The 224,081-nt window shown below is 44.8% G+C and overlaps 1 protein-coding gene across 1 annotated transcript; it reads left to right on the top strand.

Moving 5' to 3' along the window:
• Positions 1-12,849: 12,849 nt before the first annotated feature.
• Positions 12,850-207,967, top strand: VPS50 (VPS50 subunit of EARP/GARPII complex). Its single transcript, XM_069729396.1, has 28 exons — positions 12,850-12,994; positions 19,244-19,312; positions 48,824-48,946; positions 51,543-51,614; positions 61,629-61,682; positions 92,971-93,041; positions 100,504-100,621; positions 100,699-100,734; positions 102,246-102,328; positions 112,572-112,614; positions 120,800-120,898; positions 139,246-139,386; positions 148,629-148,758; positions 156,791-156,882; positions 158,348-158,442; positions 159,449-159,547; positions 163,171-163,261; positions 175,340-175,516; positions 177,873-177,991; positions 178,985-179,091; positions 181,154-181,275; positions 187,412-187,492; positions 189,389-189,537; positions 195,780-195,876; positions 199,200-199,358; positions 201,297-201,418; positions 203,699-203,888; positions 206,111-207,967. Exons 1-28 carry the CDS (start codon positions 12,962-12,964, stop codon positions 206,228-206,230), a joined length of 2,892 nt encoding a protein of 963 aa, XP_069585497.1. The 5' UTR covers positions 12,850-12,961; the 3' UTR covers positions 206,231-207,967.
• The last annotated feature ends 16,114 nt before the right edge of the window (positions 207,968-224,081 follow it).

The raw sequence follows: 224,081 nt of genomic DNA, 5'->3' as shown, positions 1-224,081 counted from the left end.
TCCCTGTACAGTTATAGAAGAGAAAGTTGCTATTTTTATGTAAATATTTTGTAATACAGAGAAATAAACCTTCACAGTCCTATATACTGTCTGTACATACTGTACACATACTTTTTATATGTAATACATGTCATTGGCGTCTTATTGCGTTATTCCTGCTCTCGTTTTCAGAGATATGTGTCGTACGCTCACTGTTCACTGACAATAAAGCTTTTCTTTATATAAGTCTATATAATGGTTACTTTGTTGAAAGTGGCAATGTAAGAGTTGTGACAAAGTCGCTGGCAAAGTGCTGGAGGGGAGATACGTATCACTGAGGCTATTAGCTTCAGTGATTTGAAACCCAGAAGTTTACTTCAGCGCACTGTGTGTTGAGAGGGGTTAATCGGCCATTTTAAGGGCTGGGTTTTTGTGGACAATCATAGTCTGGGAGGGAGGTTGTCCACCTTATCTCCACCCCAGGGTGTGGACTGGGGTTTAAATAATGGGCCTCCTGAGGCATTCAGTGTTCAGTGTATCTGGAGAGGGTAACTCCAGAGAAGTGTTCGTGTTTGTCCTAACCTGAACCGTGTGTTTTGCTAAACTCCCCGCTACCACGAGGACTGTGCTTTGTGTTGCCACTTTGTTTTGTTGTTCCTGTTTTTGCCCAAGGGCCGTATTAATTTTTACTTCACAATGGTTTATGCTGCATATATAATAAACCAGTGAAGATCTTAAAGAGACAGTGTTCCAGTGTCTGCCTCCGTGTACAGCTGAGTGCGCCGATCCACCACAGAGTATATAAGAGTCCGTCAGCACAACATGACTGTGCAAACCAAGCACCACACCTTGTTGGAGATGTAGCCTTAATAAAAATTGTATTGGAAATACCATGTTTCCTTGTACAGTGCTCAGCATAAATGAGTACACCCCCTTTGAAAAGTAAGATTTCATTCAATATAACACGGAACAGAAGAACAATTTCCAAAATCTTCACCAGGCTGAGTTTCATAGACCATTTATTATTACCTATAACATGAGTAAGGTTAATAATATAACGTTCATTACAAAATCTTCAGTTTTAATCAAATTAGTTGATGCAAAAATAAGTACACCCCACATCAAAAACTACTCCATTTTATATTTTGTATGACCTCCATGATTTTTAAGGACAGCATGAAGTCTTCTAGGCCTGGAATGAACGAGTCGGTGACATATTACTGCGTCTATCTTTCTCCATTTTACAAGAACAAAAAAATGAAGCAGATGTGCGTGTTTTGGATTATTATCATGTTGGAAAAGAGCACATCTACCAAGGGCCTGGAGTGATGGCGGCATCTTCTCTGTCACTATAGAGCAGAACATCTGTGAATTGCTGATATCAATGAAATGTAACCTGACATAAGGGCACTGTCACTACCAGGATTCCACAGTGAGACATGGTAGTAGCAGTGCCCTTGTGGGGTATTTTTTTTTTCTTTTTTTCACCGTGGAGTGTAGATGACATGTAAAATGTGTTTTGTGTAATCATATGATTACAGCTATAACAAACATACACTATGTGGAAAAGTATTGGGCCGCACGGGACAATCACTGAATTTCAGTTTCTCATTTGTTCCCTCACCCCTGGTTTATAACATATCTTCCCCCGCCCATGGTGTATAACCTTCGGCCCCTCGTCCCTGCGACATAAAATCTTGCCCCTAGAGTATAACATCTGACCCCTCAGCGATGATAACGTGTGCAAAAACTGTAAAGCGCTGCGGAATATGTTGGCGCTATATCAATATATTATTATTAGTATTATCACTGATAGATACCAGCTGGTGTCAGGACTTTCCTTTGTTCTTTTGCCCCTCTCTTTCTTCATGTGTTCAAAACTTTTTCCCATTATTACACATAACTTTAATTTCTAGACATCTAAGATGATTTATTTGCCTGTGTGGATCGGATGGGTTCTTACTGATATCTGGTGAACATTTCATGTCAATAGCACCTTTAGAAATATATTTACTTGGAAAATTGGTGATGAGTTCAATACTAATTCCACCTGCTGAATACATTGAGCCTAAAAGTGAGAAAACTCTTTCTCGTTCACTATTCTTTCTATTTAGGGGGCACGTTGTACACTTTTTCACTTTTTTGGTCAGTTCCTCAAACAATTATTTGGCAGAGGTGTCCCGAAATCACCTTCTCTTGCTAGGGTGCCTCAGGGCCAAAATAAGGTTGGTAAACACTGGTGTAAAAGGAATACCTGTCTTTGTTGCCTATAGCAACCAATCACAGTTCAGCTTTCATTTCGTATTCTGATGTAGGAAAATAAAAGCTGCTCTGCGATTGGTTGCTATGAGCAACAAAGATTTTTTTAGACCGTTATCACAAAATGGCTGCTACAATTGTACATTAATTAGAAATATTGGGGATGTTATAATAGATATAATAAAAATATAATCCAGAACTTTGTGTCTATGTTTAAGTGACTGCTAAAAACATTTTTTTAATGAATATGAAATGAGAAAATAACTGCGTCCTGATTACTTATGAGATAAATGACTTCGGTGACTGATAATACCGTAAACTTGGGGATAATGGAGCGCTGACGTCCCGTCCTTGTCGTCTATTCACTGACTCAATAAATGAGCTCAGGGCCTGAGGACAACACAGTGAATAATGAATGATGGCTGACGCACGCAGCAGCGGTCTCCCTAACGTGTGGGCGGCCATTTTGCTTTCCTGAGAGAGTTAATGACTTCTCAAAGCTTCATGTAATCCTTTTCTTTTTAATGTGACATTACTGACATTTTTAACCTATTAATGCTACAATTTTTCTATTTTTTTTACGTGAACATTTTTTTCCTCCGTAGATTTTTTAATTTTCCATCCACGTAGCGTGTTTTTTGCAGGACAAGTTGTATTTTTGAACTGACACCATGGACTTTACCATATAATGTACCGAGAAACTGGAAAAAAAAAATCCAAGTGCGGTGAAATTGGGAAAAAAAAAAATCTGCACTTATTTTTGGGGTTTCGTTTTTAAGTAATTATATATTCTATAGTTTTATTATTATTATAAATAGTGGTATGAAAATTTTTACTCTTCATAAAAAAGATATTTGGTTCTTGTAGCCATTTTCAGAGGCCAGTCATTTTTACTTTTCTATCGATGATGCTGTCTAAGGGCAGTCCCACACGTCCAGATAATTCCGGTACCGGAAAAATCGGTACCGGAATTATCCGTGTCCGTGTGCCCGTGCGTTTCTGTGGCACATCAGTGTGGTACACGAGCAGCACACGTGTGCCGCCCGTGTGCCCACTGGGTACCACATGCACCGTGCAGGAGACAGCGCTAAAGTTTAGCGCTGTCCCCTGCATCTGGTGCTGAAGCCGCGATTCATATCTTCTCTGCAGCAGCGTTTGCTGTAGAGAAGATATGAATATTCCTTTTTTTTTTTTGTTTCTCGTGTTTAACATAAAGATCCCTGTCCCCACCCCCCTCCCACACCCTGTGCGCCCGCCCGCTGTTATTAAAATACTCACCCGGCTCCCTCGCTGGCTGGCGCTGCTTCCTGTCCTGGCCGCACCTTCTACTGTATGAGCGGTCACGTGGGGCCGCTCATTTACAGTAATGAATATGCGGCTCCATCCCTATGGGAGGTGGAGCCGCATATTCATGACTGTAATCGGCGGCCCCACGTGACTGCTCATACAGTAGAAGGTGCGGCGAGGACAGGAAGCAGCGCCAGCGAGGGAGCCGGGTGAGTATTTTAATAACAGCGGGCGGGCGCACAGGGGGTGGGAGGGGGGTGGGGACATGGATCTTTATGTTAAACACGAGAAACAAAAAAAAAAAAGGAATATTCATATCTTCTCTACAGCAAACGCTGCTGCAGAGAAGATATGAATGGGGCTTCCTCACCAGTGGGGGGGGGGGGGGGAGGACAGCGCTTACTGTAGCGCTGTCTCCTGCACGGCACACGGACTGCACACGGACAACGTCCGTGTGCGGTACGTGTTTTACATGGACCCATTGACTTTAATGGGTCCGTGTAATCCGTGCGCTCCCACGAACACTGACATGTCTCCGTGTTTGGCACACGGAGACACGGTCCGTAAAAAATCAATGACATCTGCACAGATGCATTGATTTCAATGTGTCTACGTGTGTCAGTGGCTCCGGTACGTGAGGAAACTGTTGCAGCGTCCCAGAGATCTGGTCGTTGCAGTATGACACTCTGCCACTAAGGGGAGTGATGGTACTGAAGGAATTCTCCTGACCAGGTATCACCAGAACACATTACACTTCACACTCCGGTCACTAGGGGGAGAAAAAGGCTTTATTTATTGGGCCACTCCTCACACTGGTAAAACTAGAGGCTGGGGAGGAAGTTAGTCAGAAGCTGACTGGGTTGGAACCAGGCAACAACCTGTGGCAGGGGGTGTTGCAGGGAGAAGACACAGGGGGGTCCCTGTCGGCATGGGAACCTGGCAGGTGCCTAGCGAACAGAGAAGAACGTAACAGAGCCACGCCTGCACACCCCGCGGCGGTATCCTAAGAAAGAGACAAGAAAGGAAGGAAATTGTGGAACAGTGTAAATGAGATCAAGCAAGAAGGAGAACCAGTAGGAGTTGTGTCGTGAGACCGAGGCAACATCCTACTGAGGCGTGTAGCCGGTGGCCGGAACACCGCGGGAGTAACTGACTTCAGGCCTTACTTCATACTCCGCAGGACAGTTAATTATAGATTGGCTGTCTACCTTAAATTTCCTAAGAAGACATAGGGGGCAACATTGGGAGAGGGGCATGTCTAGGGTCCCGGAAGACCTCCAAGCCTTCCCGTCATACGGGTGCGTCCTAGCCAAAACATACTGGGGGACGAGAAACTAGTAACATCTGGAACTAAAGAGAGAGAAAGCTGTAGAGAACGACGAACGAGAACAGCAGTTGTGAGGACTATACCGAATGTTCAGCAGGGTAGGACTACAACACACAGGCGCTAGTGGTGGGCAACGATTTCCATCTGCGAGGGAAACTCTGGAAGTGCCCATCAGACCGGCCAGTCTCTGATAGCCCTGTTAAGCGTGCTCTGGATTGAGGATCCTGAAGTCTTCAGTAAAGAGGTAAAGAGACTGCAACCTTGTGTCCTCGTTATTGCCTGCACCTCAGACCATCGCCACCTACACCACTGGGAAGCCCTGGGGACACACTTCACCTGTGGGAAGGTATACCATCCAGCTGCCATTCCATCACCCCAGTGGACCCCACAGCAGCATCGGTCACCCTGACCGAACACCACAGGTGGCGTCACGAACCCCTGACAGACTGTACCACCTTTATTGGACGCCCCTTAGCAGGGTCGCGGACCGGGTCCAGCCACCGCGACAGCCTCAGAACCGAACCAGAGAGGCCCGATACCGAAACGCGTGGCCCTGTGTCTGGGGGCGATCCACTGTCACCTCACGTACCGGGGCAGAGCCACTGACAAGTGAAACCGGCCTAAGGCTATGTGCACACGTTGCGGATTAGCCTTAGGAAATTCTGGTGCAGATTCTGCCTCTCCTGGCAGAAAACGCACCTGCGAATTTGTCACATGTTTTTGTGCGGTTCCGCAGCTTTTTTGTGCGTTTTTGCTGCGGTTTTCTTGCGGATTTGCTGCGTTTTTTACCCCTGCGGTTTTCTATAATGGAATGGGTACAAAAACGCTGCAGATTCACAAAAAAGAAGTGACATGCTACTTCTTTTAAACCGCAGCGTTTCCGCAGCAGATTTTCAGCAAAGTGTGCACAGCATTTTTTTCTCTAATCGATTTACATTGTACTGTAAATCAATTGCGGATCTGCAGAGTTTCTGAACCTCAAAAAACGCTGCGCATCCGCAGAGAATCCACAACGTGTGCACATAGCCTTAGGCTATCTCTACACGTTGCGTTTTTGCTGCATTTTTTTCGCATAGACAAAACCTGCCCTCTTGGCAGTATAAAAGCTGCTTACTAAAAGCAGGTTTTGCTGCGTTTCTGCTGTATCTTTTTACTGCGTTTTTTGTTGTCTCTTGTGCACGTTGATAAAGTTTAATGCCCCCAAAAAACATGATGCAACTTCCGTAAGGTTTTTGCACCAAAAACGAAGGAAAACCTGATACCTGCGTTTTTTTGCTGCGTTTTTGCACTTACCCCAAAATGCTTCAAAAACGCTGAAAGAAATGACATGCTGCAGTTTGCAAAAAAAGCAGTGATTTTCCAAATCAGTCAAAAAGAAAAAAGCAATGTGTGCACGAGATTTCTGAAATCTCATAGCTTCTCTATATATTGCTATGCTTGTAAAACGCACCTTAAAATTTGAATTAAAAAAAGCAGCAAAAACGCAACATGTGAACATAGCCTAAGGGTTTTTTTTTTCTTGCCAAGCTGTTATTTTTATTGGTAGCATTTTGATAATTGATTTTGTTCATCTTGGTTCTTATTTTGCTTTATTGGAAGAGGTGCAGCAAGTGAAAAACTGCAATTATGACATCTGGATTTTTCCTTTGTTATGCCGTTTAATGTATGGAATTAAAAAAAATGTATATTTTCATAGATTGGACTTTTTAGGAATGTAGCAATACCATGTATACCTTATTTTGTATGTTTTTTAAAAATATTTTTAAAACTTTTTTTTAAAATACCGCTCTATTGTGGTATGTAGGGAAAATGCGCGTCTCCTGCGAGGCCCAAGCTGGGCCTCAGCTTCACCGGAGTACCAAAATGGTGGTGATGTGGGTCCTCCTTCAGCATCGGTGCCAGACTTTCTAAAGAAGTTTGGAGGTCGAACTCCGAAGTCCAAACCGTGTATTCTGTCATTGGTGAATGAGCTGGAACATTTCTGCATAGTCATAATGGAGGACGCCCGAAAATGTCAGAGGCCATTTGAAGGGTCAGGTGTACAGTAACATTACAGGCACTCCGAGAGAACATACAGCGAGAAATTCAGGCTATGACCCAAGACCTCCTGCAGAATACATTCAGCAATATGGAACGGCAAGTGCAGGTGTGCTTGGATGCAAACAGTGGACGTTTTCATGAACTGCTGTAAAACATCAATTTCTCATGAACAAAGTGATGCACAGTCCAAATTTCAGTACGTTCCATCGTCTCTTTTAGAAGTTGCAGCAGTTTTTCCTGAGAGTGAATCACCCTGTATTAGTAGGTCATGGTGCCTGAAGGGGTTAAACAGGACTTGTCACCATTTTATTCCTATGAAATAAACACATGTAACCTGCAATCTATGGCTTTCCATCTACTCTGAAACTACAACAGCTAGTGTCAATACCAATTGTTACCTCTATAGATTTTGTATTTTTACATACTGTAGGTTGGCAATTATAGCCGAAAACGTTTTACGCTATCCATGCCATATAAAATGACACCTCACTAGTGTACCTAAACAATACCATCAAACCGTGGTGGTGATACAGTACCACACAAAGATAAAATAGTACCGCTATATAGGATGTACAAAATACTGTCCACAGATAATATTATGCCGTGCCAAATAACAGTCAAGCACAGTGATAAATAATACTGCCAAATAGTGTGTGTGTACAGCAGGACCATATTGTGCCTAAATAATATTATAATATAATAATAATATTACTGCACCTGATACCCCAATACTGAGCCGCTGCTGCCGTATGTGTCCCTATTACTGCACCGGATACCACAATACTGAGCCGCTGCTGCCGTATGTGTCCTTATTACTGCCCCTGATACCCCAATAAGCCGCTGCTGCCGTATGTGTCCCTATTACTGCACCTGATACCCCAATACTGAGCCGCTGCTGCCGTATGTGTCCCTATTACTGCACCTGATACCCCAATACTGAGCCGCTGCTGCCGTATGTGTCCCTATTACTGCACCTGATACCCCAATACTGAGCCACTGCTGCCGTATGTGACCCTATTACTACCCCTGATACCCCAATACTGAGCTGCTGCTGCCGTATGTGTCCCTATTACTACACCTGATACCCCAATACTGAGCCGCTGCTGCCGTATGTGACCCTATTACTACCCCTGATACCCCAATACTGAGCTGCTGCTGCCGTATGTGTCCCTATTACTACACCTGATACCCCAATACTGAGCCGCTGCTGCCGTATGTGTCCCTATTACTGCACCTGATACCCCAATACTGAGCCGCTGCTGCCGTATGTGTCCCTATTACTGCACCTGATACCCCAATACTGAGCCGCTGCTGCCGTATGTGTCCCTATTACTGCACCTGATACCCCAATACTGAGCCACTGCTGCCGTATGTGACCCTATTACTACCCCTGATACCCCAATACTGAGCCGCTGCTGCCGTATGTGTCCCTATTACTGCACCTGATACCTCAATACTGAGCCACTGCTGCCGTATGTGTCCCTATTACTGCACCTGATACCCCAATACTGAGCCGCTGCTGCCGTATGTGTCCCTATTACTACACCTGATACCCCAATACTGAGCCGCTGCTGCCGTATGTGTCCCTATTACTGCACCTGATACCCCAATACTGAGCTGCTGCTGCCGTATGTGTCCCTATTACTGCCCCTGATATCCCAATACTGAGCCGCTGCTGCCGTATGTGTCCCTATTACTTCCCCGATACCCCAATACTGAGCCGCTGCTGCCGTATGTGTCCCTATTACTACACCTGATACCCCAATACTGAGCCGCTGCTGCCGTATGTGTCCCTATTACTGCCCCGATACCCCAATACTGAGCCGCTGCTGCCGTATGTATCCCTATTACTACACCTGATACCCCAATACTGAGCCGCTGCTGCCGTATGTGTCCCTATTACTGCCCCGATACCCCAATACTGAGCCGCTGCTGCCGTATGTGTCCCTATTACTGCCCCTGATATCCCAATACTGAGCCGCTGCTGCCGTATGTGTCCCTATTACTGCCCCGATACCCCAATACTGAGCCGCTGCTGCCGTATGTGTCCCTATTACTACACCTGATACCCCAATACTGAGCCACTGCTGCCGTATGTGTCCCTATTACTGCACCTGATACCCCAATACTGAGCCGCTGCTGCCGTATGTGTCCCTATTACTGCCCCGATACCCCAATACTGAGCCGCTGCTGCCGTATGTGTCCCTATTACTACACCTGATACCCCAATACTGAGCCACTGCTGCCGTATGTGTCCCTATTACTGCACCTGATATCCCAATACTGAGCCGCTGCTGCCGTATGTGTCCCTATTACTGCCCCGATACCCCAATACTGAGCCACTGCTGTCGTATGTGTCCCTATTACTGCACCTGATACCCCAATACTGAGCCGCTGCTGCCGTATGTGTCCCTATTACTGCACCTGATACCCCAATACTGAGCCGCTGCTGCCGTATGTGTCCCTATTACTGCACCTGATACCCCAATACTGAGCCGCTGCTGCCGTATGTGTCCTTATTACTCCACCTGATACCCCAATACTGAGCCGCTGCTGCCGTATGTGTCCTTATTACTGCACCTGATACCCCAATACTGAGCCGCTGCTGCCGTATGTGTCCTTATTACTCCACCTGATACCCCAATACTGAGCCGCTGCTGCCGTATGTGTCCCTATTACTGCACCTGATACCCCAATACTGAGCCGCTGCTGCCGTATGTGTCCCTATTACTGCACCTGATACCCCAATACTGAGCCGCTGCTGCCGTATGTGTCCTTATTACTGCACCTGCTGTGCTAATATGTCTGTAACAATGGTAAGGAGATGCTGGCGTTATCAGTCTTTATAAGACTGTGAACAGTACAGGAACCACAGCACTGATGACACGTAGTCAGTATCAATAAGTAACCGTTTACATCCAGGCATCTTATGGGTGACATCTTCTCTGACTGAGTCTTTCCTTTCTTTTCATCTCTATCTGGTCCAGATGCCATGATGACTTTTCACATCCACAGCTCTTCTCTCCATAATCGCCACACCATACACCTTGAACCACAGCTTATACCACGAGGGGGTATCTGCTCTCCATCTTGGTATACGTGGACCCCCACCCTGGTATAAATGGGACCCCCATCCTGGTATATATAGACCCCCCATCCTAGTATATATGGCCCCATCCTGGTATATATGGCCCCATCCTAGTTGGTATAAATGGTCCCCCATCCTGGTATAAATGCCCCCCCATCCTTTTATAAATTTGAACCTCATCCTGGTATGCATGACCATTCCATCATGGTATACATGGGACCCCCATCCTGGTATGTATGCCCCCATTCTGGCTGGTATAGATAGCCCCTCATCCTGGTATAGATGCCCCCCCATCCTGGTATAAATGGCCCCCCCATCCTGGTATACATGGACCACCCCATCCTTGTATATATGCCCCCCAATCCTCGTATATGTGGCCCCATCCTGACTTATATATATGACTCTCCATCCTTGGATAGATGCCCCCACATCCTGGTATAGATGGACCCCCACCTTGTATAGATTGCCCACCCAACCTGGTATACATGGCCACCCCATCCTTGTATACATGGACCACCCCATCCTTGTATATATGGCCCCCCATCCTTGGATAGATGGCCCCCCAATCCCAGTATAGATAGCCCCTCATCCTGGTATAGATGCCCCCCCATCCTGGTATAAATGGCCCCCATCCTGGTATACCTGGACCACCCCATCCTTGTATATATGCCCCCCAATCCTCCTATATGTGGCCCCATCCTGAGTTATATATGGCCCCCCATCCTGGTATAGATGGACCCACCTTGTATAGATTGCCCCCCCCCCCATCCTGGTATACATGCCCTCGCCAACCTGGTATACATGGCCACCCCATCCTGGTATACATTGACCACCCCATCCTTGTATATATGGCCCCCCATCCTTGGATAGATGGCCCCCCAATCCCACTATAGATGACCCCCATCCTGGTAGATATGGCCCCATCCTGGCAGGTATACATGGGCCTTGGATCCTGGTATATGCGGTCCCATCCTAGCTGGTATATATGGCCTCCAATCTTGGGATAGATGTCCCTATCCTGGTATAGATGCCCCCCTTCTAACAAAGATGCCCCCCATCCTGGTATTTATGGCCGCCATCATGCATAAAAAGTCTACATAGATATATAAAAGCTAAATTAAATATACATAGTAACATAGTAACATAGTTAGTAAGGCCAAAGAAAGACATTTGTCCATCCAGTTCAGCCTATATTCCATCATAATAAATCCCCAGATCTACGTCCTTCTACAGAACCTAATAATTGTATGATACAATATTGTTCTGCTCCAGGAAGACATCCAGGCCTCTCTTGAACCCCTCGACTGAGTTCGCCATCACCACCTCCTCAGGCAAGCAATTCCAGATTCTCACTGCCCTAACAGTAAAGAATCCTCTTCTATGTTGGTGGAAAAACCTTCTCTCCTCCAGACGCAAAGAATGCCCCCTTGTGCCCGTCACCTTCCTTGGTATAAACAGATCCTCAGCGAGATATTTGTATTGTCCCCTTATATACTTATACATGGTTATTAGATCGCCCCTCAGTCGTCTTTTTTCTAGACTAAATAATCCTAATTTCGCTAATCTATCTGGGTATTGTAGTTCTCCCATCCCCTTTATTAATTTTGTTGCCCTCCTTTGTACTCTCTCTAGTTCCATTATACCCTTCCTGAGCACCGGTGCCCAAAACTGGACACAGTACTCAATGTGCGGTCTAACTAGGGATTTGTACAGAGGCAGTATAATGCTCTCATCATGTGTATCCAGACCTCTTTTAATGCACCCCATGATCCTGTTTGCCTTGGCAGCTGCTGCCTGGCACTGGCTGCTCCAGGTAAGTTTATAGAAGTTCAAATCTCCCTTTTCCCAAAACATAAAAAAATTCCAATAATGAAATGAGATAATTGGTATCACAGAGCAGGTGACGGTCCAAACTAATATTATGATATTTATTCGATATGATGGACGTTGAAACGAAAAAAAAAAATGCTAAAATGTAACAATAAGAGATCCGTTGGGACCCCAAATGATAAATGATGATAATGTGGAACGATATGGGCAATAATAATAAAAAAAAAACTACAAACAACAAACCATGATACAATAAAAAGTGATGGAAACTTCATAAAGTACCGTAAAAACTTTGTTCTTGGAAAATGATGACAAAGACTAAATGTTTTTTTTCTCCCCCAAACTTCAGATTTTTTTTTAAGTCACTAAAATAGTAACAAAAACGTCTATAGGACAGGACTGGTGACATGTTCCTTCAGCAGCCGCCATTATATGGATGGATGGATGAGGAAAGCTGCAGGAGAACCGGCCATATCTGTATACTAGTAAGTGCCACACTGTCATGTCACCGTCACATCGCATCAAACACAGCTCCTGTGGCCGACCCGGTGACCTCGCTCTACAGCCAGGACTATACTGTGTAATACAGAAGCTATAGGAGGCAAACGGTGCAGAAAAATTTATCAAACCCAATTGCAAAAATGATTCTTAGCCTCAAGTCCATGCATGCAAGCAAAAAAAAAAAAAAAATCCGCAAAGATGGACAATCCCTTTAAGGATGTTAACTAAGAGCTTTACATGCAATCTATAGTATAATACATGATATAATGCGCAGATTATCACACAATGGCACAGTATACAACGTGCAATCTCCTTTTACTACTAATAACGTGCAATAATCCTCACATTAAGGTAATACAAAGAAGTTTGTCCCTCGTCGCGACCCGTCTAACGTCTTCACAGACAGCTAAATCGCGTGGACTTTTGGGAAGTGTAGTTCTTTCGGTTTCACTGTATTTAGTTTCATTACGATAACAAAAAGCTTCCGCACTACAATTCCCATAATGCAATGTGGCTGCTGTCAAACCGGCCGGACAGCTGTCACATGACCGACGGAGGACGGCTACCGAGAAGGGACAATTTTAAGCGTGATCTTGGGGACGAGACTTGGATTTGAGTCCTGGAGCAGGGGGCAGCGCCCGGCCTCAGACATGCAGAAGATTAAGAGCCTCATGACCCGTCAGGTGAGCGCGGACTCCGGGGGGCATCGTGGAGCTTCTCCCCGGACAGGCCTGTGTGTGGCTGCAGGACACTGTGGAGTGCTGTCACTTCTGCTGCTGCCTCCATCCATGTGAGAACGACTCACAGGAGTCATAGACCGCATTGTAAGAGAAGGTGCAGTATAAAGCACGGGGGATGAGCGGAATACCGGCCGGTACTACAGACACAGTGAGAGCTGGGGGGAGAGGCTGCAGCGTCCCTCTGCTGGGGCCATTGTGTGGCTGCACTGGTACCAGAATGCGGTGTTGGCAGTTACTAAGGGATAGCATTGTGTGCTGGCATTACTGTAGGGTGGCGCTGTATGTCGGGCACTGTTATGGGGTGGCACCGTATATCCGGCACTGTTATGGGGTGGCACCGTATATCCGGCACTGTTATGGGGTGGCACCGTATATCCGGCACTGTTATGGGGAGGCGTTGTGTATCCGGCACTGTTATGGGGAGGCGTTGTGTATCCGGCACTGTTATGGGGAGGCGTTGTGTATCCGGCACTGTTATGGGGAGGCGTTGTGTATCCGGCACTGTTATGGGGAGGCGTTGTGTATCCGGCACTGTTATGGGGTGGCACCGTGTATCCGGCACTGTTATGGGGAGGCGTTGTGTATCCGGCACTGTTATGGGGTGGCACCGTGTATCCGGCACTGTTATGGGGTGGCACCGTGTATTCGGCACTGTTATGGGGAGGCGCCGTATATCCGGCACTGTTATGGGGAGGCGTTGTGTATCCGGCACTGTTATGGGGAGGCGTTGTGTATCCGGCACTGATATGGGGAGGCGTTGTGTATCCGGCACTGATATGGGGTGGCACCGTATATCCGGCACTGTTATGGGGAGGCGTTGTGTATCCGGCACTGTTATGGGGAGGCGTTGTGTATCCGGCACTGTTATGGGGAGGCGTTGTGTATCCGGCACTGTTATGGGGAGGCGTTGTGTATCCGGCACTGATATGGGGTGGCACCGTATATCCGGCACTGTTATGGGGAGGCGTTGTGTATCCGGCACTGTTATGGGGAGGCGTTGTGTATCCGGCACTGTTATGGGGAGGCGTTGTGTATCCGGCACTGTTATGGGGAGGCGTTGTGTATCCGGCACTGTTATGGGGAGGCGCCGTATATCCGGCACTGTTATGGGGAGGCGTTGTGTATCCGGCACTGTTATGGGGTGGCACCGTATATCCGGCACTGTTATGGGGAGGCGTTGTGTATCCGGCACTGTTATGGGGAGGCGCCGTATATCCGGCACTGTTATGGGGAGGCACCGTATATCCGGCACTGTTATGGGGTGGCACCGTATATCCGGCACTGTTATGGGGAGGCGTTGTGTATCCGGCACTGTTATGGGGAGGCGTTGTGTATCCGGCACTGTTATGGGGAGGCGTTGTGTATCCGGCACTGATATGGGGTGGCACCGTATATCCGGCACTGTTATGGGGAGGCGTTGTGTATCCGGCACTGTTATGGGGAGGCGTTGTGTATCCGGCACTGTTATGGGGAGGCGTTGTGTATCCGGCACTGTTATGGGGAGGCGTTGTGTATCCGGCACTGTTATGGGGAGGCGCCGTATATCCGGCACTGTTATGGGGAGGCGTTGTGTATCCGGCACTGTTATGGGGAGGCGTTGTGTATCCGGCACTGTTATGGGGAGGCGCCGTATATCCGGCACTGTTATGGGGTGGCACCGTATATCCGGCACTGTTATGGGGAGGCGTTGTGTATCCGGCACTGTTATGGGGAGGCGTTGTGTATCCGGCACTGTTATGGGGAGGCGTTGTGTATCCGGCACTGTTATGGGGAGGCGCCGTATATCCGGCACTGTTATGGGGTGGCACCGTATATCCGGCACTGTTATGGGGAGGCGTTGTGTATCCGGCACTGTTATGGGGAGGCGTTGTGTATCCGGCACTGTTTTGGGGTGGCACCGTATATCCTCCACTGTTATGGGGAGGCGCCGTGTATCCGGCACTGTTTTGGGGTGGCACCGTATATCCTCCACTGTTATCGGGAGGCGCCGTGTATCCGCCACTGTTTTGGGGTGGCACCGTGTATCCACCACTGTTTTGGGGTGGCACCGTATATCCTCCACTGTTATGGGGAGGCGCCGTGTATCCGGCACTGTTATCGGGAGGCGCCGTGTATCCGCCACTGTTTTGGGGTGGCACCGTATATCCGGCACTGTTTTGGGGTGGCACTGTGTATCCGCCACTGTTATGGGGAGGCACTGTGTATCCGCCACTGTTTTGGGGTGGCACCGTATATCCGGCACTGTTATCGGGAGGCGCCGTGTATCCGCCACTGTTTTGGGGTGGCACTGTGTATCCGCCACTGTTTTGGGGTGGCGCCGTGTATCCGCCACTGTTTTGGGGTGGCGCTGTGTATCCGCCACTGTTTTGGGGTGGCGCCGTGTATCCGCCACTGTTTTGGGGTGGCAACGTGTGTCCGGTTGAGCCTATTATAATTTAGCACAGATATAATTGTGGGGTGGCGTTGTTGCTGGCTGTATAATTGGGGGGCGCTGTGTAGCTGGCACTATTATGGAGGAGTAATATGTGGCAGACACTGTTATCATGGCCCTGCTTTGTGGCTGGTAATGTTATGTGTTTCCACTGTGTAGCTATCAATATTATATGGTGGCCCTGTGTGGCTGGTACTTTTCTGAGTTGGTGTTGTTGGGCTTGTAGTGTTACATGGTGGTGTAGTGCGTCTTGTACTCCAATGGGGGCATTCTCCTTTTGCGCTGTGCAGGACACTGGGGGTTCCCTGCCTTTGTTCTGTGGATGACTTTGGGGGGCACCCTGCCTTTGTTCTGCGCATTACTCTGGGGGCACCCTGCCTTTGTTCTGCGCAGGACTCTGGGGGCACCCTGCCTTTTTTCTGCGCAGGACTCTGGGGGCACCCTGCCATTGTTCTGCGCAGGACTCTGGGGGCACCCTGCCATTGTTCTGCGCAGGACTCTGGGGGCACCCTGCCTTTGTTCTGCGCAGGACTCTGGGGGCACCCTGCCTTTTTTCTGCGCAGGACTCTGGGGGCACCCTGCCATTGTTCTGCGCAGGACTCTGGGGGCACCCTGCCATTGTTCTGCGCAGGACTCTGGGGGCACCCTGCCTTTGTTCTGCGCAGGACTCTGGGGGCACCCTGCCTTTGTTCTGCGCAGGACTCTGGGGGCACCCTGCCATTGTTCTGCGCAGGACTCTGGGGGCACCCTGCCTTTGTTCTGCGCAGGACTCTGGGGGCACCCTGCCTTTTTTCTGCGCAGGACTCTGGGGGCGCCCTGCCTTTTTTCTGCGCAGGACTCTGGGGGCACCCTGCCTTTGTTCTGCGCAGGACTCTGGGGGCACCCTGCCTTTGTTCTGCGCAGGACTCTGGGGGCGCCCTGCCTTTGTTCTGCGCAGGACTCTGGGGGCGCCCTGCCTTTTTTCTGCGCAGGACTCTGGGGGCACCCTGCCATTGTTCTGCGCAGGACTCTGGGGGCACCCTGCCTTTGTTCTGCGCAGGACTCTGGGGGCACCCTGCCATTGTTCTGCGCAGGACTCTGGGGGCACCCTGCCTTTTTTCTGCGCAGGACTCTGGGGGCACCCTGCCATTGTTCTGCGCAGGACTCTGGGGGCACCCTGCCATTGTTCTGCGCAGGACTCTGGGGGCACCCTGCCTTTTTTCTGCGCAGGACTCTGGGGGCACCCTGCCATTGTTCTGCGCAGGACTCTGGGGGCACCCTGCCATTGTTCTGCGCAGGACTCTGGGGGCACCCTGCCTTTTTTCTGCGCAGGCCTGCTGGAACCCTTCATGCCGGACAGGCCCGCTCCCTCTTCTTGGTATACAACCAGATTAAAGAACTCCATTTCTTTGCTGATGTGGGTAAAGTGCGACCCAGGGACTGTGAATTGGTGGTGCTCCCAGTGGTTGTACCCAATTTTTAGCTGCTTTTATAATGTGTGGATCATCATTGAGCTGGATGTTCAGGATCTGATTGTTTTCCTGGAGACGTCCCCTGATCCTTAGTTTCGGCGGTGGAGTATACAGCGCTGGTCTCTGGCTCCGCTCCTGCTCCAGATGGCCGTCCTTCTATGGGAGACATCGGGGCCGGGTCCAGATGATCTCAGATCCTGGATGTTGAGTCCATCATGCAGATGCGACACCTGCAGACGAAAACTTGATGTTTCAGGCCGAGCTTCACCTGATGTTATCAAACCCTCGGCACTGATGGAAAAACACAATAATGGCGTCTGGAAATTAATATTTCCATTGTTGCACAACCGCTCGGCCAGGCTTAATTTGTGTCTGCAGATTGCCGGCTGATTTCACTTGTTTGGGCAATGCCAACCCTGTCCATAAAATGAGCGTCCTCCAACCATTATATCCCAGTTATCCATATTAAGGAAATCTTAATTGTAATGATAGTGGCTTCTATATGCAGAAAGGAAAATGCTGCGAAAAAATTATCAAAAGTCGCCAAAGAGAAGCAACGGGGTCCGGGCGTCTGGTAGTCCTCACCCCTGGAGGCCAGGAGGGCAGAAGACTGAACTGCAGGCACGGGAAGAGGCGGCTCTGAGGTTTCATACGTGTACCTTGGGGTCTGTCTTTGTTTAGAGGGTCTTATATGGGAACTATATAAATTCGGGGGTTCTCAACTGGGGTCTGTTTTTGTCTAGGGGGTTATTCCAGAGCCTGTATTTTTGGGGGATTCTGGTCTGGGGTCTTTCTTTGTTTAAGGGGGCTTCTTCTTACCCCATATCCTCGCTGTGCTGGTGTCATTGGTGCCAGATCCTGCCTCTTTAAAGGGGCGGCTCCAGCTTCATCTGAATGGCCGTTATGTAGTAATCTATTTCCAGAAATGTCTGTTTCTCCACAGCTGGACCTGTGGCCATCATCTGATCATGTCAGGGGTTTTCTCTATTGATATGATGCATTTAAAATATGGAATCTATGATATCGTTCATTACACTACAATACGTGTATATAGGGTTCACAGAACAATATGCATACATTATTAGTTAGATCTCTTACACCTGATGAGGCTGGTGTAATTACTGGGAAAATCCATGTCAGAATTACTGAATAATCTTTTCTGAAGGTTTAATTCCAATCTCCACCAATATAGCCTGATTGACAGCTCCGCAGTGTCTCTCCTCTTTGCTACAGCTGAAGCTTCGACCACCTATACTGACTGACAGCTCCTCAGTGTCCCTCCTCCCTGCTGCTGAGTCTCCATCCATTTAGACCAGTGTTCCCCAAGTCCGGTCCTCAAGAGCCACCAACAGGTCATGTTTTGAGGATTTCCTTAGTATTGCACAGGTCATTGAATGCTTGCTTGTCCAGGTGATGCAATTATCACCTGTGCAATACTAAGGAAATCCTCAAAGCATGACCTATTGGTGGCTCTTGAGGACCGGACTTCTGGAACACTGATTTAGACTGACTGACAGCTCCTCAGTGTCCCTCCTCTCTACTGCTGAATCTCCACCCATCTAGACTGACTGACAGCTCCTCAGTGTACCTCCTCTCTGCTGCAGAATCTCCACCCATCTAGACTGACTGACAGCTCCTCAGTGTACCTCCTCTCTGCTGCAGAATCTCCACCCATCTAGACTGACTGACAGCTCCTCAGTGTCCCTCCTCCCTGCTGCTGAATCTCCACCCATCTAGAGTGACTGACAGCTCCTCAGTGTCCATCCTCTCTGCTGCAGAATCTGCACCCATCTAGAGTGACTGACAGCTCCTCAGTGTCCCTCCTCCCTGCTGCTGAATCTCCACCCATCTAGAGTGACTGACAGCTCCTCAGTGTCCATCCTCTCTGCTGCAGAATCTGCACCCATCTAGAGTGACTGACAGCTCCTCAGTGTCCCTCCTCCCTGCTGCTGAATCTCCACCCATCTAGAGTGACTGACAGCTCCTCAGTGTCCATCCTCTCTGCTGCAGAATCTGCACCCATCTAGAGTGACTGACAGCTCCTCAGTGTCCCTCCTTTCTGCTGCAGAATCTGCACCCATCTAGACTGACAAAAGTAAATTATACTTTTATAAAGGATTATATAGACATCGAAATGGATTTTCAAAGTGAGCATACTGGCCTCATCAGGTCTTAACGATCTATTTACTAATGTATCCTGTTTTTTTAGTGAAATCTGGCGACACTTTAAGGCATCTACTGATGATCTACCTTAATACAGATTTTTGGCAATGTCCATTACATACTAATGATTGTTTCTTACTGTTGTAGGGTCTGAAGAGTCCGCAGGAAAGTGTCCACGATCTCAGTCCTGTCGAACACTTCCAGAATCCAGCAAAGGTGGCGTATTGCTTCCGCACGCGTCTTTCAGTCTCCTGTCTCATTACTATACGTCCTCCCAATGCTTAGCATTAAAGAGGGGCAGCTCCTTCTGACAATAAATACTTGGCTTCCCTGTAAAATTCCAATTCTGGATGATTTTTTACTAGAACTCTACATTATTCTTCCTGGAATTGTAGAGATAACTTGACTTCTACATATGAGAGCTATGGGGCTGTTCACATGTCCAATTTCTCTTTTATGCTCGCACCAAGTGGTCCGTGGAAAATATCAGAGACCTGTTCGATTTTGATCCAAGCGGCTGATCAAAATTGTCAATGCAAGTCTGTTGGTCCCAGAAAAAATGTGACTGCACTTGGATGACATCTGAGCGCGGTCCAATTTTCACAGACTGTCATAAACCAGAAGGTGGAGAAACGTCTCTTTTTTTTTTTTTTATCTCCAGGTACGAGAAAAACGGGCCCAACTCTGCCAAAACGGATAGTTACGCAGGAGCCTTTTTTTTTTTTAAATTATTGTTATTTTAGTGTTCAGTCTTTTCAACAGCAGAATTTCTATCAACTTGTGTTTTTTTTTTTTTTGTTTTTTTTTTCTCGGCCGAATGAAAGCTCTGCCCGCCTTCAGGCTCCTGCCGCATAACGCAGCAATTTCCGTCGCTACCATAAGTCTTGGAGACTAAATTGCGTTCCCCAGCTTTGGTCTTCGCAGGCGGCGATAATTAGTATTTGTCACCCGGATGCCATCATTAGATACGCAGCGCCGCTCGGCAGCTTTGCGCTCTCCAATGTCTGTAGTAAATAAAGGGATTGCGGCGACGTTAATTAATTTGACAAAAGCCTTTCATTCCGTTCTTTATTTATTTTTTTTCTTCACCCTTATTGGGACTGTGATTACTGCGACTCGCGCCGCACACAAGCCCTGCAGGTCTCTGGGATTTTCGCTCCTCGGCGCGATGGGACGTTACGGATAATACTTGTAGAATTTCTGTGAAATGACTTTAAATTTCATCTGATCTCTCCCCCTCCGGTTATTGGTTACATCGTCCTCTCATTTTCTGATTATTTATTTTTTTGTTCATTCTTTGATGATGTTTTTTAATGGTGAACATGTTCAGAGGCGTTGTGTACAATTATAAAAAACATGGACTTATAAAAAAAAAAAAAATAAATAAAAATAAAATGTAGCTCATCTCGATTTCCAGACTCAACTCATAGAAAGCTGTGGTGCTGAAAGTACATGGGATAAAGTTCAGCCAATACTAGCAACTGGGTAACATTATAAGTACATTACTTACCCTGCACTATTCTGCTGGTGCGGTCACTGTGTACATACATTACACTACTGATCCTGAGTTACATCCTGTATTATACCCCAGAGCTGCACTCACTATTCTGCTGGTGCAGTCACTGTGTACATACATTACACTACTGATCCTGAGTTACATCCTGTATTATACCCCAGAGCTGCACTCACTATTCTGCTGGTGCAGTCACTGTGTACGCACATTACATTACTGATCCTGAGTTACATCCTGTATTATTCCCCAGAGCCGCAGTCACTATTCTGCTGGTGCAGTCACTGTGTACATACATTACATTACTGATCCTGAGTTACATCCTGTATTATACCCCAGAGCTGCACTCACTATTCTGCTGGTGCAGTCACTGTGTACATACATTACTGATCCTGAGTTACATCCTGTATTATACCCCAGAGCTGCACTCACTATTCTGCTGGTGCAGTCACTGTGTACATACATTACATTACTGATCCTGAGTTACATCCTGTATTATGCCCCAGAGCTGCACTCACTATTCTGCTGGTGCAGTCACTGTGTACGCACATTACATTACTGATCCTGAGTTACATCCTGTATTATTCCCCAGAGCCGCAGTCACTATTCTGCTGGTGCAGTCACTGTGTACATACATTACATTACTGATCCTGAGTTACATCCTGTATTATACCCCAGAGCTGCACTCACTATTCTGCTGGTGCAGTCACTGTGTACATACATTACTGATCCTGAGTTACATCCTGTATTATACCCCAGAGCTGCACTCACTATTCTGCTGGTGCAGTCACTGTGTACATACATTACATTACTGATCCTGAGTTACATCCTGTATTATACCCCAGAGCTGCACTCACTATTCTGCTGGTGCAGTCACTGTGTACGCACATTACATTACTGATCCTGAGTTACATCCTGTATTATTCCCCAGAGCCGCAGTCACTATTCTGCTGGTGCAGTCACTGTGTACATACATTACATTACTGATCCTGAGTTACATCCTGTATTATACCCCAGAGCTGCACTCACTATTCTGCTGGTGCAGTCACTGTGTACGCACATTACATTACTGATCCTGAGTTACATCCTGTATTATTCCCCAGAGCCGCACTCACTATTCTGCTGGTGCAGTCACTGTGTACATACATTACATTACTGATCCTGAGTTACATCCTGTATTATTCCCCAGAGCCGCACTCACTATTCTGCTGGTGCAGTCACTGTGTACATACATTACATTACTGATCCTGAGTTATATCCTGTATTATACCCCAGAGCTGCACTCACTATTCTGCTGGTGCAGTCACTGTGTACATACATTACATTACTGATCCTGAGTTACCTCCTATATTGTACTCCAGAGTTGCTCTCACTATTCTGCTGGTGCAGTCACTGTGTACATACATTACATTACTGATCCTAAGTTACATCCTGTATTATACTCCAGAGCTGCACTCACTATTCTGCTGCTGCAGTCACTGTGTACACACATTACATTACTGACCCTGAGTTACATCCTGTATTCTACCCCAGATCTGCACTCACTATTCTGCTGGTGCAGTCACTGTGTACATACATTACATTACTGACCCTGAGTTACCTCCTGTATTATACTCCAGAGCTGCACTCACTATTCTGCTGGTGCAGTCACTGTGTACATACATTACTGATCCTGAGTTACATCCTGTATTATTCCCCAGAGCCGCACTCACTATTCTGCTAGTGCAGTCACTGTGTACATACATTACATTACTGATCCTGAGTTAGATCCTGTATTATACTCCAGAGCTGCACTCACTATTCTGCTGGTGCAGTCACTGTGTAAATACATTACTGATCCTGAGTTACATCCTGTATTGTACTCCAGAGCTGCACTCACTATTCTGCTGGTGCAGTCACTGTGTACATACATTACATTACTGATCCTGAGCTACCTCCTGTATTATACCCCAGAGCTGCACTCACTATTCTGCTGGTGCCATCACTGTGTAGATACATTACATTACTGATCCTGAGTTACCTCCTGTATTATACCCCAGACCTGCTCTCACTATTCTGTTGGTGCAGTCACTGTGTGCATACATTACATTACTGATCCTGAGTTACATCCTGTATTATACTCCAGAGCTACACTCACTATTCTGCTGGTGCAGTCACTGTGTACACACATTACATTACTGACCCTGAGTTACATCCTGTATTATACCCCAGAGCTGCACTCACTATTCTGCTGGTGCAGTCACTGTGTACATACATTACATTACTGATCCTGAGTTAGATCCTGTATTATACTCCAGAGCTGCACTCACTATTCTGCTGGTGCAGTCACTGTGTACATACATTACTGATCCTGAGTTACATCCTGTATTATACTCCAGAGCTGCACTCACTATTCTGCTGGTGCAGTCACTGTGTACATACATTACATTACTGATCCTGAGTTACATTCTGTATTATACTCCAGAGCTGCACTCACTATTCTGCTAGTGCAGTCACTGTGTACATACATTACATTACTGATCCTGAGTTAGATCCTGTATTATACTCCAGAGCTGCACTCACTATTCTGCTGGTGCAGTCACTGTGTAAATACATTACTGATCCTGAGTTACATCCTGTATTGTACTCCAGAGCTGCACTCACTATTCTGCTGGTGCAGTCACTGTGTACATACATTACATTACTGATCCTGAGTTACCTCCTGTATTGTACTCCAGAGCTGCACTCACTATTCTGCTGGTGCAGTCACTGTGTACATACATTACATTACTGATCCTGAGTTACCTCCTGTATTATACCCCAGAGCTGCACTCACTATTCTGCTGGTGCAATCACTGTGTAGATACATTACATTACTGATCCTGAGTTACCTCCTGTATTATACCCCAGAGCTGCTCTCACTATTCTGTTGGTGCAGTCACTGTGTGCATACATTACATTACTGATCCTGAGTTACATCCTGTATTATACCCCAGAGCTGCACTCACTATTCTGCTGGTGCAGTCACTGTGTACATACATTACATTACTGATCCTGAGTTACATTCTGTATTATACTCCAGAGCTACACTCACTATTCTGCTGGTGCAGTCACTGTGTACATACATTACATTACTGATCCTGAGTTACATCCTGTATTATACTCCAGAGCTGCACTCACTATTCTGCTGGTGCAGTCACTGTGTACATACATTACATTACTGATCCTGAGTTACATCCTGTATTATACTCCAGAGCTGCACTCACTATTCTGCTGGTGCAGTCACTGTGTACATACATTACATTACTGATCCTGAGTTACATCCTGTATTATACCCCAGAGCTGCACTCACTATTCTGCTGGTGCAGTCACTGTGTACATACATTACATTACTGGTCCTGAGTTACATCCTGTATTATACCCCAGAGCTGCACTCACTATTCTGCTGGTGCAGTCACTGTGTACATACATTACATTACTGATCCTGAGTTACATCCTATATTATACTCCAGAGCTGCACTCACTATTCTGCTGGTGCAGTCACTGTGTACATACATTACATTACTGATCCTGAGTTACATCCTGTATTATACCCCAGAGCTGCACTCACTATTCTGCTGGTACAGTCACTGTGTACATACATTACATTACTGATCCTGAGTTACATCCTGTATTATACCCCAGAGCTGCACTCACTATTCTGCTGGTGCAGTCACTGTGTACGTACATTACATTACTGATCCTGAGTTACATCCTGTATTATACCCCAGAGCTGCACTCACTATTCTGCTGGTACAGTCACTGTGTACATACATTACATTACTGATCCTGAGTTACATCCTGTATTATTCCCCAGAGCTGCACTCACTATTCTGCTGGTGCAGTCACTGTGTACACACATTACATTACTGATCCTGAGTTACATCCTGTATTATACTCCAGAGCTGCACTCACTATTCTGCTGGTGCAGTCACTGTGTACATACATTACATTACTGATCCTGAGTTACATCCTGTATTATACTCCAGAGCTGCACTCACTATTCTGCTGGTGCAGTCACTGTGTACATACATTACATTACTGATCCTGAGTTACATCCTGTATTATACCCCAGAGCTGCACTCACTATTCTGCTGGTACAGTCACTGTGTACATACATTACATTACTGATCCTGAGTTACATCCTGTATTATACCCCAGAGCTGCACTCACTATTCTGCTGGTACAGTCACTGTGTATATACATTACTGATCCTGAGTTACATCCTGTATTATACTTGTTGAGTCCTCTTCCGTCCCTGGCTTCCTGGATTGAGGAATCCAAGTAAATGACACGCAGCACAAAGGTTGTGTGTTCATAAACAGGGGTAGCCCCGGAGCACGCCTGCCTCACTGGGCGCTGCCCCTTCTTTATATAGTAAGAAGTTAGGCATTTACAGACATGCGCACAAGCGCTCATATTTCATAATCACTTACAAAGCAAATCTATACTAGTGAAAAGTTACAATATCTGGTATGTGGGTGAAAGGCTACAATATCAAGGAGAAATGCGCGCGTGATTACTTCTATAAAAGGAAATGTCAATTTTGCTGTGCAGAAGCAGATTTCATCTGGGAGACAAAATGGATCCTTTGGTTCAGTCTGGTCTCCACAATTCCCCCCTTTGACATATTCTTTTATTATTTGTCATAAATTTTTGCATGAAGCTTGTGCATTTTCTTCTTTATGCGGCAGTATACTAAAATATAAAAGAAAATTAGTACGGCAATAATAAACTTTATACTCTTGCATCTATTACACAAAATTTATTTGTGCATACTGAGATACCCTTGAGTACAATCTTGAATAACACATATATGATTACAATAATCATAACTATATGTATTATGCTCTGCATAATCCCGGCAACCCACCCACCGATCCCTCTGAACCAGTTGGCTGGGTTAAGAAAAGAAAAGGTATCTGACCGCCAGCTATCCTTATTTTGGTCATTGTCTTTGTCATACTGATCTCTGAGTCGTTGTACGTCCTTTAATTTGAATGTCATACTCATAGTACTATTCGGGTCTATATAATGACAGCAGGTGGGTCCGATGATTTGACACATACCCCCTTGTGAGGCAGTTAGGTAATCCAATACCAGGGTATGTTGGTTAGTGACTATTATAAGCTGATTCTGTACAGCTATACTAGTGTTTAGTATATCCAATATATCCCAGATCTGATCATCTAGATAATCCGTGGCTCTAACTAATTTATCCCACATCTGTGTTAACATAGGATAAATAAAAATGGTACTAGCAATTTTGTTAGGAATTCCCATTTGTACTATATGTGGCCTCCCCGAGGGACGTGGTGAGTTATCTGCAGCTCTTTTATACAGTGTGTGCTTGGGCACGGCTTGCATATTCACTTGTTTATTTGAAATTATGAAAGTAGCTGGGGTTAGGCGTCCTAATGTACAAGTACCCTTTATACCTACGGGAAGCCATTTATATGCTCCTTCTCCGCATATCCAAAATGTACCCTCAGGCAGATCCCATTGAGCTGAGTGCTGCAATACCAATCTGTGAGCCAAATCCACAAAACTAGATACATTCTGAAGCATACACCAAGAGGGTTTTTGTCCCAAGGGGCTACAGTACCCGGCTGCGGGATTCCCACACACATGCATTCCGTTGACATACTCATCGGATTTATTACAAACCAGGTTCCCCAGCTTACTTGTACAACTGTTTGCATCACCTTGGGGGAACAACTCAGAATGTTCCCATTTTCTATTATGTATGTATCTTTCCAATACTACAGGTTTGAAAGCATCAGAGGGAGGGGCGGTTGTACTGAAACTGAGCTGTAGATTTTCTGTGGGGACCTGTCCTAAATTAGTTAATCCAGTCTTATTCCTAGGGACCCAGGCTCCACCCTTATAGGCCAAATATTGTAGATGTGTACTACTCCCTGAGAGATTACCCTGCCACCAAGGAAATTCTACCCATCCCACAATTGGTATGGCGATTGTAGTATTCCATAGTCTAGTGTTACCAGTTTGGTTGTTGGCCAGGTTGTCTGAACAATTAGGCCAAGCGAATATTTCTTCTGCTGATACGGGAACTGCTAGAAAAGGTATACTTGTGGCTGATACTGGTGAATGGGTACAGATCCAACAATCTGTCAGGGTTTGTGTATTGTTTAACAAGTCGTGCACTAATTTTCTATGATGTTGTACGAATCTATTGTTAAAAGGGGCTAGAGAATTCAGTCTATCCCACGCCTTCGTTGTGGTTAACATTATTAACATCAATATCATGAGTTTTATACTGCTTTTTTGCAATGGCATCATCCATGATGCCTTTCCTTCAAGCTTGACTGATGTAGGTGTTGTCAACAGGACTTGGAAGGGTCCGTCAAATCTTGGTTCAAGAGCCTTTCTGGTGTGTCTTTTTATATAGACTTGATCACCTGGTTCCAACTTGTGACTTCCTTCAGTGTTGTCAGGATCTGGAAGAGAAGCAAAAACTTGTGCATGCACCTTAGTTAATTGTTTCTGAAGATTTTGCACATAAGAAGTCAATGACTCAATATTTAACACAAGTTGCTGTGGAAAATAACATCCTAAATTGGCAGTCCTGCCAAACAAAATTTCATATGGAGACAGTTTAGTCTTACCCCTTGGGGTATTGCGTATTGAGTAAAGGGCCAGTGAAAGGCATTCTGTCCAAGGCTTTCCTGTTTCAGTCATGGCTTTCTGTATTTTTAATTTTAAAGTTCCATTCATGCGTTCTACCTTACCAGAACTTTGAGGATGATACGGAGTGTGTAACTGACTTTCAACACCCAACATTTTTAGTACATTTTCAAATATTTCTCCAGTGAAATGAGTACCCCTATCTGACTCGATCACTTCAGGGAGACCATAACGGGGCACCAGTTCGGTAACTAGCTTTACAGCAGTGTTTTTAGCTGAAGCCTTCCGAACTGGATAGGCCTCTGGCCACCCCGAGAACATGTCCACACATACCAACACATACTCATACCCATTACTCTTTGGCAGCTGGATAAAGTCTATCTGCAACCGTTGAAACGGGTAGAGAGGTCGGACGTGGTGCTTCATAGGGGTCTTTGCTGTCTGTCCGGGATTATGTGTCAGGCATATAGCGCATGCAGCACAATAGTCTCTTGCGTAGTTGCCAAAACCTGGAGCCAACCAGACTTGCTTTGCCAGTAGTGTCATTGCATTTGCAGACACATGCGTAGGGTGATGTAATCCACCAACTACTATCGGGTACCAGGCTCTAGGTAGACATATTAGTCCATCTTTCTTCCAAATTCCCTCTTGTTCTTCTGCCCCTTCCTTTTTCCACCTGTCCCTCTCCTCTTCTCCTGCATCTTCCTGTGCTTGTCTCAGTCTATCTTCAGTATTTTCTGTGGGGTTTACAGTATGAACCTGTTGTAAGGGTTTGACTGCTGCTGCTTTGGCTGCTTTATCAGCCCTATCATTTCCCCTAGATTCCCTAGTGTCGAGTCTCACATGTGCAGCTACCTTGATTACTGCTACTTCTTTTGTTTCTTGTGCAGCCTCTAAGATCTGTTTGATCAGAGAAGCATGTTTTACAGGTTGTCCTGACGCTGTCATGTAACCTCTAGCTCTCCAGATTACTCCAAAATCAAACACAATACCATGTGCATACCTAGAATCAGTGTATATATTAGCTGTCTGGTTCTCAGCTATTTTAAGAGCTTCAATCAATGCTGTTAGTTCTGCTTCTTGTGCAGACTGTTTCGGTGGAAGTGGTTCTGCTTTGAGAGTTTCAGATTCTGACACAACTGCATACCCTGTATGGAAGTTACCTGTGTCATCTGCAAACCTACTACCATCTATAAACAGCTCTAAATCTGGATTTTGAAGTGGTGTTTCGGATACATTGGGTAAGCCTACCGTTTCTTGTAAAATGAGCTCTGTACAATCATGTGTGTCTGTAGGGAAAAAATTTGCGTGTGGATCAGTGTCCTTATTCCCCCCTTCAGACTCGAGAGGTAGCAGTGTAGCTATATTGAGAGTCTGAAGCCTAGCAAATGTGATAGTAGAGGGGAGCAACAAAGAACACTGTAGCCGCAAATGTCTGGCCATGGAAATGTGTTTTGGTTGGACCTGGTTTAATATCCCATAAACATCATGTGTAGTTTGAACTGTGAGTGGATGCTCTAGGACAATTTCTGATGCTTTGTCCAACAATAGTGAGACAGCAACAACTACACGTACGCAGGTTGGCGCTGCTCTAGCTACGGGATCTAACCTTGCTGAAAGATATGCAATTGGTCTTTGTTTCCCTGCATGCTTCTGGGTAAGAACTCCTGTAGCATGGGAATCAACTTCTGCAGCCATAAGCTGAAACGGTTTGGTGTAGTCTGGTAGCCCTAACGCTGGAGCTGAAACAAGGGCATCTTTTAATTGTTGGAACGAAATCTGACCTTCTTTTGTCAACATGTAAGGTTCACTTTTTACACAGTCATACAGTGGTTGCATTAGTTGACTGGCATGTATAATCCATTGTCTACAATGAGACACTATTCCTAAAAATGCTCGTAGCTGTTTATGATTTCTAGGCTCATTCATCTGTCTTATTGCTTCAGTTCTTTGTGGTGTAAGATGCTTTTTACCTTGAGAAATGCAATGACCTAGAAAGACCACTTTGGTCTGACAAACTTGTAGCTTTTGTCTATTCACTTTACACCCTTCTTTTTCTAGAAAACATAATAAACTCACAGTGGACCTTTCTGCAGTTTCTAGATCTGGGCAGCAAAGTAGTAGGTCATCCACATACTGCAAAATTACTACCTGTGGTTCGGGTTCAAACCTCTGGAGGACTGTTTGTAGGGCATTTGAATAAAGAGTAGGGGAGTGTATCATTCCCTGTGGAAGGCGTGTCCACGCCAACTGTTTGCCCTTAAATGTAAATGCAAACAAATGCCAACTGTCTTGGTGTAAAGGAACCGAGAAAAATGCATTTGAAAGATCTATTACAGTAAATACTTGAGAACTGGCTGGTATCTGTGATAGTAACGTATGAGGATTGGGTACAACTGGGGTGATTGGATCTAGAACTTTGTTTATTTCTCTTAAATCATGTACCATACGATATTTGGGCATAGAACTCTTATCAAGAGTTCTCTTCTTGACTGGATACAGAGGAGTGTTAGCAGGTGATTGTATCTCTACCAAAACTCCTTTCTCTTTATATCCCTCTATCTGTTTTGTAATCGCTAGTTCCTGCTGGGCACTCACAGGGTATTGTCTGAGCTGTGGGAGAACAGTTCCTGGTTGCACAGATAGTTTTACAGGAGAGATATGCAATAATCCCACATCAGTGTCACCCTGTGCCCACAGTGTTTCTGGGACCGTTGAGAGGTCTAGATCTGTGGTGTACTCTTTTTCTTCAGTATAATCCTCAAAAGCCTGAATTCTGACATATTGTTCTAATGTTTCTGCATCATCAGGGATAGTCAGCATGACTGTGCCATCTTCCCTAAAATTGATGTTAGCTTCTAATTTCTTCAAGACATCAGTTCCCAACAAACATGTTGGGGCACCTCTGGCATACAAAAATCTGGATGCAAAACATTTAGGTCCTAATGAGACCTCTAGGGGCACAGTATATGGCAGTGTTCGAATTACCCCATCATAACCCTCAGCCAAAGTTGTTTGTTGTGAAATATCTTCCGGGTTTGGAAGAAAATCTTGATTCAAAATTGAGGAAGTTGCACCTGTATCTATCAAAAATGGAATCTCTCTTCCCCCCACATTCACCTGTATCATAGGTCTTCTAGCTGGTAGGGAAGTTTGTAACACATTGAGTCAATCTGAGTCTGGTATGGGACCATCCACTATGGATGTCTGTTGGATGTCTGAGGGCTTATTCTTTGGTACAAATTTTCCTGATTTTATGTCTGCCTGCTTCTTTCTACATTCTTTCTGGAAATGTCCTGGTTTCTTGCAGTAATGACAGGGAAAATTGTGTCTTGCCCTTCCACCTGTTGTGTTTGCTTGCGCTATTCTGACAGGCTTATGATTTTCTCTTAAATCCAACTCTATCCCTACGGCTTTTTGCCTGGCCAAGTGTGGGTCTTCCAAGGTTCTCCAATCAGGAGTTGCAGCCTTAAGTTTTTCCTTTACTTTTGGAGACAATCCATCTATAAAGGTTTTTGTAATTAACCTCATCATTCCTGGAGCGGTTAGATCTATTCCTTCATCTCTAAAATTATTCTCTACCCCTAGATAATATTCATCTACCGATTGTCCAGGTCTCTGAGCCACCACTCCCGTTGTTCCTCTCTGCCTCTGTTTCTGCCTCATGAAAACTATTAAATGGTCTACAAATTGTGTTCCTGATTCTATCGTTTGTAAGGCACCTTGTCCCGCTTGTCCCGCTTGTCCCTCTTGTAGCTCCTGTCCCACCTGTGGCCTGTGTCCCTGTAGATGTGTTAGCAGTTCCTGGAAGAGACCAGGAGTCATTTTCATTCTACATAATTCCTCTCCATCTGCCCAGACTCCTGCATGAGTCTGCATAATTTGCTGTATATACTGTGCGAATCTAACTGGGTACTGGGTAGGATCTGGTGCATTATGTAGAAGAGACATTCCTTCAGCGGGGGACCAAGGGAAGTATTGTCGGGTTTGGTGATATCTAGTTGCCATTGCTCCATCTACACCAGTTTCTCTGAAGGGTTTCGGTACTATCCTAACAGGAGCTAACAATTGATGACCTCTGGGGGCCCCACAGGCAGAACATTCAGTTCTCCAGTCTGGATTCTGCTGGCCACAATATTTGCACACCCATCCTTCCACCCCATTTAACCCAGGATATAAATTTGGTTTGGTTTGTCCTCCTTCAGAAGGTACAAATGGTTGAACATTCGGATCTAGGTAAGGAGGAGGAACTGAATGAGTCGTGGCACAACATTTTCTCGTACCCATACTCCATTTGGAAGTGTCTGGATCATACTTCCAATTCTCCTCTTTAGCTGTTTTTGAGACCTTTATCATACAGTGTATGATTTCTTCCCACCCATTGTCTTTGATAATTCCACCTCGTTCTTTACTCAGTCTTTCCCATTCAGTGCTAAACATAAGCGCTTCTGAAATTCCCAATTTTTCTCTTACCCTTCTGATCTGCCTTCTGACTGTCTTTCCACATCTTTCCTGTATGATATCTTTTGCTTCTACTTGTCCTAAGACGGATTTTGTCTGTTTATTTCCCATTTTTCTTTTCAATAATAGCTACACTTATCCTAGGTGACGTTTGGACAATCACCTCACTAGAGTGATGTCTCGTTGCCTTCTCTCCTAGGGAGCTAAGATATTGAAGGGCTGATCTGCTCCGTTCTTTCTAATGTGCAGAATAAACTTGATTCCTACAATGCACGCAAACAGGATCAGCAACACCAAACAGATCACAAAACTTTCCGTCTCTGCTATCATACTTGTCCCAGGCTCATGGACTCGTGTCCTGGGCTCATTCTATCAAACTCTTATCCAAAAATGAAGGAACAAGTTTCTCAAAGAGAGTCAAGCATGGGCGGAGGTCTCCCCGAAAGGACGCAACCACATGACCCAGTTAGGCTGACTTCACTAATAAGACTTGTCCTAACAATTTCGGCTTATTGTTCTACGTACTTTTATCCTTCTTTCATAACATGCCACAACCTTCACACTTGTTCACACACTGCCAGGGACAGGACTCATAAATCTATACAATATGGTAACCCGAGTGTTATAGGTATCTACTCACTACTAGACTAACCCAGCGTGACACGGCTCGTAGAGATCTTTCGGATAATACAGGGCAGATAAAAGAGAACTAATAATGTCTCTTACCTGGCCAGGTTTTTCAGTTCATTTGCCGTCCATTATCCCAGATCTCCGTTGTCCGTATCCGTAGGTGAATCTCGAGTAGACACTCTCGCCTCGGGTCCCTGTTTCGGGCGCCAAGAAATGTTGAGTCCTCTTCCGTCCCTGGCTTCCTGGATTGAGGAATCCAAGTAAATGACACGCAGCACAAAGGTTGTGTGTTCATAAACAGGGGTAGCCCCGGAGCACGCCTGCCTCACTGGGCGCTGCCCCTTCTTTATATAGTAAGAAGTTAGGCATTTACAGACATGCGCACAAGCGCTCATATTTCATAATCACTTACAAAGCAAATCTATACTAGTGAAAAGTTACAATATCTGGTATGTGGGTGAAAGGCTACAATATCAAGGAGAAATGCGCGCGTGATTACTTCTATAAAAGGAAATGTCAAGTTTGCTGTGCAGAAGCAGATTTCATCTGGGAGACAAAATGGATCCTTTGGTTCAGTCTGGTCTCCACATACTCCAGAGCTGCACTCACTATTCTGCTGGTGCAGTCACTGTGTACATACATTACATTACTGATCCTGAGTTATATCCTGTATTATACTCCAGAGCTGCACTCACTATTCTGCTGGTGCAGTCACTTGCAGCAGATCACAGTGCAGCTTTCATTTTGTCAGAGCAGGTGAATAAATGAAAGCTATACTTTACAAGGATAAAATATTGGCCAGAAATCAAACTTCTTATTTATGCATCGGAGCAGTGTAGTAAGTTATATTATTGCTCCCCTGTGTAAGTGGGACGTTGTTAATACTTTGTGACTTTCTGAACCCTTTAGGCTATATTCACACTTAGCGGTTTTTACCGCGGAACCGCCGCGATTTTGATGCTGCGGGTCTGCAGCAGTTTCCATAGCGTTTACAGTAACATGTAAACCCTATGGAAACCGCAAACCGCTGTGCACATGCTGCGGGAAAAACCGCGCGGGAACGCAGCGGTTTACAACCCGCAGCATGTCACTTCTTTGTGCAGAATCGCTGCGATTCTGCACCCATAGGAATACATTGAACCGCTTACTTCCCGCATGGGGCTGTGCCCACGTTGTGGGAAGTAAGCGGATAATGTGCGGGTGGTACCCGGGGTGGAGGAGAGGAGACTCTCCTCCAGGCCCTGGGAACCATATTTGGGGTTAAAAAATAAAAAATCTGGTTATACTCACCCTCTGATGTCCAGAGCTCCTGGGCGCTGCACGCGGCCGTCCGGTCAGAGTTGCTGTGCGACCAGGACCTGCGGTGACGTCGCGGTCACATGACCGTGACGTCACGAAGGGTCCTTCTCCCACAGCATCTTAGGAACCGGACCGCCGGGTGCAGCGCCCAGGAGATCCGGACATCAGAGGGTGAGTATAACCAATTTTTATTATTTTTAACATTACTATTGATGCTGCATATTGCTGCATATGCAACATCAATAGTATAGGCGGAAACCCGCAGCGGAAAACGCGGAACAAACCGCGATAAATCTGCAGGGAGAACCGCAGTTGTTTTGCCCTGCAGATTTATCAAATCCGCTGCGGGAGAACCCGCAGGGACCCGACGCAAGGTGTGCACATAGCCTTAATCGTGTATTAGCAGATAGTTGTGAGAAGAGGTGATTTCCTGGAAGAAATGCTCCTTGTGAGATCCATAAACGGCAATCAAGTAAAATGAACCATCAGATAAAAGTGAATGGCTCATTACTTGAATCTGTGGTCGGTCATTTACGCCCACGCTCATCTTTCTTTTTGTTCTAACATCCAGACTGTTCCTTAGGCTATGTGCACACGTAGGAAATGTGGTGCAGAATTTTCTGCACTAAATCTGCATCTGCAGATTTGATGCAGTTTCTGTGCAGTTTCTGTGCAGTTTCTGTGCAGTACAATGTAAATCAATGTGAAAAGAAAAAAGCTGTGCACATGGTGCAGAAAAATCTGCTGCAGAAACGCTGCAGAACTGCACAAAAGAAGCGACGTGCACTTCTTTGAAATCTGCAGCGTTTCTGTGCAGATTTTTCTGCACCATGTGCACAGCTTTTTTCTTTTTACATTGATTTACATTGTACTGTAAATCACAGTGCAGTTCTGCAGCAGAAAAATCTGCTGCAGTTCTGCACCAATTCTGCACTAAATCTGCATCGTGTGCACATACCCTTAGGCTGTGTGCACACGATGCAGATTTGGTGCAGAAAAATCTGCTGCAGTTCTGCACTAAATCTGCATCTCCTGGCAGAATCTGCAGGTGCATTTTTGATGCGTTTTTGGTGCGTTTTTTATGCGTTTTTTATGCGTTTTTGATGCGTTTTTTGAGCACAAATCTGCACAAAAAACGCATCAAAAACGCATCAAAAACGCACCAAAAACGCACCAAAAACGCACCTGCAGATTTCTATTATGGAGGGGTGCAGAAACGCTGCAGAACTGCACAAAAGAAGTGACAGGCACTTCTTTGAAATCTGCAGCGTTTCTGCGCAGATTTTTCTGCACCATGTGCACAGCTTTTTTTTTTTCACATTGATTTACATTGTACTGTGATCACAGTGCAGTTCTGCAGCGTTTCTGCTGCAGAAAAATCTGCTGCAGTTCTGCACTAAATCTGCATCGTGTGCACATACCCTTAATGTCCTTTAGTGAAGTTCAGTGTAACTTTGCGGCTCCAGTAACATAAACCGGAGCCTGCAGGCTCTACACATTGCTCTAAATTTTATATTTCCTTCATTCCTTTGTCAATCTGGCCCCTGCGGGGGTGAATTATTCTTAATTATGCCAGACGTACTGTTCCTTTGTTCAGTAGATCAAGGGACATGAGCCATTGTTTTATCTGTCTGTCCGTTGACTGTTAATTTGTGGAACGCCTGCTGATTACGTGTTACATCAGCCTCCTGTGGTATTACTAGTCTGCACATCTTGGAGGACAAATATGCAGTCTAATTGAGCGATATAGAAATGATAGATTGTCTCCCCCACCTTCCCTCAATCCTGTGGGACAATGCTGTGAATTGAGAGCTGTGGGATATGAAAGTGCCCTGCTCCTGTCACCTGTGTGACTCTACAGCAGGTCAGCCCAGGATCCACAGTTCCAGGAATACAAATCTGATCCATTGTCCATTGCTGAGTCCACAAAGATAACCTGTCATTACCGAATGCCTCTGTTCTCCAAAATCCAGAAATTTTTTTTTCCTGCTCTTCTTTGTTCGTGAGATATAGCTCTGTCTTCTCTGTATCTAATTTTGTTACCAAGTGGGTGTGGCTCTCAACTCCTACCTTCTCCCTATAGACTTCCTCTTGGGGACCATGTAATCCGAGAAAAAGAAATGAGGCAAATAAGCCTCTATTTTTAACCCATTTTGTTTGTTTTTTTTACTAGTTCACTGTACCATTAAAATATATATTCAGGTTGTGTCTAGTTTACAGTTTTATCTTAGAGATGGATGGTTTAGGATCCTCAGGGGCGGGGCTGTAGTTGTAGCTTAATCTCTTGGTGGCAGTCTTTGTATATATTTTTTTTTTTATATGTGTTTTGTTTGTTTTATGTACAAGGACAAAAGTATGCCATCACTGTCTTTTTTTTTTCTTCTTTTTTTTAGGGGATATGGTGAGGTGTCTTGCTGTTTTTTGGACAGCCTGTTCCCCTCTCCTCCCTGCATGCATGAATCTTTTCAAACTTATTTCTGTAGTTATAATAAGCAAGCCATTTGGAGATTGTAAGATGTGGTTAAACCCTGGCTTCTAGGTACCTTACAATAACACAAAAATAGAATACAACTTGTCCCACATCTGTGTTGACACGAAAGTAAAAAAAAAAAAAAAAAAAAAAACTATACCATCCACAATACAAAGTAAAAATAAAAAATGACCGTTTTTGTAAGGGGTTAAGGCCATTCTGCGATAAAGTAGCTGATAAACTCCTGTTATTTTAGGCTTTTTCTTCTGGCCATGGTCTTTTTAGGACAGCAGGGGGAGGTCTCGCTTCGTACATCACTATATCGTTAAGCTTTGTGTGAATCCACTGCGGCAGGGAAACGCATTTCATCTTCCGTTTTCTTATGAAAAATCTTTTTTTTTTGTTCTACTCAATCTTGACCCATTGAATTAAATTATATCCGATGACTTTTTCTCTGGGCTGGTTCCCATGATGGAAAATCGTATCCATTATGGAAACCGGACTATTTCTTACGCTTTATTTCATAGCCATTTTTGTGGAAAATATGAGATTTATTTGTTTTTTTTCCTACTATTTATTAATTTTTGTTGTGAAGCATAAGTTACAACTGAAGTCGTAAGTTCGCTAATAATTCACTGTTATTCTAGTTAGGTGTAATTATTCTATAAGTCTCATTCTTAGAATAATTGCCTTCGAAATGTGATACCAGAGAAGGATGTTATCAACATTATGGATGGGAAGAAGAACAAACAAGTCAATCTTGGAACAAATAAAGCCAAACATGTCCCTGCAAGAGAGGACCACCAAGATACGACTTGTCTACTTTGGCCACATCCTACGAAGAGAGCAATCACTGGAGAAGGACATCATGGCCGAAAGAATAGAAGGAACAAGGCGAAGAGGAAGACCAGCAACCCGATGGGTAGATACAATCAAGATAATGTCGGAGAAGACCCTGGTGGACCCATCTAGGCTTCAGAAGATCGATCTTCCTGCAGAGCGTTCATCCATCCAGTCGCCATGGCTCAAGTGTTCAAACTTGGAAAATTACAGAAAATACTTTCTTGACTTTTTAGAAGATTTTAATGGACTATTTGAAATAATCGGAGTCAATCTGACGATATTTTAACGGTGTTGACCAGGGAAACCAACTTTTCATCTATCCACTGGATAGGCGATGACTTATGGATTGGTGGGGGATCCGACCACTGAGACCCGCACCGATCGGTGGAATGGGAAACTTTTATCCCTGAGTATGGAGTGGCAGTGCACATGCTTAACAGGGGCGCCACTCATTTCTTATGGATCTGCTGAGGGCTACGCTCGGCAGTCTATGGCCGCCCAATAAAGTATGAATGGAGTGGCGGTTGAGCATTTGCACAGCCGCTCCATTCTAAAATGGTTAAAAAAAAAATGTCCCCCAGGGGTTAAAAATTTCTCATTCTGCCGATTTGTTGAAGTCTTCCCACTGATCTATCACCTATTCCGCTGATGGGTGATGACTCGCTTTCACCGGAGAACAACTTTGAGTCCGACTTATGAGGCTTATTAGCCTCTGTGTATGGCCTTGCAGGGAAAATTGAAACAAATCAACCAAGACGTCAAGAAAAAAATATTGGACCTCTCACAATATTGGTACGTCCATGGGAGCAATTTCTGAACCCATGAAGGTGCCACTTTCATCTGTTCAAATTATAATCTGCACGTTTATCACTATGGGTCCAGGCAGCCATCGCACCACTCCGGAAAGAGACACGTTCTGTCTCATAAAAGTCAACATACTAAAGAAAATGGGAGCAAGCGGCCGTCATACTATTCAGGAAGGAGATGCGTATTGTCTAGAGATGAACATCCTAAACACCATGGAAGGAGCACACTGCCATTGTAGTGTTCAGGAAGAAGATGCACGCTTTCTGCTAGTAGTAAATGTACTACATGCCATGGGAGCGCGCACCCATAGTATCTTTAAGGATGGAGACACACGTTTTCTCCTTGTGTTGATTTTTTTTCAGAATCATAGAAGCGTGCAGCCATCATATTGTTCTGGAAGGAAACTCGCTCTTTGTGCTAGTGGTTAATATACTGCACACCGTGGGAGTGCACAGCCATCGAAATGTTCTGGAAGGAGACGCACCCTTCTATTGGTGAATGTACTTCACACCTTGCAAGCATGCAGCCATTGTAACGATCAGGAATGAAATGTGCTCTTTCTCCTAGTGGTGAATATACTGCTCACCATAGGAGTGTGCAGCCATTGTACTGTTCAGGAAGGAGACGTGCACATCTTGTGGTGAATATACTGCACACCATGGGAGCGTGCAGCCGTCGTACTATTCAGGAAGGAGACGCGCTCTTCTAGTGGTGAATATACTGCTAACCATGGGAGTGTGCAGCCATCGTACTGTTCAGGAAGGAGACGCGCTCTTCTAGTGGTGAATATACTGCTAACCATGTGAGCGTGCATTCATTGTACTGTTTAGAAAGGAGATTCACTCTTTCTCCTAGTGGTGAATATACTGCACCCCATGGGAGCGAGCAGCCATCGTACTGTTCAGGAAGGAGACACACTCTTCCAGTGGTGAATATACTGCACACCATAGGACCGCACAGCCATTGTACTGTTCAGGAAGGAGACACACTCTTCCAGTGGTGAATATACTGCACACCATAGGAACGAGCAGCCATCATACTGTTCAGAAAGGAGACATGCTCCTCTAGTGGCGAATATACTGCACACTATGGGAGCTTGCAGCCATCGTACTGTTCAGGAAGGAGACATTCTCTTCTAGTGGTGAATATACTGCACACTATGGGAGCGCGCAGCCATCGTACTGTTCAGGAAAGAGACACACTCTTCCAGTAGTGAATATACTGCACACCATAGGAACGAGCAGCCATCATACTGTTCAGAAAGGAGACATGCTCCTCTAGTGGCGAATATACTGAACACCATGGGAGTGTCCAGCCATTGTACTGTTCAGGAAGGAGACATTCTCTTCTAGTGGTGAATATACTGCACACTATGGGTGCGCGCAGCCATCGTACTGTTCAGGAAAGCGACACACTCTTCCAGTGGTGAATATACTGCACACCATAGGAACGAGCAGCCATCGTACTGTTCAGGAAGGAGATATGCTCTTCTAGTGGTAAATATACTGCACACCATGGGAGCGAGCAGCCATCGTACTGTTCAGGAAGGAGACATTCTCTTCCAGTGGTGAATATACTGCACACCATAGGACCGCACAGCCATTGTAGTGTTCAGGAAGGAGACACACTCTTCCAGTGGTGAATATACTGCACACTACGGGAGCGCGCAGCCATCGTACTGTTCAGAAAGGAGACATGCTCTTCTAGTGGTGAATATACTGCACACTATGGGAGCTCGCAGCCATCGTACTGTTCAGGAAAGAGACCAGCTCTACTAGTGGTGAATATACTGAACACCATGGGAGCGCGCAGCCATCGTACTGTTCAGGAAGGAGACACACTCTTCCAGTGGTGAATATACTGCACACCATAGGAACGAGCAGCCATTGTACTGTTCAGGAAGGAGACATGCTCTTCTAGTGGTGAATATACTGCACACTATGGGAGCGCGCAGCCATCGTACTGTTCAGGAAGGAGACACACTCTTCCAATGGTGAATATACTGCACACTATGGGAGCTTGCAGCCATCGTACTGTTCAGGAAAGAGACATGTTCTTCTAGTGGTGAATATACTGCACACCATAGGAACGAGCAGCCATCATACTGTTCAGGAAAGAGACATGCTCTACTAGTGGTGAATATACTGCACATCTTGTGAGCGCGCAGCCATCGTACTGTTCAGGAAGGAGACATGCTCTGTCTCCAAGAGGAGTACGAACTAAACATCATGGCAGCATTTGGCCATCTTATCCTCCTGGAAGGAGATGCTCTCTCTTCAAGAGATGAATGAACTAAACCTGATGGGAGCGCGCAGCCTTTACACTGTTCAGGAAGGAGACACATTCTGTCTCCAGTAGATGACCATACTAACCACCATGGTAGCGAGCAGTCACCGCTATGATTTCCATATGGCCTAGTAGGACAATATAGAAAGGGTTATGCAAATTGCACAACTCTTTTTAATAAGGTCGCAAATACAAAATTAACCTCCAGACGACGTGTCTAGAAAATGTCCCTTCATCAGTTTTCATACTTATCAAGCAATTGACCTCCGATCACATTTTCTCCTGAGATCTGCGGTATACGCCCTCCCAAGGCCCTCACTTATCTAGAGGTTAAGGGCTCAGTGGTGGCCATATTGCACATTAGTCAGGTTGCCCACACTCCTATATAAAACATCTAGTCTAGTTACGTCATTGATCCATCACTCATTTGTGCCATCGCTCACAACCAGGCAGACGTGTCACATAGGAGTCCAGGAAATTTTGGTGGCACCCCATTGGGAGCTGTGATGGTGGGCATGTACTGTATGTTGTCACCTAGTTTGTTTTTAGAAGTTTAGCCTTTGTGCTCTAAGGCCACACTTTACTATGGAAGAGAAGTGTTAATCACCTGCAGCAGCGCCTGGAAGAGCCGGCCAAGGGTGGTGCCGAGCTATTCTCTTCGCCGGCTATGGTTCCCGACAAGCTCTTCCCACTACTGCTAGAGGTAATTGGCTGGTCACTCTATCAAAGAGACCTGTCCGTTAGCAGCAGCAGCAGCGCTGGGAAGAGCCGGCCAAGGGTGGCGCCGAGCTATTCTCTTCGCCAGCTATGGTTCCCGACAAGCTCTTCCCACTACTGCTAGAGGTAATTGGCTGGTCACTCTATCAAAGAGACCTGTCCGTTAGCAGCAGCAGCGCTGGGAAGAGCCGGCCAAGGGTGGCGCCGAGCTATTCTCTTCGCCGGCTATGGTTCCCGACAAGCTCTTCCCACTACTGCTAGAGGTGATTGGCTGGTCTCTCTATCAAAGAGACGTGTCCGTTATCTGCAGCAGTGCTGGGAAGAGCCGGCCAAGGGTGGCGCCGAGCTATTCTCTTCGCCAGCTATGGTTCCCGACAAGCTCTTCCCACTACTGCTAGAGGTAATTGGCTGGTCTCTCTATCAAAGAGACCTGTCCGTTATCAGCAGCAGCGCTGGGAAGAGCCGGCCAAGGGTGGCGCCGAGCTATTCTCTTCGCCGGCTATGGTTCCCGACAAGCTCTTCCCACTACTGCTAGAGGTAATTGGCTGGTCACTCTATCAAAGAGACCTGTCCGTTATCTGCAGCCTCGCTGGGAAGAGCCGGCCAGAGGTAGAACTACATTTTTTTTCTGAATCGCTGGAGCATTTTAGGGAAAAATATACCCGACTGCAATCGTGAAGCCAGTGTGAGAGTTCTGCTGATCACGGTTTTGGAGTATTAAGCAGGTGACAGGATCCCTTTAACCATTTAAAGACATGGTCTACTTTATGCCTATAGAACGTCACAATTTTTAAAAATTTTTTACTGTCCGAATAACTTTCATTTCGAGTTCCTAACTCTTATTTTTCTGTCGACATATCTGCACAAGAACTTCGCCTATTGTGGATAGAGTTGTACTTTTCATCAACAACATTGGACACATTAAACTTTTTTTTTGTTGGAGGATTAAATAAAAAAAGAAACAACAACAATTTTTTTTTTTTTACAGCTCTGACCATATCTTACGAAGCAAACGGCAAAGATTATTAAAAATATCTGTACTTACATTGAAAATCAGAATACATTTATAATCCAGCAAAAGAGAAGTCCAAGCATATTCAATCTCTGACCATGCAGCTTGACAGCTGTCCAGTGTCCACCCACCCAGCTTGATGGACAGCTGCAGCTTGTACTGAGCAGTGTGAGGTCTCGGCAGCAGCGGGGAAGAGGAACATTGAGGAACTATCAGTTAGGCTCGGTGGGTGGAGATTCAGCAGCAGCAGCAGGGAGGCTGGACACAAAGAGGCCGCCAGTTAGGTTAGGTAAAGACTGAGGTTACGTTTCCAAGAATGTATTATACTGTTGTTTTGACTTGGATTTTTCACAGTAAGTACACCAGCCTCAGATTTTTTTTTTCTTTTCCTCAGAATAAAAAATGTTGTAAGACAGAAGATTGGTTTGTGTGTGTATTATTTTATTATTTTTTATCTTTCAGTAAACTCAATTTTGTTGGGGGGAAACACACACTATATATTATATATAAAATTATTTTTTATCCATATGGGATGTATTGACTGTGTGTTTTATTTTGCACAGACATGGAAGAAGCACAACACGATCTATACGCACAGACACGTTTTTCATTTATAGGTGATTTCCGGCTTAGGCTCGGACGCGGTGACCTCCGCTCTTTATGGTTTCTATGGATCAGCTTAGCGAGACGTTTCCTGCTCTTTATGTGCCTGTATTAGTCAGGCGGATGGTGGTTTTTCATGGAGCGGTGGAAAAGCGGTTACTGGGAGTGGATCACTGGTTATTGCTTTGAAAATCCATGTGGAGAAGTTCTACGGGAAACTTGGGCAACTAAACCACCAGCGCTTCTCACTCCCGCGAGGTCGCAGATCGGATGCCATGTTGAATTCTAAGTAAAACCAAATAGGATGCGCCAAGGAGATGGAGCAGGGTCTGTGCATTACTATGATGACTCTGACTAGCCTGTAATGCCAGAACTGCTGATCACGGCTGGTATCACACTGGGGTGGAAAAGGCTAACCAGGTTTAGCCTTTAGGTGCAGCATAAATGCAGCTCAGCCACCAGAATACCTGTGTATATGTCACTATGTCTGGATAACGTTTAGTATTTTTAAGCTCCGCCTCTGCAGAGCCACCAGAGCCGCCTCTGCAGAGCCACAAAAACTGGAAATGACTTCCTGATCATACAGCCAAAAAGTGGCTCATTGGTCAAATGACTATGGATGCACCATCTTCATTTACAGTCTTGTCAGAGTCTCTTGGAGCAGTGGGGGCTTTTTTTTCTTTTCTACTGGTCGCTTAATTCAGGCCATTTTTAACAGAGAGGTCAAAAAACTCCTGTGATGTCATTGGTGGTTGAATTTGTGTCTCGGGGTTCGTATAGACAGTCCAACCCTGCGGCACTCACCAACTGCCGATCGGTGGTCATTTTTAGGCAGGGCTGTGGAGTCGGAGCCCATTTTGGTGGAGTCTGTGTCATGGAAATTGAGGAGTCGGAGGATTGGCTTACCGACTCCACAGCCCTGTTTTTAGTAGCCGGTTTACTCATGTTGAACCAACTTCAAATACAGGTCCTTCTCAAAAAATTAGCATATAGTGTTAAATTTCATTATTTACCATAATGTAATGATTACAATTAAACTTTCATATATTATAGATTCATTATCCACCAACTGAAATTTGTCAGGTCTTTTATTGTTTTAATACTGATGATTTTGGCATACAACTCCTGATAACCCAAAAAACCTGTCTCAATAAATTAGCATATTTCACCCATCCAATCAAATAAAAGTGTTTTTTAATAACAAACAAAAAAACCAACAAATAATAATGTTCAGTTATGCACTCAATACTTGGTCGGGAATCCTTTGGCAGAAATGACTGCTTCAATGCGGCGTGGCATGGAGGCAATCAGCCTGTGACACTGCTGAGATGTTATGGAGGCCCAGGATGCTTCAATAGCGGCCTTAAGCTCATCCAGAGTGTTGGGTCTTGCGTCTCTCAACTTTCTCTTCACAATATCCCACAGATTCTCTATGGGGTTCAGGTCAGGAGAGTTGGCAGGCCAATTGAGCACAGTAATACCATGGTCAGTAAACCATTTACCAGTGGTTTTGGCACTGTGAGCAGGTGCCAGGTCGTGCTGAAAAATGAAATCTTCATCTCCATAAAGCATTTCAGCCGATGGAAGCATGAAGTGCTCCAAAATCTCCTGATAGCTAGCTGCATTGACCCTGCCCTTGATGAAACACAGTGGACCAACACCAGCAGCTGACATGGCACCCCACACCATCACTGACTGTGGGTACTTGACACTGGACTTCAGGCATTTTGGCATTTCCTTCTCCCCAGTCTTCCTCCAGACTCTGGCACCTTGATTTCCGAATGACATGCAAAATTTGCTTTCATCAGAAAAAAGTACTTGGGACCACTTAGCAACAGTCCAGTGCTGCTTCTCTGTAGCCCAGGTCAGGCGCCTCTGCCGCTGTTTATGGTTCAAAAGTGGCTTTACCTGGGGAATGCGGCACCTGTAGCCCATTTCCTGCACACGCCTGTGCACGGTGGCTCTGGATGTTTCCACACCAGACTCAGTCCACTGCTTCCTCAGGTTCCCCAAGGTCTGGAATCGGTCCTTCTCCACAATCTTCCTCAGGGTCCGGTCTCCTCTTCTCGTTGTACAGCGTTTTCTGCCACATTGTTTCCTTCCAACAGACTTACCATTGAGGTGCCTTGATACAGCACTCTGGGAACAGCCTATTTGTTGAGAAATTTCTTTCTGGGTCTTACCCTCTTGCTTGAGGGTATCAATGATGGCCTTCTTGACATCTGTCAGGTCGCTAGTCTTAAGGTACTGTCACACTAGACGATATCGCTAGCGATCCGTGACGTTGCAGCGTCCTCGCTAGCGATATCGTCCAGTGTGACAGGCAGCAGCGATCAGGCCCCTGCTGGGAGATCGCTGGTCGGGGAAGAAAGTCCAGAACTTTATTTCGTCGCTGGACTCCCCGCAGACATCGCTGAATCGGTGTGTGTGACACCGATTCAGCGATGTCTTCACTGGTAACCAGGGTAAACATCGGGTAACTAAGCGCAGGGCCGCGCTTAGTAACCCGATGTTTACCCTGGTTACCATCGTAAAAAAACAAACAGTACATACTTACATTCAGCTGTCTGTCCCTTGCCGTCTGTTTGATGCACTGACTGCTGGCTGCAAAGTGAAAGTGAAAGCACAGCACAGCGGTGAGTCACACAGCGGTGACTCACCGCTGTGGCTGTGCTCTGCTTTCACTTTACGGCCAGCAGTCAGTGCATCAAACAGACGGCAAGGGACAGACAGCTGAATGTAAGTATGTACTGTTTGTTTTTTTACGATGGTAACCAGGGTAAACATCGGGTTACTAAGCGCGGCCCTGCGCTTAGTTACCCGATGTTTACCCTGGTTACCGGGGACCTCGGGATCGTTGGTCGCTGGAGAGCGGTCTGTGTGACAGCTCTCCAGCGACCAAACAGCGACGCTGCAGCGATCCGGATCGTTGTCGGTATCGCTGCAGCGTCGCTATGTGTGACGGTACCTTTACCCATGATGGGGGTTTTGAGTAATGAACCAGGCAGGGAGTTTATAAAAGCCTCAGGTATCTTTTGCATGTGTTTAGAGTTAATTAGTTGATTCAGAAGATTAGGGTAATAGGTCGTTTAGAGAACCTTTTCTTGATATGCTAATTTATTGAGACAGGTTTTTTTGGGTTATCAGGAGTTGTATGCCAAAATCATCAGTATTAAAACAATAAAAGACCTGACAAATTTCAGTTGGTGGATAATGAATCTATAATATATGAAAGTTTAATTGTAATCATTACATTATGGTAAATAATGAAATTTAACACTATATGCTAATTTTTTGAGAAGGACCTGTACTCACGAAACGGTCGGTTATAGATCCTACAGTGCTCTCGGCAGCGCAGGTCTGCCTGGAACAATGGTCTTCTGGGCAACACTAAAGATCATTTCACCCGACGAACGAGCATTTTGCTCCTTCATTGGGTAATCGGCAGCCTGTTTAGACTGCAAAATTATCACGAACGGGTAACGTTTGCAATAATCGTGCAGTGTAAATGGGCCTTTAAAGTAACGGAATGTTGTCACAACTATGACCCACGACTGGTCCCTCCACCCATAATTACGTCTTTCTGGGCGGTGGCTGGCGGATTGGCAGAATAATACTGCAGTAGGTGTGTGGAGGGATTTAACAGCATATACCGTTAGGATGCGAAACACTGCATAAGGGTGCGCAGTCTCATTAGGTATTCTCCGGCGTGGGACCCTGCGCCAGTTCTTTAGGAGATGTCATTCCTTCTTCCCGCTCTATTAGCTGGCTGACAAAGAAATAAGATTGCAATCACACAAGTGCGAGCCCCTTTGAATACCGGCTTCACAGCCTCCGCTGCTCAATTAGTTGCCGTTCAGTTTCTGAAAGTGTTAAGGACGCACATGAATCACTTGCTTCTTCACCTCCTGATTTTCCTACAAGCAACTCTCTGGGATTTTATATCATAATTTAGTCTGTCACCAGGCGACTGTAAATGTGCATCAAGAAGTCGTCTTTTAAGAAGAAAAAAACCCACAATATATAAATTATACACATATATACTAAAAAAATGATCATCATAGGTCTAGCTTCTAAAATTCTCCGTGCGATCGTTACTGGACGGCTATAGACTGTATATAAATAACAAAAAACTGACCATCACTGGTCTGAATAGGTACATAATAATAATAATAATAATAATAATCTTTATTTTTTATATAGCGCTAACATATTACGCAGCGCTTTACAGTTTTGTACATACTGAGAGAAGCCATCTCCATACATAACTAACAAGGTTACACTCTCGAAAAAAATAAAGATATTTAGCACATAATTAGTCCAATTTTTGCATGCCCAGCAGCCAACGACAAGGCGACCTTCTTATACTGGGAACCTACCTAATGTGAATCCTCTCCTCGGCTGATAGCCTACATTTATATAGATAGGTAGGATCTTGCTATAATTAAAACCGCCAGAGGCTGAGTGGTGGAACGCTCCTTCAGAGAGCCTATATATAAATAGCAAAAGACTGACCTTCCCTTCCCAACAGAACACTGGTCTGAACAGCTGCATACTAAGAGTAGCCATCTCCATACATAACTAACAAATAAAGTTGTGCTCTGTAAATTTTTTTTTTTTTTTTAAATATACTAGGAGAGAAATCATATTAGGTAGGTTCCCAGCATAAGAAGGTCGCCGTGTCGTTGGCTGCTGGGCATGCATGAATAAATTATGCTCTAAGAATCTTCATTTTTACCTATTTTCTAGAGCAGTAGTGTCATTCAGGTGTCATATATTTCATGTTAACATGCTTTATTATTTAAAAAATACAGAGTGCAACTTTATTTGTTAGTTATGGACTGTATATAGTTACATGGTTCAGAAAATTATAAGGTCCAACCTATAACCTAAGATGTGGATCCATAGGAAGGCAATACCCCACCGTGAGATAGATGTCAATTACTCCATATTGTGGGAAAAGTTACTCCGCATACAGTAATCTGACTTCTTTTCTGGATCATCGTTTGCTCGCAGAATGTACTAAACATTATATTTTTCTGCACGGTCATCCAGGCCCTCGTACTATAGAGAATCCATAGTCTCCCTGCATGCACAGTGAAAAAAACCCTCATTGCTTGTTCTGTAAATAATCCACAGTCTTACTATAAAAATTCCATCATCTCACTTCATATACTAAACAATCTGTAGTCTCACTGCTCGTACAGTAAAGAATCCACACACTACGGGTGCCAGCTGTGTTATACAGCTGGCTCTAACAGCGGTGACTACAGCTCTGTCTCACAACAGCATTTAAGTAGTTTTAACCCTTTGGCATTCTGATTCTGCTGCCCATCAGCTTTTGCTTCTCCATATGATCACAAAATGCCGATGGGTTGCCATGGTAACTGGCCGTCCGGTTGAAAGTTTCCATCTGCTGCCACCTGTGCAGTCCTGACATAGGCAGGTATTCTTAGGTGACCATAGTTATAAATATATATGCGTGGTCAGAGATTAAATAGCGGTCAGGCAGGGTGGGTGGAAACTGAATAGCGGTCAGGCAGGGTGGGTGGAAACTGAATAGCGGTCAGGCAGGGTGGGTGGAGACTGAATAGCGATCAGGCAGGGTGGGTGGAGACTGAATAGCGGTCAGGCAGGATGGGTGGAGACTGAATAGTGGTCAGGCTGGGTGGGTGGAGACTGAATAGCTGTCAGGCAGGGTGGGTGGAGACTGAATAGCTGTCAGGCAGGGTGGGTGGAGACTGAATAGCGGTCAGGCAGGGTGGGTGGAGACTGAATAGCTGTCAGGCTGGGTGGGTGGAGACTGAATAGCTGTCAGGCTGGGTGGGTGGAGACTGAATAGCTGTCAGCCTGGGTGGGTGGAGACTGAGTAGCGGTCAGGCTGGGTGGGTGGAGACTGAATAGCTGTCAGCTGATAGCGGTTACAGCAGCACCATCTTAGAGGAGGATTTTTTTTTTCTCTAGCAAGATGGCGCTATGTAAACTAGGGGGCGGGTCAGTGAGAGATCAGTGACCTGTCAGAAGCCATACACATGAATACCTAATCAGGGCACCACATGTAGACCCCCACAGGCCGCCCCAGGGCACGAGCATCTCATTAACTCTAAACTGAAAATTAAGATTACAGAACAACCACAAGACGGATTTCATCACCAGGTACCATTGTAATCAGTATAACGGCGCCGACCTGACACTGTGTGTAGGTTACTGAGCACAATCCTGCTGACAGGGGCACTTAAAGGAATTCTTAAATATTAGAATATTAAAAGTAATTGTCCATCTATCACAGTACGTGACTCCTGCAGTACTTCGTCTGCTGCTGGTGATTTATAATGCACCTCTGTAATTCCTCACTATTAAGTGCTTTCCTGTGTTCTCTATGGACTGCAATTATTAGTATTTAATGATATCGTCTTATATTTACAGGAAGAGCAGCGAGAGCCCCGGGAACAGGCGACTGATCCTCTAGCCGAGCAAGAGCTCATCAACAGCATCGAAGAGATTTATTTTTCCAATGATTCTCTTGACATCATGAAGTATGAGCTCGAGGTAAGTGACAGCTGTATAACAATCATGGGTATATAGTGCAAGTTCATTGAGGTTCATCAGAGGCAATATATGTATGTACGTTCAGATTGCTAAATAGCATCCTTAAAGGGCCACTGTCACCCCCTCCAGTCGTTATAAACTAAAAGAGCCATCGTGTGCAGCAGTAATGCTGCATTCTAACAAGTTGGCTCTTTTAGTTTTTTGTTCATGTATTCCCAAAATAAAGCGCTTTGAAACTTATCCATAATACCTCTCTTTGTCCATGGAGGCGGGTCCTCACTCCCCAGCTTTAACCGGTACTCTGCCGTCACTCCAATCTTCAGGGGCTTTCGGCGCTGCCCCCTCCGCGCTTTTTTTGCTTCAAAACCGGCGCCTGCGCTGTGTACAACTGTGTGGGGCAGGCGCAGTAAGCTCTGGCCGTCTGACGTCCCAGCCAGGCTTGCAGACTGCGCCTGTGCGGCCACCCTGCCTATGAATCCCAGCCTCGCAGTGTGTTATGCATTATGCACAGTGCGGGGCTGGGATTCATAGGCAGGGTGGCCGCACATGCGCAGTATGCAAGCCTGGCTGGGACGTCAGACGGCCAGAGCTTACTGCGCCTGCCCCACACAGTTGTACACAGCGCAGGCGCCGGTTTTGAAGTGAAAAAAAGCGCGAAGGGGGCGGTGCCGAAAGCCCCTGAAGATGTGAGTGACGGCAGAGTACCGTTCAATCTGGGGAGTGAGGACCCACCTCCATGGACAAAGAGCGGTATTTTGGATAAGTTTCAAAGCGCTTTATTTTGGGAATACATGAACAAAAAACTAAAAGAGCCACCTTGTTAGAATGCAGCATTACTGCTGCACAAGGTGGCTCTTTTAGTTTATAACGACTGGAGGGGGTGACAGTGGCCCTTTAAGAGCAATCTGTCCCAAAGGGTTTTGCTTACTAATCTGGCAACAGCATGATGCATGGGCAGAGACACTGACTCTAGCGATGTATCACTTACTGGGCAAGAATATAACTACTTGTATAATACTGCTCCTATGTACAAGAATATAACTACTATTATACTGCCCCTATGTACAAGAATATAACTACTATAATACTGCCCCTATGTACAAGAATATAACTACTATAATACTGCTCCTATATACAAAAATATAACTACTATAATGCTGCTCCGATGTACAAGAATATAACTACTATAATGCTGCTCCGATGTACAAGAATATAACTACTATAATACTGCTCCTATGTACAAGAATATAACTACTATAATACTGCCCCTATGTACAAGAATATAACTACTATAATACTGCTCCTATGTACAAGAATATAACTACTATAATACCGCCCCTATGTACAAGAATATATCTACTATAATACTGCCCCTATGTACAAGAATATATCTACTATAATACTGCTCCTATGTACAAGAATATAACTACTATAATACTGCCCCTATGTACAAGAATATAACTACTATAATACTGCCCCTATGTACAAGAATATAACTGCTATAATACCGCCCCTATGTACAAGAATATATCTACTATAATACTGCCCCTATGTACAAGAATATAACTACTATAATACCGCCCCTATGTACAAGAATATATCTACTATAATACTGCCCTTATGTACAAGAATATAACTACTATAATACTGCTCCTATGTACAAGAATATAACTACTATAATACTGCCCCTATGTACAAGAAGATAACTACTATAATACCGCCCCTATGTACAAGAATATAACTACTATAATACTGCCCCTATGTACAAGAATATAACTACTATAATACCGCCCCTATGTACAAGAATATATCTACTATAATACTGCCCTTATGTACAAGAATATAACTACTATAATACCGCCCCTATATACAAGAATATAACTACTATAATACTGCCCCTATGTACAAGAATACAACTACTATAATACTACTCCCTATGTACAAGAATATAACTACTATAATACTGCTCCTATGTACAAGAATATAACTACTATAATACTGCTCCTATGTACAAGAATATAACTACTATAATACTGCCCCTATGTACAAGAATACAACTACTATAATACTACTCCCTATGTACAAGAATATAACTACTATAATACTGCTCCTATGTACAAGAATATAACTACTATAATACTGCTCCTATGTACAAGAATATAACTACTATAATACTGCTCCTATGTACAAGAATATAACTACTATAATACTGCCCCTATGTACAAGAATATAACTACTATAATACTGCTCCTATGTACAAGAATATAACTACTATAATACTGCTCCTATGTACAAGAATATAACTACTATAATACTGCTCCTATGTACAAGAATATAACTACTATAATACTGCCCCTATGTACAAGAATATAACTACTATAATACTGCTCCTATGTACAAGAATATAACTACTATAATACTGCTCCTATATACAAGAATATAACTACTATAATACTGCCCCTATGTACAAGAATATAACTACTATAATGCTAGAATGAGACTTGGATGCAGTGTAGGTGTACTGTGTTTGGTGTGCTATATGTCTGGTTTCTGCGGCTCAGGGTTATGTTGGTGTTTTTGTTTCCCCCTGGTGTAGAAGTTGCCCCCAGTCCTCACGCTGCATGAGATGGAGGAATACAGAGAGAAGCTGAAGAGACAGCAGGCTGCAGTAAGTACGGTGCTTCCATGTTGCTCCGCTCTTGTTAGGGCTGAGCCGTTATTCGGCGGGCTCTAATCCTGCCAGGCTTTACACACCGGGGAGAGAAGATACCACAATATATGCAGCTTTATCAGTGAAGCGCTCAGAGGGGGAGCGGCAGTAGGTAAGCACTTGATAAAGCCCACTTGGCTTGGATATGCAGCAATTTGCATCTCAAATGAAACCGCAATCCCTGAGCCCTCGAGACGCTGCAGAACGGGAAAGCGCTCAGTTACTTTCCAGTAATTCTATATCAAAAAGTGATGGGGGAACAAAGCTTGATCTAGAAAATCGAACCCAGAAAAAAACAAAACACTTTACGTACAGATCGCTTTTTAAAGGAAAACTATTTTTTTATATATATATTTGTCATTCTGGAGCTGAAGATTCTGAAAACGTGGTTTGATTTTTCACATGAACTGTGTAATACCAAGTGTCTCCAGTGGGGGCAGTGCAGGGAGATGGAACTCCTGCTTCCCTGATCAAATTGATTGCTGGAGATCCCAGAATCGAGACAACCTGATATTAACTTCTTGTTAAGGGAGCCTTATAAAGTAAATGTATTTTAACCGATAGAACAATCACAGGTTGAAATTCTCTAGTGAAATCGAAAAAAAAAAAAGTGTTAAAAGTTTTCAAAAATATGTAAAGGGAAAAAAAAAATCCTCTTACAAAATATAAGTCAAAACTGCACATTAGGTAAGTTGAATAATTAAAAAAAAAAAAATTTTTTTAAAAACTGTTGTGTTTTTGGTTTTTTTTTGCCTCGCCTTCCAAAATTAATGCAATAGAAAGCAATAAATGAAAAAAAAATTGTTACCCCCCCCCAAAAAAACAAAAAAAAACCCCCAAAGTGGCGGCATTAAAAAAAAAAATATAACTCGTCCCTCCCAAAACTGTGCTGGCTGAGTGTTTGCAGAAATAAAAAAAAAAAAAAAAAAGTTTAAATTTTTCAATATAAAAAAACTAAAAGTAGAAAAATAAACAAATTGCCTGCGGCAAAGAAGTGGTTAAAATGCCTTGCAGACATAGCTATTATTTTTGCTATTTTTGCATGCTGACATTAGTAGCATAGGAGCCAAGGCCGACCCCTCGCAATGATCACTCCCCATGACCACCGAAAATGCGATGATTCTGATTTTGACCCGCAAGTGAATTTTCTGCATAGCCCCTTTAAGTGGCGCTAATCCGGACTGCTGGGTGCATCTGACGCCTTTTCCGGAGCTCTAGTGCTCTGGTTGCAGAGCCGAGCACTTTATGTGTATGACTGGTGTGAATTAGTTATGGCGGCTCTGGATGTTGGAGTGAAATTCTCTATAATTCGATGTGGCACTTACATGATGTAAAGCTTTGAAGGCTTGAGGGTCTGGATCAGAAACCTGCGGCGGCGGCGTCTCTTTATGGACGTCATGTATAATGCAAAGCTGCCAATAAATGTAATCGTCTCCGGCGTCAGGATTTTCCCCGTAAAATCCAAAAGGAAAAGCTTTTTTTTTTTTTTGCACAAAAAAAGGAAAAAAAAATCCCCTCCCCCCCCCATCTACAGAGCGCGCTCTGCTCTAGTTCTAAATGATATTCTTCATTTCTGAAAAATAAACACGTTGCATCTTTTACGTTTTCGGAATGAGACGAGACGTGCATGTAGAGTTGGAAATTCTCCGCCAGGCGGTAACATTTTACTAAATTGAATTAGGATGTCATTTCAGGCTTGTAATTTCCTATTTGCGCTCCCAGGGATTTGTACAGAGCATCGATCATTATGTCACCACTATCCTGACATTTTGAACCTTTTACTTTGTTTGTTTATTTTTTGCATTTTTATATTGCACTTTATTTTTTATTTTCTTCTGGTACTGTTTTTATAAGGTTTCCATAATATTTGCATAGTTATTCCTTAAAGATATTGTCCAATTTTGCTGACAATGTTTTTTTTTAAATACTTGACCCCTTTGCGGCCCTTGACTTATATTTACGTCAAAGGTTGTGTCCCTGACTTTGATGCGGGCTCACACGCTGAGCCCGTGTCTTGCCCTCAACTTGATGGCTGATTTAATCAGCCATCATCTGCCTCTAACAGCCAGAGAGGATCGGTGCTTCGCCTTCGGCTGTTAACCTGTTAAATCCCGCTGTCAATCTCTTGAAAGCCGAATTTAACATGCGCCGACCAGAAGCATGTCACAAATCTTGCCCATCGGTGCCCCTGTCACATGATTGGGGGCGACAATGGGTTGTCGTGATAGGCAGGGGACTGCAAAATACTCCCATGCCTGTCATTGTGAATCTTCTGTGAACATCGGCTTGTGGCCGGCATTCATAAGAGATTATGATTTTTGCTACACATAGCAGTGCTCAACCCCTGTATGTATAGCACAGGCAGTCTGATGATCTCAGCTGAAGTCTCCTAAGGAAACTTTTAAAGTCAGTAAAAAGTGTGAAAAAAAAAAAAAAGTTTTTAAAAGTAAAAAAACAAAAAAAAAAACTAAAGTACAACCCCCCCACCTTTTGCAGTATATTTGTTATCGCTGATTTAAGAAATGTCCGACCTATGGAAATATAAAAACAATCTGATCAGTAAACGGCGTAACGAGAGAAAAGTATCAAAATGCCAGAATTACGTTTTTTCAGCTGCCACAACATTGGAATACAACCCCTGGCAAAAATTATGGAATCACTGGCCTTGGAGGATGTTCATTCAGTTGTTTAATTTTGTAGAAAAAAAGCAGATCACAGACATGGCACAAAACTGCAGTCATTTCAAATGACAACGTTCTGGCTTTAAGAAAAGAAATCAAGAACAAAAAATGTGGTAGTCAGTAATGGTTACTTTTATTAACCAAGCATAGGGGAAAAATTATGGAATCATGAAAAACAAACAAACAAACAAACCCTTCAACACATCACTAGTATTTGTTGCACCACCTCTGGCTTTTATTACAGCTTGCAGTCTCTGAGGCCTGGACTTAACCCCTTCCCAACCCATGACGCCACATAGGCGTCATGAAAGTCGGTGCCAATCCGACCCATGACGCCTATGTGGCCTCATGGAAAGATCGCGTCCCTGCAGATCGGGTGAAAGGGTTAACTCCCATTTCACCCGATCTGCAGGGACAGGGGGAGTGGTAGTTTAGCCCAGGGGGGGTGGCTTCACCCCCCCGTGGCTACGATCGCTCTGATTGGCTGTTGAAAGTGAAACTGCCAATCAGAGCGATTTGTAATATTTCACCTATTATAACGGGTGAAATATTACAATCCAGCCATGGCCGATGCTGAAATATCATCGGCCATGGCTGGAAACACTAATGTGCCCCCACCCCACCCCACCGATCACCCCCCCAGCCCTCCGATCTGTCCGGTACACTGCTCCGGCTCCCCTCCATCCAGTGCTCCGCTCCCCCCCGTGCTCTTGTCCGCTCCCCCCGTGCTCCAATCACCCCCACGTGCTCCAATCACCCCCCCTGCACTCCGATCCACCCCCCCGTGCATCATCCACCCCTCGTGCTCTGTTCCACCCCCCCGTGCTCTGTTCCACCCCCCCGTGCTCCGTTCAACCCCCCCCGTGCTCCGTTCCACACCCCCCCGCGCTCTGATTCACCCCCCCATGCTCCGATTCTCCCCCCCCCCCCCGTGCTCCCCCCCCACCACATCATACTTACCGATCCTGCCGGGGTCTGTCCGTCTTCTCCCTGGGCGCCGCCATCTTCCAAAATGCAGATTCGTTCCAAAGTGCATTTTGATCACTGAGATAGATTATATCTCAGTGATCAAAATAAAAAAAATTATAAATGACCCCCCTTTGTCACCCCCATAGGTAGGGACAATAAAAAAATAAATAATTTTTTTTTTCCCCACTAATGTTAGAATAGGGGTAGGGTTAGGGCTAGGGTTAGGGCTAGGGTTAGGGTTTCGGTATGTGCACACGTATTCTGGTCCTCTGCGGATTTTTCCGCTGCAGATTTGATAAATCCGCAGTGCTAAACTGCTGCGGATTTATGGTGGATTTACCGCGTTTTTCTGCGCATTTAACTGCGGTTTTACAACTGCGATTTTCTATTGGAGCAGTTGTAAAACCGCCGCGGAATCCGCAGGAAGAAGTGACATGCTGCGGAATGTAAACCGCTGCGTTTCCGTGCAGTTTTTCTGCAGCATGTGCACAGCGATTTTTGTTTCCCATAGGTTTACATTGAACTGTAAACTCATGGGAAACTGCTGCGGATCTGCAGCGTTTTCCGCAGCGTGTGCACATACCTTTAGAATTAGGCTATGTGCACACGGTGCGGATTTGTCTGCGGATTGGCCGCTGCGGATTCGCAGCAGAGTTCCATCAGGTTTACAGTTCCATGTAAACCTATGGAAAACCAAATCCGCTGTGCCCATGGTGCGGAAAATACCGCGCGGAAATGCTGCGTTGTATTTTCCACAGCATGTCAATTCTTTGTGCGGATTCCGCAGCGTTTTACACCTGTTCCTCAATAGGAATCCGCAGGTGAAATCCGCACAAAAAACACTGGAAATCCGTGGAAAATCCGCAGGTAAAACGCAGTGCCTTTTACCCGCGGATTTTTCAAAAATGATGCTGAAAAATCTCACACGAATCCGCAACGTGGGCACATAGCCTTAGGGTTAGGGTTGGAATTAGGGTTGTGGTTAGGGTTAGGGGTGTGTTGGGGTTAGGGTTGTGGTTAGGGGTGTGTTGGGGTTAGGGTTGGAATTAGGGTTGTGGCTACAGTTGGGATTAGGGTTAGGGGTGTGTTGGGGTTAGTGTTGGAGTTAGAATTGAGGGGTCTCCAAACGCAACATGGCGCCACCATTGATTCCAGCCAATCTTGTATTCAAAAAGTCAAATGGTGCTCCCTCAATTCCGAGCCCCGACGTGTGCCCAAACAGTGGTTTACCCCCACATATGGGGTACCAGCATACTCAGGATAAACTGCGCAACAATTACTGGGGTCCAAATTCTCCTGTTACCCTTGTGAAAATAAAAAAATTGCTTGCTAAAACATCATTTTTGAGGAAAGAAAATGATTTTTTATTTTCACGGCTCTGCGTTGTAAACGTCTGTGAAGCACTTGGGAGTTCAAAGTGCTCACCACATATCTAGATAAGTTCCTTGGGCGGTCTAGTTTCTAAAATGGGGTCACTTTTGGGGGGGTTTCTACTGTTTAGGCACACCAGGGGCTCTGCAAACGCAACGTGACGCCCGCAGACCATTCCATCAAAGTCTGCATTTCAAAAGTCACTACTTCCCTTCTGAGCCCCGACGTGTGCCCAAACAGTGGTTTACCCCCACACATGGGGTATCAGCTTACTCAGGAGAAACTGGACAACAACTTTTGGGGTCCAATTTCTCCTGTAACCCTTGGGAAAATAAAAAATTCTGGGCTAAATAATTATTTTTGAGGAAAGAAAACGTATTTATTATTTTCACGGCTCTGCATTATAAACTTCTGTGAAGCACTTGGGGGTTCAAAGTGCTCACCACACATCTAGATAAGTTCCTTTCGGGGTCTAGTTTCCAAAATGGGGTCACTTGTGGGGGGTTTCTACTGTTTAGCCACATCAGGGGCTCTGCAAACGCAACGTGACGCCCGCAGAGCATTCCATCAAAGTCTGCATTTCAAAACGTCACTACTTCACTTCCGAGCCCCGGCATGTGCCCAAACAGTGGTTTACCCCCTAATATGGGGTATCAGCGTACTGAGGAGAAACTGGACAACAACTTTTGGGGTCAAATTTCTCCCGTTACCCTTGGGAAAATAAAAAATTGCAGGCTAAAAGATCATTTTTGAGAAAATAATTTTTTTTTTTTAATTTTCATGGCTCTGCGTTATAAACTTCTGTGAAGCACTTGGGGGTTCAAAGTCCTCAGCACACATCTAGATTAGTTCCTTTGGGGGTCTAGTTTCCAAAATGGGGTCATTTGTGGGGGATCTCCAATGTTTAGGCACACAGGGGCTCTCCAAACGTGACATGGTGTCCGCTAATGATTGGAGCTAATTTTCCATTTAAAAGCCAAATGGCGTGCCTTCCCTTCCGAGCCCTGCCGTGCACCCAAACAGTGGTTTACCCCCACATATGGGGTATCAGTGTACTCAGGACAAACTGGACAACAACATTTGGGGTCCAATTTCTCCTATTACCCTTGGCAAAATAGGAAATTCCAGGCTAAAAAATCATTTTTGAGGAAAGAAAAATTATTTTTTATTTTCATGGCTCTGCGTTATAAACTTCTGTGAAGCACCTGGGGGTTTAAAGTGCTCAATATGCATCTAGATAAGTTCCTTGGGGGGTCTAGTTTCCAAAATGGGGTCACTTGTGGGGGAGCTCCAATGTTTAGGCACACAGGGGCTCTCCAAATGCGACATGGTGTCCGCTAACAATTGGAGCTAATTTTCCATTCAAAAAGTCAAATGGCGCGCCTTCCCTTCTGAGCCCTGCCGTGTGCTCAAACAATGGTTTACCCCCACATATGAGGTATCTGCGTACTCGGGAGAAATTGCCCAACAAATTTTATGATCCATTTTATCCTATTGCCCATGTGAAAATGAAAAAATTGAGGCGAAAATAATTTTTTTGTGAAATAAAAGTACTTTTTCATTTTTACGGATCAATTTGTGAAGCACCTGGGGGTTCAAAGTGCTCACTATGCATCTAGATAAGTTCCTTGGGGCGTCTAGTTTCCAAAATGGGGTCACTTGTGGGGGCGCTCCAATTTTTAGGCACGCGGGGGCTCTCCAAACGTGACATGGTGTCCGCTAAAGAGTGCAGCTAATTTTTCATTCAATAAGTCAAATGGCGCTCCTTCCCTTCCAAGCCCTGCCGTGCGCCTAAACAGTGGTTTACCCCCTACATATGAGGTATCAGCGTACTCAGGACAAATTGGACAACAACTTTCGTGGTTCAGTTTCTCCTTTTACCATTGGGAAAATAAAAAAATTGTTGCTAAAAGATAATTTTTGTGACTAAAAAGTTAAATGTTCATTTTTTCCTTCCATGTTGCTTCTGCTGCTGTGAAGCACCTGAAGGGTTAATAAACTTCTTGAATGTGGTTTTGAGTACCTTGAGGGGTTCATTTTTTAGAATGGTGTCACTTTTGGGTATTTTCAGCCATATAGACCCCTCAAACTGACTTTAAATGTGAGGTGGTCCCTAAAAAAAAATGGTTTTGTAAATTTCGTTGTAAAAATGAGAAATCGCTGGTCAAATTTTAACCCTTATAACTTCCTAGCAAAAAAAAATGTTGTTTCCAAAATTGTGCTGATGTAAAGTAAACATGTGGGAAATGTTATTTATTAACTATTTTGTGTCACATATCTCTCTGGTTTAACAGAATAAAAATTCAAAATGTGAAAATTGCGAAATTTTCAAAATTTTCGCCAAATTTCCGTTTTTATCACAAATAAACGCAGAATTTATTGACCTAAATTTACCACTAACATGAAGCCCAATATGTCACGAAAAAACAATCTCAGAACCGCTAGGATCCGTTGAAGCGTTCCTGAGTTATTACCTCATAAAGGGACACTGGTCAGAATTGCAAAAAACGGCAAGGTCTTTAAGGTCAAAATAGGCTGAGTCATGAAGGGGTTAATGAGGGTCACACAGGACTCTTCATCCATCTGGCTCCAACGTTCTCTGATTGCTGTTGCCAGATCAGCTTTGCATGTTGGATTCTTGTCATGGACCATTTTCTTCAACTTCCACCAAAGATTTTCAATTGGATTGAGATCCGGACTATTTGCAGCCATGACATTGACCTTATGTGTCTTTTTTCAAGGAATGTTTGCACAGTTTTTGCTCTATGGCAGGATGCATCATCATCTTGAAAAATGATTTCATCATCCCCAAACATCATTTCAATTGATGGGATAAGAAAAGTGTCCAAAATATCAACATAAACTTGTGCATTTATTGAAGATGTAATGACCGCCATCTCCCCAGTGCCTTTACCTGACATGCAGCCCCATATCATCAATGACTGTGGAAATTTGCATGTTCTCTTCAGTCAGTCATCTTTATAAATCTCATTGGAACGGCTCCAAACAAAAGTTCCAGCATCATCACCTCGCCCAATGCAGATTCACGTTTCATCACTGAATATGACTTTCATCCAGTCATCCACAGTCCACGATTGCTTTTCCTTAGCCCATTGTAACCTTGTTTTTTTCTGTTTAGGTGTTAATGATGGCTTTCGTTTAGTTTTTTTTGTATGTAAATCCCATTTCCTTTAGGCGGTTTCTTACAGTTCGGTCACAGACGTTGACTCCAGTTTCCACCCATTCGTTCCTCATTTGTTTTGTTGTGCATTTCCTGTTTTGGAGACATATTGCTTTAAGTTTCCGGTCTTGACGCTTTGATGTCTTCCTTTGTCTACCAGTATGTTTGCCTTTAACAACCTTCCCATGTTGTTTGTATTTGGTCCAGATTTTAGACACAGCTGACTGTGAACAACCAACATCTTTTGCAACATTGCGTGATGATTTACCCTCTTTTAAGAGTTTGATAATCCTCTCCTTTGTTTTAACCGACATCTCTCGTGTTGGAGCCATGATTCATGTCAGTCCACTTGGTGCAACAGCTCTCCAAGGTGTGATCACTCCTTTTCAGATGCAGAATAATGAGCAGATCTAATTTGACGCAGGTGTTATTTTTAAGTATGAAAATTTACAGGGTGATTCCATAATTTTTTCCTCAGAATTGAGTGATTCCATAATTTTTCCCCTATGCTTGGTTAAAAAGAGTAACCATTATTGACTACCACATTTGTTGTTCTTGATTTCTTTTAGTGTTTCTTAAAGCCAGAGAGTTGCCATTTGAAATGACTGCAGTTTTGTGCCATGTCTGTGATCTGATTAATTTCTACAAAATTAAACTGAATGAACATCCTCCAAGGCCGGTGATTCCATAATTTTTGCCAGGGGTTGTATAAAGGAATCGGAGGCGATCAAAGCATCGTATCTACACCCAAATGGTATAAATTGAAACGTCCGCCCAAGCCGCAGAAAATAAACCCTCCCCCAGCCCTGATTCTGAAAAATAATGTTATGGGTGTCAGAAAATGGCGACAAAAGCAAAAAAAAAATTTCTTGCAAATTTCAGAATTTATTTTCACCATTTAAATAAAAAAAAAAAAAAAACTATACATGTTTGGCATCTGTGTACTCGTACTGACCTGGAGAATCATATTGCCCGGTCAGTTTTACCGTACAGCGAACATGGTAAATAAAAATAAATAAATAAATAAATAAAAAAAAAAGCAGGCTGTAGAAAGCAACTTTTTTTTTAAATTAAACCAAGTTGCATAAATTATTTTTATCCCTGAATACTTTCATTTAAGAAAGGAAAGTGGGTGTTTTTGCATTTTTTTTTTTATTCCTGTGGCTTTCATGAGTTTCCTTCTTTTTCTTTTCCTTACGAATTTGCTTTACGGTTCAGAGATATGGACCTTCTTGTTTTATGCTGATTACTTTGATCTGTATCAAGGAGGCGGGAATCACGGGATCCTCAGGGGCGTGTCTTTAGTTGCATCTGCAGTGTTATTTTTTGAACCACGCCCCCTTTGTAAAGACCCCCAAAATTAGCAATAGCTAAAAAGTCCTATATTTCTGGAACCATAGGGCGGATTTTAGAAAAACAAAAAGTGCAATACCCAGGGGAGCAACGAGAATAAAATAAGAACAAAAACTGGTTACTTTCTGGCTCCTCTTATAAGTTACTTTGACACACATTAATTTGAACAGGCGCTGTGTAATTTTTAATTTCTCGTTATCGGACCCCCTTTGATCATCAAATTAGAAATAACCCTTCAATGCCATCTTCAGGGCTCCTAAATTGAAAAAAATTCTAGAGATTGTTTTAAAAGTGTCTTCAGTTCCACCCTATCATCATTTGAAAGGCCCCCAATTTTTTCTTGCTTCTTGTCAGTCGGTGTGTTATTATTTTTGTGGTTATGTTTTTCTAATTCGTTTTTTTTGGGTTACATTGTAGGTTTCCAGAAAAGTAGCAGATCTGATTCTAGAAAAGCAGCCGTCCTATGTCAAGGTAAGAACTGACCATCTATTACTTTTACTTGCATACAATCTAAGAATAACGATATTTTTTGTTTTTAGCTTTTGTTTGAGATTTGCAGTCTTTTATTTTGTGTTTTACCAATCTGTTTTATTCTGTTCGCTTTTCCCTGTCACTCCAAACATAATAATTTCCCAATTTTTTTAGAATTTAGAATTTCATTATACCAGGAGTGATCATCGTTACCAATAATTATGGATAGGTGCACTGCACTACTTACTGTAAGTAGTGCAATGGATTATGTTATTAAATATCGTCTAATTTTCTAATGTTGGATTGGGATCCAAGAAGTATCGTTTCTCCTTGCGGAGAGTGACATGATAAGCATGTCGAGGTGAGGAGACTTAAAGCCGCAATGCTCCTCTGGGAAATATGCAAATTGTCTCTTCAGAGAGGAAGAGAACTAGAACTCTAGTGCCACCTATTGGAAGTAGCAATCCTAACAGTCAATGTCGACTCTTTAACGAGCCTTGTCACATGACTTAGGATAATAGCCAAACCAGAATCTCAATTTGCACACACTGTGTTTCGGGGTACTGCCCCTCATCAGTGCACAGTGTCTGCAAATTGAGATTCTGGTTTGGTAGGAGACGTCGCCCATCATTTCAGAGTAAGAATTCAGTCTGGCGCATGCACATAGCTAGGTAAGGCAGACTAAATGTGCATGCACATAGCTAGGTAAGGCAGACTAAATGTGCATGTGCATAGCTAGGTAAGGCAGAGTGAATGTGCATGCGAATAGCTAGCTAAGGCAGACAAAATGTGCATGCGCATAGCTAGGTAAGGCAGACTAAATGTGCATGCGCATATCTAGGTAAGGCAGAGTGAATGTGCATGCGCATAGATAGGTAAGGTAGAGTGAATGTGCATGCACATAGCTAGGTAAGGCAGAGTAAATGTGCATGCGCATAGCTAGGTAAGGCAGAGTAAATGTGCATGCGCATAGCTAGGTAAGGCAGAGTGAATGTGCATGCGCATAGCTAGGTAAGGCAGAGTGAATGTGCATGCGCATAGCTAGGTAAGGCAGAGTGAATGTGCATGCGCATAGCTAGGTAAGGCAGAGTGAATGTGCATGCGCATAGCTAGGTAAGGCAGAGTGAATGTGCATGCGCATAGCTAGGTAAGGCAGAGTGAATGTGCATGCGCATAGCTAGGTAAGGCAGAGTGAATGTGCATGCGCATAGCTAGGTAAGGCAGAGTGAATGTGCATGCGCATAGCTAGGTAAGGCAGAGTGAATGTGCATGCGCATAGCTAGGTAAGGCAGAGTGAATGTGCATGCGCATAGCTAGGTAAGGCAGAGTGAATGCGCGGAACTATGTAAGGCAGACTAAATGTGCATGCGCATAGCTAGGTAGCTAAGTAAGGCAGTATGCAATGCGCATGTGTAAGGCTACCTGTGAATGAAGCCTTGCACATGCGCTGGGCTGAACTCTCCATACGTTTCCTGTACTAAAAAAATGGTGGATTATGTTTCCTTCATCCAACACATCGAGCTCAAAATCATGGACATGCCCTGTTCACTGTAAGCCCGGTGCATGCGTGTTACACAGGGTCATACCCACCTATGCGCATGCGCCGTTCTGATTTCCCAAATGGTAGCATTTAATAAAACAAAACACTAAAACAAACAAACAAAAAAAAAGCAAATGTAAAATGCTTTAAAAAAAAGCAACAACAAAAAAACTACATAACAAATGAAAAAAAAGTGTCTGGCTTTTTATATTTGGAGATGGAAAAAAAAACAAAAAACAAATGACTGTATCTTTAAGTCTCTAGTTGTAAAGGAGATAAGGGAATATTGGGCACATCTTCACCCTCTCATTAGTATTTGTTTTCTTCTTTCTTCAATACTAATTTCATCTGTTCTTCGAAACAAAGAAAACAAAAAAAAACATATAAAAATATAGTTTGTGTCCCGCGACGCGGGTCCCTGGTTACCCGCTGCTGGACTTTCTGTGCACTAAGGATTGGTAAATTAGAAGTGGCTGGCCTCCAGTCGCGTCCGCTCGCTGTTCCTGTGATATCCGGGGTCATGCTTGGTTGGATCTCATCCATTCTTACGTTACAAATTGCCTTTCTATAAACCATTTGTTGACCTTCTACCTTCCCTGCGAATTGTTTTTTTTTTTTTTTAGCAGATTAATGAAAGATTTCGGTGGTTCGATGAGCTGGTTTCTAGTAGTTGCTTTTATTTCATTTTCTTTAATGTTTGCTGTTCTTGACTTTACACACTGTTTGTCGCTTTGTTTCCTTTTTTTATAATGTTTGTATCAACATTTCTGTAGTTTAAATGGTTATTTAATACCAAAAATTGTCCCATTTTTTTGGTGTGTAGACAGAAGGGGGTAATTTGTTATAATACACTTCAGCTGTTGCAGAATCCTTGCAGGTTTTGTGAGGTTCTGCAGCAGCTGAGGTCCATATTATGATTTTATACAGTACCTGGATCTTTGAACCATATAATCGGCTCCAAGAAGATTGTCAAGGGTTGACAAAGATGGCAGACCTTCTGAAGCTGATGTGTTGCAGTCTTAGGCCGGCATCACACTCAGCGTATAAAAATACGGTCCGTAATTTACGGCCGTAATACACAGAAAAGTCCCCAAAATAGTGGTCCGTATCTCATCCGTAGGCAGGGTGTGTCAGCGTATTTTGCGCATGGCATCCTCCGTATGTAATCCGTATGGCATCTGTACTGCGAGATTTTCTCGCAGGCTTGCAAAACCGACATACGGATATACAAGGGATCCATGTGCTCAAAAAATCATAAAAACATATATACTGTCTATATACACATATGTATATATACATCATGTCGGGTTTAGGAAGGAGAAATGAAAAGCCGGCAATTGAATTACCGGCTTTTAAGCTATCTCGCGCTGGATGAAATATTAATATATATATTTCATCCAGCGCGAGATAGCTTAAAAGCCGGTAATTCAATTGCCGGCTTTTCATTTCTCCTACCTAAACCCTACATGATATGAGACATGGTTACATACAGTAAACCATCTCATATCCTCTTTTTTTTGCATATTCCACACTACTAATGTTAGTAGTGTGTATGTGCAAAATTTGGCCGTTCTAGCTATTAAATTAAAGGGTTAAATGGCGGAAAAAATTGGCGTGGGCTCCCGCGCAATTTTCTCCACCAGAGTGGTAAAGCCAGTGACTGAGGGCAGATATTAATAGCCTGGAGAGGGTCCACGGTTATTGGCCCCCCCTGGCTAAAAACATCTGCCCCCAGCCACCCCAGAAAAGCCACATCTGGAAGATGCGCCTATTCTGGCACTTGGCCACTCTCTTCCCACTCCCGTGTAGCGGTGGGATATAGGGTAATGAAGGGTTAATGTCACCTTGCTATTGTAAGGTGACATTAAGCCAGATTAATAATGGAGAGGCGTCAATTATGACACCTATCCATTATTAATCCAATAGTATGAAATGGTTAAAAAAACACACACATAATATTGCAAAGTATTTTAATGAAATAAACACACAGGTTGTTGTAATATTTTATTCCACTCTCAATCCACCTGAAGACCCTCGACCTGTGACAAATTAAAAATAATAAACCAACAATATCTCATACCTTCTGTCGATATGTCCCACGATGTAAATCCATCTGAAGGGGTTAAGTTATTTTACAGGCAGGAGCTCTGCTATAATGCAGCTGTGCTCGTGGCTGTAAAGCCCCAGCGAATGAATGGAATGTAGGTCAATGACCTGTAGTTACCTTCATTCTCGGTGATGCACCCTCTGCTGGATGTCCTCATATGACCTCGAGGCTGGGAAAATATTCAGAAAAGTTCCCACCCTCATTAACCCTTCATTACCCCATATCCCACCGCTACACGGGAATGGGAAGAGAGTGGCCAAGTGCCAGAATAGGTGCATCTGCCTACGCAGCATCAATAGTAAAAAGATGTAATGTTAAAAATAATAAAAAATAAAAAATCGTGATATTCTTACCTTCTGGCGACCCCTGCAGCCTTCTCGCATCCCCCGCAGCCTTCCTGATGCTCGCGATGCTCCCGGCAGCTCCGGTTCCCAGTGATGCCTGGCGAGACAATAACCTGTGATGACGTAGCGGTCACTGGGAACGGGAGCTGCTTGGAGCATTGGGAGCATCTGGAAGGCTGCGGGGGACGCCGGAAGGTAAGAATATCACGATTTTTATTTTTTTTTCATTATTTTTAACATGGGTTGTGTTGTATGCGTTTTTGCAGTGAAAAAATGGGGCGAAGACGCATACTCAACGTGTGCATATAGCTTAAAGGGGTTGTCCACTACTTTCATGTAACCCCCCAATGTATCCCCCCAGGGCCCCTATTGCATTGTGTAAATACCTTGCGTTGTCGTTTTTGCCTGTGAGCGGCGCTATGGCTGCAGCTGGGTACGGGTCACATGACCCCCAGACTGCAGCCGCCGCTCATTTCCGCCGACGTCACGTCAATTTCCAGGCTCTGAAAATTGACGTGACGTCAGCAGCAGGCGTGACCAGCCCCCACAGTCTGCAGTCACTCAGCAAAAGTGACTGGGCTGGGGGCGGGGCTGCCTGCAGGGCTGTGCTGGGGGCGGGGCTGCCTGCAGGGCTGTGCTGGGGGCGGGCGGGGCTATGTGTGCTCACTGCTCACGCTGGGATCTGAGGACAGGGCTGTGCTGGCTCTGCTGGGGGGAGTGCGTGGATGCCTGACGCTGGGGTCTGGGTGCCGGCATGTGCCGCTCGGCGCCGGCGGTCTCCTGTGCCGCTCGGCGCCGGGGGTCTCCTGTGCCGCTCGGCGCCGGGGGTCTCCTGTGCCGCTCGGCGCCGGGGGTCTCCTGTGCCGCTCGGCGCCGGGGGTCTCCTGTGCCGCTCGGCGCCGGGGGTCTCCTGTGGGGGGTTGTTGGTGTGTGTGTGTGTGTATGTATATATATGTGTATGTATGTGTGTGCAGGCATCGTCCGATGGGACTACAAGTCCCATCGGGCTCTGCCTGCTACACTGACAGTGACTGGCACATTAGCCAATGATGGGACAGTTGTAGTCCCATCATCCGGCTAATGTGTTGAATGAAAAAAAAAAAACACTCAGTACATACATACAACACACACCATGTAACATGCGACGACATGCACCATGCGATGACATGCACCATGCTACATGCACCATGCTACATGCACCATGCGACGACATGCTGCATGCACCATGTGACGGCATGCGACATGCACCATGCAGCGACATGCACCATGCAGCGACATGCACCATGCAGCGACATGCACCATGCGACGGCATGCAACATGCACCATGCAGGGGCATGCGACATGCACCATGCGACGACATGCACCATGCGACGACATGCACCATGCGACGACATGCACCATGCAGCGACATGCACCATGCAGCGACATGCACCATGCGACGGCATGCGACATGTACCATGCGACGACATGCGCCATGCACCATGCGACGGCATGCGACATGCACCATGCAGCGGCATGCGACGACATGCACCATGCAGCGGCATGCGACGACATGCACCATGCGACGACATGCACCATGCAGCGACATGCACCATGCAGCGACATGCACCATGCAGCTACATGCACCATGCGACGGCATGCGACATGTACCATGCGACGACATGCGTCATGCACCATGCGACGGCATGCGACATGCACCATGCGGTGACATGCACCATGCGGCGACATGCTACATGCACCATGCGCTGGCATGCACCATGCGACGACATGCAGCGGCATGTGACATGCACCATGCAGAGGCGTGCAACATGCACCATGCAGCGGCATGCGACATGCACCATGCGACGACATGCACCATGCAACAACATGCGCCATGCGACGGCATGTGACATGTACCATGCGACGACATGCTACATGCACCATGCGATGACATGCACCATGCGACGACATGCACCATGCGACATGCTACATGCACCATGCGCCGGCATGCGACATGCACCATGCAACGACATGCACCATGCGACGACATGCGACATACAGTACATACATACTACAGACATACAGTACATATAACATAGAGTACATACTCACCATCACTTGTCACTTTGTTCCCCGAAGCCATTGTCACCTGTAAAAAATATTAAAATAATAAACAAACAATATACTCCCTGTCGGCAGAAATCCAATTAAAACGAGTGTCCCACGACGATCTCCCGTGGAGAGCAGGAGCATCAGTTGATGCGACCACTCTCCAGGGGCTCCAGGAACACAATGATGGAAGGTATCCTTCCATCATGTATTCCTCACAAGGTATTCCTACGCCCCTGTGAGAAAATAGTCCCTAGTCTCACTATTGGCATTGCTGGGTGAGACATTTTCCCACGCAGCAATTGCCATAAAGTGAGACCAGTGAACTAGAGTAACCTCAGTGATGCACTGCAGGAGCCATTGTCTCCTGTCAGTGTGTCACTGAGGGTCCTATAGAGCAGTGACATCACCCGATGTCACTGTTCTATAGGGGAGATCGTCGTGGGACACTCGTTATTAATTGGACTGCGTCGGACAGGTAGTATACGGTTTATTATTTTACTTTTTTTTGCAGGCGCAGAAGTATGGTAAGTATGGTTAAATGAAGAATATTAAAATATTTTTTTCCAAATGTGTGTGTTTTATTAACCCTTTCTTACTATTGGATTAGTAATGGATAGGCGTCTTATTGACGCCTCTCCGTTATTAACCCGGCTTCATGTCACCTTACAATAGCAAGGTGACATTAACCCCTTATTACCCCATATCCCACCGCTACTCGGGAGTGGGAAGAGAGGGGCTAAGTGCCGGAATTGGCGCATCTTACAGATGCGCCATTTCTGGGATGGCTGCGGACTGGTATTTGTAGCCGGGGGGGGGGGCCAATATCCATGGCCCCTCTCTAGGCTATGAATATAAGCCCGCAGCTGTCTGCGTAGCCTTTCTGGCTATAAAATAAAGGGGGGCCCCACATCGTTTTTTTGGGGGGGTCCTCCTATTTTAATAGCCAGTAAAGGCTACGCAGACAGCTGCGGGCTGATATTCATAGCAGGCTACAAATATTGGCCCCCGGCCGTCGGCTTTCCCCCTCTGGCGCAGAGAATTGCACGGGAGCCCACGCCGTTTTTTTCTTTATTTTTAAAAAATTCAACGCTCATTAAGGCCTCTTTCACTCTTGCGTCGGTACAGGTCCGTCGCTATGCGTCGGGCCGACGTACCGACGCACGTTGTGAAATTTGTGTACGAAGTGGGCAGCGGATGCAGTTTTTCAACGCATCTGCTGCCCATTCTGAAGTGCGGGGAGGAGGGGGCGGAGTTTCTGCCGCAACGGCCAAAAAAACGTTCACTTGAACGTTTTTTCGTGCCGACGGTATTCCAAAACACGACTGATCCGTAGCACGACGGACGCGACTTGTGGCCATCTGTCGCTAATACAAGTCTATGGGTGAAACGCATCCTGCGAGCACATTTGCAGGATCCATTTTTTTCCACCGGGATGTTTTTTTTCCGCCGGATCCGTTTTTTTCCGCCGGATGTTTTTTTTTTTCCACCAGATCTGTTTTTTCCACCGGATCCGTTTATTTTCGCCGAATCCTTTTTTTTACGCCAGATCCGTTTTTTCTCATAGAGTTGTATTAGCGCCGGATTACACCTGATGGCCACACGTTTCATCCGTTTTTGGCAGGATACGTCAAAAAAGCTGTTTCCGCCGGACGGAAAACACATACAGAGAAACGGTTTTTCGGTACGTCGAAAAAATGCTCAGCGACGGATCTAGCAAAAAACGGATGAAACGTGTGGCCATCAGGCGCTAATACAACTCTGAGAAAAAACGGATCCGGCAAAAAAAAAAAAAGGATCCTGCAAATGTGCTCGCATATAGTATATAAGACAGCCTCCCCCATAGAATATAATATACCCCACATAGTATATAAGACAGCCTCCCCCATAGAATAGAATATACCCCCGCAGTAGTATATAACACAGCCACATCTATAATATAACACTGGGAGCGTCACTCTGTCCGAAGCCTTTATAGACTGCGCAAGCGCCGGCGCAGTCTGGACCCCACAGAGTGACGCTCCCAGGAGATCGAGGTATGCGTAAACACTGAACGCACACCACGATCTCCAACGGAGAGGCAGGGACGCGCCAGGAGGGTAAGTATAAGCTATATTCACCTGTCCCCCGTTCCAGCGCTGTGTGCGGCTCTGTCTCCCGGGTCCTCTGCCTGTGATTTTCACAGTTCAGAGGGCGCGATGACGCGCTTAATGCGCGCTGCCCTCTGACTGAACAGTCACAGCCAGAGGACCGGAAGAAGTGGCGTGCAGCGCTGGAACAGGGGACAGGTGAATATAGCAAGTGTCGGGGGCCTGAGCTAGCGGCAATACCGGCACCTGACCCCCACAGCGCGCCGGTGTCCCCGCCTGCTCAGGCCCCCCAGCACTCGGTGCCCAGCGACGATAGGTGAGTATGTTATTTTTTTTTTTTTTTATATATATATATCGCAGCAGCATACGGGGCATATAATACTATGAAGCATCTTATGGGGGCCATCAACATTTATGGAGCAGTGTATGGGGCATATACTATGGAGCATGTTATGGGGGCCATGAACCATAATGGAGCAGTGTACCGGCCATATGCATGGGAGCAGCAAATTACAGAACGGTGGCGCAGGATGGGAGCAGCACATGTCAGAATGGGGCTGCAGGATGGCAGCAGCACATGACAGAACAGGGGTGCAGGATTTGAGCAGCACATGACAGGATGGGGGCGCAGGATGGAGCAGCACATGACAGGATGGAGACCATATACCAATATAAATGCTCGCCACCTGGGCGTAGAACGGGTTCAATAGCTAGTAGTATATAACACGGCCTCCCCCATAGAATATAATATACCTCCCATAGTATATATCAAAGCCCACATATAATATAGCACAACTTGCATAGTATATAGCACAGCCCATGTAGTAGTATACAGCACAGCGCGGGTCGTAGTATATACAGCACAGCCCGAATAGTAGTTTACAGCACAGCCCGTGTAGTAGTATACAGCACAGCCCGTGTAGTAGTATACAGCACAGTCCGGGTCGTAGTATATACAGCACAGCCCGCGTAGTAGTAAATACAGCACAGCCCGCGTAGTAGTATATACAGCACAGCCCGCATAGTAGTAGTATACACAACACACAGCCCACACAGTGGTATATACACAGCACAGCCCACACAGTGGTATATACACAACACACAGCCCACACAGTGGTATATACACAGCACAGCCCACACAGTGGTATATACACAGCACAGCCCACACAGTGGTATATACACAGCACAGCCCACACAGTGGTATATACACAGCCCACACAGTGGTATATACACAGCACAGCCCACACAGTGGTATATACACAGCACAGCCCACACAGTGGTATATACACAGCCCACACAGTGGTACATACACAGCCCAGCCCACACAGTGGTATATACACAGCACAGCCCACACAGTGGTATATATACAGCACAGCCCACACAGTGGTATATACACAGCACAGCCCACACAGTGGTATATACACAGCACAGCCCACACAGTGGTATATACACAGCACAGCCCACACAGTGGTATATACACAGCACAGCCCACACAGTGGTATATACACAGCACAGCCCACACAGTGGCATATACACAGCCCACACAGTGGTATATACACAGCACAGCCCACACAGTGGCATATACACAGCCCACACAGTGGTACATACACAGCCCAGCCCACACAGTGGTACATACACAGCACAGCCCACACAGTGGTATATACACAGCACAGCCCATACAGTGGTATATACACAGCACAACCCACGCAGTGGTATATACACAGCACAACCCACGCAGTGGTATATACACAGCACAACCCACACAGTGGTATATACACAGCACAGCCCACACAGTGGTATATACACAGCCCACACAGTGGTATATACACAGCACAGCCCACACAGTGGTATATACACAGCACAGCCCACGCAGTGGTATATACACAGCACAACCCACGCAGTGGTATATACACAGCACAACCCACGCAGTGGTATATACACAGCACAGCCCACACAGTGGTATATACACAGCACAGCCCACACAGTGGTATATACACAGCACAACCCACACAGTGGTATATACACAGGACAGCCCACACAGTGGTATATACACAGCACAGCCCACACAGTGGTATATACACAGCACAGCCCACGCAGTGGTATATACACAGCACAACCCACGCAGTGGTATATACACAGCACAACCCACGCAGTGGTATATACACAGCACAGCCCACACAGTGGTATATACACAGCACAGCCCACACAGTGGTATATACACAGCACAACCCACACAGTGGTATATACACAGCACAGCCCACACAGTGGTACATACACAGGACAGCCCACACAGTGGTATATACACAGCCCACACAGTGGTACATACACAGGACAGCCCACACAGTGGTATATACAGCACAACCCACATCTCATCCCCCCGATAATGGCTCCACACTCTCCTCACCTTTCCTCTTGCCCGCGGTGCTCCTGTCTCGGCGGCGGCAGTCTGCCCGGGACACAGCAGGTGTGCGATGATATGACGTCATCGCGCACCCGCAGTGTCAGAGGCAGAGCGGGGAATAATGGGAGAGGGAGCGTCAGCGGACGCTCTCTCCTCCATCATTGCATTGAACTATACCGGCGTCATAGACGCCGGTATAGTTGAATGCGGCGGCGGCGGCACTGGCGGGAGTAGGGGGGAAAGAGTGCAGCGGCCCACTACTGGCACCGGCCCCTCTGGCATTTGCCAGAAGTGCCCGATGGCCAGTCCGGCCCTGGTCACCGCCCACACACTTCCCTCCTCCTGAACTGCAGCGTTTCTTGGACCCACATCCGCAGCAAAACTGCAGATATGTTTTACATCTCAATGAAAGTTTGAGGCCGGAGTCACACTACAGCGAGATACGGCCGAGTCTCGCAGGTTAAAACCAAGCTCTGGCACCGGCACTCCGGAGCGGAGCGTGCGGCTCCATGTATTGCTGTGCGGCTGCACGCTCCGCTCCGGAGTGCCGGTGCCAGAGCTTGGTTTTAACCTGTGAGACTCGGCCGTATCTCGCTGTAGTGTGATCCCGGCGTAAGGGTGCAGAAACGCTGCAGTCCGGCACAAAAGAAGTGACATGCTGCGGAGAAAAAAAAAAGCTGCGTTTCGGTGCGGCCTTTTCCGCAGCATGTGCACAACAAGTCTGCGGCTCCCATAGACTTACATTGGTTGTGCACTACAATGCGGATTTGCTGCAATTCTGTGCGGCAAAAAACGCTGCGGATCTGCAATCAAATCCGCAACGTGTGCACACAGCCTTAGCATTTAGAGAGCCTAGCAAAAAGGCAAGCAAAAAACAAGTGTGGGATTGCACTTTTTTTGCAATTTCATCGCACTTTGAATTTTTTTCACATTTCCTGTTACACGACATGGTGAAACCAATGGAGTCGTTCAAAAGTAGAACTTGTCCCGCAAAAGATAAGCCCTCACATGGCCATATTGACGGAAACATTATGGCTCTGGAAAGAAGGGGAGCGATAAACGAAAAAAGCTCCAGGGGTGAAGGGGTTTAGAAACATGGATATGGACATATCTATGGAAATAGATATATAGATATATCTGTATGTATCCATCTATCCCATATCTATCTAATTCTATCCATCTGTCTGTGTCTATCTATCTATCTATCTATCTATCTATCTATCATCTCTCTATCCCATATCTATCTATCTATTATCTGTCTGTGTCTATCTATCTATCTATCATCTCTCTATCCCATATCTATCTATCTATTATCTGTCTGTGTCTATCTATCTATCTATCTATCTATCTATCTATCTATCTATCTATCATCTGTCTGTCTATTATCTATCTATCCCATATCTATCTATCCCACATCTATCTATCTATCTATCTATCTATCTATCTATCTATCTATCTATCTATCTATCTATCTATCTATCTATCTATCTATCTCTCTCTCTATCTATCTATCTATCTATCTATCTATCTATCTATCTATCTATCTATCTATCTATCTATCTATCTATCTATCTATCTATCTATCTCTCATATCTCTCTCTCTCTATCTAATATCTATCTATCTATCTATCTATCTATCTATCTATCTATCTATCTATCTATCTATCCCATATCTATCTATCTCTCTATCTATTATCTATCTATCTATCTATCTATCTATCTATCTATCTATCTATCTATCTATCTATCTATCTATCTATCGCTCTGTGTAATGGAGTGTGGGTTGGACAAATGTAAAAGAGGAGTTGGACAGAAATGACACCACAAATCTTTCTGAAGAGAGGAGGGAGGGGTTTGGGTGTTTTTGGAGTGGGTGTGCTAGATTCGGGCTTAGTGGCATTGCAAAGCATCATGGAACTTGTAGTATTAGGTCACAATAAGGAAGTAGTCGATTAACCCCATGAGAGCTGAATCCAGCACTGAAGATGTGCTGCTACAGCATGATAACAGCTAATATTGCTAAAATAAACACAGTAGATGTTTTCAGTGGCACATAATAGCAAGATTTATGAAAAAAAACAAAAAACTTTATAGTAGTGGATAACTTCTTTAATTCTGGCAACAACTGCCTCGACGGCTCCGTCAAAAAACGGCTGCAATGCATCCGTTTTTTGCAATCTGCACAGAATCCATCTTTTCAACATTTTGATGGATTGTGTCTGATTGTAAAAAACGGAAGTGTGAAAGAAGCCTTACATATAAAGATGCCTATGTCTTCACATTCCTCATTCTAGATTTTTTTTATGTAGCACTTTGAATAGCTGAAAATCTTTGAATCGCTGCATGGGCAGGAAGATGGCAGACACAGAACTTTCTCTGAGTGGTGACGGAGAAGGCCGACTCCCAGGCTTTCTATTTGAGTGGGCAGGGAGAAGTCGGACCCCCAGGCTTTCTCTTTGAGTGGGAAGGGAGAAGGCGGACTTCCAGGCTTTCTCTTTGAGTGGGTAGGGAGAAGGCGGACTCCCTGGCTTTCTCTTTGAGTGGGCAGGGAGAAGGCGGACACCCAGGCTTTCTCTTTGAGTGGGAAGGGAGAAGGCGGACTTCCAGGCTTTCTATTTGAGTGGGTAGGGAGAAGGCGGACTCCCTGGCTTTCTCTTTGAGTGGGCAGGGAGAAGGCGGACTCCCTGGCTTTCTCTTTGAGTGGGTAGGGAGAAGGCGGACTCCCTGGCTTTCTCTTTGAGTGGGCAGGGAGAAGGCGGACACCCAGGCTTTCTCTTTGAGAGGGCAGGGAGAAGGCGGACTCCCAGGCTTTCTCTTTGAGTGGGCAGGGAGAAGGCGGACTCCCAGGCTTTCTCTTTGAGTGGGTAGGGAGAAGGTGTCCTCCCAAGCTTTCTCTTTGAGTGGGCAGGGAGAAGTCTGACTCCCTGGCTTTCCCTTTGAGTGGGTAGGGAGAAGGCGGGCTCCCAGGCTTTCCCTTTGAGTGGGTAGGGAGAAGGCGTCCTCCCAAGCTTTCTCTTTGAGTGGGCAGGGAGAAGTCGGACTCCCTGGCTTTCCCTTTGAGTGAGTAGGGAGAAGGCGGACTCCCAGGCTTTCTCTTTGAGTGGGTAGGGAGAAGGCGGGCTCCCAGGCTTTCTCTTTGAGTGGGCAGGGAGAAGGCGGACTCCCAGGCTTTTTGTATTGGTGGAAAAGGTGGACTAGCTGGCTATATCTGTTAGTTGGTGGGGAGAAGGCAGCCTCACAGATATTTATTACTTGTCCTCAATACTATTAATCTATTTACATATGAAAATACTGTATCAGATCTTCGAGAACTAAGAACTTCTCGTATCTCCTTCTATTCTATGCAGGCCTTAGCTAGGAGTTCTGACAGATCCCCTTTAACATGGGAACTGTATTTTCAACAAACTGCATAAATCATTAGTGCAGGTGGATAAAAGAAACTTTGTTGTATGCAGTATCAGAAAAATTTGCTTCATTTCCCAATCATCGGCCACTTCTTCTTCTCCCTGTCTCTTAATCTCATCAACCACTTACAAAAAAACAGCTCAAATCCATGTTACTCAGACAAGACAAACTGCAGACTGGTGCCAAAGCCCATTACTCTCTAGATAGAGGTAAGGGGGAGGAGGATTGAGGAACTGGCAGAGGGAGATATAGGAAGATCACGCTTTTCCCTCACTGCAGAGCTTGATTCTGTTCAAGGCAGCTCAGCTTTGCTGTACAATATCTTCCATGCCTCTGTTGCTTGTGTCTGTGTTGTACAAAAAAAAACAAAACCTCAAAATTATTAAAGAACAGAAATCCATCGCTGTGTGCTATGTTCTATATGGGATACACTATAATGGCTAGTGTCTACTCACCAACTCCAAATGAACTGCAAATTAAAATCGAGAACTTCTGAAGATTGCAGTGCAGTGTTCTATCAAATCTAATGTCTAGCAGCCTTGACTATCCCCTACTAATCAGAGACCAATAAAAAAAAAATGTAATACGATTCGTTAAATGCTGTACTCAATATTGACCACAACATTTAAGCTGTTTATGAGATAATTTTTATTTTTATAGCGCCAACATATTCCGCAGCACTTTACATTTTAGAGGGGACTTGTACATACAATGGACATTCCAGCATAACAATAAACACATAGATCAAAACAGATACCAAGAGGAGTGAGGGCCCTGCTCGCAAGCTTACAATCCACCCTAACCACTCCATATACCAGACCTCTGCCCTTCCGCAATAACTTCCCTCTCCGACATCACTGAAGAAGAACTTACTCGCCTCCTTTCCAAATCACACCTCACCACCTGTGCACTTGACCCCATCCCCTCCCACCTGCTCCCCAACCTCACTAACATGCTCTAACCCAGCCCTAACCCATCTCTTCAACCTATCGCTATCTTCTGGTACTTTCCCCTCTGCTTTCGAACATGCCACGCACCATCACACCCATCCTCAAAAAAGCTAACCTTGACCCAACTGCTATGCCCAGCTATCGCCCCATATCACTGCTCCCGTTTGCTTCCAAGCTCCTTGAGCAGCATGTCCATGCTCAACTTTCTTCCCACCTCTCATCTAACTCTTTCCTTGACAACCTCCAATCTGGCTTCTGCCCCCACCACTCCACGAAAACTGCTGTGACCAAAAGTAGTAATGACTTACCCACAGCCAAAGCTAACAGCTCTACATCCTCCTGCTTCTCGACCTGTCTTCTGCTTTCGATACAGTCGACCACTGTTATGCTACAGATTATTTCTTCCCTCGGCATCAAAGACCTTGCCCTATCCTGGATTACCTCATACCTTTCCAACCGCGCATTTAGCGTTTTCCACTCCCACACTACCTCCTCACCCCACCCTCTCTCCGTTGGAGTCCCCCGAGGCTCTGTAATAGGACCCCTACTTTTTTCCATCTATACCCTTGGCCTAAGACAACTCATAAAGTCCCATGGCTTCCAGTACCACCTATATGCGGAGGACACTCAGACCTACCTCTCTGACTCAGATGTCGCCTCTCTTCTGTCCAGAATCCCAGAGTGTCTGTCAGACATATCCTCCTTCTTCACCTCTCGCTTCCTAAAACTCAATGTAGACAAAACCGAACTCATCATCATTCCGCTATCTCACCTATCCCCCCCTACCTGATCTATCTATTATGGTAAACGGCATCACGCTCTTTCCCGCACCTGAAATCCGCTGCCTCGGGGTAACTCTCGAATCTGCCCTGCCCTGTCCTTAAAACCGCACGTCCAAACTCTTGCCACCTCCTGTCACCTCCAACTCACAAATATTGCCAAAATCCGTCCCTTCCTCAGCTCTCAATCTACTAAAACTCTTGTGAATGCCCTCATCATCTCCCGCATCGATTACTGCAACACCCTCCTCTGTGGCCTCCCCGCTAACTCCCTTGCACCACTCCAGTCTGTCCTCAACTCTGCTGCTCGGCTAATCTACCTCTCTTCTCGCTACTCCCCTGCTTCTCCCCTCTGCAAATCCCTCCACTGGTTCCCAATTCCCCAACGAATCCAGTTCAAACTACTAACAGTGATCTACACAGCCATCCACAACCTGTCCCCTCCCTATATCTCTGAACTAATCTCCCAATATCTTCCCTCACGTAATCTCCGATCCTCCCAAGACCTCCTACTCTCCTCCACACTTATTCGTTCCTCACACAAGCGCCTCCAAGATTTCTCCCGAATATCCCCCATCCTCTGGAATTCCACGCCTCAACACGTCCGATTATCCACCACCCTTGGATCCTTCAGACGGAACCGGAAAATCCATCTCTTCAGGAAAGCCTACAGCCTGCAATAACTATTCTGCCGCCTCACCAACCACCCGAGCTGCCGCCTCACCAACCACCCGAGCTGCCGCCTCACCAACCACCCGAGCTGCCGCCTCACCAACCACCCGAGCTGCCGCCTCACCAACCACCCGAGCTACAGCCTCACCAACCACCCGAGCTGCCGCCCCACCAACCACCCGAGCTGCTGCCACGTCACCAACCACCCGAGCTGCCACGTTGCCAACGCCAGAGCTGCCACCTCACTAACAACCTGAGCTGCCGCCTCACCACCACCAGAGCTGCCGCCTCACCACCACCAGGCCTGTCTCTTCCCCATTATCCCCAAGAATGTAAGTCCTCAAGGACAGGGTCCTCGCTCCCCTCTGTACCAGTCTGTCATTGTAAATTTGTTTACTGTTAACGATATCTGTAACCCTGTATGTAACCCCTTCTCATGTACAGCACCATGGAATAAATGGTGCTATATAAATAAATAATAATAATAATCTATGTGGAAAAGGGGAGACACGAGAGGTGGATGGTAAAAATTGCTCTCGTTGTTTGAACCAGCCATAGTGTAAAGATCGGGTGTTTTTGTTAAGCTGCATGAACCGGTTATCAGCCTAAGTATGTAACAGTACAGACACAGAGGGCTATTAACTGCATAAAGTGTATGAGAACATGATGCGAGGAACCTGGTTATGATATACAGTTTGAATGGGCCACACAGGGATAGTTAGGTTAATGTGTTGAGACTGTAGGCCTGTCTGAACAAATGCGTTTTTACGGCATTTTGGGGATTAATCGTATTAACCTGGGTAGTGTATTCCAAAGAATTGGTGCAGCACGCGAAAGGTCTTAGAGACGGGAATGGGAGGTTCTGATTATTGAGGATGCTAACCTCAGGTCATTAGCAGAATGGAGGGCGTGGGGAGGGTGATAGACTGAGACCAGGGAGGAGATGTAAGGTGGTGCTGAGCCATGGAGAGCTTTGTGGATGAGGGTAGTAGTTTTGTACTGGATTCTGGAGTGGATGGGTAACCAGTGTAATGACTGGCACAAGGTAGAGGCATCGGTGTAACGGTTCGTGAGGAATATGATCATCGCTGCAGCATTCAAGACAGATTGGAGCGGGGAGAGTTTGGTAAGAGGGAGTAAGATTAGTAGAGAATTACAATAGTCCAGATGAGAATGAATAAGAGAAACGGTAAGAGTTTTTGCAGCGACGAAAGAAAGAAAAGGTCGAATATACATAATAGAGTTTGCTAACAAACAGTGTTACTTTAAAATCCCCCGTAGATGTAGTTTACCATATAAAATGCACGTGTTTAACACCAACACAATCATAATGACCCGTTATGGTGATGGTGCAAACCTTACCCCTTCAAGTCATACGATGGACACGTTTGGGATTTAGCTCTTGCCGTAAAGCTTCTTGATCCTGAATATCAGGGCGATTAATGGGGTTGTTTGGGGGCAATTGTTTTTCACCCTTTACCATTGCTTGCATAAACATGGTATGCACGACGGGGCCCCGTCCTTATAAAAGAGCACATAAATATTAGTTTGGCAGCTGCTGTGCTTTGTGTATTTGGCAATAACCCATGCACTCACTTAATCATTTTTCCGAGGGGGAAACAAATTGGAGCAATCTGTGGCCAATCTCCAGTGCTCAAAGCAATTTGTAAAAGCCAATTTGTTTTTGCTCAACAGCTTTTTTTCTTTTCTTTGGATCATGTGTTTCTGTGTGATAAGTCAGTGGCGCTGGAGCGGCTCTCAGATATTCGGCCATTTAGATTTTCTCTGCAGTTCTAACAATAATTGCTGGGTAACCGAACACTTGTATAGTCACATGTATCACGTTTTTTAAAACTATAAAAAAAAGTGGACAATTAACAAAATTGCCAAAAAAAGGTTCCCCACCCGTGTTATGTTTTCCGCTTTACACCAGGGTGTCCTCCACAATGATGCTCTTCCCTACATCTCCGCTGTCTTCTCGATTTACCAACCCACTCATACTCTCCGCTCAGTCGTTAATCTGCGACTCTCGTCTCCCCATATTTTATCTTCTGCCTGCAGGACTTCTCTTGTGCTGCACCTATTCTGTGGATTGCACGATCTTGGACCTCAGCTTTTATCCTTCTCAGTATTGGGCATTGATTTGAAAACAAAATTCCCTGTGTTGCATGCTGTTGCCTATTTACACGTACCCGTCCTTGCCTTTAAAAAATGTATAATCTGTACTCTTGCTACCCTCCTTATTGACAACCACGTAAACCTGCTTTTGGTACAATTATCATTCTAAATATGTGGACACTGGATCCTATTTTGAGTTTCATATTTTTTATTTATTTACATTTTAATAATGTGTCGAGAAATGAAGGGTTGAATTTTTAAATACATTTTTTATTTATTTTTTTGAAAAATGGAGAGGAATATATATATATATATATATATATATATATATATATATATATATATATATATATATATATATATATATATATATATATATATATATATATTTGTAATTTTTTTTCATAGTAGTAGTGTTTTTTTATTTTATTTATTAGTCCTACAGGGGACTTGAACACCTGCAATCACTGGACGTCATAGGTATATGAACTTATCAGATACAGAAGCCTTCACTACACCGTTGACTTCCATGACATTCTTCGGCACCCCATTTCAAACCTCTTAATTGCCGCTGTCAAAATTAACAAAAACATCTAAGGGTTTAAACTGTTACTTGAGCTAGCTCGGATTGCAGTATTTAGACTCTGGTGCCGGCTGTATAAGCAGCCAGCACCAATACTGTATGGAGCAGGACCAGCGCCTGAGCCCGCTCAGTAGATGCAGTGTGCACAGGGTTTTCCTGGGTGCTGGCGCCGATCCTGGAAATGGCACTTGTGCTTATGGAAGACCCATACCCACCTCTTGCAGTTCACATTGGCATCTTTGCTGGTAGAAATGAACTTTTCCTAAAGGGGGCAACAAATTAATAGTAAGTAGGATCCATTGTTTTTCTTTCTGAGTGTAAAATAGTAAAATATTTAAGCAATACCTGTTGTTTCAGGTGACTTTTCAGAATAAGCTGTCACGTGTGTTCATGTTGAACACCACTATTTCTGTCCATTATTTGTCTTTTATCCTGCACTTTTCACCAGTTTTGCAGTTTGCAGGCTTTATCTCTATTTTAACGTTGTCTCTGAGCTAGTGGGTGTAGACTAGCTGCTATGATGTCTCCCATACACGGCACACACAGACATGAAGGATTCCTGATCTCCAGTGTCTATGTAGCGCATAATCAGAAACGGCAGCATGGAGAATGTTTTACAGCAGCACTGAGCAGTGTACCTGTGAATCCAGCACTGGGGTGAGATGAAACACTTACTCAAAAAGCAGTAGCACGGTCTTTCTAACGGCCTTCTCTCCTCCTCTTTTTATAAACTTTAATAGGCAGGATGGATTTTAGCAGTGGTTTTAGAGTAAATGTTCAGATCAGGAGGCAATGGGGAGATGAAGGGGCTCATAAGTGGAGAAAGAATCAGATTTATCCGGAGATACATTACATACTTTCTTATATTCACATATACTATTAATTTCTGCAAAGTTTGTTGAAGCGACCAGTAAAATGGTCCAATTATGAGCTGTGTGAAAGGAGTACAAAGACCATTTATAGAGAAAAAGTAACCAGATGGGTACTTCTCCTAAAATGATTAGTTTTGTCCGCTGACTATAAATCCTTATGTTTAAAAAAAAATAAAAAAAAATTATATATATGTTTTCGAACATTGTGTACAAGGAAGGCACTTATTTTATCTTGCGTAAAGAATACTTGAATGTGTAAAAAAACAAACAAACAAAGCCCGGGCCGCACCCTCACAGATCTCCGGAATCTCGAGATTCACTTCTGAGGACAGCTGTATATGTATGTGGCTGCAAAGAGGAGAGCAGAAAAAGGGAAAGTATTATCAAAGTTTTAGAATTATTTTAGAATGAACTTCTCTCGTCTGTCACTGTTGAACTGTTGAATTTCACCTTTTAATAACGGGCTTAACAAAAAAATCTTCTTGTATAGTCTGGTGCTATGAGCAAAGGGGGCTGGAGAATTTTTCTTTTTCCTGTAAAAGCCAAACGGATATATATATATATATATATATATATATATATATATATATAGTTTTTTTTTAAAACCGTTTTTTTTTCTGCTCTTCTCCCTTATGAGAAAAATGGAATTCCCAACACAGATGTGATCTCAACCTAAGCTTTAGGACATGAAAGCAGCCAACACAATCCCTTTAAATCATCGACCCCCATGCTGGTCATGTACAGTGCCTTGCGAAAGTATTCGGCCCCCTGGAACTTTTCAACCTTTTCCCACATATCATGCTTCAAACATAAAAATACCAAATGTAATTTTTTGGTGAAGAATCAGCAACAAGTGGAACACAATTGTGAAGTTTAACGAAATTTATTGGTTATATTAAATTTTTATGGAAATTCAAAAACTGAACAGTGGGGCGTGCAATATTATTTGGCTCCTTTTCTTTCAGTGCAGCAAACTCCCTCCAGAAGTTCATTGTGGATCTCTGAATGATCCAATGTTGTCCTAAATGCCTAATGATGATAAATATAATCCACCTGTGTGTAATCAAGTCTCCATATAAATGCACCTGCTCTGTGATAGTCTCAGGGTTCTGTGTGAAGCACAGAGAGCATCATGAAGACCAAGGAACACAACAGGCAGGTCCATGATACTGTTGTGGAGAAGTTTAAAGCCGGATTTGGATACAAAATGATTTCCAAAACTTTAAACATCCCAAGGAGCACTGTGCAAGCGATCATATTGAAATGGAAGGAGTATTATACCACTGCAAATCTACCAAGACCCGGCCGTCCCTCTAAACTTTCATCTCAAACAAGGAGAAGACTGATCAGAGAAGCAGCCAAGCGGCCCATGATCACTCTGGATGAACTGCAGAGATCTACAGCTGAGGTGGGACAGTCTGTCCATAGGACAACAATCAGTCGTACACTGCACAAATCTGGCCTTTATGGAAGAGTGGCAAGAAGAAAGCCATTTCTCAAAGATATCCATAAAAAGGGTCATTTAAAGGTTGCAACAAGACACCTGGGAGACACCAAACATGTGGAAGAAGGTGCTCTGCTCAGATGAAACCAAAATCAAACTATGTTTGGCATAAAGGCAACACAGCTGATCACCCTGAACACACCATCCCCACTGTCAAACATGGAGGTGGCAGCATCATGGTTTGGACCTGCTTTTCTTCAGCAGGGACAGGGAAGATGGTTAAAATTGATGGGAAGATGGATGGAGCCAAATACAGGATCATTCTTGAAGAAAACCTGTTGGAATCTGCAGAAGACCTGAGACTGGGACGGAGATTTGTCTTCTAACAAGACAATGATCCCAAACATAAAGCAAAATCTACAATGGAACGGTTCACAAATAAATGTATCCAGGTGTTAGAATGGCCAAGTCAGAGTCCAGCCCTCAATCCAATCGAGAATTTGTGGAAAGAGCTGAAAACTGCTGTTCAGAAACGATCTCCATCAAACCTCACTGAGCTCGAGCTGTTTGCCAAGGAAGAATGGGCAAGAATTTCAGTCTCTCGATGTACAAAACTGATAGAGCCATACCCCAAGCAACTGCAGCTGTAATCGCAGCAAAAGGTGGCGCAACAAAGTATTAAGTTAAAGGGGACAAATAATATTGCACGCCCCACTTTTCAGTTTTTGATTTTCCACAAAAATTTTAAATAACCAATAAATTTCATTCAACTTCACAATTGTGTTTCACTTGTTGATTCTTCACCAAAAATTTACATTTGGTGTCTTTATGTTTGAAGCATGATATGTGGGAAAAGGTTGAAAAGTTCCAGGGGGCCGAATACTTTTGCAAGGCACTGTATGAGGCTGAATACATGCTGACTGTTTTCCGTGTGGCTTCTGGAGATTTTATTTTTTTAATTGTTATTTTTGTTTGCCGTACCTCATGTCCGTATGTGTCAGCAGATATGAATTCTGCTCTCATGCACCAACTCTCCGCGCCCTCTCTCTCCGTGCCCTCTCTCTCCGCGCCCTCTCTCTCCGCGCCCTCTCTCTCCACGCCCTCTCCCTCCGCGCCCTCTCTCTCCACGCCCTCTCCCTCCGCACCCTCTCCCTTCGTGCCCTCTCCTGCAGCATCCTCCCTCCATGCCCTCTCTCTCCGCGCCCTCTCTCTCCGCGCCCTCTCTCTCCGCGCCCTCTCCCTCCGCGCCCTCTCCCTTCGTGCCCTCTCCTGCAGCATCCTCCCTCCATGCCCTCTCCCTCCACGCCCTCTCCCTCCGCGTTCTCTCCCTCCGCGTCCTCTCCCTCCGCGTCCTCTCCCTCCGCGCCCTCTCCCTCCGCGCCCTCTCCCTCCGCGCCCTCTCCCTCCGCGCCCTCTCCTTCCGCGCCCTCTCCCTCCGCGCCCTCTCCCTCCGCGTCCGCTCCCTCGCCTTCCATGCCCTCTCCCGCCCCTTCCTCACCCATCATCTGCGCAGACAATACTCTGTTCTGATTCGTGGATCCTGAAGTATAACCCGAGCACGCCGTTTGCATTAGCCGAGTGCACAGATTGGCTTTGACAGCTATTGATCAGTGCCCAGCGCTCCGTTCCTGGACCAGCAATTATCTCAGTGATGAGGTGAGGAGGGTGTGCGGAGATCACACAGCATTACAAGCCATCCTGACCATAATGACAATTATTCTCCCGTCTCTGTACTCCCTCTCCGGAGTGTCAGACGGTGCTTCTAGCCGCAGCGCTCCCATCCCCCTGTCCATGGCAAATCCTATGGCATAATATGTATATATTACTTACACACATATATACACTCTTCAACATTGAAATTGTAACACGAAGAAGGAAAAGTCGTGGAATTCTGTAAATTCCAGGATGGAGACGTTCCTGATCTGCAAATGAGGACGAAATGGAAACAACATTCTCGAAACCTGTATTCAGTGTGGAGTCTGAGCCAATCGCAGAAATCCCGACACCTACAGTGTCGGCTGCTGTCACTGACGGGTGGATTAAGAGTAACCTGGGCCCCGGGCAGTTTAGAAGGTGTGTTCCCAGGTACCCAAAGTATCACGTGATAGGTCATGTGAGTAACGCACAGGCGCTCTTCGACACATTCATACATGGAAACGAGAGAGATGGCGCTGCGCAATTTTTTCCCTTACATCACTATACATAACATAGCGCTATACATAGTACACAAGGGGTGGGAGATTGCAGACCGTGACTAGTGTGGAGGCCGAACCAATAGGCTGAAATTTATTCTGCTCAATATTAATATAAAAAAAATTTATAATTGTATAACCTTACATTGATCAGAAGTAAATATTCCGACTTCCCCCTATTTACAGTATGATCCACCACATGGCCCCCCACATACAGGTCCTTCTCAAAAAATTAGCATATAGTGTTAAATTTCATTATTTACCATAATGTAATGATTACAATTAAACTTTCATATATTATAGATTCATTATCCACCAACTGAAATTTGTCAGGTCTTTTATTGTTTTAATACTGATGATTTTGGCATACAACTCCTGATAACCCAAAAAACCTGTCTCAATAAATTAGCATATTTCACCCATCCAATCAAATAAAAGTGTTTTTTAATAACAAACAAAAAAACCATCAAATAATAATGTTCAGTTATGCACTCAATACTTGGTCGGGAATCCTTTGGCAGAAATGACTGCTTCAATGCGGCGTGGCATGGAGGCAATCAGCCTGTGACACTGCTGAGATGTTATGGAGGCCCAGGATGCTTCAATAGCAGCCTTAAGCTCATCCAGAGTGTTGGGTCTTGCGTCTCTCAACTTTCTCTTCATAATATCCCACAGATTCTCTATGGGGTTCAGGTCAGGAGAGTTGGCAGGCCAATTGAGCACAGTAATACCATGGTCAGTAAACCATTTACCAGTGGTTTTGGCACTGTGAGCAGGTGCCAGGTCGTGCTGAAAAATGAAATCTTCATCTCCATAAAGCATTTCAGCCGATGGAAGCATGAAGTGCTCCAAAATCTCCTGATAGCTAGCTGCATTGACCCTGCCCTTGATGAAACACAGTGGACCAACACCAGCAGCTGACATGGCACCCCACACCATCACTGACTGTGGGTACTTGACACTGGACTTCAGGCATTTTGGCATTTCCTTCTCCCCAGTCTTCCTCCAGACTCTGGCACCTTGATTTCCGAATGACATGCAAAATTTGCTTTCATCAGAAAAAAGTACTTGGGACCACTTAGCAACAGTCCAGTGCTGCTTCTCTGTAGCCCAGGTCAGGCGCCTCTGCCGCTGTTTATGGTTCAAAAGTGGCTTTACCTGGGGAATGCGGCACCTGTAGCCCATTTCCTGCACACGCCTGTGCACGGTGGCTCTGGATGTTTCCACACCAGACTCAGTCCACTGCTTCCTCAGGTTCCCCAAGGTCTGGAATCGGTCCTTCTCCACAATCTTCCTCAGGGTCCGGTCTCCTCTTCTCGTTGTACAGCGTTTTCTGCCACATTGTTTCCTTCCAACAGACTTACCATTGAGGTGCCTTGATACAGCACTCTGGGAACAGCCTATTTGTTGAGAAATTTCTTTCTGGGTCTTACCCTCTTGCTTGAGGGTGTCAATGATGGCCTTCTTGACATCTGTCAGGTCGCTAGTCTTACCCATGATGGGGGTTTTGAGTAATGAACCAGGCAGGGAGTTTATAAAAGCCTCAGGTATCTTTTGCATGTGTTTAGAGTTAATTAGTTGATTCAGAAGATTAGGGTAATAGGTCGTTTAGAGAACCTTTTCTTGATATGCTAATTTATTGAGACAGGTTTTTTGGGTTATCAGGAGTTGTATGCCAAAATCATCAGTATTAAAACATTAAAAGACCTGACAAATTTCAGTTGGTGGATAATGAATCTATAATATATGAAAGTTTAATTGTAATCATTACATTATGGTAAATAATGAAATTTAACACTATATGCTAATTTTTTGAGAAGGACCTGTACAATATGAGCCCACACATAGCCCCCTCAATCAACAACCAAAGCAATCAACCTATGGAGCTCTCTCTGTTTAGTTAGTTTAAAGACCCAAGATATAAATGCACACAAATTTGCAGTAATATAAAAAAGAGCAGAAATGAGGGGGAGGTATGGTCCAGTTTTGCCCGTCACAATTACCTTCCTGACAGCGGAGGTTGGCACCCTACATTGTAACGGTATGGCGCCTCTTCTCTTTGTTGACTGCCCCTATGTAGTCCGACCACTACTCTGACTGACCAGGCATCCTCTATAGGTGATCAGATAATATGTAATGAACATATATAAATATATACAATATAGATATTAGTGTACTGAGGAGTATATATACAGTTGAAACCAAAAGTTTACATACACTATATAAAAATACACATCTGCATGTTTTTCTCAATATCTGTATAATTGTTTGTACAGATGAATGATTCACCTTCAGGTATCATGAAATTGTACCCAAGGATGAGCCAGACTTGTGCAAGTACACGATTCTCTTCCTGATTTCTTGGCTGATTTCTTGAGACTTTCCCATGATGCTACACAGAGAAGCAGTGTGTGTCAGGTGTGCATTAAAATACATCCACAGGTGTGTCTCTAATTAACTCTGATGTTGCCAAAAAATATCAAACTTCCGAACACAAGGCATAGTAGTCTTAGTGTATGGAAGCTTGTGACTTTGCAGTAAGTAATAAAAATGCCTTACAACATTCTCTCTCTCTCATTATTCTGGCATTTGGCAAATATTAATAACTAGCTGAAGAGCCCGGCGTTGCCTGGGCATAGTAAATATCTGTGGTTAGTTATAGCACCTCACTTCTCTTATTTTCCCATTATGCCTCTCATTTTCCCAATCACATCTTTCATTTTCCCCCTCACATCTCTCATTTTCTCCCTCACACCTCTCATTCCCGGCTAACACTTGTCATTTCGACCTCACATCTGTCATTTTCCAATCACTCCACTATTTTCCCTCACTCTTCTCATTTTGCACTCACACCTTTTCATTTTCACCTCACACCTCTCATTTTCACCTCAGTATATACATATTTGTCATCTCCTGTATATCGTATATACCTGTATGTCCTCTCCCCTGTATATAGTATATACCTGCTGTGTGTCATCTCCCCTGTATATAGTATATATCTGTGTGTCATCTCCTCCTGTATATAGTATATACCTGTATGTCATCTTCTATATATAGCATATATCTGTATGTCATCTCCTGTATATACTATATACCTGTAGGTCATCTGCTCCTGTATATAGTATATACCTGTGTGTCATCTCCTCCTGTATATAGTATGTACCTGTATGTCATCTCCTCTATACAGTATATAACTGTGTGTCATCTCTCCTGTATATAGTATATATCTGTGTGTCATCTCCCCTGTATATACAGTAGTATATACCTGTGTGTCATCTCCTCCTGTATTAGACCTCGTTCACACGTTATTTGCTGAGTATTTTTACCTCAGTATTTGTAAGATAAATTGGCAGCCTGATAAAACCCCAGCCAACAGGAAGCCCTCCCCCCTGGCAGTATATATTAGCTCACACATACACATAATAGACAGGTCATGTGACTGACAGCTGCCGTATTTCCTATATGGTACATTTGTTGCTCTTGTAGTTTGTCTGCTTATTAATCAGATTTTTATTTTTGAAGGCTAATACCAGACCTGTGTGTGTTTTAGGGCGAGTTTCGTCTGTCAAGTTGTGTGTGTTGAGTTGCGTGTGGCGACATGCATGTAGCGACTTTTGTGAGATGAGTTTTGTGTGGCGACATGCGTGTAGCAACTTTTTGTGTGTCGAGTTGCATGTGACAGGTTAGTGTAGCAAGTTGTGTGCAGCAAGTTTTGCGCATGGCGAGTTTTATGTGTGGTGCCTTTTGAGTATGTGCAAGTTTTGTGTGAGGCAGCTTTTGCATGTGTTGCACCTTTTGTGCATGTGGCAATTTTTCCGCATGTGCAAGTTTTGCGTGTGGCGAGTTTTCCATGAGGTGAGTTTTGCACTTGTGGCGAGTTTTGCGTGAGCCTAGTTTTTGCATGTGGCGAGTTTTGCGGGTGGCGAGTTCTGAGCAGCGACTTTTGTGTTTCGACTTTTATGTGGCGAGGTTGGTGTATGTGTGGTGAAATGTGTGCTGAGGGTAATATGTGTTCAAGCACGTGGTAGTGTGTGGCGCATTTTGTGTGCTTGTTCATATCCCCGTGTGTGGTGAGTATCTCATGTCGGGGCCCCACATCGCTCTCATTCTTTAAGTCCCCCTTGTTCACATCTGGCAGCTGTCAATTTGCCTCCAACACTTTTCCTTTCACTTTTCCCCATTATGTAGATAGGGGCAAAATTGTTTGGTGAATTGGAAAGCGCGGGGTTAATATTTCACCTCACAACATAGCCTATGACGCTCTCAGGGTCCAGACGTGTGACTGTGCAAAATTTTGTGGCTGTAGCTGCTACGGTGCAGATGCCAATCCCGGACATACATACATACACACACGCACACACACACACACACACACACACACACACACACACACACACACACACACACACACACACACACACACACACACACACACACACACTCAGCTTTATATAGTAGATTATAGTAATCCTAATTGACCTAAAACTGGAAAGGTTTATTCTGATTTCATGTCAGATATTGAGAAAAACCCGCATATCGTATATATGATGTCCATGTCAATCAAAGAAAACCCTTCAGATCATAAATGACCGGTCATGGGGGCAGTGCAATTAAAATCACAAACCATCCATATACCTCATAGTCACCACTGTGTACTTGGCTTAATGGCTTCTTCTTCAGACACGGTTCCCCGCTTTGACAAGAAAGGGAGCCCCCTTATATGATGTATGAGCCCCTGTATTGCCTTCTATGTACAGTGTGAGGCTGCACATAGCCCCCATTTACGGTGAGCCCAATATAGCCTCCTGTATACGATATGAGCCCGCACATTGCTCCTGACTTACTGTGAGCCCCATATAGCTTCCTGCTTATGGTATGAGCCCGCACATTGCTCCCTATGTACAGTATGATCTCCATATAGCCTCCTGTATATAGTATGAGCTTGCACATTGCTCCCTATTTACTGTGATCTCCATATAGCCTCCTGTATACAGTATGAGCCCACACATTGCGCCCTATGTACAGCATGAGCCCCATATAGCCTCCTGTATACAGTATGAGCCCGCACATTGCTCCCTATGTACAGTATGAGCTCCATATAGCCTCCTATATACAGTATGAGCCCACACATTGCTCCCTGTTTACTGTGCGCCCCATATAGCCTCCTGAATACAGTGTGAGTCCACACATTGCTCCCTATGTACAGTATGAGCTCCATATAGCCTCCTGTATATAGTATGAGCTTGCACATTGCTCCCTATTTACTGTGAGCTCCATATAGCGTCCTGTATACAGTATGAGCCCGCACATTGCTCCCTATGTACAGTATGAGCTCCATATAGCCTCCTGTATATAGTATGAGCTTGCACATTGCTCCCTATTTACTGTGAGCTCCATATAACCTCCTGTATACAGTATGAGCTTGCACATAGCTCCCTATATAAAGTATGAGCCCCCATATTGCCTCCTATATACATTGAGTCTGCACATTGCTCCCTATGTACTGTATGAGCCCCATATAGCCTCCTGTATTCATTATGAGCCCGCACATTGCTCCCTATGTACTGTACGATCTCCATATAGCCTCCTATATACAGTATGAGCCCACACATTGCTCCCTATTTACTGTATGACCCCTATATAGCCTTCTGTATACAGTATGAGCCAACACATTGCTCCCTATGTACTGTATGAGCCCCATATAACCTCCTGTATACAGTATGAGCTTGCACATAGCTCCCTATATAAAGTATGAACCCCCATATTGCCTCCTATATACATCACGAGTTTGCACATAGCTTCCTATATATATATTATGAGCTTTCACATAGCTTCCTATATACAGTGCGAGCCCTTACATCCCATACGCATGTTAATAAAAACCGAAACACATACATGCAGACATACTCACCTCGCTCCCGTTCCCCCGGTGCTCTGCTCTGGTTCCCAAGGCTCCACTTCTACTGGCCAGCGCGTACATGCAGGCGCACGATGACATCATCGCGTCGGCGGCAGCTGATGATGTCATCGTGCTGACACATCACAACAGAGGTGACAGGCGCTCCCCTGGCTCTGTGCTGCCATTCTATATCGTCGGCAGTGCAGCACCAAGGGAGCTCTCTCAGTGCGCGTCGTTTGCTGCCTCTGCCTGTGTGAACAGGCTTTTAAATGACCGCAGATCAGTCAATGTAATTAATTACATTTATTAAAAAATAAACTGTGTACAGTAGAGAAATAGAAATGAAATCAGTGTTTGGTGACCGTCCTTTGCCTTTATCGGTCCTTCTCGGTCACCTGTCACTCGCACATAGTTTTTGAAGGAAGTCTACAAAGGTTGTTCCAAACATCTTGGAGAACTGACCGCAGATCTTCTGTGGATGGAACTCGTTCAAATCCTTCTGTCTCTTCATGAGATGCCAGACAGACTGGATGATGTGTGATCAGGGCTCTGCGGGGGCCGGATCATCACTTCCATTACTGCCCATTTTTAATGACATTGGCTGGATGTTTGGGGTCGTTCTGCCGCAGAATATATTGGGAGCCAATCAGACGCCTCCCTGATGGTATTACATGGTGCATAAGTATTTATCTGTATTTCTCAGCATTGAGAATACCATTGATTCTGACCTATATGCTGAAATGAAGCCACGAACTTACAATACTCTCCACCATTCTGCAATGTTCCTACAGACCTTCATCATTGTGCTGCTCTCCTTCCCTTCTGGAGCAAATTTATTTCTGTTAAATTAAAATATTTTGGCCATAATTCTTCTATGAAGATCACGTTTGGCCAGACTTCTCTGAACAGTAGATGGGTGTAGCTGTGTTCCACTGATTACTGCCAGTTCTGACTTGATGGCACTGCTGGACATCTTCCTATTTCGAAGTGAAGTAAGCATGATGTGTCTTTCATCTGCTGCACTAAGTTCACCTGGCTGATCACTGCATCTACGGTCCTCAACGTTGGCCATATCTTGGTGTCCTCATTGCTGAGAAACGCAGGCAGATTGTTACCTGTCATGTAACACCAACAGGGAGGTGTGTGATCGGTTTAAACAAAGACCCCAAACATACAGCTAATGTCATTAAGAAATATCTTCAGTGTAAAGAATGCCAAGGGTTGGGTTGCCAGCGCCTAGAGCAAACTAAGTATTACATCCTCTAACCTAGTGATCATGAGAACAAAAGATTGGGCGTGTTAAAACCAACATGCCCAATCCTACTTTGTGCCCTTGACTCCCTTTGGGGGAGAGTCATTTCACCCCCTTACACATTAATTTGTCAGTTGTTCATGCCAAAATATGAGCTCTGGAGGTGCGTAAGGGAGGAGCACTGGATAACCCCTTATGGGTCCTAAATTAGGAACTCTCCTCTATAAAGTTGGACAGTCCCTTTGCGACTCTCTGGTTTTTCTTGACAGTCCTTTATTTTTCGTCATTGAGGAAACCTTCTGTGTGGGGCTATTGGGATAATGGATGTGTGAGCGCAGACCTTGGCAGTTGTCTTTACGGTCGCCCCCTTCTCCCATCAGATAAATGCCGCTTTTTCCGAGAAGAATCTTAGCGGGAGGACGAGAAGACAGTAAATAGCTTTGTTAGCAGCATAACTTTCCTCATTTATGTGGCGGCACATTTCATAAAAGTGATATGTGATCCGGACTAATAATGGACAATGTGTGATCGTCGGCCCCCTTTGTTTTGCAGGAGTTGGAGCGTGTTACGTCTCTACAGGCGAGTCTTCAGCTGGCTGCTGTTATCTGCACTAATGGACGGAGGTAACGACACGAGGACGCCGACCGATACTTTTCTATTGGATTGTCATTTGGAAATAGAAAGGAGAAAGGATGCCGAGCGTATTTTTCTTTTTTTTCTTTCTAATGTCGTTCTTGAAGGTTAATGGTACCAAAAATGTGCTGTTCAAGACCCCAGCTTGTTGTCATCGGACAGGGCGATTCATTGCGCTCTGAGCCTGAGAACTTAGAAGACCGTCGTGGCCGCTGGGCTAAGGTCCTGCCAAGTGATTCATCTTTAGTTGCCCCACTAATGGAGAGGCCCAGTCACCATTTAGTCCATGTCTTGAGGTCCAAAACAATACAAGTTAAGGAGCCCTAGTCCAGACAATCCTCTGAGAGCTAAACACCATTGTTAGGCTAGGTTCACATCGCGTTAGTTCCATCCGTTTAACAGATGCGCTAACGCTGATGCCCAAGATCGCTTTTTTTGCTGCAATCGTGCTAACGTGTGGTACCGTTGCGTTGGCATGCGTTAGCAATAGAGGTCTATGCACAGCGAACACGTCCGTTCGCTGTGCGTTAGAGCTAACGTACCCAAAAACGCGGTAAACTGCGTTCGAGGGTGCGTCACAAAGTAACACATCATCGCTAACGCATGCCAATTTTGACATGCGTTAGGATGCGTTACGATAATGTAAGTCTATGGGCGCGTTAACATATCCGTTACATTGCGTTAGTGCCGCTAAGTAACGGATCCGTTAAACTGATTGCCCAAACGCAATGTGAACCTTGCCTTAATGTCATGATTGCTTACTTATACTGAGCATGGAATTTGTTACAGCATAGCCTGTGCCTCCTATCTGTTTTCATAGTCTAGCATAGCCTGTGCCTCTCCTCTGTCCTCATATTTAGCATAGCCTATTCCTCTTCTCTTTCTTTATATTCTAGCGTAGCCTGTGCCTCCTCTATTCCATTATATTCTAGCATAGCCTGTGCCTCTCCCCTGTCCTCATATTTAGCATAGCCTATTCCTCTTCTCTTTCTTTATATTCTAGCATAGCCTGTGCCTCCTCTATTCCATTATATTCTAGCATAGCCTGTGCCTCCTCTCTGTCTTTATATTCTAGCATAGCCTGTGCCTCTCCTCTGTCCTCATATTTAGCATAGCCTATTCCTCTTCTCTTTGTTTATATTCTAGCGTAGCCTGTGCCTCCTCTATTCCATTATATTCTAGCATAGCCTGTGCCTCCTCTCTGTCTTTATATTCTAGCATAGCCTGTGCCTCTCCTCTGTCCTCATATTTAGCATAGCCTATTCCTCTTCTCTTTCTTTATATTCTGTTGTAGCCTGTGCCTCCTCTATTCCTTTATATTCTTGCGTAGCATGTGCCTCCTCTCTCTTTATATTCTAGCATAGCCTGTGCCTCCCATCTGTCTTTATATTCTAGCATAGCCTGTGCCTCCCATCTGTCTTTATATTCTAGCATAGCCTGTGCCTCCTCTGTCTTTATATTCTAGCATAGCCTGTGCCTCCTCTGTCTTTATATTCTAGCATAGCCTGTGCCTCCTCTCTGTCTTTATGTTCTAGCATAGCCTGTGCCTCCCATCTGTCTTTATATTCTAGCATAGCCTGTGCCTCCTATGTCTTTATAGTCTAGCATAGCCTGTGCCTCCTCTCTGTCTTTATACCCTAGCATAGCCTGTGCCTCCCATCAGTCTTCATATTCTAGTGTAGCCTGCGCCTCCTCTGTCTTTATATTCTTGCATAGCCTGTGCCTCCTCTCTGTCTTTATAGTCTAGCATAGCCTGTGCCTCTCCTCTGTCCTCATATTTAGCATAGCCTATTCCTCTTCTCTTTGTTTATATTCTAGCGTAGCCTGTGCCTCCTCTATTCCATTATATTCTAGCATAGCCTGTGCCTCCTCTCTGTCTTTATATTCTAGCATAGCCTGTGCCTCTCCTCTGTCCTCATATTTAGCATAGCCTATTCCTCTTCTCTTTCTTTATATTCTGTTGTAGCCTGTGCCTCCTCTATTCCTTTATATTCTTGCGTAGCATGTGCCTCCTCTCTCTTTATATTCTAGCATAGCCTGTGCCTCCCATCTGTCTTTATATTCTAGCATAGCCTGTGCCTCCCATCTGTCTTTATATTCTAGCATAGCCTGTGCCTCCTCTGTCTTTATATTCTAGCATAGCCTGTGCCTCCTCTGTCTTTATATTCTAGCATAGCCTGTGCCTCCTCTCTGTCTTTATGTTCTAGCATAGCCTGTGCCTCCCATCTGTCTTTATATTCTAGCATAGCCTGTGCCTCCTATGTCTTTATAGTCTAGCATAGCCTGTGCCTCCTCTCTGTCTTTATACCCTAGCATAGCCTGTGCCTCCCATCAGTCTTCATATTCTAGTGTAGCCTGCGCCTCCTCTGTCTTTATATTCTTGCATAGCCTGTGCCTCCTCTCTGTCTTTATATTCTAGCATAGCCTGTGCCTCCCATCTGTCTTTATATTCTAGCATAGCCTGTGCCTCCTCTCTGTCTTTATATTCTACCATAGCCTGTGCCTCCCATCTGTCTTTATATTCTAGCATAGCCTGTGCCTCCTCTGTCTTTATATTCTAGCATAGCCTGTGCCTCCTCTCTGTCTTTATATTCTAGCATAGCCAGTGCCTCCCATCTGTCTTTATATTCTAGCATAGCCTGTGCCTCCTCTCTGTCTTTATATTCTAGCATAGCCTGTGCCTCCCCTCCTTTCTTTTGAGCATCGCTTGTGCGTATTCTGTGTCTGCATGTAAGCGTAGCCCGTGCCTCCTCTGTCTTTTTCAGCATAGCCCATGCCTCATCTGTGTCTTTTCCAGCACAGCCTGTGCCTCTCCTGTTTTTGACTTGCAGCATGGTCTATGTCATTTTTAATGCTGCGGCATAGCCTATGCCTCCTTGCTGTTTCTCTCTTATCAGAATAGCCTCTGTCTTTGTTTTTATTTTCTTTTTAAACTGGTCCAGTCTGCCCATCCTTCACAGTTTGCACGTCTGCATTGTTCAGTAACATCCAGCTGACTATCTAGTGCTGCGAGTTCCACTTTTCCCATCACGCCTGTTTTATTATTTCCGCTCCTTTTACTAGATGTCTAGCGGTCCTGTGAGTGCTGCCCGGAGGTGTCATCCACAGCCACTCGTGGTGATAACTGTTACTGTAATTACAGCCGTGCTCTCCTCGGTGCTGTAGAAATATAGATTTCTTCTCATATTTGCTCACTTCCATTGTATTTCCAACAACAAATTCAATATTTTCTCACAAGAAACTGAGCTAAATATGCCAGCCGGCTCCTTAAAGGGAATCTATCACGATGACTGGCACTAATTTTCCCCAATTATGATGCCAGAGGTGATGCCCATGCTACAATGCTGGCACCAGGGTAGTGAAATTTATGATATATTCTTTTTTTTTTTTATCTCATTCTCAAAAACTCTGCTTTCCGTCAGTGATTGAAAACATTCTTGTTTACATTTAGAATCAGCTAAACTTACAGTGGGGGGAAAAAGTATTTAGACAGCCACCAATTGTGCAAGTTCTCCCACTTAAAAAGATGAGAGAGGCCTGTAATTGACATCATAGGTAGACCAGAAAATCACCTTGTCTGAGTTGGCAAGATTTATTTTTCAAATTATGGTGGCAAATAAGTATTTGGTCACCTAAAAACATGCAAGATTTCTGGCTCTCACAGACCTGTAACATCTTCTTTAAGAGGCTCCTCTGTCCTCCACTCATTACCTGTAGTAATGGCTCCTGTTTGAACTTATCAGTATAAAAGACACCTGTCCACAACATCAAACAGTCACACTCCAAACTCCACTATGGTGAAGACCAAAGAGCATTCGAAGGACATCAGAAACAAAATTGTAGCCCTGCACCAGGCTGGGAAGACTGAATCTGCAATAGGCAAGCAGCTTGGTGTGAAGAAATCAACAGTGGGAGCAATAATAAGAAAATGGGAGACGTACAAGACCACTGATAATCTCACTCGATCTGGTGCTCCACACAAGATCTCACCCTGTGGGGTCAAAATGATCACCAGAACGGTAAGCAAAAATCCCAGAACCACACGGGGGGACCTAGTGAATGACCTGCATAGAGCTGGGACCACAGTAACAAAGGCTACCATCAGGAACACACTAAGCCGCCAGGGACTCAGATCCTGCAGTGCTAGACGTGTCCCCCTTCTTAAGCCAGTACATGTCCGGGCCCGTCTGAAGTTTGCTAGAGAGCATTTAGATTATCCAGAAGAGTATTGGGAGAATGTCATATGGTAAGTAGAATTGTTTGGTAGAAACAAAACTCGTCGTGTTTGGAGGAGACAGAATGCTGAGTTGCATCCATCAAACACCATACCTACTGTGAAGCATGGTGGTGGCAACATCATGCTTTGGAGCTATTTCTCTGCAAAGGGACCAGGATGACTGATCCGTGTACATGAAAGAATGAAGGGGCTATGTATCGTGAGATTTTGAGTGCAAACCTCCTTCCATCAGCAAGGGCATTGAAGATGAAACGTGGATGGGTCTTTCAGCATGATAATGATCCCAAGCAGACCACCAGGGCATCGAAGGAGTGGCTTTGTAAGAAGCATATGAAGGTCCTGGAGTGGCCTAGCCAGTCTCCAGATCTCAACCCCATAGAAAACCTTTGGAGGAAGTTGAAAGTCCGTGTTTCCCGGCGACAGGCCCAAAACATCACTGCTCTAGAGGAGATCTGCATGGAGGAATGGTCCAACATACCAACAAAAGTGTGTGGCAACCTTGTGAAGACTTACAGAAAAAGTGTGACCTCTGTCATTGCCAACAAAGGATTTATGAGAAAATATTGAGATGAACTTTTGTAGATGACCAAATAATTATTTTCCACCATAATTTGCAATATGAATCTTGCCAAATCAGACAAGGTGATTTTATGGATTTGTTTTCTCATTTTGACTCTCATAGTTGTGGTCTACCTATGATGTCAATTACAGGCCTCTCTCATCTTTTTGAAGTGGGAGAACTTACACAATTGGTGACTGACTAAATACTTTTTTTCCGCACTGTATATACGGTAATTTGAACTTTTGGACTAAATTTGTGCAACTGAAAGACTGTGGCAGACTACTTTCCTCCTTCAGCATGCCCTATCCTACTTTTCTTCCTTCAGCATCCCTACCCTTCTTTTCCTCCTTGAGCATGCCCTATCCTTCTTTTCCTCATTCAGCATGCCCTACCCTACTTTTCCTCCTTCAGCATACCCTATCCTACTTTTCTTCCTTCATCATGCCCGATCCTACTTTTCCTCCTTCAGCATGCCCTACCCTACTTTTCCTCCTTTAGCATGCCCTATCCTACTTTTCTTCCTTCAGCATCCCTACCCTACTTTTCTTCCTTCAACATGCCTGATCCTACTTTTCTTCCTTCAGCATGCCTGATCCTACTTTTCTTCCTTCAGCATGTCTGATCCTACTTTTCCTCCTTCAGCATGCCTGATCCTACTTTTCTTCCTTCAGCATGCCTGATCCTACTTTTCCTCCTTCAGCATGCCCTACCCTACTTTTCCTCCTTCCGCATGCCCTACCCTACTTTTCCTCCTTCCGCATGCCTGATCCTACTTTTCTTCCTTCAGCATGCCCTACCCTACTTTTCTTCCTTCAGCATGCCCTACCCTACTTTTCTTCCTTCAGCATGCCCTACCCTACTTTTCCTCCTTAAACATGCCTGATCTTACTTTTCTTCCTTCAGCATGCCTGATCCTACTTTTCTTCCTTCAGCATGTCTGATCCTACTTTTCCTCCTTCAGCATGCCTGATCCTACTTTTCTTCCTTCAGCATGCCTGATCCTACTTTTCTTCCTTCAGCATGCCCTACCCTACTTTTCCTCCTTCCGCATGCCCTACCCTACTTTTCCTCCTTCCGCATGCCTGATCCTACTTTTCTTCCTTCAGCATGCCCTACCCTACTTTTCTTCCTTCAGCATGCCCTACCCTACTTTTCTTCCTTCAGCATGCCCTACCGTACTTTTCCTCCTTAAACATGCCTGATCCTACTTTTCTTCCTTCAGCATGCCTGATCCTACTTTTCTTCCTTCAACATGCCTGATCCTACTTTTCTTCCTTCAACATGCCTGATCCTACTTTCTTCCTTCCGCATGCCTGATCCTACTTTTCTTCCTTCAGCATGCCCTACCCTACTTTTCTTCCTTCAGCATGCCCTACCCTACTTTTCTTCCTTCAGCATGCCCTACCCTACTTTTCCTCCTTAAACATGCCTGATCCTACTTTTCTTCCTTCAGCATGCCTGATCCTACTTTTCTTCCTTCAACATGCCTGATCCTACTTTTCTTCCTTCAACATGCCTGATCCTACTTTTCTTCCTTCAACATGCCTGATCCTACTTTTCTTCCTTCAACATGCCTGATCCTACTTTTCTTCCTTCAGCATGCCTGATCCTACTTTTCTTCCTTCAGCATGCCTGATCCTACTTTTCTTCCTTCAGCATGCCCTACCCTACTTTTCCTCCTTCCGCATGCCTGATCCTACTTTTCTTCCTTCAGCATGCCCTACCCTACTTTTCTTCCTTCAGCATTCCCTACCCTACTTTTCTTCCTTGAGCATGCCTGATCCTACTTTTCCTCCTTCAGCATGCCTGATCCTACTTTTCCTCCTTCAGCATGCCTGATCCTACTTTTCTTCCTTGAGCATGCCTGATCCTACTTTTCCTCCTTCAGCATGCCTGATTCTGTCTTTGAGGAGATGGAATTCAAGCCACAGAGGGTCAGACAAAGGCATTTGCCTTTTTTAAATTAAAAGAAAACACATCCTGCAAGGCTTTAAAAACATTAAAGGAAAAATGTAAAAAAAAAAATAAAAAATAATTCTAACCACATCCTGCAGAAAAGCCCGCCTTCTACAGCAAAGTATACTGAGAACTGAGAAGTAAGCCAGCTAGTCATGGTATTTTTCATTTTTTGTAATATATTTTAGATTTAACAAGTTTGTATATTTTATCAATTTTTCAGTAAAATTAAAAACAAAACACATTTATAACATTCTGCCACTCAATGGAAATATATAAAAAGTTAAAGTTCTTGGAAAACTGGAGAAAAAAAACTTCGGTACCGAAAGCCCATAATAAGGTCAGTTCTTAAAGGGATACTTTTTTTAAAGGTGTCATCTATTCACTGGAAACTTAATATTCAGAGGATTGATCTGTGGGAATCCGACCGCCGGGATTCCATCTGATCCCGAGAATGAGATGACCTCTCGGACTGTTGAGCGTGCATGCGCGGGAGTGTTGGCTGCGCATGCGTGAGCGGCACCGCTCTGTTTGTCCTCTGTGGAGCTGTAGGGGACAGTGCATCAGTCCCAGTCTGCGGCAGAGTGAATGCAGCGGAGTCGAGGACAGTCTGTTAATGGTTGAAGCTTTGTAGTCGCAGAACTGACGGCCTCTAAACTATTTTCTCATCAACGTAACTTCTTTTTTTCCTCCGCAGATCCCTAAATACTGCAAAAGAAGGCTTTACGCAGGCCAGCCTGGGGCTACTGGCCAACCAGAGGAAACGGCAGCTATTGATCGGTCTGCTGAAGTCTCTGAGGACTATAAAAACACTGGTAAAGACCACTGTGCCGGATTGTATTATTTCTGCATCTATCGACCGCTAATTAATTATTTCTTTCCACTTTTCCAGCAAAGAACGGACGTCCGTCTGAGTGAAATGCTGGAGGTAGGTGGATCTCCATTTATCCAGATCTCATTTGCAACTCAATGGACGAGATTAATTAGTTCTGTCTGACGGTGACGCATAGATGTCATACAAATCGGCCTCGTCAGTGCTTACTGCTCCTGTAGAGGACACAAAGGTGCGCTCCCCGCGCACGCAATTGTTTACTGACATGGCAGATGGATCGCTGTTACTTTTTCTGCTTAACTTACATTCTTGAGTCCCTGATATTAGGATGCACATGTCATGAAGTGGGGGCGATGGGGGGGCGATGTGTCACCTGAATTACATCTTTATTTTCCAATTGTAGATACTTTTTTAATTCAATTTTCAGTACATGATTATTTAGGCAACCGTCATGTATCTGTTACTGCATTCATAAATGTGCTTTACAGCTTGGCCTGCCCTGCGGGAGGGCGCCGTGGGCCCGTTCTGCCAGGGGGCACTGTGGGCCCGCTCTGCCGGATGGCAGCATGAGCCCGCTCTGCCGGGTGGCACCATGGACCCGCTCTACGTGAGGGCGTCGTGGGCCTGCACTGCAGGAGGGCATCGTGGGTCCGCTCTGCCTGGTGGCACCATGGGCCCGCTCTGCCTGGTGGCACCATGGGCCCGCTCTGCCTGGTGGCACCATGGGCCCGCTCTGCCTGGTGGCACCATGGGCCTGATCTGCCTGGTGGCGCCATGGGCCCGCTCTGCCGGATGGCGCCATGGGCCCGCTCTGCCGGATGGCACCATGAGCCCGCTCTGCCTGGTGGCGCCGTGGGCCCACTCTGCATGAGGGTGTCGTGGACCCACTCTGCGTGAGGGCACCATGGGCCCGCTCTGCTGGGTGGCGCCGTGGGCCCGCTCTGACTGAGTGCGTTGTGGGCCAGCCCTACAGGAGGGTGTCATGAACCCACTCTGCGTGAGGGCACCATGGGCCCGCTCTGCCGGGAGGTGCCGTGGGCCCGCTCTGCCGGGTGGAGCCGTGGGCCCGCTCTGCCGGGTGGCTCCGTGGGCCCACTCTGTATGAGGGTGTCATGGACCCACTCTGTGTGAGGGCACCATGGGCCCGCTCTGCCGGGTGGTGCCATGGGCCCGCTCTGCCGGGTAACGCCGTGGGCCCGCTCACCATAGAGACAACCTGCCTCAGTCTCCGTCTGGTGCACTGAGGACGCCACGTGGCTCTGCTGCTTCATGATTGGCCAGAGGTATGGAGCGTATTTTGTCTTAGATTTAGCGGTTTTATTTATGTTACCCTGGACATCCTTTTTGAGTTCCCCTTTTTTTCTGGTTGCAAGAACTAAATAAAGGGGCCAGCTGCTCCCGTGCCCCGCCACTGCTGTGGTCTGAGGTGCTTGGGTATCATAGGCTTGAATGACGCATGCTGCTGCACCGCTCATCTTCTCATAGTCGTGGGTTTGGCTGCTCCGGGGTAATGAGGGATGCAAGTTTCCCCTTTTTGGTGACGACATGTTTTGGCTGGAATACCCCTTTAATTCACCTATCATCTAATGCTGGTCCTGTGTTTATAGGAGGAAGACTACCCCGGAGCCATCCAGCTGTGCCTGGAGTGTCAGAAGGCAGCGAGTACATTCAAGCACTACAGCTGTATAAGGTACAAATCATGGGGGCTGCGATCAGCGACAGTACGGCCATATGGTACGACGCCATCACAACGTGTAATACTGCAGCAAAGGCCATTGAAACAATTCTTATCATATCCATCCATCCATCCATCCTTCCTTCTATCCATCCTCATCCAGTATATGTACATATAATCATTTGTGATGTCGGTGTGGGGACGGTTATTGTTTGGTTCTTGCCATTCTGTACCAGCTCCAGAAGACGTACATCCTGCAGATTATATGGTGCCAAAAGGTTGAAGGAGTCGTCATCTTAGCACAAGTACTCGCCTGTCCAAGATGGGTGATAACTTAGAGCGATGAAGGTGCCACCATCAGAAATGTCTGCCAGGAAGGGGCTGTTAATGTCATACGCTATGCAAGAGTGTTGTGAGCATGTTGTATAGGAGTATGTGGTGGACATGCATATTATAGGATGTTATTGCTGCAGTTCAGTGTGGGAGATTGTTGGTGGCGTGCTGTGTGGGAGACTGTTGGCGTCGTGCTGTGTGGGAGACTGTGGGTGGCGTGCTGTGTGGGAGACTGTTGGCGGCATGCTGTGTGGGAGACTGTTGGCGTCGTGCTGTGTGTGAGACTGTTGGCGTCGTGCTGTGTGGGAGATTGTTGGTGGCATGCTGTGTGGGAGACTGTGGGTGGCGTGCTGTGTGGGAGACTGTTGGTGGCGTGCTGTGTGGGAGATTGCTGTCGGCGTGCTGTGTGGGAGATTGCTGTCGGCGTGCTGTGTGGAAGACTGTTGGTGGCGTGCTGTGTGGGAGACTGTTGGTGGCGTGCTGTGTGGGAGATTGCTGTCGGCGTGCTGTGTGGGAGACTGTTGGTGGCGTGCTGTGTGGGAGATTGCTGTCGGCGTGCTGTGTGGGAGACTGTTGGCGGCATGCAGTGTGGGAGACTGTTGGTGGCGTGCTGTGTGGGAGATTGCTGTCGGCGTGCTGTGTGGGAGACTGTTGGCGGCATGCAGTGTGGGAGACTGTTGGTGGCGTGCTGTGTGGGAGATTGCTGTCGGCGTGCTGTGTGGGAGACTGTTGGCGGCATGCTGTGTGGGAGATTGCTGTCGGCGTGCTGTGTGGGAGACTGTTGGCGGCATGCTGTGTGGGAGACTGTTGGCGGTGTGCTGTGTGGGAGACTGTTGGTGGCGTGCTGTGTGGGAGATTGCTGTCGGCATGCTGTGTGGGAGATTGTTGGTGGCATGCTGTGTGGGAGACTGTTGGCGGCGTGCTGTGTGGGAGATTGTTGGCGGTGTGCTGTGTGGGAGATTGTTGGCGGTGTGCTGTGTGGGAGATTGTTGGCGGTGTGCTGTGTGGGAGATTGCAGTCGGCATGCTGTGTGGGAGATTGTTGGCGTCGTGCTGTGTGGGAGACTGTTGGTGGCGTGCTGTGAGGGAGACTGCTGTCGGCGTGCTGTGTGGGAGATTGCTGTCGGCATGCTCTGTGGGAAAGAGTGTTGCGGGAGCGCTCTGTGGGGGAGAGTGTTGCAGGTGTATTCTCTGGTGGATCATTGCGGGCACGCTATCCAGCTCTGTGGGGATCGTTGTGGGTGTGTTCTGGGGGAGGGGGAGATTTGCCGGAACATTCTGTGGGGATCGTTGTGGGCGTGTTCTGTGGAAGATCATTGTGGGTTGTTCGGTGGGGAGAAGATCGTTGTGGGCGTGTTTTGTGGAGGAAAGTGTTGCCAGCGAGTTCTGTGGGAAATCGTTGTGGGCATGTTCTGTAGGGGGGATTGATGGGGGCGTGTTCTGTGGGGGGGATCGATGGGGGCATGTTCTGTTGGGATAGTTGTGGGCGTGTTAAGTGGGACGTCGTTGTGGCCGTGTTCTGTGGGACGTCGTTGTGGCCATGTTCTGTGGGACAACATTGTGGACATGTTCTTTGGGGGATCGTTGTGGGCGTGTTCTGTGGAGGATCATTGTGGGCGTGTTCTGTGGGACGTCGTTGTGGCCATGTTCTGTGGGACAACATTGTAGACGCGTTCTGTGGGAGATCGTTGTGGGTGTGTTCTGTGGAGGATCGTTGTGGGCGCGTTCTGTGGAGGATCGTTGTGGGCGCGTTCTGTGGAGGATCGTTGTGGGCGCGTTCTATGGAGGATCGTTGTGGACGTGTTCTATGGAGGATCGTTGTGGACGTGTTCTATGGAGGATCGTTGTGGGCGCGTTCTGTGGAGGATCGTTGTGGATGTGTTCTGTGGAGGATCGTTGTGGGCGTGTTCTGTGGAGGATCGTTGTGGGCGTGTTCTGTGGAGGATCGTTGTGGGCGTGTTCTGTGGAGGATCGTTGTGGGCGCGTTCTGTGGAGGATCGTTGTGGGCGTGTTCTGTGGAGGATCGTTGTGGGCGCGTTCTGTGGAGGATCGTTGTGGGCGTGTTCTGTGGAGGATCGTTGTGGGCGCGTTCTGTGGAGGATCGTTGTGGGCGCGTTCTGTGGAGGATCGTTGTGGGCGTGTTCTGTGGAGGATCGTTGTGGGCGTGTTCTGTGGAGGATCGTTGTGGGCGCGTTCTGTGGAGGATCGTTGTGGGCGTGTTCTGTGGAGGATCGTTGTGGGCGTGTTCTGTGGAGGATCGTTGTGGGCGCGTTCTGTGGAGGATCGTTGTGGGCGTGTTCTGTGGAGGATCGTTGTGGGCGTGTTCTGTGGAGGATCGTTGTGGACGTGTTCTATGGAGGATCGTTGTAGACGCGTTCTGTGGGAGATCGTTGTGGGTGTGTTCTGTGGAGGATCGTTGTGGACGTGTTCTGTGGAGGATCGTTGTGGATGTGTTCTGTGGAGGATCGTTGTGGGCGCGTTCTGTGGAGGATCGTTGTGGGCGCGTTCTGTGGAGGATCGTTGTGGGGGCGTTCTGTGGGAGATCGTTGTGGGCGCGTTCTATGGAGGATCGTTGTGGACATGTTCTGTGGAGGATCGTTGTGGGCGCGTTCTGTGGAGGATCGTTGTGGGCGCGTTCTGTGGGGGAGAGTGTTGTGGGTATGGTTATAACTAGAGCAGAGGTCCGTGTGCAGGAAGCCGTGCAGAGCTGTGAGTTCTGCTGCCAATACAGTTGTTTGCTTTTATAGTGATTTATGACCAGTTGCATATTAATGTACAGTGATACATAGAGGCTGCAGAAGCTGATGAGTTTAAAATTTATAATGAAACCTTGTTGCAAAAATGATTTGATGCCAACAATTCAGCATTTAGATAAAGAAATGCCCCTGAAGTTGTGTGTGATCCTCGGTTCTAGCAGTGATTTCTGCTACCTTGTAGTAATGAGTCCTCCATGGAGTCATCCTGCTATAGGGGCCGGCGTTCCTTTCTGTCAGTGGTGGTGCATAGTATAATTAATTTGTCCAGTTCACTTCGCCCAATTTTGCTCCATCTATTTTTCAAAAAATTTTCAGACTTTTTTGCAACGTGTCAAGCAGTTTTACTCCAAAATTCTGGTGTAAACTGCATTAATGATTCGGGTGGTAAAGGCCGTATACCCGGCAAGGCATTGTGCTTAGTTCATTTGATAAGTTTTGGCTGCCACACTCCCTTTAAAGGTAATAAAGGTAACTTTGTGTGAATTTCTCATGGCCTGAGCCCTAGCGGCAGCGCAGATCGATAATGCGTTCCCCCTCCCTGCACCTTCATGCTACTGTCTATGCCGCGGCTCCCATGTATAGTCATGTTCTATGTAATTGTATTGACTTTTCTGGCAATCCGCGCTGTCAGGTTTTAATCTGAGGCAGTGATACATGCGGCTGTAAATGAAAACTAATCGGGAAACCTGTTCCTTAAGAGCCTCCGGAGGCTTCACTTATAGCATCTTGGAATTCCCAATCATTTTTATGGTTTCAGTAGTAAATTTAGAAGATTATATTTTATGTGCTGTGAATGCAGATGGGCAGGAGGATTTCTAGAGCAGCAGGGCACAACCATTCTTAGTCCATGGGCCACATTATACCACTTCTAAGGGCAGCATGTCGGACATATCCACAGCAATATCTGATAGATGGAGGTCCTGCTTCTGGAGAAAGTCACAACTCCAGAAAAGAATAGTAAAGATGGCCATGTTGTACTGATCCAGAGTTACATCCATAGCTGCTCCAGAGCTGCACTCACTATTCTACTGGTGCAGTCACGGTGTACATACATTTACATTACTGATCCTGAGTTACATCCTGTATTATACTCCAGAGCTGCACTCACTATTCTGCTGGTGCAGTCACGGTGTACATACATTTACATTACTGATCCTGAGTTACATCCTGTATTATACCCCAGAGCTGCACTCACTATTCTGCTGGTGCAGTCACGGTGTACATACATTTACATTACTGATCCTGAGTTACATCCTGTATTATACTCCAGTGCTGCACTCACTATTCTGCTGGTGCAGTCACTGTGTACATACATTACATTACTGATCCTGAGTTACATCCTGTATTATACCCCAGAGCTGCACTCACTATTCTACTGGTGCAGTCACTGTGTACATACATTACTGATCCTGAGTTACATCCTGTATTATACTCCAGAGCTGCACTCACTATTCTGCTGGTGCAGTCACTGTGTACATACATTACATTACTGATCCTGAGTTACATCCTGTATTATACTCCAGAGCTGCACTCACTATTCTGCTGGTGCAGCCACTGTGTACATACATTACATTACTGATCCTGAGTTACATCCTGTATTATACCCCAAAGCTGCACTCACTATTCTGCTGGTACAGTCACTGTGTACATACATTACTGATCCTGAGTTACATCCTGTATTATACCCCAGAGCTGCACTCACTATTCTGCTGGTGCAGTCACTGTGTACATACATTACATTACTGATCCTGAGTTACATCCTGTATTATACTCCAGAGCTGCACTCACTATTCTGCTGGTGCAGTCACTGTGTACATACATTACATTACTGATCCTGAGTTACATCCTGTATTATACTCCAGAGCTGCACTCACTATTCTGCTGGTGCAGTCACTGTGTACATACATTACATTACTGATCCTGAGTTACATCCTGTATTATACTCCAGAGCTGCACTCACTATTCTGCTGGTGCAGTCACTGTGTACATACATTACATGACTGATCCTGAGTTACATCCTGTATTATACTCCAGAGCTGCACTCACTATTCTGCTGGTGCAGTCACTGTGTACATACATTACATTACTGATCCTGAGTTACATCCTGAATTATACCCCAGAGCTGCACTCACTATTCTGCTGGTGCAGTCACTGTGTACATACATTACATTACTGATCCTGAGTTACATCCTGTATTATACTCCAGAGCTGCACTCACTATTCTGCTGGTGCAGTCACTGTGTACATACATTACATTACTGATCCTGAGTTACATCCTGTATTATACTCCAGAGCTGCACTCACTATTCTGCTGGTGCAGTCACTGTGTACATACATTACATTACTGATCCTGAGTTACATCCTGTATTATACTCCAGAGCTGCACTCACTATTCTGCTGGTGCAGTCACTGTGTACATACATTACATGACTGATCCTGAGTTACATCCTGTATTATACCCCAGAGCTGCACTCGCTATTCTGCTGGTGCAGTCACTGTGTACATACATTACATTACTGATCCTGAGTTACATCCTGTATTATACTCCAGAGCTGCACTCGCTATTCTGCTGGTGCAGTCACTGTGTACATACATTACATTACTGATCCTGAGTTACATCCTGTATTATACTCCAGAGCTGCACTCACTATTCTGCTGGTGCAGTCACTGTGTACATACATTACATTACTGATCCTGAGTTACATCCTGTATTATACTCCAGAGCTGCACTCACTATTCTGCTGGTGCAGTCACTGTGTACATACATTACATTACTGATCCTGAGTTACATCCTGAATTATACTCCAGAGCTGCACTCACTATTCTGCTGGTGCAGTCACTGTGTACATACATTACATTACTGATCCTGAGTTACATCCTGTATTATACTCCAGAGCTGCACTCACTATTCTGCTGGTCAGATAGCAGTGTGTTGCTGAGCTAAACTTCTGTTGAAAAAGAAATTAGCGGAATTTCATAAGCTTCTCCATGTATAGAACAGAAAAGTATATAAATTAAATCAAAATCAGAAAAAAACAATAAATTAAATTATTTTCCAAAGTTACGCAACTTTTTATGTAGATTGGTACTTTAATCTCCTGTGCACAGCGGAGCTGTGCTCTGTATTAGAGGCGGTGTCGGTGCTGTGCTCCAGGTTTATCTCTGAGTCCCCAAATCACTTGACTTTTATGCTAATCACCCGTCGTCTTCTTACAATATAATTACACCTCGTTTTTTTCCGGTCGTTTTTGCTTCTTGGCAAATTGCACTTCTGGACTGCTGCCACTTATTAACGCGTCTCCTTGCTCTCTTATACAGTTCGGCACTTATTTATGCAGATTCTTACGCCTTCCAGAGTGGAGCCTCGAGGCAGCAGCTTCTCTCTCCTTCATTGCTCGTCTCGACTGTAATGTCTTCTCTTTGCCAGATTTGCATTTTCTGAGAAGTAAAGATATTTAGTAGTTGAGTATAGTCGATCTCTTCAGAGATCTGGAACCGGCATGATGTAAATATGTTGGCTTATGCTGGACAGGACACTTTAGTCCTTTCCAGCATAAACCGACACATATATATTATTTTATCTTAAATAGTTTTTTTTTTTTAGGACTAACCCTTTATTACCTATCAATAGGATAGGGAGGATAAGTTAGTGATCCATGGGACACCCTTCACAGTAACAAAGAGGAACCACTACTAGCTGCCACCACCAATCGTTTATACAGGCCGATAGGGCACCTATTACAGGTAGAGTATGACTTCAGGGGTGCGGTTTATAGATCAAGAGGAACAGAGCTGTTACATTTTATATATTTTTAATCTAGAAAGATAGGCATTGTTTATAGAAGATTTACAGAGATGATACAAAATGGGAAGAAAACAATAAGTTAAACACGATTGCATAAGATAATAAGGAATAGCAAAACAAAATTATGAAAACTGGCTCAGATTTTAGTAGACGGAACCACTCCAGTTAGGAAAATGGACCGCTATAACTGCGAACTATGACTTTCCGAATGAACCAAGACCGACGCCCAAATTCTGCTTTTTATCAGATCAAAGTTATGCCGACATACCTCCCCGTGGTGAGCTCACGTGGGGGCTCGTTGTGGCATATTTTATGACATACCTAAAGGTACTGTCACACTAGACGATATCGCTAGCGATCCGTGACGTTGCAGCGTCCTCGCTAGCGATATCGTCCAGTGTGACAGGCAGCAGCGATCAGGCCCCTGCTGGGAGATCGCTGGTCGGGGAAGAAAGTCCAGAACTTTATTTCGTCGCTGGACTCCCCGTAGACATCGCTGAATCGGCGTGTGTGACACCGATTCAGCGATGTCTTCGCTGGTAACCAGGGTAAACATCGGGTAACTAAGCGCAGGGCCGCGCTTAGTAACCCGATGTTTACCCTGGTTACCATCCTAAAAGTAAAAAAACAAACACTACATACTTACCTACAGCCGTCTGTCCTCCAGCGCTGTGCTCTGCACTCCTCCTGTACTGGCTGTGAGCGTCGGTCAGCCGGAAAGCAGAGCGGTGACGTCACCGCTCTGCTTTCCGGCCGCTGCGCTCACAGCCAGACCAGAGAAGCAGAGCGCCGAGGACAGCAGAAGGTAAGTATGTAGCGTTTGTTTTTTTTACTTTTTAGGATGGTAACCAGGGTAAACATCGGGTTACTAAGCACGGCCCTGCGCTTAGTTACCCGATGTTTACCCTGGTTACCGGGGACCTCGGGATAGTTGGTCGCTGGAGAGCTGTCTGTGTGACAGTTCTCCAGCGACCAAACAGCGACGCTGCAGCGATCCGGATCGTTGTCGGTATCGCTGCAGCGTCGCAATGTGTGACGGTACCTTAACTTTCAGGATATCTTCGCCCCTGGAGGTAGACATTGTCGTCATGTTTATCACGATTTTATCTGTCAATAGAGATGAGACATGGCATGGATAACATCATCCATCAAACCAATATTGAGTTGGAGGGGTTCTGTCGGTCTTACAGACCAATATTGAGTTGGAGGGTGTGATGCAGTGACCCATGTTGCAGCTAGGGGGCGCTGTATGTGTTCCCCAGGACACGCATGGAGGCGTAATGGGGATGGTGAGACGGTGTCCAGCATTGTTGTGAGTGCTCGGTATGTGTGTCGCAGAGAAAGAAACTCTGCGCTGTTAGCCTGAAGCGATGATGTGTTCTGGGACCTGTAGTCCCACAAGTAATTGTGTAATTCTAAAGGGAGGCTGGCAAGGCTAGTTATGAGAGATGGGTGGGTCAAACTAGCCACACACACACTCCCACCTAGGGGAGTGGTTAAAGGTATATAATGTGACCAGGGTGTGGGTCACATGGTTCCAGTGTTTGGATCTGAATGGTCCAAGTGCAAGGTCCTGGAAGCCTGTGTTGGAAATCCTGGCAGTAGGATTCCTGAACAGCACATGGTGGGGCTTTGGATCTGGTAGCCTGGGGTGTTGGAGTAACGTCCTGAATAGCACCCGGACAGGTCACATGCCTGGGGTGTTGGACTAACGTCCTGAATAGCACCCGGACAGGTAACATGCCTGGGGTGTTGGACTAACGTCCTGAATAGCACCTGGACAGGCCACATGCCTCTGTGTTGGAGGGTCCCTGGTGGGATGGATGTCCTGAAGAGCACAGTGTGATCGTGGTCCTGGATGGTCTGTGTTGGAAGCTCCTGTGAGTGGAGTCTTCTTGGGGCACCTGAGAGACTGTGGACCTGGACGATCTGTATTGGGGAAGCTATTGTCCTTCCGTGGGTCTGGACTGACTAAGTTGTGCCGGTCGGGCAAGTTGGTGATTCCAGTGAGGCAGCATTCCCAGATGACAGGACTGACGAGGAGTCAGCGTGAGGAGCAGGAGCTCCTGGAAGGTAACCCTGGACAAGGGGATTGTAATGTACTGTAGTTACGGCAGAGAAGTGTATCTGCTATATGAACTGTGTGGTAACCCACAGCAACTGGTCAGGAGAGGACCAGCGTGTTTAGTTGCCGCAGATTATTGATGCAAGCTAATGATGAAGTAATGGACTATGTGTAAGCCGGTGATGCGTAACCTGGCTTACGGTGCGGTTTATGACGCTTAAATAAACCGTATGGACTGTTTTGTGTTTAAAAACCGTGCCAGTGTGCTTGAATCCCGTGCCAAGCGAGTATTCCTTTACCTGTTAGTCAGTGCAATCTTACAAGGGGTTTTGTCGGTCTTACGGTGATATGCATTATGTACGTACCTTTGCTACGACGCTGAAACCATATCTTCTATAACTATTGGATTGATGAAAACCCCAATATTCATCACTAGCCACTGACTCCGAAGCGTCTCAGAAAGATTCTTTGATGATAGGAAGCTCTCTGGTTTAGAAGCGTATTTTCCCCCGCCTCCGCGTACGCGAATCTCAGACCTGGTGGCAAATTTTCACACTGTAATTACCTGCTGGAGGCCCCTACTTCAATGGGGATGTAAGTGTCAGCTCTTGCTCTCTATTTCTTCCCCTGTTTTAATTAGTTTCTCTCTTCCCTAGTTATAATTACTTCTGTATATTCAGCGTGATGGGGATATGTCCCTTTTCTGGATATGTCATTTGGATTTTTAATTTTTCTCTATGATATACTGTATATTTATTTTACACCGCTTATGTACACAGCGGTTCTATATATTCTGCTGATAATAGAGGAGTGTGACTCTCCGTACAGTAAATATAATGTTTCTATTATATCTCGCCTATTATTAGCGTCATTGTCAGATTTTCTCCCATTGATGCCTTTTGTGTTCACACTACTACTTAACTGCGTTGCACATGCACAATGTGACGGAGACATTAGTTCTGACCCGCAGGTAGTGTAATAATGTATCTAATAAACCTGACATGCTCCCCCGTTATGTACTCATCCTATTTGCTGTGTCCCGTGGTATAATTGCTGTAATTGGCTTTTTGGAGATGTAGCAGAGCTGAATTAGACATTTAACTGCATAATGGCTTACTGAACTACCGATGACTGGTCGTTGAATCGAAATCCGAGCCGGCTGGGGTTTCTTCTGTAGCTAATGGGATTGGATTAGGATTGTTGTGTTTTTCTAGTTTTTTTTCCCCCCCACCATTCTATAGTTCTAGATAATTGTGTCCAACTGTAATCAACAAATTGTTTTTTTTTCTTTATTTTGCAGCGAACTCAACTCAAAGCTGCAGGACACATTAGAACAAATTGAGGTAAGTCAACTATGGCCGCCGCCAAAGAGTATAAAAGAAAGTGTCCAGGCCGATCTATCGGGAGACGTCAGCACTGTGCCTGGCATCTAGCTGAAAAGGACAGCATGCAGTGCTCCTCCCAGATGTTTTTTTCAGTTGGATTCTAGGCAAATTATAGTTAACGGGGGTTGTCCCAAAAATCAACATATATCCATAGAATAAATACTAGTTTTCTGATTTTTGGCAGGCCCACCACTAGAACCTCCACCAATCATGAGGGTCCCTTTTACCCAGTTTGATGGGAAGTTGGCTGTTCATGCACCAAGCCAAAATGTGTGGGAGTGAGGCACATACCTCCCTATGTCCGACACCTGCCTAAGGGGCACTGTAGTTCCGAGCTTAGTACAAGACCATTGGCCCCCATGCCGCTGCATGATTTCACAAGAGCCAAAACTTAGAAAAGTAATTTTTATTTTCATATGGGAAAATGTTTTTCTGTGCCTCTATGTCACTGGTAGCGCCATGGAAATAAGCGCCTGCAAAATGCCTTTTGTTACTCCAAAGTCCCTGCATAAATAATAATGTCTAAAGATGAATTTGTGACTTCCTGCAGTCACCACTAGAGGGAGCCGAGGAGCTTGCTGCATCCTGAGTCCTGTATGGAAGCTCCCTCTAGTGGCTACTGCTGGAAATAAAATAAAAAAAGTTTTCTGTTGAAATCTTAGTTTACGCAGTGGATTTTGAGCTCTTTTTATAGAGATATATTCAGATGCTCCTCAGTACAGGATTTTTAATCTTCATAAAAAGAAGAAAAAATGTGTTCCAAAACTATTGGACCTGTCTACCGATGTGGAGATGGTGACATTGGCCTGTAGATATGTTTCAAGCTTTAATCTTCCTGACGATCTGTTCATTGGACGGTATTTTCCCCCAGTGATGTGCGCTGCAATTAACCCCAGCCCCGCGGTACACGTCACAGCTGTCAGCATTTCTCCTCTCGCCTGACGGCGCTCTGTGATCGTCGGCTAATGGCCGCCGTCCCTTTTATCTGTAGATTATAGATGATTATTGTACACATAATACAAACAGCCTTTGATCGTGGTGATTTCCCGGGAGGACGGACAATGAAGGGATTCACTTCAGAGGGAAAATGAATAATTTATGAGAAGATTTCTGCACATTTACAGGACGCTTCTCTAATATCCGGCGTATATTCAGTATTAGCTTCACTCGTAATAACCGCGCCAGTGCAGGAGGAGTGCTGGGCATGTATCCCCCCCTGCCCTGAATGTTATACTCTACATGTATCCCCCTGCTCTGTATCTACTGTAAATGTATCCCCCCTGCTCTGTATATACTGGATATGTATCCTCCTCTACTCTATATGTCATGTACGTGTCCCCCTCTACTCTACATATACTGTACATATATCCACCCACTCTGTATATACTGGATATGTATCCTCCTCTACTCCTATATGTAATGTACGTGTCCCCCTCTACTCTACATATACTGTACGTGTATCACCCCGCTCTGTATATACTGTAAATGTATCCCCTGCTCTGTATATACTGTGCAATATATCCCCCCGCTCTGTATATACTGGAAATGTATCCCCCTGCTCTGTATATACTGTGCATATATCCCCCCACTCTGTATATACTGGAAATGTATCCCCTGCTCTGTATATACTGTGCATATATCCCCCCGCTCTGTATATACTGGAAATGTATCCCCCTGCTCTGTGTATATATTGGACATGTATCCCCCTCCACTCTACATGTACGGTATGTGTATCCCCCCTCTACTCTATATATACTGTACATGTCCCCCTATACTCTGTATATACTCTACATGTATCTTCTCTGCTCTGTATATACTCTACATGTATCCCCCTGCTATATATATATATATATATATATATATATATATATATATATATATATATATATATATAGGAAATGTATCCCCTTCCACTTTATATATGCTGTACATGTATCCCCTCTACTCTCTATATACTGTACATGTATCCCCTATATACTGTACGTGTATCCCCCTCTACTCTGTATATATAGTATGTCTCCCCCTCTACTCTGTATCTAAAGTATGTGTATCCCCCTCCACAATATATACAATATATGTATCCAGCTCTACTCTGTATATACTGTATGTGTATCCTTCCTGCTCTGTATATACTCTACGTCTATCCCCCTGCTCTGTATATACTGTATGTGTATCCCCCTGCTCTGTATATACTGTGTATCCCCCTGCTCTGTATATACTGTATGTGTATCCCCCTGCTCTGTAGATACTGTATGTGTATCCCCCTGCTCTGTAGATACTATGTGTATCCCCCTGCTCTGTATATACTGTATGTTTATCCCCCTGCTCTGTAGATACTGTATGTGTATCCCCCTGCTCTGTATATACTGTATGTGTATCCCGCTGCTCTGTAGATACTGTATGTGTATCCCCCTGCTCTGTAGATACTGTATGTGTATCCTCCCTGCTCTGTATATACTGTACGTGTCCTCCCTGCTCTTTATATACTGTACGTGTATCCCCCTGCTCTGTATATACTGTATGTGTAACCCCTTGCTCTGTATATACTGTATGTGTATCCTCCCTGCTCTGTATATACTGTGCATATATCCCCCCGCTCTGTATATACTGTATGTGTATCCCCCTGCTTTGTATATACTGTTTGTGTATCCCCCTGCTGTGTATATACTGTATGTGTATCCCCCTGCTCTGTATATACTGTATGTGTATCCCCCTGCTCTGTATATACTGTATGTGTATCCTCCCTGCTCTGTATATACTGTATGTGTATCCCCCTGCTCTGTATATACTGTGTGTATCCTCCCTGCTCTGTATATACTGTATGTGTATCCCCCTGTTCTGTATATACTGTATGTGTATCCCCCTGCTCTGTATATACTGTATGTGTATCCTCCCTGCTCTGTATATACTGTATGTGTATCCCCCTGCTCTGTATATACTCTACGTCTATCCCCCTGCTCTGTATATACTCTGTCTATCCCCCTGCTCTGTATATACTGTATGTGTATCCTCCCTGCTCTGTATATACTGTATGTGTATCCCCCTGCTCTGTATATACTGTGTGTATCCCCCTGCTCTGTATATACTGTATGTGTATCCTCCCTGCTCTTTATATACTGTATGTTTATCTCCCTGCTCTGTATATACTGTATGTGTATCCCCCCTGCTCTGTATATACTGTATGTGTATCCTCCCTGCTCTGTATATACTGTATGTGTATCCTCCCTGCTCTGTATATACTGTATGTGTATCCCCCTGCTCTGTATATACTGTATGTGTATCCCCCTGCTCTGTATATACTGTACGTGTATCCTCCCTGCTCTGTATATACTGTACGTGTATCCTCCCTGCTCTGTATATACTGTGTATCCCCCTGCTCTGTATATACTGTATGTGTATCTCCCTGCTCTGTATATACTGTATGTGTATCTCCCTGCTCTGTATATACTGTATGTGTATCTCCCTGCTCTGTATATACTGTATGTGTATCCCCCTGATCTGTATATACTGTACGTGTATCCTCCCTGCTCTGTATATACTGTATGTGTATCCTCCCTGCTCTGTATATACTGTGTATCCCCCTGCTCTGTATATACTGTGTGTATCCCCCTGCTCTGTATATACTGTATGTGTATCCTCTCTGCTCTGTATATACTGTACGTCTATCCCCCTGCTCTGTATATACTGTATGTGTATCCCCCTGCTCTGTATATACAGTATGTGTATCCTCCCTTATTTGTATATACTGTACGTGTATCCCGTAGGAGTCAATAGGTCTCGGGTCTGTAGAACTTTTTTTTTTTTTTAAAGTTTTTGAAATTAACGTCTTCGTAATCGTGCTAAGAAAATAGATTATGTAAGCGGGATGTTACTTCCAACCATTCATGGACACATGCACCCGCCAGACCCTGTATGATACCAATTCAGGTGTCGTTTGCCCGCGTGTATAATTGGAATTCCTTCCCGTCACGGGCGTCGCGTTCTCAGGTTGAAGACTCGGGGAGCATAGCCCTCAGCATCATGGAATAAGCGTATCTGTATCCACACCGTCTTCTCACGCCGACTCTCTCTACATCTCGGGGAGGAAAGCTCGTCCTTATCTAATCCCAGTCTATTATCCAAGGATTACTTTAAATATCGGCTCCTCTCCGCTGATGGCAGTGGCCACAGTTCACTTTAACACTGTACTGTATAATGTCGGTAATCATATTTTCAGCAAGAAGAAATTGAAAAATCCACATCCCGAAGCGATTACTGGGGGGAGGGGGGAGTGGGGACCACTCGGATGTGTCGCTCTCAGAGCCTGCTGCTCAGGTTGGAGATTACAAGTATTTGCTCTTCCTTGACGCTCATTTTATGTTCTCTTAAAGAAAATTTAAAGGGTCTTTCTATCAGTTTTTAAAGTGGTATTCTTCTCCAGAAGCGGAACTAGTGACATTCCATCCAGTCACATGACCACTTAGGCCACTGATTGGCTGCAGCATCAGGTGACTGATGGACCCGGATATCATTTCACCTGCGGGGTCCTTTTGTCACCTGACTATTCAACCAATGAGAGGTGTCAGAAGTCAGGTGACTGTGAAGTCCCTGGCGGTTCTGGAGCAGCGGAGGTTTAGAGAGGTAATTTTTTTTTGTTTTTTTTGTTTTACACTTATGAGGCAAAACCCCTTTAAGCGAATCGGGCAAATCGTATATCTAGATGAAGTTAAAGGCATCCTAGTCACATTATCTGTATAATTTCTACCACCAGATTTTTTTTGTTTTACACTTATGAGGCAAAACCCCTTTAAGCGAATCGGGCAAATCATATATTTAGATGAAGTTAAAGGCATCCTAGTCACATTATCTGTATAATTTCTACCACCAGATCATGTGTCCATTTTTTTTTTACTCTTATTTTATTCCCACTGCTCTCCTGATTATTGAATTTTTTTTTCTTTTTTTAAATCTTCTACACTGTTGCAGAAATATGGGCCTTTTTATTTAGTGCTACATTTTTATAGTCTTTAAAAGGGGGCGTGGCTTTCAGGGTAATAATGCAGAGTAGTGTAAGACCCGCCCTAGAGGATCCTGTGAGCCATGTCCCTTTGGTAAAGAAATTATATTTTTAACCTGGTGACGTGACGGGTTTTGTCGCCTCACAACCAGAACTCCTGCTCATATTACACCTTTATGGCTTATGAATATCATAGAGGTGGCTCCGGGTTTAGGCAATATTTAAATGAATGATGTTATTTCAATAACTTTTGTATAAATAGTGCACTTGTGAGGCAGTTCTCTCTCTTTCTGAACTCAACATTCACTCTGGGGGGGGGGGAAAAACGCTCAAAGCCTCAAGACTTGACAGACTGTTGGAACAGTGAGGTGTCAGGTTACACCTCTTATTATACCTTATGGAGAAGGAAAGGAGAAGGAAGAGTGAGGGAGGAGCAGAGTGAGTAAACAAGCAGAAGAAGACACAGAAAGATCATGCTGAGCTTTCAAATACCGTATATACTTATGTATAAATCGACTTGAGTATAAGCCAAGGCACCTAATTTTGCCTCGAAAAACTGGGAAAACTTATTGACTGAAGTATAAGCCGGATATGCATTGTCCCTAATCCCTATTCTGGTATGCATGGTTCCTCATCCCCCATCCTTGTGTACATGGCTCCTTAATCCCATCCTTGTCTGCGTGGCTCCTTATTCCCATCCTTGTCTGCGTGGCTCCTTATTCCCATCCTTGTCTGCGTGCCTCCTTATTCCCATCCTTGTCTGCGTGGTTCGTTATCCCCATCCTTGTCTGCATGGCTCCTTATCCCCCGTCCTTGTCTGCGTGGCTCCTTATTCCCATCCTTGTCTGCGTGTCTCCTTATTCCCATCCTTGTCTGCATGGCTCCTTATCCCCCGTCCTTGTCTGTGTGGCTCCTTATCCCCATCCTTGTCTGCGTGACTCCTTATTCCCATCATTGTCTGCGTGGCTCCTTATTCCTATTCTTGTCTGCGTGGCTCCTTATTCCCATCCTTGTCTGCGTGGCACTGGCTCCTTATTCCCATCCTTGTCTGCGTGGTTTGTTATTCCCATCCTTGTCTGCATGGCTCCTTATTCCCATCCTTGTCTACGTGGCTCCTTATTCCCATCCTTGTCTGCGTGGCTTCTTATCCCCATCCTTGTCTGCGTGGCTTTTTATTTTCATCCTTGTCTGCGTGGCTCCTTATTCCCATCCTTGTCTGCGTGGTTTGTTATTCCCATCCTTGTCTGCATGGCTCCTTATTCCCATCCTTGTCTGCATGGCTTCTTATCCCCCGTCCTTGTCTGCATGGCTCCATATCCCCATCCTTGTCTGCGTGGCTCCTTATTCCCATCTTTGTCTGCGTGCCTTCTTATCCCTATCCTTGCCTGCATGCCTCCTTATCCCCACCCTTATCTGCGTGGCTCCTTATTCCCGTCCTTGTCTGCGTGGCTCCATATCCCTGTCCTTGTCTGCGTGGCTTTTTATTTTCATCCTTGTCTGCGTGGCTCCTTATTCCCATCCTTGTCTGTGTGGCTCCTTATTCCCATCCTTGTCTGTGTGGCTCCTTATTCCCATCCTTGTCTGCGTGGCTCCTAATTCACATCCTTTTCTGCGTGGCTCCTTATTCACATCCTTGTCTGCGTGGCTCCTTATTCCCATCTTTATCTGCGTGGCTTCTTATCCCCATCCTTGTCTGCATGCCTCCTTATCCCCACCCTTATCTGCGTGGCTCCTTATTCCCGTCCTTGTCTGTGTGGCTCCTTATTCCCATCCTTGTCTGTGTGGCTCCTTATTCCCATCCTTGTCTGCGTGGCTCCTTATTCACATCCTTTTCTGCGTGGCTCCTTATTCACATCCTTGTCTGCGTGGCTCCTTATTCCCATCTTTATCTGCGTGGCTTCTTATCCCCATCCTTGTCTGCATGCCTCCTTATCCCCACCCTTATCTGCGTGGCTCCTTATTCCCGTCCTTGTCTGCGTGGCTCCATATCCCTGTCCTTGTCTGCGTGGCTTTTTATTTTCATCCTTGTCTCCTTGGCTCCTTATCCCCATCCTTGTCTACATGGCTCCATATCCCCATCCTTGTCTGCGTGGCTCCTTATCCCCATACTTGTCTGCATGGCTCCTTATTCCCACCCTTGTCTGCGTGGCTTTTTATTTTCATCCTTGTCTGCGTGGCTCCTTATTCACATCCTTGTCTGCATGGCTTCTTATCCCCATCCTTGTCTGCGTGGCTCCTTATCCCCATCCTTGTCTGCGTGGCTCCTTATCCCCATCCTTGTCTGCGTGGCTCCTTATTCCCACCCTTGTCTGCGTGGCTTCTTATCCCCATCCTTGTCTGCGTGTTTCCTTATTCCCACCCTTGTCTGCGTGGCTCCTTATCCCCATCCTTGTATGTATGGCCCCCCTGAGAAAAGTATTAAAAAAAACCCCATCCTACTTGCATTCCCTGCGCGCCCTTGCAGCATCTCGTTTCAGTGCCAGCAGCTCCTGTGGCCGGGCTATCACGTGTCGCCGCTCATTAAGATAATGAATATTCACCTCTCCACTCCCATAGGCGTGGAGTGGAATGAATATTTATTCCCTTAATGAGCGGTGACACGTGATAGCCCGGCTGCTGGAAGCCAGAACGAGATGCTGTGAGGGCGCGCAGGGAAGGCAAGTAGGATGTTTTCGGGGTTTTTATACTGGAAGCCGGCAGCTGCGGATGTAACTGTGCGCGCTATAAGAGAAATTAATATTCAGTGCCAGTGGATTCACATCTACACTGCTCAGCATCGCTGGATATTTTCCTATCTGACCGAAGGAATGAAGAGCAGAAATTTCTTATGTTTTTGTGTGCTGAGTATGGGAGAGATCATAGCTAGTGTCCACCCTGTAGCTCAGAGACAACTGAAAATCATAGAAAGCCAGCACATGAGAAAACTGGTGAAAATGAAGGATACAAGTCATGTAATAACATAATATAGCGTTATTCCTCATGTAGACATATAGGAAAGTTTATTCTTAAATGTTATTTAATAGTTCATCCTTTCAACACACTTTATTTTTTGGTTGAAGCAGTTATTGTGCCGTTGTCTATACGTGGGAACGGGTTTTGCATCTGTTATTATGTAACTGGAATACATAATTTTTTTCACCCCTACAGGAACAGTTAGACGTGGCCCTCTGTAAAATCTGCAAGAACTTTGATGTTTCTCACTATACAAAGGTGCAGCAGGCGTATCGGCTTCTGGGAAAAACACAGGTAAGGCGAAGACTCAGTAAGGCTGATAATTATTGAGCATGCCCCTGGGCTCTGTGATTAAACCGGGGAGTTCCAAATAAATCCTCTGTGAGAATATCCGGGGGCGTTGGGGGGTAACTCTCCATCCTAGTCAATGTGAAATAATAAATGTGTGACGCCGGCCCGTGTCTTCTGTGCGGGGGTTACATTAACAGTAACATGAAAGGGCACGTGCCCACTGATCCAATCCAAAGTGGTCTGAGAATGGTGTGTGGAGACGGCGCCTCACATTATCGTATCACAGGGCGGCTTCAGCCTGCTGACATAATAACAGAAGGGAGATCAGTCGTTATAGGTCACCTCAAATGGGTAGAAATGGGAAAATCTAATATCTGTTCGTCATCCTCTATAACTAATATATATCTATCCTTTCTTTCTATTTTTTTCTTTCTTTCTTCCTTTTTTTTGTTATTTCTTGCTTTCTATTCTTTTCTTTTTGTTTCTTTTTTCCATTTCTTTCTTTGTCTTTCTTTTTCTTTTTTTTCCATCCTACTTTACTTTCATTGCCTTCCTTCCATTTATTTCATTTCCTGTCATTTCCTTCCCTGTCTTTCCTTTCATAACCTTCCTTTGTTTTCCTTCCTTTACCTTTTCTTTCCCTTCCTTTACCTTTCCTTTTCCTTCCTTTACCTTTCCTTTTCCTTCCTTCCCCTTTCCCTCCTTTATCTTTCCTTTCCTCCTTTACCTTTTATTTTCCTTCTTTCCCCTTTCCTTCCTTCCTTTCCTTTTCCTTCTTTCCCCTTTCCTTCCTTTCCTTTTCCTTCTTTCCCCTTTCCTTCCTTCCTTCCTTTCCTTTTCCTTTCTTCCCCTTTACTTCCTTCACATTTCCTTCCTTTACCTCTTCTTTTCCTTCCTTCCCCTTTCATTCCTTTTCCTTTCCTTTTCCTTCCTTCCCCTTTCATTCCTTTTCCTTTCCTTTTCCTTCCTTACCCTTTCATTCCTTTACCTTTCCATTTCCATCCTTCCCCTTTCCTTCCTTCCTTTACCTTTTATTTTTCCTTTTCCTTCCATTACCTTTCCTTTAAGTTTCCTTCCTTCATTCCTTCCTTTCCTAATTCAAATATGGAAACTGCAATATTGTAAATAAAAAGGGGGAAGAGGGAGATGCAGCTGCAGGTTCTCACTTCATCTGTGACACTGCATCCTGTGGTAGAACAGGCAAGAGCTGGGAAACTTGTTATCGACTGATAGGAATATGGATATTTGGGCTACAGGAATCTCCACCAAAGCGAGAACAAACTTCATGAACGGAAGAGACTGTATGAAAGAGACATTTTATCTTGAAATACATAATTTTCAGTACTTGACAATCAGCGGCTGCCGCTCAGTACATTATGTTAGTGAACCACTTAGGTAGAGCGTGGTTTAAAGCTTCTTTTAAGAAAAGCATTTTTTTAATAAAGGATAAAGAAAAAAAATAATTACTTATCTTTAAAAAATCTACTCCAGATTGTGGGGAAAAATCAGAAGCTTAATAGCAGCCATTAATGCTTTACTAATGGAACGTCAAGTGGTTGGATTGATTTTTATTTTAGGAAACTGCAATAAGTCAGAATACAGATCGCTGCTCAGTCGGCTCCTCACTAGTGTCCATCCACATCCTCCGGGCTCGGGAGACATGACTGCGAGGAATCAAGGTTAACAGGAGAGAATATTGTGCGGTTCCTCTATATCCTCTATATACCACACGGGACACATCATCTATATACCACACCACACGGGACACATCCTCTATATACTACACCACACAGGACACATCCTCTATATACTACACCACACGGGACACATCATCTATATACTACACCACACGGGACACATCATCTATATACTACACCACACGGGACACATCCTCTATATACTACACCACACATCCTCTATATACTACACCACACGGGACACATCCTCTATATACTACACCACACGGGACACATCCTGTATATACTACACCACACGGGACACATCCTCTATATACCACACCACACGGGACACATCCTCTATATACTACATCACACGGGACACATCCTCTATATACTACACCACACGGGACACATCCTCTATATACTACATCACACGGGACACATCCTCTATATACTACACCACACGGGACACATCCTGTATATACTACACCACACGGGACACATCCTCTATATACCACACCACACGGGACACATCCTCTATATACTACACCACACGGGACACTGTTGTGAGTTCTGTTTTTGGGCTCCCTCTGGTGGTTACTGATGGTACTGGGTGACTTGTCTTTCCTGGGTCTCTGGGTTCCACCTGTTCCATCAGGATATGGGAGTTTCCTATTTAACCTGGCTTTGCTGGCATTTCCTCACCGGTTAACAATGTATCCAGTGTGTCTTGTTACCTCTGCTCCCTGCTCCTAGAACCTTCTGGTCAAGCTAAGTTTGGATTTTCCTGTTTTGGTGTTTTGCTTTATTTGGTTTTTAGTCCAGCCTGCAGATATGTGATTCTTGCTGCTGGTTGCTCTAGTGGGCTGAAATTGCTCCTCATGTACCATGAGTTGGCACATGAGTTCAAGTAATTTCAGGATGGTTTTTTGAAGGGTTTTTCGCTGACCGCGCAGTTCACTTTTGTATTCTCTGCTATCTAGCTTTAGCGGGCCTCATTTTGCTGAAACTGTTTTCATACTGCGTATGTGCTTTCCTCTCATTTCACCGTCATTATATGTGGGGGGCTGCTATTTCTGTGGGGGATTTCTCTGGAGGCAAGAGAGGTCTGTGTTTCTTCTAATAGGGGAAGTTAGATCTTCGGCTGGAGCGAGACGTCTAGGATCATCGTAGGCACGTTCCCCGGCTACTTTTATTTGTGTGTTAGGTTCAGGGTCGCGGTCAGCTCAGGTTCCATCGCCCTAGAGCTTGTTTGTATCTGTGCTTGTCCTTTAGTGATCCCCTGCCATTGGGATCATGACAGTATAACCGGCCCACAAAGTGTTAATTGTATTGGCTGAAGTAGGAGGATAAGTAGTCTGAGGAATTTTTTTTTTTTTCTTTCTCTTTCCCTCAGAGTTTGCTGCCTAGCCTTATTGCAGCCTGGCTACTTCCTCCTCCTCTTAATCTTTGAATGGCTCTGATCCCAGCTGTTTATCATGGACGTCCAGAGTTTGGCTTCCAGCCTGAATAATCTTGCCACTAAGGTTCAAAATATACAGGATTTTGTTGTACATGCTCCTATGTCTGAACCTAGAATTCCTGTCCCAGAGTTTTTTTCTGGAGATAGATCTCGTTTTCTGAATTTTAGGAACAATTGCAAGTTGTTTCTTTCTTTGAAATCTCGCTCCTCTGGAGACCCTGCTCAGCAAGTCAAGATAATTATATCTTTCCTGCGGGGTGACCCTCAGGATTGGGCATTTGCATTGGCACCAGGGGACCCTGCGTTGCTTAATGGGGATACGTTTTTTCTGGCATTGGGTTTGCTCTATGAGGAACCTAACCAAGAGATTCAGGCTGAAAAAGCTTTGTTGGCCCTCTCTCAGGGGCAAGATGAAGCAGAAATTTATTGTCAAAAATTTCGAAAGTGGTCGGTACTTACTCAGTGGAATGAGTGCGCTCTGGCTGCAAAGTTCAGAGATGGCCTTTCTGAGGCCATTAAAGATGTTATGGTGGGGTTCCCTGCGCCTGCTGGTCTGAATGAGTCTATGACTATGGCTGTTCAGATTGATCGGCGTTTACGGGAGCGCAAACCTGTGCATCATTTGGCGGTGTCGTCTGAACCGTCACCTGAGATAATGCAATGTGATAGAATTCAGTCCAGAAGTGAACGGCAAAAGTATAGGCGGAAAAAAGGGTTGTGCTTTTATTGTGGTGATTCAGCTCATGTTATATCAGCATGCTCTAAACGCACAAAAAAGGTTGATAAGTCTGTTGCCATTAGTACTTTACAGTCTAAGTTCATTCTGTCTGTGACTCTGATTTGTTTATTATCATCCATTTCCGTCGATGCCTATGTGGATTCAGGCGCTGCCCTGAGTCTTATGGATTGGTCATTTGCCAATCGCTGTGGGTTTAGTCTAGAGCCTCTGGAAGTCCCTATTCCTTTGAAGGGAATTGACTCTACACCTTTGGCTATGAATAAACCTCAGTACTGGACACAAGTGACCATGCGTATGACTCCCGTTCATCAGGAGGTGATTCGCTTCCTGGTACTGTATAATTTGCATGATGTTCTAGTACTTGGTCTGCCATGGTTACAAACTCATAATCCAGTCCTTGACTGGAAATCAATGTCTGTGTTAAGCTGGGGTTGTCAGGGGGTTCATGATGATGCACCTCCGATTTCTATCGCTTCATCTACTCCTTCTGAGATTCCTGTGTTTTTGTCTGACTATCGGGATGTTTTTGAGGAGCCTAAGCTCAGTTCGCTTCCTCCTCACAGGGATTGCGATTGTGCTATAAATTTAATTCCAGGCAGTAAATTTCCTAAAGGTCGTTTGTTCAATCTGTCAGTGCCAGACTGAACGAACTAATCAGACCTTGGAAACTTATTTAAGGTGTTTTGTTTCTGCTGATCAGGATGACTGGGTTACCTTTTTGCCGCTGGCCGAGTTTGCCCTTAATAATCGGGCTAGTTCTGCTACCTTGGTTTCTCCTTTCTTTTGTAATTCGGGGTTTCATCCTCGTTTTTCCTCTGGTCAGGTGGAACCTTCTGATTGTCCTGGAGTGGACATGGTGGTGGATAGGTTGCATCGGATTTGGAGTCATGTGGTGGACAATTTGAAGTTGTCCCAGGAGAAGGCTCAGCAGTTTGCTAATCGCCGTCGCCGCGTGGGTCCTCGACTTCTTGTTGGTGACTTGGTGTGGTTGTCTTCTCGTTTTGTTCCTATGAAGGTCTCTTCTCCTAAGTTCAAGCCTCGGTTCATCGGTCCCTATAGGATCTTGGAAATTCTTAACCCTGTGTCGTTTCGTTTGGATCTCCCGGCATCGTTTGCTATTCATAATGTGTTCCATCGGTCGTTGTTGCGGAAGTATGAGGTACCTGTTGTTCCTTCGCTTGAGCCTCCTGCTCCAGTGCTGGTGGAGGGAGAATTGGAGTATGTTGTGGAGAAGATCTTGGATTCTCGTGTTTCCAGACGGAAACTCCAGTATTTGGTCAAGTGGAAGGGTTATGGTCAGGAGGATAATTCTTGGGTGGTTGCCTCGGATGTTCATGCTGATGATTTGGTTCGCGCTTTTCATAGGGCTCATCCTGGTCGCCCTGGTGGTTCTCGTGAGGGTTCGGTGACCCCTCCTCAAGGGGGGGGTACTGTTGTGAGTTCTGTTTTTGGGCTCCCTCTGGTGGTTACTGATGGTACTGGGTGACTTGTCTTTCCTGGGTCTCTGGGTTCCACCTGTTCCATCAGGATATGGGAGTTTCCTATTTAACCTGGCTTTGCTGGCATTTCCTCGCCGGTTAACAATGTATCCAGTGTGTCTTGTTACCTCTGCTCCCTGCTCCTAGAACCTTCTGGTCAAGCTAAGTTTGGATTTTCCTGTTTTGGTGTTTTGCTTTATTTGGTTTTTAGTCCAGCCTGCAGATATGTGATTCTTGCTGCTGGTTGCTCTAGTGGGCTGAAATTGCTCCTCATGTACCATGAGTTGGCACATGAGTTCAAGTAATTTCAGGATGGTTTTTTGAAGGGTTTTTCGCTGACCGCGCAGTTCACTTTTGTATTCTCTGCTATCTAGCTTTAGCGGGCCTCATTTTGCTGAAACTGTTTTCATACTGCGTATGTGCTTTCCTCTCATTTCACCGTCATTATATGTGGGGGGCTGCTATTTCTGTGGGGGATTTCTCTGGAGGCAAGAGAGGTCTGTGTTTCTTCTAATAGGGGAAGTTAGATCTTCGGCTGGAGCGAGACGTCTAGGATCATCGTAGGCACGTTCCCCGGCTACTTTTATTTGTGTGTTAGGTTCAGGGACGCGGTCAGTTCAGGTTCCATCGCCCTAGAGCTTGTTTGTATCTGTGCTTGTCCTTTAGTGATCCCCTGCCATTGGGATCATGACAGGACACATCCTCTATATACTACACCACACGGGACACATCCTCTATATACTACACCACACGGGACACATCCTCTATATACTACATCACACGGGACACATCCTCTATATACTACACCACACGGGACACATCCTGTATATACTACACCACACGGGACACATCCTCTATATACCACACCACACGGGACACATCCTCTATATACTACACCACACGGGACACATCCTCTATATACTACACCACACGGGACACATCTTCTATATACCACACCACACATCCTCTATATACTACACCACACGGGACACATCCTCTATATACTGCACCACACTGGACACATCCTCTATATACTGCACCACATGGGACACATCCTCTATATACTACACCACACGGGACACATCCTCTATATACTACACCACACGGGACACATCCTCTATATACTACACCACACGGGACACATCCTCTATATACTACACCACACGGGACACATCCTCTATATACTGCACCACACGGGACACATCCTCTATATACTACACCACACGGGACACATCCTCTATACACTACACCACACGGGACACATCCTCTATATACTACACCACACGGGACACATCCTCTATATACTGCACCACACGGGACACCTCCTCTATATACTACACCACACGGGACACATCCTCTATATACTACACCACACGGGACACATCCTCTATATACTACACCACACGGGGCACATCCGCTATATACTACACCACACGGGGCACATCCTCTATATACTACACCACACGGGACACCACCTCTATATACTACACCACACGGGACACATCCTCTATATACAGCACCACACGGGACACATCCTCTATATACTACACCACACGGGACACATCCTTTATATACTACACCACACGGGACATATCCTCTATATACTACACCACACGTCCTCTGTATACTACACCACACGGGACACATCCTCTATATACTACACCACACGGGACACATCCTCTATATACTGCACCACACGTCCTCTATATACTACACCACACGGGACACCACCTCTATATACTACACCACACGGGACACATCCTCTATATACCACACCACACGGGACACACCCTGTATATACTATCCCACACGGGACACATCCTCTATATACTACACCACACGGGACACATCCTCTATATACCACACCACACGGGACACACCCTGTATATACTATCCCACACGGGACACATCCTCTATATACTACACCACACGGGACATATCCTCTATATACTACACCACACGTCCTCTATATACTACACCACACGGGACACATCCTCTATATACCACACCACACGGGACACACCCTGTATATACTATCCCACACGGGACACATCCTCTATATAGTGCACCACACGGGACACATCCTCTATATAGTGCACCACACGGGACACATCCTCTATATACTACACCACACGGGACACATCCTCTATATACTACACCACACGGGACATATCCTCTATATACTACACCACACGTCCTCTATATACTACACCACGCGGGACACATCCTCTATATACTACACCACACGGGACACATCCTCTATATACCACACCACACGGGACACACCCTGTATATACTACACCGCACGGGACACATCCTCTATATACTACACCACACGGGACACATCCTCTATATACTACACCACATGGGACACATCGTCTATATACTACACCACACGGGACACCTCCTCTATATACTACACCACACGGGACACACCCTCTATATACTACACCACACGAGACACATCCTCTATATACTACACCACACGGGACACATCCTCTATATACTACACCACACGGGACACATCCTCTATATACTACACCACACGGGACACATCCTCTATATACTACACCACACGGGACACATCCTCTATATACTACACCACACGGGACACATCCTCTATATACTACACCACACGGGACACATCCTCTATATACTACACCACACGGGACACATCCTCTATATACTACACCACACGGGACACATCCTCTATATACTACACCACACGGGACACATCCTCTATATACTACACCACACTGGACACATCCTCTATATACTACACCACACGGGACACATCCTCTATATACTACACCACACGGGACACATCCTCTATATACTACACCACACGGGACACATCCTCTATATACTACACCACACGGGACACATCCTCTATATACTACACCACATGGGACACATCCTCTATATACTACACCACACGGGACACATCCTCTATATACTACACCACACATCCTCTATATACTACACCACACGGGACACATCCTCTATATACTACACCACACATCCTCTATATACTACACCACACATCCTCTATATACTACACCACACATCCTCTATATACTACACCACACGGGACACATCCTCTATATACTACACCACATGGGACACATCCTCTATATACTACACCACACGGGACACATCCTCTATATACTACACCACACGGGACACCTCCTCTATATACTACACCACACATCCTCTATATACTACACCACACATCCTCTATATACTACACCACACGGGACACATCCTCTATATACTACACCACACGGGACACATCCTCTATATACTACACCACACGGGACACATCCTCTATATACTACACCACACATCCTCTATATACCACACCACACTGAACACATCCTCTATATACTACACCACACGGGACACACCCTGTATATACTACACCACACGGGACACATCCTCTATATACTACACCACACGGGACACACCCTGTATATACTACACCACACGGGACACATCCTCTATATACTACACCACACGGGACACACCCTGTATATACTACACCACACGGGACACATCCTCTATATACTGCACCACACGGGACACATCCTCTATATACTACACAACACGGGACACATCCTCTATATACTACACCACACGGGACACATCCTCTATATACTACACCACACGGGACACATCCTCTATATACTACACCACACGTCCTCTATATGCTACACCACACGGACACATCCTCTATATACTACACCACATGGGACACATCCTCTATATACCACACCACACTGGACACATCCTCTATATACTACACCACACGGGACACATCCTCTATATACTACACCACACGGGACACACCCTGTATATACTGCACCACACGGGACACATCCTCTATATACTACACCACACGGGACACATCCTCTATATACTACACCACACAGGACACATCCTCTATATACTACACCACACGGGACACATCCTCTATATACTGCATGACACATCCTCTATATACTGCACCACACGGGACACATCCTCTATATACTGCACCACACATCCTCTATATTCTACACCACACGGGACACATCCTCTATATACTACACCACACGGGACACATCCTCTATATTCTACACCACACGGGACACATCCTCTATATACTACACCACACGGGACACATCCTCTATATACTACACCACACGGGACACATCCTCTATATACTGCACCACACGGGACACATCCTCTATATACTGCACCACACGGGGCACATCCTCTATATACTACACCACACGGGACACATCCTCTATATACTACACCACACGGGACACATCCTCTATATACTGCACCACACATCCTCTATATACTACACCACACATCCTCTATATACTACACCACACGGGACACATTCTCTATATACTACACCACACATCCTCTATATACTACACCACACGGGACACATCCTCTATATACTGCACCACACATCCTCTATATACTACACCACACATCCTCTATATACTACACCACACGGGACACATCCTCTATATACTACACCACACATCCTCTATATACTGCACCACACGGGACACATCCTCTATACACTACACCACACAAGACACATCCTCTATATACTGCACCACACGGGACACATCCTCTATATACTGCACCACACATCCTCTATACACTACACCACACGGGACACATCCTCTATATACTGCACCACATGGGACACATCCTCTATATACTACACCACACATCCTCTATATACTGCACCACACGGGACACATCCTCTATATACTACACCACACGGGACACATCCTCTATATACTACACCACACGGGACACATCCTCTATATACTACACCACACGGGACACATCCTCTATATACTGCACCACACGGGACACATCCTCTATATACTACACCACACGGGACACATCCTCTATATACTACACCGCACGGGACACATCCTCTATATACTACACCACACATCCTCTATATACTACACCACACTGGACGCATCCTCTATATACTACACCACACGGGACACATCCTCTATATACTACACCACACGGGACACATCCTCTATATACTACACCACACGGGACACTTCCTCTATATACTACACCACACATCCTCTATATACTACACCACACCTCCTCTATATACTACACCACACGGGACACATCCTCTATATACTACACCGCACGGGACACATCCTCTATATACTACACCACACGGGACACATCCTCTATATACTACACCACACGGGACACATCCTCTATACACTGCACCACACGGGACACATCCTCTATATACTGCACCACACGGGACACATCCTCTATATACTACACCACACTGGACGCATCCTCTATGTACTACACCACACGGGACACATCCTCTATATACTACACCACACGGGACACATCCTCTATATACTACACCACACGGGACACTTCCTCTATATACTACACCACACGGGACACATCCTCTATATACTACACCACACGGGACACATCCTCTATATACTACACCACATATCCTCTATATACTACACCACACCTCCTCTATATACTACACCACACGGGACACATCCTCTATATACTACACCGCACGGGACACATCCTCTATATACTACACCACATATCCTCTATATACTACACCACACTGGACACATCCTCTATATACTACACCACACGGGACACATCCTCTATATACTACACCACACGGGACACATCCTCTATATACTACACCACACGGGACACATCCTCTATATACTACACCACACGGGACACATCCTCTATACACTACACCACACGGGACACATCCTCTATATACTGCACCACACGGGACACATCCTCTATATACTGCACCACACGGGACACATCCTCTATATACTACACCACACATCCTCTATATACTACATCACACGGGACACATCCTCTATATACCACACCACACGGGACACACCCTGTATATACTATCCCACACGGGACACATCCTCTATATAGTGCACCACACGGGACACATCCTCTATATACTACACCACACGGGACACATCCTCTATATACTACACCACACGGGACACATCCTCTATATACTACATCACACGGGACACATCCTCTATATACCACACCACACGGGACACACCCTGTATATACTATCCCACACGGGACACATCCTCTATATAGTGCACCACACGGGACACATCCTCTATATACTACACCACACGGGACACATCCTCTATATACTACACCACACGGGACATATCCTCTATATACTACACCACACGTCCTCTATATACTACACCACGCGGGACACATCCTCTATATACTACACCACACGGGACACATCCTCTATATACCACACCACACGGGACACACCCTGTATATACTACACCACACGGGACACATCCTCTATATAATACACCACACGGGACACATCCTCTATATACTACACCACATGGGACACATCGTCTATATACTACACCACACGGGACACCTCCTCTATATACTACACCACACGGGACACACCCTCTATATACTACACCACACGAGACACATCCTCTATATACTACACCACACGAGACACATCCTCTATATACTACACCACACGGGACACATCCTCTATATACTACACCACACGGGACACATCCTCTATATACTACACCACACGGGACACATCCTCTATATACTACACCACACGGGACACATCCTCTATATACTACACCACACGGGACACATCCTCTATATACTACACCACACGGGACACATCCTCTATATACTACACCACACGGCACACGTCCTCTATATACTGCACCACACGGGACACCTCCTCTATATACTACACCACACGGGACACATCCTCTATATACTACACCACACATCCTCTATATACTACACCACACATCCTCTATATACTACACCACACATCCTCTATATACTACACCACACGGGACACATCCTCTATATACTACACCACACGGGACACATGCTCTATATACTACACCACACGGGACACATCCTCTATATACTACACCACACGGGACACATCCTCTATATACTGCACCACACGGGACACATCCTCTATATACTACACCACACGGGACACCTCCTCTATATACTACACCACACATCCTCTATATACTACACCACACATCCTCTATATACTACACCACACATCCTCTATATACTACACCACACGGGACACATCCTCTATATACTACACCACACGGGACACATCCTCTATATACTACACCACACGGGACACATCCTCTATATACCACACCACACTGAACACATCCTCTATATACTACACCACACGGGACACACCCTGTATATACTACACCACACGGGACACATCCTCTATATACTACACCACACGGGACACACCCTGTATATACTACACCACACGGGACACATCCTCTATATACTACACCACACGGGACACACCCTGTATATACTACACCACACGGGACACATCCTCTATATACTGCACCACACGGGACACATCCTCTATATACTACACAACACGGGACACATCCTCTATATACTACACCACACAGGACACATCCTCTATATACTACACCACACGGGACACATCCTCTATATACTGCATGACACATCCTCTATATACTGCACCACACGGGACACATCCTCTATATACTGCACCACACATCCTCTATATTCTACACCACACGGGACACATCCTCTATATACTACACCACACGGGACACATCCTCTATATACTACACCACACGGGACACATCCTCTATATACTGCACCACACGGGACACATCCTCTATATACTGCACCACACGGGACACATCCTCTATATACTGCACCACACGGGGCACATCCTCTATATACTACACCACACGGGACACATCCTCTATATACTACACCACACGGGACACATCCTCTATATACTGCACCACACATCCTCTATATACTACACCACACATCCTCTATATACTACACCACACGGGACACATTCTCTATATACTGCACCACACGGGACACATCCTCTATACACTACACCACACAAGACACATCCTCTATATACTGCACCACACGGGACACATCCTCTATATACTGCACCACACATCCTCTATACACTACACCACACGGGACACATCCTCTATATACTGCACCACACGGGACACATCCTCTATATACTACACCACACATCCTCTATATACTGCACCACACGGGACACATCCTCTATATACTACACCACATGGGACACATCCTCTATATACTACACCACACGGGACACATCCTCTATATACTACACCACACGGGACACATCCTCTATATACTGCACCACACGGGACACATCCTCTATATACTACACCACACGGGACACATCCTCTATATACTACACCGCACGGGACACATCCTCTATATACTACACCACACATCCTCTATATACTACACCACACTGGACGCATCCTCTATATACTACACCACACGGGACACATCCTCTATATACTACACCACACGGGACACATCCTCTATATACTACACCACACGGGACACTTCCTCTATATACTACACCACACATCCTCTATATACTACACCACACCTCCTCTATATACTACACCACACGGGACACATCCTCTATATACTACACCGCACGGGACACATCCTCTATATACTACACCACACGGGACACATCCTCTATATACTACACCACACGGGACACATCCTCTATATACTGCACCACACGGGACACATCCTCTATATACTACACCACACGGGACACATCCTCTATATACTACACCACACGGGACACTTCCTCTATATACTACACCACACATCCTCTATATACTACACCACACCTCCTCTATATACTACACCACACGGGACACATCCTCTATATACTACACCGCACGGGACACATCCTCTATATACTACACCACACGGGACACATCCTCTATATACTACACCACACGGGACACATCCTCTATATACTACACCACACGGGACACATCCTCTATACACTACACCACACGGGACACATCCTCTATATACTGCACCACACGGGACACATCCTCTATATACTACACCACACTGGACGCATCCTCTATATACTACACCACACGGGACACATCCTCTATATACTGCACCACACGGGACACATCCTCTATATACTGCACCACACGGGACACATCCTCTATATACTGCACCACACGGGACACATCCTCTATATACTACACCACACGGGACACATCCTCTATATACTACACCACACGGGACACATCCTCTATATACTGCACCACACGGGACACATCCTCTATATACTGCACCACACGGGACACATCCTCTATATACTGCACCACACGGGACACATCCTCTATATACTACACCACACGGGACACATCCTCTATATACTACACCACACGGGACACATCCTCTATATACTGCACCACACGGGACACAACCTCTATATACTACACCACACGGGACACATCCTCTATATACTACACCACACGGGACACATCCTCTATATACTACACCACACGGGACACATCCTCTATATACTGCACCACACGGGACACAACCTTTATATACTACACCACACGGGACACATCCTCTATATACTACACCCCAATACTGAGCCGCTGCTGTCATATATGTCCCTATTACTTCCCCTGATACCCCAATACTGAGCCACTGCTGTCGTATGCGTCCCTATTACTGCCCCTGGTACCCCAATACTGAGCCGCTGCTGCCGTATGTGTCACTATTACTGCCCCTGATACCCCAATACTGAGCCGCTGCTGTCGTATGCGTCCCTATTACTGCCCCTGGTACCCCAATACTGAGCCGCTGCTGCCGTATGTGTCCCTATTACTGCACCTGATACCCCAATACTGAGCCGCTGCTTCCGTATGTGTCCCTATTATTGCACCTGATAGCCCAATACTGAGCTGCTGCTGCCATGTGTCCCTATTACTGCACCTGATACCCCAATACTGAGCCGCTGCTGCCGTATGTGTCCCTATTACTGCACCTGATACCCCAATACTGAGCCGCTGCTGCCGTATGTGTCCCTATTACTGCCCCTGATAACCCAATACTGAGCCGCTGCTGCCGTATGTGTCCTTATTACTGCCCCTGATACCCCAATACTGAGCCGCTGCTGCCGTATGTGTCCTTATTACTGCCCCTGATACCCCAATACTGAGCCGCTGCTGCCGTATGTGTCCCTATTACTGCACCTGATACCCCAATACTGAGCCGCTGCTGCCGTATGTGTCCCTATTACTGCACCTGATACCCCAATACTGAGCCGCTGCTGCCGTATGTGTCCATATTAGTTCCCCTGATACCCCAATACTGAGCCGCTGCTGCCGTATGTGTCCTTATTACTGCACCTGATATCCCAATACTGAGCCGCTGCTGCCGTATATGTCCCTATTACTGCCCCGATACCCCAATACTGAGCCGCTGCTGCCGTATGTGTCCCTATTACTGCACCTGATACCCCAATACTGAGCCGCTGCTGCCGTATGTGTCCATATTAGTTCCCCTGATACCCCAATACTGAGCCGCTGCTGCCGTATGTGTCCCTATTACTGCACCTGATACCCCAATACTGAGCTGCTGCTGCCGTATGTGTCCATATTAGTTCCCCTGATACCCCTATACTGAGCCGCTGCTGCCGTATGTGTCCCTATTACTGCACCTGCTGTGCATTTTTCTGTGCCCTCTAAATTCTAAACAACCCTCTACAATATAGTAATGCCGGGTGCAAGTGCCCTAGAAAACAGTGCCCATATTTTGTTCACTAGAAAGTAATAATGCCCCTTTGACCGTCACAGTAACCTGAGTTCCCCTATAACAATAAGTGCCCACTTTACATTTAATAATGTCCAGAGTCTCCCCCTGTACAGCTCCCCTATGCACAGCATGATGCTCTCTTATACACAGTATAATGCCCCCTCACTTTATAGTACCACACACACACAGTATACTGACCCCTCACTGTATATATGCTGACCCCTTAGTATCCCCCATACTGTTTGATGGCTCCAACACTGTATGATGGCCTTGTCGCTGTAATCTCCACAATGTATGATGGCCCCCTTGATAGCCTCCATATAGGTTAATACACCAGATAGTCCTCAATATAGTATAATGCACCCCCATAGGCCTCCATATTATATAATGCACCCGTGTAGGTAGGCTCTGCACATGCTGATGCAGTTATAGTAGCCTAGTTCCTGGTGTGCCCCCTCAGAGAGTGGGGCTCGGGGCGACTGCTCCCTCTGCTTCCCCGGCCTCAGTGTTTCACTGGTAAGCACAAGACCTCCAGTAACCTTGTTCCTTAATGCATACACTGATTTTACTCCAATTTACATGATTGTAGGGCCATCTGAAAGTGGATTCAAAAGTTAGCAGCCTGCCCCAATTTCCGAGTAGATTTATTCGCTATTTGTTCTCGGCGCTGTAGATCCCTTCTACATGAATTTTACAATGAAGTGATATTGCTTTATGTTATCCTATTTCCGAATTCACAACATAAACTGTATACATTAGCAAACAAATCTTAGACCTGATGATTCTGGTGTATTTACTGTGAAAATCCAGTTGAGAATGACTGTATAATCCTGAAATAAATGAACATGCAATTTTAAAATGAGAGAACCCATGAGTCCAAGCATATTCAGTCTCCGGGCACACAGCCTGACTGAGGGCTGCAGCTTGTACTGAGCAGTGAGAGATTGCAGCGGTATCATTAGAGGAGGAGCACTGAGGAGCTGTCAGGCTAGATAGGTGGAAATGCAGCAGAGAGGAAGCACACTGAGGAGCTTTCAGGCTAAGTGGGTGGACATTCAGCAACATTGGGTGAGGGGCACTAAGGAGCTGTCAATTAGGGCTTGGTGGATGGGGCAGTGAGGAGGAACACTGAGAATCTGTCTTTTAGGCTAGGTGAGTGCAGATTCAGCAGCAGCAGAGGAAGAGGGGCATTGATGAGCTGACAGTCAGGCTAGGTAGGTGAAGAGTCGGCAGCAGGGAGGAGGAACACTGAGAATTTTTCATTTAGGCTAGGTGAGTGGAGTTTCATCAGCAGGTAGGAGGAAAACTGAGGATCTGCCAATCAGGCTAGATGGGTGTCAATTAAGTTAAATGTTCATAAAGGATTATACAGCCATTCTGGCATGGATAGCAATAGCAAATACACCAGCCTCATCAGGCTTAAGACCTCTATATACTAATGAATGCAGTTTGTGTTGTAGGACCCGCTTAATGCATGAGCGAGAAATATTCTCAGCTGCCCCCTGCAACCAAAATACCGATCTGCTGCTTTTTATGCAAACGACTAGTAATGGAAGTGAACCTGCTCTGAGGCGATAAGAAAATCTGCACCGAAAGTAAAGAGAAAAAGCCGATCCGCTACCGGCACATGTGTGAGATTGCGGGAGAAGGATGCAGCTGCCGTAGACAGATGTGCCCGGCCGGATGGCGCATGGTCGCGATATTGGCATAGGTCCACGGAGCGGTTACACGGACCCATGCCGTACCTCTGCAGCTGGAGATGCATATACATTATTTTTATTATTCACATAAATAATCTTTAAATATTGAATTTTTTACTCTGGCCACTCTAGCAGGAACAGTCGCCAGAAGCTTTCTGTTTTCTGCCACTTATTTATCAGCTTTGCTATACAGACTGCTACTGAATAAACAGAGTCATTTCATTGTGATTCAAAGGGTAATTGCCATCGTGAAACGTCATTATTTATCAGAAAGGTTTGTGGGGGTCTAAAAGCTTGGACACCATCAATCCCAAGAATGGATCAAGTATAGAGAATGGCGGCCACCGCTCAATTCCAACAGGGCACTTTCTTAGCCCCTTAGAATCAGTGGGGATCCCAGCGCTTGGACCCCCCATGATCCACAAGGCACTTGTCCTACCACAGAACTTGCATAGATTCATTATCGTTATTGTAGATTACTTACGGTTGCTTTTGTCTCTTCGATGTCTCCTCCTCACCTTTTAGACGGCAATGGACCAGCTGCACATGCACTTCACTCAGGCGATCCACAACACAGTGTTCCAGGTCGTCTTGGGATATGTAGAACTGTGCGCAGGAAACTCGGATACGAAATTTCAGAAACTGCCTTACAAGGACCTCTGTACGGTAAGTAGCCGAGCCGCCATAATATCTGATGTTATCGTTCTGAATCTAGGAAGCGATGATGCTGCGTGGATGAAAGCCACGGGGGAAAGAAGGACTGGTGATAGGAGCCGGTCTCTCCTTCATTGGTGAATTCTGACCAACCTCATGTAGACCCTGGGCTCCCACAGCTAACAATGTTACCATCAATTCACAAAATGCAGCTTTTGTTGCAGATATTTTTCCAACTGATAATTGGTTTCACCCGTCTTGTTTGGGTTGTTTCAGATGAGTGGGACAGTGGCAGAACTTTACTGCAGCATGTGAACATATTTTTAACTAGTTCCATAATATACCATTTTGGCAGCTAAAGACAAACCATTCTAACATCTAGCTAGCACGCTCTATTTCCATCACTCTTCCTCATCTCTCTCCTTCTTAGGGCTTCTTTTTTTTCACCATCATGTTCTCTCATCCTGGGCTCTTTCTTTTACTGTGTCCTCCCATCTCTTCGCTGTCCATTCTTGTGGCATGCCGTTTCTCTCATTTTGTGTTTTCTCTGATTCCAATTTTTCTTTTTCCCACGTGCACTGTTTTGTTTTTTTGTGACCAATTATTCTTCTTTTTCCCTCTCTCGCTGTCCTTCTTTTTCCAGTTCGTGTTGCCCTTCATTTTCCCGCTTTTATCCTCTTGCGTTGCCCTTCTTTTTCCCACACTCATGTTGTCCTTCTTTTTCCCACACAAGTTGCCCTTTTTTCCCCACCCACATTGTCCTTCTTGTTTCCATGCTCCTGTTATCCTCTTTTTTTCCGCTCGCATTATCCTTCTTTTGTCCCCACTCGCTTTGTCCTTCTCTTTTCCCCGCTCGCGTTGTCCTTCTCTTTTCCCCCGCTCGCGTTGTCCTTCTCTTTTCCCCCGCTCGTGTTGTCCTTCTCTTTTCCGTGCTCGTGTTGTCCTTCTCTTTTCCCCGATCACGTTGTCCTTCTATTTTCCCCCGCTCGTGTTGTCCTTCTCTTTTCCGTGCTCGTGTTGTCCTTCTCTTTTCCCCGCTCACGTTGTCCTTCTCTTTTCCGTGCTCGTGTTGTCCTTCTCTTTTCCCCTGCTCACGTTGTCCTTCTCTTTTCCCCTGCTCACGTTGTTCTTCTCTTTTCCATGCTCGCGTTGTCCTTCTCTTTTCCCCGCTCATGTTGTCCTTCTCTTTTCCTTGCTCACGTTGTCCTTCTCTTTTCCATGTTCGTGTTGTCCTTCTCTTTTCCCCGCTCACATTGTCCTTCTCTTTTCCCCGCTCACATTGCCCTTCTCTTTTCCGTGCTCGGGTTGTCATTCTCTTTCCCCCGCTTGCGTTGTCCTTCTCTTTTCCATGCTCGTGTTGTCCTTCTCTTTTCCCCGCTCGTGTTATCCTTCTCTTTTCCATGCTCGGGTTGTCCTTCTCTTTTCCCCACTCGCGTTATCCTTCTCTTTTCCATGCTCGTGTTGTCCTTTTCTTTTCCCCGCTCACATTGTCCTTCTCTTTTCCCCGCTCACGTTGTCCTTCTCATTTCCCCTCTCACGTTGTCCTTCTCTTTTCCCCGCTCACATTGTCCTTCTCATTTCCCCGCTCACATTGTCCTTCTCTTTTCCCCGCTCACATTGTCCTTCTCTTTTCCGTGCTCGGGTTGTCATTCTCTTTTCCCCACTCGCGTTATCCTTCTCTTTTCCATGCTCGTGTTGTCCTTTTCTTTTCCCCGCTCACATTGTCCTTCTCTTTTCCCCGCTCACATTGTCCTTCTCATTTCCCCGCTCACATTGTCCTTCTCTTTTCCCCGCTCACATTGTCCTTCTCATTTCCCCGCTCACATTGTCCTTCTCTTTTCCCCGCTCACATTGTCCTTCTCTTTTCCGTGCTCGGGTTGTCCTTCTCTTTTCCCCACTCGCGTTATCCTTTTCTTTTCCCCGCTCACATTGTCCTTCTCTTTTCCCCACTCGCGTTATCCTTTTCTTTTCCCCGCTCACATTGTCCTTCTCTTTTCCCCGCTCACATTGTCCTTCTCTTTTCCGTGCTCGGGTTGTCCTTCTCTTTTCCCCGCTCACGTTGTCCTTCTCTTTTCCCCGCTCACGTTGTCCTTCTCTTTTCCCCGCTCACGTTGTCCTTCTCTTTTCCCCGCTCACATTGTCCTTCTCTTTTCCCCGCTCACATTGTCCTTCTCTTTTCCCCGCTCACATTGTCCTTCTCTTTTCCCCGCTCACATTGTCCTTCTCTTTTCCCCGCTCACATTGTCCTTCTCTTTTCCCCGCTCACATTGTCCTTCTCTTTTCCCCGCTCACATTGTCCTTCTCTTTTCCCCGCTCACATTGTCCTTCTCTTTTCCCCGCTCACATTGTCCTTCTCTTTTCCCCGCTCACATTGTCCTTCTCTTTTCCCCGCTCACGTTGTCCTTCTCTTTTCCGTGCTCGGGTTGTCATTCTCTTTCCCCCGCTTGCGTTGTCCTTCTCTTTTCCCCGCTCGCGTTGTCCTTCTCTTTTCCGTGCTCGGGTTGTCATTCTCTTTCCCCCGCTCACGTTGTCCTTCTCTTTTCCCCGCTCACATTGTCCTTCTCTTTTCCCCGCTCGCGTTGTCCTTCTCTTTTCCATGCTCGTGTTCTCCTTCTCTTTTCCGTGCTCGTGTTCTCCTTCTCTTTTCCCCTCTCACGTTGTCCTTCTCTTTTCCCCGCTCGCGTTGTCCTTCTCTTTTCCGTGCTTACATCGTCCTTCTCTTTCCCCCGCTTGCGTTGCTTTTGTTACTTGCATTGTTATTTCTTTTTTTGATATTCTTTCTAGCTGCTGTCTTTTACTCTATCTCATTGTCTCCCAGTCTCAATCTCTCACACATTCTCTTTCTGTTACTGTCTTTCACACTTTGTCTCTACTGTCAATCATTCTCCTAATTTGACTTTCCCTGTCTTCTGTCTCGCACATTCTGAGGTCCCACATTCTTCTGCCTGTATATGGTGGGAGTACATTGGAGACTCTTCTCGCCTTGTCACATCCTTGTCACAGGAACGTCTCTGTCTTCTTAATATTCTGGCAAGCTCCTGGAGCCGCGCATTTCACAGAAGCCGCATTCTAACGCTCCTGCATTATTTCTTCTACATTTACATTGGAGTCATTTGTCTTTGGTGGTCGCTCACTTGTTAGACCCGGGGCACCTTGAAGGATTCATTACTAAATGGGCGCACACTGCTAAATACTTTTTAGTCATTTTATTGGTCTGATGGGATGGTGAATGTGTGGTAGTTTATGCCCACCAGCTACACATTAATCATTTAAAACTTTCTTTTGTTTCATGTGTCATAAATTTTAAAACTGCTGAAGAAATCTTGGAGGATTTCAATACTTCTAAATTGCCACTTAATTTATTTATCTCGCGAGTGTCACATTGCCCTCCGCTTAGGATCCAGAGACAAGGTTTCTAGATGATTGCCTCCACTGATGATCTGCCCATTGCCAGATATTTGCTGCAGGTATGTGCTTCACCTCCATGTGGGGGGTTAGCACTATAGGAATAAATGCAGCAGTCCTGAATATTTCCATTAAGCTCCTTCTAATGCTCGCTACCTACTGTACTACCGTTATACCCCCAATGTACCCAATGTACTCGGCAGAATTGCCTTCCCTTTTGCTACGGCTGCCTCCCCCCAATGCTCTCATCAATATTTTTCCCTCCTCTGCCCATGTCAGTGCTGCCTTCCACACAGACAAACTTATCAGTGCTGCACACCTTGTGACAAGCTCCAGCGCACATGTAAGAGATACAAGCTCATTAGAGCTTCCTCCGCTACTGCTTGTTACAGCTGGATCCACCGGTGCGCTCTTCACAGCTGCCTCCCCCCTCCAGTGCGCTCTTCAGTGCTGCTTCCCCCTCCACTTTGCTCTTCACAGCTACCTCCCCCCACCAGTGCGCTCTTTAGTGCTGCCTCCCCCTCCAGTGCACTCTTAACTGCCGCCTCCCCCTCCAGTGCGCTCTTCACAGCTGCCTTACCCTCCGGTGCGCTCTTCACAGCTGCCTCCACCCTCCAGTGCGCTCTTCACAGCTGCCCCCGCCTCCGGTGCGCTCTTCACAGCTGCCTCCCCCCTCCAGTGCGCTCTTCACAGCTGCCTCCCCCTCCAGTGCACTCTTCACAGCTGCCTCCCCCTCCGGTACGCTCTTCAGTGCTGCCTCCCCCTCCAGTGCTCTCTTCACAGCTGCCTTCCCCTCCGGTGCGCTCTTCACAGCTGCCTCCCCTTCCAGTGCGCTCTTAACTGCTGCCTCCCCCTCCAGTGCGCTCTTCACAGCTGCCTCCCACTCCGGTGTTCTCTTTAGTGCTGCCTCCCCCTCCAGTGCTCTCTTCACAGCTGCCTTCCCCTCCGGTGCGCTCTTCACAGCTGCCTCCCCTTCCAGTGCGCTCTTCACAGCTGCCTTCCCCTCCAGTGCGCTCTTCACAGCTGCCTTCCCCTCCGGTTTGCTCTTTACAGCTGCCTTCCCCTCCGGTGCGCTGTTCACAGCTGCCTCCCCTTCCAGTGCGCTCTTCACAGCTGCCTTCCCCTCCAGTGCGCTCTTCACAGCTGCCTTCCCCTTCGGTGCGCTCTTCACAGCTGCCTTCCCCTCCAGTGCGCTCTTAACTGCTGCCTCCCCCTCCAGTGCGCTCTTCACAGCTGTCTTCCCCTCCAGCGCGCTCTTCAGTGCTGCCTCCCCCTCCAATGCGCTCAATGCATTTTGATACCTGATTGTGTCAACCCAACTTTGAACCGCCTTGAATAAAGACCAGAGATCATATACCCTTGTCTTCACTCTGTGGCAGTGTCGGGAATCACTGCTCTCTTTCCTATTTGTTTTCAATACTCCTAATGGCTGCCTCCCCTTCTGATGTGCTTTTCATGCCAGTCTTCCTCACTAATGCGCTTCTCGCTGCAGACTTCCTTTCCAATGTGCTCTCCACTGCCCTTTCACTCCTCTTCACGGCTGCCACCTTCTCCAGGGTTGCCGCACCCTGCGATACTCTCATTGGGACTGACGCACCCTGCAATGGTCTCGTTGTGGCTGCTGCACCCTGCGACTCTATCTTTGGGGCTACTACACCCTGCGACGCTCTCTTTGGGGCTGCCCCCCCTGCTATGCTCTCTTTGGGGCTGCCGTGCCCAGCGACGCTCTATTTGGGGCTGCCGCGCCCTGCAACACTCTTTGGGGTGGCCGCGCCCTGCAACGCTCTTTGGGGCTGCCGCGCACTGCGGCGCTCTCTTTGGGGCTGCCGCGCCCTTCGCTCTTTTTGGGGCTGTCGCGCCCTGCGACGCTCTCTTTGGGGCTGCCGCACCCTGCGACGCTCTTTTTGGGGCTTCCGCACCCTGCGACGCTCTTTTTGGGGCTGCCGCGCACTGCGACGCTCATTTGGGGCTGCAACCCTACTCCGACCCTTTCTGCCAGGCTTCCTCCCCCTCTGTTTAGCACGCGAGCTCGGATGAGCCCCTTTGCAGGGGAAGGCAGTCCTGCCAGGTACATCTGTGGGGATGTGGCCCTGTTTTGTTTGTTTTTTTGTCATTTCTGCTTACTGTCGGTGAAAGGAAATATTATTGTCTGCATTTAAAGGACGGAAAGCGACCCTTGCCTAGTCCTGTTGCCGAAGCTTTGCTTTTGTACAGTGTTTAAGTGTTGTCCTGGACAGACAGGAACAAGATTTTGCAGCCGTTGAATTTGGGTTTGAGAATTGCTAAAACTGATGCATTGTACCAGGTGCACAGAACCAGCGCCACTGTCCCCGTGGCTGGTGCCAGGTATTACAGCTCTGCTCCAATAAAGTGAAGCCGACCCCTTTTTCCTAATTCCGTGTAACCCTTATACAGAGTGTGACAGAGAACACGACTGCTTGTCCAGAATGTCGCTGAGATAGTGGATTTTTTATTTATTCATATATTCCATAGTCTTGGGCAGTTTAATTATTCAGCATTGATGTTTCTAACATCTACAGTCTATATATATTGCTTTTAGTGCTGCTATTTGCGTCAGTCCCATCTATATTAGGAAGAGCCCGGACATATATGTTGCATTATTAATAAAACATTTTTATGGTATAGATCATTTAAATGTTAATTTTTTTTATTATTATTATTACTAGTCCAGAAATAGACATAAAAAAAATAGTTTGTCCCTGAATTCTTCCCGGAGGGTAAGGTAGAAGATGAAGAATAAACACACCGCTCCTTTCTCAATTTAGCTTTTTTTTTTATAAGTTTGATCCGCGGTCCTGAAATTTATAAATCGACATGATATATATTCCAGCAGACTTGGTGTAACAGTAATAACAAATTATCATATGTGGCCAATTGTAGATTTTCAATGGTATTTTGTGACTGGGATAAATGGTTTTAAAGGGAATCGTCAGATCTCTTATTAAAGCACAACACAATATAGAGGGACCCCAGCCGAGTTCGGGAATATATCGTTTTCTATGTTTTCATTTGTTTTCTCTGTGTAAAACAAAACAACTTTGTTTTCAAATGTAACCAAGGAAAGCTGTCAATCACAGTGTGTGGGCGGGGAAAGCGGGACTCACAGGCTTTCTCTGAGAGTCCTGGCAGCATGTAAACAGCTTAGGCTACTTTCACACTAGCGTCGAAATCTCCCCGTCGCAATGCGTTGGGCAGAGATTACGACGCTAGCGTTTAACGCACGGCACAACGGAGGCAGCGGATGCATTTCTCCGGCGCATCCGCTGCCCCATTGTGAGGTTCGGGGAGGTGGGGGCGGAGTTCTGGCCGCGCATGCGCAGTCGGAAAAAGCGGTCCGTCAGGAGCAAAAAACGTTACATGTAGCGTTTTTTGCTCCCGACGGTCTGCCAAAGCACGACGCATCCGTCGCATGATGGATGCGACGTGTGGCAATGCGTCGTCAATACAAGTCTATGGGGAAAAAATGCATCCTGCAAGCACTTTTGCAGGATGCGTTTTTTCTGCAAAACTACGCATTGTGATGGATTGCAGTTAACGCTAGTGTGAAAGTAGCCTTAATACAAATAGAGAGCAAGACCAGCACATCCAAGCTAGTGTGAGCAGGCGCCAACCAAAAAAACATATAAGTTGAAAAATGATAAAGGTTGCAACATTATTTACCAAGAATGATTACTCTAGAATATTGAAAATGCATTACTGTGATAGAAAATAGGAAAGAAATGCTATATAATGTACACATGAAATATTTCTCTGCAAAAATTGCTATGAAAAAAGGAAGGTACTTTGTGCATAAATTGGCCAATGTATGTTAGACCAATTGCCAAGTCAAGGCGTCCTTTGTAATTGGGTCCCTGTCCTGTTTTGTCACCTCTCCTGGGCAAAAAAGCCTACAATTTATGGGAGTACTTTGAAAAACCGCCCCAGAGGATCCTGTGTGCCACGCCCCAGAGGATCCTGTGTGCCACGCCCCAGAGGATCCTGTGTGCCACGCCCCAGAGGATCCTGTGTGCCACGCCCCAGAGGATCCTGTGTGCCACGCCCCAGAGGATCCTGTGTGCCACGCCCCAGAGGATCCTGTGTGCCACGCCCCAGAGGATCCTGTGTGCCACGCCCCAGAGGATCCTGTGTGCCACGCCCCAGAGGATCCTGTGTGCCACGCCCCAGAGGATCCTGTGTGCCACGCCCCAGAGGATCCTGTGTGCCACGCCCCAGAGGATCCTGTGTGCCACGCCCCAGAGGATCCTGTGTGCCACGCCCCAGAGGATCCTGTGTGCCACGCCCCAGAGGATCCTGTGTGCCACGCCCCAGAGGATCCTGTGTGCCACGCCCCAGAGGATCCTGTGTGCCACGCCCCAGAGGATCCTGTGTGCCACGCCCCAGAGGATCCTGTGTGCCACGCCCCAGAGGATCCTGTGTGCCACGCCCCAGAGGATCCTGTGTGCCACGCCCCAGAGGATCCTGTGTGCCACGCCCCAGAGGATCCTGTGTGCCACGCCCCAGAGGATCCTGTGTGCCACGCCCCAGAGGATCCTGTGTGCCACGCCCCAGAGGATCCTGTGTGCCACGCCCCAGAGGATCCTGTGTGCCACGCCCCAGAGGATCCTGTGTGCCACGCCCCAGAGGATCCTGTGTGCCACGCCCCAGAGGATCCTGTGTGCCACGCCCCAGAGGATCCTGTGTGCCACGCCCCAGAGGATCCTGTGTGCCACGCCCCAGAGGATCCTGTGTGCCACGCCCCAGAGGATCCTGTGTGCCACGCCCCAGAGGATCCTGTGTGCCACGCCCCAGAGGATCCTGTGTGCCTTGGTAGAGAGCAGAGAAATAGTCACTAAATAAAAAGGCTCATATTTAAAGGGAACCTGTCACCCCCAAAATCGAAGGTGAGCTAAGCCCACCACCATCAGGGGCTTATCTACAGCATTCTGTAATGCATTCTGTAATGCTGTAGATAAGCCCCCGAAGTAACCTGAAAGATAAGAAAAAAGTTAGATTATACTCACCCAGGGGCGGTCCCGGTTCTGTTCTGGTCCGATGGGCGTCGCGGTCTGGTCCAGGGCCTCCCATCTTCTTACGATGACGTCCTCTTCTTGTCTTCAGGCTCCGGCGCAGGCGTACTTTGTCTTCACCCTGTAGAGGGCAGAGCAAAGTACTGTAGTGCGCAGGCGCTGGGCCTCTCTGACCTTTCCCGGCTCCTGCGCACTGCAGTACTTTGCTCTGCCCTCAACAGGACAGACAAAGTACGCCTACGCCGGAGCCCCAGCGTAAAGACCAGAAGAGGACGTCATCGTAAGAAGATAGGAGGCCCTGGACCAGACCGCGACGCCCATCGGACCAGAACAGACCGGGACCGCCCCTGGGTGAGTATAATCTAACCTCTTTTTCTCATCTTTCAGGATACATCGGGGGCTTATCTACAGCATTACAGAATGCATTACAGAATGCTGTAGATAAGCCCCTGATGACGGTGGGCTTAGCTCACCTTCAATTTTGGGGGTGACGGGTTCCCTTTTAAAAGACAAAACAAATACTGGTATATACAGAGGACCAGCTGGAATAAATCGGAACAAAGCTTGGCCGCTTTTGACCTGGTAACAGGTTCACCTTAGTTTTACAATGCATCTTATCTGTCATTGTAAGGAACGCTGCCCTGAGTCACCCGAGTATAATATCCCACACAAGTTACGCTCCGTGCTGGTAGTTTTTAGCTGCACCATTTCAATAACTCACCCTCAGAGTTATTTGTGCTCAGGTTCGTTTCTGGTCTTCTTCATGTACCAAGGTCAGTAGCCATCAGAATGGTGAATAATGTCTCCTTTGTGTCTTTGCAGCACATAACCTCCGATAGCTACATCCCCTGCCTCACCGACCTCTGCAAGGCTCTCTGGGAAGTGATGTTGAGTTATTTTCGTACAATGGAGTGGCATGAAAAATTTGATCATGAGGAACCACAAGCTGCTGGTAAGGAACGGATCAGGTCTATGCCAAGGGAACTAAGATCTCTCTGCAGTTAGGTCCATATATATTTGGACAGAGACAACATTTTTCTAATTTTGGTTATAGACATTACCACAATGAATTTTAAACAAAACAATTCAGATGCAGTTGAAGTTCAGACTTTCAGCTTTCATTTGAGGGCATCCACATTAAAATTGGATGAAGGGTTTAGGAGTTTCAGCTCCTTAACATGTGCCACTCTATTTTTAAAGGGACCAAAAGTAATTGGACAATTGACTCCAAGGCTATTTCATGGGCAGGTGTGGGCAATCCCTTCGTTATGTCATTCTCAATTAAGCAGATAAAAGGCCTGGAGTTGTTTGGAGGTGCGGTGCTTGCATTTGGAAGGTTTTGCTGTGAAGTAAACATGCGGTAAAGGAGCTCTCCATGCAGGTGAAACAAGCCATCCTTAAGCTGCGAAAACAGAAAAAACCCATCCGAGAAATTGCTACAATATTAGGAGTGGCAAAATCTACAATTTGGTACATCCTGAGAAAGAAAGAAAGCACTGGTGAACTCATCAATGCAAAAAGACCTGGGCACTCACGGAAGACAACAGTGGTGGATGATCGCAGAATAATCTCCATAGTGAAGAGAAACCCCTTCACAACAGCCGACCAAGTGACCAACACTCTCCAGGAGGTCGGCGTATCAATATCCAAATCTACCATAAAGAGAAGACTGCATGATAGTAAATACAGAGGGTTCACTGCACGGTGCAGCCGCTCATAAGCATCAAGAATAAAAAGGCTAAAAAACATCTAAAAAAGCCGCACAGTTCTGGAAGAACATTGTTTGGACAGATGGAACCAAGATCAACCTCTACCAGAATGATGGAAAGAGAAAAGTATGGTGAAGGCGTGGTACAGCTCATGATCCAAAGCATACCACATCATCTGTAAAACACGGCGGAGGCAGTGTGATGGCGCGGGCATGCATGGCTGCCAGTGGCACTGGGTCACTAGTGTTTATTGATGATGGGACACAGGACAGAAGCAGCTGAATGAATTCTGAGGTCTTCAGAGCCGCCATACTGTGTGCTCAGATCCAGCCAAATGCAGCAAAACTGATTGGTCGTCGTTTCATACTACAGATGGACAATGACCCAAAACATAAAGCCAAAGCAACCCAGGAGTTTATTAAAGCAAAGAAGTGGAATATTCCTGAATGGCCAAGTCAGTCACCTGATCTCAACCCAATTGAGCAGCATTTCACTTGTTAAAGACTAAACTTCAGACAGAAAGGCCACAAACAAACAGCAACTGAAAACCACCGCAGTGAAGGCCTGGCCGAGCATCAAAAAGGAGGAAACACAGCGTCTGGTGATGTCCATGAGTTCAAGACTTCAGGCAGTCATTGCCAACAAAGGGTTTTCAACCAAGTACTAAAAATGAACATTTTATTTAAAATTATTGAATCTGTCCAATTACTTTTGGTCCCTTTGAAAACAGGGTGGCACATGTTAAGGAGCTGAAACTCCTAAACCCTTCATCCAATTTTAATGTGGATACCCTCAAATGAAAGCTGAAAGTCTGAACTTCAACTGCATCTGAATTGTTTTATTTAAAATTCATTGTGGTAACGTCTATAACCAAAATTAGAAAAATGTTGTCTCTGTCCAAATATATATGGATGTAACTGTATCTTTCTATCTATCTATCCATCCATCCATCCATCCATCCATCGTGCCTTTCGAAAGTATTCGGCTCCCTGGAACTTATAATTCTGATAAGAATTAATATGATTCTTGTTCTCCTGAAGTGTCCGTGTATTTTTCTAGCAGTTTTATAGGAGAGATGATCGTGTGTTGTGATGGAGAATCTGCTCCCCTATTTCTCCCACAAGGGATGTTCCTCACTGACAAGTCCGTAGATAACTCGTCAGATTCTGAGACGAGCAGCCCGACATAGACACCGCTTATCTGCAGCAGCCAGTCACAGATTATGTCTAAGGCTACTTTCACACTAGCGTTTTTTTAAATCCGTCACAATGCGTCGTTTTGCAGAAAAAACGCATCCTGCAAAAGTGCTTGCAGGATGCGTTTTTTCCCCATAGACTTCTATTGACGATGCATTTGCGACGGATTGGCACACTTCGCATCCGTCTTGCGACGGATGCGTCGTGCTTTGGCGGACCGTCGGGAGAAAAAAAACCTACATGTAACGTTTTTTTTTCCCGAAGGACCGCTTTTTCCGACCGCGCATGCGCGGCCGGAACTCCGCCCCCACCTCCCCGCACCTTACAATGGGGCAGCGGATGCGCCGGAAAAATGCATCCGCTGCACCCATTGTGCAATGCAGCAAACGCTAGCGTCGGAATCTCTCCCCGACGCATTGCGACGGGGAGATTCCGACGCTAGTGTGAAAGAAGCCTTAGTCAGCCTGGGATTGCTCTCTAATGTGTGCATAATTTACATTGTTGTGCTGCCGAACGTCTCCATGGGTTCAATGATGGTCAATGGAGCAGATATGTACTCCTTCAGCGAGGGCTGTGGTCCCTTAAGCTGGTATCCTGTAGAATGTCAAGTCTGTATACCGACTCATATGAACCATAGTCTATGTCTCTTGGCCCATTGAAGAAAAACAAATCAATTCAAGAGTCAACGTTCAGACTCATATGAACAATAGTCTGTCTCCTGGCCTCCTGAAAATATACGTCTGACAAAATTAAGATTAAATGCTGTGTCGTCACAACTAATGTATCGTGTTCCCCAATCTGTGCCTAATTTACATTGCTGTGTTCCTTATCTTATACACCTCAGCTGCTGCAGAACCTCAGGGTACCGTCACACTATACGATTTACCTACGATCACGACCAGCGATATGACCTGGCCGTGATCGTAGGTAAATCGTAGTGTGGTCGCTGGGGAGCTGTCACACAGACAGCTCTCCAGCGACCAACGATCCCGAGGTCCCCGGGTAACCAGGGTAAACATCGGGTTACTAAGCGCGGCCCTGCGCTTAGTAACCCGATGTTTACCCTGGTTACAAGCAAACGCATCGCTGGATCGCATCGCTAGATCGCTAGATCGGTGTCACACACACCGATCTAGCGATGACAGCGGGAGATCCAGCGATGAAAGAAAGTTCTAAACGATCTGCTACGACGTACGATTCTCAGCAGGATCCCTGATCGCTGCTGCGTGTCAGACACAGCGATATCGTAACGATATCGCTGGAACGTCACGAATCGTACCGTCGTAGCGATCGAAATGGTATAGTGTGACGGTACCCTCAGAGTTAACAAACAGAGGTTTGTGAGAGCTGTTCTGCCTAATTAAACTGAAGAAAGAAGCGGTGTACAGCAGAGAGGGAACCTGGAGATCACTGATGTTCTCTGCCTACCTTCTGCAGCAGTGACATCACAACTACAGCGTACATCACCGCTGCAGTCAATCGCTGCATGCTGATGTGGACGGCACGAGCTACTGAGCCATAAACTGTGTGGAGTGGTTGTGAGATGCCCATAAATACCTATTGGTACGAATGGGAGAAAGGGATCATTAAAGGCTAACAGGCAAGAGCATGGGAGCCTCAACCCTCGACTGCGCCTCGTTTTTGGCTTTGGGTCTGGTCCACGTTCAGACAGAAGAAATTTCTGGTATTTTGGAAAGTCTAAATGTGTACTAATGTTTTCCCCTGATTGGTCTTTTGGCCCAGTCGCCAGATTGCAGCACATGCGGGCACCGTTGGCGCCTCGGGAGACCTGCCCTCGGAGCGGATTATCATTAGCAGCTTCCTGTTAAGGGCACTCGAGGACGTGGCGGAGCCGCTCTGAAGGACCAGCCAGTCCTGATACATCCTCATTGACTTGCAGATAGCACCTCGGAGTTTATTCACCGTACGATGGAGACAAGAGGTCACGCGCTCCGCTCCCCTCACATTTCCATCTTGTTTTCAAAGAATGTTAATCAGGAAGAGATTATGGTAGAAGTTGGAAATGATTCATTCGGCCGTAACTTCAGTGTGGACACCCCTGTAAAGGAAAGTTTGGCCAAACTTTCTAAATTATGTCCTTTAAGAGTAGAGACTATGAAGGTCATGTCAAAGGGGTCAGATCAGCGGAGACCCTTCAGCTGTGAAATACCTTCATCTCCAGAAAAGACCGACCTGATTATATATGGGGGAATTCATTACTGGGCTGAAGGTTTAACATCTTTCAAGAAGAGAAGGGGTTAAGTGATTGGTTTGTGTCACTTAATTTATGTGGCAATATGCATTTATACTACAGTGTGGACTGACTAGTAGCATTTACACTAGACTGTGCACTGACTAGTAGCAGTGCTTACACTAGACTGCACTGACTGGTAGCAGCGTTTACACTAGACTGTGCACTGACTGCTAGCAGAGTTTACACTAGACTGTGCACTGACTGGTGGCAGCGTTTACACTAGACTGTGCACTGACAGATGGCAGCATTTACACTAGACTGTGCACTGACAGATGGCAGTGTTTACACTAGACTGTGCACTGACTGGTGGCAGCATTTACACTAGACTGTGCACTGACTGGTAGCAGCGTTTACACTAGACTGTGCCCTGACTGGTAGCAGCGTTTACACTAGACTGTGCCCTGACAGATGGCAGCGTTTACACTAGACTGTGCCCTGACAGGTGCAGCGTTTACACTAGACTGCACCCTGACTGGTAGCAGCGTTTACACTAGACTCTGCCCTGACTGATAGCAGCGTTTACACTAGACTCTGCCCTGACTGGTTGCAGCATTTACACTAGACTGTGCACTGACTGGTTGCAGCATTTACACTAGACTGTGCACTGACTGATAGCAGCGTTTACACTAGACTCTGCCCTGACAGATGGCAGCATTTACACTAGACTGTGCACTGACTGGTTGCAGCATTTACACTAGACTGTGCACTGACTGGTTGCAGCATTTACACTAGACTGTGCACTGACTGATAGCAGCGTTTACACTAGACTCTGCCCTGACTGGTTGCAGCATTTACACTAGACTGTGCACTGACTGGTGGCAGCATTTACACTAGACTGTGCCCTGACTGGTGGCAGCGTTTACACTAGACTGTGCACTGACTGATAGCAGCGTTTACACTAGACTCTGCCCTGACTGGTTGCAGCATTTACACTAGACTGTGCACTGACTGGTTGCAGCATTTACACTAGACTCTGCCCTGACTGATAGCAGCATTTACACTAGACTGTGCACTGACTGATAGCAGCATTTACACTAGACTGTGCACTGACTGATAGCAGCATTTACACTAGACTGTGCACTGACTGGTTGCAGCATTTACACTAGACTGTGCACTGACTGATAGCAGCATTTACACTAGACTCTGCCCTGACTGATAGCAGCATTTACACTAGACTCTGCCCTGACTGATAGCAGCATTTACACTAGACTGTGCACTGACTGATAGCAGCATTTACACTAGACTGTGCCCTGACTGGTGGCAGCATTTACACTAGACTGTGCCCTGACTGGTAGCAGCGTTTACACTAGACTGTGCCCTGACTGGTGGCAGCATTTACACTAGACTGTGCCCTGACTGGTGGCAGCGTTTACACTAGACTCTGCCCTGACTGGTTGCAGCATTTACACTAGACTGTGCACTGACTGTTGGCAGCATTTACACTAGACTGTGCCCTGACTGGTGGCAGCGTTTACACTAGACTCTGCCCTGACTGGTTGCAGCATTTACACTAGACTGTGCACTGACTGATAGCAGCATTTACACTAGACTGTGCCCTGACTGGTGGCAGTGTTTACACTAGACTCTGCCCTGACTGGTGGCAGCGTTTACACTAGACTCTGCCCTGACTGGTGGCAGTGTTTACACTAGACTCTGCCCTGACTGGTGGCAGCGTTTACACTAGACTCTGCCCTGACCGGTGGCAGTGTTTACACTAGACTGGTGGCAGCATTTACACTAGACTGTGCACTGACTGGTGGCAGCGTTTACACTAGACTGTGCCCTGACTGGTGGCAGCGTTTACACTAGACTGTGCACTGACTGATAGCAGCGTTTACACTAGACTCTGCACTGACTGATAGCAGCATTTACACTAGACTGTGCACTGACTGGTGGCAGCGTTTACACTAGACTCTGCCCTGACTGGTGGCAGCATTTACACTAGACTGTGCACTGACTGATAGCAGCATTTACACTAGACTGTGCACTGACTGGTGGCAGCGTTTACACTAGACTCTGCCCTGACTGGTGGCAGCATTTACACTAGACTGTGCACTGACTGATAGCAGCGTTTACACTAGACTCTGCCCTGACTGGTGGCAGCGTTTACACTAGACTCTGCCCTGACTGGTGGCAGCATTTACACTAGACTGTGCACTGACTGATAGCAGCATTTACACTAGACTGTGCCCTGACTGGTGGCAGCGTTTACACTAGACTGTGCACTGACTGATAGCAGCGTTTACACTAGACTCTGCCCTGACTGGTGGCAGCATTTACACTAGACTGTGCACTGACTGATAGCAGCATTTACACTAGACTCTGCCCTGACTGGTGGCAGCATTTACACTAGACTGTGCACTGACTGATAGCAGCATTTACACTAGACTGTGCCCTGACTGGTGGCAGTGTTTACACTAGACTGTGCCCTGACTGGTGGCAGTGTTTACACTAGACTGTGCCCTGACTGGTAGCAGCGTTTACACTAGACTGTGCCCTGACTGGTGGCAGCGTTTACACTAGACTGTGCCCTGACTGGTGGCAGTGTTTACACTAGACTGTGCCCTGACTGGTAGCAGCGTTTACACTAGACTGTGCCCTGACTGGTGGCAGCGTTTACACTAGACTCTGCCCTGACCGGTGGCAGTGTTTACACTAGACTCTGCCCTGACTGGTGGCAGCGTTTACACTAGACTCTGCCCTGACTGGTGGCAGCGTTTACACTAGACTGTGCACTGACTGATAGCAGCATTTACACTAGACTGTGCCCTGACTGGTGGCAGTGTTTACACTAGACTGTGCCCTGACTGGTGGCAGTGTTTACACTAGACTGTGCCCTGACTGGTGGCAGCGTTTACACTAGACTCTGCCCTGACTGGTGGCAGTGTTTACACTAGACTGTGCCCTGACTGGTGGCAGTGTTTACACTAGACTGTGCCCTGACTGGTGGCAGCGTTTACACTAGACTGTGCCCTGACTGGTGGCAGTGTTTACACTAGACTGTGCCCTGACTGGTGGCAGTGTTTACACTAGACTGTGCCCTGACTGGTGGCAGCGTTTACACTAGACTGTGCACTGAGTGATAGCAGCATTTACACTAGACTGTGCCCTGACTGGTGGCAGCGTTTACACTAGACTCTGCCCTGACCGGTGGCAGTGTTTACACTAGACTGTGCCCTGACTGGTGGCAGCGTTTACACTAGACTCTGCCCTGACTGGTGGCAGTGTTTACACTAGACTGTGCCCTGACTGGTGGCAGTGTTTACACTAGACTGTGCCCTGACTGGTGGCAGCGTTTACACTAGACTGTGCCCTGAGTGGTGGCAGTGTTTACACTAGACTGTGCCCTGACTGGTGGCAGTGTTTACACTAGACTGTGCCCTGACTGGTGGCAGCGTTTACACTAGACTGTGCCCTGACTGGTGGCAGTGTTTACACTAGACTGTGCCCTGACTGGTGGCAGTGTTTACACTAGACTGTGCCCTGACTGGTGGCAGCGTTTACACTAGACTGTGCACTGAGTGATAGCAGCATTTACACTAGACTGTGCCCTGACTGGTGGCAGCGTTTACACTAGACTGTGCACTGAGTGATAGCAGCATTTACACTAGACTGTGCCCTGACTGGTGGCAGCGTTTACACTAGACTCTGCCCTGACCGGTGGCAGTGTTTACACTAGACTGGTGGCAGCATTTACACTAGTCTGTTCACAAGAATTTCTGCGTGAAATCTACCTAGGGAGATCGGTGTCCTTTGCGAGAGGATGTACACTTAGTATTTTATTTATTGTGGCCTCAATATTTTTTTTAATATTATTTTTCCCAGATAGTAACAGTGTATCCGCTACAGAAGAGAACAATTTTGATCGAAATTATATAAAAAAGAAACTGGAGCACGGACTGACCCGCATTTGGCAGGTAATTTCCCTTTCCAAATATTTCTCAACTATCGGGAACAGAAAAGAGAAAATCTGAGCAATAAGGATGAAACATAAACTAATCACAGGTTATCCCGTTCCCTGAAATCCCAGTGATCGGCTGTAATGGAAAGTGTTTGATTTCCCTGCAGCGCCTCCACAGGAGAAATGAGGAATTACACGTTCCCTGGAGGAATAATGAGTCTGCTTTGGAGCTGCTTTCTTTTAATTGATGGGATTGGTGATTGAGATTTCTAATCCAGATGCTCATTTAATTTGATTTTTTTTTTTTTGGTTTATCCCACCCTGATTCACTTAGTACTAAAACTTTCTCAAATTTCTGTTTTATACCATGAATTTCAATCGATTTACTATTTTTTAAGATCTTTAATTGCCATGGAATGGAAGTGCTGCTGGTTTTTATCCAGAGACCCGTCTTTGGTCATTCTCAGCCGGAATTTGCCCCTGCATTGCTTTAATTCAGCAAGGTCCATGGTTACAGACTACAAACAAACCTTATGTAGTCTGATTTTTCAGTTTTCTTTCTTTCTTTTTTTTTTTTTTTTGCAATAACACGCAGAAAAAATTGAAAGTATTTGCTTCTTTAGTTATCTAAATATTAAACATTTAAAGGGATTTTCTAGGATTGGTGAAAAGTTTGTCAAAAGCAGAGAATGGGTTCTATTATATAAAAAAAACTAATAATTATACTCACCCCCGCAGCTCTATTGCCAGTGCCCCCCTGCAATGATCATATTATATAAATATCAACTATACTATATAAATATATATAAATATATATATATATATATATATATATATATTATTTTTTTTTATTTTTTTAAGAAATCCTAAGATGTTAATTTCCATTTTTTTTCCAACTGTCCCGTAATAAATTTGGAGTATGCCTTTTAATTGATGATCATTTTGTAAAAAAAACAAACAAAAAAAAAACTAATTTTTTCCATTTTTTTTCAACTGTCCCGGGATAAATTTGGAGTATCCCTTTTTTTAATTGATGATCATTTTGTAAAAAAAAAAAAAAACTAATTTTTTCCATTTTTTTTTTTTTCAACTTTCCCGGAATAAATTTGGAGTATCCCTTTTAATTGATGATCATTAAAACAAAAAAAAACTAATTTTGGTAGCGTTTCCCTTTAATTGTTTAAAATAGAACTTCCCTGAATGTCTGTGTTCTTGAACTCTTTATTAGAATCCTTGAACTGCTGCTCCTGATTTTCTTTTCTCTCCTGTAGCTTTGTCATCATTGTGACAATAGCTGAACAATAGGAAGAGACACATTGTCATCATAAATGTTCTTTCCCTTAAGAAAGGAAACACAAACATACTGTGCGTGCCGTGCGCATGGCCGGAGAATAACGTCCGTCCTGCTACATCACATTTATAAATGTTTTATCTTGTGTTTTTGTTTTGTTTTTTTTTTTTTTGTTTTTTTTAAATTCCAGGATGTTCAGCTTAAAGTCAAGACGTATCTTCTCGGGACTGATATGTCCAACTTTAAATATGATGACTTCATTGTAGTTCTGGATATAGTCAGCAGGTTGGTAGAAAAAGGCAATTAAACAATCGCCGTTATGTCAGCGAACGTTTCGTAAATTATGCAAATAAAAGTTGCAAAAGAATTTTCACCACTTCTGCCTCCTAAACTTATCACACGAAAAACAAAGCTAAAATGTAAAGCCCACTGAGAGATCAGATTACATTTGCCAATTAAAGTCTGTAGAGGTCTGGGGGAGGATTAGGGTTGTAGCAAAGAAAAAGAGAGAGGCACAGACTCATATGGACCCATGCTACTGCTTTAGTAAGTGTTCACACCAGAGCTGGATTCACAGTTACACTGTGCAAGCTGGATTCACAGTTACACTGCGCATTGCTGCTGTATAATGTCCTTAATGTTTCAGAACATGTACTACACAGAGTCTTAGCGGTGAGTTATTTTTTATTATATGAAGTCATGGGGCCCTGTATTGTGTACAGTACCTCCTAAGGTACACATATGGCAGATGGAGAAACTGGACCCTATACCAAAATTTATTATTTATTACTCTTTGCTTATATAGTGCACACCTTTAACCCACCTAGAAATATCCTAGAAAACCAGGTATTAATCCTTTATTTTACACTAGACCACCTGGGAACATATTCTTAATCTATAATATACCCTAAAGCACCATATATTAACTGTTTACTGTGCTGTAGACCACCAGGGAGCAATATATTAGTCCTGTAATATGTTCCAGACCTGCTTTTACTCTAAACTACTAGGGAATAAACTATCCAATTAATTAGCCACCTCCCTTCTATTCCTGGCCCCAGTGTTTGCCACCCTTTTGTGCTTTAGACCACCAAGGAATATAATAAGTACCCCCCACTCTGTTGTAGACCACCATGAAATGGGACACTACTCTAGGCCACCAGGGGTAATGACCATAACCTTTCCTTTAGTTTAGACCATGAGGGAAGTGCTTTATTGCCAGCAGTTTGGAATAATGTTAAACCCATAGGCACAAATGCTGTGTGGCAAATGATCTTGTGTTTCCCTTCAGGCTCATGCAGGTCGGGGAGGAGTTCTGCGGCAGCAAATCTGAGGTCCTGCAAGAATCCATTAGGAAACAGAGTATAAACTATTTTAAGAATTATCACAGGTAAGTCTTACTCACCTCCGTGTAGCATACTTGTGTTATTCCACAAATACAACTGAACTGATAATAACTGTGTAATGGCAAAAAAAAAAACATCCTCATCATTGTATACATCCTTCATGCCTTGAGAAACTGTCTTCTGGGACCACCACCGATCCCGAGAATGAAAGGGTCTCAGTACTGATTTACCATTGAGTCCCTGTCCAGTGTAGTGCTCCTGACCGCCTGACTGCATGGAACTCACTTAAAGTGAACCTATCCGTTTTGGAAAAAAAAAATGCAAGAAGTGACAGTAGATAAAATTATCAAACATTCTTTCAAAAATTGTCATTAGCAAATCAGTTAATTTCTGTGTTACAGTGATGCAGGTTTTACTTTCACAGTGCCAAAGTGAACTCAAAATGTGTATTCTGCAGCTCAAGGAAGAGGACGCTGCTGCTTCTAAAGGGTTAATCAGGAGGAGAACATGACTGCTTCTAAAGGGTCAATCTGCAGGAGGAGAACAAAGCTGTTTCTCAAGGATTTATCTTCAGAATGAGGACATAGCTGTTTATAAAGGATTAATCTGCAGAAGGAGGACATAGCTGCTTCTAAAGGGGGGAGTGTTGTCCTGGCCAATTAAAACTTTGCCAAGAGGACTGTATATTTGAAAATAGCAAACTCCGCCATAGATGCCTTACAGCATGAAAACACTCATTCACACTCGCCTACTGGCACCCACCTGGATCTAGCACAGACTCCCCGTGGTTTGCCCAAAGACAGGAGGCTTTGATGTCACCATCGCACCAAACCACTGCAACCTAAAATTTCCTTCAGTGGTCAAATGACTTTGCATAGCTCGTCATCATAAAACATTTGATGAAGTGCTGCACATGTTACCTTACTGCTATAGCCACGGCGGACCAGTTTCTGTTGAAACTTTGACATGACTGACTGCACTGAGAATGGTTGTTAGTTATTTTTTAATATATCCAGTCCACTGGTCAAAGTTTTGATGTTTCTAAAGGATACATCTGCAGGACCAGAACATAGCTCTCTCTAGAGGGTTAAGCAGCTAGTAGAAGGACATAGCTGCTTGTAAAGGGTCAATCTGAGTCTCTTACTACATTCTGTACTGAGCTAACAGTAGCCAAGCCACCGAGTGAAGACTGTAGGATTTACCCGTACTTCTGCTTCTATCCTCGTCCAAAATATACATCGATCTGTTTTATGTTGCTGTATATATATATATATATATATATATATATATAATTGTCTAATGGGTACTTCCGTCTGTCTGTAACGGAAATCCCACGTCGCTGATTGCGTTGTCTGTGTTATATACTGCGTAGGCTGTGTTATATACTGCGTAGGCTGTGTTATATACTGCGTAGGCTGTGTTATATACTGTGTAGGCTGTGTTATATACTGCGTAGGCTGTGCTGTATACTACATGGCTGTGTTATATACTGCATGGGCTGTGTTATATACTGCGTGGCTTGTGTTATATACTTTGTCTCTGTGCTATATACTACGTGGGCTGTGCTATGTACTACTTGGGCTGTGCTATATACTACGTGGCTGGGCAATATAGTACATGGTTGTGTTATATACTGCGTGGTCTGTGCTATATACTACTATACATATTCTAAAATACCCGATGCGTTCAAATCGGGCCACCATTTAGTGTGTGTGTGTGTGTATATATATATATATATATATATATATATATATATATATATATATATATATACATACATATATATATACATATATATATATATATATATATATACATACATACATATATATATATATATATATATATATATATATATATATATATATATATATATATATATACTACTGTACACTCAGTATGAAGTAAAGAGGTTCTCCTGCTGTGTATCTTCCAGTTGAGAATCAGGAAGTCTCACAAAGCTGTGAAATTCTTGAGACAGTAGAGAACCCATTTCGAACTGACTTTGTTCTCCTTCATCTAAACGTCCAGAATTTTTAAATGACTGAGAAAAATGTTTTAATTTTCCTAATTTTGTATAAAATTTTAACATTGAAATTGCAACACCAAGAAGAAAAAGTCATGGATAGACATGATAATGATATTCAAATGATGAAAAATGGACACAAAATGTTCAAAACAAAGCCGACAACCCCGGGCTGCCTGTCACTGGTGCTACTTTGAGTAGCCCTAAACCTGCTCCCATGGCTGCAGCGTCTCCGGACTTGTCTCCCATCAGGCACATCATTGGTCGGTGATTACATAGGAGCTGCCAGCAGAGGATCTTGATTATTTGCCCAACTGTACTCAGCAGCAGAACCTTCCTTAGGCAACCATTAATAACCTCATTGATAGCAGCCGAGGCTGGTTGGGCTGACATTTCTGCACGTACGGTTTTAAATTGTAACATTATAACTAGAAAGTACAGTGAGGCTACATAATGACGGCGCATCACCCCAATATGGGCAAATCGGTGACCAAATGATGCGAAGTGCAAAAACCAGTCTATAATATCTCTTTCCATGGGGGAAAAAAAAATAATTGGTTTGTCCCCCATGCTTTACACTGCATCTCTACCCAATTACATGAATGGGCTTAATCTACAATACCAGAGAATTTGTAAAATATTTGCTCACTGGTTTGTACAGATTTGGGCAAATCTATCAGCTGGGGTGCGTACATTGCCCCAGGAGTGGACACATCATTGGGGGCCCAAGAGGTAAGGGGGCGACTGCTACCTCCAATATACTGTTCCTGCACAGGAGCCCTTTTCTGTGTTGACCACCTACAGTATATGAAGAGGATCGTTGAGCCTCTGGGTATCCTCCGTGTCTTAAAGGGATTTTCTAGAGTAGTAATAAAGGTTCTACTCTTGTTTGTCTCCACCACAGCACCCCTCTTGGTCTGGTCTGGAATTACAGCACACCCCTATTAAAATAAGAGTCTGCAATACCAGACGCAGCCTGTAGATCCAGTGTGGCGCTGTTTCCGGAAAGAATTTATTTTTATACCAATCCTGGACAATCTCTTTAGACTGTTTCTCATTAAATACATTACAAATCGTTTATTTCCCTCCTGATTAGAGGTAATTGGCCGTTTCTAATGAAGCAGTGGTTTTTGGAAGGCTCGGATTATTGATTTTAGGGGGTTTTTTTTGGCACCACCGCTTTTCACTCTGTGTATGACCCATAGAAACAGTGTTAATGAGTGTCATTATGCGGCTAAGTCCGCAATTATCCTCTTGGGATTTATCGCGGTGATAAGGGGCACGGGCTTCGTATTTCCCCCTTCTTTTCTATTCCAGCAGTCATTTTGGGTTATTGTAGCCTAAAAGTGTCCGCGCAGGAGGAGGGGGCACAGAAAGCGTCCCGGGTGCCCGCCTTGGAAAGGTTAATGAATTTCGCTCGCTGAATGTAAAATCTCTGCCGAGTTTAATTCTCGCCGCGTCCTCCGAATCTCCCATTCTGCTTTCCGAGCCACATCCATAGTAACAATAATTAATTCATGTTCTGAGACTTTCATCTCTATTCCTTATAAACTTCTCTAACGTTTTGTGTATTTTACTATGTCTTTTTTAAATTGATTTTCATTTAATTAATTTTATTTATTTTATTTTTTTTTTATAAAGAACGCGTCTTGAAGAACTCCGAATGTTCCTCGAAAATGAAACCTGGGAACTTTGCCCGGTCAAGTCGAGCTTTAGCATATTGCAGTTACACGTGAGTGCTTAAGTCTGAGTCCCATGTCTTCTATATTAAAAAAAAATATTGACACTTCTAATAAATAAAAGGGTAGGTATACTTTTGTAAACTTGTTTTATTGCTCCAGTACAATGAGCAATGCTATGTATGAAAAAATAAAAGATCACCTAACGTTTTAGGTTTACAGCTCCCATGCAGACCCATGTGTCTCTATAGTGATTGACTAGAATCGCCTGTCTGTTTAGTTATAATTTTGATACACCAACGCATGTGACACAGGCGGAGACTCCGCCACGTGTGTAGAAGGTTACAGTGGCTTGTATAAGTTATATATATAAAAATAAATATATAAATATATATATATATATATATATATATATATATATATATATATATATATATATATATATATATATATATATATATATACAGTGCCTACAAGTAGTATTCAACCCCCTGCAGATTTAGCAGGTTTAATAAGATGCAAATAAGTTAGAGCCTTCAAACTTCAAACAAGAGCAGGATTTATTAACAGATGCATAAATCTTACAAACCAAAAAGTTTTGTTGCTCAGTTAAATTTTTATAAATTTTAAACATAAAAGTGTGGGTCAATTATTATTCAACCCCTAGGTTTAATATTTTGTGGAATAACCTTTGTATGCAATTACAGCTAATAATCGTCTTTTATAAGACCTGATCAGGCCGGCACAGGTCTCTGGAGTTATCTTGGCCCACTCCTCCATGCAGATCTTCTCCAAGTTATCTAGGTTCTTTGGGTGTCTCATGTGGACTTTAATCTTGAGCTCCTTCCACAAGTTTTCAATTGGGTTAAGGTCAGGAGACTGACTAGGCCACTGCAACACCTTGATTTTTTGCCTCTTGAACCAGGCCTTGGTTTTCTTGGCTGTGTGCTTTGGGTCGTTGTCTTGTTGGAAGATGAAATGACGACCCATCTTAAGATCCTTGATGGAGGAGCGGAGGTTCTTGGCCAAAATCTCCAGGTAGGCCGTGCTATCCATCTTCCCATGGATGCGGACCAGATGGCCAGGCCCCTTGGCTGAGAAACAGCCCCACAGCATGATGCTGCCACCACCATGCTTGACTGTAGGGATGGTATTCTTGGGGTCGTATGCAGTGCCATCCAGTCTCCAAACGTCACGTGTGTGGTTGGCACCAAAGATCTCGATCTTGGTCTGATCAGACCAGAGAACCTTGAACCAGTCAGTCTCAGAGTCCTCCAAGTGATCATGAGCAAACTGTAGACGAGCCTTGACATGACGCTTTGAAAGTAAAGGTACCTTACGGGCTCGTCTGGAACGGAGACCATTGCGGTGGAGTACGTTACTTATGGTATTGACTGAAACCAATGTCCCCACTGCCATGAGATCTTCCCGGAGCTCCTTCCTTGTTGTCCTTGGGTTAGCCTTGAGTCTTCGGACAAGCCTGGCCTTGGCACGGGAGGAAACTTTCAAAGGCTGTCAAGGCCGTGGAAGGCTAACAGTAGTTCCATAAGCCTTCCACTTCCGGATGATGCTCCCAACAGTGGAGACAGGTAGGCCCAACTCCTTGGAAAGGGTTTTGTACCCCTTGCCAGCCTTGTGACCCTCCACGATCTTGTCTCTGATGGCCTTGGAATGCTCCTTTGTCTTTCCCATGTTGACCATGTATGAGTGCTGTTCACAAGTTTGGGGAGGGTCTTAAATAGTCAGAAAAGGCTGGAAAAAGAGATAATTAATCCAAACATGTGAAGCTCATTGTTCTTTGTGCCTGAACTACTTCTTAATACTTTAGGGGAACCAAACAGAATTCTGGTGGGTTGAGGGGTTGAATAATAAATGACCCTCTGAAAAGACTTTTCACAATTTAAAAAAAAAATAAACAAAGAAATAACATTCTTTTTTGCTGCAGTGCATTTCACACTTCCAGGCTGATCTACAGTCCAAATGTCACAATGCCAAGTTAATTCCAAATGTGTAAACCTGCTAAATCTGCAGGGGGTTGAATACTACTTGTAGGCACTGTATATATATGTATATATATATATGTATATTTATTTATTTAATTTTTATTTTTTGTCATTTTTTAAATTTAAAAAGAAACAGGTAAACTTTTACATGGCACTCTAATTCGGGAATAGTATATTAAAGGGCTGTTCTCATGATTGTCCTTCAGGAGCACGCCGCTCCCTGCCTCCTGGACTCCTGCTTTCCAGGTGGAGCTGTGCGCTCCTGAATGATTTACGGTTAGGACAAGCAGCATTGTACGAGCTGTGTACATTGCAAGCAGAGGCGGTTTAGGAGTACAGGGGAACGGTAGCTGGCCAGATGATGAAATCTGATCAGCTTCAGAGCAGCACTTACAAGCTCTACAGCAAAGAGCTTGCAAGCGCTTTGTTTCTTGTCCAAGAAACCAGACACTAGTGATGAACGAACGCGCCCAAAATATGTCTTATCTGAGCACGCATGGGTGTTACCCGAGCATCTGGGAGTGCTCGTATATTATGCTCGAGAGTTAGAAAAGAAAAGTCTGACTTTGTTTTACCTGCGGAGCTACAGCGGCCGTTCATTTAACATGTCTTTCCCAGAACAGCTCTGCCCCCAATCTCCTGCACATCGCAGTCCATGATCTTCTGTTGGGCGGGTGGTTAATTGCTAAAGCGTTAAGACAGAGTTAATTATTCTAGAAGACACATTACCTGTCAGGATGACGCAGAACAAGATCCCGACTCCTCGTCTTCTTACTCCCTTCCAGCAGTCTGTTTCTTTGTTTTTATAGAATATTAATCATTAATGACCGAGTTGGGCTTTTGACACAGTGACGGATGCAGTAATGATTTCTACATCATATTTTACATGTCTCTCCGATTTAACAAGTAAAAGAAATTAGAATGAGGAACTCTGGTGATGATGATGGCAATTTCTCTGTCACCCTCACACTTGCTGCAAAGCAAGATCGTCATATTAAAATAAGCATCATTGAGCCAGTCACTGCAAATCATGTAACTCACATAATGACCATAAATTGTTATGTTAATTGTCACATAATTGTTATGGAAATGAAAGGAAAAAAACTGATTGTAAAACTACTATAATACTGCCATGTGTACAAGAATATAACTACTATAATACTGCTCCTATGTATAAGAATATAACTACTATAATACTGCCCCTATGTACAAGAATATAACTACTATAATACTGCCCCTATGTACAAGAATATAACTACTATAATACTGCTCCTATGTACAAGAATATAACTACTATAATACTGCTCCAATATACAAGAATATAACTACTATAATACTGCCCCTATGTACAAGAATATAACTACTATAATACTGCCCCTATGTACAAGAATATAACTACTATAATACTGCTCCTATGTATAAGAATATAACTACTATAATACTGCTCTCTATGTACAAGAATATAACTACTATAATACTGCCCCTATGTGCAAGAATATAACTACTATAATACTGCTCCTATGTACAAGAATATAACTAATATAATACTGCTCCTATGTACAAGAATATAACTACTATAATACTGCTCTCTATGTACAAGAATATAACTATTATAATACTGCTCCTATGTACAAGAATATAACTACTATAATACTGCTCTCTATGTACAAGAATATAACTACTATAATGCTGCTCCTATGTACAAGAATATAACTACTATAATACTGCTCTCTATGTACAAGAATATAACTACTATAATACTGCCTCCTATGTACAAGAATATAACTACTATAATACTGCTCTCTATGTACAAGAATATAACTACTATAATGCTGCTCCTATGTACAAGAATATAACTACTATAATACTGCCCCTATGTACAGGAATATAACTACTATAATATTGCCCCTATGTACAAGAATATAACTACTATAATACTGCCCCTATGTACAGGACTATAACTACTATAACACTGCCCCCTATGTACAAGAATATAACTACTATAATACTGCTCCTATGTACAAGAATATAACTACTATAATACTGCCCCCTATGTACAAGAATATAACTACTATAATACTGTTCCTATGTACAAGAATATAACTACTATAATACTGCCCCCTATGTACAAGAATATAACTACTATAATACTGCTCCTATGTACAAGAATATAACTACAATAATACTGCTCCTATGTACAAGAATATACCTACTATAATACTGCCCCTTTGTACAAGAATATACCTACTATAATACTTCTCCTATGTACAAGAATATAACTACTATAATACTGCTCCTATGTACAAGAATATAACTACTATAATACTGCTCCTATGTACAAGAATATAACTACTATAATGCTGCTCCTATGTACAAGAATATAACTACTATAATACTGCCCCTATGTACAAGAATATAACTACTATAATACTGCTCCTATGTACAAGAATATAACTACTATAATACTGGTCCTATATACAAGAATATAACTAGTATAATACTGCCCCTATGTACAAGAATATATCTACTATAATACTGCCCCTATGTACAAGAATATATCTACTATAATACTGCCCCTATGTACAAGAATATAACTACTATAGTACTGCTCCTATGTACAAGAATATAACTACTATAATACTGCTCCTATGTACAAGAATATAACTACTATAATACTGCCCCTTTGTACAAGAATATAACTAGTATAATACTGCTCCTATGTACAAGAATATATCTACTATAATACTGCCCCTATGTACAAGAATATAACTACTATAATACTGCTCCTATGTACAAGAATATAACTACTATAATACTGCTCCTATGTACAAGAATATAACTACTATAATACTGCTCCTATGTACAAGAATATAACTACTATAATACTGCTCCTATGTACAAGAATATAACTACTATAATACTGCTCCTATGTACAAGAATATATCTACTATAATACTGCCCCTATGTACAAGAATATAACTACTATAATACTGCTCCTATGTACAAGAATATAACTACTATAATACTGCTCCTATGTACAAGAATATACCTACTATAATACTTCTCCTATGTACAAGAGTATAACTACTATAATACTGCTCCTATGTACAAGAATATAACTACTATAATATTGCCCCTATGTACAAGAATATAACTACTATAATACTGCCCCTATGTACAGGACTATAACTACTATAACACTGCCCCCTATGTTCAAGAATATAACTACTATAATACTGCTCCTATGTACAAGAATATAACTACTATAATACTGCCCCCTATGTACAAGAATATAACTACTATAATACTGTTCCTATGTACAAGAATATAACTACTATAATACTGCCCCCTATGTACAAGAATATAACTACTATAATACTGCTCCTATGTACAAGAATATAACTACAATAATACTGCTCCTATGTACAAGAATATACCTACTATAATACTGCCCCTTTGTACAAGAATATACCTACTATAATACTGCTCCTATGTACAAGAATATACCTACTATAATACTTCTCCTATGTACAAGAATATAACTACTATAATACTGCTCCTATGTACAAGAATATAACTACTATAATACTGCTCCTATGTACAAGAATATAACTACTATAATACTGCTCCTATGTACAAGAATATAACTACTATAATACTGCCCCTATGTACAAGAATATAACTACTATAATACTGCTCCTATGTACAAGAATATAACTACTATAATACTGCTCCTATGTACAAGAATATAACTACTATAATACTGCTCCTATGTACAGGAATATAACTACTATAATACTGCTCCTATGTACAAGAATATAACTACTATAATACTGCTCCTATGTACAAGAATATAACTACTATAATACTGCTCCTATGTAAAAGAATATAACTACTATAATACTGCCCCTAGGTACAAGAATATAACTACTATAATACTGCCCCTAGGTACAAGAATATAACTACTATAATACTGCTCCTATGTACAAGAATATAACTACTATAATACTGCTCCTATGTACAAGAATATAACTACTATAATACTGCTCCTAGGTACAAGAATATAACTACTATAATACTGCCCCTAGGTACAGGAATATAACTACCATACTACTGCCTCTGATTACAAGAATAGAAGAGGATACGCAGTAAATTTATTCCACATCTGCTCTGAGCTTCTATAAACTGATTTAAACTTGTAGATCACACTCACTCGGGGATAACCAACCCCCTTGTCAGAAATAACTAGTGTCAAGACATCCTTTGTAGAAAAATATATTAAAAGATTAAAAAAGTATATATAGAGAACGCCTCTAGAAGAAGACACAAAACATGCCGGACAATAAAACATTAAAGCAAAATTAAGTTCATGGTGCATAATTCAGTCCAATAAAGGAATACTGAGATAAAAACAGGCTGACTGTCTATACAATACAGAATATTGTAGTTCCCCTTTAATCAGAGTGTAATTACTCAGAGCAAACTCTCCTACTTATTACTCTTAGTATAATATCATAGCATAAAATACAATGGAAAAATAACTCAGGCAGCTAAAGGTGGCACTAGTGTTAGATCAAACAAAAGGGGTTAATACAATAGTGAAATAACCCGTGTGTCCCCTTAAATGCAAACATATGCATAAAGATCATGAGATACCTAATGTTACAATTGTAGCTAGAGCACAGTGATTTCAGGTGCTGTGTCCCCTCACCTCGACGCGCGTTTCACCTCGCTTATTCCTGGGGCGTGGAAGAAGCAAGGCCAAACGTGCCTCTTAATACAGTTGTGTGAAAAAGTATTTCCCCCTTTCTGATTTCTTATTCTTTTCCATGTTTGTGATGCTTCAATCTTTCAGCTCACCAAACAAATTGAAATATTAGACAAAGATTACACAAGTAAACACAAAATGCAGTTTTTAAATGATTGTGTTTGTTAATAAGAGAAAAAGAAATCCAAACCTACAGGGCCCTGTGTGAAAAGGTGATTGCCCCCTAAACCTAATAGCTGGTTGGGCCGCCCTTAGCAACAACAACTGCAAACAAGAGTTTGCAACAACTGGCAATGAGTCTTTTACAACGCTCTGGAGGAATTTGGGCCGCTCATCTTTGCAGAATTGTTGTAATTCTTCCACATTGGAGGGTTTCCAGCATGAACCGCCTTGTTAAGGTCATGGCACAGCATCTCCGTTGGATTAAGGTTAGGACTTTGACTAGGCCACTCCAAAGTCTTAATTTTGGATTTCTTTAGCCATTCAAAGGTGGACACTCAGGTGTGTTTTGTGTCATTGGCCTCCACAACTCAAATGTGCTTCATCTTGAGGTCACGAACAGAAGACCGGACACAGCAGAATTCATGGTTCCATTTCCCACAGCAAGTCTTCCAGGTCCTGAAGCAGCAAAACAGCCCCAAATCATCACACTATCACCACTATATTTTACTGTTCGAATGATGTTTCTTTTCTGAAATCCTGTGTTACTTCTACGTCAGTCCACATAGTATTCTACCAAAAGTTTTGGGAATTATCAAGATGTTTTCTGGCAAAACTGACACAAGCCTTTATGTTCTTATTGCCCAGAAATTGCTCAGAAGTGTCTTTTCTTTTGGAACTCTGCCTTGCAGGCCATTTTTGCCCAGTCTCTTACAGTGGAGTCATGAACACTGACCTTAGCTGAGGCAAGTGAAGCCTGCAGTTCTTTGGATTTTGTTGTGGGGTCTTTTCTGACCTCTTGGCTAAGTCGTTGCTGGAGTAATTTTCGCAGCCATCCACTCCTGGGAAGATTCACCACTGTTCCATGCTTTCACCATTTATGGATAAAGACTCTCACTGTGGTTCGCAGGAGTCCCAAAGCTTGAGAAAGGGCTTTATACCCTTTTCCAGACTGATAGATCTCTACCACTTTGTTTCTCATTTGTTCCAGAATCTCTTTGGATCACAGCATGATGTCTAGCTTTTGAGGATCTTTTGATCTACTTCACTTTGTCAGGCAGGTCCTATTTAAGTGATTTCTTGATTGAGAACAGGTGTGGTAGTAATCAGGCCTGGGTGTGCTAGGAATTTGAACTTGTCTTTCCAAAGATGTGCATTTTGTGATTACTTGTGCTGTCTAATTCTAATATTTAAATATGTTTGGTGATCTTAAACATTTAAATGTGACAAACATGCAAAAGAATAGGAAATCAGGAAGGAGCAAACACTTTTTCACACAACTGTATGTAGGAGAGTTTGCTGTGAATATCTACAGTTTTGTTTCATGTTTTATTGTCAGGCGTGTTTTGTGTCCTCTTCTAGAGGCATTCCCTATATATATTCTTATTAATGTTTTAATAGATTTTATTAAAGAATTTTACATTTTATATATTTCTTCATTTTTGGGGGCGGTAAGAAGTATACCCCCCAAAAAAGGTTGTTATATTGTCTAATGAAGTGTCATATTCTGATATGTTATGGACAGTCTTGGTATATTAGTGTAAAGATACACTGGGGAAAATAAGTATTTGATACACTGCCATTTTTCCCAATACAAAAACTGGAGAGGTCTGTAATTTTTATCGTCTGTACACTTCAACTGTGAGAGACAGAATCTTAAAAGAAAAAAACAGAAAATATGGTTTTTACATAATTAACCCCTTCATGACCTTTGAGATTTTCCGTTTTTCCGTCTTCGTTTTTCGCTCCACTCCTTCAGAGAGCCATAACGTTTTTTATTTTTCCGTCAATTTGGCCATGTGAGGGCTTATTTTTGCGGGACGAGTTGTACTTTTGAACGACATCATTGGTTTTAGCATGTCGTGTACTAGAAAATGGGAAAAAAATTCCAAGTGCGTTGAAATTACAAAAAAAGTGCAATCCCACACTTGTTTTTTGTTTGGCTTTCTTGCTAGGTTCACTAAAGGCTAAAACTGACCTGCCATTGTGCTTCTCCAGGTCATTACGAGTTCATAGACACCAAACATGTCTAGGTTATTTTTTATCTAAGTGGTGAAAAAAAATTCCAAACTTTGCTAAAAAAAGAAAAAAAAAATGCGCCATTTTCCGATACCCGTAGCATCTGCATTTTTTTGATCTGGGGTCAGGTGAGGGCTTATTTTTTGCTTGCCGAGCTGGCGTTTTTAATGATACCATTTTGGTGCAGATACGTTCTTTTGATCGCCCGCTATTGCATTTTAATGGAATGTTGCGGCGACCAAAAAAACGTAATTTTGGCGTTTCGAGTTTTTTTTTCTCGCTACGCCGTTTAGCGATCAATTTAATCCTTTTTTTTTTATTGATAGATCGGGCGATTCTCAACGCGGCAATACCAAATATGTATATATTTGATTTTATTTTTAATTTTAAATGGGGCGAAAGGGGGCTGATTTAAACTTTTATATATTTTTTATTTATTTCATATTTTTTGAACCATTTCTTTTTTTTACTTTTGCCATGCTTCAATAGCCTCCATGGGAGGCTAGAAGCAGGCACAACGCGATCGGCTCAGCTACATAGCAGCGATCATCAGAAGTATAATCTGTGGTTTCCAATTTTCCAGGGTATTGTAATACAAGAAATCTTTGTAATTGGAAATTAATTATGGAGCAGTTACACAATGATAATAATAGTAATAATAATACCGTTGTACTATTCACAATAATAATACCGTTATATACTATCATATTCAGCATATGTGGGATGAATGAGTCTTCTATTTATTCTCAGATTTTCCAATGTGGAAGAAAGATCCTGAGTGTACAGAAAGCTATTTCCATGCTTTGATTTTGCGTATTACACTGCTTCCCTCCTGAGATTAATACAACTTGATTGCCCAATTGATATACAAACGTTTAGATTAAGATGTGACTATAAAACTGCACATAAACATGAAAGCACTCCATGCTTTTTTTATTTTACTTTTTTAATTTATTTTGTCAGTCGTCCCCCAATATGGAATTCACGAGTGTCACCTTATTTACGGTAGTTGTTCCTTTCTATTTGAAAATTACCGTAATTGTTTACTTTGTCAATTATGTAAATGTGACCCTGAGGGAATAACTTACGGTAGCTTTATCTTCTATGAACGGGGCACCACTGAAGTTCTCAGCATGAGGATGCAGAAATACCTATCACAGATAATGATGATGACTGCACAGCTCCTCCCATACAAATAGAATGGAAAGACACACTTCAGCCTTACCTGATTGTACACTTATATTATCTGATTTAAGGGGTTATAAAAGGGAAAGGATAGTCAGTGTGATCTCACCAGGCAGATATTGTACTGAGCTATAGATGCCCATTTGATGATGTACTGATGCATCATACGATTTATAACAATCATATTTGTCTTTCAAACAGCATTTTAAAGCTCATATTCAAAAGTTATCCACATAAAATATTGTCCCTTTATACACATATTACATACTAATCTTTTAGTCACAGTCTGTAATTTTGATCAAGAGCTTCATTCGCAATTCTGCTTTATGTTATTGGAAACAGTCAAGAAACTTGAAGGAGAAATTAGTTAAACCTGTATTATACTCCAGAGCTGCACTCACTATTCTGCTGGTGTAGTCACTGTGTACATACATTACTGATCCTGAGTTACCTCCTGTATTATACCCCAGAGCTGCACTCACTATTCTGCTGGTGCAGTCACTGTGTACATACATTACATTACTGATCCTGAGTTACATCCTGTATTATACTCCAGAGCTGCACTCACTATTCTGCTGGTGTAGTCACTGTGTACATACATTACTGATCCTGAGTTACCTCCTGTATTATACCCCAGAGCTGCACTCACTATTCTGCTGGTGCAGTCACTGTGTACATACATTATATTACTGATCCTGAGTTACCTCCTGTATTATACCCCAGAGCTGCTCTCACTATTCTGCCGGTGCAGTCACTGTGTACATACATTACATTACTGATCCTGAGTTACCTCCTGTATTATACCCCAGAGCTGCTCTCACTATTCTGCTGGTGCAGTCACTGTGTACATACATTACATTACTGATCCTGAGTTACCTCCTGTATTATACTCCAGAGCTGCACTCACTATTCTGCCGGTGCAGTCACTGTGTACATACATTACATTACTGATCCTGAGTTATATCCTGTATTATACCCCAGAGCTGCACTCACTATTCTGCTGGTGCAGTCACTGTGTACATACATTACATTAATGTATGTACACAGTGACTGCACCAGCAGAATAGTGAGTGCAGCTCTGGGGTATAATACAGGATATAACTCAGGATAAGTACAGGGTCAGTAATGTATGTACACAGTGACTGCACCAGCAGAATAGTGAGTGCAGCTCTGGGGTATAATACAGGATATAACTCAGGATCAGTAATGTAATGTATGTACACAGTGACTGCACCAGCAGAATAGTGAGTGCAGCTCTGGGGTATAATACAGGATATAACTCAGGATCAGTAATGTAATGTATGTACACAGTGACTGCACCAGCAGAATAGTGAGTGCAGCTCTGGGGTATAATACAGGATATAACTCAGGATAAGTACAGGGTCAGTAATGTATGTACACAGTGACTGCACCAGCAGAATAGTGAGTGCAGCTCTGGGGTATAATACAGGATATAACTCAGGATCAGTAATGTATGTACACAGTGACTGCACCAGCAGAATAGTGAGTGCAGCTCTGGGGTATAATACAGGATGTAACTCAGGATCAGTAATGTAATGTATGTACACAGTGACCGCACCTGCAGAATAGTGAGTGCAGCTCTGGGGTATAATACAGGATGTAACTCAGGATCAGTAATGTAATGTATGTACACAGTGACTGCACCAGCAGAATAGTGAGTGCAGCTCTGGGGTATAATACAGGATGTAACTCAGGATCAGTAATGTAATGTATGTACACAGTGACTGCACCAGCAGAATAGTGAGTGCAGCTCTGGGGTATAATACAGGATGTAACTCAGGATCAGTAATGTAATGTATGTACACAGTGACTGCACCAGCAGAATAGTGAGTGCAGCTCTGGGGTATAATACAGGATATAACTCAGGATCAGTAATGTAATGTATGTACACAGTGACTGCACCAGCAGAATAGTGAGTGCAGCTCTGCTTATGTGAAGCAAGCCCTGCATAACTTTTTTTCTTTTTCCACCCTCAGGAGTTTAAGTGTTTGGGACAGTCTCGCTCTCCGTCCATGTCTCCCAGTAAGCAGGCCTCTTCAGCGGACTCCGCAGCGGTCTCATTGTTTGAGCAGTACACCAGCGGAGGGAATCCTTTTGAGATACAACCTGTTCTGAAAGATGATGAAACGGAGGATGTTCTGGCTGCAAATGGGGTGAGATCTCCCTTCTGATACACTGATCATTTTGGGGAAGCTCGGGGGTGTGGGTTGGCAGGGGGTGGCCTATCCCCACTGCTGGGCGTCTCGCCAATCTCAATGATTTTTTAGTGTTGTGGGCATATGGCTGTGAGACTCCGGCCCCAGAGCTGCACATGGCTCTGTGTTCCTTTCCTAAGTTAGTCAATGGTGCTCAGATCTGGGGATCTCCCTTCACTAGCTCAAAATTACCACCATAAAACCGGTTACACAGAATCTCATAAATATCTTTCTATCTTCAGTAATTATCTATCCATGCGAGAATGATAAAGGGAATGTGACACCTTCAAAATGGGATCTAAGCTACTTACTCAGTGCAGTAGGGGACTTAGCCTCCAGCACTCAAACCTGCAGTGTTGTTTCTCTTTTTTTATTTCAAATGAGGGGTCTCCGATGCCCCCTGGTGTGGACAGGTGCTCCGTGCACTATTGTGCCCTTTAAATTGAACTTGGTGCACACCTCTCAGGTTTATTGACAGCGCTGCTGGAATTGATACCCTGGCTCTGCATGTCTGCACAGATCGTTAGTGTCGGAAGATGGATGGATGGATGGATGGATGAATGATGGGATGAATTAATAAATGGGATATGGATGGATGGCGGATGGATGGCAGATGGGGAGATGGATGGTATATGTATGGATGATGGATGGGAGATAGATGTATGGTTGGGAGATGGTTGGATGGAATATGGATGAAGGATGTATGGATGGCTTGGAGATGGATGATGGCTGGGAGATGGATAGATGACGGATGGATGGGAGATGGATGGATGGTAGATGGATGGATGTTGGATGGATTGATGGATGGGAGATGGATGGATGGATGATGGATGGATTGATGGATGGGAGATGGATGGATGGTATATGTATGGATGGATGGGTGATGGATGGATGGATGGATGGGAGATGGATGGATGATGCATGGGTGATGGATGGATGGGCAATGGATGGGGAGATGGGTGATGATGGGAGATGGATGAATGTTGGATGGATTGATGGATGACGGATGGATGGGAGATGGATGTTGGATGGATGTTGAATAGATTGATGGATGATGGCTGTATGGGAGATGGGTGGATAGGAGATGGATGGAAGATAGGTGGATGGATGGGAGATGGATGGATGGGTGATGGATGGATGGATGATGGATGGATGGGGATGGATGATGGAAGATAGGTGGATGGATGATGGATGGATGGGAGATGGATGGATGGATGTTGGATGGATTGATGGATGACGGATGGATGGGAGATGGATGATGGATGGATTGATGGATGGATGGTATATGTATGGATGGATGGGTGATGGATGGATGGATGGATGGATGGATGGATGGATGGGAGATGGATGGATGATGCATGGGTGATGGATGGATGGGCGATGGATGGGGAGATGGGTGATGATGGGAGATGGATGAATGTTGGATGGATTGATGGATGACGGATGGATGGGAGATGGATGTTGGATGGATGTTGAATAGATTGATGGATGATGGCTGTATGGGAGATGGGTGGATAGGAGATGGATGGAAGATAGGTGGATGGATGATGGATGGGTGATGGATGGATGGATGATGGATGGATGGGGATGGATGGATGATGGATGGATGGAAGATAGGTGGATGGATGGGAGATGGATGGATGGATGGATGTTGGATGGATTGATGGATGACGGATGGATGGGAGTTGGATGGATGGATGTTGGATAGATTGATGGATGATGGATGTATGGGAGATGGATGGATAGGAGATTGATGGATGGATGGGAGATGGATAGATGATGGATGGGAGATGGATGTATATGCTATAAAAGTTATGAGACTATAGATACATACAGAGATGGGCGAATGATATATGAGCTATAAAGATGTGCAGAGACAGATGTTACAGTAGTTTTGAGCTGATGGATAAGAGACATAACTGGATAGCTCCGGGAGTGACCTGCACTGGAAAGTATGAGCGCTATATATATAAATACATAGCTGTGACACAGGCTATGTGCTGTGTGGACAGGAGACCATCATACATCGTCTCTCGTGTGCGGAGACTCCGGCACTGCTTGTCCTTTTATTGTGCTCCTTCCTTTCCTCATCACTGGTTGGCTACAGATCGTATAAATCCATTTGTCTTGGGGTCTGCTGCAGAGCTCAGCGTGGGGGGCACATTACAGAAGTGATGCTCGCGGGTGTCAGGACTGTGGACCGGGCGCTTATGTCTTTTTCAGACGCAGTTGTAGACAGTTGTGTTTTCCCTGCGGATAATTGAGCGCCGCCGCAGCCGTGTGCTACAACCAGCCGTGCCTTCTTCCTTCACAGTATGAATCCGACGAGCTGGAGAAAAGCGCTTATCAGGAGTACGACAGTGACAGCGACGTCCCCGAGGAACTGAAGAGGGATTATGTGGATGAGCAGACCGGAGACGTTCCTTCAAAAAGGTGACGGCACCCCATAATGTGTGACCAGCCGCCCATTCATAGGAAATCTTAGGATATCGTTATAGAGGGAAGGTGTCGCCGGATAATGACCTACTGTTTATATCCAGTTTCAGTGTTCCATGTATTATTATTTTTTTTTTTTAAATGTTCACATTACAATTAGCTTATTAAACAACTAAATTAGTAATATTGCAATTTTTCAACTGGCCACTTGGGATAATTTTTAGTCTTATATGGGATTATTTTTAGTCTTATACTTCCTATCCTTTTGGGAAGAGTTTTCAGCAGGCTCCTTACCATCAGAGACGGGATTAGAATGACAGGTCACCTCAATACACAACTGATAACACAGGATCTCTACAGAGTAGATTTCACAGCTCACCTCCTTCCCCTTCATTCGCAATCACTTTTGCACACGCTCATTAGATGCGTCAATACAAACAATAAGGTCCGGGTCAGTTCATTACAGCTAATGTACTTGTGGAACACCAGAAACAACAGGAAATTAGGCTAAAAAATCCCCAGTATGAGAATTACAAGATTTCTATTTTTTATTTATGAAACAAAAGGCTAAATTTAAATAAAATTTTGAGTTATTAATAAAAATCACATTTTTGCCGATGCACATGGGTATTGTTTTGGAATTTGGAACCCTGAGCTCAAGATCCCTGTAGGTCCCAATGATTGGACCACCAGAAATCAGCAAGTTTTTCCATATCTCGTGGTTATAGAGTAACTTGCCTTTTTGGGAATAACCCTTTAAAGGATAAACATTACTGCATTTCTTAGAAAAATAGCGCCACTCTTGTTTCCAGGTTGTTGCTGCTCGGCTCTATTAAAGTAAATGGTGCAGAGCTGCAGTACCGACACTCAACTGGTAGCAGGGGTGGCGCTTTAACGACCTGCAATTTCGGAGATATTCGGTCTCAGGAGAACCTTTGTACAGGTCCTGATGTCTTATAAGGGCTTTTTTTTTATCTTGTCTTAATGAAGTGTTTCTAGGGAGACCCTTAGGAGTCGGAAGAGATCGGACTACAGCCTGAACAAGGTGAACGCGCCAATCCTGACCAACACCACGCTGAACGTAATACGACTCGTGGGTAAGGAGTCGATTTTCTCCTGCGCCGCCCCCTATTGGTTCACGTCCTGTGTCCGTCATCTGACGCACGCCGTCACCTTCAATTTGAATTTGAAATTCGTGTTCCGTCCTGTTCCGGTTATTACTGGCGACAAGTGATGGACTCCGGGCATTCCGGCATCGGAATTAGTTGTTGTTTTTTTATGTTTTTTGTTTTTTTTTATCAACTCCCCACTTTTTATATATCGTTTATGTTGGTATTAGTTATTTTTAGTAATATTTCTAATTCTCGTTCTGCGCTTTATGGAAATTTTTCTCCATATTCGATTTACATTAAACCTTCGCAGGAGATTTGCAAACATTGTTTTCTCTTTCTTCACGGCTTTAAGTACTATTAGGCTGATTAAATTAATCTTGATGGCAGACTACAAGGATGTCACATATAGATACTAATTAGCAATAATCAGCGATTCGTTTTCTGCGGCTATAAATATATCCGGGAGCCTCAGTCAGGAATAATCTAATATAACTCTGACACTTGCTGTGTAAGGATATAAGTACTGTAGAACTTTCTCATAAATCTCTTAAAGTGGACTTGCCACTAGGACAGAAGCAGCCGTTTTTGCTTTTTTACTTTTTTTTTTTTTTTACTTTTTTACTTTTACGTTTTTACTTTTTTTATATATAATTCCCACTGCTCCCCTGAATATTTTTTTTTTTTCTTTCTTACATTCTGTCTTATGATTCCAGAAATACGGGCCTTTTTATTTCTCACCTGCTCCTCTGGGGCGTGTCTTTAGGATATTTAGCATAATTATCTTTTGAGCCACGCCCCTTTAGCAAAAAAACCCCATAAAATTAGCAGTAAATAGACTCGTATCTCTGGAACCAGATGGCAGCTTGAAAAGAAAAAAATGAATATTCAGGGAAGCAGCAGGAATAAAAGAAGAGCAAAATCTGTTCACTTCTGACCTGGTGATAGTCTTTTTTACAAGAGCTTTTTTTTTTTCTTTTATACAATTTTATGAAAATAAAGGTTTGATTTATTTCTCAATATGTTTTTATAGCGCCCAAAACTTTGATTTTTCTAATACTGACCCCCCGCATAGGTCTAGATAATACCACATAATGTTCTGGATGCCTTCAACCACCAGGAGAGGAAATCATTCAATAGGTTTTTGATATGTAATCTGAAAGCATCTTAATTTAGGGGCAGAGACCCTGATTCCAGCAATGGTTCACTTGTTCGGCTGTGTGTAGCTGTTTCAATAAAATCATTGTTTTATCAGCAGATTATCACTACAGGACTAGGTTTCTTGTGCCTCCTAGTCAACTGCTCTGTATAACCCTGCCCCCACTATCAATTCGCTGCCTGATCCAAGCTTCCATTTTTTTTTTCTCTTGAGGGAGTTTTTCTCCCAGTAATACAGGCTGCACATATCAGCACAGCTGCAATCCTGCACTTATTTCCTCTTCACATGCTTTCCTCTTAATTTACAGCATACGTTGTCTGCCCTCCCTGAGACTGTAAATGCTTTTCCCCCTTTCCACACTGCAAATCTTTACGACCCCTTCCCTACTGCTTTTTCTAACACTGAGTAAAGGGAGGAGGGCAGAGGGAGAGATCAGGACTAGGATCAAGAGCTCTGATGGATTTGTATCCATTTTTGCATATCACTCAGCTACATAAAGGCCTTACCGTCACTCTGCAGCAACAAAGTGGTCGACCATCTCTAATGAAGACCATTTAAAAAGTTGCTTAGTTTTGCATTTAGAAGGAAAATGAAAAATTATTTCAGAATTTTGTGCCGTTATTTCAGGTGGGTTACCGTCTCTGCACTCTAAGGATCAGTAGAATTGCTAAGTCCTAACGCTTCGACATCAGACTTTGGTTGCATATTGTAATCTGAATATAAAGGGGTCACTCAGGATTAAAAATGGCTTCTCCATTGGGCTTGTCTGGTATTCCTTTGAGTGATGCTGAGTTGCAATTCCAGATTCAACCTGTAGAGTAAGGTGGCGCTGTTTGTGGAGAAAAGACATATGATTAATCAAAGGAATTTTTTTTTCTTCTTTTTGTGCAGGAAAATACCTGCAGATGATGACTATACTGAAGCCCATCGCCTTTGACGTCATCCACTGCATGTCACAGCTTTTCGATTACTACCTTTACGCCGTATACACATTTTTCGGGAGAAATGATGCAGTAAGTAGTGGAGCTCGAGACCTCCCAGCCACAGCTATTCCATTCTAAAGGTGCAGGAAAGACAATACATCAGTAGTTTGTTACAGTGTGAATGGGACCCAAACCCATGCTCCTTCCAATCTATGACTTGTGTCAAAGACCACCATTAACTCCCCAGAAAAGAGAGTTTTAGCGGGATGGGGGTCCTTCAACAGCCTGTTATTTGAGAAGTAATAGCCAGAGGGGCACTGGCCATGGAGTATCAGGACTGTGCCCCCTAGAAGGTAGTATTTAGGTGGTGGAGGGGGCTCATGGTTAGGGGTACTGTTGTGAATTCTGTGGCTGAATTCACTCCTGTGGTCACAAGTGGTACTGCAGCTTCTGAGCTTCCTCCCTCAGGTGTTCTGGTGAGCTCGTTGGCTGCCTTGTTATTTAACTCCACCTGATTCTGTCTTCCTTGCTCCTTGTCAATGTTCCAGTGTTGGATCTGAGCTTTGGATCTTTCCTGTGGCCTGCTGCTCTGCTTAGATAAGTGCTTCTTTGCTTTTGTTGCTATTTTTTCTGTCCAGCTTGTCTATTCGTTTTGCTGGAAGCTCTGAGACGCAAAGGGTGTACTGCCGTGCCGTTAGTTCGGCACGGTGGGTCTTTTTGCCCCCTTTGCGTGGTTTTTTGCTTTAGGGTTTTTTGTAGACTGCAAAGTTCTCTTTGCTATCCTCGCTCTATCTAGAATATCGGGCCTCACTTTGCTGAATCTATTTCATCCCTACGTTTTGTCTTTTCCTCTTGCTAACAGTCATTATATGTGGGGGGCTGCCTTTTCCTTTGGGGTATTTCTCTGAGGCAAGTCAGGCTTGTATTTGTATCTTCAGGCTAGTCAGCTCCTCAGGCTGTGCCGAGTTGCATAGGTAGTGTCAGGCGCAATCCACAGCTGCCTTTAGTTGTGTTTAGGATAGGTTCAGGTATTGCGGTCTACAGAGATTCCACGTCTCAGAGCTCGTTCTATTGTTTTTGGGTTATTGTCAGATCACTGTATGTGCTCTGATTGCTGGCATACTGTGTTACTGGATTGCCATCATAACAGTACAAGGAGCCACACTAATGATTCTCAATAGAGGGAAAAAAGAAGTTCTGACATCATTTTTTTTTCTCAGCTCTGTGTTCAGTCTTTTTTTTCCCCTAGACATTTGGGTGTTTCAGGACACAGGTGTGGACATGGATATTCAGGCTCTGTGCTCTTCAATGGATAATCTCATTATAAATGTACAAAAGATTCAAGATACAATTGATCAGAAATCTATGCTAGAACCAAGAATTCCTATTCCTGATTTGTTTTTTGGTGATAGAACTAAGTTTCTGAGTTTCAAAAATAATTGTAAGCTATTTCTGGCCTTGAAACCTCATTCTTCTGGTAATTCAGTTCAACAGGTTTTGATTATTATTTCTTTTTTGCGCGGCGACCCTCAGGACTGGGCATTTTCTCTTGCGCCAGGAGACCCTGCATTGAGTGGTGTCGATGCGTTTTTCCTGGCGCTCGGATTGCTGTACGATGAGCCGAATTCAGTGGATCAGGCTGAGAAAAATTTGCTGGCTTTGTGCCAGGGTCAGGATGATATAGAAGTATATTGTCAGAAATTTAGGAAGTGGTCAGTACTTACTCTGTGGAATGAATCTGCGCTGGCAGCTTTGTTCAGAAAGGGTCTCTCTGAAGCCCTTAAGGATGTCATGGTGGGTTTTCCTATGACTTCTGGTTTGAATGAGTCTATGTCCTTGGCCATTCAGATCGGTCGTCGCTTGCGCGAGCGTAAATCTGTGCACCATCTGGCGGTATTGTCTGAGATTAAACCTGAGCCTATGCAGTGCGATAGGACTATGACCAGAGTTGAACGGCAAGAATACAGACGTCTGAACAGACTGTGTTTCTATTGTGGTGATTCCACTCATGCTATTTCTGATTGTCCTAAGCGCACTAGGCGGTTCGATAGGTCTGCCGTCATTGGTACTGTACAGTCCAAATTCCTTCTGTCCATTACCTTGATATGCTCTTTGTCATCGTATTCTGTCATGGCGTTTGTGGATTCAGGCGCTGCCCTGAATCTGATGGATTTGGATTATGCTAAACGTTGTGGGTTTTTCTTGGAGCCTTTGCGGTGTCCTATTCCGTTGAGAGGAATTGATGCTACACCTTTGGCCAAGAATAAACCTCAGTACTGGGCCCAGCTGACCATGTGCATGGCTCCTGCACATCAGGAAGTTATTCGCTTTCTGGTGCTACATAATCTGCATGATGTGGTCGTGTTGGGGTTGCCATGGCTACAAACCCATAATCCAGTATTGGATTGGAACTCTATGTCGGTATCCAGCTGGGGTTGTCAGGGGGTACATGGTGATGTTCCATTTTTGTCTATTTCGTCATCCACCCCTTCTGAGGTTCCAGAGTTCTTGTCTGATTATCAGGATGTATTTGAAGAGCCCAAGTCCGATGCCCTACCTCCGCATAGGGATTGTGATTGTGCTATCAATTTGATTCCTGGTAGTAAATTCCCTAAAGGTCGTTTATTTAATTTATCCGTGCCTGAACACACCGCTATGCGCAGTTATGTGAAGGAATCCCTGGAGAAGGGACATATTCGCCCATCGTCATTACCACTGGGAGCAGGGTTCTTTTTTGTAGCCAAGAAGGATGGTTCGCTGAGACCGTGTATTGATTACCGCCTTCTTAATAAGATCACTGTTAAATTTCAGTATCCCTTGCCATTGTTATCTGACTTGTTTGCTCGGATTAAGGGGGCTAGTTGGTTCACTAAGATAGATCTTCGTGGTGCGTATAATCTGGTGAGAATCAGGCAAGGAGATGAATGGAAAACTGCATTTAATACGCCCGAGGGTCATTTTGAGTATCTAGTGATGCCGTTCGGACTTGCCAATGCTCCATCTGTTTTTCAGTCTTTTATGCATGACATCTTCCGTGAGTATCTGGATAAATTCCTGATTGTTTACTTGGATGACATTTTGATCTTCTCAGATGATTGGGAGTCTCATGTAAAGCAGGTCAGAATGGTTTTCCAGGTCCTGCGTGCTAATTCTTTGTTTGTGAAGGGATCAAAGTGTCTCTTCGGTGTGCAGAAAGTTTCATTTTTGGGGTTCATCTTTTCCCCTTCTACTATCGAGATGGATCCGGTTAAGGTCCAAGCCATCCAGGATTGGACTCAGCCGACATCTCTGAAAAGTCTGCAAAAGTTCCTGGGCTTTGCTAATTTTTATCGTCGCTTCATCTGTAATTTTTCTAGCATTGCCAAACCATTGACCGATTTGACCAAGAAGGGTGCTGATTTGGTTAATTGGTCTTCTGCTGCCGTGGAAGCTTTTCAGGAGTTGAAGCGTCGTTTTTGTTCTGCCCCTGTGTTGTGTCAACCAGATGTTTCTCTTCCATTCCAGGTCGAGGTTGATGCTTCTGAGATTGGAGCAGGGGCGGTTTTGTCACAGAGAGGTTCTGGTTGCTCAGTGTTGAAACCATGTGCTTTCTTTTCCAGGAAGTTTTCTGCTGCTGAGCGTAATTATGATGTGGGCAACCGAGAGTTGCTGGCCATGAAGTGGGCATTCGAGGAGTGGCGTCATTGGCTTGAAGGAGCTAAGCATCGCGTGGTGGTATTGACTGATCATAAGAACCTTACTTATCTCGAGTCTGTCAAGCGCTTGAATCCTAGACAGGCCCGTTGGTCGTTATTTTTTGCTCGCTTCGATTTTGTGATTTCGTACCTTCCGGGCTCTAAAAATGTGAAGGCGGATGCTCTGTCTAGGAGTTTTGTGCCCGACTCTCCGGGTTTATCTGAGCCGGCCAGTATCCTCAAGGAAGGAGTCATTGTGTCTGCCATCTCCCCTGATTTGCGGCAAGTGTTGCAAAAATTTCAGGCTAATAAACCTGATCGTTGTCCGGTTGAGAAACTGTTCGTCCCTGATAGGTGGACTAGTAAAGTTATCTCTGAACTTCATTGTTCGGTGTTGGCTGGTCATCCTGGAATCTTTGGTACCAGAGAGTTAGTGGCTAGATCCTTCTGGTGGCCATCTCTGTCACAAGATGTACGTACTTTTGTGCAGTCCTGTGGGATTTGTGCTAGGGCTAAGCCCTGCTGTTCACGTGCCAGTGGGTTGCTTTTGCCCTTGCCGGTCCCGAAGAGGCCTTGGACACATATTTCGATGGATTTCATTTCTGACCTTCCCGTTTCTCAAAAGATGTCAGTCATTTGGGTGGTCTGTGATCGCTTTTCTAAAATGGTCCATCTGGTGCCCTTGGTTAAATTGCCTTCCTCCTCTGATTTGGTGCCTTTGTTCTTCCAGCATGTGGTTCGTTTGCATGGCATTCCTGAGAATATTGTTTCTGACAGAGGTTCCCAGTTTGTTTCAAGGTTCTGGCGAGCCTTTTGTGGTAGGATGGGCATTGACCTATCTTTTTCCTCGGCTTTCCATCCTCAGACTAATGGCCAGACCGAACGAACCAATCAGACCTTGGAAACATATCTGAGATGTTTTGTTTCTGCAGACCAGGATGATTGGGTGTCCTTTTTGCCGTTGGCTGAGTTCGCCCTTAATAATCGGGCCAGCTCGGCTACCTTGGTCTCTCCATTTTTCTGCAATTCTGGGTTCCATCCTCGTTTCTCTTCAGGACAGGTTGAGTCTTCGGACTGTCCTGGTGTGGATTCTGTGGTGGACAGGTTGCAGCAGATCTGGACTCAGGTAGTGGACAATTTGACCTTGTCCCAGGAGAAGGCTCAACTTTTCGCTAATCGCAGACGCCGTGTGGGTCCCCGACTTCGTGTTGGGGATCTGGTTTGGTTATCTTCTCGTCATATTCCTATGAAGGTTTCCTCTCCTAAATTTAAACCTCGTTTTATTGGTCCGTATAGGATTTCTGAGATTCTCAATCCTGTGTCCTTTCGTCTGACCCTCCCGGACTCCTTTTCCATACATAATGTATTCCATAGGTCGTTGTTGCGGAGATACGTGGCACCTATGGTTCCATCTGTTGAGCCTCCTGCCCCGGTTTTGGTGGAGGGGGAATTGGAGTATATTGTGGAGAAAATTTTGGATTCTCGTGTCTCTAGACGGAAACTCCAGTATCTGGTTAAATGGAAGGGTTATGCTCAGGAAGATAATTCCTGGGTTTTTGCCTCTGATGTCCATGCTCCAGATCTTGTTCGTGCCTTTCATGTGGCTCATCCTGGTCGGCCTGGGGGCTCTGGTGAGGGTTCGGTGACCCCTCCTCAAGGGGGGGGTACTGTTGTGAATTCTGTGGCTGAATTCACTCCTGTGGTCACAAGTGGTACTGCAGCTTCTGGGCTTCCTCCCTCAGGTGTTCTGGTGAGCTCGTTGGCTGCCTTGTTATTTAACTCCACCTGATTCTGTCTTCCTTGCTCCTTGTCAATGTTCCAGTGTTGGATCTGAGCTTTGGATCTTTCCTGTGGCCTGCTGCTCTGCTTAGATAAGTGCTTCTTTGCTTTTGTTGCTATTTTTTCTGTCCAGCTTGTCAATTCGTTTTGCTGGAAGCTCTGAGACGCAAAGGGTGTACCGCCGTGCCGTTAGTTCGGCACGGTGGGTCTTTTTGCCCCCTTTGCGTGGTTTTTTGCTTTAGGGTTTTTTGTAGACTGCAAAGTTCTCTTTGCTATCCTCGCTCTATCTAGAATATCGGGCCTCACTTTGCTGAATCTATTTCATCCCTACGTTTTGTCTTTTCCTCTTGCTAACAGTCATTATATGTGGGGGGCTGCCTTTTCCTTTGGGGTATTTCTCTGAGGCAAGTCAGGCTTGTATTTGTATCTTCAGGCTAGTCAGCTCCTCAGGCTGTGCCGAGTTGCATAGGTAGTGTCAGGCGCAATCCACAGCTGCCTTTAGTTGTGTTTAGGATAGGTTCAGGTATTGCGGTCTACAGAGATTCCACGTCTCAGAGCTCGTTCTATTGTTTTTGGGTTATTATCAGATCACTGTATGTGCTCTGATTACTGGCACACTGTGTTACTGGATTGCCATCATAACAGGGTACCTAGTGAATGCACCTGCAGCTCATGAGAGCTAAAGGACCCCCCCAAAATGAATTGCTCTACCGTATTGAAGTCCTGTTCTCCTCGGTCGATCACATTACTGATATTTTGTCTTTCCTCCGCAGTACGAATCCACTGGACTTGGTCTAAGCAGCAGCCGACTCCGGACCACACTGAACAGGATTCAGGAAAGTCTTATCGATATGGTGAGAGTTGGGTCTAAGCTGTAACGGTTGGATTATCCATGTCCACAGGGCAGGTACAGGATGGGGGCAGAACGGGATCGCAACTGGTGTCTTTGCTGTGGGGATGGGAGGTTTTGCAGATGGGACCAATGGTACCTGTGTCTTAAGAAACCTATAACCTATATATAGCGCTCCAAGACACTAATGCCACAGACATTTCTGCATGGTGCCTCTTGCACGGTGCGGCACCCGTAGACGACTCCTGCACGGTGCAGCACCAGCAGTCCCCTTCTGCACGGTGAGCTGGCCGCGGAGATCTCCTGCACGGTGAGCTGGCAGCGGAGATCTCCTGCGCAGATGCCTCCTGTACAGTGCGCCGCCAGCAGACGCCTCCTGTACGGTGCGCCGCCAGCAGACGCCTCCTGTACAGTGCGCCGCCAGCAGATGCCTCCTGTACAGTGCGCCGCCAGTAGACGCCTCCTGCACAGTGCGCCGCCAGCTGACGCCTCCTGTATGATGTGCTGCCAGAAGACTCCTTGCACGGTGTGTCGCCAGCAGACGCCTCCTGCACGGTGTGCCGCCAGCAGATGCCTCCTGTACAGTGCGCCGCCAGCAGACGCCTCCTGTACGGTGCACAGCCAGCAGATGCCTCTTGCATGATGCGCTGCCAGAAGACTCCTTGCACGGTGTGCCGCCAGCAGATGCCTCCTGTACAGTGCGCTGCCAGCAGACGCCTCCTGCACGGTGCACAGCCAGCAGATGCCTCTTGCATGATGCGCTGCCAGAAGACTCCTTGCACGGTGTGCCGCCAGCAGATGCCTCCTGTACAGTGCGCCGCCAGCAGACGCCTCCTGTACGGTGCACAGCCAGCAGATGCCTCTTGCATGATGCGCTGCCAGAAGACTCCTTGCACGGTGTGCCGCCAGCAGATGCCTCCTGTACAGTGCGCTGCCAGCAGACGCCTCCTGCACGGTGCACAGCCAGCAGATGCCTCTTGCATGATGCGCTGCCAGAAGACTCCTTGCACGGTGTGCCGCCAGCAGATGCCTCCTGCACGGTGAGCCGGCTGCAGACCCCCTCCTGCATTCCCCACAAAATAATACTGTCAGAGCATCTTATTTTTGCATTGTGCGGATCCCCTGTTACATCTACTGAAAATAAATGAAAAAAATTGACAGCCCACTTCTGTTTTTAAGAATGGAAATAATAGCGCTCAGTTGTCAATTTATTCATCAACTTCCAAGCGGAATAACGGAGGAGGACAGCATAATGCAGAAATCTAGGGAAAGGTGATACAAATGTGTAATGTTTAGGGGAATTCACATATTTATTAGATAGGGTATGAAGAGAGTGGACCCATTCCCCACATGTGATGTGCGGGTGTATGGCGTCACCTCAGGGATGGACCCATTGCATAGTAATAGCAGCGGCAACAATCCCAACCATCCCTGTTCTCTGCACGGAGCTCCTCCTGCTGCCATGATCATTCTTGTCATTTCTCGCTGTTCAGACATTACACAGACAGTGGCGTAGCGTGGGTGTACTGAAGGGGCACAGGGGCAATTGCTCTCAGGGGAAAATTCTTAGGGCCATGAGAAAAAAAAAAAAGGCCAAGACCTCAGCTCCCCTACAGCAGGAGGCTTCACAGAAAGATGCTGAGAAGAGCTGCAGCTTCATCTCCCTCTTCCCCATCTGCTAGTTACCATGTCACTATTTGCTGTGCAGAGTAGCTTTCTAAACTATTTAGGGGGGGGGGGGGGGAGGGTGCAAGAAATGGCAGATGACAGATTGCTGGAAGTTGAAGAAGGAATTTCCCTAATGAAATCTAATGTTGCTCGATAGAACCTGAACCTGAATCTGAACCAGAACGCCGTCTAATAAGATGCTTCTAACACACGGTGTAATGTATGATTGTAGGAAGTGGCCAGTGAAAATGTGGGATCTCTAGCGCCAGGAGAAGAAAGAAAGGAGAAGGTCCCAAGTCCACACCTGAGCCACATGGTGGTTCTGACGGAGAGCAACACCCTGTATGGACTCGCCCAGAGAGTCGTCGCTACCGAGTCCCTGTAAGTATATGCCGTAGTTATATAGTATTTTTTATTCTGTCTGTCTGTACATTAAAGCGGATCTGTCACCAGATTTCACACTCCAAGCCTTATACAATTTTAATTAGCACCTTCATACCTGATGTGGCCAGTGTACTTACTATGGAAATTGAGATTTACTTAGTGCCATCCTCTTCCTTCCTGCTGCTGATATGTCTCTGCCCACCTATCCTCACAGCTCCTCAGTCTGTCTGCCCTTCTGCTGCTGATTCTCTACCCACATAATCTGATTGTCATCTCCTCAGTGTAAAAACGCACACAAAATTTCAGCTCACCCTTCTTGAATGGTCTCCATAAGACATAATCAATCCGAGCACGGAAAGGGCTTCTGCCAAAGCTCTCTGGAAACGATGAAAATGAAAAAAGAATCCAGCTCAGGAAATCTCCTCAGTGTCCCTCCTCCCTGCTGTGCTGATAGCTCCTCAGTGTCCCTCCTCCCTGCTGTGCTGATAGCTCCTCAGTGTCCCTCCTCCCTGCTGTGCTGATAGCTCCTCAGTGTCCCTCCTCCCTGCTGTGCTGATAGCTCCTCAGTGTCCCGCCTCCCTGCTGTGCTGATAGCTCCTCAGTGTCCCTCCTCCCTGCTGTGCTGATAGCTCCTCAGTGTCCCTCCTCCCTGCTGTGCTGATAGCTCCTCAGTGTCCCTCCTCCCTGCTGTGCTGATAGCTCCTCAGTGTTCCTCCTCCCTGCTGTGCTGATAGCTCCTCAGTGTTCCTCCTCCCTGTTGCTGAATCTATGTCCACCTAGCTCCTCAGTGCCCATCTGTCCTGCTAGCGAGACACTATTCATCAAGTCTGATTATCAGATCCTCAGTGTCCTTCTTCCCTGCTACTGCTCAAATCTCGCTCTGATTAGTACAAGCTGCAGCTGTCATTTGGGTTGAATGAATGGGGATTGAATATATTTAGACTCATGATCACTCACGCTTAATTATCATGATTATTTTAATATCCATATTACACAGCTATTATCACATTTGCCTTTAAAGCGCTTGGCCAGGAACACAAGCACATGACTACTTTCTTTCATAAACAGCGCCACCCCTGACTATGAGTGGTCTGTGGTATGGCAGATCCGTTCCATTCACTTTACTTGGATTAAATTACAATACCAGTCTCAACCTTTGGTCAAGGGTGGCACTGTTTCTTAGACAATTTCCTTTTTTTTTTGTCTTTTCCTCTCCGCATTTAAGCATTTCAGCAATTTTTTGCATGTAGCCGTATGAGACATTATTCTGTGCGGGAAAAATTGTATAAAAGTATAGTCAAATAAAAAGGCAAAATTGAAAAGAAATAATAAATATATATATATATATATATATATATATATAATTTATTTTTTTTTCGTCTTTCTTTTCAATTTTGCCTTTTTATTTGACTTGAGCATCTGTAGGAGCTCCAGTTACTGAGAAAATGGTCCCCTATAGTGACTCTTTGACTCTTTCCAATGGCAGAGCTAGTCCGTGTGTGCTGGAAGCTTCTTGTCATCACTTTTTTTTTTTTTTTTTTAATTTTGTTTTATTTAGAATTGAGGCTAATAATTATTGTTCCAAATGGGTTGCATTGAGAATCCAGCCCCCTTTGCCTTCTGTAGCCTCTGTATTGACTTTTCCGTTGCTGGTTGCAGAATGAGTTAACTGAGAATCTGTCAGTGAGCTCCTTCTGACCATTCAATAGGAGAGTTGTTTTTGTTTTTTAATTCTCTCAGCTGATTTATGATCACAGTTCAAAGTTAAATGTACAGGGAAATAAAGAGTCTGGAAACCTAAAATTATTTATACAACTCTATTGCAAAAAAAATACAAATACATGAATTTAGGTCAAAAATGTTGTAGAAGGTGAAAAACCCTTTTAATTCTGCCCCATAAATTTAGAATAGAGTGTAATTAATGCACGGAACATTTATAGCGCTTGGTCATGATCAGGTTAAAGGACATTTTAGGATCTTTTTCTCTTTTTATTTGCCTTTTTTATTGGTATATTTATTTATTTTCTTATTGCTTCCCTTGCTCCCTCTCGCTGCACTCCAGATTCCTGGCATCCGGTAAATCTTATTCTTGCGCCAGGATGAGTTGGCTTAATATAGTGAGATTTCAGAACTCGCCAGATGAGCGGATTTCAGTGTCAAAAATATCTCTCTAGTTATCTATTTTGGGTTACAAAAGGTAGAAACGAGCCCCCAATGGTGCCATTGTTCATTAGCTGTAACATGTGGCGACTAGAATGTTTTAGATCAAGATGTAAATAACTTTATATTAATTTCTTTGTAACTTTTTTTTTTTCACATATTTTACTTACAACTTTTATCTATTTTTTTGCATAAGAAATAAACAAGTACAAAAGTTATTAGGAATTTCCTGGAGTGTCTTAATGAACCATGCATGGGTGAGACCCCTCCCCCCCCCCCCTCCAGAGACTCAGCGGTGTATCTGTGCATACAGCTCCGCCTAGGACCGCAGATCAAACAGCCAATCCTAGTGAAGGTGGCGGAACAACAATTAAAGGTCCATGGATTTCTAAAAAGTATTGCAGCCCCTTAGTCATGGCCAAGAACATTGTTGGGTCGGGGGATTCTCCACGCAGTGCCATCTGTTGATGCGTACCCTCTTATGATGTACCTCATACTGGCCAGATGGGGCCCAAATAGCGCTCAGGTTGTCACAATGACTCCGCTTGGTACACAAAGACAAATCTAAGGAATGAAGCAATGTTCCTTAGAACTGTCTTATTATAGGTGCACGCACCAAACATGAGACTGGGGTTACACGTCTCCGCTGCCCGGTCAGAGGTATAATATTAATAATAATGATTTTATTTATATAGCACCAACATATTCCGCAGCGCTTTACATTATAGAGAGGACTTGTACAGACAATAGACATTACAGAATAACAATAGTCACAGATCAAAATAGATACCAAGAGGAATGAGGACCCTGCTGCTGGCAAGCTTACTATCTATAGGAAAAGGGGAGACACGAGAGGTGGATGGTGACAATTGCTTTCGTTATTCGAACCGGCCATAGTGTAAGGCTCGGGTGTTCACGTAAAGCTGCATGAACCAGTTATCAGCCTAAGTATGTAGCAGTACAGACACAGAGGGCTATTAACTGCATAAAGTGAATGAGAACATGATGCGAGGAACCCGATTATGGTTTACGGTTTTTTAAGTTAGGTTAATGTGTTGAGGCGGTAGGCCAGTCTGAACAAATGAGTTTTTAGGGCACGCTTAAAGCTGTGGGGATTGGGGATTAATCGTATTAACCTGGGTAGTGCATTCCTAAGAATTGGCGCAGCACGTGTAATGTCTTGGAGACGGGAGTGGGAGGTTCTGATTATTGAGGATGCTAACCTGTGGTCATTAGCGGAGCGGAGGGCACGGGTAGGGTGGTAGACTGAGACCAGAGAGGAGATGTAGGGTGGTGCTGAGCCATGGAGTGCTTTGTGGATGAGGGTAGTAGTTTTGTACTGGATTCTTGAGTGGATGGGTAACCAGTGTAATGACTGGCACAAGGTAGAGGCATCAGTGTAACGGTGTCCTTGAGGCCGATGGAGCGGAGTATAGTGAGGAGGAGCTGATGATCCACAGTGTCGAATGCTGCAGAAAGATCCAAGAGAATTAGCATGGAGTAGTGACCATTAGATTTAGCTGTTAGTAAATAGGTGCCCATTTCTTTACGGGCAAGTAACCCGATATTTACCCTGGTTACCAGTGAACACATCGCTGGATCGGTGTCACACACGCCGATCCAATGATGACAGCGGGTGATCAGCGACCAAAAAAAAGGTCCTGATCATTCCCCACGACCAACGATCTCCCAGCAGGGGCCTGATCGTTGGTCGCTGTCACACATAACGAGATCGTTAGCGGGATCGTTGCTACGTCACAAAAAGCGTGACGTTGCAACGACATCGTTAACGAAATCGTTATGTGTGAAGGTACCTTTAGTAATGAAAACTTGTCAGCCTGACACCCTCATTCCTAAGCCAATAAGTAAACACAAACACACACATTGTCACCAGCCTATGTAGGAGTGTTAACAGAAGGAAGGTACATGGGCTGTTACCAAACCACAACTATTAATTTTAAAGAAAAAAAATATTGCGTGGGCTCCCGCGTAATTTTAATAATCAGCAGAGAGAAATTCAATGGCTGAGGGTTGATGTTAATATTCTTGGATGGAGCCAATAGCCATAAAGGTTCCCAGGCTATTAATATCAGCTCACAGCTGTTTGCTTAGCCGTTACTGGCTAGTTTACAGGGGGACCCCAGAAAAAAATTGATATAGGGCCCCCCTATAAAATCTAACCAGCAAAGGCTAGGCAGACAGCTGCGGGCTGATATTAATAGCCTAGGAACGGGCCATGGATGTTGTCCTCTCACAAACTAAAAACATCAGCTCTCAGCCACCCCAGAAAAGGCGCATCTATAAGGTACCTCGCTTTTCCCACTTGCCCTGTAGCGGTGACAAGTAGGCTTTATATTTGTGGGGTTGATGTCGCCTTTGTATTGTCAGGTGACATCAAGCCCACAGGTTAGTAATGAAGAGGCGTCTATAAGACACCTATCCATTAGTAACCCCATAGTGATATTGTATAAAAACAGACACCCAGTCCTTTTTTTTTTTAAATAACTACACAGACTTCTTTAACGAATCTTAATTAAATCATACTCACCGAACGCCTAATCCACCAAAGCCAATGTCTCCTGGAACAAAAATAAAATAATAATAAACCACAATATTCCTTACCTGTCTGCAGAGAAGATAATCCATAATGTCCCACGATGATCCTGATCACTTTGAGAGCAGTTACTGATGTGACTTCTCTTAAAGACAGCCAGCGATTCACTGACAGTAGGTAATTGCTCATGCAGTGTATAGCACTGAGCTGCCGCTGCGAGAAAGTTCTCACGCATCTGTACCGTAAGTGAGAGCATCAGAGCTGATCAGCTCTCTTGCTCTCCCTCACTCGCTCTCCCTCTCTCTCTCCCTCTCTCTCTCTCCCTCCCTCTCTCGCCCTCCCTCTCTCGCCCTCCCTCTCTCGCCCTCCCTCTCTCGCCCTCCCTCTCTCGCCCTCCCTCTCTCGCCCGCCCTCTCTCGCCCGCCCTCTCTCGCCCGCCCTCTCTCACCCGCCCTCTCTCGCCCGCCCTCTCTCACCCTCTCTCTATCCCTCTCTTTCCCGCCCTCCCTCTCTCGCCCTCCCTCTCTCGCCCGCCCTCTCTCACCCTCTCTCTCTCTCCCTCTCTTTCCCGCCCTCCCTCTCTCGCCCTCCCTCTCTCGCCCTCCCTCTCTCGCCCGCCCTCTCTCGCCCGCCCTCTCTCACCCTCTCTCACCCTCTCTCTATCCCTCTCTTTCCCGCCCTCCCTCTCTCGCCCTCCCTCTCTCGCCCGCCCTCTCTCACCCTCTCTCTCTCCCTCTCTTTCCCGCCCTCCCTCTCTCGCCCTCCCTCTCTCGCCCGCCCTCTCTCACCCTCTCTCTCTTGCCCTCTCTCTCTCCCTCTCTTTCCCGACCTCTCTTTCCCGCCCTCCCTCTCTCACCCTCCCTTTCCCGGCCTCCCTTTCCCGCCCTCTCTTTCTCTCCCTTCCTTTCCTGCTCGTGTATGTTTCCTTGCACAGGTTTCCGTTATCATTCATCGTGCAGCGATGTGTAAATGGTTTCTGCCCCATCACTATTGGCCCCTGGTCCTATTTGAGGGCCCTAGTTCTGCAAGGCTTCGTTGTTAAATTCCGCCACCTTGTGCTTCTTATTATTTTTCTCTTTGTTCTTTTTTTGTCTACCGTAGTCTAATGAGACAAAACATATATACCGTGGCTTAAACTCCTTTTTTTGCATGAATCAAGCCCTGGATAATCCTCCCTCGCCACTTATCGGCGTGCTGGTGGCGGCATGGTGCCGTGGGATGGCTGCTCTGATGCCGGCCCGGTAGCGATGTACAGAAAGGAAGAGATTATGATTAACACAGAGAAATCCTTTAGGAAAGGAAAATCCGCTGCAGGCTGCAAGAGAACGGCAACTTGTGAGATTTGTTCCTTGTAAGAAAAAGTGCGAAAGACCAATAAGATGTATCTTTATTTAGGGCACACGGACAGCGGGTGTCAAATGCAATCAATCGTTTTAGTGATTTGATGCCATTGCTTGGTAATAGCCCAATATCCCGCACCCGCAGCCTCCACCTGCCTAAGCGCTAGGACGTTATTTCTTTTCAGGGTTTTCTTGGCTGAACAGTTCGAGTTTCTCCAGAATCATCTCGACTCTGTGATGCCGGCGGCTAAGAAACCTTTCCTGCAGCAGTTTTATTCACAGGTCAGTGCTCTGAGTAACAACCCCAGAAAATATTCTCCCCGCACCCGTCTATAGAATAATCTACACGGCCTGACAGTCAGAGATCGTCCCCATTTAATAATGTCAGACATAGTGTCCTTGTTAACTGTGTCATTAGGAGAGAGCCCACCATACCGTTACAATTAGAGAGTTCCCCTATAATCAGTGACGGTCTGAGAGTCTCTTCATTTACGGTACTTTGTGATTCAAATTGTAGCGCCCCCCCATAAAAAGTTTTGGTCAGAGGGTCTCCTTACTCAGTGTTGGCTAAAGGGTTACCCTAACAACCAAGACCTGGAATGCCAAAAAGGAGTAGATCCACACAGAAGATAAATATAGAATAGCCTTTATTACAGTGAGTGGCAAGCAAGTTATATGTACATAAAAATTACATTAAAAATAATAAAAAAATAAAAACAAGTACGCGATTTTATTTCAGGACAATAAAGAAAAATTGGTTATATAAAAAATATATAGTAATATATGGTAGTCTACAATCCCGGTACTACAGATAGAAAACTTTTCTTTTAGAGGAAAATTTTTTTTTTTTTTTTTTTTTTTTTTATATAAAAACCTCAAAAAATGTGCTCCAAAAAGAAAACAAAAAATACTAAAAATAATAATAAATAACAATAATCTATATAAAAGTGTATAAGTGCAAAATTTGCAAGGCTAAGAGAAAAAGTAGCACAGAAAAAGGACGTGTGTTATATATAGAAGGATACCCTTATTAGAAATTGGACTATATCAAGTCAGAAAAAGGGATCCCAAATATCAGCTCAAAAAGGACGTATTAAAGTGCATAAGTGAAAAAAATAAATACTATATACTGGGCAAAAATAATTCAAATATACTAACCAAAATATGGAAGAAATACCCAATATTGAAAGTGACAGAAAAATATAGTGCAATTTATAAAACTCAATCCTTGTGCCACAGATATCAATATGTAGAGCCACAGAGCATGAAGACACACCACTGCAGCGTATATTATGCCATGATTATGTCTGTGTTATAATATAAAAACAATGAGTGCGGAGCCACTAATGAAGGCAGCACACCGCTGCGCAGTAAACACACCAGACCAGTGCAAGTGCAGAAAAGAAGAAAAAAGGATTGAATCTGTAGACTACCTGCAGGGAGAGACGCCAGGTCCTGACACCGCGCACCCCGACGCGCGTTTCGGAAAATCCTTTCCTTCGTCAAAAAAAAAAAAAAAAAAAAATCTCCTCATTACCCGTGTCAGGCAAAGGTTCTCCCCATAAACAGTTTCAGACATAGTGTCCTCATTATCTGTATCCTCCACATAGTGTCAGGCAGAGAGTCTCCCCATAAACAGTTTAAGGGAAGAAATGTCATCATTAATTGTGTCATTCAGAAAGACCCCTATAAATAGTGTTGATCAGTGAGTGTCCCCATAACCATTGTCTGGGAGTGTCCCCTTAAACACGTCAGTGAGAGAGTGCCCCCATAAACAGATTGGTTAGTAATATCCCTAAAATATGTACCCTGAAACAGTGTCCGTACGATTGTGTCCCTATTATCAGTGTCAGTCCTGCTTCTTCCAGTGTTCATCCACAGAATACCCCATGAACAATGACAGAGAGCGTCACCTTCAGCCAGAGAGTGTTCACAAATGTCCCTATAACCACTGTGAGCCAGATAGTCCAGCCAATAGCGGTGTCGGCTGGAGAGGGTCCTCGTGTGTGATGTCAGTGGGGGAGAGGGTCCTCGTGTGTGATGTCAGTGGGGGAGAGGGTCCTCGTGTGTGATGTCAGTGGGGGAGAGGGTCCTCGTGTGTGATGTCAGTGGGGGTCCTTGTGTACGGTGTCGGACTGCGAGGGTCCTCGTGTACGGTGTCGGACTGCGAGGGTCCTCGTGTACGGTGTCGGACGGAGAGGGTCCTGGTGTACGGTGTCGGCCGGAGAGGGTCCTCGTGTATGGTGTCGGCCAGAGAGGGTCCTCGTGTACGGTGTCGGTCAGAGAGGGTCCTCGTGTACGGTGGCGGCCAGAGAGGGTCCTCGTGTACGGTGTCGGTCAGAGAGGGTCCTCGTGTACGGTGTCGGTCAGAGAGGGTCCTCGTGTACGGTGGCGGCCAGAGAGGGTCCTCGTGTATGGTGTCGGCCAGAGAGGGTCCTCGTGTACGGTGTCGGTCAGAGAGGGTCCTCGTGTACAGTGTCGGCCAGAGAGGGTCCTCGTGTACGGTGTCGGCCGGAGAGGGTCTTTGTGTACGGTGTCGGACTGCGAGGGTCCTCGTGTACGGTGTCGGACTGCGAGGGTCCTCGTGTACGGTGTCGGACTGCGAGGGTCCTCGTGTACGGTGTCGGACTGCGAGGGTCCTCGTGTACGGTGTCGGACTGCGAGGGTCCTCGTGTACGGTGTCGACCGGAGAGGGTCCTCGTGTACGGTGTCGGTCAGAGAGGGTCCTCGTGTACGGTGTCGGCCAGAGAGGGTCCTCCTGTACGGTGTCTGCCAGAGAGAGGGTCCTTGTGGATGATGTCGCCTGGAGAGGGTCCTCGTGTATGGTTTCTGCTGGAGAGGGTCCTCGTGAATGGTATCTGCCTTAGAGGGTACTCGTGTATGGTGTCGGCTGGAGAGGGTCCTATAGTATGGTATCTGCCGGAGAGGGTCCTTGTGTATGGTGTTAGCCGGAGAGGGTCCTCTAGTATGGTGTCGGCCGGAGAGGGTCCTCGTGTATGGTGTCGGCCGGAGAGGGTCCTCGTGTATGGTGTCGGCCGGAGAGGGTCCTCGTGTATGGTGTCGGCCGGAGAGGGTCCTCGTGTATGGTGTCGGCCGGAGAGGGTCCTCGTGTATGGTGTCGGCCGGAGAGGGTCCTCGTGTATGGTGTTGGCTGGAGAGGGTCCTCGTGTCTTTTGTTGGCCGGAGTGTATCGTTGTCCATGTCGGACAGATTGTCTCCAGGTATCCTTATAAACCAAGTGGAAATAGTTCACCCTTAAGCCGGGTCGTAGAACATAATATCCCCATAGACTATGAGATTCTTCATAAACAGGGTCAGTAAGAGAGTGCTCATATAAAGCGAGGACCCCTACTAATAGTTTCGTACAGAATCCCCCTATTAACATATAGCAAAGTTGAGAAGAGAGTCCATTCATAACCCGTCTCAGACGGAACGTGACCCCATAAACTGTGAATAAGAGTCCTCCAATAAACCATCTTAGTTAGGGTGGTCCCATAAACATTTTCTGATACAGCTCTGATCAACACTTGCCCCAGTCCTGGGTATTGGGGTACTGTTATTGTCCCCCTGTATAACGTTCCCTTCTTTTTGTTTTTTTTATTTAGACCGTGTCCACCGCCAGTGAACTCCGCAAGCCGATATACTGGATCGTAGCCGCGAAGGCCATAGATTACGAGCAGCTGCTGCTGCTGATGGCCAACGTGAAATGGGACGTGAAGGAAATCATGTCCCAGCACAACGTGTACGTCGATGCCTTACTGAAGGTACGCGGTGCTGTGTCCGCAGGGTCACTGCCGTCAATAGCGGCCTGTAGGGTGCGTTACCAGCCATGTCCTGCTGCACTGTGGAGGCGCCAGACCACCGACCTCCTCCTAGGACCACATGGGTCATTATTCCGCTCCTCATCCAGTAACTATATGGCCGTGGCTCTCTGCGTTCCTGACCACTCTCACCATGACTGTCATTCTCTCTGCCAAATTTGGCCAATTTTTTTAATTATTTTAGTGGTAAATAATTTTTTTATCTGAAATCCCCTCCCCCCCCCCCAAAAAAAAGAAAAAAATTGTCACCATTTTCTGAAATCCATAACTTTATTTTTCTGTCCATGGAGCTCATTGAGGGCTTGTTTTTTTCACAAGGTGACAATTTTATTGACACCATTTTCACTTTTTATTGTGTTTTTTAAGTAACTTTTCTTTTTATTATTTTCATGGGAAGAAGGGTGATTTTTATCTAATATTTTTTACTTTTTATATATAGTTTACAACATTTTTTTTTTAATTTTTACTTTACTATTTAGTCTCTTTAGGGGACTTGAACCTGCCATCATTCGACTGCTTACACTGTATACTGCAGTAGTGCTGGATCCCGCACTTCTCCTATGGAGTTCAGCCTGTATTTGAGCTTCATTGCAGGAACAAGATGGCAGCGACGGAGGCATTCGGTATCTTGCCGTACGGGTCCATTTAAATGCCGGTGTCAGAGGATTGACAGCAGCTTTTAAGTGGTTAAAATACAGCGTCTGCCTCATATGAAGCACGGTCGGCTCCTAAGCTTCATAGATTCCTAATCGATGTGTGGGGAAAATATACATCGTAGATCATTAAGGGGTTAAAGACGATATGTCACTTGCTATAAATATGTAGCGTTTCTACCTGGTGTAAATGCCGCTGTTCTCCTGAATCCGGCGATGTGTTTCTTTAGTTCCTGCGCCTCTCTGTTCCTGAAATATGGCCTTCTCTTCCCTGTATATAAATCTAAGCAAGGGGGTGTGTATTCTTGAGGGCCACACCCAGTTGGCTAACAAGACAAAATTTATATACAGAGTATGTTGGGCCATATCTCTGGAACGGAGAGGCGCAGTAACAAAAGAGAAATATCTCCGGATTCAGGAGAACAGCGGCATTTACACCAGGTACAAAAAGTACTTATTTATGGCAAGCGACGGGTCCCCTTTAAGCAGTAATATTGAGCCAGCCTCTTAAAAGGGATTGCCCAGGATGTAAAAAAACACAAATATCAACAAGAGGTAATGCTATGAAATAAAAAAAAATTAAAAATAAAAAAAAACAATGCTCACCTCTTCAGTCCTTTAGTGCTTCCTGTCCGTCTCTGTTGACCTTGCTGTCGTGATCCCATGCTGTATATTCACGTCGACGCTGCAGCCAATCTCTTGCATCGTCTGTGAGGCCTGTGATTGGCTGCAGCTGTTACATAGATGTATAGCACACGATCGCTGGTCAGTTGTCCGATGCTTCCCATTAATCTCTGTTGACTTTTCTGTAGTGATCACATGCCGTGCCTCCATATTACCGCTGCTGCCAATCACTGGCCTCCTTCTGATATGATGACTGAGACCAGTGATTGGCTGCAGTTGTCAGCACATGATCACCTGGTGGTGGCGCTAAAACTCGGTTTACTTTTCTTTTGGAAATCAGAGCCTGCTAAGATGGTTTTGAACTTGGGATCCCCTGTAAAAAGTCCAATGTCTTAATAGGCTATACTTAAAGGGGAAGATGCGGCAATCCCTTTAACATGGCAGTAACTCCTATTGATGTCTGATAGCCATATTGTACATGGACCCCTCCCTGGGACTCGGCACAGTACATAACGCCGCTGTTACAATATCCAGAGTGCTATATCACGCCGTAGAGCTCCTTGTGATGTCCTTTGGCTAAAATTCTGACTTTGTTCTTTTGCAGGAATTTGAGCAGTTTAATAAGAAGTTGTCAGATCTCTCGAAACACGTCCGAATCCCGCTCCCCGTCTCCAACATCCTATGGGAACACTGCATCCGTCTCGCCAACAGGACGCTGGTGGAGGGGTAAATGTCATTACTAGAAATGCTTGCACAGGTTGCTGACTGCAGAATGAGTGCACTGAGAAGCCATCAGTGAGCTCCTCCTATTGGGTGAATTTCTCTTTTATCTGTTTTTTCTCTGAGCTCCTCTCTGCTGATTTATGACCACAGATCACATCAAAGTTGAATGTTCAGAGACACAAAGAGCCTGTATAATCAAAAGGTGCAACATTAATTGAAGTTGAATGAGAAATTTAAAAATCTGTCTGTGCTGAGCTCCCCCTAGTGGTAGAAAGAAAATAGCAATTGAGCTTTTTGGCATTTTAGAGTCTTTTTATATAAGATAAGTTGACCATATCTAGTTAGATAAAGTGAAACAATGAGTATAGTTTATTTCCATTTTTCTTTATAGTCACTGGCATTGTCTTAGTGTGCACTCTGCTGTATCTGATTTTCATGGCCTTAGTGACTTGGGGTAAATGTACAATACTTATCTAGCTCCCAGCTTCGTACATTCATGGCATTATGATGGTGGTGGTGGCACAGTATTTGTTCTGCCCAATCATCTGCGGCGACATTCTGTCAGTGATGGGATCAGAGAAAACTCTGATCTTGGCCGTTTAACCTTTATAAAGTCACGATTCTTGGTGATCATTGATGCCTGCATTTTGCCCCGTACATTGCAGTTCTGGCTGTTGTAGGAACAGTTTTCAGCTAATCAACGGGGATCTCGGATGTCAGACCCTCACCAATCGTGTACTAATGACCCATCCAAAGAGGCTGTCAGATGACCTTTCTGGTGAGAGTCCTGAGCGCCAGACCCCGCCAATCTCACATTGACGACCTATCCGGTGAGACCTCACCAAACTCATACTGATGTCCTATCCAGTGAGGGTCCCGAGTGTCAGATCTCCACCAATATGATACTGATGTCCTATCCAGTGAGGGTCCCGGGTGTCAGACCCCCACCAATCTCATATGGAGGTCTTATCCAGTGAGGGTCCCGGGTGTCAGACCCCCACCAATCTCATATGGAGGTCTTATCCAGTGAGGGTCCCGAGTGTCAGACCATCACCAATCACATACTCATGTCCTATCTGATGAGGGTCCTGAGTGTCAGACCCCCATTGTTCCCATATTGAGGTCGTATTCAGTGAGGGTCCCAGGTGTCAGACCCCCACCAATCTGAGACCGATGTCCTATCTGGTGAGGGTCCCGGGTGTCAGACCCCCACCAATCTCATATGGAGGTCTTATCCAGTGAGGGTCCCAGGTGTCAGACCCCCACCAATCTCAGGACTTGAGTGCGAGCCCTGGCTCTCCCATGTTAATCCATGTTACACACGGGCTCTACAGCATAGATAACAAAAAATGCACATTTGGCTTTAAAAAAAGAAAAACCTTTAATAAATGAAATGATAACTATTATATGCCAAAAAGAAAAATTACAGCTTGAAAGACATAACTCTATGGATGAATAGAGTAGTTGTGTCTCCTGGCATGCGGTGAGGCAAAAATCCAGAAATATGCTGTGACCTGAAGGTTAAAAACAAATCCTGTCCATAAGGGGTGACTGAGTGATTGGGGTAGATTGTGTTCTGTGCCCTTCATCCATTACAATCGGCTGCAGTATAGAAGGAAGTCGCTTCTTGTAGCCTGTACTGCGGAGTGAGGACATGTCCGTGCTGTACGCCCGGGTGTGCACGCTACATAGGGGTCTTTTTTTGTTTTGCATATATAAGGCCAATAATATTTGGAAGTGACCGTCGTCCCTGGGACTGATAAGTGACTATCCATTTGTCACATATGGTCATTTTATCTGGCGCCCTCCATTTGTCTCCCGCTGCTCAGATCAATGCTACGTTCCTCCTGCTTCCATTGGAAGTCTAAACCACGCCATGGAGAGGCAAAGTCAGCAATACCTTGGCGGCCACCTTGGAACCTAGAGGAACAGGATGTCAATTTGAGCAATGGAGGCAGCGGGAGGCACATGGAGGTCGTCAGGTGGGGTGACAGGAGGGCCTGCATTAGTAGAAGGTGAGGGTCTCCTGCCGGTGACCTTAAGTCTGTAGAGGGTGCATTTATAGCAATGGCGGGCCGTTCTTGACCCTTAGCGGGCACTGTGCAGAGTTACAGGGGTGACCAGGTCACGGCACTTGTCGCACTTGACGGCTCCGTGACAACATCTGGAGAGATAAATAATCGGTAAGTAATGCTCTTTTTCCTGAAAGGAGAAACAATCAGCAAGCAGCCGCCTTAAGGTGTGTAATCCGGCTGCTTGGCCTAATCTGCTCTTTCTCACTAGTTATGCCAATGTGAAGAAGTGCAGCAACGAGGGCCGGGCTCTGATGCAGCTCGATTTTCAGCAATTCCTGATGAAACTGGAGAAGCTGACTGACATCCGGCCGATTCCAGATAAGGAGTTCGTAGAGACCTACATCAAAGCCTATTACCTGACGGAGAATGACATGGAGCGCTGGATCAAGGAGCACAGGGTGAGCGTTCCCATCCCCACAATGGGCCGTGCACCTTGGTTTTGAGTGAAAGTCTTCATTTTGTAAGACCTCTTAATAGAGGTGGTTCCGATCTTCAGGATCCTCCTCTCTTGGCCAAAGTGGCTACACCGAGTGTCTTTCTCTCTGGAGGACCCATCCGGTGTAATACTTAGTTTCTCCTGTGGTGGTGCTGCAGAGAATTCCAACTCTTACTAACAGGTTTACCCACAGATCACAGTTGATCACTTGACACTCAGATATCGGCTTATTATAAAGAAACCCTTCTAACAAGTAGTGGTTGTCCACAGTGGAGTACTTCTTTTGTTGTACTGTATGATTTGCCCCACTAGTGGCGGAAGTCCACTCATCATACGGGACTGATCCCAATTAGTGACCAGATCAATTCTCAATACAAGGCCATCTCCGTCAGTCCACAGCCGTACTGATCAGTCATCGTCATTCTTGATGTAGTGGTATTTCATGGTAGTAACTTGTGGTGGGCCATCGGAGGGAATATGCTCTTCGTTTTATGTCGTAGTGTTGTCTGCTCTGGGCAATATCTTAATCTATAAGAGTCCCCAAAATATAAGCTAATTTAAAGAGTGTCCCCCTCCTACAGATCAACTTTAATTAATGGAAGAACCTGGTAGAAATTGTTCAATTCCATTGCAGCGCCACCACTGGTGACATAGAGTATTACACAATTGTCTTTGAAGTGATTCACTTTCTGTGCATTACGAGGATATTGTCAAGTCCTATAGGGCGAATGACCGACTCTGGGACCCCTCTATTAACTTACAATTTCCCAATAGGTTGGAAGAAAATGAGATTTTGAATGCAACCTCCACACGCTTCCCCCTCCAAAAAAAGCATGGAAATACACCTTTGTCTTTATCTTATTTTTTACATTAACAGTTACGTAATTTATATACCCTTATGGCTCTGTGAGAGTGCCTCTTTATTTGCAACATTTGGAGAGAAAATTGGTCATTATGAAATGCTAATTTTCCTATAAGAGAAAATAATTAGCATGTAGCCACCTTAAGGATTCTCCAAGAATGTAATAAAATGGCCGCCATCACATAATTTAAACTGCAGCCTGTCCTAGTCATGGGTCAGGACAGGTTGCAGTCTGAAATAACACAGGTCGGGAGACCGGTGTCTCAACTGACAGGGGAGTTGTTTTGGAAGTACTCATACTGGAGCTGTCGGAGAAGGCCTGTGACTGAAAAAGAAATAAATCTTCTCCTAGACTGACTGAGCACAGAGGGCTGATGCTGCAGAAAAAAATTCTTTGTGCAGTCACTCGAGGAGTAGATTTTTCTTCTCTTGTCGCTGCCCCTTTTCGGGAAAGTCCGTTATATGTGCTTATAAAAAAAAAAGCTCCTCTGTCAGTTGAGACACAGGTCTCAGGGAGCAGTGTTTCTTCAGACTGCAGCCACCCTGACACATGACCAGTATAGGCTGCTGTTTGAATTATGTGACTGGGCAATTTTATTACATTCTTAAAGAAACCCTGTAAGTAGTCAGACAGCTGCCACTTTAATGAAATCATATGATTTGAAATGTGAAAACGCAAAAATTTGCTATTAAAACTTCAAAACATGTTAACGGTTTGAGGGTCTATGAGTGAAACATGCTACAACCTGACAAATGCAAGACCTACGGCCCAATGGATTTAAACAAAAAAAAACAAACTACAAACAAAAGACAATTTAGCAAAAAACGTACAAAAAAAGTAAACACACTGTATGGAATGTAATATTGTAATATTTCCCTATTGACTTAAGGCAAAAAGGTGCCAAGAAAATTCTGTTTAAAAAAAAACCCAAACATTTTGTTTAAAGGGAACCTGTCAGCAGGATTGTGCTCAGTAACTACAGACAGTGTCAGGTCGGCGCCGTTATACTGATTACAATGATACTTGGTGATGAAATCCGTCTTGTGGTTGTTGTGTAATCTTTATTTTCAGTTTTGTGTTAATAAGATGCTCGTGCCCCTGGGCGGCACGTGGGGGTCTACATGTGGTGCTCTGCTTAGGTATTCACCAGTATGGCTTCTGACAGGTCACCTGCTGACAGGTTCCCTTTAAATCTGCAGATGCCCAGTGCCTTTTTCTAACCATGCACCTTTTTTAAATGGTGAGAGTAGTAAAAGATTTGCAAAAAGTTAAACTTTTTAATCTTCTCTTTCATATTTTTTATATTTTTTTTTGGCGGCAGGAATATTCCACCAAGCAGCTAACAAACCTGGTGAACGTCTGTCTTGGATCCCACATAAACAAAAAGGCCAGACAGAAGCTCCTGGCAGCCATCGACGACTTGGACAGGCCAAAAAGATAATTCCCAGGGAGCTCTCCTGACCTCACTGACGTGGTAGACCCCAAGAGTAGACGCGCACTCGCTGGATTATAAGAAATATGTAGAATCACGCAAAACATAATTCTCTCGTGTGTGGAGAGGCGTCTCACCGTCACGTTATATTTTATTTGTACAGGTTCATAAGAAACGTGTTCTTATTTCTGTAGGTTTGTATGTTATGAAGGTGGAATCTGTGAATTATTGTAATTTGCAATATTGAAATAGCAAAAAACCTAAATATTTAGAATTATTTAAAGGGACAGTGTCCCTAGGTGAGACCTGTTTAAATTCAAGTTTGTGTATGATTTCCTAATAGTAAATATAATTTTGCCCATTTAGCAGCTTCCCCCAAGGTAACTTTTGTGAGCCAATCAAAAGCTTTAAAAAGGGTCATGTGACATACACTTCACTGGTGAAAGGGATCACATGATACAGGAACTTCTTACATTTCCTATGGACAACAAAGCTAGGGGAAAATGGCACAATTTATCCCATTGCGGTGCACTTATTTACTGTCTATATGTTGGCCTCCATGATTATTTACTTACATATATATGTACCAGTCCATGAATTATATTAGCAGCTGTCCAAATAAGCATTAAGGACCATTTAAAACAGCTGATAATCCGCAAACAAGCTTTCCTAAGATGTGCCCACCCATGAAGAGTGGCCCCGCCCATGAAGAGTGGTCACGCCCATGAAGAGTGGCCCCGCCCATGAAGAGTGGTCCCGCCCATGAAGAGTGGTCCCGCCCATGAAGAATGGTCCCGCCCATGAAGAATGGTCCCACCCATGAAGAATAGTCCCGCCCATGAAGAATGGTCCCACCCATGAAGAATGGCCCCGCCCATGAAGAGCCCGCATTCTTAATCATCAGCTTGTGTAAACATTCCGCTGATCTGTCAACGATCAGCAAAATGCTCATTCGTTGGCTGCAGAAAAATAATCATTTTCGGCAGGGGATTGTACTGCAAACATGCATGCTGCATAGTCATAGAACAGTCCAATTAACACTTTTCTGCCCCCATCAGTCTGCATCTGCCCAGGAAGCGAGCATCAGTCAAGTTGTATATAGTGCTCATTGATGGACCTAAATGGGCTTTCCCTGATTAATAAATTAATTTACTTTCCGTTGCCACACCCATTGAATATATTCCCGCCCATGAAGAGTAACGGTAACACCCCTGCTTGGACACTGCACTCTTTCCTTTTGCTTTTTCTTCTTGAGAAAGGTTAAATATAACATATAATGTAATGTACCCCTATCCAATCTGTATATTCCTATCATTGATTTTTTTGGGGGGGTTTAGCTCCACTGAAGGTTCCCGCCCATGAAGAGTCAAGTTAACACCCCTGCTTGGGCACTTCACTTTTACTATTTATTTCTTTGTGAGCCCGAGCTGTAGAGTTAATGACTTTACTGTATCCTTTGTATATTCTGGGCACTGATTTTCTCTGTCTTGCTTGAATATTAATATGTAAATCTGAATAGTTTGGAATATTAATTTCTTAGGCGAAATCAATTTCTCTATTTGTCTGTCAGAGTTTTTTTTTTCTTTTTAATTTAATCGCTCCCATGTTTAGCTGTTGGATTGTATTGCCGGCTGGTTTTTTTTTTTTTCTTTTTTATCGCTTTCCAGGGTAAATGAAGTTGTCAAATCTAAATTAAGAGATTAATGGAAAACGTGGCTGCGAAATAAAACACTAATGACGAACCTACCATGAAGCCTGTGCTTGTTTAAATAGGGGGCAGAGGTCGGTGAGTGGAGCTGAGAAGACGGTGCAGATGAAGATGATCAATTAATTCAGCTTCTACTGCTCAGAAGTGTGAAAATGTTGTGTACATACATTCCGTAAAACTTTTTGTGACGATTCAGGTTAGTCGAGGGATAGGAAACAGATATATTTCAAGGTGGATGTACGCCTTTGCAACCATTTTCTGTCCAAATATATATAGTAAAAAAAAAAATCATTAAAAAAAAATTTAATTTCCTGCAGAAGAGAATTCCTATGAATGACGTCTTTAATGGGGTGGTAGTACCCACCGCCTCTGGACAAGACGGGTGCCGCTAAAGGGAATAAATTGGCCATAGTTTACCAAGCTCAGCGAGCGACCATGAACTAGTCACTCGGGGGTTATCCCATGAGCGACATTTAGCTTCTGTAGGATATGTCATTTCACATGTGTCCTGTATGAGATGCGCACATCTCCGGTAGCAGTAATGCACATGCGCGATCACTGCTTCCATAGACTGGTTGCGCATGCGCACTAAAGCCCCATCCTCATCGGGGACACAGGATTCCTGTTTTTATATGTGGTGGTGATCCCATCAGTGTGGATAAGAGATTTTTTTTGTGTGTGTGTTGTTCGCTTGCATTTGTATCAAAGAAAATTAAGTTTGCAAATAATCTCTAATTAACATTTTGCTGTTTTGTGTCTTCAAACAGTCTCTGCATTGTCTCGTCCTACAATCTTATGGTCCCTTAGTTCTTTTTCCTGTGCCAAATATGAAAGGACACACAGAAGTAAGAATAACTGCATACTCCGACTACACAGAATTTATTTGTAGTCTGTTACCATAGAAACGTTTAGATCTTCTTAGGAGCTTTATACAGAAGACAGTAGATTATTTGTATTTAATTTTTTATAAAAACTATTTTTAAAAAGTAATTTTTGTTTTTTCATTTTCGATACAGTGGAACAATTTACCAATTGGTTGTATAGATGGACACACAGAAGTGAGAATAACTGCAGACTCTGACTACACAGAATTTATTTGTAGTCTGTGTCACGATTCCCACCGTGACCGTCACCCCTATGTCACGGATCGGGGCGACTTTAGGCCAACAGATGGCTATCACATGTGCAGGGGGGCTTATCTTAGTTATCCCTCCACTGCACAATGTGATGAAAAAAACACACACAAGGCTATTGACCTTTTAGTTTACAGCAGGAGCTTATTTTAGGTATCCCACTGCTCTTCAATATACCACGAACTGCAGGGATTTATGTATATCCCGCTTACAGTTCCACTTAAAACTTGAAGCTCTCTGGCGCCCCCCTTACTCTCAGGTCAGATTATGTACTGCACCTAGAGTAATTAGTCGCCAGAAAGGCTGCCTGCTATGTACTGGCTATTGGGCACGCTGCAGTGACGCGATAAACTACTCCCACTCAGGCAGGAACAATAATCAACGCCGCAGTCGCTACAACAACACCCAAAGGCACTGTACAAAGGTATGCTGCCACCAGCTTCGATTAAACGGGTCCGAAGCTAGCCCAAAACAGTAGTGTAATTCCCTTCAGGAGACAGGGTACGTTTTAGAACAGGAAGAACGACTCTAGTATTAAATATTATACTCCATCAAAGGTTTCAGGCAGTGTTTATAAAATAAGTCATATAAAGATGTTACAATATGAGACAATTGAAAATATGTACAAGGTAATTATATAAAAAAAAAAAAAAAACAGGGATTGCATGAGAAATAACACTTACATGTGTTCAGATCATGTGAGGCAACCAGGCTAGGTTCATATGTCCCAATGCATTCGGACTGGCAGTCAGGGCTTCCCAGGTAAAAACTCAGACTCACTCTCCAGGCTGGGCAAAATGGAGTCACTTAAATAACCACAGCCTGTGACATCATTAAAAGGGGTTGGTTTACCCAGTCCGTCCTACCTTTTCAGTCTTTCTAGACTGTTTGTCTAATGCCTGTATCTCCGCTACAGAACACGTCACAGTCATAACAAACCCAGCATTCATCTCGTATTAACATTGGCATTCTAATGAGATCAAATATGTCCTATTTGGGATGCATAATTACAGAGAAATCCCTACTTTTTTACCTGATGGAGTTAGAAGCTCATGTTTAGAGTGGTTGACAGATCCGCCGAGGGACGTAAAGAATATGTATTTTTTCCTTTTTCTAGCCTAACTCATTAGCCCAATATCTTATCATATTAGAACAAAGACTCTCATGGATTCTGGAAGCTTCTAAACCAGTTTCAGCTAGTACACTTTCCACTGCAGCTATGCCAGTCTTAAATACCTTTCTTCAATAAAACTCCCCCACATGCATTGACAAGACACGCTCTTGCCTGAGTGAAAGGGAAGGGGGGGTTTTAGCCCACAGCCTGGGTAACAAGAGAAACTAAACTTATATGATATTCCATACAGTATCGTGACAGTCTGTTACCATGGAAACATTTAAATCATCTTAGGAGCTTTGTACACAAAACAGTAGATTTCTTTTTTTTTTTTTTTTAGGAAAACTGCAAAGTAACTTTCCTTTTTTTGTTATTTTTGATGCAGTGGAACAATATAGCAATTGGTTGCAAGTATGGATTTTCCCTTTTAAAATCTCAAAATATGTTCTTTAGAAAAAAAAAACCATTTACCTAAACAGATGGGCTCTATCCATAGCAATTTGCGGGAAGCTGTTACACGGAGAATAATCTGTTTACTGGCAGTTTTCATTTGGATGAAGGACAATAGCGAACAGTGGTCAGAGTCTGGAATTACCTGTGCGAACGTGTGTAATCAAAGTGACAGCGCCGCAGCCTGGCAACATGGTGAGAGGAGTGAGGGCATTACGCCACCGGCCAGACTATGCTGTTTTTCTACTGCGCCTGCTGGTGTCCTGTCACTATGAATTCATGGTGTGCATGGTTAGTCCCTAGCGCTCATCATTCAAAACCTGTTTGTATTTGCTATCGATGTTTTACAGCTCGTATTGCATGTATACTCCACTCCAAAGTAAGTTTTTACCAAGCATTTTATTAAAACAAACTAATACACTAGGAGTGACCGAGCTGCTCAGTGCTTCGTTTCGCCCCTATGCATTTGCCTCCCTCTCTGTTGATTGACATTGATGGTTCGTTTGAAGTGAGCAGTGTCCACAGACAAAGCTCATTTTAAGAGCGCAGGAGCTTGTGACCGCATACAGCCCTCTATCTTTTTTGTTGTGACCCAAAAGTGTAGCAAAGCTAATGAAAGAAAGAGGAGAGGGCTGTGCGTTCCTGCACACACATGCTCATGCTCTGGCTCTTTTACACAACGTTATTTTTGGGCGTTTTTTTGGTATCAAGAATAGAGGGGTCCCCAAGCTGTTTTTTTTATTATTATTTAAATAAATAATTTAAAAAATGGCATGGGGTCACCCCTATTTTTGACAACCAACCAAGCTAAAGCAGACAGCTGGGGGCTTGCATTCTTAGGCTGGTAAGGGGCCACGGATATTGCCACCACCACAGGGCAAGTTGGAAGAGCCAGGCAAAGCACCAGAATTTGCACATCTAATAGATGCGCCTTTTCTGGGTGGCTTCGGGCTGCTATTTTTAGACTGGTGGGCAATATCCATGGCCCCTTACCAGCCTGAGAATACCAGCCCTCAGCTGTCTGCTTTAGCTTGGCTGGTTGTCAAAAAATGGGAGGGGGGACCCCACAACCATTTATTTCATTTATCTATTTATTTTTAAATTTAAACAGCTTTTTTTATGAGCCATTTCTTTCCATCTCTTGCTTTCATCATTCGCTCTGAAATACAGTCAGTGTCCATTTTGATCAAACCTACTCAGATTGCTATCTCACAGATCGATCAGATTCCAGCTGCATATTGAAATCTATGAAGAGTGCAGAAAAGAGTAGAGTGAAAGAGGAGGAAGTCGTTCTGCTGCTTTCTAGTTAATGTGTATTGCATGACAGTGCTTGTTTCACAGCTACACTGCTTAGTACTGCTATATTATATCCTTCATGCTGTGGCTAACCATGTGCTACATAGAAACAGGAGAACAGGATGCTTCATATCTCTGTGGAAAACATAATATCGGCCAGTCTGCACCCACTAGCTCAGAGACAACTGAAAATTAGATAAAGGATATATGTCATATACAGTGGGAAAAATAAATATTTGATACACTGCCGATTTTACAAGTTTTCCCACCTACAAAAGATGGAGAGTTCTGTAATTTTTATCGTAGGTACACTTCAACTGTGTGAGATCGAATCTTTTGAAAAAAAATCCAGAAAATAACATTGTATGAAATAAGCATTTGATACATTAGAAAAACAGAACTTAAAGGGAACCTGTCACCAGGTTTGGCCGATGTGAGATACGGCCATCATCTTTCAGGGCTGATATATAACACTAGATGGTGGCCCGATTCTAACGCATCAGGTATTCTAGAATATGCATGTCCACGTAGTATATTGCCCAGTCACGTAGTATTTTCCCCAGCCACGTAGTATATTGCCCAGCCACGTAGTATATTGCCCAGCCACGTAGTATATTGCCCAGCCACGTAGTATATTGCCCAGTCACGTAGTATATTGCCCAGCCACGTAGTATATTGCCCAGTCACGTAGTATATTGCCCAGTCACGTAGTATATTGCCCAGCCACGTAGTATATTGCCCAGTCACGTAGTATATTGCCCAGCCACGTAGTATATTGCCCAGTCACGTAGTATATTGCCCAGCCACGTAGTATATTGCCCAGCCACGTAGTATATTGCCCAGTCACGTAGTATATTGCCCAGCCACGTAGTATATTGTCCAGCCACGTAGTATATTGCCCAGACACGTAGTATATTGCCCAGTCACGTAGTATATTGCCCAGCTATGTAGTATATTGCCCAGTCACGTAGTATATTGCCCAGTCACGTAGTATATTGTCCAGTCACGTAGTATATTGCCCAGCCACGTAGTATATTGCCCAGACACGTAGTATATTGCCCAGCTATGTAGTATATTGCCCAGTCACGTAGTATATTGCCCAGTCACGTAGTATATTGCACAGCCACGTAGTATATTGCCCAGCCACGTAGTATATTGCCCAGCCACGTAGTATATTGTCCAGTCACGTAGTATATTGCCCAGTCACGTAGTATATTGCCCAGCCACGTAGTATATTGTCCAGTCACGTAGTATATTGCCCTGCCACGTAGTATATTGCCCAGCCACGTAGTATATTGCCCAGCCATGTAGTATATTGCCCAGCCACGTAGTATATTGCCCAGCCACGTAGTATATTGCCCAGCCACGTAGTATATTGTCCAGTCACGTAGTATATTGCCCAGCCACGTAGTATATTGCCCAGCCACGTAGTATATTGCCCAGTCACGTAGTATATTGCCCAGCCACGTAGTATATTGTCCAGCCACGTAGTATATTGTCCAGTCACGTAGTATATTGCCCAGTCACGTAGTATATTGCCCAGCCACGTAGTATATTGTCCAGTCACGTAGTATATTGCCCAGCCACGTAGTATATTGCCCAGTCACGTAGTATATTGCCCAGTCACGTAGTATATTGTCCAGTCACGTAGTATATTGCCCAGCCACGTAGTATTTTCCCCAGCCACGTAGTATTTTCCCCAGCCACGTAGTATATTGTCCAGCCACGTAGTATATTGCCCAGCCACGTAGTATATTGCCCAGTCACGTAGTATATTGCCCAGTAACGTAGTATATTGCCCAGTAACGTAGTATATTGCCCAGTCACGTAGTATATTGCCCAGCCACGTAGTATATTGCCCAGCCACGTAGTATATTGCCCAGTCACGTAGTATATTGGCCAGCCACGTAGTATATTGCCCAGCGACGTAGTATATTGCCCAGCCACGTGGCGTAGTATACAGCACAGAGCCATGTAGCATATTGGCCAGCCACGTAGTATATTGCCCAGCCACGTAGTAACGTAGTATATTGCCCAGTCACGTAGTATATTGCCCAGTCACGTAGTATATTGCCCAGCCACGTAGTATATTGCCCAGTCACGTAGTATATTGGCCAGCCACGTAGTATATTGCCCAGCGACGTAGTATATTGCCCAGCCACGTGGCGTAGTATACAGCACAGAGCCATGTAGCATATTGGCCAGCCACGTAGTATATTGCCCAGCCACGTAGTATATTGCCCAGCCAGGTTTGTCACAGGTTAAAAAATAAACATATACTCACCATTTCGAGGGCCCCTTGTAGTCCACGGCAGCTTCCGATCCCAGGGTTGGTATGAGCGCAGGACCTGTGATGATGTCGCGGTCACATGACCGTGACGTCATGGCAGGTCCTTCTGCCATACCATCTTTGCTACCGGAACCTGCAACGGAAGATGGCGGCCGGCGCGAGCGACTACGGAGGGTGAGTATAGCAGGTTTTTTTTTTTTTTTAATTATTTTTAACATTACATTTTTTACTATTGATGCCGCATAGGCAGCGTCAATAGTAAAAAGTTGGGGACACACAGGGTTAATAGCGGCGGTAATGGAGTGCATTACCCGCGGCATAACGCGGTCCGTTACCGCCGGAATTAACCCTGTGTTAGCGGTGACCGGAGGGGAAAATGCGGGCGACAGGCACTGACTGCGGGGAGTAAGGAGCGGCCATTTTCTTCCGGACTGTGCCCGTCGCTGATTGGTCGCGGCAGCCATGACAGGCAGCTGGCGAGCCCAATCAGCGAATGAATTACCGTGACAGACAGAAGGACAGACAGACGGAAGTGACCCTTAGACAATTATATAGTAGATTCTATAATGCTGTATATCTGCCCCAACCGACCTGTAAATGAAGAAAAATAACTCTTATTATACTCAACTGCGGGGCGGTCCTTTCCAAGGGGTGTCAATGTTCTTGGTACAGCGCCTCCCATCTTCTTACTATCACCGTCCTTCTTGCTTCATGTGAATGACTCGCACCTGTGTCATCCACCCAGTCTCCCCGGCATAGCGCTCCTGCGCAGGCGTACTTCTCTGCCCTGTTGGGGAGATCTGTAATTTTTATCATAGGTACACTTCAACTGTTAGATACATTGCATGAAATAAGTATTTGATCATCGACCAACCAGCAAGAATTCTGGCTCTCACAGACCTGTTAGTTTTTTGTTAAGAAGCCTCCTACTCTGCGCTCATTACCTGTATTAATTGCACCTGTTTGAACTTGTTACCTGTATAAAAGACACCTGTCCACACACTCAATCACACTCCAACCTCTCCACCATGGCCAAGACCAAAGAGCTCTTTCGAGGATCTCTGTGAAGTCCTGAGCTCATGAGGAATCAAAGGGAGCAATAAAGATGATGAAAGTTTAAACAAGTGGTGAATCCAAGACTCAGCATCAAGTGCAAACCTACAATAGATTATATTATCAGCTATATTATACTGAAGAGTCTTACCATGCCACAGACAGTATTATAGTAGTTATATTCTTGTAAATAGGAGCAGTATTATAGTAGTTATATTCTTGTACATAGGGGCAGTATTATAGTAGTTATATTCTTGTACATAGGGGCAGTATTATAGTAGTTATATTCTTGTACATAGGAGCAGTATTATAGTAGTTATATTCTTGTATATAGGGACAGTATTATAATAGTTATATTCTTGTATATAGGGACAGTATTATAGTAGTTATATTCTTGTACATAGGAGCAGTATTATAGTAGTTATATTCTTGTACATAGGAGCAGTATTATGTTATATTCGTGTACATAGGAGCAGTATTATAGTAGTTATATTCTTGTACATAGGAGCAGTATTATGTTATATTCTTGTACATAGGAGCAGTATTATAGAAGTTATATTCTCGTACATAGGGGAAGTATTATAGTAGTTATATTCTTGTACATAGGAGCAGTATTATAGTAGTTATATTCTTGTACATAGGGGCAGTATTATAGTAGTTACATTCTTGTACATAGGGGCAGTATTATAGTAGTTATATTCTTGTACATAGGAGCAGTATTATAGTAGTTATATTCTTGTACATAGGAGCAGTATTATGTTATATTCTTGTACATAGGAGCAGTATTATAGTAGTTATATTCTTGTACATAGGGGCAGTATTATAGTAGTTATATTCTTGTACATAGTGGGCAGTATTATAGTAGTTATATTCTTGTACATAGGAGCAGAATTATAGTAGTTATATTCTTGTACATAGGGAGCAGTATTATAGTAGTTATATTCTTTTATATAGGGACAGTATTATAGTAGTTATATTCTTGTACATAGGAGCAGTATTATGTTATATTCTTGTACATAGGAGCAGTATTATAGTAGTTATCTTCTTGTACATAGGAGCAGTATTATAGTAGTTATATTCTTGTACATAGGAGCAGTATTATAGAAGTTATATTCTCGTACATAGGGGAAGTATTATAGTAGTTATATTCTTGTACATAGGAGCAGTATTATAGTAGTTATATTCTTGTACATAGGGGCAGTATTATAGTTGTGTTCTTGTACACAGGGGGGCTGTATTACAGTAGATCTTTTCTGACAATAATAAATTAAGCCAACAGAAAAGCATAATTTATTGTTGTCATTGAAACACTTTTCAAATTTTATTTTTGTCCATTAAAAATCCATTAAGTAAATATTAGTACTAAACAATAGTAATAATGTAATTAATATTCTTATTGTTAGAGAAATGTGTGCAACTTACAGTATACTAATCTATGATCTCAATCCCCTAGCTAGGTGATTAATTATTGGAATGAATAAATCCAATAATTGGCAGGATGCATTACTATGTTGAAAAATGATTTCATGATCCCCAAACATCTTTTCAATTGATGGGATAAGAAAAGTGTCCAAAATATCAACATAAACTTGTGCATTTATTGAAGATGTAATGACAGCCATCTCCTCAGTGCCTTTACCTGACATGCAGCCCCATATCATCAATGACTGTGGAAATGTGCATGTTCTCTTCAGGCAGTCATCTTTATAAATCTCATTGGAACGGCACCAAACTAAGGTTCCAGCATCATCACCTTGCCCAATGAACATTCGTGATTTATCACCGAATATGACTTTCATCCAGTCATCCACAGTCCACGATTGCTTTTTCTTAGCCCATTGTAACCTTGTTTTTTTCTGTTTAGGTGTTAATGATGGCTTTCGTTTAGCTTTTCTGTATGTAAATCCCAGTTTGGTCACAGACGTTGACTCCAGTTTCCACCCATTTGTTCCTCATTTGTTTTGTTGTGCATTTCCTGTTTTGGAGACATATTACTTTAAGTTTCCGGTCTTGAAGCTTTGATGTCTTCTTTGGTCTACTAGTATGTTTGCCTTTAACAATGTTGTTTTGTATTTGGTCCAGATTTTAGACACAGCTGACTGTGAGCAACCAACATTTTTTACAACATTGTGTGATGATTTACCCTTTTTTAAGAGTTTGATATTCCTCTCCTTTGTTTCAATTGACATCTCTCGTGTTGGAGCCATGATTCATGTCAGTCCACTTAGTGCAACAGCTCTCCAAGGTGTGATCATTCCTTTTTAGATGCAGAATAACGAGCAGATCTAATTTGATGCAGGTGTTATTTTTGGCTATGAAAATTTACAGGGTGATTCCATAATGTTTTCCTCAGAATTGAGTGATTCCATAATTTTTCCCTTATGCTTTGTTAAAAAAAACTTGTGTATAACCATTGGCCCCGTTGCCCCTCTGTGTATAACCATTGGCCCTGTTGCCCCTGGTGTATAACCTTCGGCCCCCTGCAATGCTGTCTGCCTTTATTAACCTGTGAGAGAACGGCCGGTGGTCCAGAGTTCACTGATGCCAGCGCAGTCCTGTAATAGGAGCCACTGGGGTAACAAGTCCGTTCATGACATTTCTTCCTCCTGAATCTTCCCCATCACCTGTGAGTGATATTATTGAGACGTGCAAGGAACCGCAACAACTCAGCCAAGACGTGAGATTTAATAGCCACAGAGACCTGTATGATGTTCGCTCGTTTACCTTAGAAAATATCGGAAAAGTGATTCTGAAAATAAAAATCCAGCCTGACTGAGAAAGTTTGTCCTTTGTTCAAAAACGTAATATCATCAAAGTGTCAAGTAACAAAGAAAAGTCTTCTGACCCTGTATTATTAGTTACGGGAAGACTGAGGCCTTCAAAATTAGATGTCACAGAATAAGTGAAGAGAATCTCCTGCAGATCTGAAACAATTTAAAAGACTTCAGTGTCTCTGTCTTGATGGTCAGGTGGACGGGAGAAATGTCTTCCACTGACAAGTTCCTTCAATGCTATTTTAAGATGATTCTATCCGGACCTATTAGTCTTGTTCTTCCTCTCTCCACTGTTATTGTCATTGTTCTGTCTCTATATCTGAGATTCACAGTATATATATGTAGTATATATATATATATATATATATATATATATATATATATATATATATATATATATATATATACTACACTGCCACAAATATGATTAAAACCCCTGGAGGATGCTCATTCAGTTGTTTAATTTTGCAGAAAAAAAGCCGATCACAGACCTGGCACAAAACTAAAGTAATTTCAAATGGCAACTTTCTGGCTTTAATAAACACTAAAAGAAATCGAGAACAACAAATGTGGTCGTCAGTAATGGTTACTTTTTTTAACCAAGTATAGGGGAAAAATAATGGAATCACTCAATTCTGAGGAAAAAAATTATGGAATAATGAAAAACAAAAAAATAAAACCCTCCAACACATCACTAGTATTTTGTTGCACCACCTCTGGCTTTTCTAACAGCTTGCAGTCTCTGAGGCCTGGACTTAATGAGGGTCACACAGGACTCTTCATCCATCTGACTCCAACTTTCTCTGATTGCTGTTGCCAGATCAGCTTTGCAGGTTGGAGCCTTGTCATGGACCATTTTCTTCAACTTCCACCAAAGATTTTCTCTTAGCCCATGACGGCACTAACGAGAGAGAGGGATCCGCCCTCAGGGACAGGAAACCCACAGGTTAAAAAGGCGGGACCTCTCCTCCACCTCAGTTCGGTTTCCTGTTGTATCCCAGCGGTCCAGTGGGCTCAGAGCCACTCGAGAGATCTCCAGTGGGAAATACTAGAAGCAGTATCCCACGCAGGAGGAAATTTAGAGACGCAATTAAAAATATCCTCTCGGACAAAAACTTCCTTAAGCTGGTGGACAAATCCATCCAACCTCAGGAGAGGGGTTCCATGGGTATGGCCGGTCTCGATAATCCTGACCACAGACGCAAGTCCTTGGGGGTGGGGGGCCCACCTAAACAGGCAAATTGCCCAAGGTCCTTGGTCAGGGGAAGAAAAAGACCTTACTTCGAACATGAAAGAGCTTTTAGCAGTTCAGTACGCCAGCAATCATTTTTTAACATCCCTCCGTTCCCACCACGTGAGAGTACTGACGGACAACAGGGTGGTAGTAGCATATTTAAATCATCAGGGAGGGACGAGGTCTCAATCCCTAATGAAAGTGACAAATTTCATCATGTCGCAAGCAGAAGCCAACTTGTCCTCCCTGACAGCCCTTCACATAAAAGGGTCAGAAAATCAAACTGCAGATTTTCTAAGCAGGACCCAATTAAAACAGGGGGAATGGGAGTTAAATACAAAAATATTCAAACGCATAGTGGATCTTTGGGGGGCCCCGGATATAGATCTATTTGCAAACAATCAAAATCGGAAAACGGAGGCCTTCTGCTCGATAGATCCTCGGGGGAGTCCAGTGGCTATAGACGCGTTGTTAATTCCATGGAAATTCCATCTAGCTTATGTGTTTCCTCCGATAGCTCTAATTCCCTTAGTCTTGAAGAAAATCAGGGAAGACCGAGCCAAAGTGATATTGATAGCTCCGTTCTGGCCGAAAAGAGTATGGTTCCCATGGCTACGCCTAATGTCCATAGCGGATCCATGGGTACTCCCAGATATCCCAGACCTTCTGCATCAAGGGCCAGTGAATCACCCACAAATAAAAAGTTTGCACATGACGGCCTGGCTTTTGAAAGGGAACTGTTAACAAAAAAGGGTTTTTCTTCAAATTTAATTTCTACCCTGCTGGCCAGTAGAAAACCTATAACTACCAGAGCCTATGGCAAAGTCTGGAAAAAGTTCCTCTCCACGTCAGGGGTGATCCTATCAAATCAGATGCCAATTCAGGAAATTTTAGAATTTCTTCAAAAAGGATTAGAGAAAGGCCTAGCAACAAACACTCTGAAAGTTCAGATTGCAGCATTGGGTGCCCTTTACAACCAGGATTTGGCGGGGAATCACCGGGTAAAAAGATTTACTAGGTCCAGATCAGTTATACATCTCACCGCTCCTCCCTGGGATCTGAACTTAGTCCTTTCAGCACTAACTAAGGCACCGTTCGAACCTTTATCTCAGGCTTCACTGAAAATAATATCTTGGAAAACCTGTTTATTGGTGGCCCTAACCTCAGCTCGCAGGATTAGTGATCTGCAGGCCTTATCAGCTTACCCACCTCTAACCCAAATATTAGATGACAGAGTAATCCTTAAAACTGACCCTTCTTACCTTCCCAAAGTGGCGTCAAAATTCCACAGATCTCAAGAGATAGCGTTACCATCTTTTTGCCCCAATCCAAAAAACAAAAAAGAGGAGGCTCTACACACACTAGACGTAAAGAGATGTCTAACACACTATCTGTCAGCCACAAGGGAGTGTAGGAAAGGGAGGGCTCTGTTTGTCTGCTTTCAGGGACCAAATAAGGGTCACAAGGCATCGAAAGCCACGTTGGCAAGGTGGGTAAGAGATGCCATCAAGATGTCATATACCTCTTCCGGAGAACAAGCTCCGGACACAATTAAGGCCCATTCAACCAGGTCGGTGGCAACCTCTTGGGCTGAACGTGGTGGAGCATCAATAGATCAAATATGTAGAGCAGCCACTTGGTCTTCCCCCTCTACATTCTTCAAGCACTATCAGCTTAATCTATCTTCTCCCTCAGACTTAACTTTTGGTAGGAGAGTTCTTGAGGCAGTAGTCCCACCCTAAAACTTTCATTCTTTGAAATTCTCTCGTTAGTGCCGTCATGGGGTAAGAGAATATCGTAGTTACTTACCGATAACGGTATTTCTCTGATCCCATGACGGCACCTGTATATTCCCTCCCTTCACGTATGGGTGTCCACACTACTAATAATTTAAGTCACGAGGTGTGCAAAAAAAAATAAAAATAAAATATATATATATATATATATATATATATATATGAGCTTATATAAGTTATATAGTTATGATTTGTTGTGTAAAAATAACCAATTAAGTTACAGCAGAAATTCCCTGCAAGGCTCTGTAAACCAACTGAGGTGGAGGAGAGGTCCCGCCTTTTTAACCTGTGGGTTTCCTGTCCCTGAGGGCGGATGCCTCTCTCTCGTTAGTGCCGTCATGGGATCAGAGAAATACCGTTATCGGTAAGTAACTACGATATTCCATTGGATTGAGATCCGGACTATTTGCAGGCCATGACATTGACCTTATGTGTCTTTTTTCAAGGAATATTTGCACAGTTTTTGCTCTATGGCAGGATGCATTATCATCTTGAAAAATGATTTCATCATCCCTAAACATTCTTTCAATTGATGGGATAAGAAAAGTGTCCAAAATATCAACATAAACTTGTGTATTTATTGAAGATGTAATGACGGCCATCTCCCCAGTGCCTTTACCTGACATGCAGCCCCATATCATCAATGACTGTGGAAATTTGCATGTTCTCTTCAGGCAGTCATCTTTATAAATCTCATTGGAACGGCCCCAAACAAAAGTTCCAGCATCATCACCTTACCCAATGCAGATTCGCGATTCATCACTGAATATGACTTTCATCCAGTCATCCACAGTCCACGATTGCTTTTCTTTAGCCCATTGTAACCTTGCTTTTTTCTGTTTAGGTGTTATTGATGGCTTTCGTTTAGCTTTTCTGTATGTTAATCCCATTTCCTTTTGCCGGTTTCTTACAGTTCGGTCACAGACGTTGACTCCAGTTTCCACCCATTCGTTCCTCATTTGTTTTGTTATGCATTTCCTGTTTTGGAGACATATTGCTTTAAGTTTCCGGTCTTGATGTCTTCCTTGGTCTACCAGTATGTTTGCCTTTAACAACCTTCCCATGTTGTTTGTATTTGGTCCAGATTTTAGACACAGCTGACTGTGAACAACCAACATCTTTTGCAACATGGCGTGATGATTTACACTCTTTTAAGAGTTTGATAATCCTCTCCTTTGTTTCATTTGACATCTCTCGTGTTGGAGCCATGATTCATGTCAGTCCAATTGGTGCAACAGCTCTCCACGGTGTGATCACTCCTTTTTAGATGCAGAATAACGAGCAGATCTAATTGGATGCAGGTGTTATTTTTGGGAATGAAAATTTACAGGGTGATTCCATAATTTGTGCCTCAGAATTGAGTGAGTCCATAATTTTTCCCCTATGCTTGGTTAAAAAAGTAACCATTACTGCCTACCACATTTGTTGTTCTTGATTTCTTTTAGCCAGAAAGTTGCCATTTGAAATGACTGCAGTTTTGTGCCATGTCTGTGATCTGCATTTTTTTCTACAAAATTAAACAACTGAATGAACATCCTCCGAGGCAGGTGATTCCATAATTTTTGCCAGGGGTTGTATATAGTAATATGGCAACCCTTCTTCTCAATAACAGCCGTAATCTGAATCCATTGCGTCTTTCGGTTTCTTCATCTTTTTGTGCAGCATCAGCCGCAGACACTGATCAGAGAGGAGACTGTTTTCCTTCACCGAACATCTCCCGTATAAGAAGCGTCCACAAGTTCTCAGTAGGGTTTATATCAGGTGAGGACGGGTCACTCAGGTCCTTATTCTCCCACCTTTAAGGCCTTTCCTGACACCGAGCAGTGGAGACTTTGATGCTGTGATGGAGCAATGTCCTGCAGAAAAAAAATTCTTGGAAGCTGCATACAGTACTTTTCAATGCTTGACGAAAGTGTCTTCTCATCTCATCTACTATATAATTGTCTAAGGGGTACTTCTGTCTGTCCTTCTGTCTGTCTGTCTGTCTGTCACGGCTATTCATTGGTCGTGGCCTCTGTTTATCATGGAAATCCAAGTCGCAGCCGCGACTAATCAGCGACGGGCACAGTCCGGAAGAAAATGGCCGCTCCTTACTCCCCGCAGTCAGTGGCCGGCGCCCGCTCCATACTCCCCGCTCCCCGCAGTCAGTGTCCCCAGCACTCCGCTCCATACTCCCCGCAGTGTCCCCGGCGCTCCGCTATATACTCCCTGCAGTGTCCCTGGCGCTCCGCTATATACTCCCCGCAGTGTCCCCGGCGCTCCGCTATATACTCCCCGCAGTGTCCCCGACGCTCCGCTCCATACTCCCCGCTCCCCGCAGTCAGTGTCCCCGGCGCTCCGCTCCATACTCCCCGCTCTCTGCAGTCACTGTCCCCGGCGCCCGCTCCATACTACCCTACGGTCACTGCTAACACAGGGTTAATGCTGGCGATAACGGACCGCGTTATGCCGCAGGTAACGCACTCCGTTACCGCCGCTATTAACTCTGTGTGTCCCCAACCTTTTACTATTGATGCTGTCTACGCGGCATCAATAGTAAAAAAGTAATGTTAAAAAAACAAAAAACCTGCTATACTCACCCTCCGTTGTCCGCTGAGGCGCTCGTGCCTGCCGCCATCTTCCTTTCCCAGCGATGCTTTGCGAAATTACCTAGAAGACCTATCGGTCTCACGAGACCGCTAAGTCATCTGGGTAATTTCGCAAAGCATCCTAGGAACGAAAGATGGCGGCAGCCGCACGCCCATCGGCACAGCGCCCTTGGATCCCAGGAGGTGGAGAGACAGGACGCTGAGGAGCAGCGACCATAATTGTGAGTATGTTCAACTACAAGGGGCCCTCGGATCGTTAGGTGAGTATGTTTATTTTTTATTTTTTAACCTGTGACATACGTGGCTGGGCAATATACTACGTCACTGGCCAATATACTACGTGCCTCTGTGCTATATACTACGTCATTGGACAATATACTATGTCGCTGTGCAATATACTACGTGGCTCTGTGCTGTATACTAC

Source organism: Ranitomeya imitator, chromosome 6 (assembly GCF_032444005.1).
Source record: "Ranitomeya imitator isolate aRanImi1 chromosome 6, aRanImi1.pri, whole genome shotgun sequence".
Taxonomy (NCBI): Eukaryota; Metazoa; Chordata; class Amphibia; order Anura; family Dendrobatidae; genus Ranitomeya; species Ranitomeya imitator.
This window is presented reverse-complemented; position numbering and strand designations above follow the sequence as displayed.

Bases quoted from the DNA above. Each gene is read 5' to 3' on its own strand.
- VPS50 (XM_069729396.1), top strand. From the start codon at position 12,962: ATGCAGAAGATTAAGAGCCTCATGACCCGTCAG. The intron at 139,387-148,628 runs GTAAGTAGCCGA...GTGTCTTTGCAG, and splicing joins CTTACAAGGACCTCTGTACG to CACATAACCTCCGATAGCTA. The intron at 148,759-156,790 runs GTAAGGAACGGA...TATTTTTCCCAG, and splicing joins TGAGGAACCACAAGCTGCTG to ATAGTAACAGTGTATCCGCT.